Here is a 288,358-nt window from a genome sequence, read left to right as displayed (position 1 = left end):
AGGGACGCCGTGTGTTAGTGAGGAGCAAAGTGCTGGCTTAATATGTCTTTCCAAAGTCCATGTTTCTTCTAGCAATTTCATGAATTGCCATGAAAATTTGAAATGGATGAGAACTTTGGTTTTTCCAGATAAAGTGGGTTGATCTGCTTTTTGTTTAGACCAAAAGGTGACTTTACCAGAAATTATGCTGAACATCTAAGGCATTAATCTGGATGAGTGAGCTCAGCCTGACAAAGACACTCAGATGCCCTTCTCGGCAGCAAGGCTGAAAAAGCAATCGCTTTCGCTTGCTGAGGCAGGATCTGCTGCCAAGCGGGGTGCAGGGGAGGGAGAGAAACCAGAAAATCAAAGCCATTCCAAAGGGATAATTGAGAGGCCTCAAGTAAACAATCAAGCAATGTCCAATGTTTACCTACTGATCAAGACACCAGGTCTACATTCTCTAGTAGCTTGTAACATTGTTAATAGGAACCCTCTCTTCATGGAAGGGGACCCAGAACCTGCAACTCCTGCTGAGATGGCACCACACCCTTCAGCTACAGCCCCCAGCCCAGTGTCATTGCATCCTTCCACATTTGGGTTTTTTCCAACCTCTTGCAGTGGGAATCTGGGGAATCTACCTGTTGGCTGGTAGCTGCCTGGGCCCTGACATGTTTCTGGCTAACCATTCTTCATTCTTGGAATCCACTCCTGTTGCTGTTGTGTTGGCCTTTCCACCATCGTCCTGGTTCTGCTGTGCTCTGCAGCCCAAGACCCTCCAGGCTGGTTGGGCACACTGGGGCTTCCACTTCTACATCCTAGATACCCCAGGGGGCCTCATCTGCTGCCTAGAGCCACCCTGCAGCCTGTCTTCTCTTGGCTCTTGATGTGGCTTTTAGTCCCTTTCTTACTCTGACAGGTCACCCACTGCTGGACATGTCCACCATCATGTCCAGAACGTGGCCTGCTACATTCTTGTGTCTACAGCAGAGACCAGCAGAGCAGGAGTGATGTCTCCTTTGTTCTGAGGTCACTTCAGGGCTCCCTCGGAGGATGCACACTGAGACTTTTCTTGAGTTAGAGCTGTGGAGTCATTAGAGACTGTGGCCACTGGGGCTCTAGTGTTTCCCTGAGAGATGACCAGGACAGAGTTCCTCTTCCTTGCCCCATATCCTCTTCCTCCTATTTCTATCGATGACACCATGGTGTGAAAAACACCTACCTCCTCGTCCTAGTGGAAAACCAACCGCCAAGTACGTCTGAAAGCTGTGTCACTGCTTTGGTCCGTCTGTGCTGCCCCTCAGCTCAGGCCCTCATTCTGTCTCACCTAGACCAGTGCAATATCCTCTTTCCCTGAAAGTCCCATCCCACCCTCGCCCTTGACCTTCTTCACCCTAACCTTCCCGTTGCTTCAAGAAGGAGACTTCATGTTTGCCAGCACAGCAGCTAGAGCTCTCCATTAATTGGCCATCTCTCATCACTCATTCCCATGTACCCTTTGAAATACGGTGAAGAAAGGCCCAACATTATCCCTAATCTGATCGAATGTTGCATCTCTCATTAAACTCTGTACCCAGCACAGCAAAGACCTGTTGCTTAAACATGCCCTAGATTTCTGCCTCTGATCTGAGGTGTGAGATTCCTCTGCCTGGCCTTCCTCTCGGTCACCTCCTGTCTCCTCTTAAGCTGACCTCACATGTTCTGCCATCCCCTCAGTCAGAAAAATTTCTCTTCTTTGCACTATCATGAAGTTTTGCACCTTTGTTCTCAAGATGTGCACAGTTGTTTACATGTCTACCTTTTCTATCAGCTTATAAACAATCTGATTGAGTCCAGAGAAATGTAATCTTTCTCTTTAAGGTCATCACAGTCATTGGTAATAGTAGGTACTCAGAAGTGTTTGTCAAAATGAATCAAAATTATATTGTTACATTGTGTATTGTGTGCAAGTACTGGATATATAGCAACAAATCCCATCAGTGTGCTACTATAATGCACCAATAAAAATGTGGGGAAAAATAAATATCAAGATGAAAAAAAAAATGAATCTGTCCAAATATGTACCCAAAAGCCTGCTTCCAAATACATGCACACATTCTTGTTTTACAGGCACACCTATGTACATGCATGTTCAGGCACACATGTATATGTTCATGTATACACATATGCATACCTACCCCTGCACACTTGTACACATTCATGGACACACATAAAGTCACAATTCATACGTGTGTACATATACACACTTGCATTAAAGGCAAACCTATATATACATTCACACATGTGTATACATGCAAATATTAAACTCACATCTGTATGCACATGAAGGTGCACCATGCATTCCTGCACCCTCACATATATGCCCACACATGCACACAGGTACACACACATTACCATTCCCTAGGAAAACGAGGTCTGCCAAGGGCGGTTGCATGTAGAATGGAGAGGGACTGGCTTGTGGTGAGGGAGTAAGGCATTGGGTGGGATTCGGGGAACACTTATTTCCACACTGACAGCTCTTTCAGGGGGAGGGGCTCTCTGTGACATCCGGGCTTGCTGTTCCCTTTGCTCACAGATCAACTAATTTGCCTAACAGGAAATTTAGAGAACCAACTGCTGTGATTGGCCCTGCCCCTCTCTGTCCCCTTTAAGCCATGCTGCCCACTGGGGACATGAGTCGGAGAAGGCTGGAGCAGGGTGGAGTTGGTCCAGGTGGGAGGCTGCCACCACCCAGGCTGCTGAGAAGGGGGCTCAGCGCTGGGAGGTTTAGAAGCCACCTCTTCAAAAATGCAGTAAGGTGGGTACGGTAGTCTCCACTGCCTGGTTTGCCTCCCTGTCGGCACATGGATCAGGCAAGGAGTGAGCAGTACCTGTTGGCGCCACTTAAGACCCGAACAGAGCTGGAGACTGAGGACAAAACTCGGGTAAATCCCCTCCTGTCTGGCTCATCAGTGGCTTCAGATTCTTAGAACGGAGAGAGGCTCAGGACAGTCCCTCTGGTTATGACTCGGTGAGTCTATTTATGGATTGTCGGGTAGAGGACAGCACTGTAGGTATACAGCTGATCTTGGCTATCCCGGGACTTAGAATCTAGTTGAACAAAAGGCCACAGTCGTGTTTACCTCAGTTTGTTTACAGCCAACTGAGCTGGCGAGACGCTGGTACTGTGTTGGCTGCATCTCCTGGGAAGCTGGTTTCAAACCCTGGGGTCCCCGCTTTCCTCCCCTGGGTGTGACATCATGTGTCGGCCACGCTGCGGCGAGTGTGTCATCCATTAGGAACTGTTTCCTTTGTTGCGATCTGCTACTTCTGAAGACGTGGCTGAGTTGACCTGAGGGTCCCAGTGCAGGGGGTGAAACAGCTCCTGCACTTAGTGCCTTGTGCAGTTCTGCCTTCTTCAAGGCTGAGACAACCAGAGAAGATTCTAGATTAGCTGGGGTTACGTTGACAAAGACAGTGCTGAGGATAGGTTAAAGGGAGGGAACTGTTGGAGGGACAAGGCTGAGGAGCAGGACAGAAACTGTGGCATTCAGAGCTTGGTGGTCGCAGCATTAGTGACCAGCTGGCGTCTGTCACCACGGAGGAAAGGCAGATAGGAAACAGCCTTAGGCTGTGTAGAGGGGTTGAGTGTCCTGGATAGGTGACACCAGGACTTGGTGGAATCGACTTTTCTTGAAGAGCTTGACAATTAAAATCGATTTTAGCCCACCTGGCTCGGCTAGCACTAGTAAGTCTCAGAAAGAAGCAATAAAGCCGGCTCCACTGCTCATCAGGAGGGGGCTGGGGGTTTGCCTCTGCTTTGCCCTGGGGAGTCCAGTCATGACTGCACACTGGCTTCTCCCAGGACCCACTCAGACAGAGGCGACACTGGGGAGCTCACGGATAAAAATATGACCGTTGTCTCTACCTCCAGCCAAGGGGGCTGCCCTTCTTAGAGGCCTGCCAGGGCCAGCTGTGACTTAGAGGATGTGTTTCTTTTTAAAAAAAATTATACCTAAATGAAAGAACTGTTTCTAGAATTGTGCGCTATTTTTGAGTTTATGAAACTGGAGTGGTAACCTCAAAGGATGACACAGACCATGTGATAGGTTCCCTGTTGGTCCTTGGCTAATGTCCCCAACAAGGCCCTGTGGAGCCTGATCGTGCCCCCAACCAATTGCCACCACACGGGTGAAGCCCCTGCTCCTCACACCAGCACAGTTTCCAAAAATAGGAGGTGTGTCTCTGCTGGTGTTTAAGGTGATTTTGGTGACATACAGATGACCTCCTTTGTTTTACTTTAATATTGAGGTATTTATTTTTTTACATGTAGAGGAAAATAATCAAAGGGTAGATATTGGGCTGGGGATGTGGCTCAAGCGGTAGCGCGCTCGCCTGGCATGCGTGCGGCCTGGGTTCGATCCTCAGCACCACATACCAACAAAGATGTTGTGTCCGCCGAGAACTAAAAAATAAATATTAAAAATTCTCTCTCTCTCTCTCTCTAAAACAAAACAAAAAAAAAAAGGGTAGATATTTCAAAAAGAAGGGAGAGGAGGCTGGGAATCCCATGAACAAAGGGAAAAGCATGTGTTTGCTCTCTGTAAACAAGAGGGAGAAAACTGTGGAAAGAGTACGACAAGGTTCCAAGATGGACACAGGAAGGTGAGTTTAGGTAGAAAATGTGGGGTCTGTCAGGGAGGACCTTGAAATCAGTAGCAAGTGTGATAAACGTCATGTAGCTAATAGAACATGGGCTTTGGAGGAAAAAAGATGGAATAATGAGATGAAGTTGCTGAACTCTCTGACCATGAATGCAATGATGGCTTTTTTTTTTTTTTAAGCTAATGGAAAATGGGATCCTGGTGATCTGTGGGTCATGACGGCGTCACAACTAATTAAATTATCCACTGGTGGTAGTCATGCCTCTGGCAATAGCTAAATAAGTTACTACTATCAAGCTTGTTTCTGAAAACAACAGAAAGCTGAACTAAATATAAAACATCTTTTTAAGACACTGGAGAGCTACTAAGGTACTAAAAATTTCCAATACCAAGATTAGAGTGTTTTCTCTGACTACAGTGAAATCAAGCTGCAAATAAGTAAGAAAAAATTAAGGAGAAATTCCCATGTTTGGAAATTATGCAAAACACTTATAATGCCCACAGGTCAAAGAAGAAATAGAAATTATACAAATTAGAAAATGTTTTGAATTAAGTCATAATTAAATTTCTACATTTCAAAACTTATAGGATGCATTTAAAGCCAAGTTTAGAAGGACATTTACACAGTTTTAAAATAGAAATATTATGAAAGAAAAAAAAAAGGCTGGAAATCATGAGATTTCCATGTAGAGAATTTTAAAATAATCAGAACACCAAATCTACTCTAAAAAGAGGAAAATAAAGGAAGGACCACAAATCAGTAAAATAGAAAAGAAATCTAAAATTGAAAAACACCAACAATGCCAAAAAGACAAGACAAATTAACACAGAGAAGACACAATAGAAGAAATTAAATCAGAAGGATATTGCATCAAACCTACATTTAAAAAATAAGAATATCAAAAAAAACATTTGTGTCCACAAATTTGAAAATTTTTAACAAAGTGGACAAGTAAATTTTAAAAATATTTGATTTGAAAAAACTGACAAAAGAATTTTAAAATCCTAACATACCTGTATCTAATAAAGAAATTAAATCCACTAATTTTAAATGCTATTACAAGCCAGGAGTGGTGGCGCATACCTGTAATCCCAGCTACCTGGAAGGCTGAGGCAGGAGGATCATAATTTTGAAGCCAGCCTGGGCAATTTAGTGAGACCCTGTCTCAAAATAAAACAAAAGGGTTAGAGATGTAGCTCAGTGGTAGAGTACCTCTGGGTTTAATTACCTATACCAAAAAAAAAAAAAAATTAAATGCTATGACAGAAACAAGAACAACTTTAAGAAACTTCCCTAATATCTAAAGTGTTCCAGCATTTAAAGAATTTCCTCCTAAGAATAGAAAAAAAAAAAAAAAGGAAACACTTCGCATTGTGTTTTATAAAACTAGCAAAATGTTTATATTAAGGTTTTAAATTTTATTGATCTTTCCAATGAATCAACTTTTGGCTTTATTGATTTTCTCGATTATTTGCTATTCTCAATTTCATTGATTTTTGTTCTTCAAATTTTCATCCTTTGGCTTCCTTTTAGTTTCATTTATTCTCAGTCTAGTTTCTAAGAAGCTTAGATTAATGATCTTAGATATATTTTTTCTAATGTGAGTGTTTAATGCTATAAATTTTCCTCTAAGCAATTAGGTTTCAATCCATAAATTTTGAAATGCTGTGCTTACATTTATTCAGTCAAAAGTTTTTAAATTTTTATTGAGATTTCCTTGTAGACATTGGACTACATTAAAATTAGGAACGTCTATTCACCAAAAAAAAAAAAAAATAGAATTGAAAGAGCAAAATAACAAACAAATGCGGAGTGGAGGAAGTTACTTATAGCACATATAAATTGCAAAGAGCCTGGATCCTGATATATAAAGAACTTCTAAAAAAAATCAATAAGGAAAAGACAACTTAATAGAAAAATGGGTAAAAGTCACAAATCTTCACAAGCGAGGATATCCAAATGGCCAATAAATATATGAACAGCTGCTCAATCTCAGTAGTCATCAAAGATGTGCAAATTAAAACCACAGTGATTGTACAAGATGTAGTGTCACACCATATGTGCAGTCATACATGTACCTAGGTTAATAATGTTCATCTCATTCCACCATCTTTCCTGCCCCCATACCCCCTACCCCAACCCCTCCCTCCCCTTTGCCCAATCAAATTTTCTCCATTTTTCCCAGGCATCATATACAATCAGAGAAATGAAAAGTTGTGCTGCAGTTGTGTACAATGAATCAAAATAAATGCATTCTGCTGTCATAAATATTTAATTAAAATAAATGGTTAAAAAAGATTCATTTCTGTACTTTCAACGGCTACCTGTCAAACTGAATATTGGACAGGGCGGAGATCAACTCTCATGCAAAGCTGGTAGGAATATTACTTGGTACAACTTTGGGGACGCTAATAAAGCTGAACACATGAGTGTCCTATAATTTTGTAATTTGTAATTCCATTCTTAGGCATTCACTCAAGAAATGCAGAAAGCTTATACCAAAAGACAAGGAGCCTAATATCAATAGAAGGTTTATGCATAATGCTTTGTGATAGGCTAAATAACGATGCCCCAGGGGTGGATATGGAAACTGTGAATGTTACCTCACATGGTGAAAGAGTCTTTGAGGATGTGATAAAATTTTGTTGAGATGGGAGATTATTTTGGATAATCCAGGTGATCCCATATCATCACAAGGAACCTTATGAGAGGGATACAGGAGGATGAAAGTTAGGAAGAAGCAAGACTGGAAGCAGAGTTCACAGAGGACAAAAAAATACTAGGTTTACTAGCTTTGAAGATGGAGGAAGGGACCATGAACCAAGGACCTAGGTGGCTTTACATGGTCCTAAAGGCAAGGAAATTGGTTCTCTTCTAGTGCTTCCCAAAGGGAAACACTCCTACAGACCCATTTTAGACTTCTCACCTACGGAACTATAAGATAATGAGTTCAGATGATTTATTTAATGTCATGAAATCTATGTTGTTACAGCAACCACAGGAAACTAGGTACATGCTCCAAAATGGAAACAGCCCCAATGTCCATCATGAGCTGAACCATCCTGTAAATGGTGGTATATTTCTATAGTGGGAAATTCAATGGCAGCTAAAATGAACAGCAATAAAAACTTGATGAATTCTCACAAACAAGAGCATGATCAAAGAAGCCGGATGCAAAAGAATACACACTGTATAGGATTCCATTTAATCAGGTTTAAAGGTAGCATCCTGCCCCTGTGGCCTATTTGAGTGTCCAACAGGTAGGGGATGGTCAGTGGTTACAGTGAATTCAGTCACATGGAGGCCCTGTTGTGATGGTCCCCTGTCCTCCAGGAATTAGGCATTGCCAGTCCTGGGAATAAGAAAACTCAAACAAGTGCTAGGGAAATTCTGTTCATGTTGGGTTCTTGGCTTCTTCTGACAACATCGGTATTCAGAGGCAGAACTTCATAAAATTGAACAATGGGATAATGAAAGGAAAGGCATTCCCTTTGATTACCTTTCAGAGGCCAATAATGGGCTAGGAACGCACACTATTCTGCAATCGCCAAGCAGGAAGCAGGCCTGAGGGTGGAGTTGGCACTTCCTCACATACTAAAGGCCCTTTCAAGAAGGAATTTAAGGGAGTTTGGCTGTTTTACAAGTCTTAAGTCCTAAGAACTCTTCCTTAGGCTGCTGTAACTGAGAACTGCCAATTATGGGTTTTGAAACAGGTTCTCCCCTGGGGAAGCCTAGGGCCGCTGCTCCCTAGCAGGAACACCGCCCACCTGAGTGTATTCTACCTGAGTAACCCCATCCCAGGGGAAGAAGGTGATTAACAATCTGAGTGTTCACTCCCAAAGTGTTTTACCAAAAATCAAGTTTGGACCAGCAACTCAGGAGGCTGAGGCAAGAGGACCACAAATTCCAGGCCAGCCTGGGCAACTTCGCAAGGCCCTAAGCAACTGAGTGCGACCCTGTCTCAAAATAAAAAATAAAAAGGGATGCAGGTGTAGCTCAGTGGTAAAGCACCCCTGGGTTCAACCCTCTTACCGAAATTTAAAAAATAAAAATAAGAAAGCCAAGATCAGGTTGGAAAAACAAATATCACTGTGTAAAGTAGTAGACTTTCTCACCTCCAGTAAAACCCACACGCTCACCTGGGCCAGGACTGAGGACCTAGTTCCCAGCAAGCTGTATCACACCCAGCACTTCCTTTTGGCCCTGGCACAACACTGTGTATTCCTCTGGGACTCTGGGCTACTAGTTTATTCTGGATGGCTCAAGTTCCGCCTTAGAGCAATGTTCCGCAGAGAGCAGTCTAGATGTTTCTCTTGGGGCTGAGTTCTCTTCTTCCCCAGTCATCCTGAAGAATGTCACATTCCACATTTTTATAGAAAGACGGCAGCTTTACCTGCCTTTCATGGTTTGTTGTTGATGTTTTCTACAGTGCTGACCTTAGACCCAACTGTAGTGTGAACCAGAGTTCTGGAATTTTTCACCCTGTCACTGGGGTCTCTGCCCCATATTTTAGGTCTTATGTCCTTTTTCCAAACAAAAATCCCTCTCAAACAAAATCAGAAGACAAGTCAGACTGAGGTCAGATTAGAAAAGGAGACAAAGGAAGGGCTTTTACCTAAACTTAGACCTAAAAGCCTTGTGAGAAAGTTCTCATACCTTCACTCCCCAGGCCAGCATTCCCCCCAGGCCTGTCGCTCCCAAATTTCTGGGACATCTACACATTTTCATTCCTAGTCTGAAAGCTACAGAAAATTCACCCACTTATAAAAATTGCCTGTGTGTTGTTCACTAGCCCCTGATGCACATATTTTTAGAAAAGATCAAAAAAAAAAAAAAGGGGGGGGGAGAGATGAATCCTAGGATATCAGGGTGCTTTCCCAGCATGAGCTAGTCATCAGGTAATGGAGAAGGCGTCTACCTAAGGATCCTGAGAATCGTCAGACCATTTTGTAAACTGTTTTGTGATCACCAGACCCTCATCATTGCCATGGCCATTCCTTCCACGTCCACCTCTTAGCGAGTTTCCTTTTATTTTTTTATATTCACTTTTTAGTTGTAGTTGGACACAATACCTTTATTTTATTTTATTTATTTTTACGTGGTGCTGAGAATCGAGCCCAGGGCCCCCGCACGTGCTGGGCAAGCACTCTGCTGCTGAGCCACAACCCAGCCCCCAGGTTTCCTTTTAAAGAAGAGCCTGGGATCCACAGAGGCAGCTCTCCCTCAGGGTGGGGGCATTCTTCCTGGAACATACTCCTTTCTTTCCTCAGTGAGTCCTTGTGCCTCGATATCTGGCACATGCTAAAGTCCTTTCCCATCAGGAAAGTCAAGGACCCTGTCCTTCTGAGGTGAGGTCTTCTCTGGGACCTCCCAGGAACCCTCCAGGGATTGTCAACAACTTTCAGCTCAACTTTAAGGTAGTCAGGGTCTGCAACCAAGGGAACCGTGCGCCCAAACTAGAAGTTTCAGGGAACAGTAAACAAGTGGGTTTGCTGCTCAAAGAAGCTTTTCCTGTGCCCCAGAAATCACATCAAATTATCAAATAATGGTTTGCAACACCCTCTGAATCCCTCTTTCAATATTTCAGAATTGGCAAGTGGGGATTTAAAACAGCCATGACCGTTGATTCATTAGCTGATTCAATTCCAGGTTATAGATATTTTGAGTCATTCCTCAACCCTTAATAAAACAGCAAGCAATTTAAACAACAATTACCTAAACATCAAATCCTTTCTTAGGAGAAAAAGTTATTTTCATAAATGGAGATAAGAACTTTTTTTCCTTATTCAACCCTCTGAAGTGACTACCTCAGCAGCTGAGTGTGGTAAACATTCAGACTCCGGGGAATAAGATCAGAGTGTGAGCTGCTAAGGGATCTGCAGTCAGAGTCTTGTCTGTCTCAACAAGGTGGTAACATACATCAGCTGAACTGTCACACAGTCTTAGCTGCATAGTGGAGCGAGAAAAGAATGTTTCACAACAATGGCTTTCACAGATTTTTACTAAATTTTTCAATACTTTCTTGGGAAACCATAAAATACCAGTTATCTGGACTGACCTGAATTCACCATTTTTGTTTCCAACTTGACATATTTGCGACTAGTCTTCCAAAATTCTGCTCAACTTTCTTCTTCTTTTTTTTTTTTTTTTTGATATCAGGGATTGAGCTCAAGGGTACTTAACTGAGCCACATCCCCAGCCCTTTTTATTTTTTTTATCTTGAGACAGGGTCTCACTTAGTTGTTTAGGGTCTTACTAAGTCACTGAGGCTGGCTTTGAACTTGCGATCCTCATGCCTCAGCCTCCTGAGCTGCCACCATACCTGGCTCAACTTTATTCTTTTGTAGTTGTTCTTTTTAGTCATACATGATAGTCGAATATATTTTGGCATATTATATATACATGAAATATAGCTTCATGTTCAGGTTGTACTTGAGGTGGCGTTTCACTGGTTGTGTATTCATATATGAACATAGGAAAGTAATGTCTGATTCATTCCACTGACTTTCCTATTCCCTTTCTCCTTCCCTTCATTCCCCTTTGTCTAATCCAAAGTACTTCTCTTCTTACCTACCTCCCACCTCCTTATTGTGAGTTAGCATCTACATAACAGAGAGAACATTCATCCTTTGGTTTTGGGGAATGGACTTATTTCACTTAGCGCGATATTCTCTAGTTCCATTTACCAGCAAATGCTGTAGTTTCATTTCTCTTTATGGCTGATAAATTTACATTTTCTTTATCCATTCATCTGTTGAAGGACACCTAGGCTGGTTCCATAGTTTAACTATTATAAATTGAGCTTCTCTAGAAATTAATGTGGCTGCATCACTGTAGCATGCTGATTTTAAGTCTTTTGGGTATATACTGAGAAGTGGGATAACTGGGTCAAATGGTGGTTCTATTCCAAGTTTCCTGAGGAATCTCCTCACTGCTTTCCAGAGTGGTTTTGCACCAATTCTCAGTCCCCCCAGCAATGTATGAGTGTACCTTTTCCTCCACAACCTCACCAACATTTATTGTTACTTATATTCTTGGTAATTGCCATTCCGACTAGAATGAGATGAAATCTCAGTGCAGTTTTAATATTCAGTGTAGTGGGGTTTTTTTTTCAAAACTTTTTTCACTTGTTTACTTATTTTTTGTATGTGGTGCTGAGGATCAAACCCAGGGTCTCGCACATGCGAGGTGAGCGCTCTACCACTGAGCCACAACACCAGCCCCTTCAGTGTAGTTTTAATGTGCATTTCTCTAACTGCTAGAGATTTAACTTTATTCTTAAAATGACCTGTACATCAGCAATTTTTCCAATCTCCTATTTTTAGCAAGAGTATTCCCCTTTTCCTTGCTGTTTTGGAAATGTTAGTAATGATAATAACTCTAATAATATTTATATTTTGAACCTTAGTGCTATTTTCAGTTTCTGAAAGTCTTCAGGCATAATACTGATTTCACTGCACACCTATCTGTGAACTAGCCAGAAGGATAAAGAGATGGATGTTTGTCTCATCCAGACTAACATCTCCAGAGTAGGCTGCAGAGTACATTGGCTGCTCCTCTAAGCCCTGGGTGGGGTGGAGAACGGATTGAGAAAGTACACAGGGGGGAGGAGGACAGGGAGGGCACGCTGCTGCCCTTTGTCCCCACTGCAGAGATTTTTTAAATTTTAGATTTTCCCCTGTCACACAGCCATGTGCTTTTGGAGCCCAATGTGATCTTTGAAGAAAGCACTTAAGAAATGGAACAATCGCAGCACAAAGGATTAACATGCTGTCACATGCTGAGATTTCTTGGCAAAACTTGGGAATTCCCATGGTTTTGAGTTTCAGTGGACTCTCCATGTCCATTCCCTCCCTTTCTTCCATGTGCCTCCTTTTCTAGTGTTTAGAAAGCTGGCTCAGGAGCAAGGAAAATCTATGTGCATGCCTGTGTGTCCAGAAAAGTCAATCTGCAAGGAAAAAAAAACCCTCACGGTATTTCAAAGTTGCTCAGGGACAGACAGCACTCGCCATAGGCTTGCACGCCTGGTGCCTGCTTTTTGGCAGGTAGTGGATATGAATGTCAAGTCCGACAGCACACTGCCTGATGGAACATTTCCTTCATTGTTAACAACAATGTAGTATAAAATTTACCTCTTACACTGGTTATATCCCTTAGGACAGCAATTTAACCGTGGTATCAAGTGCTATTAAAGTGTTTATCCCCTTTGACATAATAATCCCACTTGCCCCTGGAAACAGACCCTAATGAATATTTTTGTTAAGCTTTGTACTTAGAGATGTTGACTGCAGTGGAATCTGTAAGGAAGGATGAGTGTGAAAAAAGGGACACATGAATTATTCAGTATTAGTAGAATAGCTATATAAATTATAGCATATTATCCAGTGGAATTTTATGCTGCAATTGAACATTGTAATTATATAATAACATAGGAAAATGTTGATAATATAATATTAAGTGCAAACAACAGAAATCAAAATTGTACTTGCCCTATGATTAGGAATAGGTAAAAATCTCTGATGTCTGGGAACACAGCCTGGGAGGAAATGTAGAAAATCAGAATAAATGAATTCAGATGCTGGACTTGAGATGAACAGTAGTGGTGGGGGTGGAGGTCTTTCAAAATTCCTGTTAATGTTATTTAATAGAAATTTGTTTGCTTCTGTAAACAGGGCCTTGTGCATGCTAGGTAAGTGTTCTACCACTGAGCCCATTTATTAGAGATCTTGTAATAATAAGTAAAAATAAAGATAAAATGCAAGATTGCAACTACTGGGGAGAGTCAAAATAAGACTATAGTCAATCTCAAAAATATTTTGGTTCTAAGTCACTTTTGCAACATGTTGACTGTGAGAGGGCTTAAGTACCATTCACCATGCCAGATTCTCCAAAGCTGGTAGAGGACATGGTTAGTGTTTAGGGTTTGGATAGCAACATCTTAGCTTGTAATGAAGATGTGCTGTCTTATTTTTTTTTGCTCCAGACACATATGCTAATGACCTTTGTTATGTTGGACTTAATCACAGTACAATCACACAACATCTCAGTGGATAACAGACCCTGCATATGACAGTGGCCTCATGAAATTGAAATAGAGCTGAAGAATTCCTATGGCTCAGTGATGCCCTAGCACATGCATGACTCACCTGCTGGTGGTGATGCTGATGTGAACAGGCCTGCTGCACTACCAGTTGAATAAAAGTACTGCCCACACAGTCATGGACAGTGCCCAATACATGGTAATGGTACTAATTACTGGTTCATGTCCTGACTATATTTTGTATCATGATTTTGGAGTATACTCCTACTTATTTTTTTTTAATTTTTTTATTCTAATTAGTTATATATGACAGCAGAATGCATTATGATTCATATTACATATATAGAACACAATTTTTCATATCTCTGCTTGTATACAAAGTATATTCACATCATTTGTGTCTTCTTCATACATGTACTTAGGGTAGTGATCATTCCACCATCATTTTTTACCCCCTTACCTCCTCCCTTCACCTCCCTACTCTTCCTACTTATTAAAAAAATAAAGGTGCCTGATATGGTGGCTAATGCCTGTAATCCCCCAGCAATTTGGGAGGCTGAGGCAGGAGGATCACAAGTTCAAGGCAAGGCTTAGTAACTTAGCAAGGCCTTAAGTGACTTAGTGAGGCCCTGTCTCAAAAGTTAAAAAAAAAGAAAAATGGGATGGGGTCTGGGAATGTGGCTCAGTGGTTAAGTACCTCTGAGTTCAAGCCCCAGTACCAAATAATAACAACAACAACAAAATAAAAAAGAAAGGTTATTACCATATACCAATATGCTGTGCTCCACAGCGGCAGCCCCACACATCTGTGTTTAATGGTTGTGTGGAGTGATTGTCCTCTAGCATCTGTGTTTGTGTAAGTGCTCTCTAGGATGTTCACACAAAGACACAATTGCCCAGCAACACCTCTCTCAAGAGGTATCCTCTTCCTCAAAGACAGAGTGGCCATACTGCTGGATCCTTTTTAATCCTGTAACTAGGAGCAGATCCTGTAGGAACAGTTCCTGGAGGAACTACCACAGATGAATACCATGTGAAGTCCAGGGCTTACTCTCTGGCCAAGAAATGGACTTGAGACACGCCACAGTAATACAAATTCTGCACTAGTGTGATGCCTTGTGAATTAAAAGGGACGACCATGGGCAGTGGAGGACGGAGAGAAGAGACAGTTCAACTGAGGGCTGTGGGGAACGGAAACAACCATGTTGAGATAGGACTTCAACAGAGAGCATCCCAGGATGGACAGAAGCTCGGGCAAGACCCATCCATACTCTCTGGGGGGAAATCCAGGGCACATCCCAGCACGGCTGGATCATAGTCAGGAGATGATCAAACCAATGCTTGGAGCAAAAGGGAAAGACATTATCTTGTTCCCTATCACGCTGGGCGCAATCTGGCCATGGTGAGCACGCAGTCGATACTGAGTAGCTAAAAGGAAGAACAGTATGGAAGCCAGGGAAGAGTGGCAAGGACCCGACCCAGGGCCACACAGGGGAAGTAAGAGAAGAGAAAGGAGTGGGAAACCAGTGGAGGACGGAAGTGGGGGTGGGAAGAGGGTTTCAAGGTTGAAACCTGAGAAACTGGGAAAATAGAGCTGTGGCTAAAATTGCCCAAGAAACAGCCATCTAAAAAATTAGGGCAAGGTTACTCCAAAACTGAAGCAGAGTTGACCTCTCTATTCTGTCTCCTAACTCATAAAATATACAAATAACATACAAAAATTTATTACAAGACAATAATCTGGCCACATGGGACCAAGGGAAAAGGAGACGGGAAAAATATTTATTTATATATATAATCTCCAAGGTACATGGCCAGAGGTGCTCAGGGCTAGGGATGAGGAATCATATTTTATGGAAATGATGAGGTCTCCGGAGTATCTCGGCATCATAAATTGTGTTGAAACACATTTCATGTAGCCTCCTGGAAGAGCTGTTTCTTTGTCCTCAGTCTGTCTGTTGTCACGGGCTACCAATCCTAAAGGGAAAACTCGCTCTGAAACAACTGATTAAATAAATTTAATTAACTCAGAAAACACAAATGGGGCCTCCTGAGACTTCGTTCCGTTTGGCCCAGCTTTTAAGACACTGTCACAGGACTCCTGCTTCTGCCCTGAGACGTGCTGATTGCCACATGAATTTCCTCTAAAGTGTGCATCTGGTCCTCACACACACATTCTTTGCGCCCAGAGTGTTCTCACTCACCCAAGGGCTGTTCGTTTTCAAACACTGCCTTGGCTGTACAAAGGTAAGGCTGGTCATGGGGAAAAGGTGATCCTGTCTTAACAGGCCCAATTTTTGCTTCTGATGGACTAGAATACTCACGACAGTATCTTTTTACGTCTCTTGAATTTGAGGCAAAGTCGTCAGCGTAATAGGTAAGCCAGAGACCTTAGACCTCTCCCCTGGGCTAGACCAGTGGTTCTTAAGAGGTGGCCCAGGACCAGCAGCCTCAGGCCCATCTGTGAAAGTACTAGAAATGCAGATTTGCAAAACTGCCTCAGACCTGTTGAATCAGGAACTCTGACATCAGTCTGGGAAGTATGTGTTTTAACAAGCCTAGAGTGATTCTGCTACAGGCTCAAGTTTGAGAACCACTGGGCCGCAGTCTAGATAGCAAGACTAATTTTTTAGATTGAACATCATACAAATTGATGCATTTACCTCCTTTCGATCGGTCACTAATCATCTTTATGGGGGTGGGGGAAGTGCCTGCCAGATGTCAGACATCCATCATCATTCATCATCAGTCGAGGGGTATAAATAAAGCAGCCAGGACTTCTATTCTTGCACTGGGTTCCCAGATAAAATATAGGATGCTCAGTTACATTTGAATCTCAGATAATTAATTTTAAAAAATTACACATTTGGTAGTGGAGATTGAATCGCAGGACACTTTACCATTGAGCTATATCCCCAGTCCTTCTTTTTTTTTTTTTTTTAAAGAGAGAGTGAGAGAGGATAGAGAGGGAGAGAGAGAATTTTTAATATTTATTTTTTAGTTCTCGGCGGACACAACATCTTTGTTGGTATGTGGTGCTGAGGATCAAACCCAGGTCGCACGCATGCCAGGCGAGCGCGCTACCGCTTGAGCCACATCCCCAGCCCCTCCCCAGTCCTTCTTACATTTTATTTTGAGACAGGGTCTCACTAAGTTTTCCAGGCTGGTCTCAAACTTGTGATCCTTCCGTCTCAGCCCCCTAAGTAGCTGGGATTACAGGTGTGCCCCACAACACCTGGCTGAAAATAAATTTTGAGTAAGAGTATGTCCCAAATATTGCATGAGATATGCTTATACTAAAAATCATCCTTTGCTTACCTAAAATTCAAATTTAGTGGAGTGTTTTGTATTTTTTACTTGCTACATGTGGCAACCTTACTTTTGTGGTGCTTATATTCTAGTGGGAAATAAAAAATAAGTGAGTAAACTAATATGTATGAAGTGGCAATGGTTTCCAACGGTGATATGTGCGATTAAGAAAATAAAATATGTCTAGGCTGTAACTCAGGGGGGAAGTGTTCGCCTGGCAGTGTGCAAGGTCTTGGGTTCAATCCCCTGCACCACAAAAGGAAAGGAGACAGTAATAGGGTAGAGAGTGGCAGTGCACAGGCTGCTTAGGGAATGACTCTCTGGGAGGCCAGAGCTGGCTATATGTAGATCCGGGGGAAGAACACTCCTGACAAATGGAACATCAAGCACAAGTCCTTCAGGTGAGAATGTTGTGGTTTTTGGTTTTGCAACAGGGTTTCACTATGTGACCCAAGCTGGCCTTGAACTCAACCCTCCTCCTTCTGCTTTCTAAGTAGCTGGGATTGCAGGGATGTGCAGACATGCCTGGCTCAAAGACAGAACACTGTGGTTTTTTTGTTTGTTTTGTTGTTTTTGGACAGAATCTCCCTAGGTTGCCTAGGCTGGGCTCAAGTGATCCTCCTGCCTCAGCTTCCCGACTGCTGGGACTACAGGTCCATGCCATCGTGCCCCAACTCAGAAACTGGATGAGAAGAGCACCAGAGGCAGGGACAGAGGCAGATGCAAGCACAGGGAAACTCAGTGGAGGCTTTAGCAGGCCACAGCAGGGAGTTATCCTCTTATGGGAGACTTTGGAGCACCGAAGATCAAATGATCAGATTTTGGTTTTAGAAGATCTCCTAGCTTCTGTGAGGAGAGCAATTTGTAGACGAGGCAAGAGTGAGGAGTAGGGAGGTCCGTTAGGAAGGGTTGTGGAGCCCAGGGAGGAGGTGACAGAGGCTGGGACAGGCAGTCGCAATGAATATGGGAAGAAATGGGTAGATTCAGGACTTGGTGATTGATGGCAGATGGGGTTGGGCAGGGGAACAAGGTGGCGACTGATGGCGCTTTAAAAAAACTGGGATGAAATTGATTCTGGTCAGATGAAACTGAGTTTCTTTGGGGAGAGGAGGCATTGTGATATTTATTAAATAGTCTAGATGTCAAACACATGTCTGAATACATCAACCTGGAGTTCAGAGATTTCAGGAATAGAGATAAGAATCGGGGAACTATCAGTTTATACTTGGAATTTAAAATGTAGAACTGATTAACATTACCTAGGGAGCAACTGTGGATGAAGAGAAACGAGCCATCCTAAAATCAGAGGCCAAACCAAGGAGGAGGAGCCAATAAAGGGGGCTGAGGAGCACAACACCAAAAATCTCAACTATCTTAAAAGCCAAGGAGAAAAGTCCAAGAGGAGGTGGGAGGCGATCAATTTTGCTAACAAGCCAAATAAAATACAGAAATGTGACCATAAGAAAGAAAGCACAGAGTGGAGACAGCTGCAGGTAGGATTTGGCCAGGGCATAAAGAAAAAATTTTAGGCAAAAGCATTTTTTTATTCAATATCAGCTTTATCATAAAATTGTGTGTGCATATGTGTGTGTGTTAGTGTAGTTATGTGCGTGTGTGTGTGTGTGTATATGTATATATATATATATATATATATATATATATTTGTATACTATGTCACTTCTATTTAAATTAAAGACTATCACAGCTTGATTGGATGCAATTACAAATTATGTGTATGCCAGAAACAATTCCAAATATATTTCTGCCCCATTTTGATTTTTTTAAAAATTGTGGTAAAAACCACATACCTCGAGATCTGCCATCATTACAAACTTTAAGTGCATAGTGCAGTATTGCTAACTAAATGCACACTGCCATGCAGCAAAGCTCTAGAACTTTCTCATCTTCCTTGACTGAAACTCTATCCCATCAAGCAGCAAAACGTCATTTCTCCCGTCCCTAGCCCCTGGCACCCCCCATTCTACTTCCTGCTTCTGAGTCTGATGACTTTAGATGTCTCATAGGAATGGAATCCTGCCCACGCTGTCCTTCCGTGTGTGACATTTCACTTAGTGTAATGGCCTCAGTGGTCATCCTGTTGTAGCATATGCAGCTACTTTTTGTAGGGCTGAATGATATTTCATTGTAGGTACATATCACATTTTCTTTAGCCACTGGCCTATCAACAGGCATTTAAGTTGTTTCCACCCCTTAGCTATTGTGAATAATGCCACAATGAACATGGGAGGCAAATATCTCTTTGAGATCCTATTTTTAATTATTTCCAATAAATGCCCAGAAGTTGCTAGATCATATTGGAACGTTATTTTTGACTTTTGGAGAGACCTCCATACTGTTTTCTGAGCAGCTGCACCATTTTATATCCCCACCAATAGTGCACAAGGTCCAGTTTTCCCACATCCTCACCAACACCAGTTCTGTCCTTCCTTTCTTCCTTCCTTCCGAGAATGGCCATCCTACCAAGCATGAGATGGCATCTCCTGGTTTTGATCTGCATTTCCCTTAATAATGACGTCAAGCACCTTTTTATATACCCATTACTTATTTGTATGTCTTCTTTGGAGAAATTTCTATTTGAGAACTAGAATTGAGTTATTACTTATTTAATTTTTGCTATTGATTTGTAGGAGTTCTTGACATATTTTGGGTGTTAACTCCCAGGGAGATATAAGGCTGGCAAGTGTTTCTCTCCCACTCTAGAGGGTGCCTTTTCCTCTCTTGCTGGTGTCCTTTGCCTACAGAAGCTTTCTTGTTGGATGTGGTCCCACTTGTCTATTTTTACTTTTGTTGCCTGTGGTGTCATAGCCAAGAAATCATTGCCAAGACCATTTGGTTTCTTAACAGCATTAAGAGTGTGTTATTTGTTCCATAGAGCAGGGTGCCTCCAAAAATTGTATTTAAATTACTTCTGCAAAAAAAAAAAATCATTCTATTTTTGTTCATGAATTTTTAAACTGAATTTATAACAGAACATCAATAATTCACAGACCTTTCACTTGTGAAAGAAGAAACCCCTTTACATTGATTCCATGAGTTGCACAGGCGTGAAGAGCCGTAATTGGCTGAACTGCTTCTCTCTTTGGAACATCTGATGACATTATCAAACCACCATCATTAGCCATTTGCAAAGTTCTGCTGCAGATAATGGAGCCAACAGAAACAGCTATTGCCTCATTTTTCAAATCTGCAATAAAACTAGAAATTAAAAAACAAAACCAACGAAGGAGAACAGTTATTTGATGTAAACAGAAAGTCACACTCCCCGAATGAGATGTAAATGACAGCTGCACGTATCAAATTGTTGTCTCTGAGAATACTTAAAATAACTGCTCACAGTAAATACCATCAGCAGGTCTGTGCCCTCTGATTTCTGCGCGGCTGTGACAGGATGACAGCTCCCGTGTAGACGGTACATGTCCACAAACATTTTGATCAACCTACACATTCTGCAACAACTTTCATAACGTGAAAATTCTGATCTTAATGATTCACACAACCTGCATTTACATACTTGTTTTAGCTTCTCGCTGATGAAAGTTTACTGCAAAATTAAAAAAAAAAAAAAGTGTTTCTAAAAACAAAATGAGGCCCTCTAAAATTAAACTTCACAGTTTCTCACTGACTGCCTGGGCTGGTTCCGTGTGCGGGCTCAGCATGGCCACAGCATGATGGGCTGATGCTGAAGGGCCTGCAGGAACAGGGTCTTTCTCCCGCTGTCTCCTAAAACCAGGAGTTGGCTGTCCTGAATCACTCGTGTCTAAGTGCGTGCCATTTTATTAGTGAATTTAACATGGAACAAGGAGCTGGAAAGAATCGAAGGGAAAAAGAAATGAATCATCACCCATCAGCATTCAGACATAGTCACGTGTCAGAGCAAGAGGGCTCACTGCACGTGTCTCGCACGATGCTGCTGCACTTGATCGTGGCAGAAGCTGAGTGGAGGCCTCCCCACCCTGTCCAGGCTTACTTGCAACAACTATTAATAACACTCCTAAACAAACGACAGTCTCAGGACAAATGCTAAACCGCGGACACTAGGACAACATTCCCAAATGTACCAAGCCTCTCTGAGGTTGAACACACTTCTGGTTTACCATCTCTAGTTGGCTACAGAGTTCTTGTTCTAGAAGTTTCCTGTGCTGCCAACTGTGTCGCCCTTCTGCCTCACACAGTGTTGGAATCTCCATTTTTCTAAATCCACAATTTCCCTTTTTTTTCCACCTGAACCCTCATTTTGGTGGAGCACTACCTCCACCATTTTCCCTTACAAAGGGGATGTGGAAGGTGATATTTGTGTGATGCCCCTGCTTGCCTGGAAATGGCTTTAGTCTTTAACCTTCCCATGCACCTGGTTGAGGGCTTGGCTGGATGTGGGATTCCAGGATGAAAACAGATTTCCCTCTTGTGGCTGATAGCTTCCAGTGTTGCTATTGAGACAAATACATCCTGATTATGCTTGCTTGTAGGTGACCTGATGGTTCTCTATGAACACTCTTTGGATTTAAAAACAAAGCTAGGCATAGTGGCGTAAGCCTGTAATTCCAGTGACTTGGGAAGCTGAGGCAGGAGGATCACAAGTTCAAAGCCAGCCTCAGCTATTTACTGAGACCCTAAGCAACTCAGTGAGACCTGTCTCAAAATAAAAAAGGGCTGGGGGTGTAGCTCCATGGGTAAGCACCCCTGGATTCAACTCCCAGTACAAATAATAATAATAATGATACGATTTTTAAAAATAAAACCAAACACCAAAATACCTCTATGGTATTCTTTTTTGGGGGGTGGGGGGCGCAGACATTCACTTAATACAGTAGCTACAAATCTCACAGCAGCAAGAATAAGAAACACATACAATGACCTATTATATGGTGTTCTTAAATTTTCCCATGTTCTAGCTTGTTGTGGGTCTTGCCCATTCTTTGTTCTAGGTGTTCAGTGGGTCCTTTAAAATCTGGAAAGTCAGTCATCTAGTTCCAGGGAAACTATTTTGTATTCTGTATTTGAGATCTCTCTTTGCCTATAGAATATACCCTCTCTTTGCCTATAGAATATACCCTTCTACTTCTTTTTCTGTTTTGCACTACTGGGGATTGAACCTTGCACATACTAGACCAGCAAGCCCTCTACAACTGAGCTACAACCCCAGCCCTTCATTAAAGTTTTATCTTTGTTTCAAGACAGGGTCTCTGGGCTGGGGATGTGGCTCAAGCGGAACTAAAAAATAAATATTAAAAATTCTCTCTCTCTCTCTCTCTCTCTCTCTCTCTCTCTCTTTCCTCTCTCACTCTCTCTTAAAAAAAAAAAAAAAGACAGGGTCTCCCTGAGTTGCCCAGACTGACCTCAAACTTGTGACCTTTCTGCCCTGGACTGCTAAGTGGCTGGGATAACAGGTATGTGCCACTGTGCCCAGCTGATTTCAGAACATTTTCATCACCCTAAAAGAAATCCCATACTCTTTAGGAATCCTACAGTGTGTGTTCATATGTCTGGCTGCTTCAGCTGTGCCGAATGTTTTCAAGGATCATTCAGGTTGTAGCATCAATTAGTGTTTCGTTCTTTTTTATAGCTGAATGATATTCTATTTTGTGGATGATTCTACATTGTATTCCTGATTTCCAAAAATCCTTTCATGTTCTCTGAATATTGTTTCTTTTTGAGGATGCTCTACATGTGTCATGGATATATTATCTTACCTTTCTAAGGATATCATTCATCATTTGTTCTGAAATCATCCTGCACTCCCTGTTTCCTTTGAACCCCCTTTTCTCTTTTGTTTTGATCTTAGGCCTTTGTATTACAGGCTTTCATCAAGTATCTGGTGATCTTGGATGGTGTGTTCATCAAATTGCTGATCAGCAGTTCTGTGTGTACATAGGATTTGTTGACTGGTGGGCTCACCATGAGATGGTGGGGAGCACCTGGCTCTTCCCCCTGAGCTACTCAGTTTCCCCAGATGCCCCGGGAAGCACCATTCACACTGTAGTCTACAGAATGATGGATCCCTAGAGTTCTGCAATGGCCCTGCAGAGAAGCAGGTGGGATGGACACAGGAGCCTGCCTTACACGACTTCTGAGAGTCTTACTGATTTCACTAAGGCTTTGGGTCTTGTGATGCCTTGTGTTCCCTGGATTAGCGCATCTCTGGTTCCCCCTCTTTGTTGTAGAGCAAATCTTCTGTCATCTGCTGAATGGTAGCTGAAATGAGATTCGATCCTTTGTGTAAATACTTCTTCCCAGGTTGTGTTGACACCTTTTGCATATCCCCAGCCATCCACAGTTTCATTTTATTCCTGAGTGGCTGGCTACCTTAGTGGGTTTGGAGAGGTAGAAACACAGGCCTGTGTTCAGTCTACAGAGTTAATGCAGGAGGACAGTTCCCGGGGAGAAGGCAAGCCTGGGCGAATCCTTACCAGCATCAATCTAGGGATGCTCAGGCTGGGAGCCTAGTCCATCTGGGAGCTGCACTTGGAGGGGGGCGGGGGAAGTAAGTACAAAGAAAACCCTTAATTTACTTCACAGTTTTATCTAGAGATGTCGAAGATGAAGCAAACAAATATCTAAAATAGCTACCAGGCTTTCTCTTGAGTGACCAATAAAGCAGCTGCATATAATTACAACAATAAGAAACGTCCATTCCGCCCAGAACTCGGATTCCCAGCCCTTTGTCTTTCCATTAGGCCAGGTCGCCTCTCACAGACGCTGCGGCTGCGGCTGTGGGGGCGGCTGATGCTGATGAAAGCCGACACGTATCCTGCACTTAGTATGGCCAAGCACTTTACATACTTCAACGTTTTAATCCTTACAACCATCATTTCCTGTGGTTACTATTATTGGCCCCAGGAGGATAATATCACACATAGCGGTTAGGTAACTTGCGCAAGTTTACACAGCCAGAAGAGTTCAAATAGAATGAGTGGTTAATAGCTCAAACAGAATAAATGACTGAAATCCAGGATTTGAACCAAGGAAGTCCCTCAGTACAGTCTTGGCTCTTACAAATGCACACGACACATAACAACCCTTGAATGTCTGCATCACCCCACCCCTTCTAAGGCATTTTCTTACCATCGCATTTGATCCTTGTAGTTCCATCATGACTTGAGGAAAGTCAAGTCCATATGATCCATCCCAGATCTGTGGTTTACCTATTTTACTGAGTGATACACTGCTATACTGATTTTCAGGTTTATAGTACGTTGTAGCCCTAAGCTTCTTTCACTGGTTCACTTTGGTAACTATGAACATTCATTTCCGTGGGATTCCAAGAAGAGACGATACAAAGGCAACATAAATACTTGAGTGCAAATTGTAAATGGTTGGCTTAAAACTCAAACTATTTTTCCAAAGAAATAACCTGAGTCATGATGAGTAGGTGCACAGACTAGCCCTCAATTGCCAGAATGTTACTCACTGTTACCACAGTAACAGCAGCACTCTGAGGCTGGTGGTGGACAAGAGCTGGGGCAAGGAGCAGAGAGTCGGATGGTGGTAGCGTCTCACAGAGGGACAAGTTGTGGAGGGGTCTCTGTGAGGGGCTGTTGGAAAGTAGGCTCTGTAGCCATAGTTTGTGCTTATGGCCCTGTACACAATCCAGGCCACTTAAATACAAGAGAATAAAATTTGCCATTGAATTAGAGAGATTTCCTGGAATAACAGACGTTGCACATTTAATGGGCAGGGGCCCCTAGTTCCAATGCTTTAACAAGAGCGGAAGGAGTCAAATGACAGGTCTGAGGCCAGCTGAGAGCTATTTGCAGAGGGAACACCAGGTCCAAATAAGGCTGATTTCCCCAAAGAATTCTTTTCCTTTCATTCTGGGGCTAGGGCCCTAGTTTAGCTGTTAACCTCCAGACCTCCTATGGTTCCAGGCTGCTTTTGTCCCAGGATGACATTGCAAGTGTCTTATGTGCTGAGCTAATGCAATCAGTCATCTTTAATGAAGTCTTCTGAGTTTCACAGGCTTCCAGAATTGGGATCTTTTTGGAATGAAGCACTTGCCAACTTGATGGAGACTAAGAGCTGGGCATATCCTCTTTTAGTTGATTAATTACAATAATTATAATCATATGAATCATTCATTCAGCTATTCATTTATTTCTGTTCATTCTAATTATGTGAGGGGATCAAATGTGGGTTTGTTTGGGTTTTTGGTTTTGAATCCATGGATTTTCTAGATCTTCTGCAATCGTAGAAGAGTAAAAACTCTATGCAGAAGGCTAGGATTTCCTGTTCTCAGAAATTGTTTTGTTAGTTTTTTTCCTGAGAGAAACTAAACAAATCTTATAACCCAACCTGCCCCCTGGCCACAGAGCACACCCTGACCCCTTTATTAGGAGAGAATCTGATAAAAGAGCTACCATTTTAAATTCTAGAAGCTTCTTAATGAGTTGATGAGAAACTAGGCAGAGGCCTCAGGCTCAGCACAGACTTGGGACCCTGTAGCTGCAGCACCCAGAGACTGTAACACCTCCTCCCACCAGCTTTTAAAAAGCAAAACCTACTGGAGGACTTTTCTTAATTTGAATTTAAAACTGCAGGAAAACAGTTGCTATTTGCATTCTCTGCTTCTTGCACAGGAGCTAAACAGAGGCCTGTGGATCTGCCCCAGGGCAGAAGGTAAGGCTCTTCAGGGATGGGTCATCATTGTGGCCCAGGACATCCATCAGTCCTCACAGCACACCTCGCAGCTGTGTGACTGCCCAGAGGGAGCCACATTCCGGGGATCGGATGCCTTGCTCAGGAATCTTGTTGGGGATGGAAGGAGGAGGGAGGGATGCAGGGTTATTAGGTCAGAGGGGCCTGCTGCCTGCTGCCCAGAAAATGAACTGAGTCTGAACTACTAACCACTCAGACGGCCATGGAGGGTCTCTCAGGCCAAAGGCTGGGTTCTTCCTGCAGCCCTTCCCTCCTTTCTGTGTTCATTAGAGCAGGTTAGAGTGCAGATTTGTTCCTGCTGCTGCTGTAACTGATTACCCTGAACTTAGTGGTTTAAAACAACACAGGTTTGTTATCTTGCCATTCTGGAGGTCATGGGTCTGAACAAGGTGTTAGGGGGCTAAAATCAGGTGTCTGCAAAGTGTGTTCCTTTTGGAGGCTCCAGGGAAGAAAGTGTTGCTTTTCGCAGTTTCTGCAGCCTGCATTCCCGGGCTCCTGGCCCCTTTCCACCTCAGAGCCAGCGACCTCATCATTCACCCTCTGCCTGCTGTCCTTACCTCCTCCCACTCTCCTGCTTTCCTTTCTTTTCTAAGGACTCTTGTGCTTAAAACTATGTACCTGAATTATCAGGAAAATCTCATTCAAAATCCTTCACTATATCACACCTGCAAAGCTCCTCTTGCCAGATAAGGTGAAATAATCACAGTTCCAGGAGAAGGACGTAGACATCTGTGAGGGCCATTATTCTTTTCCCCCAAACTTCTCCACTTTATTAAAGTAGCCCATGATGGTATTTGTATGTCCAAATATTTATTCCAAATATTCTCTCCTCTGATCATTTTTAAAATTAGGATTCTGCCTCAGTCTGGCTGGGCACAAAATAACCAAGCCGCCACACAGCCATGTAGGTTCAAAACAGGAACTCCTTTATTCTCCGCACTCCCGCGAATGCGTGCCCACGCAGGCGGCCTTCTCCAGGGACACACCACACACCAACCAGCAATCCCTCCTCCGGAAATCCCTCCTCCGGAAATCCCTCCTCCTGCACTTCCCCAACCAATGGGAACTCTCCGGGAATCCCCATGAGAACTCCAAAGTAGCATGCCGAGTCAGACAGCAGGGGTCTAATATACAATTGAATACACAGCTTAACATAACCATTATCATCTCAATGGCTTGCTGGTGTCACCTCTCAACCACTCAGTTCTGGCAAAAATGTCATTCCAACTCCGCTATGGCTCTCAGCAGGATTCTGTATTGGAAAGTCTTTCTCTCCACTCCCCTAAATTCCCTACCGTCACCATTGTTTGTTCTCAAGTTTCCTAATCCTGATACAGAGAGGACTTTGCAACACAGGAAATAACTCAGAATGTAAAAGGACTTAACATATTCCAGAATTAAGCTACCCTTGAGAAATTGTTTAACTTTAAAAGCCTAAACTGTACAAAATGTTGAATGTGGAATGGAAATATTATAGTGTGTAGTTTATGAATGGATGAAATTCTTTTTTTAATAAATATGTGAAATAAGGGCACTTATTTTTGGTAATTGGGAATTTTCTCTTACCAAGACAATACAGATTGTGGCATTAAGGGACATTTTGTATGAAAACATGGAAGGATTTTTTCTTTTTCTTTTTTTTTTTTTTGCAAGATCTTAGCAAATTAAGCACAGACAGTCATGATCCTTCTCTTTTCCTTCTGATAATTCAGGAATTAATTTAAGGATTTCTTGCAGCTGTTCTGTTTGCACCACTTCCCTCTTGTGAAAACAAATCCCCTGTGTTTCACCCTCAGTAGGAGGATTCTGGTTTTAAGGAATGCATTTGGGGCTGGGGATGTGGCTCAAGCTGTAGCGTGCTCGCCTGGCATGCGTGCGGCCTGGGTTCGATCCTCAGCACCACATACAAACAAAGATGTTGTGTCCACCGAAAACTAAAAATAAATATTAAAATTCTCTCACTGTCTCTCTCTTTAAAAAAAAAAAAAAGAATGCATTTGTTTCTCAGATTGCAGTAACAAATTACAGTAGTCCCCCTTTATCCTCAGGGGATGTGCTCCAAGACCCCCTGTGGATCCTGAAACGGTGGATGGTACTGAACCCTATATATGAGCCCTGAAATACTGTACAGTCAATCTCATAACTGAAACAGCTACCAAGTGCATAACAGGCAGGTAGCATTAACATCGTGGAAGTCTTGAACAAAAGAATGATTCACTTCTTAGGCAGTATGGAGTAGAATAATTTGAGTTTTCATCAAGGTACAATCTAAAACTTATGATTTCTGGAATTTTCCATTTAATAATATTCTACCATGGTTGACCATGCAATTGACATAACCGAAACTGTAGGTGATCAAAAACTGGGTGGCTTCATACAGCAGCAATTGCTGGGCATGGCAGCACATGTCTGTAATCCTAATGACTTGGGAGGCTGAGGTAGGAGGATTGCAAGTTCAAAGCCTGCCTCAGAAAATTAGCAAGACCATAAGCAACTTGGTGAGACCCTGTCTCAAAATAAGAAATAAAAAGGGCTGGGGATGTGGCTCAGTAATAAAGTGCCTCTAGGTTCGATCCTTAGCACAAAACAAACCAACAAACAAAACAGAAATTAATTTCTCTCCAAGTACTAGAAGCTGGAAGTCTGAAATCAAGGTATACAGACAGAGTTGGTTCCTTCTGGAGGCTCTGAGGGAAAAGCATTCTATCCTTTCTCCAGTCCTTGATGTGATGTCCCTGAATCTGTAGACGCCTCCTTCCAGCATCACATGGCCTTCTCCCGTGTCTCTGTGTGTGAAAAATCTGTCTCCTCTCTCTTATAAGGACCCCAGTCATTGGATTGAGGGCCATTCCAGAGCCAGGATGATTTCAGCTCCAGATCCTTAGCATAATTACATTCGCAAAACCCGTTTCCAAATTAGGTCACATGCATAGGTGCTACATCTTTGGGACAGCTTTTGGAGGGCACTATTTCGCCCACTACTGGGAATAGACAGGATGGAACATTTCCCTGTCCTTCATGGTTATAATCTTGGACCCTTTCACAGTGTTCTTTATCTACACCAGAAAATTTGAATAATTTTGGTCTATTTTCTGACAGAAGTCATTCTGTGACACTTTTCTGAGTCTTGGAACTATTTCACTTACCATTTGTCTTCCCTGGATTATAAGGATGTCATTTTTTGAGAAAGATGTTAGGCATGACAAAGTGGCCTACAGCTCTGTTGAAAATAAATTGGAAAGACATTTAGTAAATTCATGCTTTAAGAAGATTCTTATAAATAAGGTGGACCAAGTAATATGGGTGCTATAGAAAGCCTGAATTAAATTTCTTCAGGGTATTAAAATTGTAAACCAGAGCAGAGCACCCTACGTGCTAAGGTTTTAGTTAAGGATTACTCAACTTGAGTGCTTTCCAGTTTGAGAAAATAAACCCAGATTCTTCCCTGATGTTTAATAGTGAGGCATTAAAAGTATTACTCAGATATAAATAGGTTGGAATCCAGGCTCTGTCACTGTGTAACCTGAGATGTTTCTTAATCTCACCAAGTTTTATTTTCTTCATCTGTAATTTGGAACTGATAGTAGAATTATTACCTCACAGGATCATTAAAGTAGTTAAATGAGATCATGCAGATAAAATACTTAGATGAGTGTGTGGCACACAGTAAAAGTTACATTTGCTGTTGTTAACATCACCACCATTATTATTAGAGCCAGAGTGAGAATTCAGAGTAACTGTAGAGTCAATCAGCTTTTCGTACATTCTGTCAGAAGTTGGACGGCAGCTACTTGGCACTACTTTTGGACTCCAGTGCCATTATACCACCATCGTTTTAGTGAAATCTGCTCATTTTTTGCCAACATCATTAGCTCTCTCGCTTTTCACCCTCTTCATCTCTGTCTTGTACTGATAACTGGCCACTCCCTGACCATCACTAGAGACTGTGACATCTGGGTTCCTCCTGAAGTTCTGCCCCTATTCTGGACAGCTTCTCTGTTGCTAGAGATGGCCAATCCAATGTGCTGACTTCACAAGTCTTAGTATTCTCAAGCTCAGGAGGTCACATCAATTGTCCTTCAGCCACTGTTTCTATGGACAATGCCCTGGCCTTATCCTCAACAGGAAATATCCCTGCCTAAAACCAACCATTAGTCTAAAGAGCCTGCTTTCTGGCCATCTAGTCTCCTTTTCCAGACTTCTCCTGCCTTTGTTCCCTCCATACATGGCTGTCAACCTCCTGGAGACTCGGTCCAGTCTCCTGAACCCTGCCTCCCACTCCTGGACCCTTGTGAGGTTGTCTATACTCCTGTCTTCCACCACACACGCTCAGTACAGCTGCTGCCCAAGTTAGAAGTCCTATGTTTCCTCTTCTAATCTCAGGAGACTGAACACCGCTGGAGGAGCATCACTCAGCCAGGCAGCTTTGTGTGCACCTTGGTAGGCAGACGGTAGCACCTTGCTGAGAAGGGTTCTCAGACGCCCACTGGGCCTTTAACATCATTCCTTTCACTTGACCTTGACTGGCTTCTTCTCTGATTCTTTCCCACCACTTGCAACCTGTCTTGGGTTTCCTAAAGCCCTCAGTTCAGCCCTTTGGCCTAAGGAGAAGAAGTATGAAGGACTAGCATTTGAGAGAACCAGATATGAATCCAGGCCATAGAAATTATTTATTTGTTTGTTTGTTTGAGATGAGTTGTCCAGGCTGGTCTTGAACTTTTGGGACAGGTGATCCTCCCGCCTCAGCTTCCCAAGTATCTGGGTCCACAGACACATCACCATGCCTGGCTAGGTTGCAGAAGTCAACTGTGTGGCCCTGACTTCTTGTATGACCTTAAACTAGTCTCTTAGCCTGTCAAAGTCAGTCCCTATGTATAAAACGCACTTAGGGAGGCAGGGCACTATCCGACTAGGCTGTTATTGATAGCTAAATTAGATAATACAGACTTTGTGTGCCTCTTCCTCTTGTTTGTTGTGAACAATGTTACTATGAGTAAGTATTAAATATTTGTCTTTAATTATTTTGGACATATACCTGGGAGTAGAAGTACTGGGACATCTGATAAGTCTGTTTTTCAACTTACTGAAGAAACACCAGCATGGCTTTTTTTGGTGTAGTGGCCAAACCATTCTGCATTCATGCCACGACGTTCAACTCCTCTTTAGTCAACCACGTCACCACCCCTGGTAGGTTGGGAATGATACCCCCACTTTCATCTCTGATTTCTGTGACTTGCATTTTCTACTTTCAGTCAGTCTAGTATAGGTCTGTCATTTTTGTTGATTTTTCTTCCTTTCTTTCTTTTTTTTTTTCTTTTCTTTTTGGGTACCAGAGATTGAACTCAGGGGCATTCAACCACTGAGCCACATCCCCAGCCCTATATTGAATATTATATTTAGAGACAGGGTCTCACTGAGTTGCTTAGCACCTCACCATTGCTGAGCCTGGCTTTGAATTTCAGATCCTCCTGCCTCAGCCTCCCGAGCACTAGGATTACAGGCGTGTACCACCATGCCTTGCAGTTTTGTTGATTTTTTTGTGGAAATAACTTTGGGGTTCCTTGGTTCTCTCTGTTGTTTTCCCGTTGTCTATTTCAATGATCTGGGCTCTAATCTTTTTATAGACTTCCTTCTGCTGGCTTCATGTTTGGTTTGCTCTCCCGCCTTCACCTTCCAGTTCCTTAAAGTGAAAATCAGGTTATTGATTTGAGATCTTCCTTCTTTTTAAATGTAGACATCTATTGCTATAAGTATTGATATGTTGGAATTTTTTTTTTCATTTAAAAGAATTTTTATTTCCCTTGTGATATCTTCTTTGGCCCTTTGTTGTTTAAAAGTGTGTTGTTTAATTTCCAGATATTCCTGACTTTTCTAGTCACCCTACTGTTATAATTTTATTTTTATTTATTTATTTATTCATTTATTATTATTTTTTGAGAGAGAGAGAGAATTTTAATATTTATTTTTTAGTTCTCGGCGGACACAACATCTTTGTTGGTATGTGGGGCTGAGGATCGAACCCGGGCCGCACGCATGCCAGGCGAGCGCGCTACCGCTTGAGCCACATCCCCAGCCCCATACTGTTATAATTTTAACGATCTTCTGTTGTGGCTCAAGAAGCTACTTTGTATTACTTACTGTTTTAAAGTGTATTGAAGCTGTTTTGTGGCCTAATGTCTATAGCTTGTCCTTGTACCCTTTTTAAAAATATTTTTTTATTTGTTGATAGACCTTTATTTTATTTATTTATATGTGGTTCTGAGAATCAAACCCAGTGCCTCACACATGCCAGGAAAGTGCGCTACTGCCTGGCCACAGCTCCAGCCCCCTCCTTATATGCTTTTAAAGAATGTGTGTTCTGCTAGATTTGGTGGAATGTTCTATATAGGTCTGTTGGGTCTAATTGGCTTGGAGTATCCTTCAAGTCTTCTGTTTCCATACGGAATGTCTGTCTAGATGTCCTACCCATCATTCAAAGTTAGGGATTAAAGTCTTGAGCTATTATTGTAGAATTGCCTATTTCTCCCTTTTATTCTGTCACTGTTTAGGTGGTTGTTAGGTGGGTATATGTTTCAATTTTATATTTTCTTGATGAATCAACCCTTTTATCAATATATAAAGACCTCCTTGCCTGGTAATAATTTTTGACACAAAGTCTCTTTTGCTTCAATCAATATAGCTGCCCCAGTTTTTCTTTGGTTACCACTGCAGCCTTTCATTTGCAACCTACTTGTGTCTTTAGATCTAAAGTGGGTCTTTTAAAAATTAATAGACTTTATTTCTTAGAGCAGTTTTAGTTTTACAGAAAATTGAGTGGAAAGCACTGAATTCCTATGCCCTCGCCACCCTCTCCCACCCTGCTGCACAGCTCCTGCTGTTATTGGCACCTGAAGGTTCGCTCTGTGTGTACACACTGTGGGTCTGAGGAATTAATAATGGTCTGTCTACCATTACAGTATCACACGGAATAGCTTCACTACCAGTGTCTGTTTTTTAATTAGTGAGTGTTGTAGTCAGCTTCTTTGCTGCTGTGGCTAAAAGATGTGACCAGAACAATTGTAGAGGATGAAAAGTTTATTTGGGGGCTCACAGTTTCAGAGGTCTCAATTCATAGACAGCCAGTTCCATTCCTTAGGGTTAAGATGAGGCTGAACATCATGGTGAAAGAGTATAGGGGAAGAAAGAAGTTCATATGACCACAAAGCAGAGAGAGAGAGAAACAGAGAGAGAGAAGACTGCGCTTGCCAGATATAAATATATACCCCAATGACCCACCTGCCTTCAGTCACCACTCAATTAATCCTATCAGAGGGTTAATCCATTGATTGGGTTAAGGCTCTTATAACCCAATCATTTCTCCTCTAAAACTTCTTGCATTTTCTCACATGAGCTTTTGGAAGACACCTCACATCCAAACAATAACAGTGAGTTTGATCCATTTATATTTAAGTTTACACTATTTAATACATTATATTTGTGTTGATATATGCAATACTTATTGCGTATCAAATGTATGGCTGAGATTTTACCTCTGCCATTGTGCTACTTGTTTCCTACACATCATAGATTTTGGTTGTTTCTCTGTTCCTTCAATGCTGCTGCCTTTTGTGTTTGCCTTTTATTTTATTTTTTTCCAGTTTACCATTTTGATTCGCTCCTCATTTCCTTTCCTGTGATTTTAAAGTTATTTTCTCAGTGATAATCTTCCTGTGGGAAAGGCATAGCTAAAAAGAAGTTAGAAGCAATAACTGGAAATGATTGTGAGAATCATTACTCTGCTGGTTAATCAGATTTTCTTAAAAATCATGGTATTTAAAGCATTTTAAAGAGTAACATTTGAACTTTTTGGAATTCTAAATTAGGAGGGATTATCAGAGGTCATCTATTTCAAACCCAAGTACAATTTAAAAGAAAAAAACACAAATAGTTATTTTTTATATCAGGGGATTGGGACCTGGGGTGCTTAACCACTGAGCCACATCCCTAAGCCTTTTTATTTTTTAAATTTAGAGACAGGGTCTCAGTAAGTTGCTTGGGGCCTAGCTCAGTTGCTGAGGCTAGCTTTGAACTTGCAATTCTCCTGCCTCAGACTTCCAAGTTGTTGGGATTATAGGCCAGCACTACTCTACCTGGTGCACAAATGGTTCTTTTAGTAAAAGATGCCTTTAAAAATAGTTTCAGGAATTCAATTCTCAGCCATCAGCTCACCCCACCCCCAGGAAAAGAAAGGAGAAATTGAACAAAAATAGTTTCATATGTGGTATACTAAACCATCCCTGGACAATGAGGCTTCCAATATCTGGATCTGCTGAATCCAAACTGCTTAACCTGAATACTAAAATAAGTTCAAAGGAAAGGAGTTTGGTGCATAGATGCATAGGTGTTGCCTAGTAACCTACAGGCAAAGGCTGCTGCGGGCATCTCCTGCCCGAAACCCAGGTGGCCAGGGCAAGGAACTTCACTTTTTAAGGTACCAATACCTCTGTCACCAGGAGGGCATCCAGTTTTCTTGCCTTTTTCACCCATGCTATTTAACAGATTGATTAACAGTGATTTTAAATTATTAGAGGTGGGGAAAATCATCTTGATTTTGTTAATTTAGGTCCATTTACCCAGAGTAGGTGTTCTTGTTAAGTACTACTAAATAGCTAACAAATTGGAGGAACTTTTACATTATAAGGAGATAAAATTTGTATATTGTTTTTTCTTTTTTTAGTTGTAAACAGACACAACACTTAAAAAAAATTTTTTTGTAGTTGTAGATGGACAAGAATGCCTTTATTTTATGTCTTTTTTTTAATGCAGTGCTGAGGATTGAACCTAGTACCTCACGCATGCTAGGCAAGTGCTGTACCACTGAGCTAAAGCCCCAGTCCTGAACACAATACTTTTATTTTATTTATCTATATATGATGCTGAGGATGGAAGCCAGTACCTCATACATGCTAGGCAAGTGCTCTGCCGCTAAGCTATAACCCTAGCCCCTGATTATTTTTTTCCTAAAGCAGGGGTGGAGAAGGAAAGGGAGACATGAGACAAATAAACCATTTTACTCCTTAGAATGGAGAAAGAGGAAGGAAGAGTGATGTCTAATCCTCCAGAGATGACTAAAAGGAACAGGGAAAAAGAAATAGGTAGAAAGAGACATTGTCTTTATGGTTTCAGGGAATGGAATACTAAGATGCAAATAAGTAAAGTACCAGTGTCAAAACCAGGACCTATCCATGGAGCAGAGAAATAATAACAATAAGCAGAAAGACACACTGACCAGAGGTCATCTGGGTAGAGTTAGCAGAGGAAAGCAAGCTCTGTCAAGAGTGGGAACCGTGGGTCGGAATAAATCATTCCTCAGGACAGAAGGGAATAAAAAGACCTAAAGAACGCTATGAAGTACTGAGAGGGCTGGAAAGTCGCTCTAAGGCACTGATTCTTCATCAGGAATGATTTTTGCCCCTATGGGGATATTGGCCAAGGAAGCAGGGAACACATCCCTCAGTCCACAGGGCGAAGATCTAATTCCAGGTGTCCCTAAGGCCAAGTGTCAGAGACCCTGGCCTAAGGGCTTCGCCCACCTGATAGACAAGCCCAGGGAGGCTTAGCTAAGTCACCAAGGGCCACAGTTCCTTTTCTTAAAAGGTAGCAGGAGCCTGCTGAGATGGTTTCCAAGGTCCCAATCCCATCTTCCTCATGTTGGCAGCTTGGAGTCGATTGTGGTGGCAGGATTTATCCCACAGAAATAGGAAAAGGCTACGAATTGGGGCCCTGCCTCCTGAAGGGCACAGTCACCAGCACGTGGGGCTTCTCAGCTCCTGGGGGAATGAGAGTAGTTCTCCCCTTTCTTATCCCTCTTGTCTCTCTCTTCTTCTCCTTTCTTCCTCTCTCTTCCATCTCCACTTCTCCCTCCCTCTTCATTTTTCTTTTAAAAGAACACTACCCTTAAACATACAGATAAAAATCACTAAATCCTTAATCCTTCTCTTGGTAGCTGGTGGTTTTCGACTTGAAGGCTGTGTAAGAATCACTTGGAGGGATTGTTAAGCCATAGATCACCATGTCCCACCTCGACTTTCTGGTTCAGTGGGTTTGAGTGAAGGCACAAGAATAAAGTGCCACAGGTGATGGTTGTGCTTCTGGCCTGGGGACCACAGTCTGAGAACTTCAGTTCTATGCCATCTCTAAGAATTGAAGTTTACATAGCTGTTTTCAGGATGCAATTAAATAGAACTGAAGGCAATGCTTCTGTGTCTCTCCAACACGTAAATCAATGCAAGATTTCAACAATCACCGTATTTAGACTGTTTCTTTCTTTTTTTCTTTTTTTAATTTTTTCTTTTAGTAGTTTTCTCTAGGCCTTGGCTCCTTTGAAGATAGATCATAGGATTATCGTGCATTACAGTGAATAAAATAATCACAAATGCAGATCTGATTAATAGGACAAGTTTTCAAGCTGGATCTACCTAAGGTTTCTATATGCATAGTGACCAGTGGTCTAAGAACATGGGTACTTTCTAATAAACAAATTTTCTAAAAAATACAGAATTGAACATTGTTCATGCTCCAAAACAACTGCAAAGTAGGACCGTATTCCTTACGTTCTCCAGAGAAAATCTGCCAACCTGAGGCAGGAGTGAACAATGTCGATTTTATCGACTGTGAGTGGGTTTATGTTGCATACCATTCCACATGTCACTCCAAAAATTCCTCCTTTGTCATCTACTCCTTCCTCTGCTTGGCTTGCAGCTGTGGAGTCGTGCTCTCTCTTCATTCACTGTGCCATCTGCAGCCAGGTAGAAACCATCCTCATCTTTTCCTTTGAGATGCTAAACAGTTCAGCTCAGCCTGCCTTCTCTCAAGTTCAGCCACCAGCTGGCACAGGCTCAGAGAGGGCTCAGGAAACTACATGACTGAAGCAGGTCATTTAGAGAAGGTTTTTATCTGTAAGGATCCTGGCAGGAACAGATGGAACCCTCTCATGGGGGTGGTTTAAGGCTGAACAACGGACAGGCTTTCCACTCTATGGTAGGCAGAATTTTGAGGTGACCTCCAAGAAATGACACCCTTATACAATCCCCTGCCCTTAAATATGGCTGGAACTTGTGATTTGTTTCTGGCCAACAGAATTTTAGCAGAGGTGAGGGAATGCTACTCCTGTGATCAAGTCACATTATGGAAGATCATCTTTCATAACAGAGTGAGAGATTCCCCTCGTGGTCTTGAAGAAGTGAGCTGCCATGCTGTGAGAGGGTCACATAGAAGGAGACTGTAGGTGAGTTTGAAAAGTTGAGAACAGCCCTCGGCTGACAGCGAACAAGAAAGGAGGGACCTCAGTCCAATCACCACAATAAATAGAATTCTTGTAGGATTCTGCCAATAATATCATGAACTTGGAGCAGGACCCTAGGCTCTAGAAAGGAATGCAATCTGGTCAATGCCTAAATTACCACATTGGGAGACCATGAGCAGCAGGCCCAGCTGAGCCAGGCCCAGACTTCTGACCCACGGAAACTATGAGATAACAAATGTGTGTTGGGCTGGGGATGTGGCTCAAGCGGTAGCGCGCTCGCCTGGCATGCGTGCAGCCTGGGTTTGATCCTCAGCTCCACATACAAACAAAGATGTTGTGTCCGCCGAAAACTAAAAAATAAATATCAAAAAATTCTCTCTCTCTCTCTCTCTCTCTCTCTCTCTCTCTCTCTCTCTCTCCTCTCTCACTCTCTCTTTAAAAAAAAAAAAAAAACAAGTGTGTGTTGCCATAAGTCATTAAATTTGTGATAGTTTGTTATGCAGTAATAGATAAGTATTAAATACCTCTGAGACCCCAGGCAAAGGAGCTGTGGCCTTTGGTTGGCACAGCCAAAGTGCAGCCTGAGAGGGGAACAGAAGCCTGGCAGCCCACTCACCCTATCCTCTGTGCCCCTCCAGTGCTCCCACTAGTGAGCCCAGACAGAAGCATTGGGGAGAGGCCCCAAGAATGCAGTCCTAGGTGTAGAGGAAAGGGCAGAAGGGAGTCAACAGATTTGAGGAGGAAAATGGAATATACATCTAGCACTGGTATATTCTCAGATGAGCTATAAGGGAAAAGAGTTTTCCTTCAACACGGTTATATAAATAACATCAAAAGGGAAAACAAGTGATAGTTGACATTTTGGTTTTCATGGTGGAACTAAATGAAAGTATCTTAAACTCAAATGACTTAAATCTCGACTTTCTCCCTCGAAAAGCAGGCTTATCAAAGCATGTCTTTGCATAATTTGCTTTTCTCCAGAGTCTCCTCTGCTATAATTACACTTTGAGCCCCACTGTTTTTCAAGATCTAGAAAGAGACCATTCATATTATAAGGCTAGCCATAAATCAGACTGTTCTGTAGTTAATGGGTAAAGGAGTTGGTCTTTAGGGAACAGTTTCACTATTATTTTTCCTAGTTATTTTTAAAATATACAATCAATTCACTGCTGTCATGAGAATGGATTTGTTTAAATTCCCTATATCCTATCTTATGGTCATAGATTGAAGATCTATGACTTAGTTTACTAGAGCTGCCCTAACAACGTACCACTAACTGAGTTAACCAACAGAAATTCATTGTCTCATAGTTCTGGAGGCTAGAAGTCCAACATCAAGGCATTGACAAGATTGAGTTTATTTTTAAAAGGTCACAGTCCTACTGGTTAAGACCTTATCTCCATGGAATCATCTGCAAAGACTCTACTTACAAATAAGGTCCTAACAATAGATACTAGAAGTTAGGACTTGAGATCTTTCTGAAGGGGGTCACATCTCAACCCACAAGAGGATTCAATGCCAATCTACAGTTTAAAGCGAAGCCTACTTGGAGTAGTAAACTTGAAGACTCATCTTCATTCATTGCCAGAGAGGATGGAAAATGGTGCAGACACTTTGGAAAACAATCTGGCAGTTCCTTAAAAAGGAAAATGTATACCTACCATATGGCCAGCCATTCCATTCCTATGTATCTGCTCAGGAAATATGAAAACATACATCCACACAAAAACTCCCACATACACAAGTTCATAACAGCATTCTTCTCAATGACCCCAAACTAGAAACAATTCAAATAACTGTGACCTGAGAATGGACAATGTGGCTAATGGAATAATACTCAGCCGTAAAAAGAACAAATGTATGCTATGACATGGATAAATCTCATTATCCCCATGTGTATCCAAACACATTATCCAAAGTGGAAGGAGCCAGTTGTAGTTGCATGCAATACCCATGAGACAGAAGGTAGATTAGTGGTTGTGTTAGCCTGAGAATAGGAATGGGGATTAACTGTAAATAGGCAGGAAGGATTTTATTGGGACGATGGAAACGTTCAAAAACTGGATTAGAGTGATGGTTGTACAAGTCAGTAAATTTACTAAAAGTCATTACTTGTATGTTCAAAATGGGCAAATTTTAGCCAGGCACACACCTGTAATCCCAGCTATTCAGGAGGCCAAGGCAGGAGAACCACAAGTTCAAGACCAGCATGGGCAATTTAGCAAGACCCTGTTTCAAAACAAGGGAATATAGCTCAGGAGTAGAATACTTGACTAGCATGTGTGACACTGTGGGTTCAATCCCCAGGATTGAAAAAAATGAATTTTATGGTTTGTAAATTATATCTCAATAAAGGTGTGTGTGTGTGTGTGTGTGTGTGTGTGTGTGTGTTTGTTTGTAACTGTGTCATTAGGTGAAAGTCAATCCATTGCACAGGTAGAGGATATTCTACAACAGTACGTTAAACGGACCACAGTCCATTCATGTGGACAAGAGTGGAAGACCATCTAAGACAAAGGAATAAGTAAAAAGAATACCAACAGGGATGGAGCAGTATGGATTTGCTGATATGTGCATAGAAACTTTTCTGGAAAGGAACATAACAAACTGACAAGAGCGGCTTTCCCTGGAGAGAGAGAGGAGATGGGAACTTTTCCCTATGAATCTTTTTGTACTTTTTTTTTTTTTTTTTGGCTGGGGAGATGTACCAGGGATTAAATTTCAGGGCACTCGACCACTGAGCCACATCCCCAGCCTATTTTTTGTGTTTTATTTAGAGACAGGGTCTCACTGAGTTGCTTAGCACCTTGCTTTTGCTGAGGCTGGCTTTGAACTTGTGCTCCTCCTGCCTCAGCCTCCCAGCAGCTGTAATTACAGGTGTGCACCACCACACCCAGCTTTTCATATCTTTTGAGTATGATGCTGCATGTAACTATTACTCCTTCAAAAATGTATAATTACATGTTTTTTTCCAGAATATCAGTATACCACAAGCCAAAATATATGCTCAACACTGGAGATTTTTCCCAAAAATGAAAATAGTAGATTTTCCCCCATGTGTAAGAATGTCAGTTGGTAAGTGATCCTCCCAGATCTGCTCTTTGCTCTGGAGGACCACGAATAGCTCATTGCCCCCCACCAGTGAGCCAGTTTCCATAAGAGGTGTAGAGTTTTATTATATGGTCATGTTTGAGATCAGAGATTTCATGTTTTTCTAGTCTATCTTACCCTCTTTATGGGGAAACTGGATGATATTCTCTTATGCAAACTATTTCAGGGAAAGGAAATACATAAACATTGAGTCATTAAACTAATAAATGTTATTTGGAGTAGTGGTAGAGAGAACTTACTTTTATATTTGTACTAACTTTGGTTAAAAAGGTAAATATGTTACACTGTTTTTCTTTCCTTTTAACAATACTGGCCATGTGTCAGGGGCTTATGTTACTATTTAATTTCTCTCTCTTTTTTCTCTTACCTGTTCTGATGGTATCAAGCAAATTGAAAACAAGGTGAATTTTTTTTCTTAGTCCAATAAAATGGCATCATAGAAGAGATTCCTATAATTCAGTAGTTGGTATCTAAGGAAAACAAAGGAAACTCAATAGTCTTTTTTTCTCAGAATACTTTAGAGACCCCAAATGCATTTAGTCATTAATTCTTTCCATCCTTTCCGTAAGACTGTGTCTTCCTCGTTGTGGAGGCTCTTGTAGGGAGGTGAGCTCTTGGCTGGCAGGCTCCTCTGCTGACGTTCTGTTCTGTAGTTGCACCATCCTCTATGGCTGAGAGAACTCACACGCATCACACTGGGCAAACTGTCATGCCACATGCAGGTCCTCATCCCCGCTGGTCACTCAGTCATGCAGAACACACAATCAAAATGCATTCGGGACTTGAGACTCCATTTATCACACCTCAATAATTGAGAGGGGCTGATGGGGGGCATTCGGGAGCTGCTCTAGTGTGCAAACGGAGATTTTGGGTTGGGCTTGGGAGTGGGGCTGCAGAAGGGGATTGTGATGTCCTCAGAAATATGTTTCTTTAATCCAGTTTTCAAAATGAGTTTGTTATTCAAATTAGTTGTAGCCAAAGGAAAGAAAGTAAAGTGATCTCCTTCTTTAAGGACAAGGTTTGCTGCTGTTCCCAAGCAAGTTTATTTCCAAAGCAGGCTGTGTAAAGATGGACCCAGCCTCCTTCTGATATATTTACCAGGGCATTATTAATGTGCTTGATGATAGACTATCATATAATTCTTATACGCAGCCTCCAAAAAGCCAAATGCCAGAACTTCCCGTGTGTCACTGTGCTTTTGACTTCATTTCATGGAAAAATGGAAAAAAAAAAATGAAGTACAGTAGGTAAAGGCCTCTAATCAAGGTATAGCCTCTTAATTCCTCTTTAAGTGGCTTTCTTTGAATTCATGCTAACATTTGTCTCTCTGAATAATCAGTGTATCTGAATACAGAAATGAGCCTGTGTATGAATTTAATCTTGAACTTGTCCATAAAATAAAACATATAGCTCACATTACATGCTGAAATAACTTGGCAAACTGCTCTACAGCAAAGCATGCGTATCTGTATCATCCTACAGGACAGGATTCTGCTCCCCCCTGCAGTGGAGGAAGGGGGAGGGGCATTTTGACAGGGGAGTGGTAGCACATCGCTGCTTTTCTTATTCTCTGTCTCACAAACTTTGCATTTTTTACTCTAACAAAACCCTTTTTCCTCAGGAGAGTTCAGAGCCGTACTGCCAAGGAGAAAAATGAGAAGTCAACTGAATTATATTAATAAGAGAAAATTATAATATTTAATATAATGGTGTAAAATATTATCCTTTTTTATACAATAGTACGAAATAATTTAAGGCTTAGACTCTATCAGTTATCAGGTGAAAAAAAATTCTTCTAAACCTCAAAGTATTATTACTCAAGACTTCCAAAGCTTTCATTGTCAGGCATGGTGGCATACACCTGCAATCCCAATAGCTCATGTGTCTGAGGTGGGAGGATTGTGAGTTCAAGGCCAGCCTTAGCAACTTAGTGAGGCCCTAAGAATTTGGTGAGACCCTGTCTCACCATCAAAAAAAAATAAAGGGCTGGGGATGTGGCTCAGTTCTTTATAGTTTACGAAGCATGTTCACATGCCACCTCCTTTGGTTTACTCGGTAACCATTTTACAAACACATTCCTTTTATAAAAATATTTTTAATATATATATTTTTAGTTGTAGGTGAACACAATATCTTTATTTTATTTATATGTGGTGCTGAGGATCGAACCCACGGCTTAACCCACGCTAGGTGAGCGCTCCACCCCTGAGTCACAACCCCAGCCTGCTGCATACACATTCTTCAATGAGGAAAACATGGTCTGGAAGTTTCCATTAGTTTCAGGAATTACCCAGCTAGTAATTGGCAAGATCATGCTTGAGGTCACTTCTCTGCTCCTTCGGTGGCTCCTGCTCTGCCCCTGCCCTTGGTTCCCCTCTGATCCCTCTTGTCCTCAGAAAGGAATTCCTGCTCAGTAGTGAGTAGCTGATCGCCACTTAGTGCCTGACCCTTGCTAGGGTATTTTGGTTTTAAAGCAGATTAAGTCAGTAACCTAAATGAATCCTCTCTCATGGTGGATTTTCAGGCACTAGATCAAATAGCGAGTGAAAGATGAGAGGGTTATTCGTTTTTTACGTATCTGCCCTCAGGCTGTGTTCTGCACCTGTATTTCATCGACTCCCTATGGTGTCTCTAAGGCAGGTGTTGGAGTGGCCATGTTTCAAAAGAGGATGCTGACCTTTTTCAAGGTCACGATCCTGGTAGGGGGAAGTACTAGAACTCCCCCAGGTGTGTGTGTTCCAAGGACTGGACTCTGAGCTGAATTACTCAGCCCAAGGCTGCCTCTGGGGAAGTGGTGCTTGTTTTTCCTCTGTAATCAGCAGTGACGTGTTATGAAGAGCATTGGCCTTGGAACCTGGAGACTCAGAAAAGAATTCTAGTCCCCTGGCCATTAAATTTTCCTGCAAAACTCCTTTTATCTCACCTCAATAACTGAGTGGGGCTGATGGGGGCTCATTAGAAAAATTTTTTAAACACTATAGAAAACCAGACTCCCATTCTTTAATATTTTATCAGTTTCTTTTGGCAATCATGTTGAATTTTTCTCTTCCAGATCCCTCCCTTCCCCTTCTTTTAAAAGATACCCATGTAAGGATATTATTAAGCATGTCTATGTTAGGAAGAAACCGTTCCATCCCATGATCTTTATTTGTGGTTTTAAGTTACTTTTTAAAAATTATGTCTACTTTCAAGAGTTATTGAGAAAACTGAATTCTATCCTTGGAAATTCGTTGGCATTCAGCTCTTAAATAAAGGCAGAAGCATTAGCATTTATAATCTTTTCCTTTACTGCTAATCACTAACACCCTATTTGCAACTTTAGGTCAGGGGTCTCTGTGGACACATAATTGACCCCTTACTTGACCTTGGGTTATGGGAAAAATCAACAGGGATGAGAACTGGAACCAAGAACACATTGTAGATGACATGCATTGCTCTCCTATTGCTGCTACAATAAATTACCACTAACTTTGTGGCTTGAAACACAAATTCATAATCCTACAGTTGGGAGGTCAGAGGTTCTACAATCACGGTGTTGGCAGGGCTGCATTCTTTCCCTGAGACTCTTGGGGAGAAGCATTTAGTTGCCTTTTGCAGCTTCTAGAGCAGCTTCTAGAGGGCAGTCAAAATTCCTTGACTCTCATTTCCCTTCCATTTTTCAAAGCATCACCCCAATGGGATCAACTCTAGCAAGGGAAGTGTTAGCAAGGAGAACACTGGCTAAGTGACCTGCGCAGCTGCTGGGGTTGGAGGTAAATCACTTCAATGCTTCATCATCCTTCCTGTTAAGGTCTGTAAACAAGACAAAATAACACCTGGTATTTTGCCAGAGAAATGTTAGAGTTCGTAAACAAGTCTGGATGGTGCCTGGCAAAATGCCAGAGGGAGTGGTTTGAGAAGTAACAAAAGTGAGCCATTAAGTGTGGAGATTCCTTATTGGTTGACTGCTGTATCTAGTTTATGCTAATTAAGATAAGCTGTGCGAAATGTATAAATACCTCTGTTGTCCTACAATAAACGGCTCCTACTCCTGCTGTATCAATGTACACAAGTTATTCGTCACCCCCCGGTTATTCTGCTGCAGCCGGACCCTGGCACCTTCCTGGTCATCTCTGTTGGTTCTCAGTAGACTCTGAAGAAGAATATAACTAGAGTCTAGAAAAATCTCTCTGTCTTCTATTTCCAAAGCCATCCATTATTGATCTGTCAATGCACTTCAAATATTCCTGTGTCACTTAAGATCTCATTATTGTACTGTTTGTTTTAATAGCATTTTAATGGATTACAGAAGTGTAAGAGTATGTTATATATAATATAGTCCCCACAGATAAATCCTCACTCTGTCACATGAACTGTTTATCAAGCATCATAAATTCTAATTAATCTGGGTCAGTTTCATTGCTTCCTCATTTGTCTTCAAAATATGCTTTTTAGGATGACATTTCAGTCATTTGCTGCTTTGTCGAAGCTCCTGGCATTGGTCTGGGGAAATGGGCAGATAACAGGTGTTGTGGGGCTTCCCCCTGCTGAGCCTAGCAGCTCTAACCTGGGAACTCAGGGCCACCTCTCTGTCCTCAGAATACCATTCATTTGGTTTATACTTGCCTCAGGGAAACTGCTAAATATACTGGCACAAAAGCTGTTGGCCAACCAAGTTCTTGGGGGTGTTGTTAACAGAATTGTGTGGACACTAAATCAATCAATTCTAAATTAGTTACCATTCTTCCTACTATGTGTGCCTCTGACATGTCTGAGATGGAAATGTCTGGAAGACAGCAATAACATAGGCAAATGGAAAAATTCAGCCACAAAGTGTTATGGTGGGCTTTTAAAAACTACAAAGCTAGATGATTCTGTTCATTTTGTATCTGTTCAGAGGGAGTGAAAATGGGTAGAAACAGAAAAAGGAGAAAAGTATGTGGAGCAGAGAGGCAGCATGTGCTACCAGTTACGCTTCCAGTCCTCAAGCCAAGCTGTGAATTCAAATCAGCAAAACGAAATAAGGAGTCTTTCAAGTGTGCTTTCGTCTTTAAAGGAAATTTAAGATAACATTTGGTATTTTGAATATAGTTTTGACTCTCCAGCAAGGAAAAGCAGCTTCGGTTGTTTGTTTTCCTGTGCTTCTGTCTTGTTTGGGGTATCAATATGCCGCAGCCTATGACAGGCAGCTGATCCTGGGGAAACCCAGCCAGAAGGAAGATCCCAGCCAAGCCATGAACTTTAGCTGAATGCTCATCTCTGACAAACAATGCCACCCCTTGTGTGGACAAAGAACAGGGACAGAGCTTTGTGTGGGGATGGTAATGACAATCTGCCCTAAGATTCACTTTCTTATTAATGCAGGGTTTGTGTTCCTGCCCCATCAAAGACAACTGTGTATTTACTGAAAACAGGGCATACTTATTGTGTGGTGTCCTGGAAAAACACACAATCATTCCAAAACCCAAAACCTTTTTGAAAGTTAAGGCTCATTAAAGGATGTGAACCTAATCCTTTGATTAGAATTCTCCATTTAGACATGTTTTCAGTGTTTATTCTAATGATCTGATTCTCCTTGAGTATCCCCCACACACTTTACCTTGATCACCATCTCTGCCCCCTTACTGAAACTCACATCTTCCTGGGTCTCTTGTCTGCTCTTTTAATGAAGTCTTCATCTCTTCTGACACTCTAAACGACGCTTAGGTATCAGAGCCCTCTTATTTCTCAACTCCATTTTTCCTGTAGAGCTAATTCTCTTCCAATTTAAGTAATTACAAAATCTCTTTTCCAAACCTCACCTTGCCTCCTTAGCTCTGATCTCCTATATCTGAACGCCTGAGTATCTTGCTTCTGCAAATGAAACTCGATTGCAAAGTGAACTTGTTTCCCCTCTTCCCTCCTTTCAACCCAAAACATGGTCCATCTGATTTTTAAGTTTTAATTTTTTGGGTCAACACTACGCATCTACTTTCTTTAATGAGTTCAATAATTTTATTTCCTAAATTAACAGTTTCTGCTCCCTTATCTCCTTCTTCCTAAAGGCAAAATCTTTGGACCCTTTTAGCTATTTTGGTGTTTCCTCCAGAGCAGAAAATAACCTCTGAACGTTGATTCTTCTTACTCCTTTGCAGTCTAGGCATGCTCTATTTTCCTACCATGGCCTTTGTGTGCTGCCAATCTGCCCAACCTCCCAAAATAGTTATGTCATAATTTCATAATGGGGGCAGGCTAGAGAAGAATGGAGGAACTTTGAGTTGAGTAAAGGGGAGTGAGGGGAGGGGAGAGGGTGTGGGGTGGGAAGGATGGTGGAATGAGATGGAATTATTACCCTATGTACATGTATGATTGCACCAATGTTTTCACTCTTTATCTTACCCAGCCAGAGAAAATAGAAGTTGTGCTCTATTCACGTACAATGAGTTGAACAGCATCCTGCTGTCATGTCAATTTCAATTTTCAACGATTATTATGACTATGTAACTCCATTTAGGCAAATAGTATTTTAATAACTTTTCCTTTCTTCTAAAACTTTGTCTTTCTGGAAGCTGATAACTGTCTTGGTTTTTCATTCAGTTGTCTATATCCTTTTTGTTAAGTAAGCTCCAAAATCTTCCCCTCAGGCTCAGCTCCCATTTCCTGGGTCTCCCTTCACCATCCACTTGGGGGTGACCTTCCCTGTTCTTGAGTTGAAGCTTGTGTTTCCTAGACCCTCTACCTTCATTTATTGAGAATAAATTCTGTAGCACTTTCCCTTGGAAACATAATATAATAGTTAAAATTTGGGGGACCTTGAGGATCCAAGAAAGCACCCTTATTCTACCATAACTCATTTGTGTCTGTTTTAAGTTACTTCTTTCCTAATTTATGATTAATTTTTACCACATATTGAATTCTGTTGTATTGGGAGTTATTTCCCCTCAAAAGTGTGAGGGCATATGCCATTGTCTGTGGGTCTTGAAAACTCTGAAGCAATTCTGGTTTCTCAGGTTGAATATAACTTGATTTTTTTCCCTCTATAGAAGCTTTATGACTTTGTTTTCTTTGTCCTTAATATTCTGAAATGTCATGATGAGGTGCCTTGATATAGATCTATTTTTAAATTTACTATCTGTGTACTTGATACTTTCATTTACTGACAACCTAGAAACTTACACCTTTTAATTCTAGAAAATTATCTTTCATTTCTTTGTTTCCTATTATTTGGAGATTAACCTTCCCTAATTTTCTTCTGTATTTTTCTCCTATGTCTTCAAATTTTCTTACAAAATTCCTATGGAAATTCTCATTTTTTCTATCCTACTTGTTTTTAGGAGATAGATAGATAGATAGATAGAGAGAGAGAGAGAGAGAGAGAGAGAGAGAGAAAGAGAGAGAGAGAATTTTTTAATATTTATTTTTTAGTTTTCGGCGGACACAACATCTTTGTTTGTATGTGGTGCTGAGGATCGAACCCGGGCCGCACGCATGCCAGGCGAGCACGCTACCACTTGAGCCACATCCCCAGCCCCCTCTTCTATCCTACTTTAATTTCAAAACACTTTCTTGATTTGTTTCTTTTTTTAACTTGTTCTAGTTAGTTAGACATGACAGTAGAATGCACTTTGACACATCATACATAAATGGAGTATAACTTCTCATTCTTCTGGTTGTACATGATGTAGAATCATGCTGATCATGTAGTCATATATGCACATAGGGTAATAATGTCCCATTCATTCTACTGTCCTTTTTATCCCCATGCCCCATTCCCTCCCTTCACTCTCCTCTCTAATCCAAAGTAACTCTATTCTTCTTTGTCCCTCCCCTTATTGGGAACTAGCATTAGCATGTCAGAGAAAACATTCAGTCTTTGGTTTTGGGGGGATTGATTTATTTCACTTAGCATGATATTCTCCAGCTCTATCCATTTACCAGCAAATGCCATCATTTCATTCTTCTTTAAGGCTGAGTAATATTCCACTGTGTACCTATATCACATTTTCTTTATCTGTTCATCTGTTGAAGGACGGCTAGGTTGGTTCCATAGTTTAGCTATTGTGAACTGAGCTGCTATAAGTATTGGTGTGGCTTCGTCACTCTAGTATCCTGATTTTAAGTCCTTTAGGTATAGGCCAAGGAGTGGGATAGCTGGGTCAAGTGGTGGTTCCATTCCAAGTTTTCTGAGGAATCTCCATACTGCTTTCCAGAGTGGTTGCACCACTTCATTTCTTTTGAATACCTCTTGCTATTGTTTCAAGTCCTCTTCTCTGAGGAGATGGATGAGTAGCTTTTAAAATCCAGCTCCTTTCAAGTGGCCCTTTGCAGATTGTTTCAGTTTTCTTGAAGAAGGTTCCCTGCACTTTTGTGCTCAGAGGCCTACCGATGGCTGGGGTGAAGCCATGTCTTGCAGCTTTCCAACTATGGGCCTTGCTGCAGAGTGGCCTGGCTGGGCTGCTGTTGGCCGTTTTACCAGAGGCTTATTGGATACCCCTGAGAAGGATCTTTCATGAAGATTATAAATTCAGTGGCCAGACTCCTAGAAAAGGCCACTGCAAATCCATGCCTTCTCTGGGGAGGCAGCTCTGCAGGAGTCAGTGGGTCATCAGATGGTGCCTTCTGGAGCAGAAGGGCACACCCTGCACCAGGGCACTTGGCTGGAGACAGGAGCTGGACTTCAGCCCCAGTCACTCCTTAGGCCAGGTGCTCCAAGCAAGGCTACCACCCACATTCAACTTCACTTGGTGGCTTTGGGTCTGGGAGCTGGCAGAGCAAGAGGGCAGAACATGTAAAATTTCAGTCCGCCTGTCTTTGGCACAGTAATCCCAACTTCAGTTGAGTTCGGCATTCTCCATTCCAGAGCTCTCTACGCTATCTAAATTTTCAGAGAAGAAACTCTGATGGACGATCTGTTTCCCAGGAGGTCAAGGACATTTGAGAGCTAGCAATATGATTGCCTCTTAAATAGATTTACAGTCTCATTTTTTTTTGGGGGGGGGGCAGGGAGCAGGGGCTACTGGGGATCGAACTCAGGGGCACTTGACCACTGAGCCACATCCCCAGCCTTATCTTGTATTTAGAGACAGGGTCTCACTGAGTTTGCCAAGTACCTCTCTTTGGCTGAGGCTGCCTTTGAACTCCTGATTCTGCTGCTTCAGGCTCCTTAGCCACTGGGATTACAGGCATGTGCCACCACAGTGAGCAATGGCTTCTCTTTTTTAAGTCCCACCTTTTCTTATATATCCAGACTGGTGCCACCAGTCCTGTGTCCTTAGGAGGTTCTGCATTGCAAAGTAGTTGCTTCTCAGCTTTCCCCTCTGCTGGCTTAGAATTCAGTTAGCTCATCCTGCTAATCCAGTCACCTCTCATTCTTCAGGTACTGCCACATATATAGATATAGACAAATTATACACACATGCACGTGCACACACACACACACACATATCTATATATATCATCTATCTATCTGTCTATCTATGAAACTATCACCACAAATACAAATCCATCCAAGTTTCCTCCTACCCAATTTATGTATGTATATATGTGTGCATATATTTATTCTGTGGTAAAAACACTAAATGTGAGATCTACCCTCTTAGAAAATTTCAAGAATACCGTACAGAGTTGTTAGTTCTGTGTGTTGCTGTATGGTACATTTTCAGAATTGATTTGTCTTGAGAAACTGAGATTTTATACCATTTGACCATCACTTCCCTTTCCCCCTCTCTCCTAGTCCCTGGGAATCCCCATTCTATGCTTTGCTTCTCTGAGTTTAACTATTTTAGTTCCTAATATAAGTAAGACCATACCGTGTTTCATGCCTAGCTTATTTCACTTAGCATAATGTCCTCCAGGTCCATCCATGTTGGCGCAAATGGCAGAATTTCCTTCTTTTTTAGGTCCGAGTAATGTTCCACTGTACACGTATACCCATTTTCCTTTTCCATTGTATCATTGATGGATATTTAGGTTGTTTCCATATCTTGGCAATTTTTCTTTATTTTTTAAAAGTCCACTGCCATTAGTCTGCTTGTTTTAGCCAGAAATTGTTCTTGTTGTGTTTTTTTAAAGGCACCTCAATTTAGCAGTATTTTAAAAATACAAGTTGTATATAAGATGACTTTATGACTTTCTCTTGATAGTTTGTTCCTTTAATTTGTCCTTTTCCATTTTTTTCTTGTCATTCTATAGTGATGACTCCCTCTCTGGGGTTCATACCTGCCTGACAGTTGTACTGTGAGACTCTGCGCTGTTTATCATGCCAAGCATGTTAGATCATACATTCAGTGCTGATGCCATATTTTTCTTGCAAATTCAAAATACCTGGTCAACTTGCTGACTTTTGTACTGTCCTTGATTGTCTTGGACTTTTTTTTTTTGGTTTTAGAGATTGAACTCAGGGTCACTCAACCACTGAACCACATCCCCAGTCCTATTTTTTGTATTTTATTTAGAGACAGGGTCTCACTGCATTGCTCAGCACCCCACCATTGGTGAGGCTGGCTTTGAACTCGCAATCCTCCTGCCTTAGTCTCCCAAACTACTGGGATTACGGGCATGGGCCACCATGCCTGGCTTGTCTTGGACTTTTGACTTAGTAAATTGGAAAGAGACTCTTCCCTCCAATAGGTGAAGATACATTGAAACATCTTTTATGGTTTTTGCTAGGTGAGAAGCTCAAAGGGACTGAAATTTATTTTAGACTCAAGTAGCAAAGTTTCTGATATTTTATTGGTGCACTTGATCACCCAGCATGAAAAAGACTGGAGCGAAGGGGACATAGGCGTTTACAGCTAAGAGAGGGAAATCCAGGGAGATAAACCGGTACAGTGAGTGAGTCTTAGGAGCTGAGCCCCTCCCCTTTACATGCCTAACTTCCACACTCCAAAACTGGGCTCACGTGTAGTCTTTGGGGAGCTTCCTTCACCTCCAGCCCCTTCCCTTCTAAGTTGATCTTGAAAAACCAGCCTCTATCTCAGAGCAAAGCCTGTCCAAGGAAGGGACATGACCTTTGTCCTTGGAAAGACCCACAGAGCACTCCTAGGCACATTCCCACCCTGCTAAGTTGTTTATCTACAAATAACAGGAGAGATCTGCTGCGCCAGGTGTCCCTGACTCAGTCAGGCTAGGTGGGGACCCATAGCAACCCCCTAGCAGCCACCAATCAGCATGAGGCAGGGAAATACCTGGGATGCCAAATGACCCTCCCAGTAGTTTATGGTGGTTGATAACATATTGGGAAACCATGTAGTTCAGCACGTACACCCCTCTTGGCTCAAACCAATCAGTTCAAACCAATACCCCTTTTGTTCTGACCAATCCCCCCTACCCAACTTGTTCCCGCCAGTGAATGTGCTAATCATGTTTTAGAGTTGTTATTTGATTTTCCCGCCGTGTGTGATGATTTGCTATGATGTATGTGAAGTCCCTGCCCTCTCCAAAAAATGTATAAAAATGCTGCAAACCCTGGGCTCAGGGCCTCTCAGCGTCACCAGTTGCTGTGTGTGCACGCGGAGGACCGAGATAGCTCGCAATAAACACCTCTTTGCTCCTTACATTGATCTTGGGTCTCTGGTGGTCTTTGGGGGTCCTGAATTTGAGCATAACAATCTAGGGATCTTTATCAGACTCCCCAAGACAATTTGTGATCTTGTCCACCATTGACAAGAACATCCTTTCCCCTAAACAATGAATAAATTATAATTTTTTGGCTCCCTTCAATTGTAGCAGTCCTATTATTATAACTTCTTTCCAATAGTTATGTCACTCCATGGCTGGCAAGGCTACAGCTTTCCTTAGGTGCCCTCCATTCAGGATACACTGTATTACTTTGATTGAACTTGGGAAGTTTTCAAACTTATGTGACAATATACTTAAATCTTAGTAAGGACTATTTCTATAATGTCTACTTTCAATAATTCTTTATCTGCAGAAGACTTGTCCTCCGGTTCCCTGAGTAGGAGGACCCTACTGTGCACTGTTCTTCCACTTCCTGGACTTGTTGGGACAGTCAACTAAGATGATCTACATGAAAACACTTTGTCCACAGGAATGTGCTATTGACACATTAAGGGATTATTTTTGCAACATATTATATTATTTGTCCATCCTGAGGAAAAAAGTTTGATGGACTATAAAATGACATTTAGTCTGGAAAAAAATCTAAAATTTAATTGATTTTTAGATATAAGTTTAATCCAAGTCATCTACTTATCTGTCAACAACTAGAGTTTTGTTCATTTTTTTTTTTGTTCTTCCATTTCTCCTCCAACGGGCTTAAGAGTGTTATGCTCGAATTCGGGACCCCCAAAGACCACCAGAGACCAAGATGGATGTAAGCAGCAAAGAGGTACTTATTTCGAGCTACCTCTGTCCTCCGCGCACACACATAACCAACTGGTGATGCTGAGAGGCCCTGAGCCCAGGGTTTGCAGCAGTTTTATACACTCTTTGGGGAAGGCAGGGACTTCACATACATCATAGCATCTCTTAGCAATCATCACACACCACGGGAAAATCATAAAACAGCTCTAAAACATGATTAGCACATTCACTGGTGGGAACAATTTGGGTAGGGGTGATAGGTTAGTACAAGAGCCGGATTCCTTTGAACTGATTGGTTTAAGGCTTGAGGGGTGTACGTGCTTTACTACACGGTTTCCCAACACGTTATCAACCACCATAAACTACTGGGAGGGTCACCAGGCATCCCAGGTATTTTCCCGGTCTCATGCTGATTGGTGGTTGCTAGGGGGTTTTGGGTCCTCACCTAGCCTGACTGAGTCAGGGACACCTGGCTCAGCAAATCTCTCCTGTTATTTGTACATAAACAACTCAGCAGGGTGGGTAGGTGCCTAGGAGTGCTCTGTGGGTCTTTCCAAAGACAAGGGTCACGCCCCCTTCCTTGGACAGGCTTTGCTCTGAGGTAGAGGCTGATTTCTCAAGAGTTTTCATTGTTGCCTAGTTTTTAATCCCTGAATTTTTTTTTTCACTTTCATTTTTTGTAGCACTGGGAATGGAAACCAGGCCCTTGTGCATGACAGCCAAGTGCTTATCACTGAGCTACACCCTCAGTACACCCCCTACATATTAATAAATAAATTAGTTATCTGTGCTCAGTCCAATGTAAGAATTGTATTCATTTTGCAACTACAATTTCTTTTTCCATTCTCCAATTGATGAGCATTTGGGCTTTCCATCTTTGGTTATTTATAAATAAAGTTACTCTGCCTATTTACATTTGTTTATCTCTTTTGATGGACATATTCACTCATTTCTCTTGAATATCATGCCTGAGAGTGGAATTTCTAGAAAGAAATCAGGCAGATGCATGTTTCTCTGTTGTAGGCTGACAGTTTTCCAGAGTGGAATGCGTGAGAGTTCTAGTTGCTCTGTACCTTCCCATCATTTGATATCACCATTCCCAATTTTAACTTTTTAAAATGCGTAAAGGTATCTGGTGTGGTTTAAATTTGCTTTTCCTGATGAGTAATGATGGTGAGCAACTTTGACAGTTGGCTTGTTAATGTTTTCTTCTTTTGTGAACTGCCTGTTTAAGTGTTTGTTTCACCCATTATTTTAAAAGGATTCTTTTTCCCTACTGGTTTGTAGTTCTTTATACATTCTGAATATAAATCCTTTGTCTCCAAGTGGTCTGTGGCTGACATTTTTATTCCTTTCTTACATCTTTTGAGGAGAAGTACTTATTGTTTAAAAGCCTACTTTAAAATTTGTCTTCCTTTTATGTTGGAATGCTTTTTGTGTTTTAAGAACTTTATCTACCCCAAGGACACTTTCGGAAGTTTTGTTATTTTATCCTTCACATTCAAATCTAAAATCCATCTCAAGGTGGGGATGTGACGGGGTGGGGAGTGGCAGAACACTTTAATCCCAGCAACTTAGAAGGCCAAGACCAGGAGAACCTCTAGTAGTTCAAGGCCAGCTTTAGCAACTTAGTGAGACCCTGTCTCAAAAAACAAACAAACAAACAAAGCATGTTTAATTTTTGGTGCCTCAGAGCATTTCAATTTAGCCTGAGTGAAGTGCTCTGTCTCTCAAAGATTGTGGTCTTCACATTTATTAATTTATCTGAATTTGGCTATTTTAAGTCAAGTTAGGTTCCAAGTTTGGAAAAGCTGTGATGATGTTTTTGGGTAAAGAAGTCTTTTTCTTGGGGCTGGGGATGTGGCTCAAGCGGTAGCGCGCTTGCCTGGCATGCGTGCGGCTGAGGTTCGATCCTCAGCACCACAAACAAAGATGTTGTGTCCGCCGAAAACTAAAAAATAAATATTAAAATAAAAGAACAGGTATTATATTAAAAAAAAAAGAAGTCTTTTTCTTAAGTCATATCTCTTAAGTGTCCAGTTTTTCAGCTTTGAATCTATGTCCAATTCTTTTCTTGGGTACTTCAAATTTTTAAGCATGATGCCAATATGCAAAAATTATAACCTGTTTAAAAATTGGAGGCAAATCAGAAACTAGATTTTCTCTTCCAAAGCAAAAACTGCACCAAAGTATAATAGGACTTTATTCAAGGTTAACTCACGTCTGCTGAAGAAAAGGTGGGTGGGATTCAAAAGTGGAAAAGTACTGAGAATGTTATGTGTTTGTGTTAATTGACTTTATCCAAAGGAAAAATTAACTCTCATCTTTATGATAGTGTTACCGATGTTGACCAGTGACGAGTCCTTGCTTCCCCAATGTTGAAGAATAACACCAGAGAAGCACACCGACGCAAGGTCAGAGTAGAAATTAGAAGTTTATTAAAGGACAGCAGAAAAGACTTCTCCCGGAGGAAGAAGGGGACCCTAGAGGTGGAATCCGTGGAAGTGCGGTTGTCTCCCCTTTTTATAGTTTTGGTGATGGAATGTAGGTGGGAAGGGTTGGGACACAGGTGGACCAAACAAGTAATCTGGGCAGGAAGGACTTCATTATCACTTCTTGGGATGGGCTATCTCCAAATCTGTTGGGGACTGTTTCCTGGGCTCCATTAACATTTCTTTGGGGTGGACTTTGGCCTAGGGCCTTTCCTGGACTTCATTAACATTCCATGAGTTGCCCTGCGTTTCTGGAATCATTGTCAGCATGGCCTCCATTTTAGCTCTTACTCGATATTAGACCCGATTTACCTAACTACACTGACTACCTAACTTGAAATCTGGCTTCAATAGGAGGCAGTTTTGCAAGACAGCCATTTTGGCCATTGCCAGGGCCCTGCACTGCTTTGAGGGCTGACAGGATGCAAGCCTGAGGTTCTTAGGATTTAGGAAGTGAAGTGCAGCTGCTAGTGCTGCCAGATGCTGGGCGTGAGTTTGACACCTGCTTCCTCTCAGTGCAGAAGAGAGACATTCAGATCCTACTTGGTTCAGCCATTGACCAGATACATTTCCCTGGGGTGAGGTCTGGGGCCTAATGGTTGACTCTGTGGGAGTCTGTGCCTTGCTCCAAAGTCCTACCACAGACCTCCCCTGAGCTTACCACAAGAACTACTGAGGCTAAGGGGTTCTGTTATCTTTCCTGTTTCACCCCAGGTCCCCTGCACTTCTGCCTTCAAACACTGCTATCTTTGTCACCTCCTCACTTGGGGGGGTCTCAGAAAATTTCACTTCCTGAACAAAAGAGGTTGTGACACTGGAGGATTTGCCCCATCAACTGGGTTAGTAAGAGTCTGCTCCTGTGGGCAAGGGAAGGAGTAAGGTAAAAAGGGATCAATGAGGGCTGGGGATGTGGCTCAAGCGGTAGCGCGCTCGCCTGGCATGCGTGCGGCCCGGGTTCGATCCTCAGCACCACATAACAACAAAGATGTTGTGTCCGCCGAGAACTAAAAAATAAATATTAAAAAATTCTCTCTCTCTCCTCTCTCACTCTCTCTTTAAAAAAAAAAAAAAGGGATCAATGAGAGGAAGCAAAGTAGACAATTCTGGCTGGCTGGGAGCCTGGGGACCTGCCCCCATGAAGAAAGTGCAGACACCTTCCATAGTTTTGATCATGTTTTCTCCCATTCTCCAGAGAAACCTGTTCTGCAAAATATACCTTTTTAATTTTAAATTTAAAAAGTTGGTTAAATTATATTGTTATATTGTGTGCATGTGTGAATATGTAACAAATCCCACCATTATGTACAACTTTAAGTACCCATAAAACAATATGGGGGAAAAAAGGGCCACCAAACCCCAAATCTACTTTACTTGGATTCTTAGGAGTGATTGAAATAAAACTCTCTCATCTGAAACTCTCAGCAGAAAGAGTGGTGCTGGTGAATCTCCTTGCCTCCAAAGAGCTGGGTGAGAGGGAGAGTGAGAGCCAAAGCCTTTTTTTGGGGGCCTCTTTCCAGTCACATTCAGTAGCTTTCCCTGTCACCTGGGTCTAGTACTTTTTTTTTCAGTTCCCATTTTTGACATAGCGGTACAAGAGAGCGATAAATAATGTTGGGGGGAAAAAACAAAAACAATAACAGCAAGTGAACACCCCAAATACCCTTTATCTCTGAGGGACAGTTGGGTTCATACTATGTAAGCACTGAGGGTAGGCCACTAAATTTAAAATCCTAATCTTGGTAGCAGAAAGCTTGGGTTTCTACCTTTGCTTTGCCCCTTTCTAGCTGTGTGACCTTAGAAAAATTACTGACACTTTCTAAGCTCTTCCTTAAATTGGAATCATACATAACTGTCAGAAGTGCCAAAGGGATTACATTAGAAAACATCCCTGGCAGTGCCCTGGCATAGGGATGCCAGATAAAACACAGGACATCCTGTTAAATTCACATCTCAGACAAATAATTTTTTCATATAAGTATGTCCAAATATTAAAAAACTGGGTGTCTTGTATTTTTATTTGCTAAACCTGGTCACCCTATCCTGTCATGTTATAGGCACATGGTAAACGTTTCCTCATTTTGACTTACAACTCACCTAAAAAAGGCTTGAGACACTGTCTGATTTAAATGTTGCCATTTAAATTGTGATTTGAAGCATGGGGGGATAAAGAAAAAAAAATCTATCAAGATTGGCTATTATCACATTCTTAACTCCACAAGAATGGTACAAAAATACTAATGACCAGTGTCCTGTCTGATTTCTAATTAATCCTTTATGAAGTGCTTAAATAAATTATGATTCTTGCTCAAATGCACTTTTATCTAGAAATTTAAATTTAAGGACTGGAGATGTAGTTCAAATAGTTGAGAACTCTTGCCTGGCATGTGTGAGGCCCTGGGCTTTATTTCCAGTACCACAAAAAGTAATAAACAAATAAAAATAAAATTGTACTGGCTGAGCAAAGTGGAGCATGCCTGTAATCCCAGGGGCTTGGGAGGCTGAGTCAGGAGGATTAAAAATTCAAAGCCAGCTTCAGCAACCGTGAGGTGCTTGGCAATTCAGTGAGATCCTGCCTCAAAATACAAAAAACAGGGCGGGGGACATGGCTCAGTGGTTGAAGGTCTCTGAGTTCAATCCTGGGTACCAAAATAAAGAAATAAAAATAAATAAAAAATAAGATTATTTATGGAGAGTTTTTAATAACATGGAAAAGTGCTGATAGCCTAGTTTTAAGTGAGAAAAGTAGGGTAGAAAATTATGACTATATTCTGATTACTACTACTACATGAAAGTGCACAGAAAAAAAAGTCAAGGAGGAAATATGTGAAAGTAACTAAGTCATTGGGTAGTTTTGTTCATTCCTTCATCTTTAATCTTTCTGAAGGTATAAAGACAAACCTATAATGAAATTATTATCCTTACAATTTAAGTAATTTTTAAAGTTCTCCTAAAAATTATGTTAAATTTATAATTTATCAGTTGTTTTAAATTATGAATAAAATTTAATTGAGCAAGTTGTAGGAACTATAACTTTAAATTCTTAAGAATGGACAAAACAGAAATTCAGATTACAAAAAACCATACTGTTGATATTTAAAAAAAAACCTTTTGGGGCTGGGGATGTGGCTCAAGTGGTAGCGTGCTCGCCTGGCATGCGTGCGGCCCGGGTTCGATCCTCAGCACCACATACTAAAAAATAAATGAAAACTAAAAAATAAATGAAATTCTCTCTCTCTCTCTCTCTCTCTCTCTCTCTCTTTAAAAAAATAAAATAAAATAAACCTTTTGGGCTGGGGATGTGGCTCAAGCGGTAGCGCGCTCTCCTGGCATGTGTGCGCCCTGGGTTCGATCCTCAGCACCACATACCAACAAAGATGTTGTGTCCGTCAATAACTAAAAAATAAATATTAAGAAAATCTCTCTCGCCCTCTTAAAAAAAAAAAAAAAACTTTGTCATGAAATACAACACAAACCGGCAAGTGTACAAAACACAAATGTGCACCTGAACATATTTTTATAAAGGAGAGACATAGGTAACCACTGAAGTCAAAAGATGGGACACTGGCAGCATCTCTGAAGCTTTTAAAAATGTTCTTTAATTTTTTCCTTCTTCCTTCCCTTCCTTTATATTCAAGCTCCAGGTTCTCTTTCCTAGTCACAATCCTCTCTCTTCCCCCACAAGTTGGTTTATATTATTTACATCTTTTCCTTTCATTTTGGTTTTAGCATCTAAATTGAAACCCTAAAAATAAAGAGATCAGTTTGGCTTATTCCTGTGATATAAATGGAGTCATATGGTAAGTACATATGCTTCTTGGCTTGTGATGGGGTTATGTTCCAATAAACCCATCATAAGTTGAAAATATCCCAATCTGAAAATGCCTATCCTGATTTTCACAGCTGAGCAACACAGTACACTACAGAGTGTTTGTTGGCTGTTCAGCCCGGGGACCACATGGCTGTGTGGGAGATGCAAGGACTGCCACTGCCCAGTATCTCAAGAGAATGTCATACACATACCACTAGCCTAGGAGAAGATCCAAGTTCAAAATTTCAAGTGTAGTTTCTACTTAATATGCCTATCACTTTCGTATCATCATAAAATCAAAATATTTTAGGTTGAACCATCCTGAGTCAGGGTCTGTCTGTATTACTTTATCAGGCTTCTTTACCCAACACACTATTGAGATTAATTGATAGTGCTTGGTACTGTGATAATTTTGTTAGTTTTGTTGTCATTTTAATATCTTAGGGTAGTGTGGGAAGCCATTCTGACACGTGATTGGGCGACTCCCGTTAAGGGTCTGAGGCGTTCTGGCTGTGTCGGAACTTTCCCGGCCCTTTCCTGATGAGAGAACCCGTCCGTGTGGGGGTGTGACTGACCACTGACCCCAGGGGCCCAATCACTGACCCTGACCTTGGAGTGCGGTCCCCCCTCAACCTTCATTGGATGGAATTCTCCCCTGAATCTCTTGTTCCCCAATAAAAAGCTACACCCAGGCGTGCTTTCTCTCTCTCTCTCCTGCTAGCCCTGAGTAATCCTTGCTGCCCTGCTGGGCAGTTAGAGGTGGGAATCAGAGAGGGGAGCCGTCTCGGACCTGGCAATAGAAATAAGGTAACTGAGTCTGTGTGTTTTATTTCGATCTCGCTACCAAACTTTTATGCCAAGAACCTCATTAATGAAACCATTGTGCTGGCCGTATGGTGGAAGGGTAGGACTCTGCCATCATTTCTTTGTCCATTTTTCAATTGCTGAGTACTTGGGTTAGTTCCAAGTTTTGGCATCAGGAATGACTGCTGCTCTCAACATCCTTGCCCATTCCTCCTGGTGCCCACCTCCACAGTGGAGTGGAGGCTTTAGCTTCTGTGAGCTGAGCTTGCTTTGTGCTAATGAGATTTATACCCATCCATGACCATAAGGGAAAACTAATAAAGCCTCTGGAGTTTGGGGATCAGAAGTTGTAAATCTTGTTATCATGTATTGGTTCCTATTCATGATAATTCATATTTCAAAGGACTGAAAACCCATCAGTTTTCTTAAATGTCAAGTAAACCTGCTGTCATTCTACATCCATTAAAAATTCTTTTAAATGGCAAGAATGTGTCTTAGAAGTCTTTTAATTTCAAATTAATAGCATCTAAATGTGAAGGCCTCTGCTTTGTGACTCACAGAAACATTTGCCAATATTCCAAATTAGACAATCTTGCTTCTAAGCCAGAATCAAAAATTTCTTTGAGCCAGAAGAGATGTTAGAGACATCATTTCATTCAATCCTTTCATTTTATAAATCAGTAAAGGAAGACTCCCTAGGGTCAAATGTCTTCTCAAGGTCATACTTAGCTAGTTAGTATAGAAGTAGTAATTCTGATTTCTAACCTTGACTGCTATAAAATTTTCCAAAACCATTGCATGGCACTACCTTTCAGACTATGGCGTGTGTAGGAGACTGAGAATGTCATTCTTGCATCAGTCTTTCCAATTTATTAATACAGCCACTTGAGCATGAGACCCTCTGCTTGATTTCTTAGCATCTCTCTTTTTTACCATAGAGATATGGCAAGATCACACTCAGGATGTGGCAATGGTGCAGTGGTCATGTTTCACAGTATTTTTAAAAAATATTTATTTTTTAGTTATAGGTGGACACAATATCTTTATTCTGTTTTTATGTGCTGAGGATTGAACCCAGTGCCTCATATATGCTACGTGAGCACTTTACCTCTGAGCCACAACCCCAGCCCTCATAGTATTTTGATGCATATAAGGACAGATGGTGGTAAATTGTTAAATTCTTGAAAGCCACTCTCTACATTTACCCTAACCATCTGTTACTGGCTATAGAATGGAAGGGTATGAGAGACAGTCATTCTTTGGAAGCTCCAACACTGTGATTCACAAAGGCCAATCTGAGATCTGGTTCTAGTTTGAGATGGTGTTTTTCTGGATTTTTGTTGTAAGAATAAGTTAAAGGAGTTTTTCCTTAATGTTAACTTTGTTCTATTTGAAAAGACCATCATTATTACTGAAATTTGTATTTCCTAACTTTTTTTGTGTGTTGAAATGTCCTTTTAAAAATGTTATGTTAATGGTATTTATATTTAAAAGTATTTTGAAGGGCACCACACATGGTGGAACATGCCTGTAATCCCAGTGAATTGGGAGGCTGAGGCAGGAAGATTGCAAATTTGAGGACAGCCTCAGTAACTTAGCAAGGCCCTAAGCCACTTGGTGAGTTAAATATTTAACAAACAAACAAAAAAGGACTGTGATGAAACTCAGTGGCAAATTTCCCCTGGGTTAAATCCTTAGTACCAATCCCCCCCAAAAAACGTTTTGAAAGGCAATAATTGTGACTGTTTTGTTTACAATCATATACTCAGTCCCATGTAAAATGCTTGGCATATAACAGAGAACCAACAAATATTTAAATGACTCAGTAAAATGTTAGCGGACCTAGTTTGGTTATCAATTGTGTGGGCTGGGGAGGGAGATTTTTACTAATCTCTGCAGTCTAAAAGTCTGATAACTTTCAGACTGGTACTCCTGAGGAGTGATCCAAAACGCCCAGTGTACTGAAATGTTCACTCCAGATTTGCATCTATCTAGAACCTTAAGAAACAGGGTCTTTGATGATGTAATTAAGATGAGGTCATGATGGATTAGGGTGGGCCCTGATCCAGTGATTGGTGTCCTTATAAGAGGTAATTTGGACAGACAGACACGGGGAGAAGGCTCTGTGATGGCAGTTACCAGAAGGCAGAGATTGGAATGATGCAGCTACAAGCCAAGCAATGCTGGTGACCATCAGAAGCCCGGAAGTCAAGGAAGGACTTGACTTCCAGGGAGCCTTCTGAGAGAACATGGCCCTGCCAACTCCTTGATGTGGGACTTCTAATCTCCAGAACTGGAAAGGAGCATATTTCTGTTATTTTGAGCCACTCAGTTCATGGTGCTTTGTTATAGCAGCCCTGGAAAACCAATGCAGACCACTACATGTGGCAGAAGGCAGAGGGGGAATGGACAAAATTCCTAGGAACTGATGGTTATCTCTTATAATCTCTCTACTAAGAGGCAAAAAGGAGAATAAACAGTCACACTGCTCCTTCAGGGCATAAATGATGACTGTGAGTATGGGGAATCATGATCAGGAGAATACTTTCCCATTTTTAGTCATGGAAGAAATAGAAGAAATATTTTGGGATGATGCAGGAAAGATATCTGTTAGATGTTAGTCTTTTTTTTTTTTTTAAATAATTATTTATTTTTTAGTTATTGGCAGACACAACATCTTTGTTTTGTATGTGGTGCTGGAGGATCGAACCCGGGCCACACGCATGCCAGGCGAGCACGCTACCGCTTGAGCCACATCGCCAGCCCCTAGATGTTAGTCTTGATGGATGTGAGTCTCGATGGGAGAAGTATTAGGTGCTTAGAATGGGTTAGAACCAAAATGTGTTTGTAAAAATATGGGTATAAATCAATTTTACAAATTAATGTATTTAAAATGTATCATTATTGTAGGACTATTTAAAATAATCACAATGAATTAACTGATACAGGAAATAAATACTTTGGGAAGAGATACTTAGATTCATACATAATTTGTAAATCTAGATTTTCCCCATTTGCCTAAAACAACAACTATGATTTTAACTGAAGATTGGAAAAAACAAAAACAAAAAGCAGACAAGGCCATACATAATAATCAGGGCAGGTATTTTTTTTCTATGCTATTTACTGAGGGTGAATGATGAACTTAAAAGTTCTCTAAGTGGGCTGGGGATGTGGCTCAAGCGGTAGCGCGCTCGCCTGGCATGCGTGCGGCCCGGGTTCGATCCTCAGCACCACATACAAACAAAGATGTTGTGTCCTCCAAAAACTAAAAATAAATATTAAAAAAAAAAGATCCTGTTTCTAAATAAAATATTAAAAAAAAAAAGTTCTCTAAATACTTAATGAGTGTCCGAGGTAATTTACATTGTTAGAGGAGAGGGTGGGTCTACATAGCTTTTATTCCTGGTCCAAAACTTCATTTTTGTGACATACAAAACAAGTGTTTATTTCTGTAAAATGGGATGTGAGAAACAAGAAAAAGATAAAGAATTATGGGATTGAAAAGGGTGCACCAAAGTCTGAAAAGTGATCAAGTCATATTTATAAAGTGGAGTACCTGAGATGAGAGAGGTAATCTAAACTCTTTATAGAATTCAAGTTGTAAGTTTTATGAGGGAGGGGTAAGACTAGAGAGACCATAAGGTCTCATCTGCCAGTGAACAGGGAACATATTAATTCAGTTTGGCCACCTGGGACCCATTTAGTGCACTAGAGCAGTAATTTGCTAAATGGGTTCCTCATAGTAAAAAAGAATGAGTAAATAGCCAGCAATTTAGGCTTGGTAAACCACTAGTAGCTCAAGGGATATAAAAATGTGAAACTATAATTAGATTCCTTGTTCATAATGTACTAACTAAATGTATTACATTGTATATCACATCTTTCTGAGTTTATTTCTGGACACAGCTGAGTCCTTAACAATTCAGATTGAAACCATCCCAGCTATCAACTCATGCCTCCATTAAAATTCCAACTGCTTATATCAGAAAAAAACACCAAAGATAGTTCCTTTTATCTCAGATCTAAGGATGCAAACAGGATTAACCTAGATGCAGAACATAGCAAGTCAGTTATAAATCACACAGCAGAAAGTAAACTGTGGCAGTAAATTGAAAATTATGTTCTCTTTCTCTCAACTTAGCTGTGAAAATATTTTAACGAGTTGGCATCAGGGTTTACAACTTTTACATCTAATGTTTCCTTTCAGGATTATCTTTTAGCATTTTAATATGTTATTCTTTGAAAAGTGGCTAGTCAGAAATGTGATTTTAGAGTGTATGTTTGGAACACTTTAAAGTGGGGACAGCATTCCATGGTTTGGAATACAAGCATATTCCCCACTCTACTTTTTAAGTGGGAGAAGCTGCTATTTCATTGGTATCTGGAAAACATTTGTCTTTTATCAAAACTTTTTATTCAGAGAAACTGTATAGTGTGGGTTGGCACAGATGGTGTAGATTCAGTTCCATAATACAGGCAGGCTCTAAATGCAAGTATTCTTGCCCTTTATCAATTTGTTATTTCAACTATAAGGTTCTCTTTGATCTGGTGTTAAGAAGACTGTCTCTGTTTTAGGAACTCTTTTTTTTCTTTGTCTCACCTCCGAGTTTAGTAATTTCATGAAGGTGTGGGGATGGAAGGATCACACTGTGGACCTTTCTGCTCTGCCCTCCACTCTGATTTTTATGATTCTGAGTAAAATGGAATGCCATCTTTCTGATTACTCTATGCATGAAATCTGGCAAAACTGTATTCTTTGAATACCCTCGCCTTTTTTAAATACTTTTTTTAGTTGACAATGGATCTTTAATTTATTTATTCATATATGGTGCATATATGGTGCTGAGAATTGAACACATGCTAGGCAAGTGCTCTTCCACTGAGCTACAACCTCACCACCCCCCACCTTTTTTTTTTTTTTTGGTACCAGGGATTGAACCCAGGGGTGCTTAATCACTGAGCGACACCCCCAGCCCTATTTTGTATTTTATTTAGACACCCATCTGAGTTGCTAAGGGCTTTGCTCTTGCTAAGGCTGGCTTTGAACTCAAGATCTTCTTGTTTCAGCCTCTGGAGTTGCTGGGATCACAGGTGTGTGCCCTATAATCATGCCACCATGCCCAGCTCAACTTCCCTTTTTAAAGTGGGAATGTGTTTACTTTTCTTTGTGCTGAGATACTTTTAACAATGTTTATTAACTCACTCACCATCAATTTGGTAAGATGTATCCTGACACCAAGTTCCTATCTGCCACAAGTATAAGATGTCTCCCCAGCTTTTCCCCAACTCCACTATTTTGGATACTAAATTTTCTGAGCAATGCTTTTCTTTAACCCCCCCCCCCCCTTTGGAGAATATGTTTTGGTTATAAATACCTTGAAAGAATAAATAAAATTCTTAAGGGATTAAAAAGGCAGAGCCATGGTGACTGTATAAACCCAACTGACAGGAATCAGAAGTAGATTAAATAACCAACTATAATTTCTTAGAGAGGATGCTAATGGACATTGGGCCAATGGTGACTGAATTTTTGATTAGAAGAAACTTACCTAGGGCTTGTTACATTAGGTGAAGAAATATAACTTTAGAAAGAGACATATGCGGGGCTGGGGATGTGGCTCAAGGGGTAGCGCGCTCACCTGGCATGCGTGCGACCCGGGTTTGATCCTCAGCACCACATACCAACAAAAATGTTGTGTCCGCCGAGAACTAAAAAATAAATATTAAAAATTCTCTCTCACTCTCTCTTAAAAAAAAAAAGAGACATATGGGAGTTAATATATACTTCTTTTTATATTTTTTAGTTGCCAATGGATTTTTTGTTTGTTTATAAGTGGTGCTGAGGATTCAACCCAGAGCCTCACACATGCCAGGCAAGTGCTCTACCACTGAGCTACAACCCTAGTCCTACATTTCTTTATATATATATATATATATATATATATATACACTTTATATATATATAAAGTATACAGCAAATATTACAATGGTTTTGTAGGAGATCAACTAAGGAACTATTGAATATAAAGAGGTGCAAAAATTCCATTTTAGTACTGAAGTTTAACATGTGCTTTGTTTTTAATCTTATTAAAGGATGCCTAAATTAAAATACCATTCTTTCCACTTCTACAACTGATAGTGTTAGGGGCTGGCCTACATATAAATTAGTGCAGTTTAAATTTATGCTGCATTACCTCTTTTCTTTAGAGATTTACTTCCACAGGTACTCATTTTCTTTTATCTCAGTATATTTCATTCAAAGTTAGGCCTATGTTCTCTAACTTCCCTGTTTTCTTTCTTTCCAAAGTGCTTTCTTTCGTACTTTCCCCCATGTACTCTGTCTCATTTATTAAATGTTGTTTTAATTTATAAACTCTATGAAGGCATGAACAATGTTTAATTATTCAATTGTTGTAACAGTGATGGGAACATATTTCTATTAAATAAATTTTTATGTTAAAATAATTGACTTTAACATTATTTGTCATGTAGGAGCTTATAATCTTCCCAATTAAAAAAATGTTATTGTTGATGTAAGTTACATGGAATAAAAATTAGTTTCATGAGGCCAAGGGGTAAGACTTTCAAAGAAAAATACAGGAAATCATTTTTGAGAATTTCAAGAATCATTGAAAAATGTTTATTTTTTGTCCTGCAGCTCTCTCCATTCCTTTGTGTGGATAATTTAAATACAATTTTCCTTGCTACAGCTCCAGCTGATATCTCTTTCTCTTCTCAAACTCAAGTTTAATAATCTTATTGAAGTTAAGGCAGGACCTGTATGGTATAGGTCGTTATAACTATTGAAAAGTCTCACATATGAAAATCCAGATTTATACAGTATTCTCAGGCAGAGTGGTAATTCAATTTAAAAGACTTACTAAATTATTTTAAATAGCAAACTGCCCTAATCTAGCCGACAATATCAGTAGATCAAACAATAACAAAAACACTCCCCACCCAGACCACAACTAAACATTGTAGCAGTAGAAAATAATATTTTCCCTCCTTGAATGCTGAAAGAAAAAAAAAAAAAAGGTAAGACATTAAGAGAAAGCATACAAGAACAGCCCATCCCGAATCCAACTACGTCTCTGTTCCAACGTTCCTTCCACTTTCTACTGTTTTCTGTGTCACTAAATTACTCCAAACTTCGAGATCCGTGGGAAACGAGAGCACATTCCTTTGCCATTTTTCCCCTAAAAAGAGAAGGAGAAGACGGCTCAGGGTTGAGCGACTGCCACCAAGCATCTTCAATAACGGTCTAAGAATTTCCAGACCCTCCCTGTCTTCCCGGCACTGAGAAAGTGCTGAAGAAGTAGGCTGGGCCCACCCTGCGGGCCTGTGGTCTCCAGGGGCAGGGGGTGGGTATCGGTACCCCACAACCCGCCCAGGGGAGGACCAATGGCTTTCGTACGGTTAGGGGCCCTGAAAGTCCTGGCTCCCAACGAGCGGGGAAAATAAGTCACCCGGCGAGTAGTGAGCGAGTGAGATCCAAGTGAACGTTCCTGGCACAGAGTTCTACAGCAGAGGGCACATACCCGCTGGCCCAGGCGGACTGAGGGCCCCGAGGAGGGGCAGAGCCCAAGGACCGCTGGGGCTTGTAGTTCGCCGAGTTTCCCTCCCGCATGCAGGACCCCAGTGAGAACACAACTCCCGAGGTGCACCGCGCGCCCCTCAGCGCTGTCCGCTCCGAGCCTGCCCAGGAACCTCCCGGGAAAGCTCCGCCCCGCCCTCGCACGCACGCCTCACGTTTGTTTACCCTGAAGCCCCGCCTCCCCGCCATCCCTGTTGCTCCCAGGAATGCCGTCATGCTAGCGATGCATATTCATGAGGTCCGCGCGGAGCCCCCGCCCTTCCCGCCTCTAGCCTTCCCGCTCCCAGCGCTTGATTAATATTCAATGAGCCGGGCTCCGCGGCTGGCTCGAGGGGGAGCGGGCGGGGCCTGGCGCTAGGGAGCCCGCGACCCGGGCGGGGAGGGCGCGTGTGGGGGGGCGGTGGTGGCGAGGCGGGAGCGCGGGATGGAACACCGAGACACCGACGGAATGCTCCGAATTGCCACATAATCCCTTGGAACGGCGGCGCCGAACGCCATTGGCTTCTCCCTGGTCGGCGCGCCGCCGCCGTCTCCCACCTTCGCCTCACCTCCTCCCTTTCTGTCCGCTGCCTCCGGAGCTGGGGGGGAAACGCGAAGCCCCACTGCAATGGAGCCCGCCGCCGCGGCGCAGCGACTCCCCGACACTAGCAGGGAGGACCGAGCGGCGGCAGCGGCGGCGGCGGCGGCGGCTCTGGCGGCGGCGGCGGCCGGGGGTGGCCGGAGCCCGGAGCCCGTGTTGACCCCGGCGATTGCGAGCGGGATCGGCGGCGGCGGCGGCGCGCGGGAAGAGGCCCCCGGCGAGGCGCAGCCGGGGCCGCTGCCCGGTAGGGCGGGAGGCACGGCCCGCAGGAGGCGGCGCGGGGCGCCCCAACCCACCGCTGGTGGGGCTACCCCGGGGCCCGGGGCCGGCAGCGGCGCCAACTCCCTACTGCTGAGGAGAGGGCGGCTGAAGAGGAATCTGTCCGCGGCCGCCGCCGCCTCGTCGTCCTCGTCGTCGTCCTCGTCGTCTTCGTCCTCGGCCGCTGCCGCCTCGCACTCCCCCGGCGCCGCCGGCCTCCCCGCCTCCTGCTCGGCCTCGGCGTCGCTGTGTACCCGGAGCCTGGACAGGAAGACGCTGCTCCTGAAACACCGGCAGATGCTGCAGCTGCAGCCGTCGGATCGGGACTGGGTGAGGCACCAGCTCCAGCGGGGCTGCGTGCACGTCTTCGATCGCCACATGGCCTCGACTTACCTGCGCCCGGTGCTCTGCACACTGGACACCACGGCCGGCGAGGTGGCCGCCCGCCTGCTGCAGCTGGGCCACAAAGGCGGCGGCGTGGTGAAGGTGTTGGGCCAGGGGCCGGTACCGGCAGTCACCCCGGCCCGCGCCGAGCCGCCTCTGGATGCCGGGTCCCGGCTGGCGCCCCCTGAGCCGCGGGACCTGGAGCCTCCGCCCGCGAGGAGCGCGCCCGGTGCCGTCGGGGGCCCTCAGCGCGCGCCTCCCGCCGATCTGCCGCTGCCCCCCGGCGGCCCGGGCGGCTGGATCCGGTGCCCCTCGCGTGCCAGCCCTGCGCCTTCGGACTCCAGCCCCGGAGAGCTGTGTGGCCCGCGGCGTCTAGACGGCGGGACCCCGGGCCCGGCCTCCGACACGGAGAGCTTCAGCCTGAGCCCCAGCGCCGAGAGCGTGTCCGACCGGCTGGACCCATACAGCAGCGGCGGCGGCTCCTCGTCGTCGGAGGAGCTGGAGGCCGACCCCGCGCCCGCCCCGACGGTGGCCACTGGCCAGCCTCGCCGTCCCGGCCGCCCCGCGCATCCCCGGCAGCCCTCCCCGTCAGCTTCCCCCCCGCGGCCGCAGCAGAAAGCCCCGAGGGGTGTCGACGTCCTGGGAGGGGCGGCCCGCGAGGGGTCTCAGGAGGAGGCGGCGGCCGCGGCCCCGAGCGGCCCCCCCGCGACCCCCAGGAGAAGTGGGGTGACCGCCGAGAAGGCACCTTCGCCGCCCACCCTGTATGTGCAGCTCCACGGAGAGACCACCCGGCGCCTGGAGGCGGACGAGAAGCCTTTGCAGATTCAAAATGACTACCTCTTCCAACTGGGATTTGGGGAGCTGTGGAGGGTGCAGGAGGAAGGCATGGACTCGGAGGTTGGCTGTCTCATTCGCTTCTATGCAGGTAAGGAGATCACCTGTGTGTGGACCTGTGGCTCACACCCTGGCAGGGACGAGAAATGATTCAGATCGCCCAGCCCCAGAGTAAACGCGCGTCTTGGTGCGCCTTTGTCTGGTGTGTCTTTATAGCTTTCACGCAGTCTGTGTAGTTCTAAGTTGGGCCATCTTTAAGTCTGCGAGTTTTAGTAGATCTCAGGGCCTGAGATTGGAAAGCAAGTTGGAGGTGGTGGCCCAGTCCCCGGGAAGTTTACAGGAAACAGACTCCTGAAAGAGGCAGCAGCACGTTTAACACTCAAGTGCTTACTTCAGGCCTCTGGCTTGTTGGGTTTCAGGCAACTCTCACGTGGACATTACACCAACCGAGGGGAATGACCAGTAGAAGTGCTCCGGAGCACCTTCCCTACATTTGACTGTCCGCCTGTTACCTTTCATAGACTGTTAAGTACAGCCCTATGCCCCCGTGAGCTCATTCCTTGCCAACTGATGCCCTTGTGTGTTTCACCCTCTGCCAAGCTTATTTCCCCGTGGAGTCCTTGCTGGCCACTTGACAGATGTGATCCTCGTTTTTAGTGATATTTTCTCCCAGCACTTTTTGTTTTTTTAAAGCTTTTTTTTCAATTTCCATTACAAGTTTGACTCCTGGAAAAAAAAATCAAAAATTTTTTTGCCTGTTTCTTCCAGCCCTTATATATTGCAGTAGAACTTGAAATAAGGTTTGCAATAAGAATTGAAATGGTTACTGTATCTTCACATCTGATCTGAAATCCTTCTCAGTCTTTTTTCAGTACCAGATCAAATTCTTTACAAAGAGTAACTAATGTAGTGTTTCTCTTTTGGCTAAAGACTTGACTGGTATTAAATTAGGAAGCTGTAGATCCTGGTTATTGTATTTGACTTTTATAAGTTGTTTGCATCATTTTTCTCCTCTGGTTTGAAGAATTGAGTTCTTAGTCATAAGAAATTTTATTTAAAGTTCACATTGCAGAATTAAATCAGGGGAATTAATTTTTTTTGCCAACTTGAGGTTTTAGGTGAAGGTGGAAAAGTAATTATACAATCAACTCTGTTAATCTGTAGTTATTTTTTCAAATTTAATGTGTTTTGGTCCAACTTGTGTCCTAGTGGCAGTTTTTCTAGTTTGAATGAAGAAATCTTTACTCCCACATTGAAGTCTGGGTGACTGATAAGCATGTCTCTGATGAGTTTGTTCTTGTGAGTTTCATTGAAGTTTTTCTGAAATTCTTAAGTGAATTTCTCATGAATCTTTGCTGTATAAAGAAAACCAGATCTTGGTAGCTTTTGCAGTGTGACATGTCTTTTAAAGTTTTTGGCCCAGAAAAATAGGAGGTTTTATTATGTGGGAGTAATGACTATATTTTTTTTCTCCTATTGCTCATATAATTTGGAAAATACTATTTTTCAAAAGCATTAAATAGTAATCACACTTGAAAGGACAATATTTTAACATGTCCTTAAATTAAATGATACTGAGGGAAGTAGATATAAAGTAAAGCATTTAAAATAAGCAATGTTTGAACATCTTTATATGGAAGAAACTATGATTGTATGTGTTGTCTATGGGAAAATTTATGGGTGTCACAGTTACAAAATTTAAATTTTGATTCTCTTTTCAATTGAGTGTCTAAAATATTCTAAGTGGATGATAAGCAATTTTTTTTTCCTAACTCAACGTAAAAATGACAAGTCTTTCTAGCTAAATCTTAAATTTCTGGCATGGTTATTTTAATTTTGTGAAAAGTTGTAATTGCTACTTTATCCTGAACTTATTGCTTCATTTCTGTATGCACAGCATGAATACACACATATCTCTTTGTATGTGTTCATAATGATAACTAATAAAGTGGAGATTCCACACACATATAGTATGTATGCTGCTTTTGAATATGAAACTAGTGTACAGGTGTTCTAGAAGGAAGATGCCTGATTGTTAAAAAGATGTCTGATTGCTTATTTGAAACCTAAGGGAATATACCAAACATCTCAGCGCTGATACTCATTTGCTAAAGAACAAAACTTAGTATATGGTGAATTCACTTGAACTTTTGCAGGGAAGTTTATTGACAAACAAAAGGGCCTTGATCTCTTACCGGAACATTGTCAGGATTTAGCATATAGTGAAGGTTTGCACCAAGATGAAGAGATTCCTAGAAATTATCTCTGTGCTCCAGTAGAATATAGGACATTGCAGAAAGAGAATGTTACATTTTGGTAGTTAATTTTTTCTCTTAGAAAAAAGAAAATTAATGTTTGCTTTAGATGACATCCTTTAAGAGAGTGTTGGAAAATTCTGTACCTTATTTGTTTTTTATAATTCTTTATATAATTATTCATAAGTTACTGCATGTCTTTTTGTTTATGCATAGGTGGAGTTAAGACTAGCTATAAAGTTGCCTTTGAGGCCTTTTAAATATATTCTTTAAAAAATTTTTTTTTGTACTTGTAGATGGACAGAATGCCTTTATTTTATTTGTTTATTTTTATGTGGTGCTGAGAATGAACCCAGTGCCTCATACATGCTAGGTAGGTGCTTTGCCACTGAGTTGCAGCCCAAGCCCCTGAATATATATTCTTATATGTAAATTGAATTTATTGTTTACTTTCTATCTGGTTTATCCAATCTGTTACTTTAAGAAGCTCTTGTCTAGAAGAAAACTTTGTTTCTCCTGAGGGTCACCTTTCATTTAAATTTTAATATTTATAACCCAATTCAGATTGTTCTTTTAAAGATTTTGAAAGACACTTATGGTTGCTTTGACTACTTAAATATGTATTTGGGTAGAGTAAAATGAAAGTCTTTAATGAAGTTGAAGGTAGATAAAAGGTACCATCTAATTACAGAGTTGATAATGAAAAGTTATTTTGAAGATTGATATTGCACCAATAACATAGCCATTCTCTTATCTGTTTTAAATATGAGCAAATTTGAATAGCTTTATCTGAGTTTACTTTCATATGCTAATTATGCTCAAATTTAATCTCCTTTTAAAATCAGACAACTTAAATTTTACTTGAAAGAGCAATTTTAGATTAAAACAATTAAAAACTTAGGTTGTCTGACATAAGTTATGGACTCCTAAGCAAGAATGTGTTTTAGACTCCCTGTGGAGTCTGTGTCATTGAGCAAGGGTGTATGAAATTATATTTTTTGACTCTTTTTCTACCACCTTTTAGATCTAGTAATATAGCTATTTCATTTCAAATTTAATAATGAGAAAGGATGTTGACAGAAAGAAGAGCACACAAATTGTACTTAGTGAAAAAGATATATTTGTGTGTGATTCTTTGAGATTGTTTGAAAGACAATCTCCTTACCCTCTCATATTTCTTCTCTTTTTTCTCTCTGGGAGAGGGAGTCCTTAACATGGTTCCTACATGGAAACCAAGAAGGTGTAGTTCAGCATGAGGCTGTAATATTGACAAGCAGGTTCTTATTACTATAATTACAGCAGTATTGAATATCGTGGTTTGAACATGTGTCACCAGTATGTGCTTGAACAGTGCTTTTAAGTGCAAAAGGTTTTTTTTTTAATGTATTTTAAAATTTATACTTCATTTGTTGTTTTTGATATAAAGTACATGCTCTTTTTCTTGGTAAGTGGTTTGAGACTATCTGTAATACGTTGGATTTTATTATCTTCAAAAATCTTAAAGGACTTTCACATAAATTATCTCATTTTCCCTTTAAAAAACATTATTAGGGAGGAGTTGGTGCCAGTCCTCTCTTGAGATGGAGAAACTGATGCACAGAGATAAAATTTGACTCTTGCTTGCAGTTTTTCAATCCTTGGCAGAGCTGAGAATAGAGAGAGCTAGGATACTCTATTTTGCAATTCATATCACTTTCCATGAATCGAAGTGGAATTTCATTTGCACTTGAATTTTTTCACTTGGTTAAAAGCATCTAGAAACTATGCTGTGTTTGCTGGTAATGAAGTGATATAATTCTCTAGTCCTGAATGATATTCATTGTAAAATGTGGACAATTCTATTTTTGTCACTCTGCCTTTAAAAACATGAAGAACCACGAATGGCAAATAAAGTAGACAATACAGAAAGTACTAAAGTATTCTCAACATTCTGTTTGCAAATAGTGATACTTACATTTAAGTCAAAATGACATAAAGTTTACATGATGATTCTTGATTCTCTTATTCAAACATGTCTAATTTGTTAATATTGTAAATCTCCATTAGGAAGTAGGGAATTAGCACTTTACCTAAAGAGAGGATAATTTTTGAGAGGGGATTGTGATTAATTTAGTTCCTTTAAAACAGATTTTAAAGTACTGAAAATAGTCCATCATTTAAAATTTTAACTGTCTTTTATTTTAAAATAGAATTATCTGTACTTTAGTCATGAATAGTGCTTTATTGGTATTGCTATGCTGTTATACCATTTTTATAATTAATATTATATAGTTATTTAGTTATTCCTAAAATGGTATGTCTTTTGTACTTGTTAAAATTACCATAGAGTGAGGAGAATAGGTGTAAATGCGTTTGAGAGGAGAGAGGCGTAAATGAGTTTGTATAAAATTTCAGTGTTGAGGGTTGTATCTTTTTCTTGCTCTAAGATTGTCACTTTGGGGCTTAGGATGTAGCTCAGTGGGAGAGCACATACTTAGCATGTGTGAAGTCCTGAGTTGTATTCCCAGTACACAAAAAAGAATAAGACTGTCAGGTCTGCAACCTTCAGTGATTGGTTTTCCAGAGTTTTGTTGAATATGTGTTTGTTTCTTATTTTCAGAAGTCTGAATTTACCTTTTGATTTATTAACATTGTATATGATCCAGGCTTATGGTGATACTTGGCATTTTTTTTTAACATTTGTTGAATTTGTGGAATTTTGTTCAAGCAGCTGGTAGTGTATGATTCTTCAGTGTGGCATCCTATTTGGTCCCCAGGGTTGTGTTAAACATATATACACAGAAGTGTTTCTCCTATGGCAGAAGATTTTAGACGTGCCACATTCTATTAATATCTTCTTTTTTACACCAATGAACTCTGGACTTTGAGAGAGCAGTTCTTAAAGTTTTTTTTTTAAGAGTTAATAGCCCCCCCCCCCCCTTTCAAAGGCATCTCTTACCTCAACTTTGAGATGAATTTAATGAGACATCTGTCAAATGAGGCATCTTAGATTTAATGATTTTGTTGTGTGCCAGGGTTTAACATGGTTCAATCTGCTGGACAGGAGAGGGGTTTAATTGTACTGTGAAAGTTGAGAGATCCTGCAGCCTATTCAATAGAAAAACTATTCCTTTAAAGACACCTGACATTTTGAAAAGGAGAAAGAGATGTTATCAAAATGTCTGAAACAGACTGAGAAAATAAAGCCTTTTTTTTTCCCCTTTAAAATCCCACCTTCTAAAACCCACTCCACCCCTTTAATCACATGCATCTGGTGGAGTAGGGGTGATGAGGGGTTTTGAATCTTGGCCTAATGTCACTGTGCTTCTAGGACAAACCTTTTTTTATACTTACCTTTGGCCTTCTAAACGATTGTATAATTTTTAAAAAAAGAGTTGGCCATGTGGATTTATAACATAGGCTGTATGACTTACTATGTTTGAATTTGTGTGAAACTTAAGTTCTAGGATTTAGAAAATTTCATTAAATTGAAACTCAAGGATCTGGAAAGAATTGTCTTTAATGATGATATTTTGGTTAAGAACATTAGGATATTTGGTTAACTGTGAAATAACAGTTTTTCTTTCAAATTGTATGATATTGTTCTTTTTTAAAAATAATATTTATTTTTCAGTTGTAGTTGGACACAATATCTTTATTTATTTATTTTTATGTGGTGCTGAGGACTGAACCCAGGGCCTCACACGTGCTAGGCGAAGCACCCTACTGCTGAGCCACAACCCCAGCCCTGATACTGTTCTTTTTATCAAAGATAACAACAGTTACTGTTTAGTGAAGCATTATTATACTTTAATTTTAGAGGTGGAATGGTTTTGTTGTATCATGAGTTGGCCTGGTGTACCTTTCAGTACGTTAAATGAAACAAAGCATAACTATCCCATAATGCCACATTTGTGCTATAATTATTTTTCCCCCATTGTATTTTTTTTTTTAGAGAGAGAGAGAGAGTGAGAGAGGAGAGAGAGAGAGAGAGAATTTTTAATATTTATTTTTTTAGTTCTCGGTGGACACAACATCTTTGTTGGTATGTGGTGCTGAGGATCGAACCCAGGCCGCACGCATGCCAGGCGAGCGCGCTACCGCTTGAGCCACATCCCCAGCCCCCCCATTGTATTTTTTATGTTTGAGATTGTTTTTATATGTTATAAAATACACTTAATGATAGAATAAAGTGTCTTGTTGAAGTATCAATCTAGTGGACTCTGCATGTGTAATCTAGATGTTATGTTGGAAACTGGGTGAAATGTTTTATTTGTATGTTGTACAAATGAGTTTGCAAATAGTAAATAAAAACAAACAAGAAATATTGAGAATTTTTGGCATATACTTTCCCAAGTGAAGCTTGCCTAAGAGTAAATTAGTCTCATTTCTGGTTTTGTGAAAGCATTCAGCTGAAGATTGAATAAAATTTGAAATAATTTAGTTTTGGACCATCTCTTTTTAATATTTATTTTTTAGTTGTAGGTGGACATAATATCTTTATTTCATTTTTATGTGGTGTTGAGGTTTGAACCCAGTGCCTCATGTGTGCTAGGCAAGCGCTCTACCCCTGAGCCACTCCCCAGCCCCTTGGACCATTTTAATATGAGTCAAATCTATTTAGAATTCTGAAGTTTGAGATAATTTGAATTATATTTTTCTTTAGTTCTTTTCTGCATTCTTTTCAAGCAGGTAGGGATTTGTATTTGTTGCTATCATTTCTTATGACTCATATATCTGATGAAGAGCTGTTGGAGAATGAATCTTTTCATATACCTGCCTCAGTTAATAATTTGTTTGAACATTTGGGCTTTCTTTTCAAATACCAGGCATGTTTTTAGATATAGCAAAAAAAGTATGATTTGTACTCGTTTTCAATGAATATTAATAATTATCTGTATTTTCCATTTAATTCATTCCTGAAACATGGTCCTAAGATTGAAATTTTATACACAGAACCAGTTTTTGACTTACTAGATTATGAGAAATGTATTCCTAAGGAATTCTTTCTTTATTACCTTCCATGTGCTTTGAGAGCTTGTCAGGTTGGTACCTTAATGTTGAAGATATATCTTGTGGGTCTTGAGTTTGGCTGATGCTCTGTGTGCGTGTGTGTGTGTGTGTTTTGAGTGAAAGTAACTATAGTTTTAAAAAACAGAACTTTGGGGGAAAATTTGTACTCTTTTATCTCACAGTCTGATTGAAAGAAAATGTACTGTGTTTTTAAAAAACTAATTGGAAGCCCAGTGCTATGGCATATGCCTGTAATCCCAGCCACTTGTGAGGCTGAGGCAGGAGACAGTCACAAGTTCAATATCAGCCTCAGCAATTTAGTGAGGCCCTAAGTAGCTTAGTGAGACCCTGTCTTAAAATAAAAACAAAAGGGCTGGGGATATGGCTTAGTAGTTAAACACCCCTTCCTTCAATTCCCCATATCAAACCCAAACAAAAAACCCCTGCCAGACTCCTCAAAAACAGATTGGAGAATTGGGAGATGACTGTGGACATTCTTTATATATATATGTATGCATGCTTAGTTGTAGATGGATACAATACTTTTATTTTATTTGTTTATTTTTATGTGGTGCTGGGGATTGAACCCAGTGTCTCACGCTGTTCTACCACAGAGCCACACCCCCAGCCCCTTGGACATTCTTTTTAACCTGTCCTGGGCTTTTGTTTCCTCATCTGTAAAAATGATGGGATTTGATTAGAACCAATCTCTAATAATCTTTTCCAGCTCTCAACATTGTGAGGCTACATTTAGAGAGCCTATTGTTTAGAAGGGTTTTGAATGTCTATTTTAAATTCTGTAAGACCTGAACTTGTCCCTCTCCTGTCTTTTATTTTATGGGAAGGGAACAGGTTCAGACCACAGCCTGAGATTCACAACCCAAGGATGCCTCCTTATTAATAGAGATTGGGGAATAAAGAGGGAATAGTGCTTGGTCCACCCTATCCTTGTCAGCCTTACTCCCCAAAGTACAATTCAACATGCTAGAAATGAATTTAAAGAAATACAGATGGGGTTGTGGATGTAACTCAGTGGCAGAGTCTTACCTAGTAGTGTGTGCAAGGCTCTAGGTTCAATCCCAGTACTACAAAACAAAAAACAAAAAACAAGCAAACAAACAAAAAAACTCTTTAAATTCAGATAAAATCCTTAAAATTGACTTATAAAGTAAGGTATCTTTTTTATCCAGGGCACAAAGTTTACTGAAGCAACTGTTTTAGAGAGATCCAAAAGTGTGGAATTTGCTGGTTTAATTAGCTTTAATTCATGGTAAGCAGTGGTCCTCTTACTGTGCCTGGAATCAGTAGGGAAGAAAACACTTAAAGAAAATGAAATTTTTGCACTGTTTTCATTAGATTACAGAATTCCACAGAGTCAAGTTAGTCCAATATCTTTTTTTTTTTTTTTTTTTTTTAAATAGATGAAGAAACCTGTAGAGGTTAAGTGTGGTCCAGAATCATTCATCATATCAGTCTCAGAATTAAGAATACGGATTTTCAGGGCTGGGGATGTGGCTCAAGCGGTGGCGCGCTCGCCTGGCATGCGTGCGGCCCGGGTTCGATCCTCAGCACCACATACCAACAAAGATGTTGTGTCCGCCGATAACTAAAAAATAAACATTAAAAAAAAAAAAAAAAGAATACGGATTTTCAGTCTGTCTAGTGTTCTTTTTTCCACATTGTGAACTAGAAAACTTATTGTTTTAAATATTTATTATTCAAAATGAAAATTAGAAAAATCTTGTGCTCTGTGCATTTATTTAGTTTGGTGATTTCTTTATTACTTCAAGGTTTTCTAGTTTTTTTCTTTCTAATCAGTGAGAGATTTTGTATTACTTTGATAGAATTTAAGGGGACAGCTTCTAATGGAACATCTGGATACTTTTATTGCACAGAGGAAAACTAGATTTCATCAGTGATGTTACCCTTTGGGCGATTTATGATAAAACTTTTTAAGACACGGTTGGCCAAGAAAAGATACTGTGCTAGAATATCAATGTTGATTCATCCAGTACTTTGAAGTTGAAATTGTTAGAAGAATGGAAATATTGGAAAGAGGAATCATTAAATTAATTGAGAGAAAAATTTAAGAATAGATTTTAAGAACAAATTCCCATCCCAAACATACATGCATTAAATAGACACATTATATTTTTTAAAGAGATGTCATCTCACAACTAATTGTATGTAGCATATTATTCTAGTATATATACATATACAGTACTGCCTTCATGTGACAGAAAATCGAAACAACTAGTTCAGTATTCTTTTGGCTTTTGTTGTGTGCTGATTTTGTAAGTCTGTATTATGAAATCTGTCATTGCTTTGAATTCTCTTTTTAGAGAGAGATAAAAAGAAATGTCCTGCTCCTGTAAGCAGAAAGACAGTTTGTGAATCTTGGGAACAAGTTTCTAGATACTTAAATTTCCTGTAACATCTATTTATTTCCATTTTAATTTAATCATGTACCTTAAGCAAAAGTTTTAGCCTGTCATATAGAAGTTAATTTACTTAGTCAACTAATTCCCCAGAGATTATTGTTCATTTTTAATTTGAGGAAAGGAACTTTTAAAGTGCATAAGTACAAAAGGGTAAAATTACATTGCATCTGGCATAGAAAAATATGTACTCCAGATGCTGAAGCATAGGAGAAATTTATCTTGATTATCTCTCTGAGGTGGTATGCCTGGTGTACAGCTGACATTTAAGTTAACAGGGACTCTCCTGCATAAGCACTGCTATAATAGGCAGACTCATTTACTTCCTTGCACACACACTTGTATGTTCACACATGTTCTCCACTGGGAGTTGAGGTAGGCAGTAACAGGAGGTGGTAGTTGTATTTATGGATGAAGAGTACTGGTAGCATAAATGAAATGGTCTTGGGAAAAAAAATCTCTCAAAAAATTTGTGTTTCTTAATTTTGTTCAACTTTTTCTCATGCATTTATTGGTAATTTAACATACTGAGAATCGCCTGTTCACATATCCCTTGCCCACCATTTTTTTTTTTCTTTTTTCTCCCTGATTTATAGATCTCTTTAGAGGCACATTAGGGAAATTAGTTTGGTTTTCTAAGTCCTTAATGTTTTCTTTATGTGTTCATTTTTACATCAGCCTTTGCCTTTAGGTTTTCAGAGTCTCTTTACTAAGGCCTTCTTTTCCTCAAGATTTAAATAAATTATACAGTATTTTATTGGGGTATTTTGTAGGTTTATCTTAAATGCTTTAAATTTTAGTCTGTTTTGAGTAAGATGGGAAGTAGTAAATTAAATTGTCCTGACATTTTTTTATTAGGTAATTGTGTTCTTTTTTCACTGATTTAAAATGCTACTTTTCCTCAGAATTTCTCTATATTTTTTTTAACTGATAGAGGAATAAAATTCTGTTGTTTAATATAATATGATTACTATGATATGAAATAGTATAGGTTTAGTAGCTCTTTTGCATTTGTTGAGGAAAAATGAGAGGGAAGACCCTTAGCTGATTTACCACTACATTTTTCTTTTTTACAGTACAAAAGATTGAACCCAGGGCCTTGCTGAGTTACATCTCCAGTCTTTTATTTAAAATTTTGTTTTGATAAAGTGTCTTACTAAATTGCCCAGGCTGGCCTTGAACTTGCCAATGCTTCTGCCCTAGCTTTCTGAGTAGTTGGGATTATGGGTATAGATCACTACACCCAACTCTGTATTTCTTTTTACTCTCCAGTTTCCTTTGACATAATTTTTCCAGAGTTGCCATGACTTTTGGGCTGGCAACTCATGAATGTATTATGATGCTCTTTTCTTGTGGATTCTTTATCATTTCAAAGTGACTAAGATGCAGCTGGAATATATATAAACTACTGCTTAGATAAAGTTTTGTTTTCTTTTTTTTTAAATTTTTTTATTCGTTTTAATTAGTTACACATGACAGTACAATGACCTTGACATATCATACATTTGAATCAGATGGGATATAATTTCTCATTTTTCTGAGTGTACAGGTTGCAGAATCACATTGGTCATGCAGTCTTGTATATACACATAGCAATAATATTATCTGTTTCATTTTGCTGTCCTTGCTTTCCCCCTATCCCCTCCCCTCCCCTCCCATCACTTCTCTCAGTTTCCTTACTTCACATATTAGAAGTGTTTTTTTTTTTTTTGGCAGTGGGGGGAGGGTGGTACCCAGGGGCTCTTAACCACTGAGCCACATTCCCAGCCCTTTTTATTTATTTTTTAAAATTTTGAGACAGGGTCTCACTAAGTTGCTGAGGCTGGCTTTGAACTTGCAGTTACAAGTGTATTTTTTTTTTTTAATTGTAGATGGACACATACCTTTATTTATTTAATTTTTTAAAAGATTTTTTAAATATGGATACAATATATTTATTTTTATTTGGTGCTGAGGATCGAACATAGTGCCTCGTGCATGCTAGGCAAGTGGTCTACCACTGAGCCACAACCCCCGCTCTAGAAGTGTATTTTTAAAAAGCATGATTCCCATTTTCCAAATTTTGAACTCTGAATAATTAATTTTTCATTAGGCAGCAATCTTAGCTGCTTATTTATACTGAAGAACTTCCTTTTTTTCCCCTTCTGGAGAAATTCTGGGACTGCCCTGAATGTCACTATGAAACATATATTGTTTATCTTTTCAATTTAGAAGAAGAAAAGTTGGGTGACATACCCATTGAAATCTGCAGACTTTACTGGTGGTGCATTGAGGCTTTCTTTGGTTGATCTGGGAAAAGAGGTTCAGTAAATCATGAAATGATGATTTTTTTTTTTTTTTTTTTTTTTGGCAGTTTGGGGGATGGAACCCAGGGCCTTAAGCATGCTAGGCAAGCACTCTACAACTTAACTACATCCTAACCTTTTTAAGTATTGTTTGTAGACAAGGTTATGGCTGAATTGTCCAGACTGGCCTTGAAGTTGCTATCCTTTTGTCTCAGCCTTCCAAGTAACTGGGATTATAGGATTATAGGTGTGTACCATTGAGCCTTACTGATAATTCTTGATTACAAGAATATAATTTGAACTGATTTGAGTCAATAGAACATTGTGATACTGGGACTACTGTCTCTCTCCCCCCCCACTCCCACTCCAGGTCCTGGGATTGAACCCAGGGCCTTGTACATACTAGGCAAGTGTTCTACCACTGAACTACACCCCCACCTCCCTGGGACCACTGTTCTAATATTACCTATGGTGCTGTTAAGACATAAACTCCCAGTAAAGATGAAGTCGTTTTTAGTGCAGGTGAGTAAAGGGTAAAGTCAATTTAGGGGATATCAGATGTAGAAAATTGAAATTGCAATTTCTGCCACCTTTGGAAAAGCAGCTTCTTGTGGTTTAGTGACCGAATCTTGGTTATAAAGTGACCAAGACACAAATTGTATTATGGATTTTGTGGCTTGTAAGATTCAATTTGGTGGCAAACCGGGCTTTTAGTTGTATTGCTGAGGTTCCAAATCATCTTTGATTAGAATTTAGATTTAATATTTTAATACTTAAAGGGAAAATCTCTTGACTCATTCCTGTAAGATACTAAATGAAATACAACTATGGTTGCTAAACTTATTTAGGTGTTTGTAACACTTCTTTCTTCCACAATGACTAACCAGAGACCATGTTTTTTTTTTTTTTCTCCTAATTTCAACAAGTGCAAAAGAATTAAACTGCATAGTTGTATCCTGCTATATAATGTTTAAGAAAATGTGTAGTATTTTGTTATTTATGAACCCTATGTGCTAAACACTTAAGTGCTTTATAAATATTGACTAATTTAATCCCCAGTACAATCTTATGAAATAGATCTTATCTCCCCTGTGTCCGAGCATTTTGGTAACTTGTCTGGATTTGTACAGTGAGCAAGGTGGAAGCAGAATTTAAGTCAGTTATCTGATGCCAGAGTTAACTGATGAGTGTCCTCCTCTGATTTGCATAATATAGAAAATTTACCCCAAATACACTTCTGTGGTCCCATTACCATTTGGGAAGTATAGACTTTGAATTTATTAGGATTCTGACTTGATTTTATAGACAGACGTAATTCTTTCCTGCTGCACAGGGTGTTGAGAGGATCAAATGAGATAATGGAGTGAAGGTATCTAGGACTACAGTAACAGTTATAGACTAAGTCCTGGTCACTTTGGGATGAATGGTGTCACTTTTTCTTAGAGTAAAAAGCACTAATCAAGAAACTGGAGATCTATGTTTGACTGTGGGTTTCTTTACTTGATGTGAGACCTATATAAAACCCTTAACCTCCCTCAGCCCATTTATTAGAGAAAAAAGATGATTTAAAAAAGACTATCTGAAAGAACTTTGAGGTTCAGATTTGATGATATATGTGAAAGTGCTTTGTAAATTCTGAGATGTTACATAAATTTAATATGGTTTTATTATTTTTAGCAGTAGTAAATGGCCACAGATGTAATTAGAGTTAATTAGGGCTCCTTAAGGAAGATGGGATACACTTTGGTTGAGCACTGATGCTCAGTAATGTGGAAGACTGCTCATTCATTCATTCCTATCCGTATCTACTCTGTCAATTGTGCTTTTGATTCAAAGGTAACTACTATGAATGGTCTAGACTCCTTTGAAATATTTGTAGATTTGAGGGCTTATTTTTGGAAACAAACAAGCTAACATTTACAGGAAAGTGTAAAAATGTTCTAATGGAGGTGTAGTATTCACAGGTTTCTGTAATGGCAGAAAAGGAGAAAGACTGCAAACTCCACTGGGTGCATCCCCAGATGGACTGTTGCCTTAATTCTGGGATCCTAAATTGTTTTTGGAGAAACTGGAGTTTTGGTTCAAGGTCCAGTCAGACTGAGTTTAGGCTAATCCATTCTAGTTTAATTTTTGAAATTTACAAAGTACACTTAGGTATCTAGTTCTTTTTATCTGCTTTTGAATCATTTTGGGCTCCATTTGGTATCATAGTTTGTGAGTATCTGAGTTCTGGGTTAAGTATTTATTTTGCTTTTTTGTAAAGAAAATGCACACATACACATGTTGAAGTTGCATTGAAGCCTGAAAGTGGGCCTGTAGTATACTGAAAGACATTCACTTGTTTCCTTTTTAAATAAAGCCTGTGGCATTTGTTTTTCTGTGGATTTATGGGAAATACTGTGTTTATCTTCTGAAGGCAGGTTCTTTTTTTGTGGGGGCGAGTACTAGAGATTGAACTCAGGGGCACTCAACCACTGAGCCATATCCCCAGCCGTATTTTGTATTGCATTTAGAGACAGGGTCTCACTGAATTGCTTAGCACCTCCCTTTTGCTGAGGCTGGCTTTTGAACTTGTGATCCTCCTACCTCAGCCTCTTCAACTGCTGGGCTTAGAGGCATGTGCCACTGTGCCCTACTGAAGGCAGGTTCTTTAGTTTAGTGTCATATATAGACCATATTGATGTAAAATTTGAAAGATGATGAATTTTGGTGATGACCTGGGGGTATTTTAAAAAAAATCCTGAACATCTGTCTAGATTTGGAACCATCATGAATGTAGGTTTTTTTTTTTTTTTTTTTTAATCTCTTGTGTTGTCTAGGAAGAAAAACAACTCTTTTAAGTGTTTGTGTAAGCAGAAAACAATTTATTAGCTCTTTTATCCATGGCTATAAAACCTGTGCTACACACATAGCAAGTTATGTCTTTACTAATGAGTTATGATGAATTATTTTTGTCTAAGGTAGATGGCAAATGGCTCTGTGAAATATTGGCTTATGTAATAACATGCATGACAACCCTGGAAAAGAGCTTCATTTAGCTTTTTATCTTAGTTTTTAAATTATGGCAAATAACAAAATAATCAGGTCCTCTCTGAATGAAAGAAGTCATATTTCTAATTTAAACTAATCAACATTCAGGCTAATTACCTGCCAGTGTGTATTTTCCACCATCCTTAGTACCTTTTTGCCCTCCGTGTATATTTTTACAGAGACTTCAGTTAACTCATTAGAGCAATATCAGTATCTGACAAGCTGATTTTCATGGGGGATATTCAAGCAAGTGTTAGCAGCAATGTAATCTTAAGGAAAATAGTTACTGGCCCTTGTGACTACTAAGCAGAAGATCATACCTTGTTCTGTAACCAGGATGGACTTAGTGTTTACTAAAAGTCTAAAGACATGATGACAAACATTCTGTAAACATATATCTTGGAACTGCTGAAGTGGATAAGGTCATTCTAAAGATACTACACAAAAGACCATTTCTGAGAGTAGGGATTGTCTTGTAGTTAGTGTAGTCAGAATGCTTGTTTTAGGTCCTGAATCAGCTTATAGTTGCTAATGGAGAATTGGGAGTTGTCATTGCTTCTTCTGTTGACATGCATAATACCTTTTCTCCAATTAAAACACAGAACAAAATGGTTGGCAGTCATCTTGTTTCTAAGAAACAGACCCATTAACCTGGCTGGCACCCACATCTAGATAACACTGATGAATAAAGGGTAATAGTAGTGGTCATTTAAATTATATTTATAAGCACATTTATACTTCTATCTCAGATATGCCTCCATTATCTGTTAGAAATGCTTATATAATTGGAATAGACTAAACTAGAATTATCTGTAGATAGTTACTAAGTCAGAATCTGATGAATGCCAGTAGTTGAAGTATATTGTGCTGGAGTATAGCTTTACCAGGAGTTCTTGGTGTGTTTTGTGTGTGTGTGTGTGTTTGCGCACACGCACACATGCTGGAAATTGAACCTTGGGCCTTACACATGCTAGTCAAGTGCTCCACCACTGAGCTACATCCCTTTGGTGTGAAATGGGTGATAACCTATGGGTATCACAGAGAGGGCTTAGAATTTTAGCACCAGAAGGGACCAAAGGGCATCTTTTCTTTCCTAGCATGGAAACCTGTGCTTAGTAAGTTCCTGGTGATGGTTATCTGGCCTTGTTTGTTGCTGCTTGCTAGGCACTTTTATTCCAGGACAGCATTGTGTGAGCCTTGCTCCTTGATAAGTGATGTATGGACTTGCATCCTTGGCTTCTCTTGGGAGCCTCTTAGAAATGCAGAATTTGAGGTCCCAACTAAGACTTACTTGAATGTCAGTTTTAACAAGATCCCTAGGTGTTTCACTCAGCACTATACAGTTTCAGAAGTGCTTGTGCTGAATCAATTGGGAGTGGGAGAGATTTTCAATCGGAGAAGGGAAATTTATGTGGTTCAGGGGAGACTCTGAAGGCCTAAGAGAGCAGTGGGAGGGAGAAAAGGAGACTGATACTATCCTGATACTTGGTAGCTAATTGGCTGTTTTGGTGATAGAAGCTCAAAGATGAAAGTTTGTGGTTTGGGTAATGGAAGGATTTTGAGTCAGTTTAATTATTATAGTAGGAAGCAAAAGATATGCAGGGGATATCACTAATTAATTCAGTAAACCTTGAGTACAAGTACTACACAGTTAGGAGTTGGTGTCATAGTGAGTAAAGGTTTGTCTCCTGCTCTTGCTGTTTACAGATTTAACCTGGAAGACAAATTTGCTGAGATATGAGTTTGAAATGGTAACACAGGTTGAGCTGACTGCAGCCATTGGTTTAGCTGGTAAATGATGACACTCACCACCTGGCTTCCAAATCTCACTGAAGCTTTGTGAGCTGTATACTGGTTACTGTATGTGTGCTAACTTTCTGGAAGGTGATGTAAACATTATTGATTAACTTAATTTTCTTATAAGAGCCATTTTTTTCATATACAAAATAGATGCTAATGATGACTATGGAGCAGAAGTGAAGAGGTCTAAAGAGCATTTAATTCATAATGTTCTGAGGATGTATGTCTTTTGAATGTTGATGCTTTTCTACCTAGTGGTGAAAAGATTTACATAAACAATTAGAGTAAAACTGAGATACCTAAATGGATATTTACATAGTGCCAAGGTAACCCAGAAGGTAGACAAATAAACCCCATGTAAGTGGAAATGCCCTGGATTGTTTCCTTGGAAGGATTCCCTGAGTAAATGGGCCACTAGCATGCATGAAGTAGGCATGTCAGGCACTAAAATATGAATGAAAGGGCATGAAGTGGATAAGGAATGGTGAGTAGCTTGTAGTGGTAAAGTGTTAGCTCTTTCCATTTTAAATGTCATCACCTGAGACTAAGGGAGGTTGGGGGTCACATGATAAAAGGCCTCACATTCTAAGTAAGGAATTCATAGGCAGTAAAGTGGGGAGTGACATGATTAGATTTGTGTTCTAGGGTGTTCCTTGGCAGCCACCTGGAAGATGGTTTGGAGAGGAAGTTACTAGAGAGGTGGAGGCTGCCTTAGCAGGGCCTTTAAATAATGTCTGTTGGATTCCTTTGTGCCAAAGTTTTCTATTAGGAGCTGGAGATCCAGTGAAAAGAAGGTATGCTGCCCTTGCCTCAAGGAGTTCAGCATAGTAGGGGAGAAGGAAGAATGGCTACACAGTGTGCTACTTTTGAGGTATGTACTGTGCAATTGTTGGGAAATAATCACTTCTGCTGCTGTTGAGGGTATGACAGAGATGATCTGGGAGATTAGAAAGAACAACCATGAATAGGAGAGGATGAGATAGGACAACCTTGGGAGGACACTGGGGCTATCTAGGAGTTCCATGAGGAATGTCTGCATGAGGTCAGTGCAGATGAAGCACCATGGACATAGGAGAATTGTCAGGTCTTAGTGGATTACTTTGTGTATGTGTGTGTGTGTATAAATAGTTTAGGATTAAAAAATTTATTCCAGAACTGATTTGAGTATGTCTTCCATGTTGAGAACCAGAGATACAGTGTGAACAAGTCTGATCGGGTTTTGTCCATCAGGATAATTTGGTGGTTTCTAGTGTGTGTGGCTGAAATTCCATTAATCAATGCATACAATACAGGAATAGTAATTGGCTTTAAGGTGCGAGGGAGAGATGTTGAGTTAGAATTTGAATGTGTTAAGTTTCAGGTATCTGAAGGACATCTAGATATATCTAAAGAGCTGGGGGATGTCTATATTCAGGTAGTAATTTGAAGCTTTAGGATTGAATTAAATTGCAAGGTAGAGTGAGCATAAGTCTGGGGAAGCAACTCTGAGGAATGATTTTACGTTTTAATTTTTCTGTAGTACTAGAGGTTGAACCCAGTGGTGCTCTACTACTGAGCTACATTCCCAGTCCTTTTTATTTTTTGTTTTGAGACAGGCTGGCCTTGAACTTGTGATTTTCCTGCCTTGGTCTCTTAAGTTGCTGGGATTACAGGCATGTGCCCTTGCACCTGGCTGGGATACCTTCATTTTAAAAGTGGTGGTAGATTATGATCAGTGAAAGCATTCAGACGCAAAAGAGACCTACATATTCTATGATTATGTTTATATGAAGATCAGTTAACAGGGAAAACTAATTTTTGATGGTGGATCGTAATGTTGGTTACCTTTCAGAGTGGCATTGGAGGGAAAGGGCATGAGGAGCTATCAGGTCGTAATATTGTTCTTTGTATTCATCTAAGGTGTACCTCAGTGCAAGAAGGGAAGGGTCCTAAAGGAAAAAAACTGGAATATATTTTCTATCCTGAGGGTTAAAGATGATGGAGAATGGGAAGGAAAAATAATCAAAGTCTTGAAAGAAATCAAATTTCATGTATATCCATGGAGTTAGAACTCAGTGGAGAGGGCCATCTGTTTCTCTGATGCTGTTTTGGAAAGAGGAGTAAAGATAAAGATTCTTTTAAGAGTTCAGAGAGCTGAGCCTCAGTTGTCTTTAGTTTTCTTAGTGAATTAGAAGGTAAGGATATTCATTGTACTATGCTTTTTCTTGAGCTAGTCAACTGTCTCAGCCTTGTTTTGTACCCATCTGTTGGGAATTCTTAATTCAGATTTCAACCCATGCTGAATTTTCTTGAGGACAGTCCTTTCTTAGGCCATTCTAATACACCCTATTTCACTGCAGAGTTGGGATAACTGATTGCCAAACATTTCTAAATGTTCTGCAGTGCCTGCATTGGGCAGGTTTGTTTTTGTGGTTCCTCATTCTAATCTTTAAGGATGTGTGGGTCAGGAGGGGTAAATGGGGGAGACAGGATAGTCAAAAGCCTTCAGGGAAGTTGCAGCTAGTTTTAAATGACAAAGCTGGGACTGTGCCTGCTATCATATTCTATTTTCTTTCTGTTGATGAAATCACTTGTGGATAACTTCTGAGATCTGATTTTTTTTTTTTAATGATTTGTTGATTATATTTGCAGAGATAAGAACTGGTTCTAAAGAGAACATTTTCCATTTCTAGATTATCAAAGTGACTTAGAGCTTAAATCTGTTCATAAAGACATGGTAAAATTTAAATTTAGATAGATATAAACCAAATAGTATAGAGGACAATTATTGTAAATAGCAAATAGCTGTTATGAAACCATGCTAAATCTACCATTTCCCTCTTGTTAATTGTAGTAAGTATTGAATTTCTGTTTAGTGTTCATTACTGCTCTAGATACTGAGGTTTCAAATTGTGGTTATTGAAACAAATAAAAACCAGTGTTATTTTGTTGTTTTTAAGAATGTCATTGCTCAAATATTTACTAAAATCCCTGGATCATCTATTTTATATTCTAATTGCAAAGTAGGTTTCTGTAAATTCTTAATAAAGATTTGAGGACTAGGGTGGAAACTCATTTGGGAAAGAACAATAATTGCTAACTCTTAATATGAAACATGATGAATTCCCAAAACAGAAATAATGGCTAATGGTGTGGGGGTGGGAGGTGGGGGAGCGGGGTGGGGTGGGATGGGAGGCCCTTGAGTATTCCACCAGGTCTTAGTGGGATGGCTGGAGAGTTTTGTTGTTTATTTGATTAGAACTTTATGTTTTCTAGGCCAGCAATTATTGGCACAAAGTTTTGTTTGTGTTCAAAAGTCACTGATCAGTGGTAAACAAACTTTTTTTTTTTTTGGGTATGAGGTACTGTCTTTTTTTCCTAATCTACTCAGTCTGTTTAAACAGTTGTGGATTGCTTACCTCCCAAGGTGGAACAAGGTGCTTTGAAGGTTGAGGGAAAAGATGAGTCAGCCAGGTCCTCTGCTTTTTCAGAAGATTAAGCCAAATTGTACAAGGACACAAATATCATAAAACAGAGCAAATACAATGAGAAGTGTCCCTCTTTCTTTTCCTAACAAAACTTTCTTGACTTTGTGCCTACTATGTGCCAGTCTTTCATCAGGTAGATATGGTCCCTGCTCTCATGACTTCACAGTAAGGAGGAAACTTAGTAGATACATACGTAATCATTTAATTGTAATTGTGATTTATGCCAATAGGGGAAAATATAGTATACGTGTGAATCCTTGTGTTAAGCTGAGGTTTGAAGAGGCTTGCTATTTTGGCTAAATGGAAATACTCCAGATAGTGGAACAAACAGTATGTGTGAGGGCCTTGAGGTAGGGGAACCCCCAAGTGGAAGGACCAGTGAGAGTGTAGTGTAGTGAGGGAGACTGAAAGTATCAAGAAATCCTAAATCCACAGCATGGGTGTGTGATCTGGGGCACACCTTCAGAGTATTTTGTTCATCATACCTTAAATCAAATGCAAAATTGGTAGATAGGCATTCTCCCTTGTGTCTGACTTCAAAGGCCTTAGAGACCACAGCTTTGGAATTGATTTTAAGAATAATAAGAAACCATTCCATTGTGTTTTTGAATTCTTTAGGTTTGTCTTATTCAAGGACAGGTGCCATGACTATCATTTTATAACTTACTTTTATCTTATCAGTAGGAGGAATAAAGGGAGGATAAAAATAACCATGTCTTTTCTACATTTGCTAAATTCAGTAGACAATAAGGATAGCCACTTTTCTCCTTCTGTGCATATGACTTTTTTTCGTAGGGGTCCCTAGCTACCTAATTCCTTATTTGATTAAACTGACTCTTTGTTGAGATTTAAATCATACTCCCAAATTTCAAAGGGCCATGGTCTGAGCAGAAAGGCATTTTACTGGTTTCATGTTAATTATTACAGGATACTCTATTTTACATTGTTTCTGCCCCATCTCAAAACTCCCTTTCTTTGGAAAGAAAAGTCTGTGCCTCTCATTGAATGAGTATGCAGACATTCCCTGTTGTGCACTCCAGCTTCCCCTAGCTCACCCCAGCAATATTAAGCTATGCTCAACAGCAAGCATGTTTGATCGAGGAAATTAAAAAACACTAATTCAGGGGCTGGGGATGTGGCTCAAGCGGTAGCGCGCTTGCCTGGCATGCGTGCGGCCCGGGTTCGATCGATCCTCAGCACCACATACCAACAAACATGTTGTGTCCGCCGAAAACTAAAAAATAAATATTAAAATTCTCTCTCTCTCTCTCTCTCTCTCTCTCTCTCTCTCTCTCTCTCTCTCTCCTCTCTCACTCTCTCTTAAAAAAAAAAACAAAAAAAAAAACACTAATTCAGTGTGTTCTCTTGGAATATTAGCAACCAACTTCCATTTTAATGAAGTTGGAACACAACATTACAATTTTTATGTCCTAATAGGGGGGCATTAAATGATATTGTACCTTCTTAGGATTTTTTCCTAACTTTTTAATCCATAGATAAGAAAAGTCCCAGGGTCATTTATGTACAAAGTAATTGTTTTTAAATTAAGGGGTGGGCTAATTAGTTTCTTTATAGTTATTATTGAAGCTTTTATTCTCTTCTTTTTCCCTTTCTTGGTAATCTTTTGAATCATTTCACCACTTTTGAAGAGATAAAGTGATAGTGAATGTGAAAAATACAACATTTTTAAGTTTTTTTATTGTGGAAAATTATAAATTAATTACAAAAGTGGGTAATATAATGTAATGAACTCTATGTCATCACTGCCCTGCATCAACAATTACCAATTACTGAAGACCTACCTTGCTTTGTCTAGATCCCCTTTCTACTGCCGAGGTGGTTTTAAAGCAAACCCCAGACCTCATATTGTTTCATTCATTAAAAACTTAAGTACCTCCAAAGATAAGTACTCTTTAAAAAAAAAACAAAAAAACAAAAAAACGTTATTTTGCTAAAAAAAATTAGGCTTAATTCCTGTTTTTTAACTACCTAGTTAGTGTTACAAGTTTTCAGTTATTTTAAATTTTTAGTTTGAACTAAGATCTAAGTGTGATCCATACTTTGTGATTCATTTCTGTCTTTTGAATTAATTTCTGCCTCCCTCCCTCCCAGGGAGGCTCTACCTTTGAACTATATCGCCCACCTCATTATTTTATTTTTGAAACAGCGTCTTGCTAAATTGCTGAGATTGGCCTTGAACTTGAGATTCTCCTGCCTTAGCATACCTAGAGGCTGGGATTGCATCCCTGTGCCACCATGCCTGGATTTAAATTTCTTTTAATTTTAGTTCCTCCCCATCCCTCTTTTTCTTGCATTTATTTTATTTGTTGCAAAACCTGGTTATTTGTCCTTATTTTGTGATTAAATCTTTGAGGTGCTGTAAAAGTTTGAGCATGTACTTTGGTGATTTCCCCCCCAAGTGTAGCTTAACTTTTATTATCTTGATAAAAGAGAGTTAAATTGATCTTCTTTGGGAGGACTTAGAACCAAAGTTGAAAACTGGTGCCCAGGGGTCGTATGTGGCTCACAGACCTCTTTTGTTTGGTAGACACAGTTTGAAATATTTTAAAATTAATTGCCATTATTTAAACATTTTAAAGTTTCCCATAAGGATCAAGATTTTTTTTTTTTTTAAACTCAGAAAGAAGATGTGGGCATAGCATACTATGCTTATGTTGACAATGTCTGTGGTGGCATCTCCCTTCAGAAGGAACCTGGCATCTCCCTTCAGAAGGAACCTGGCATCTCCCTTCAGAAGGAACCTGCCTTCCTATGCTATCTACAGTGCTTCGCCTAGTTTTTTTTTTTTTTTTTTTTTTGGTCTTGTCCCAAGTGGGCTTATGGGTTTGTGAATACTTAGAGCAACAGAAATCATTATATTTATGTGGTGTATCTTCAATTCCATGCACAATAGTTTTACATCTTATTTTTTGTTATATGTTTCCCTTAAAGATTGTGTTTTTACTGTGTTAAGAATTGAGTTTATTCAGGGGTCTGGAGTGCCAGCTGATTTTCCTCTTGTGCTTTGTATGTCTGTCATAAGACTTAGGGCGTTGTATGAATTTATTCTCATGTCACTCTCCATTTGAACTATGGAAATTAGTGTTTATACTTTCAGTACTTAACAGAATGCTTAGCTTACATTTAGGTATTCAAATTCTTGTTGAATGAGTGAAGGAGGAAAGAAAACAGTAAACAAACTATCAGTTAAAGCAAACATAGGAAGAGAAAAACCTCATGTAATGCACATCCATGTTTGACAATTCAGTGATGTTATTATGTGTATTTCTTCCATTGGTATGTATAATTGAAAGTTAATTAGGGACTGGGGGTCTAGCTCAGTGTAGAACCAGGGCTTGCCTATCATGTACAAGGCCCTGGGTGTGATACCCAGCATCGCAGAAAAAAAAGTGATCGTAATCATGGTGTGGTATTAGTAAAATAATGTACAATATTAGAAATAATTTTTATACATTTATGTAAATATTTAACTCACATACCTATTACATGTAAATTGGTGATAGATTGCTTAATAAGAGCTTTCAATATATTCATAGTTTGGAGAACAGTAATTATTTAAAACTGTTATTTTAGGGTTTAACTATCCTATTTGTATTATACTAATGCATATATATTTAAGCAGAGTTGTTCATTGGCATTTGTGGGTAGTGAAAAATGATGAATTCTTATTGACAGCATGTGGTGTTTTCACATAGTGAGGCGTGGAGTACCACGAGGAATAGCTGTAATGTTGAAAGAAATTAGAATAGAAGTCTTTTTTTTTTTTTCTTTTAGGATCTTAGTATCAGCACTTCACAAAATATTTTACTTTTTTCAAAACATTTCAATATGAAATGATCATCACTGGACCAAATCCATGAGAAATTCCTGATTAAAAGAAAATTTGTTAATGTCACAGTTGTCCCTTTTTGTGATTATATATATTTATGTATTATATATTATATATTTATTACATATGTAATCATAATCTATATGATTGTGTATATTATGTAAATATATATATATGCACACAAAAAACATTTGTGGTCTGGGGATTGAACCCAAGGCTTTGTGCATACTAAGCAAATGTGTACCACTGAGGTGCATTTCCACCCCTTGTGATTGTGTTTAAAAAGTTAAGTTACTGGGCTGGGCACTGTGGCACATACCTTTAGACCCAGCTATTTAGAAGACTGAGGCAGGAGTATAGAAAACTTGAAGCCAGTCTGGGCAGTGTAGCAAAACCCTGTCTTAAAAAAAAAAAAAAAAAAAGTGGCTGGAGATATAATGTAGTTCAAAACTAGAGAGAGTGCTTGCCTAGTATGTGCAAGACCCTGGGTTCAATCCCCAGTCTGGCAAAAAATTTCTTTTTTAGTTACTGATAGTAAATATTAGCAATATTTCTTTCTACATATAAATCTATGATGAGTCTTTACATTTGGAGGAAAATTGTTATTTAAACTGAAAATACTGTACTAGTTTCAAAAAAAGAATGAGTCAGAGGTATTAAATATAGATAGCTATTTTTTTTCCCTGAGCTCCCAAGAGGAGGACTAAAATGCATGCTTTACAGATTGCTGTATATGTTAATTGGTGCAGGAAAATAATTGGAAGGAAAGCTCAGGTAATTTTTTATAGTGATGTTTCCTCAAATGTTTAGCACTTTCCTGCTCTTGTTAAATAGTCTGGGTTTATTTTTGCAATTTGATTTTCTTCTTTTCTGTGTGTTGCCTATAATAGTCTTTGAAAATTGTAAGATGAATGCTACATTTTAGTGATACGTACTTAAATAGCAATTATTGTAGTTTGATTAATTAATTTAACATTACAATATTTTCTACTTAAAATTTTTTTATAGGCGATTTCAAACCTGACGACAAAGAGTAATATAGAGATCACCTGTGTAACTATCCCCCAGCTTTGTTGAGTCTAATATTTTGTCTGTTTGCTTCAGATGTGATTTTTTAAAGTTGTATACTTGGGTATACCTGATGGTCTCAGGAACTATGCTTTATAAGATTCCTGTATATCTCTTGTTTTCTTTCTTTTTTTGTCTATTAGAAATGATCAATTAAAATTTAAAAAACTTGCTGATGCATAGCAGTGTGATTTATTTTCTACATTTTGATGTTCATTCTAGCAATCTTGCTGAACTTTTGTTAGGTCTTATAATTTGCATATGTATTTATTTGAATTATTTTGTTTAGACAACCACATGCCTTGAAAATGGTGGTATTCTTTCAAGTATTATAAATGTAATTTTTTTTTTTTTGTCATACTGTCTAGCCCTTCCAATTTAGTGTTGAAACAAAGTGGTGGTAGGAAATGGAATTTTTCTTCCTTACTGTAATGATAATGTATTTTGCCACTTAATTTTAGTTTCTGGTAATTAAACTTTAAGTAGATAAAAATGTTGTGAAAATTTTGTTTTTATTTATTTATTTTTTTTTTAAAAATATTTATTTATTTTTTAGTTATTGGCGGACACAACATCTTTGTTTGTATGTGGTGCTGGAGGATCGAACCCGGGCCGCACGCATGCCAGGCGAGCGTGTTACCGCTTGAGCCACATCCCCAGCCCCGAAAATTTTGTTTTTAAAAATCATTGATTCTGGGGCTGGGGTTGTGGCTCAGTGGTAGAGCACTTGCCTAGCCCATTCGAGGACCTGGGTTTGATCCTCAGCACCACATAAAAATAAATAAATAAAGGTACGTGTCCAACTACAACTAAAAAAATAAATAAATATTAAAAAAAATCATTGATTTTTGTGAATTACTTTTTGGTACCTCTTGATGTTATATGGTGATGTTTTTTCCCCCCATTTAGTCTCTGGGATGTGATGAATTATATAGTAAGGCTTTTCTAATGTTGATTCATCATGCATTCTTTTTTTTTAATTTATTTTTTATTTTTCGGTGGACATAACATCTTTATTTTACTTTTATGTGGTGCTGAGGATTGAACCCAGCGCCCCACGCATGCCAGGCAAGTGCGCTACCACTTGAGCCACATCCCCAGCCCCTCATCATGCATTCTTGAGATTTAAAATTTATCTTGCTAAATTTAATTAGTTAGCTAATATTTAATTTAATATTTTTATTAATGTCACAAAAGTGAAACCGCTTAAACCTCCTTTCCTGAAAAATCTCTTCCTTGATTTTTATTTCAAAGTTATATTTGCTTCAAAATGTGAACTGAGGAGGAGCATACCTTCTTTGTTATTGTAGAACACTTTTTTTCACTAGTATTAGGGATTGAACCCAGGGGTGCTTAAATACTAAATCACATCTCTGCTCCCACACCCTTTTAAGCATTTTTAAAAATTTCAAAACCATCTTGTTAAGTTGTTTAGGTCCTGGCTTAGTTGATGAGGCTGGCTTTGAACTTGTGATCCTCCTGCCTCAGCCTTTTGAGATGCGGGGATTACAGACATGTGCCATTTTGCTCAGCATTAGAACTGTTTTTGTAAGTTGAGAGTTACCTATTTGTTCCTTAAATGTTTGGTAGAACTTGCTTGAACTTTCTGAACTTGATAGCTTTTAAACTATTGATTCAGTTTATAGGTAATACCTATCTATTCAGGTTTTCTAATTCTTATAGAGTCAGATGTGGGAAGATAATGTTTTTGTAGAAAATACTCCACAAGAGTCTTGTTTTCAACATTGTTGAGGTCTACTAGATTTCAAGGATGTTCCTTCTCTTTAATGTTGGTCTACCATGGATTTGAAATTTTTTTCTTTTTGTATTTTTACTGTCACTTCCAGACAATAAAAAGGCAGTTCAGTTGAATAATCTCAGCTCTAAGATCTCACATTTATGGTGTGCCTCCTGCAAACTGAAATCTGTTTCAGGTTTTAAAGACTCTGGGGAGCGGGGAAGGGGCATAGTTAGTCATTTCCTTTCTTATTTTCTACTCTATACCCTCTCCCAAGGTTTCAAGGTTGCATTTCTCATTGTTATTAGGAGAAGGGTATTTTGAGGGGAGTACTGACTTGTGGGATCTTCCTTTGGCCTCTCCTTTTCATGAGGTTCTAGTGACCTACCTTTCTGCCAGAGTCACCACGCCCTTCTAAGTGATCCCTTGGGCTAAATCCAGATCCCTTACCTGAGTCCACACCTGGCTCTTGTTTAACTCATTCATCCTCTACTGGAATTCCCAGCATAGTCCCTTCCTTTAGCTCCAATGTCAGTAAATCAGGTCACCATAACCTGGAGAATTCAGGTCTGAGTCAGGTGTCTTTTGTCCTTCCCCAGAGTTGTTCTCTGAAAGTGTTCTTCATTGACTGGAGGAGGGGCTAAGCACCCTTCTCCCTTTTCCTATCCCAAGGGTGTTTGGGAAGTGGAGAGAATATCACTGCAGTAGTGTAGTGAGTGAGTGATGTTCATTTCTCTTCAATCATGTAATCTCTTCATAAATATATAAGGAGAAGTGTTAGAATCAGAGTGTAATTTTTATGAATATAGATGGGTCCATGGATATTGTCAAGGGACAATATTAAAATGATTTGTCTTAAAAATCTTAAATGGCTTTATTTTGGATTGTAGAATTGGACAATATTTCATTCCGTAAAATAGAATAAGTGTTCCCTGAATTTGTAACTTTTATTAGTGTTTTGGAAAAATCAGCAATAGGTTTTGTTGAAACTTTTGTTGTCCTGCACCTCCATATTTAATAATCTATGCCCTGATTTTTAATTATATCAACCAATTTCTTAGGAGTTCTTTAATTTTATTCCTATTCCTAAATAGAGCAAGTTGTTTATCATATTAACTTCTAGCCTTTCTTTTTTCTTTTTTTTACGACTAAAAACAATAGCTCTTTATTATCACTTCAGTGGTACCAGTTTTACAAGGCACTTTAATTTTTATTTGATTTGCATTTCAGTTCTAAATATTTTATAATGTTATGACTTTTTTCTTTATTGTGTGAATTGAAGGACATTTTAGTATTTGCAAATATATCAGAAATTTTCAGTTCAATTTTTATTATTTATTAAGAATTTTTATGGCATAATTGTCAAAGAAAGTGTGCCTATATAATAATGAGTATTTGTATTAGTTGAGGTCAACTTTGTCCTTGGTATTTCTTTTTATAATTGTTCTATATGTGCTTGAAAAGAAGGTGCATTCTAATTGTTGAGTATATCTTAGATCTAATGTGTTCATCAAATCACCCTTGTTAATTATGTCATACTGAGATTTCTGGTAGTCTAACTTTTGACTTCTCAGCCATTACGAATAATATTTTAATATCTTTTGTGATCATGATTTTCCTTTTAATTGAGTTATGTATTGTGAGGCTCTGTTGGTAGTTTCATAAAAATTCAGAATTATCTTGTTGATTGAATTTTTGTCTCATTTTTTTTCATTCTTGGTAACTTTTTATTTCAAGCAGTGACTTTTGCCTTAGTTGGTATTTTGTTGAATATTAATATGATTATGCTAGCTTTCTGTGGTTATAATGTTTACTTTGTATGCATGTTTTGTGTTCTTTTACATTTCATTCTATATTGTTATAGTTGACCTTAACAGCAAAAAAATAGGCTTAAAATTTAATCTTGAGATTTTATAAATTTAGTCTGTTTATATACATTTGGATTTATTGGTTAACTTTTAACTTTGTGTTTTCCCTCCCCCTGTATATTTTAATAAAGGTTTTGATTCTTTTCTTTAGTTCTCATTTTCCTTTTTCACACCCCTGAAAGTTTTATAATTTGTTTTATTATTTTGGTGGTTATCTTTTTAAGTATTTAACTTGAATATGTGACCCGAAGAGTCTATAACTACCATTTTCTTCAGTATCTTCTTAAAAACAAAAATCCCATGAAACAAAAAGAGACCCTAGAATACTTTAGCTCTGATAACTCTTATTCATTCATAGGTATTATTATTGACTTCTTTTTTAAATTTTTCATACTTTACCTCTGAAATTAGATTACATTATTGTTTAGTTGGCACATATTTAGAGGGATCCATAGGTTTATTCATACTCATAAGTACATAAATATATAAGGAGAAGTGTTTTTTGAGAATTCAAGTTTTTAGTGTCTCATTTATTACTTTATCAAACTCCCAACCTCCTGAGGGTGGGAAAAAGGACAGAGAAGCCTCTTCTCAACATTATAAAAAACATACATGCTTGTAAAAATAATTGTTGCAGTATGGAAAAGGCATATATAGGAGAAGTATAAATGTTTGAAACTTAGAGATAACACTAAACATTTTGGTTGACTTTAACTTTTTCCTCAGTTTCATTCTTTCCTTCCCAGTTTCCCTCTATCTTCAAATACCATCATATTCTGAGGTACTAAAGAGTGGTTAGGGTTTTCCCAGTTAGGGGACACAATTCACCCCCCCCCCCACACCTTGTTTTTTCATTTTGGTAGAGGTGTTGATTGTACCTATGTGTAGATGTGTCCTCATTGGGAACATAAAAGTGAATGACACAGACATTGTTCCTGTCCTCATGAGGCTTACAGTCTAGACAGATCCACTGATAATTTGTCTCTCTCTCTCTCTCTCTCTCTCTCTCTCTCTCTCTCTCTCTCTCTCTCCCTCCCTCTCCACTTTCCTTTCTCCCCATCCATACATACACATACACACACACAAAGACACACACACCAGGCATGCATGGAATGATATTGTATTTGTTGCTTTGTGGTTGTTAATAACCACTCCATTTTATATACACAGTGGAAAAGGAAAAAAAGCCTTTACAGTCTTGAAAACCTGGTACTAATTATTTTTTGATGGTACTAGGAAATGTACCACTGAACTATATATCCCTAGCCCTTTAATTTTTTTTTTTTTTTTTAAGTTTCAGTAAGTTGCCTAGGCTGACTTTGAACTTCCCATCCTCCTCCTTCAGCCTCCCAAGAAGCGGGAGACCCTGAGAAATACAGGTGTGCACTACTACCCTGGCTCTTTTTGTTTTTTAAAAGAGCTCTGCTCATATTTAACTTGTCTCTATATTTCTGACTATTGGACTTTTGTCTTTTGCATTTATTGCTCTTTTTTTTTTTTGTATGTTTCTAGTTACTTGTATGACTTGCTACTGCTCTGGAAAAATTGTATTCTAGTTTTAATGTAGGGAGGTTTTACGAAGCTACTTAGTTCCCAATTTTTTCCTGTAATTTATTAATACATTTTCTTCTGCATCTCAAAAACAACAAAACAAAACAAAAACCCCCCAAACTGCCCCCATTTTAAGTTTTAGATATCAGATCACCCTTTATGGATGAAAGACCTGGGCAGAATAATAAAAATAAAGAGAAAGTAGGAGTTCAAGTACCTCAAGAGAGGGGGAAAACAGAAGTTTGTGGAGTTGATTTATTTATATGTCTTCACTTTTACTGCTGTTTCTTAGGTACCCCTGATTCCTCAGGTACCCAGAGTGAGAGTTGCATTTAAAACAAATACATACCTGGGCTGGGGTTGTGGCTTAGCGATAGAGCGCTTGCCTAGCACATGCGAGGCACAGTACCACATAAAAATAAATAAGTAAAATAAAGATATTGTGCCCAACTACAACTAAAACATAAATGGTTAAAAAAAAGTAAAAAAAAAAATACATACAGTACTAACTGGCCTTTGATTTTTGTGTACTGCAGCTTAGATGTCAATGATCCAAATTGAACCTTGGTTTGATTCTTCTGATGCTTAAAACAACTGCACATCTGAGGAGTATGACAGATTTTCTTATTTATAAGCCTAGTAGGTAGAATTGGTCTGGAAACATTTGTGTTATTATTTTAAAAAAAATAAAGCAAATAGAATGTTTACTAGGAGAAAGGTAGGTAGATTGTGTAAGGGAATCTCTAAAGGAGGAAAGCTTGAATTTGACCTCTAGGTATGAGATAATTTGTTCTTCTTAAGAAGGGTGGATTAAATTATTTTATCTGGTCAACTTCTTCCCGAAATGTTTGTCTAAGAGTAAGAACAACATCAACTCAAGGGGGAGAGTGGCTAGCATGTAGAGGAGACTCATCTGGCCTTGTTAGTCCAGTCCAGCTTCTTGGAAAAAGGCTTTCATTTGTATGCCGCCTAATTATACTGTAAAATAAAAGACTGAATCCATTAAATAGCCAGGCCCTTTGTGTTGCTCCTGAATCTTTTTAATTTCGCGGCTGCATAGAAGCTTTATTCAGAGCATTGCTAGTCCTGCACTATCTTTCCTGTCTGCATGCCAGGCTCTATTCATAGTGTTCTCACTGCAGGAAGTTCTCAGGAGGGGGAGGGGACGGGGGAGGGGTGCTGTGTGGATCTCTTTTTCCCCCTCTGTTTCCTGCTCTGCCCCTTCAAAATAAAAACCAAACCCCCAAACAAAAAGCAAACTCAGGAACATAGCTATAAAGGAGATTCTCAAGTGACTCAATGGATTAATAACTCTTGGTAAATATAAGAAAAATGTGTCTACTTCTAGCATCTGTTTACAAAACACCCAGAAGAAGCATTTCAGGTCAGATGAGGGTAGGAGGGCATTGGAAGAATAGATGGTAATGTGCTCCAAAGGATTTATTTCCTTCAACTGAATGCATTTAGAGGACTTTTTCTTTTTGAGTATAGAATGGTTCTTGAGATTGTCTTGAGATTGTATTAGCAGTGAAGTTGGGAATTGACACAGAAGCAGAGGTTACATAGACCTCCTTAAAATCCAAATGGGAAGGAGACGCCAAAGAATGCAGTTTTCTTTCTCCTTTCACAGGATTTTAAAAAATGAGTATTATTTTAGACTGTAATCTTTTACCAATGGATGTAGAATTGTTGATTATGTTTTTAGTTTTTTAAACATGTATGCATATTATAAGGAGGAAAGATAGATTTGTGCTCTTTTGCTCTGAGAGACTGCTGGTGGTGTGTAGGTGTACTCCTGAGAGTAAATAAGTAGTGCACAAGTTTTGAGTTGGTAGTATGTTGTCTTGATGAAGGATGGCTCTGTAACCCAAGGAAAGTTTGATTATATCAAATATTGTTTGCTGTAAAATCTTGAAAAGTGGAATGGAGAAGTTATCAGGGGGTGGTCAAAGTTAGATTATACTTTTGTTACATATTTAGTGCCTTTTTCAAAAATTTGAGATATGTCTCATTTCAAGTGTTTGATCTCTTCCTGTTTTAGATCCTTATTAAAAATGATCATGTAATTAAAAAACCAAATCAACCAAAATCTATATGAAATCTTCAGTAGAAGAGTAAATAATTGCATGAAGACTAAATGAAAGTGACAAACAAGTTGCATGTTGTACAATGTGTCCTCCTGTGAAATGAATTTTTTAAAAATATAAATAGAAAAATAGCCTATGACAGTAAGATTCCTGATGTGTGGAACCCTGGACTGGATATAGAAGAAACCAAGTAATAGAGTGGAGTAAAGATGGACTGCATATTCAATAGTTTTCATTGTGAAATAGGGTAGAATTTTTGTCTTTTTGTTTTGGGGTGAGGTAGTATTATAAGGCAGAGACCTGCTACAAATCTGAGGCAGTCATAGGTACCCCTGACTTGAAACTCTGATTCTTGCAGTCATGCAGAAAGATTTCAGGCATGTTGCTTGGAGTAACAGGCATGAATTTATTAGAAGGGATAGAGAAGAGGAAAAGGGGACATTCTCAGGGGAGAAAATGCCTCCAGAGAGGTGAAGGATAGCATTTCTCCTACTCTTCACTTTTATTGGGGGTCACAAGGAAGTTACCAGAGAGTCCAGTCCGGTCCACCTCTTGACATTTTTAAAATTTATTTTATTTAAAAAAAAATTATTTATTCTAATTTGTTATACATGATGGCCGAATGCAATTCATTTCATATTACACACATAGAACACAATTTTTCAAGTCACTGATTTGTATACAAAGTATTTTCACACCATTCATGTCTTTGAACCTATACTTAGGGTAATGATGTCTAACTTATTCCACCATCATTCCTACCTCCTTGCTCCCCACCTTCCCCTCCCTCCCCTTTGCCCTTATCTAGGACTTGGAGAATATAATGCTAAGTGAAGCAAGCCAATCCCAGAAAACCAAAGGCCGAATGTTTTCTTTGATATGAGGTTGCTGACCTCTTGACTTTTGACTGACAGCAGAATGACATCAGATTTTCAAGTCCCCACTGTGCATGACACTGTAGGTTCTTTGCCTGTTCTCATTGGAACCTCTTCTTACAGATTTTATGGTTAGGAAGAATTATCCTGATCTTCCTAAGTTCTGGGATTTGGTCTGTGTAAGGATCACAAAAATCCCCCAGAGTAGTGTATTCTTTTTATTGTTTTGGGAGGCCTGCATTTCTCCTGCAGATAACATATTGTTTGGTGAGGAATGTAACACATCCCAGGCACAGCCACAGGTAAATTTGCTTTTCAAAAAAGAGATCATGTGGGGTCAGCACACTGGGCCCAGTTTATAGACTTTTCCCCTTAACCTCACATTCCCACTGCTCACAAATGTCTGTTTCCTGTCATTGGTACTGATAATATGTTTCAGTACTTTATTAGTTTAAGCACACAATTAAGTAAAGTCATCTTTTCTAATATGAGAATGTTTCTAGTTAAATTTGAAGTACATGTTGTACCAGGGGTTTTCCAGCATACTCATGAAATAGGTATTAGAATAAGTTATGGAAGAGAAAACAGCTCATATTCTCATATGATATTCTCAAGAAGTTATGTTTCTATATCTTGAAAAAATAATTTATTAGTTAAGCCCTTGTGTTTAAATTACTTTTCCCATCTTTCTATTTTACATTATCTTGTTCTTTATCATTAGTCATATTTGCTAATAAATATAACTGGTGGTAAAGGATCTCACCTATTATATGTCTAGTTTACAGTTATTTATAGTATGATTGTTTTTCTTCTAGGGTATATACTTATACAGATGGCAGGCATTAGATGTAACCTCAGAGAGTAAGCACTGTACTACTCCTGCTTTCTTCTGGCTTTCTAGTCTAGCAATGGAGGTGAAATTGCTATGGGGACCAAGAAACTCGGCATGTTTTATCCACTGCTGCAGTCCCGTTGAGTTGAGGCTCCCTCCCATATATAGGAGTGCTGATTTGTTCACATACTCATTTTCATTCACTCTTGGCTTTAAATTTAGTGGAATTAAACTAAGACTTAAATAGGAATAATTAAAAAAAACCTGAAGTTGTGAACAGATATTTCCTGGGACGGTTGCTTCTCAAGATGTCTGTAATTAAATCCAAATTATTGACCTCCTGTGTACCAGGCATTTGGGAAGTAGAAGTGAAAAAGAAAATGGGTTTCTACTGTTTTGAGTGGAATGTTTTTATATCAATGCCAAGATTTCTATTTATTTCATCTCATTGAAGTTCTATTTTTCATCACAATGAATTAAAGCTTTTTATTTCAAATTAAAATGGAAATATTTTGTCATTTTCAGGTATATTGTTTGGACTAGTAGTTCTTAACCAGGGACTCTTTGTGTCCTACAGAACATGTGGCAGTATTCTGGAGACATACTGGTTTTCAAAGCTGATGGTGGTGGAGGGATATTCACATGTAGTGGGTAGAGGCCAGCAATGCTGTTAAACATTCCATAATGTACAAGACAGCGCCTTTCAACAAAGAGTTGTCTGGCCTCATCATCTTGCACCTGGATTTATTTAATAAATCTTTACTTTCTGTGTCTGTCCTTCTACCCTCTCAACCAAAAGGATCTTGATAAAAACTGAAGTCAGATCATATCACTCAGTGATCCCTAAACCCTCTAGTGGTTTCTGTCTTAGAGTAAAAGCCAAAGTTTTTTCTAATTCCTAGAACAGTGCTTGGCTTGGAGTGTGTTACCAGCATTTGTAGAGCAAATGAATGATTCCCACTTGTAAAAAGACAGAAACTAAACATTTATGGAGAATAAATTACAAGTGTGGTTTATGTAAGAACCATGAGTTTATACTTGACTCATAGCCCAAAAAATTGACAGGTCAATATGCATTTATATTTTATTTTAAAATGTAGTTTAAGGTATTTATGTTACTCTAAATATTTCATCATTTAAAAAATGGATTTTTTTCTGATTATTAAGCATTTGAGTCCCCAAATCATATAAGAAGACTTTTGCAGTATTGTATATACAGTTTGATTAGAGGAAAATAACCAAGGACTAATTTTAATAATAGTAATTATTATATATATAATTTATTGAACTCAAATAATGTTTCATAAGGTACTTAGGCACTTTGTATGCATCATTGGTATTTGAGTCCTGTTCCCTGTGAGGCATTTGAGTCCTGTGTTTATTGCCACTAAAAATTTAATTGATATTAGGGAATTTGTGCAGCTGGATGTACGGGCTGTACTCAGTAGTGGGACTTTGGAGATTCATTAGTTACTGTTTGCAGCAAAAACACGAAAACAGGAGCATGTGTGCTACCCAGGTTAACACCTCTATCTGGTTCAACCTCACCTTCTTACTCAAGGTATGACATGTTGTGACTATTGTTGATGCACCTTCCAATTCATTGATGCAACTTCAAATGAATTAGACTAATAAAAGTATATTTTCTCAAGGTTATAACTTTTTTCTCTTAAAATTTGAGAAAATGATTTTTAGGATTTATTACAGAGAAAGATCAACTTTTGGGGTTGGGGTTGAAGCTCAGTGGTAGAGTGCTTGCCTCACAACATGTGAGGTCCTGGGTTTGATCATGAGCACCGCATAAAAACAAAGATATTAAAAAAAAGCAACTTTTGATTGTGGATTTGAGGTGATTGGTTTTTCTTGAAGATAATTCTTTTTCTTTTGGGGTGAGGTTGACCCCCCCACCTTGGGCTTTCATCTATTTCTTATTCCCAGTAAGGATTGAGATAAAAGCATTTTGTTACAGCCATCTGACAAGTCATTCAGCCTGCACTCCTGGCCTTCTTGTCTTGAACACTGCAGCTGTTCTTCTGAACTGCTGTACCACCTTCCCTTCTTCCCAGTGGGGAGAGGTGCCCACTGTGCTGTCTTAGATTCTGGCTGTTCAGTTGTGCTGAGTTCTTGCTCAGCTGTTCTTTGCTGTGGAATTCCTTTCATCCTTGTGTGATAGGCATTCCCCATCACCTGTCTTGTCACTCTGGTATACTGACTGTGCTTGGAGTCAGGGCCATGTAGTGGTGGTTGGGTGACAATGTGTGTCTGTGTATGTATAGGAATGCAGGAATGTGTGCAGGGGTCCTGTCTGCAAACTGGCCATTCTCATAGAGGTGTGGAAGTTGCTGCTTTTACACCATCACACTTTAATTTTATGAGCTGCCTTTTTTTTTCCCCCTTCCTTAGTATCAGTGTCACCTATCACCATCATAAAATGTGTTTGGCTGTCACAGAAGACTTCCTGGTAGGAGGACAAGTATATTATATTTTGTAGCTATGCTGGGAAAGAGACATATGATGCCATAAGAAGTATGACTGAATGGACTAAAAGGTGTTTGAGAAAGGTTAGCCTACTTTGAATCCACAGTATGAAATGTAGGGCCTCCCTGAGAAGTATCAGAAGACAGGACTACTCAGTTATTGTATCAAAGGGTAATAAGAGCCATCTTTTCCCCCTTCTAATTTGCAGTTTGGGTAACAATAACACCTGCAATGTAACAAATCAAGAGAAGGAATTTGGGATGAGGTTGTAATTTTAGTGATGTGTGAAAGAAAGCATCAGATTGCTTTAGTCTTCTTAGGTTACATGATCTGTGCCTCCAGGATCATAGTAGGTTTCTTTTCTTTTTCTTTTTAAAAAAAATATTTATTTTTTGTAGTTGGACACAATAACTTTAATATTTATTTATTTATTTTTATGTAGTGCTGAGGATCGAACCCAGGGCCTTGCATGTGCGAGGCACATACTCTACCACTGAGCCATAACCCCAGTTCTACCATAGTAGGTTTCTTGAAATTGACAGTTGACAGATTTTTATCTTTGAGGTAGCCAGCTGGATAACAGCAGTTTGAAATGATTGATACAGTCAATTGAGCTGATTTTTTGGTAGGATATAGAAGTTTAGACATTTTATATTCCTTTCTTTGTTGTCTCCTGGATAGGTGGTTATTCCATGCAGATATGTATGTATGTGAAAAGCACTTCCATAAGTAATCAGAACATCCGAAACTTGATCTTTTAGCTCTGTCAGCTAATGAGCTAACTCTTTTCCCTTTTTTTTTTTTAGTTTCTTACCAATACTACTTTGTATTTGTAAGATTTGCATGGGGAATAAAGAGGGAAATGTTTAGATAGTGCTGTGATCTGAGTATTGTGGCTCCTTCCTCCCAATTTTATGTGTTGAAATTCTAACTCCTAAGATAGTGGTATTAAAGGTAGGCTTTTGGGGAGGTGATTAAGTTCAGAATGGGATTAGTGTTTTTATAGAAGAGGACTGGGAGAATCCCTCACCTCTTCCACCATGGGAGGACATAGTGAGAAGGTACCATCTATGAACTATAAGTAAGCAGGACCTCACCAGACACCAGATCTTGTCTTGGACTTCCTGGCTTCCAGAACTGTGAGAAGTAAAATTTTGTTGGTAAGTGTTAAATGATTTTAGTGGCTTAAAATAACAAAAGTTTATTTCCTGTTCCTTTTGTACATAATCATTATGAGGGGAGTAGAGAACTGTTCATACCACTATTATCCAGGGAGCCAGGCTGATGGGAGTAAACATTGTCTGGAACGTTGGTACTTGCCAGAGGGAAGAGACTTCTAAAAGGCTTTAATTCACAGAGCAGAAGTGCCATGGTTTTCACCTATCCCCAGCGGATTCAGGATGGTTAATCCTGCCATGTGTCCAGTGGGAGAGGAGACCAGTATCAGAGTGTGGGTCATTTGGTATACCTTTGGCTGCAAGTAATGACAGCCCGAATCAAACCAGCTATACTGAGATTTATTATTTCACAGAGCTGAGAATCCAGAAATTGGTTGAATCCAGGCAGTGTGCAGTGTGATCAGGAACTCAGTGATGTCAGTAAGAACTTGAGTTTTCTCTTACTCTGCCATCCCTGACTTGGAGTGTTACTCTCAGGCAGCCTTCTTTCTCCATCATGAGCTGCTTCAGCAATTGCAGATAACATTTCCAGAAATGATAGTTTTTAGAGAAGTGGGGGGGGGGTACAGAAAGACACTAATGTTTAATTCTTAGGAAATATTTCCCAGAAGTCCTCAGTTAGATTTCTCATGTTTTACTGGGAAAAATTATCATAGCCATTCTAAACCAGTTACCATGTTGGTTTGGAAATCAGAATCTATTTGTTGGAGCCCGGGATAGTGTTGACTTTTCTTGAAATACATGATTGTATACAGAGGAGGTGGATTTGTAAAAAATGGGGCTTAATCCAGAAGAGGAATGTAGAATGAGTTACCAGCAGTGTCTGCCATGTTCATTGCAGTGGGAGTGCATTGGATGGAAGCTTTTGTCTGTAGGAGTGATAAGAGATGCTAATTTCTGATTGGTGTAAAATTGTATATAAAAGGGAGATCTGAATGGACATGAATAACCTTGACTTTTAAACAAACTCGTTTTCAGATAGGGTTAACATCTACAGCAAGCCATCATATATGATCATTTGTACAAAAGTGAATGTGTTATGCAAAACACTGCAGTAGATATTAAGTTATGCATTTTATGAAAGACAAGGTCCAGATTTATGTAATCTGTAATTAGTTTATTGAACTACTGAAAAGAACATAAACCTACATCTAATATCTCTGAAATAGTTCTTTTTTGGGTGAGATAAAACTCAAGGGAGAATTTAGTTAGTTTATCTCATTTCCTGTTATTAGAACTGTATTAGTGGTGTTGCAGTGGTTTGTCCTGCTGTGTTTCAAACAAGGTTTGGGATTTCTTTGAGGTTTTGAAAGAGATGTTCTAAATTCTCCCTTATCTCTCCAGTAGAGGCCATGGTGATACTTCTAGACCCATTTGTATGGGGTGGCCCCATTTTAACTTCTGAAATCCTTGGGGATTAAACTTCACTCTTATTATGTCTAGCATCTGAGGTGCCTGGAAAGGATGCTGATCCCTAAAACTGGCAATATGAAAGTGGAGGTGTACTCCATTTACAGCTTTGTTTTTCTTGTCTAAAATTTTAACTAACAGGACTCTTGGGATTCCCAGCTGGCAGAGAATACCTGTTTGCCTTGGTGCTTCCTTACCCATTACTGTTTTCTGGTTTTGTGTTTTAGCTTTCAGCTTTCATTGTGGCTTGCTCTTTAACTTTTGTATATTTGTGCAAAATACTTTTCATCTTGTCCATTTGGCTCTGAGTCCTAAGGTATTAGTTTTTATGAGCAAGGCCTTTTTCATTTGTGTTTGGGGTTTTGAACCAGTTTGGGGATTCCCCTCTGAATTAAAAACTACTTCCTCATGCTGAGAGTGGAAGCTGAAGGACTGCAATCCCCCACCCTGACTGAAAGCCAAGGAAGCCCAGAGTGGAGACTGCCCTTCCTCAGACCTGTATGGCACAGTCTAATGAGATCTGCATATGTACATTTCCTGCCTTTTTCTCCTTTCAAAGTTCTGCTCACCTTCAGAGATATTGAAGTTGCCACTTTTGAAATAATTTTTTTCTATCTTCCTTCAAAGCTGACTCTGAATAAAACCTGTTTTCCTACCAATTTGACTCCAAGTATTTCTGGAGCAGCTAGCCTTGTAGCCCAGCCTCTTACTCCCCCCCGCTGGTATCGGAACCACCAATAACAGTTGGAAAGAAGTTTGTTCAATTAGTCTCATTGTGGAAAATTCCAGGTTATTATGGACACTTTAAAATAAAACCTCACAGGGCATAGTGTGGTAGAGATAGTTGAAGCTTTGATTCCATGAACTGAATTTCTGTTTGTATAAAATGTTCTTTTCCTCCAAATACTTAAAAAAATACCAATGTAAAATTTATTTTTTTTCAGTCTTTTTGGATACGTTTACCAAAATAAATTATATGTGTGGCATTCTGTAATTAATAGCACTGTTTTTTTTTTTAAAGATAAAATTAAACCCTTCAAATTAGGGCCAGTAAATTGACATTTCCAAGATGAAGAAATGGGCATATGGAGGCTAAGTAACTTGATCAAGATTATTCAGCTAGTAAGTGGGCATCCTTTTATACTCAACAGATGCTATATGAAAGTATTCTCTTTTTACTCCATTCATTTAGCTTTTCTTTCTCCTCTGCTGCTGCAGCTTCGTTTTCATCTTTGTTCTTTTGATATAGTTCATAAATGAAAGGAAGCTGGAATTATAATTTCTTCAGTATTTAAAAAAAGTTTTTTGTAATTGTAGATAGACAGAATGTCTTTATTTTATTTGTTTATTTTTATGTGTTGCTGAGGACTGAACCCAGTGCCCCACGCATGCTAGGCAAGCACTCTGCAAGCACTCTGCCATGAGCTATAGCCCCAGCCCTCTTTAGTATTTTTATTTTTTTAGTGACCATAAGATTTTTTTTAAGGCAAACAAAAACAAAACCTTCATTGCTCAGTACATTTCTGAGAAGTCAGAGAAAATCCAGAATTATTGAACCAATATCAATATCTTTTTTTTTTTTGCCTCCTTAGTCTAAAGAGCCTTTGGCATCTTAATTTTCTTGGTACTACTTAGTGAATTGGTTTGAGGCTGAGCGGAGACATTTTGTTGTTACGTTAACTTTCCCTAGTAAACTTGTTTCAGAAAAGAAAATTTCAGCTAATGACCACATGTGGAAAACCTGTTACTGGTGTGAATTAGTTCTTTAACAGTTAAAAAAACAAAAACAAAACTCTTCCTCCTGCCTCTTTGAAAATTCTTCCCTTTTAAAGATAATGAACCAAATGCAAATTAACTTCTTTCACATGGTGATTTCAGAGAGAGGAGGATTGTGAGGTCAAATACTTGTATAGAATAGAGATTCTTGTTGAGTTCAAGTTTTTCTGAACTAACAAAAAGGAAAAATTTGTGTCTGATTCCTCTGTAATATTTATATAACTGACTGTGATGTTTGTGAATCAAAAACAAGATTCATACAGAATTTGTTGAATTTATGAGTCTACTTTGTGGGGAATATAGAGGATGGGGAGAATAGACCTTAAGATAAATTATAGGTACATTTAAATAATATCCCTTAAATATGAAGATGAAGTGATATGGTGGAATCCACTTCAAGGGTATCAAATGGCCATACCATCTGCTGAGATGATTGCTACAGAAAGAGCATAAGTAAAAAGAATTGTCTTGGTAGGGTTGGGGATATAGCTTAGTTGGTAGAGTACTTGACCCCCAAGCACCCCTGGATTCATCCCCAGCACCACCACCAGAAAAAAAAAAAAAAAAAAAAAAAAAAAAGAGACTTGTCTTGAGGCCTTGAATAGAAAGTTTGGAAAATATTTTCTTTGAAAATTTAAAAATATTGCCACTCACTTCAGTCTTAGGTCACTTATCACTATGAGAGATTCTGTTGTGTTTGCAGCTAAGATGTTTTGAATTTAGTTGTAAACATATTTCCTTGAAAACATGACAGAATTCATGGAGAGATTAGAGTTAGCTGTAGTGGGTCTGTTCTGATTGACTTAACTAATCTTCAGCTTAACTAATTTTTGTCAAAATCTCTTGAAGATATGAAATATTTATCTGAATTTCAAGATTTGGTTTGAAATGTAATCTCACGGATATACTTAGCTTTTCTTTGTTTATGCTTTGTCATCTAAAATCAAGGATTAATACAAATGATTAATTTTACACTTACCCAGGTTAATCTTGTTCAGAATTGGTGAGTTTTTGTAACTGGTGGCTTGACTCAGTATTGTTTGGGTATTAAAATCATTACTGTATCATCTTTCCCGTATTCCTTCTTGCTTTTTCTTTAATTTTGGGAAATTAAAAATTAAAAAAAAAAAAAACTAAGAATGAAACATAGCTAATCACTAATTTCAGCTTAGGCCAACAGATACAGCAGTTCATCTAATTTTGTTGTCTTCTAGCTGTTCTTGGACCTCAGCCTGTTTGCCTCTTGGGTTCCACATTTGACTATTTTGAAACCACCATTGTCCATCCCACACAGGTGTTGGGGCAGAGGGGAGCCTGAGGTTGCTGTGCAACTACTATTTCTTGGGGATCTCCTCTTGGTTATTACTCTTGGTTAATCCTTCCTATTTAGTTTCTCACTTTTCAGTCAGCCAGTCTGTGGCTCAGTGACACTGTTCTTTGGTAGCACTGTGCTATTCTCTGCTGTGTGTTCTTTCTAGATTTAGTCATATCAGTTAACACTTCAGAATGTTCAAATAGTTTCCATCTTTTACAAACAAGACCATTCTTACTTCCACCCAATGTTCTACCTTTTATTCCTTTCCTTCCTTCTCATTTATTCTTTTTTTAAAATTTGTTCTAATCAGTTATACGTAACAACAGAATGCTCTCCAATTCATTGTGCACAAAAGGAACACAGTTTTTCACTTTGCTAATTGTATGTGAAGTAGGGCCACACAATTTGTGCAATCATTCATGTACCTATTGTTATGATGCCCATCTAATTTTACCATCTTTCCTACCCCTCATATCCCTCTGTCCCTCGCCCAATCCAAATTTCCTCCTCTCATTCTATCCCTGCTGCCCCATTATGGATTAGCATCCACTTATCAGAGAAAACATTTGGCCTTTGGTTTTTTGGGATAGACTTACTTAGCAACTCCATGCATTTACCTGCAAGTGCCATAATTTTATTCTCTTTTAATGCTGAATAATATTCCATTGGGTATATGTGCCACAGTTTCTTTACTCATTCATCTATTGAAGGGCATCTAGGTTGGTTCCACACTTTAGTTATTGTAAATAGTGTTGCTGTAGGGCTGGGGATGTGGCTCAAGCGGTAGCACGCTCCCACCTGGCATGCGTGCAGCCCGGGTTTGATCCTCAGCACCACATACAAACAAAGATGTTGTGTCCGCCGAAAACTAAAAAATAAATATTAAAAAATTCTCTCTCTCTCTCTCTTAAAAAAAAAAAAGTAAATAGTGTTGCTGTAAACATTGATGTGACTGTGTCACTATAGTATGCTGATTTTAAGTCCTTTGGGTATAGACCAAGGAGGGGGATAGCTGGGTCAAATAGTGGTTCCATTCCAAGTTTTCTAAGGAATCTCCATACTACTTTCCATATTGGCTGCACCAATTTGCAGTTCCACAAGCAATGTATGAGTGTGCCTTTCACCCCACATCTTCACCAACAGTTATTATTGTTTGTATTCTTGATAACTGCCATTCTGACTGAAGTGAGATTAAATCTTAAGAGTAGTTTTGATTTTCATTTCTCTAATTATTAGAGATATTGAACATTTTTTCATGTTTTTGTTGATCGATTGTATATCTTCTTCAATGAAGTGTCTGCTTATTTCCTTAGCCTATTTGTTGATTGGGTTATTTGCTATTTTTGGTGTTAAGTTTTTTAAGTTAAGTTCTTTATATATCCTGGAGATTAGTGCTCTATCTGATGTCTATATGGTAAAAATTTGCTCCCATTCTGTAGGCTCTCTCTTCACCTCATTGATTGTTTCTTTTGCTAAGAAGCTTTTTAGTTTGAATCTATCTAATTTATTGATTCTTGATTTTATTTCTTGCACTTTAGGAGTCTTGTTAAGGTCGCTTATTCATATTCCCACCCAATTTTGGTTTTGTCTTTACTTTATATGGATGTAATTTCATTGATGATCAGCAAATTGGGGATGGCCGCATTTACCTTCTGGGTTTCTTCAGAGGGATTAAGTGAGTTCATCATACACATAAAACTCTTGAAACAGTGTGCCTGGCATGTGGTAAGCACTCAGTAGATGCTAGTTGTCATTCTAAACAGCTGTTTCCCACATCCACTCTGTCCCTTGTCTTTGTCCCTTGTCTCCTTTAATGATTGACATAAATGGGCATTTTATCTACTTTAAAACACTTTTCTCTTTCCTTGGCTACTTTGTTACTTCATTGCCCTTATTCTTTTCCAGGGTCATTGTCCATTTTCTTCTCCACTAGTTTATATTCCACTTTTTCTACTTGTCCTTTAAATGTAAATATTTATCAAGGATGTTTTATCCAACTCTCTTTCCCCTAACTTTAAAAAAAAAGAGAAAAGAAAGAAAAGGTGCTCTAAAAGTAGAAGGGGGACTATTGGGGAGAGGGAAGAGGGATGAAAGGAGCACAAGAAAGTGTTGAAGGGGAGTGTAGATGTGACTAAAGCACAGTCTATGCAGATATGGGAAAGTCAGTGAAACCCATAAATTAGTACAGTTAGTATGTATTAATAATTATGATAAAAATAAATGTCCTTCCTTTATACTGTTGTATTGTGCATTTTCATTTTTGGTACTATTATGTTTTCCTATTTGCTCAGGATTATAATGTTGAAACCATCCAAAATTCTACCTTATCCCTCACTTCCTTTTTTAAAACACCTTTTCCCCAGTGTTGTCAATTATACCATTGCATGTATGGTCTTGTATTGTCCATTGCTACTGTTTCATTTTAGATATCTGGTTATTTATCTTTTTATTTCCTCCTTGCTGCCAGAGTTTTCTTTCTTAAAGTTAAGCTCTGATGTTACTCCCTACTGCATGAAGTGGTTGTGATCTCCAAAGACAGTTGCTTACATCATATATATATATGCCAATAGATGCATTTGGATGTGGGAAGAAAATAGTAAAATTTGTATTTGCAGTTAAATTAAGCTTTACTCATTTGATGTGTACATTGACATTAGTAATGTCATTGGCTCTATAAGTCATAATAGCTTGGTCATATATCTTGAAATAGCCCAAGGGAGGAGTGAAAGATGAATTAATAGCCCTCTGTCATTTATTGCTTCTCAGTGTATTGCAGTCTATTAAGATTTATATGTGTCTGCTTAAGAGGATTTCCAGAGTATATCAGTTAGTTTTTAATAAGGAAATATTCTCAAAATGACTTAGAACGTCTTTCCTCTGGCTTTCTGCTTGCTTGCTTGAGATGGGCATATACTCTGGATAATTCTCCCATCCTCTCTAGGAAGCCTCACTCTTCCCCTGGGGAGAAGTGACTTATCTTCCTGGAATTTGGAGAAAGGAAGTGGGCCTGTCTAGTTGAGCTCATCATTTCCTGCAAAGGCTGCACTCTGCCCTGCTAGTTTCAAGCTGTAAATTTTATAGAGGCAGGTGTTCTATACCTGTGGCTGGGTAGATTAGTTAACCAAATTCTGGGGATATATATTAGCCAAGACCATTTGACTAACTGACTTAAGCTACCTTTTCTAACCTAGGCTTTACTAATAATAAAGTTGATATTTTTATCTCTGTCTGGCTTTACTGTCTTTCTCTCACTGTTTATGAACTTGGGTGGGAAAATTAGGGATGTTAAGTACTGAATCTCACTTCAACACAAAATCCGTCGTCTCCGAAATCAAGCTACTAATCACAGAATCAAGGGTAAAGAATATAAGATGAAAGGATTTTGAAAATAAACTTTCTTATGGTTTATAGATTTATAGATGTTTATGGGGCCAGAAGGTAGAGACAAGCTGGGACCTGTAAATTTTATAATTAAATGCCATCTGCAGATTAAGTTCTAATTTCTGCAGTCACCCCTTGGATTAGGGGAGGGGGTGAACATAGATAAAGCAAATGAAAAATACCTCATGCCTGGGGATGTAGCTTAGTGGTAGAGGGCTTGCCTAGTATGTCTAGGTTTGATCCCCAGCATCACAAAAAATGAACAAATAAAAAACAAAAACTACGCACACAACAACTCACTTTTGATGTAAACTGGATATCAGGTTCAAAATCATAGTATTATAATATCACAAAATATGGAAACAAGGAAAATCAGATCAATAAAATTAATTTTCCATCAGGAATGGGAAAGTTAAAATAAAAAAAATGTGGTCTTATTAGATTAAGAAAGCCCAACCCTACAATTCCTGCTATTCACTTGCAAAAGCCCTAGAATTTGAAAGAATACACCCATTACTATGTATAGAGAGAAGGAAGCTCATTTCCCCTTTTTTTGTTGGATTTGGTAATTTCTTATGAAAAGATACAGCCCATGCAAGGCAAAACCCAATTCAGTTTTTAAGAGCTTTAAATGAAATGATTTAATAGCTTGAAGCATGACTCACCTGTGGCATAGGCATGAAATCCTAGGTAATGGTAGTGACTCATGAGAATTACTGCTGCCATGAAATTTTAGGTTGCAGGGATTGAATTGGCTCTGAAAAATATTTATTTGTCTTTAATTGCATTTCTAAATAGATAAATAGGTAACAGCTGTTTGAGTACAGCAGCAGCATGTGTTTGGAGGCATGGGTAGAAGAGAAGAGTGTATTGCTTTTTGCATTAGACAAATTCATTATGCTCTCTTTTTCTCATTTTCTTGGTTTAATAAAGTACCATAGCAAAAAAACTAATCAGTTCAGGAGTGACCCATTTCAATTCTGCCCTCTTTATATCCACAGAGTGGTTTGGAATGAAGATACTAATATGTAGTACTTGGCTGAATCTAGTTAGCCACATAGAGCGTAAGTCATTTTAGGGCTCCTTGGAGAAGGACAAGAATCCATTAGCACCTCTGTATCTGGGAAAAGGGGATGTTGCCAGGAATCCCTGTTTAGTAAGTTTTCATTGACACTCAGTTTAATTTGTCTTAGAAATTAACCCAAGAAACCTAAAAGTTTGAAAGCTGCAATGTAGTAAAGAAGCCACAGCTTGGATGAAACATTTTACCTACTATGTTTAAAGAAAAACAAAGCAAAAAAAGCCTTAAAAATCAAGTCCCCGGGGCTGGGGCTATATAGCTCAGTGGCAGAGTGCTTGCCTAGCATGTGTGAGGCACTGGGTTCGATCCTTAGCAATGAGTTAAAAAAAAAAAAAATTAAATGAAATCAAGGCATGCTGTCCATACACAACTATAAAAATAATAAATAAAGAAAGAAAGGAAGGAAGGAAGGAAGAAAGAAAGAAAGAAAGAAAAAAAAGTAAGTAAGTCTCCCATTCCTTAAGCCCTGGGACAGTGAACAGACACCTTGAGAACCAAAGGATTGAATACAATGGAGAAGATCCAAAAACGGAACCAGACATGACCTGTGAGGCAGGAAGTACAGCTTGAATTTATATAGAAAACAACTTAACAATGATATCATTGGCTGGCGATGGGGGAGTCTATTTTATAACTCTCTGGAATATGAATTTAATGATTACATTACTCTGTAAACAACAAGCATAATACAACAAAAGGCTCTGTAACAACTGTACTTATCTGGAATATAGGCAAAAATAAGAAGTAGGCTGAAGAGTCTCTGAATATCCTAAATTGATGGCACTAAAACTTACCTAGGCCAGATTTTATTATCTTTAAGAATAATTCTGTTAAGTTTAGCTACGCAGTGATATTACAAGTATGCAGCTGGGAAAGCGGCTGCTGCTATAGGTGTTCAATGACAGAGTCAAGCAAGTATGTGGGTGGGGATGAGAAATTATATGATTATCTGGCAGTGAGAAAAGAGGCAGAAAAAAACATTGAAAGCAAATACCAGGGCTTAAAGTCTCAGAAACTGGGTTCCATTAGGATAAAATCAAACAATGAATTACTTAGTAAGCCTTTACATATTAGAATTACAGTTATTTTATAGACACTAAGAAAATGGTTTAGGGGCTGGGGATGTGGCTCAACTGGTAGCGTGCTCACCTGGCATGCGTGAGGCACTGGGTTCGATTCTCAGCACCACATAAAAAAGAATATAAAGATATTAGGTCCACCTAAAACTAAAAAATAAATATTTTTTTTAAAAAAGAAAATGGTTTAAATGTTGTGTTCTCTGGGTGATAGAAATGGCCTTTTTAAAGTGATGACTTGTTACTTCTATTGATCATCAGTTGGGTGGGAAATAAACTTCTGAACGTTTAATACCTCATGTATAAAATGATTTCTAATAATAATAATGATGATGATAAATTGAGGCCTTAAAAATAAGTCTCTAGAACTGTCACATTTAGAAACTGTTAGGTGAGGTGGCACATACCTATAATTCCGGTGGCTTGGGAGGCTGCGACAGGAGGATTGCAAGTTCAAGGCCAGCCTCTGCAGTTTAGGCCCTGAGCGGCTTAGTGAGAGATTACAGATGTGTGCCACTATGCCTGGCATCTTACAGAGTTTTGAAGCATGTCATTTTAGAGGAAAAATTGTTAAACACAATTGAAACATGATTTCTAACTTTGAAATAATAGAATTATATAGATGCTATGGGGAGGGAAGATAAACAACAATAATTTTAAACAAATTATTGAGTTTTAAACTCAATATGCATATTTTAAACATTTACAGAAGCATCTCAAAACTGCTTTACTTTCTATAAACCAGGAAAAATAGTTCATTTACCATTTACCATTTACCATCTGACTCCTTTTTTTTTGAATTTTTTAAGCTTACAAATAATTTATAGAACAATAAATAGTGAAAACAACTTTATTATAATTTTTAAGTAAGAATTTAGCAAACCCATATTCTTACTCTGTATTTACCAGGTTTTGTTCATCAGCAGTTATTCATGAATCTAGAACATATCTGTTTTGTTAAAATTGATTTGAGATATCAAACACTTCTATTATTGCTTCTTATTCTTGCACTTGGATTCATTGAATGCCATTTAGAAATCTTGGACAACTCATTTTATTGAAGAGGAGAGAGACATCTTTACTCCATAATTGCAATACATTTTTAATTTTAGGTTTGCAAAAACCAATTAGTATGGCCGATCTGATGAACATTTTTCATTCCCATATCCTGTATTTCCTTTTAATTTCATTTCAGTATATGTCAACTTGTGGTCCATAAGCAAGTCATATGAAGTAAATCTTGATATATCAACATCATAATAGATGACTGAATACTGTCAATTTTTTTTTTTTTTTGCAAAGGGGAAGGCAAAAGTTCTTGTTGGAAAATATCATATAATATAGTTCTTCATGTTGAATGACTTTTTGGATGAGAACACTATACTTTGTGTACTTAGAAATATACTAGTCACACATCAGTTTTTGAATATTAGAAAATCTATGTAGAATATCTTCCTTTGAAGACTAATAGGCTGGATTTTGCTTATCAATTTTATCATCATCATCAGACTCTAGAATGTTGTCATCCGTCTATTTCCATTCTTTTCTCATTTCATGGTGACATGTTTCTTTTGTTGTTTTTTTTTCTCTTTTCCATTATAAGTAGAAAATGAAAAGTGCTGAATTTTTGAATGTTCAATGGAAGCTAAAAGTAGATTATGAAGTTAGTTGTCTTTAATCTGAAATTCTCTTGAAAGATTGTGTAATACTTTGGGTAATGCAGTTAGAAAACTGAAGGATGATACAATAGTAATAACTTATTTCATTATTGTTCTTTCACAGGTGATTTTGTGATTCTATTTTCTTGTTTTAATCTTTTTTCCCCCTACTTTAAAAGCATAGGTGGGAATAATTGGTTAGTAATAATGAAATGGTTTTTAGGAAGATGAATAGCAAAGAATTTTAAGATAATCAGGGAAAATAAAATCAATCAGATTCCATAGTGTTTCTTAGGTTACATTGTACCATTTGATAAGTCTATCAGGCAGTTGAAAGATTAAAAATAATTAGAGTTTTTCTTTGTTCTTTAGAAGGCCTCTAAGAAAAAATAAAAATTTTGAATATGGTCACAAATAGTTAGATTCAAAAGAGAAACTCAAAATACTGAAATTGAGTACCCTAATGGTATTCTGCGGACCAGTCAAGTTTGTAGGCAAGCATTTGGTGATTTTTTTTCTCCCCCTCTTCCTTTTACGAGTTGTTCACTGCAGCTGAATTAAACCCTTTTTGTTCTCTAGGAACCTTCCATATTGTTAGTCACAGAATGACGTGGGGAAATACAAGGGAATTGGAGTCAGGAACTTTATTTTGAACCTTACTATATTACCATTGGGCTTTTGACCTTGGAAAGGTTTGTTTCTTGACTTCTCTGAGCCTATGATTCTTTATCTGCAAACGGATTGGAAATTCATGCTGTTTAAATGTGATGATGAATATGAAGACTTTGACAGAGAATTCACTATTCCCTGGGCCTTGACTGAGCCAAAATAATGACCCCACCCCTCCCTTTAAAGAGACATTTTACACGCACAAACACACACACAGTTGGAGCAAATTTGAAAATTGTCTTGGGAATTTGTGTGGACATTGAAATGACTATTGAAGGATGACTATTTAAGGTAACTTCGATTCCACCTGTGTTCTTGATTTACCATTTAGAAAACTGCCCTTATCAACCTGTCTATATTTTGGGATGATTTTCTCAGCCTATAAAAGCATGAAAGTTTTCAGTGTACAAACAAAACATGTCAGATAAAATGAATAGAACAGAATTCAAGTAAGCAAAAATACCTCCTCAGAAAAACCAAAACCTATATTGGTTTTCATTCCAACCTCTTTTTCTCTTTATAGGTAGCATCTTTAAACATAACCCATAATCACTATTGTCGTATTTAAAATTTTCCTTTCCTAAAACTGACTCTCTTTAGTTTAGTCCTACAACTCTATGAAAACTGCTCCTTATGGTCAGAAGTAGCAGATTCTGAGAAATGGTCAGGTGTTCTTTTTCTTCACTTATCCTGTTTTTATCAAATCTGCCTCTTGCCATTCATATTGCTTTCATGCAAACAATTTCAAAAGCTCCATTCAGCTCAGATTTGTCTCTGGAGACCTAGATTCACCTTTCATTGGTTTTCCTTCTCTCCTTTCTCTCCTTTCAGATTGAACTGAGAAGCATTTTGTCACTAAACTACACCACCAGTCTTTAAAAATTTTCTATTTTTTTTTTTTGTTGTTGTTGTTTTAAATTTTGAGACAGGTTCTTACTAAGTTGCTGAGGCAGGCTTCCAATTTATGATCCTCTTGCCTCATCCTCTGGGGTTATGGATGTGTACCACCAATCCTGATTTGTTGGCTTTCTTGGCATTACCATAAGACATCCCCAAAGAACCATAGTTTAACATCATTAAAGCAAAAGCTGCAGGGGCCCCATGGCACACATGCCTGTAATCCCAGCCACTCAGGCTTCCAGAAGGATCCCAAGTTCATAGCCAGGCTCAGCAGTGACGAGGTGCTAAGCAACTCAGTGAGACTTTGTCTCTAAATAAAATACAAATTGCCTGGGGATGTGGCTCAGTGGTTGAGGGCCCCTGAGTTCAATCCCTGGCACACATACTACCCCTCCCCCACAATAAAAAACCAGCTAAAGCCACTTAACTATACATTCTTCCTTTGTTTTAATGTTTCCTGGTGGAATATCATTTACCTAGTTGCCCAGTTTAGTTAAAATTTATTGAGATATGGGTACAGTGAACTTGTACCCATTTAAAGTATATAATTAGACCACTTTTTCCACATAGATACCTATGAAACTACCACCATAGCCAAGATGTAAAGTATTTTTATTACCACTGAAATTTTTCTCATGCTTTCTTCAGTTCATCCTTTCTCTACCTTGGGCCCTGTGGAACCAGTGATTGATTTCAGTCATAGATTGGTTTGCATTTTTCTACAGTTTTATATAAATGTTATGTAAATTATTTATATAATTATACAAATTTTGATTTTATATAATCTGCTCTGTGAGTCAGGATTCTCTAGAGAAGGAGAATCAATGTGATATCCTAGACAGATGTGTAGAGATTTGTTTTTTGAAACAATGTATAAATGTATAAATATATAAATAGAGGGATTTATTTTAAGGAATTGGCTCACTTGTGAGGACTGGCAAATCTAAAAAAAATTAGGGCAAACTGACAGGCTGGAACCTTTGCTATAAGTCTCCCATGTTGCAGTCTGCAGTTTGTAGGACAGACTGGCAGGCTGGAGTCCAGGTAGGAATTGATGTTGGAGTCTTGAGTACAAAGTCTGTAGCAGACTGGAAATTGAGGTAGGATTTCTACCTCAGTCTTGAGGTAGAATTCCTTTTTCCTTAAGAAACAGCCAGTTTTTGTTCTATGACCTATAATTGGCTGGATGAGGCCCACCTACATTATCCAGGGATGTCTACTTAAAGTCAACCCATCATAGACGTTAATTACATAAAATAGACCAATGTTTGACTAAATAGTTAGGTACCACAGCATAGCAAAGTCGACATTCAAAATTTAACCATCACATATACTATGTACTCTTTTTGAATTGCTTTTATTCAGCATAATGACTTTAAGATTCATCCACACTGTGTTAAGTAGCTCATTCCTTTTTTATTGCTAATAATAATAATACTTTATGAACATTGGTGTTTAAAATGTTCTGTGAATGGCCGGGATTGGCTGTGCACCCCTGTAATCAGAGTGGCTCAGGAGGCTGAGGCAAGAGGATTGCAAGTTCAAACTCAGCCTCAGCAATTTAGGGAGGCTCTAAGCAACTTATTGAAATCCTGTCTCAAAATAAACTATAAAAAGGACTGATATAAAGAGGCTGATTCATAGTGGGGTAGGGAGGGGGAGCTTGGGAGGAATGGACGAACTCTAGATAGGGCAGAGGGTTGGAGGGGAAGGGGAGGGGGCATGGGGTTAGAAATGATGGTGGAATGTGATGGTCATTATTATCCAAAGAACATGTATGAAGATGTGTGAATATACTTGGTATACAACCAGAGATATGAAAAATTGTGCTCTATATGCGTAATAAGAATTGTAATGCATTCTGCTGTCATATATAATTAAAAAAATAAAAAAGAAAAAGAAAAAGGACTTGGATGTGGCTGAGTGGTTAAGTGCCCTTGGTTTAATCTTGGTACTAAAAAACAAAACAAAACAAAACAAAACAACAAAAATCTAACTTTCTGTGAGTGTATTTTTATTTCTTGTGGGTATATACTTAGCAACACAGTAATAGTTTGGTAGTTTTTTTATAAAGTGACTATACAGTTTTGCATTCTCACTAGCAGAGTATGAGAATTGCAGTTGGTCTATATTCTCTCCAATATTTGGAGTTAATCTTTTTAATTTTAGTCACAAGGGTACTGTGGTTTGAATGTACATTTCTTCAGTGAGTGACTTTGAGCATCTTATATACCTATTTGTCATTCAAGTATTTTCATTTATGATACATTTGTGTGTATAGATCTTTTGCCTGCTTTTTCCCCTATTGGGTTGTTACTAAGTTGTGTTTTTTAAATATATGCCGGATATTAATCTTTGTTAGATATATACATACATATATATGTATGTGTTGAAAATATTTTATCCTGTTCTTTGGTTCCCTTTTAATTTCTTAATGGTGTCATTTGAAGAGTAAAAGTTAAAATTTTTATGAGGTTTAATTTCTCATATTTTCTTGCCCCCAAGTCACAAGATTTTTCTCTTAAGTTTTCTTGGAGATGTAGTATTTCCTTTGTCATCATAGTATATGATTCATTTTTAAAAAAATTGTTTTAGTTACACATGACAGTACAATGATCTTGACATATCATACATTTGAATCAGATGGGTTATAATTTCTCATTTTTCTGAGTGTACAGATAGTGGAATTACAATGGTCATGCAGTCACGTATATACCCATATCAATAATAATGTCTATTTCATCCCGCTGTTCTTCCTTTTTAAAAAATTTGTTTTAATTAATTATGATTCATTTTTGATGTTGCCCTTTTCCACATTCCCACGACTGAACTTCATTTGTTTCAGATTTCTTATTCTTTAAACTCTTGTTTTCCTGGGTGAAGGTGTCTCTTTTCGACTCTAGTTCTTGTTCAAGCGTTCATTGTATTTGGCCTTCACATTAAAATATCCTGTGCATGTGTGTCTTCCTTTTCCATTCTATTTCTATAATGCCACAGTTATTCTAAAGCCCAATCTGTTAGTGTTACTCTTTTGCTGAAAAATCCTCACAAAATACCATCTTGCAGGAATTGCCTAAGTCTAGTTGATGTCCCCTAATGGAATTTCCATATTCTGGGATATGGAAGGGGAGACAAAGTGAATCAATTTGTTTTCTTTGTACAGGAATAAACCCAAACTTGGAGGACTTGGGCATATCTTATTTTATTGTATTTATCACATTCTATTGTTATAATTAATATTGTTTATCAGTCTGAATCTTTCATATAGTGCTTTTGATGTTCTTCCTGGCATCTAACAGACCATCATGACATAGACTTTAGTTAATCTATTTTTCTGAAGAAATAATTGGAAAACCTTCAGGAATTAATTTTTTTTTTTAAATCATCGACTTGACAAGCATGCTAGGCAGCCAGTTTTTGGATGCTCCGTTATTTTTTAAAAATCATATAATTTTATATTTAGAGTTCCTAATTAAAAGGAAATACAGCTTTCACTTTAATTAGAAGTAACTTTCGTTGAACTGAAAGTGAAGGATGTGTTGAGAATGATAAAGGTATTACTGATTCATAATTTTGAAATTTTCTCTTTTCTCTGACGTTATTGTATACTGTGGTTATTATGTTAGGACCTTGCTGTTGTTTTGCTTTGAGATACAGATTTCTAAGTAAGATTACATGTTTTTAAAATACAGAAGCATGCCAAATTAAGTTTGCTCTTTGGAGAGTTTTTAAAGGCACCTTACAAAACTTGTTTTATTGCTGCTATTCTGCATAGTACACAGGCAAGTATCTGGAGGTAGAATAATTTAACATGTGGAATAACTTAGTTTATTTTTTAAATGTTTATAGCTTGATGATATGGTGTAGATTTAGAGGCATTCCATAGCATTTTGCTCATACTATCCTTTGAAGATATGTTAAATTAAATCTTCTCACTTCTGTGGTCCCTTGAGGTTAGCCATGGATTTGTACATCTTTAATTTAGGGAACGATGGTTGCTGGTGAGAAATTCAAGCACTGTTTAGGATTTGTAATGATTTTGTTGTATTCATATGTAATTAGATCCTGTTATGCTCCTATGTAAAACCTTCCAAAAGTTTCCTATTGCACTTGGAATGAAATCCAAACACCCTACCTGCTCCTGCCTGCTCTTAGTTTTAGCTCCGCCCCTTTCCCCCCTAGGTAACCTTGCTTTAGCAGCTCTGCCTCTAAATAGGCAAGTTCACTCCTGCCTTAGGCTTCATACTTGCAGTCACCTTTGTCTCTGATCTTCTTCCTCCAGAACTAGTATGTCTATTTCAGGTCTTACATCATTGTCACGTACTCAGAAAGGTCTTTACCATTCCCCCCATCTCTCTAGTCACCTTTTCCATTACACTGTTTGTTTCCATAAAGCATGTCACCACACTCTCTTATTAGTCAATACTTCTCAGGAGAACCTTTACCTAGTCGTTGGTCCACTCACTGTTATATCCTCTGTGTGTGGAAACTCACAGTGGGTGCTTTGTAATTGTTCAGAGAGATGAGTGTGTCATACTTGTGATTGTACTTGTAGAAATAAAGTGATAGTCAAAAACAATTTGTGATTAAATGAGTACTAATTTATACAATTGCCTGTTTACTTATTAATTGACTTATCTTTTCATAGTACAGAATTCAGAAGCAGATACTGTCTTGTGGCCAGGGTGGTATGCACATATAAGGTCTTATTTTGTATGAAGTTTGTCAGGTCATGATTTCCTTTCATTTCTTTAATACAGCTGAATAGCATATTTTTAAAGTTTATATTAATTCTAGAGGCATTTGGAACTTCCTAAAATGTCATTAATTCATGTGTTCTTTTGTATTAAGTTAAGTGATGGCTGATGCAGAGTGGTGTGGGTTGAGAATGCTCTGAACTGGAGGTCAAGAAGCTCAGACTCTGGTTTTAGATCTGCCAGTAGCCAACTCTTCACATGAGTCTTTTGGCTCTCAGTTCCCTAATTTATAAAATAATAGGGTTGAATGAAACTATCTCAGATGTCTGTCTGCTTTTAACAGTGTGTAATTATGTAATTCTGGTATAAACCAGTCATTTTTGCACTTTTGGGAATTAAATGGGTTGTGTGGATATGTAGTGTATATGACAGTTATCCAGTTTTCACAGCCTTTGAAAGAGTGAAGGATTAAGAAGTGGTTTCTTTTATCTTACTTTATTGTTTTGATTTTGGTAATGACTGCAGTAGAAATACTATATATGATTTATTGGCAGTATTGATTTAAAAATAGACAGTATTATTTAAGTGGATAATGAAAGTTTGTCTTTGGGAATACCAATTTTGATCTTAACACAAATTCAAGGATTTTAACCTTTTTCTTTGGAAATTGTTTTATAATTTTTATAATGAATTTAGCCTAATTTGCCTTATTAGCATACCAGTTTTACTCAAGGTTTATGTAATTCTTACATTGACATTAGTTATGTATTGCTTTTATGAACATTACAGAATGCTGTATTTTATTCTATATTCTATAGTTACGTGGTTCTCAGATTTGAGCGTGGTCATCAGAATCACCTCTAGGATTTGTTAAAACACAGATTGCTAGGCCCTACTCTGGTTTGTCTATTCTGTAGATCTGAGAGCTTGATTCTTTAACAAGTTCCTTGGTTATATTGATGTTCCTGGTATGAGAGCCATGTTTTGACCTCCACTGCTGTTAGTTTGTCAGATTTTTTCTTTTAGCTCTATCCCTTACCCTTAAACTAAACCAAACCCTAACCATACACCTACCCCTAACCCTAGCCCTTATTCAAGTTTTATGCCGAACCCTAAAACTAACCCTTACACTGACTCTGACACTAACACTAATCCTAGCTCTAAACATCACCCTAATCCTAACACTAACCCTAACACTAAACCTAGCCCTAATCTTAACCCTAAAATTAGCCCTAATCATAACCCTTGTACTTACATTAGCCATAATTCTAACCCTAGCACCAACTTAACCCAAATCCTAGCCCTAATCCGAGCCCTAACCTGAGCTTTAACCCTAACCCTAACCCTAACCCTAATCATAACCATAACCGTAGCCCTAACCCTATACATAACCATAAAAATAACCCTAACCCGAATGCTAAACCTAGGCCTAAACCTAACCCTATCTCTAATCCTATCCCTATCCATTTCCCTAAACCTAACATGAACCCTAATTCTAAGCCTATCATTACCCAAACCCTTACCCTAATGCTAATTCAATCCCTAACTTTAAGCCTTAACCTATTCTAAACCCTAACCTAGACTTTCACTTTAATAATACCCCTAGCCCTAAACCTGACTCTAACCCTAAACCTAAACCTTACACTAGACGTACCCTTAATCCTAACCCTAAAACTATCTTTAAACATAATTCTAGACTTGAAATTAGTCATACTCCTAATCCTAGCCCTAACCCTAAAACAAACCCTAGCCCTCATCCTAGCCCTCAACCTAGCCTTAATCATAACCCTAATCCTAACCCTTATTTTAAACATCACCCTACCTCTAAAACTAGCTATATAACACCATCTCTTACCATAAACTAAATTCTAAATCTAACCCTAATTCTATGCTTAAACTGAACACTAACCATAAACCTAATCCTAGCTCTAATTTAGCCCTATCCCTATCCCTAACCCTAAACCTAACCTTAGCCCTAAGACTAACAATAATTCTCACACTAGCCCTATCACTAGTTCTAATCCTAGCCCTTACCATAACCCTAACTCTAGCCCTAACCCTTGCCCAATCCTTAGTCCTAGCCCTAAGCCTAAACCTAAGCCCCACACTAACACTAACCTAATCCTAACGCTAATCATAAAACTAGCCCTAACTCTACCACTAGCAGTAAAACAAAACCGAGCATTAACCCTAACCCTAAACCTAACTTAAACCAAACCCTAACACTACACCTAGACCTAACCATAGTCTTAATTCGAGTCCTGATCCTAACCTTAAAAGTATACCTGACACTGAGTTTGTCAGATTTTTTATTTGCATGTGCAGGCAGCATTTTGATCCTGAGCAGCCTAGCTTCTTCCATGTTGCATACAATTCTGCCCCCTCCCTTATCTTGTGATGGTTGGATTTCCTCATATTTTATTATACCTCTTTTTCAGCCACCTGATAGAGTGACACATGACAGACTTTTAAGTGCAAATAGAGTCCTTAACAATAGGGTGCTGCCAGTAGCTTTAAACTTTTTAACCTTTTGGACCGTTTGCTTAAATGAAAAAAGCGCACACGAAAAAACAAAGTGGTAGGCAGGTTTTTCTTGTCAGTTGGAGAACCCTGACTTTGGAATCAGAAAGCTTTTCAGCTTGGACATTAGAGCTACCATTTAACTGACTGTACGAGGTTGGGAAAGCTATGTAACTTTTCTAGAACTGTTTCTTAATGTGTTAATATTTGCCTCATAGTATTTTTGTGAGAACTAAATTAGATAAGGTATATAAAGTACTTTATAAGTACTCAATAATTGATGGTTTTAGAAAAGCTTCTTTAGTCTAAATGGTTATAACCTCAGTGTGGTTTTTGTGTTATTCTCTCACTGTTCATGTCTTGCTCTTCTAACCTGCTTCATGGGCCTACCTGTGGGTAGTGGGCAGTTAGGCTTGTGCTGTGTTCCCACAGATCCTGCTTCTCCTTGCTTGTTTAGAAATGCTATGTCTTGTTGTTCTTGCCTAACCTGGCACTATATCCCTGGGCATTAGCTTTGTTCCTGGTTCTGCATTAGACCCTTCCTGCTCTGATGACCTGTTGCAGCCTGTTTCTCTGACTCTAATTTTCACTGTGTTCTGGTATGGTTTTGTGTATTCTTTCTGGCTCCACGGGAAAACCAGTATAGTTAGAGTTATGGTAGAGGCATGGTACCCTCCCACCTGGGACAGAGTGGTTTTTTTTTTTTTTTTTGGTCACAGAATTAACAATTTTAATTTTTAAATTCAGTATGTTTTCAAAATACCTTCAATTTAAATTTTATTAGATTAAAAGACTAACTTTTCTGCATTATAAGCTCAGTTTTAAGGCTTGTATATTCATTAGAAAGATAGTCCAATGAAGAAAACTTTGATTTACTGTGTTCTCTTAAAGTACCTAAAAGCACCATATTTTAGTTAGTTTGAAATACATTTGGGAAATCTTCAGTAGTGAATTTTGTTCATTGGCATGGAGATTCCTAAGAAACTGAGAATCTTAAGAAAATGGAAATTCCTAAGAAACTGTGTCAGATGTTCCCATCACAGATCACGCTTGGTGGCAGTCTTGGAAATTTGATAACCTATCATTGTTATTTTACATTCTTTTTTTTGGGGGGGGGCATGACCATTAGTCTCTGTTGTCTTAAGGCCTATTGTAATGATATATTTTCAGTCATGATTTCAAGCTTTTCAGATGCATGCTTTTCAAGAGCAATTTGTCTGTGTTACATATTTAAACAATTTGCTCCCCATTTCCATTTCATTTCACAGTACTCACCTGGTTCAGTTGGAGGGTCTCAGCAAATATATGAGTCTGAAAGAGCAGTTGGTTCCAAATCATGATTTTTGTTTGCATTATGAGCATGTAGCAAGCTTTGTGTGCTGGACCAAGTGACACTCACGGAAAGAAAACAGAAGCCTCAGATACAGAAGAATAGTTACACATGGAGTATGTGATAGATGTAAGGAATAGGTATAACAGTTTCACTTGGCTGAATTTCAGTATTTAAATCTGGTAGAATAATTCCAGGTTGAGCACAGTATTATTGCCTAAAAAGATGTGATTTCTTACAAAGGACTGAATATAGTTGTCCTTTGATATCTGCAAGGTATTGGGATGGGAATCCTCCCCACTGTTTTTCCAGGGATGCTCAAGTTCTTTATATAAAATGGTTTATATTTGCATAAAGCCTGTGCATATCCTCCCACGTACTTTAAATCATTTTAAGATTACTTACAATACCTCATACAATGTAAATACTATGTTGTAGTTGTTTAGGAAATAATGACCAGAAAAAGACGTGTGTGCACTTTTAGTGCAAATGTAATTTGTCATCCTCCCCCATCCCCAATAATTTCAGTCACAGTTGTTTTGAATCTTTGGATATAGAACCCGTGAATACAGAAGATTGACTATAACACTGGAGCTCTCCCTGCCATGTATACTCTTGCTTGAATGTGTCATATACAAATTTAATTTATATGAATTTAACTATGTGTACTTTATCTTTTGTATTAAGTATAAACGTTGTATGTATGAAAGACATTACAAGAATAATTTTAACAATGTGATTTTATACTGTTCACTGATTTAAATATAGCTATCCCTGAATAAGATACAACTTCCCTATAAATTCTTTGAAGGTAGAAGTAACAGAGACTTATGACTTTTAGTCATAAGATGGCATGGCAAAGAACAATGTATTGGTGTTGGTGTTTTTTTTTTTTTTTTTTTTTTGTGACTCTGGTGATTAAACATAGGGCCTCTACTACTGAGTTACATCTCCAGCCCTCTACTGGTAGTTTTTGACTGATTAAGATCAGATGATTTTGTAGTAAAGAGCTATTTTTTTTGACATTTGTTTGTGCTGGAATAAAATGAATTTATTTACTTTCATAATGTTTTTAACACTTAATCATAGTTTAGGTTGATTCCAGCTCTCATAAGTAAATAAATAGCTTTGATGAAATTTATGAGAATCTTTAAATATTTTAGCGATTGTTTTAGTCACTAACTTTTGTATTGCTATGACCAAAATATCCAACAAGAATAACTTAGGTAGGGAAAGTTTATTTGGAGCTTAGTTTCAGAGGTCTCAGTCCATAGATGGCTACCTCCATTGCTCTGGGTCCAAGATGAGGCAGAACATCATGGGGGAGCCGGGAGGTAGAGGGAAGCTGCTCCCCTCCTGGAAGCAAGGAAGCAGTGAGAGAGAGGGACAACCCTTGAAAGACAATTCTTCCAGGGCACAACCCCACCCCCCACCCCCCATGACTCACCTCCTCCAGCCAAGCCCCACCTGTACACAGTTACCATCCTGTCAGTACACTCAAACTAGTATGGACTAATCAGGTCACAACTCTTATAATCTAACCATTTTTACCTCTGAATATTCCTGCATTAATACAAGAGCTTTTGGGGGAAACCTTATATCCAGACTGTAACAGGGATTAATAAAACATTCTTGCAGAACATGGAAATGGTAACTCTTAGTGATACTCATGCTAAACCTTGCTGAATCAACAATATATTTTTTAGAGTTATTAAAAAAAACAAAGGTGAGTCACCTGTAATTACTAGATTTTGATTTTACTCCCCACCAGTCTTTAGATAAATAGTATATTGTAATGGTTATTGTAACAAGAAGCTATTGTACTATACTCATGAAATCAGTATCTGATCTGTGAATAGCACCATTATCAAGGGGACTTCAAGCCTTAAAGAAAAGCTTTTCTTTGCCCTTTCTTTTTCATGGCTTGTTTTTCTCTTAAAGCATTTACCAATTTATGTTTAGAATACAACCTAATAACTCATGTTTTAGTCTAAACCATCATTCATGAAAAGTGAAATGAATGACTAAAGGCACAGTGGAAATAAAAAATACTTTTTATAATTGTCTTTTAGGAGACTCAAACTCTCAAATTTTGGCCCCATTTCTCATTCAAAGGCATGAGAATTAAAAAAAAAAAAAAAAAAAAGACTACAGCAAGGAGAGGGGCATATGTTTGCCAATCAGAGCTGAAGCAGCTGGGTTAGAGCCTAGTGTTCTATGGCTCCAAGACCAGGTTGTTCATTATCAACACTGGAAACATGGGAAGAATTTTGAAGTTACTCTCATTCTTTGAACCTTACTTTCCTCCTCCTAGGCTTTACAGAGAGGCAAACAATAGGATTTCTAAAGCAGTAGTTCTCAGCTAGGGTGATTTTTGCCTCCCAGAGGACACGTGGAGACATTTTTGGTTGTCAAAAACTAGGAGGATTGCTTCCGGCTTCTGTTGTCACTGGACAGTGATACATCTTAAAATCCACAGGATAGCCTCTCAAAAAAGAATGATATGTCCCTAAATTTTTCATGCCAAGATTGGAAAATCTGGTATTACAGCATTATTATCCTTGAAAATGAGAACAGAGGAATGCAAAAGTTTCTAGTATAATGTTGTCACCATGAAGGAAAGTTCTAGGAAAAAAAGCAGGAACAGAATTCTTTTTTAGTACTGCTTTATAATGAAGTTGGTGCTCTCTTATAATTCTAGTCAGGTTTTGTGGCCTAATCCACAATCCTTATCTTTAGAATAAAGAGAAGTTTAGGGGTTATGTTAGTTTCAGTGCAGACCAACTTGCTTTATGTGAGTGGTACGAGTTTGGAAATTACTGAAACTGTAAATTTGTCTCTGTATTGATGAAATAAAAGAATTTTATTATCACCAATAAAACCTCATTTGTTGGCAAAATTGTATATACTCTTCCACATGTGTTAACATCTTTGGACCTGATTTATCCTGTTATTTCATTCAGAATAAATGGACTTTTTGAGAGGAATTGCAACAAAACACAAATATATTTTCACTGATGCTCAAATCAACGATTATAGGAATCTTTATTTTGCATTTTGTAATTGTGGTTCCTTTTTTGATGAAGTTAGTACTTTGAAGCACTATCTGTTCAGGGCATAATGAGTCATGAAGTCAAAATATAGACATTTGTGGGAAAAAGATTAAATGTAGAGAAAGGGAGAATGATTTGAAAGCTCATTATAACTTTTAAGGCAAATAAATCTAGCTCTAAAACTATGTAGTTGTAAAACAGAAAACCAGATAATTGGTATGTTTTTTTGTTTGACTCTCAGTTTTAAAGGGCTCTAATTGATGTATTGTTTATATTGTTTGCTAAATACAGTGTTTGGATGATAGGGAGGGAGTTGAGTGAGAATGCATGTGATAGCAGCTCAGAGATGTGCAGTGTTTCTCCCCAAAACAATTACAAAGCAGCGGCTGCCAATGGTGATGTCACAGTCAGCAGATAAAGAGCCATTTAAGACTCCTTATAATCATCATTAGAGAACAGAGAGAATTTTCAAAATCTGAAGCAACATTAAGATTCCCATTCTGTCTGTTCCTCTGTTCTGTGGCTTTAAATGATAATGCTCTCAACATTTAATTATTTATAATTTGCAAATTTTATTAAACATCAGGGAAAAGAAAAAAATACTGTTTACACAAGGAGAAGTACTTTCTGGTTATTGGAGTAGGAATAACAGTACATTGGGACTAAAATAGAAATAATAATGCTGTTTTTTTTTTTTTTTTTTTTTTTAATGGGTTCCATACTGTGGCTTCGTGCACATAGCCACTTGGTACGATGGTATTGGGCAAGATTGACCTACTTTAGTTGTAAGGTTTTTGGTTTTTTGGTGGTGCTGGGGATGGAACCAGGGCCTTGTGCATACTAGGTACTGAGCTACATTCCCAATACCTCAATTGCAAATTGAAGAAGAGGAAAATGGCAATACTATAGATTAAAATTGTGTATGGAAAAAAATGGTGAGGAAAAAAGCTTCCTTATACACAGCAAGAGTCTGACTTAAGTGAATTTTCTGAATGCCAAAGGCCTTTTCCATCTGCTGTCCACTGGGCTGTTGTTGCCCAGATTTTGGCACATGTTTTTCCTGGATCATAAGCCTTCATGTTGGATTTGGGACCCAAATAAAAAAGGAAGATCCTACCTGATAGTTTTCTTTTGGAGATGAGGAAATCATGCCAGCATTTGGTAATAGCAGAAGTGAATCCTATAGAAGATGATTGAGAAGCACCAAGTCTGGGGGACTATGTAAATTAGGCTTGCTACTAAATTATATTTCAGTATTTTCTGTTATGGCTGAGTACATGATTCACAGTAAGTGCTTAATCATTAATAATAATAACTTATAGGTAATAACAATAGGTAAATCACAGGGAGGTAACTACTTTCTAAATGAGTTTCTAGTCATCCTCTTTGACTTTTTGCCCCTGCCCTCCTTAGCTCAGGGCATCATTAATTTCTTGTTACATAGTAAACTTAACTAGTCACCAGTAGCCTCCATTGTGGCCCCCAGTTTCTTGCCCATTTTGTATGCTGATGCCAGAGCCCATCTCCCTGTAAGAGAAGCATCCTATTTCTTAATTTAGGCTTCTATAGCTGATGTTAATTGTGAAGTAATTTTTCAAAGTGATCCTCACTATCGAAAGAGTACATATTTAAAGGATAACTCGTTTTTCAGTTTTTTTATTCTATTTCTCCAAGTAGGCTGATGAATATAATGCATCTCATTTTTGAACTTTGTGAATTGAATCATCAAGTTTATTGTTATTATTTACCACGATTACTATTCATTTGAAAATTGTGATTCTTACTATCATTTATTTTTGGTTGAGAGTTAAATCCCTGTAACCAGACTGTCTTTTTTTTTTTTTGTTGTTGGGCAGCATGCCTTTATTTTATTTGTTTATTTATTTTTTTATGTGGTGTTAAGGATTGAAACCAGTGCCTCACACGTGTTAGATAAGCACTCTGCCACTGAGCTACAGTCAAACTGTCTTGACTATATTATTTTCTAGCTCTGTGAACTTAGTGGGTTAGTTATTTATCTCTCTGCCTCATTTTCAGAGTTATTGACCTTTGAGATTTACTGTTTTCTTCTTTTATTTCAACAAATTTTTTATTTAAATATTTAGTTCTCCTGATCAGTATTAAGGAGAAATATCTTTCTTTATCTGTAATTTAAGAATGTTATTTACAAAGCAAATGAATAAATAATCATTATCTTTGCCTGTAATTTCACTTTAAAGACTGTCAGAAAATATTGCCTTTAATAGTAACTATACTTGTGGAGATGAATTTGGAAAAAGGGCACTGATGGCCCTTTCATTCTATTTTCTCCGACTTTTCCCTACTGAACAGATTCTTCTTTGAAAGGTGCCAGTTGTGTCAAACAAATTATGACATTTGTCTCTTTGCCTTTGAATGCTAAGTTTATTTAGTGTAAGACCTCATATCTAAAGACTAGAATTCAGTAAATAAAAAAGCTGGTTAAGACACAATATAAAGTATTTAACATAATTTTTTTACTTTCCTCCTTCCAGACATTGTTATAGAACAAAGGAGGTAGGATATCTCCAAATTGTCATTTTAAAGAAATGGAGAGTAACATGCAACAGTTTTACTCATCTCCTGCAGGATTCACTTCTTCTATTACCAAATGCTGGCATGATTTCCTCATCTCCAAAAGAAAACTGTCAAGTAGGATCTTCCTTTTTTATTTGTGTCCCAAATCCAACATGAAGGCTTATGATCCAGGAAAAACATGTGCCAAAATTTGGGCAACAACAGCCCAGTGGACAGCAGATGGAAAAGGCCTTTGGCATTCAGAAAATTCATTTAAGTTAGACTCTTGCTGTGTATTAGGAAACTTTTTTCCTCACCATTTTTTTTCCACACACAATTTTAATCTATAATATTGCCGTTTTCCTCTCCCTGAAGGAATGTTGCTAACGTATAAATTTGCAGTTGTGGTATTGGGAATGTAGCTCAGTGCTTAGCATGCATAAGGCCCTTGGTTCAACATTCTGAGGTTGGTGAAATCTGGAATGGAACTGTTATTTTAGTTCATACTTCAGACAAAACTATAGATTGTTTTCAGCCTCCCCACTTTATTTCAATTTCTTTTTTTTTAAAGAGAGAAGGAGAGGGAGAGAGAGAGAATTTTTTAATATTTATTTTTTAGTTTTCGGCAGACACAACATCTTTGTTTGTATGTGGTGCTGAGGATCAAACCCGGGCCGCACGCATGCCAGGTGTAGTTTGGCATACTTGTATTTTTCTACATGAGCTGGATACTGAGAGTGCAGGAAGCCAAGATAGTGAAACAGGAACAGAGATAGTGGAAAAGGAAGGGTTGACTGCTGTCAGGGACAGCCAGGACCAAGCAGGACCTGCAGTGTAACTGTAATCCCACAGTAATTAGACTAGGCAAGTCTAACATGAAATCAGTCCCTCCTCTTCTCAATTTACACTGGAATTGTGCCTTCTGGCAAAAGGCAAAAGTCCTTTCCCTTTGTATGGTATTCATAACAGAGCATCATTTTATGTGATTCAAGTGTGCTTTCAAAATGGATAGAGTGGTTTTGTTTTTGTTTTAATTTTTAAAATCTAAACCTAGGGGCTATTCTTCATTCCAGTGATATGTGTTACTATAAATTGTAATTAAAACTGGTTACATCTTGTATGTTTAAAAACATCAGTCTTGAGCTTAAAATAACCATACCAAGTCCTTGGTAAGGCAGTTTGGTTTGTGATACTGACTGGATGGATAAACCTCTGGATTCCAAAGGATGCCCTCCCCCCCGCCCCCAGTAAATTGCACTCAAAATTTGAAATGTGGTTTACCCCAGTTATCTGTATATGGAACCTAGGCAAATAGAAACTTCCAGAATATCTTGGTTACTGCCATCACTATTTGCCTTGTATCTCTTCTCTTGTTGTCCTTAGATACTATATATGTTCATGAACTGGTCTAAACATGAGAAAAATTACAAAGCATTAAAAAAAAAATCATTTTTTAGCTGGGCATGATGGCCATGCCTGTAATCCCAGGAACTCAGGAGCCTGAGTCAAGAGGATTGAAGGTTCAAGGCCAGCCTGGGCAACTTAGTGAGACTCTGTCTGAAAAAAAATTAAAAGGGTTGGGGATGTACCTCAGGAGTACTGCACTCTTGGGTTCAATCCTTAGTACTGTCCCCTGACTCCTGAGAAAAGATTATTTTAGAATGTCTAAAATTTCATATGGTTGTCTTTCTTCCTGTTAGCATGTTAAACTGTATGCAGAAATTTCTTATATCATAATACATAGTGTATATCATACACATAGTGTATTTGTAATTTTATGTTTATTTATTTTTTGGGAAGAGAAGCAGTTCTCCTAGGCCCTTCCAGGCCCTTCCGTCATGGTTTTTAGCAAATAATAGAAGAGTGGGGAAAAAAAAAAGGCTTTTATTTGCCATTGAGGTGGCTTGCTTTATTTCCTGTCATTGACAATTTTGATATTGTGGTAGGGAAGCCCATAAAGCTTAATTAAACAAAGGCTTTGTTATCAAAGCAATGAACCAGACAGGGAGAGAAGCACTGATAACCATGTCATAGGAACACATATGGGGGAATAGAACAAGATGAGCTGAAAGTCTGAACTACTCTGTATAATTTTTTTCCCCACTAAACATTAGTATGTAAGACTATGTTGGTTTGTTTTCATGGAAACAAACAAATACTTCCATATAAGTAGGCGGTATATAAGATGTTGTCCTGAGAGGCATTGCTTGAAAAATCTCAGGGGTGTGTGTGTGTGTGTGTGTGTGTGTGTGTGTGTGCGCGCAGCTATATTGATCAAATGATATAGTTGTTTTTGCTTTTGTTTTATTGGTACCAGGGATTGAACCCAATGATGTTTAATCAATAAGCCACATCCCCGGCCCTTTTTTATATTTTATTTAGAGACAGGGTCTCACCAAGTTGCTTTAGGATCTCTCTAAGTTGCTGAGCCTGGCTTTGAACTTGAAACCCTCCTGCCTCAGCCTCCTAAACTGCTGGGATTATAGGCGTGTGCTCCTTCGCACGACCTGATATGGTTGTTTTTGAATGAAAGTAAAATAATACCTTTGCTTTTGAAAAACCAAACAGAAAAATCTCAGATTTTGTAAAATAATTGAGTCTTTACCAGAATTTTCTAGGCTGTTTTAAAAAAGATTTTATTGCAGAGATGAACTACTAATCTTGCTTGAATCATGATGGCACAGGCACAATAAAAGAACCCAGCATCAGCAGAGGATGGGGACTGAACCTTTCGTTCTTCTTCAGTCTTCTCATACAGCATAAAAATATTCTGCATTTCTGATTTCTAGCTGTAGGTACAAAGATCCTGCACTGTCTGGCACTTGTTTCTTTATGCTGCAAATCCCTGACACCTTTTGGAGTATAGCTGTTTAGTTCTGTGGCTGCGAAGTCTGGCTGATGAATATACATAGTTCAAGGCTGCACTTGAGTCCAGTTTTATATATACACATACGTGCATGCATATGCACAGATATATGCATAAACATAGGAAAAACTACACATAAAAACCTTTGATGCTTTTTATAGCAACAACTTTAATGAACTTGGTATGTAATTTATTGAGGTTGAATTCCTGTTTGTAAGTACACTTAATTACTGGCTGAATTTTTAAAAAAATATAAGTTCTATGTGAAGATAGTGATTTCATGAATTATAATGAAACAGTAGCTATGAGTAATAGGAAATATAAATTGCATAAAAGAAAGTCCCTGCTTTCCATTAATTTTGAATAAATTTGGAATGGGAAGACTTTATAAATAAGAAAGTTAAATCTCTCTCATATGTTTGATACTTAGTTGTCAGGCAGCATTATCAACTGTAAAACACAACCTTAATCTAGGAGAACAGCAAAAAAAAAAGGCCTCTTAAGTAGCCCAAACAGAAACTGTAGAAATTAAATATAAATGCTTCATGTATGTCAGAAGTAGGAATGATAAAGTTGAGATCCAGCCAGCCTGGGAACTCAGTAATGTCTGTGGAAATTTTTATGAATATTATTTATTATGCTTCTGATACTCTTGTACTAATGATGACCCAAGGCCATTAAAAAAGAGTATTTATGTTTATTTGATTCTTGTCTTGGCAGAACAAGTTATGGAATATCTAGAAGTAAATTGAGCCAGGCGCAGTGATATACACCTATAATCCAAGCAACTCATAAGGCTGAGGCAGGAGGGTTGTGAGTTCAAAATCAGCCTTCGCAGCTTAGCAAGACCCTGTTTTGGAACAAACAAAACAAAACTAAACTAAACTAGCAGGGCTGGGGAGATAGCTCAGTGGTAAAGCACTTGCTTAGCTTGCATGAGGCCCTGGGTTCAATCCCCATCACCACATAAAAAAAATAAACAAACAACAACAAAATTTACACACACACACACACACACACACACACACACGTGTGTATATATATTAACATAAAAACACAAAGGGCTGAAGATGGTGCTCAGTGGTTAAGCACCCTGGGTTCAGTCACCAGTAAACCCCCCCCCCCCAAAAAAAAAAAGTATGTTGAAATAAGACTTATTTCCAAAGAGTAAGTCACAGACTTAAGTGGGATAAGGAAAGGTACACACAGTAATGTCTGTAGTGGGGAAAAATCAGACATAGCAAAAGTAGTTAGGTGACTGTTGCAATAGTTGAGTAGGACAGGGGGAGCTAAGATCAAGAACCTGAGCCTGGATACATGGGAGCAGAGAAGAAAAGGTTTATTTTGGCTCATGGTTTCAGAGGTTCAGTTCATGGTTGGATGGTTCCATAGATTTAGACCTGAGTTGAGATTAAACATCATTATAGAAGGGCATGGTGGAGGAAGTACTGGGCTCATGGTGATCAGGAAGCAGAGAAAGGGGAGTGGAATGGACATGATCTAATCATTTTACCTCTTGCATTAGCAAAGAAGTTTTGGCAGGGGGGCACCTCATATCTAACCATATCCTTCCACCCCTGGCCCACAACAGCTGATGTCAGTATCACATTGCAAAATTCATGTAGTCCATCTCAAAAAGAAGCCCATAGTTTTATCAGTTCCAGCAATTGCCCCAAAGTCCCAAGTTCAAAGTCTCCTTTAAGACTTAAAGCAAATTCTCGACTGGGAACCCCTGTAATATAAATATTTTCAATATACAGTGGCACAGAAGGGAGGAATAGGTGCATAGAAAGAAGGGATGGGACCACAACAAGACCAAAACCCAAGTCCTGTAGCTCCATATCTGGCATTGTGGGATGGTGAGATGTGATCTCTGAAAGGCTTGGGCTGTTGCTTCCCTCTTTGACCTTGCTGGTTGAAGTGCTGTGGCTTCTGTCTTAGCCTGGCTTTCACCACAACCAGCAGCTTTCCTCAGCAGATAGTCCACATTACTGTCATCTTGGGGGTCTTCACTGCAGTGTTGGCTTCACCTTTATAGCTTTACACATACCTCTTTCAGGGGCAGCTACAGGGATTCCAACTCTGCTATACTTTGCCTGGCCTTCCCAGACCTTCCTTTAAAATCTCAGTGGAAACCTCTGTGAATTCTGTGATTCTTCATTCCTACATTGCTCAGAACCAGCACCCTAGGGATGTCAAGGTCCACACCAGTTTGAGCAGTAGCTGGGCCCCCTAGCACCAAGAATGTAGTGACTTCTGAGTACCTGGGTAGCTGAGCATGCTGAAACAACTTCCTAGGCTCCCCTTTGTGAGCAGGGTTGAGTTTGTAATGGGTATAGTCTTGCTAATTCCTGAGATGTCTTCAAGGCATTATTTTTTATTGTCTCTGTGCAAGGTACTTAATTTCTCTTTAGTGGTGGTAATGTGTTCAAAACTGCACCTTCCTTGGCCTCAGTTTTATGTGTACTTTATTGGTCAAACTGCAAGTTTTAAAAATTCTTCTGCCCTGCTTTCTGCTCCTGATTCTCACAGTAAACCTGACTAAAAGCCTATGGTAATATACATGCCACTGCCTGAATGCTGTGCTGCCTTGAAATTTCTTAAGCCAGATTAATTAGTTCATCACCCTTAAATCAGCTTCACAGAAAGCCTCAGGACCTAGGAAAAATGTGAATAAATTCTTTGCCAGAATATAACACAAATGACCTCTATTTCAGTTTCCAGTAGTGTCCCCATTCCCCTCAAAACTTCATGAGCACAGTCTTTATTCTCTGAAGTCTTATCTGTATTCAGCTCTTCTGAGCTTCCACCAGAATCACCCATTAGCTCTGCTTAGAACATTCAAAGATTTCTCCTACACTTCAAACTCCTCCTGCATACCAGTTGCAAAGGCTTCTTAACCACATGGTCAGATTAGTTACATCAGTGACCCCACTTTTTGGTACTAGTTCCTGTGTTTTTCATCACAGTGACCAAAATACTTGACAAGAATAATGTAGAGGAGGAAAAGTTTATTTTGGCTCACGGTTTCAGAGGTTCAGTCCATTGTTGGCTGACTCCTTTGCTCCGGGGCCCAACTGTGGCAGAATATTACGGAGGAAGGGCATGGTGTAAGAGAGATGCTCTGCTTATGGCAGTCAGGGAGGAGTGGGGAAGGGGCCACAGTTAAGATGTCCTATTTCAGGTTATTCCTCTAGTGACCCACCTCCCTTCGTCATGCCCACCTTCCTATTTAAACTAGGTGGACTGATTAAGTTACAGCTTTCATGAGCTGTTTACCTCTTAGATTAACCCTGGAGCTTTTGAGGGACACCTCATATCCAAACCACAGAGGAAAGAATGGTATAAGACATGGTGGGAAGATTCTGTAGGGTGAAGTGATTAATTGGATATAGGTGGCAAAAAGGGACTGTTTCAAAGTGACCCCAGGTTTTGCAGCTTTTGGGTCTGGGAGAATGTTGTTTACTAATTTAGAAATGGGACAGGCAGTGGGTTTTGCAAGGAGGAAAACTGACTTTGTTTTGGGGGTGCTAAGTTGAAGAGCTGTCAAGAGATCTGGCATGAGCTTGGACTTGTGGGCCTGAAGCTCTGAGAGGTTCTTTTTTTTTTAAACATCTTTGTTGGTATGTGGTGCTGAGGATCGAACCCCGGCCGCACGCATGCCAGGCGAGCGTGCTACCGCTTGAGCCACATCCCCAGCCCCTCTGAGAGGTTCTTTTCAGCAGTTTCTAAGGCAAGCAAAGATAGACATACTTCCATTGTTGCTCTGGTAAGCGCTTAATAATTATTGTTGATTTATAGTTCTTTTGTATTTTGGGGACGATTGGATTTGCTTGAACACAAACAGTTTCAGATACCCAGTTTTTATCTTACAAGTAAAGTCAGTAATGAGGCTGTGTAATTGGAGGGAGTGGAATGGGGGTGGGAGCAGAGGCAGGTCTGTTAAGTTTGCTATCACTGTGAACCCACATGCTGTCCCTTGAAATGTAAAATTTCATTTCTACTTCCTAAAGCTTACTTGAATGTAATTAAAAAATAAAGATATTAATCATTACAATAAACTCCAAATGCAAAGTTTCTAACATGTTTCTCTTGTGGTTCAGCTTGGCTCTTGCTTCTACATAGGGATGCTTTGCTCTTGACTTTGTGTTAGCTGTGAAGGGAAATGCAATTTCCTGCTTTCAATATGAAAGCTCTTTTGCTATATCATTGACCGTTCTTCTGTTATTTCCATGATCTTTAGATAAATATTCCAAATTTGTTAGCTGAGCATTATGAAATGCCGTTAGGAAAGCAAGATAGTACAGCTTAATGCTGTTGTTGTCTGTGTCCGTCCCCCTTCCCCCACAGTGGATTTCTAATAGAGGAGTAGGGAGCTTCTGAAGTCACTAAAAACATCTGTCTTTATAGAAAATATTTCCCTGTTGTTCTGGGGATTGAACCAAGTACCTTGCTCATGCTAGGCAAATGTTTCATCACTAAGCTTCATCCTTAGCCTAGCTCACTTTTAAATATTTTTATTTTTAAAAATTTTGGGACAGGGTCTGGATAGGTTGCCCAGGCTGGCCTTGAACTTACAGTCTTACTGTCTCAGCTCTCGAGGTGTCAGGATTACAGGCATGTGCCACTACACCCAGCTGAAAATAACACTTTGTCAAAATGGCTAATTTTTTATGGCAGATACTGTCATTGAAGGGTTAATCATCTTTGTGGTTAATAGATGGATTTGAGGGAAGACAACTTTAATTGATTTGGATCAGTACATTTTTCTGTTTTATAACTCTAATCATTACCCTAGGTAATTAATGAGCACACTACTATTTCCTGGACTGAGACCTTTTCTTTTTCTGAATAAAGAAATTATAAAAATAACTTCTCTTTTTCCAGTCTGGATATAGTCAACTTGGATTCCTATAACCAAGGAGATTTTGGTAGTTATTATAAATTTAAGCATATGTTTTTCTAATCAGAAATTGAATCACACTCCCCTTTCTGCTACAAACTATCATTTCCATGTGAATGTTACAGAAATAGGAGACTAAACTCCAGGGGAGTATATGATACTAAACTTTATTTCTAGTGTTGGATAGTTTCCCATCTTCCAAAATGCTGGAACCAAAGGCATTTTAAGAAAAGAGTGTTTTCTCAAGCACACTTACTGAATTTCTAATGTTTATTTTTCAGGGTCACAGTAAATTGTAATTTGTTATCATGTTTATGCTCTGTGGACACTGATGTGAAATGATTGATTTTGCTAATATCTTTTTAGGATGATTTTTTAAAAAAATAAATTTTGTCACTTTTTTCTGGGGAAAATAAATTCTGATTTTGCTACGCTCTTCTGACTAAATTGCCACTTGTGCTCTCTTTTTGCTTTCTTCTAATCCATTCCTCAGCTCTAATGACTCTATTGTGATATTTTTTTTTTGAAATATTTGGTCCCTTAAACCTGATAGGAACACCACCCATTGATAAACAAATTAAAACAATTGCTTCTCTTTTACTATCAAACTCTGAGTTTGAATTGAAAAATTTAAAAATAATTCAATAATCCCAGTTTTCTTTTTCTTCTTCTTCTTTTTGAAATAGGGATCTGGTGCTGTGTTACACATTTGTAATCCCAGCAATTTGGGAGATTAAAGCAGGAGAATTACAAATTTGAGGCCAGATTGGGCAGTTTAATGAGACCCTGTCTCAAAAACAAAAACAAAACAAACAAAAAGAAAGAAAGAAAAAAAGAATGAATGAATGAATTGGGGGTATAGCTCAGTTGTAAAACAGCCCGGGGTTCAATGCCTAGTAACAAAAATAAAGGGGGGGGGATTTTCCTTATATTTGTTTTGTAAGTGACAAAGATAATACTTTGCAATTATGAATAAAATATATGGTATGAAACACAGTTTCATATGAGAACATTGTTCCATTAGAAAAAGTAAAGGCTTGTTGAGGAATGTGGTTGCAGAGGTGCTTTATCATGATTGGCAAGTTACCTAGATGTTTGCATAGAAAAATCAGTTCAAAAAATTATTCTGGCTCTGATTTTGGTTCTTTTTAACTCTAATGAATAAATCTTAAGAGCTGCTTCTTTACCATCTGCTACTGATTAACTTTATGTCAGCTTGCCTACCTGTTTGGACCATCTCATTCTAACTCTCAGATTTACTTGGTGATAGAGCTTGATCTGTTGAAGATTTGGTGTTGGTCATTCGCTCCTAATACTGATCAGTCCTTGTCTACACAGTCTCCTATAACTGTTCTTCTGATTGTCCATAATAACCATAACCTGTATTTACTGAACATGAAGCTTTCTATTCATGACAGCATTAATTACAAGTTATTGAATGCTTGCCTATGTATTAGACATTATGCTGAACGCTACAGATATAGAATTTGGATGGTAGTGTTATCTATTTTACAGAAGGGTATTACAGAAGAGCCCAAGTTCACAGGGAGAGTAGAGTCAGTATTCAAGCACAGGTTTTTCCAATTCCGAATTCTATATTCTTAACTCCCACATCATGTTGGTAGTTCTCTGTTCTACTTGCTGTTTGAATATTTCTCAGACTAGGGTCTATTGGCTTACTATTTGGGTCATAATTTTCTTTATGCCTAATACTACATTAAGCCTATATCTTGTAAGTATGGTTTCTTGATATTCAAGAGTCTTCTTTGTTGTTGCTATTGACATATTGACCTTTGTCATAACTTATTAATTTGCTTTCTTGAAAACTAAGTTTGGTTAAAAAAACTAAGTCAGAGCTGGGGATGTAAGTCAGTGGTAGAGCACTTGCCTAGCATGCTTGTACAAGGCTCTGAGTTCAATCCCCAGTTCTGAAAAAGAGAAAAAAAGCATTTTTTTACATGGCGGTTACAGGACTCTACGATTATGATAAGCCTAAAGTCGTAATGTTTTAAAGTGTTAAATGCATATTATGCATATACATACATATACTTACGCATATACACACCTGTGTGTACACACACACACACACACACACACACACACACACAAAACCGTGTATTTAAGCCCCTCCCACTCCCATCCCCCAAATGCTAAATCTTTAAGTCTTTCCTAGAATGTAGTGTACTAGTCTGGGATTTTGGAGAATGAGAGAGTGAGTTTTCATTCTATAAGTATTTTTTTTGGTAGAGTGTTTATTACTGTTTTAACATTTAAAGAACTAGTTTCTTTTTTTTAAATTCAAATCTTTTATTTTTTTAAATTCAAACTACTTTGATCCTATTTGTAGGTTTGTTATTGACAAAAAGGATAAAGGACTCATAAGATCTGCCCTTGTTATTTAAATGCTCAAAGCAGACTCTAGGTCTAGTGTTTGCAGTGCTGAGAAGGATTAGTTATTAAAGAGTGTCAATTCTTGGGGCTGGGCTGTTGCTCAGCAATAGGCACTTGCCTGGCATGTGTGAGGCACTGGGTTCGATTCTCAGCACCACATATAAATAAAGGTCTATCAACAACTATAAAATAATAATAATAAAGAAAGAGTGTCAATACTTTTTGTAACAACCACATTAAAGATTAAGGAAGGGAGCAACACTTCTTTCTTAAAGCAACAGAGTAAGGAGTAGAGTAGAATTGTGGACCTTCACTGTACAGTTGTCAGCCTCTTCATTATCCATCCAGCTCATGTTGAAATCTGCTTTGATAGGGCTTTAGAATAACGGTTGGCAGACTTTTAATTTAAAGGGATTAATAATAAATGTTTTAGACTTTTTCCAAGTTTACACAGTTAGGGAGAGATAGAGACAGGATTCAAGCAGAGGTCACAGAGGTCTTTGCTGCATATTCTTTTTTTTTTTCCCCAACAAATTTAAAATCTTCTGTCTGATCCTCCAGAAAGAATAGAAGTCCCTTTCCTCCTCCTCTTACTCTCAGACTTTGTGGCCTACCTACTCATTCCTGTGTCATTTTGTCCTCTAATCTACACCTTTATTGCTCTCTGACCTGGATTATTGCCCAGTTGCTGCTGTGCAAGTTTCTTACTAGTTTTTGCTTCCAAGCTCTTGTTTAAATTGTCCTATAAAAGGAACATTCCAAGGGTACAGTTTCATTTGTCATCCTTATACTCAAGGAGTATTAATTGCTTTCTAAATTCTTGTTTGACATTGACACTTGTTGTTTTACTTCCCATATAACTGAACATTTTTCTTATTAGTTTCCTTTGTGATCCCTCAGTTTATCAAGCAGGTTATAGCTTGCAATTGATTCCTTGACAAATCTAAAATTTGTTAGTCACAATGGATTTTGTGGAAGTACATTGTTAAAAGTAAATTTTAACTTGTAAGACTTAGAGATAATATTCAGAGATTTTAGTAATTAATGGCAAATACCAAGTATCAGTCGCTGTGCTTTACAGACACATTGACCTGTTTAATCTTCAAACGAACGAGGAAGGTGCTGTTGTTTATTATCACTTTACAGGGAGGAAACTTTAGAGGTGAACAGAGGAAGTAAATGGTAGAATAGGCTGTCTGGCTTCAAAATCCATGTTTTTGAACTACTGGGTTGTATTGCTTCCATAATGAATTGATAGGTTAAAGAAAGACTTTGAACCTAGTGAAGGAGAGGAAGGAATCATTCAAACATAGCTTTAACCTTCATCCCTTTCGTTGCCAAGGTCCCAGGTCTGTTGGTATTTTGTTGTTTTGGCAGATAGTTTGTGAACTTGGCTGAACTTTGCAGATGGAAGTATTTGAACATTTGAAATAGGGAAGAGTTGAAGGTTATCAGAGTAGAAAAAGTTCAGTTTCTTTCCTGGAACCCAATCAGGTAGGTGCCTTTAGATAGTATGTGTCAGGGACTCTATCCATAGGCAAAGACAAGAGAAAGCATTTGAGCATGATTATTCCTTGCGGAAGACTTGTTAAAAACATGAACAAAGCACTGTTTTGGTCAGCCATCTGCTGTAAGATAAAAGTAAACTTGTTAAGTATTTACACTTGTTTTAGAAAATTGTTGATTAGCACTTTGTTTATGGATTGCATATTGTCATCTGGATTGTTAATTGCTTGGGAAGAGAAATTCTATTTTCCAGTTCATTTGCAGTCCAAGCCCAAATTGCTGTTTCTTGGAATTCTGTAAATAGGCAGGCTATCTGTGAATGCTGACCTAGTGAGATACAGATGTCTGATCTTATTAAACAATAATTAACTTTGATCTCATTTGTTTCAACTAAATTTTTGGATACTTAAGGTAAGTAAACCTCATAAAATTCATACTTCTCAACCTGTTTGGGCAAGAATAAATTATTCTTTTGCATTGAAAATACTTTTTCTATAGTAAAACATACCTTAAATATTACCCAGCCATTCACTTCACAACTTTTTATTGAGGGTACTGTGTCAGATGTTGAATGACTTCTTTGTCCCAAACACTGTTGTAGATGCTCAGGATACATCTATAAATAAAACAAAGCTCTGTGTCCTCATGAAGCTTATATTCTAGTGATAGGAAGAGATAACAAACAATAAACAATACATATGTAACATATAAATTGATAGTTGTGGAAAAAAGAAAGTGTAGGGCAGGATAAGGAGGTACCAAGGAATGGTGGAGGAGCAGTTATATAGCATTAGAGCGGGTGGTCAGGGCAGGCCTTGTTGGTATTTGAGCAGTCTTGAAGGAAATGAGCCAGTAAGCCAAGAAGCTAATTAACTCTAAAGCTTGTCACCTGTCACCTCTCTCATAAGTATTCTTCAGCTTGTGGTGGGTGGAACTTAGTTTGAGGCCCTGTTTATAAGACTTTCATATATTTCTAAGTATCTCAGTCTTCCCTTCACTAATTATATAGTTTTCTCTTGGTAGGGAAAAATTATGAAGAATCTTAAGATTAGTGTTACCTGAGATGGAGTATAAATATGATGCAATGGAATATAATTCATAAAACCTGAGACTATTGGACCGAACACTAATTCATTATGAGGTGTTAGCCTGACCAGTGGGAAGTCATGTAATACCCCTCAAGTCTAATTATCTCCTGTTACTTAGTACATGTCTTGATAAATCTTTTGAAAAATACTTGATGCTCTTCCCCAACAAATGACTTAATTTCTTCCTTTCTCCAGTGTTTCTTAAACTTGAGCATACATCAGAATACCTGAAAGGCTTGTTGAAACACAGATGGCTGGACCCCATCCAGCCTGAGTTTATTATTCAGTAGTTTAGGGGTAAGGCCCATGAATGGGTGTTTCTTAGAAGATCTCAGGTGATCCTGATAAACTGGGTCCAGGATTAAAACCCCACTACATACCATAGAAATTGGCAGTATATTTTCCAGATTATTCACAATGGGAATTAACTTGACCAAGACTTTGAATGTAGGTCTTCATGATTCTGCTAGTCCATTTTCTCCTATTCTGTTTTTCTTAGATAATATCTAAGCAAAATACATCATCTTGCTTCCCTGAATTTCTTAGTCTTCACTGTTATATTTTACGTAGCAAAATTTAAACATTGAGATAGCTCACAAGCATTTTTTGACTCACAGAAGTCTCCACAGGATTTATTGCCCTCTATTTTTTAAAGTAGATAATATTAAATTGGTAAGAAAAGGAATGACCCTTTGAAGAGTCTTCAGAAATATTTTAGATTTACGTTGCTGAAGAGTTGACATTATTATGAGAGTTTACAGACTTGCTTTGACAACTCCATAAAAAATTATATGCAAAAATAAATCCTTTGCTTTTTTTTTTTTAAATTGCTCATTTGTTCCTTAGAGTCTGCTTTGAACTCGGTGGCCGAGCTCTTTGGGTGGTTACTGTGTGTAACTGATTCATTGATTAAGTCAGCCCTGATAAGAGCCAGAAAGGTTAGTCATGAGACCTAGTGATAGGAAAACAGATGATCATAGATTTCCCTGTGCATTTACTTGATATCTATCTGTTTAAAGACATACTGATATTTAAAAAAACAAAACAGAACTCAGAGAATTGGCAAATTTTAGTCAAGCAATTAGAGTTAAGGTTAACATCCTTCCCAAGCCAAAATATTTTGATTGAATTATTAATTAGCTAAATTGACCTCTTTGAATTTCCCATCAGTTCTCTGGTCTTGAAATACTCTGTTGAATGGAGTTCATAGACAGTGAGGGAGATTTTAAGGAAAGAAAGAAAAACAGTAGTAAGTTTTTGATAGTCACCCTTTAGGAGAAAAAACAAATCCAGGGAAGTGATAAATAGGCTATGTATGAAATGGACACGGTAAGGAGCCCTAAAAATAATATTTTATTTAATGTATGTCATTTGGTTTATGTCAGTGTGCTTTCATTTACTAACAAGCAGCTATGACTGGGAGGGAAACTTTGAGAACTTATAGTCTGCTGGCTGGAAACCTCCAGATCCAGGCATGATTACAAAAAGCTACTGAGATGCTGTGGTATTATTCCCTGTAGAAAACTCCATTCAGGGCTGGTGTTGTGGCTCAGTGGTAGAGCGCTTGCCTAGCATGCATGAGGCACTGGGTTCGATCCCTGGCACCACATAAAAATAAACAAATGAAATAAACATATTGTGTTCATCTACAACTTAAAGAATATTAAAAAAAAAAGAAAGAAAACTCCATCCATTTTCTTTAACTTTCCATCTCAACCTGTTTAGAATAATTTCAAGCTGTACGAGTCCTCAGAGTTTATATAGTGGGGTATTAGCTTTACATTGGTAAATAGATTTGGAGGATGTGGGCAAGATGCACAGCTTGTTAATTAATGGCTGTCTGTAATAGATAGAATGGTAGTCTCATGGTAAGTGGTCTTCCTGCTCTATCCCTCTGCCAGTCACTGGTCTGTCTATTTAACTCTTAACCCATTTATTTTATATTTTGTGTGTTCTACAGCCATACAAAAGAACCATCATTCATTGGTCCTATCTCATCTTTATTTATATTGAAAATAGTGCTGAGAATTTCATCATTATTTTTATCTCACTGTTTATTAACAGAACATATCTTTTACTCATTGAAACATTTTCCCCTTTATGGACAAACATAGCAGTAGGGTCCCAACAGAAAATAGAAACTACACTTGAATCAGGAGAATTTCAGGAGAATATGGGTAGGGTGTAGAGGAACTGAAAGGTTTAGTATAGTGTTAAGCATCTGGGGTTAGCATTGGACAGCTGTTTTTACCCCAAAGCCTAAATCGATGAGTGGAGGGAGAGGTGTAGGTTTATACAACCTAAAGAAAAAGAGCCTTTATTGAGAATTTTCTTTTGCATTTTGAGAGATCTTCAGACCCAGTGACAAAGGCAGTGGGAGGCTGCCTTCTGAGGAGCATGTCAGGAAATAGATACCTTCTTTTCCCTCTCCTCCACCAGTGAATGAATTCACTGGGAGGAGAACACATTGGAAGGCCTTTATATATTGGGCAACTTTCAGGGGCAGAGAGGGTGGGGAAGAGTCCAGACAGCAAGGGCTATCAGAATGTTTTTGTTTAATTTCAGTTGTGGAATAGTTGTTCTCGAAAAGAGCAGGTGGGCAACTTTAGACCATAAATGAAGCCTTCAGTATTTAGAACACCCAGCCCCCCAAATGCGTGTTCTGTGAAACCCTTCTCTGTTCCATCTGTCTGTGGAGTTCCTGATTCTCAGGACTCTAATGGAAATTTCTGAGCACTCTTGGTACAGTCTACTTGACAAACCCTGCTTAGAATTAGTGTTTGAGTTCTTGTGATCTTATGAATCCTTTTGTCAGAAGGGTATGGTGCTTAAGTAGAGAAGTTTAGGAAAATTTACTCAGAGCTGCTTCTTAGAGTGTGATGTGTATTAGTGTTGTACGAAATAATAAAACTTCTTTCCATTCCATTCACTTGCATGAGTATAATATTAATAATCAAAATTGAGCTCACAGTATCTACATATTTCCAGTTGTCATGGATTTCTCCTAAGTCATCAAATGTGTTGTATACATAATCTTAGATGCATTTGGATTTTATTATCAGATAATGGTACTGGTTTTATTTTTGTAATAACCTTTGTCATTGTATATATCTGTTGCTTATTTTATAGCATTCACTTTAATGAGATATTTACCTAGGTACAAAATATGCCTTTGTTGTATAATGATGTAATATGTTTTGAGCCCTGTGAGGTTTAGAATTTATTTGTAATATTTCAAATAGCATTAAGTTGCTTGATGTTGAAAGATGCTGAGGAACCCTTATTTTTTTTGTATTATTTTTTTCATTTTAAAAAACAGTGAAACAATTTCAAAGTTAAGTACAATGCAAATAATTTATTTTCTTGAACTATTTAAGAGTACATTGCTACATGATGCCCCTATCATCTCCAAATACTTTCCTACAAGTAAGGAAATCCTCCTATATAACTATCTGATAATCATTGAAATCAGAAAATTATCTTTCTGTCCTCAGGTCCACTTTACTTTTTACCAGTTGTACCAATAATTTTGTAGTAGTAGGATATAGCCTGGAATCATATGTGGGATTTAATTGCCATGCCTCTGAAGTCTCATTTAACCCATTTAAAAAAAAAGTCCTTGGGGGTCTGGAGTTGTGGCTTAGTGGTTGAGTGCTTGCCTAGCATGTTCGAAGCTCTGGGTTCGATCCTCAGCACCACATAAAAATAAAGATATTGTGTTCAACAACAACACAACAACAACAATAAAAAGTCCTTAAGCTTTTCTTTATATTCCTGGCCTATTATTTCATAGAATTTCCCATAATTTGGGATGGTCTGATGTCTCCTCAAGATTAAATTCAGGTTATGCAGCTTATACAGGAATATCACAGAAGCAGTGCTGTTAGTTTTTTCATTGGATCCTATTGTACAACGTCTATTTATATCATTAGTAATGATGCTCATTTTGATAACTTGATTAAGGTGATGTATACCCAGCTTATTTTTTTAATATTTATTTTTTAGTTGTAGTTGGACACAAACCTTTATTTTACTTAATTATTTTTTTGTGGTGCTGAGAATCGAACCCAGGTCCTCACCTGTGGTTGGCAAGTGCTCTACTGCTGACTCACAACCCAGCCCCCTACCCAGCTTCTTATAAAGTTACTTTTTCTTCTTTGTAATTATTAAGTATTTTGTGGAGAGTATTTTTAAAAAGTAAGTATCCTGTCTCTTATTGAATATTGTATTCATTCATTCATCATATTTGCACGAGCTCTTGGTTCTTGTGTTAATTTAACATACATTTTGAAATTTTAAAGTGCCCATTTTTCACCCTTTGCTGCTATAATCAGAACAAATAAGTTTATATGGGCCAACTCCATATGGTTTTAGTAGTTTGATAATTTAATAGCAAGTGTAGTCTTCAGTCATGTTTAAAACTCATTCAAGGTTTATTAATATTAGTAGCATTGTACAGTGGTACAATGTACAGTGGTGCTCTCAACTACCTCTAGAGTAATCATGTGTAGTGCATACAAATTGAGCCCTAACTTCTTTGACTATATGCAGTTAAAATTATTCTCAAGGGGGAAGTGAAGGTGAAGGTGGCTGAAGAATGGGACATTTTCCTCAGGGGAGCTTATAAAAAAGGAGAAGGGACCTTATTGTAAAAGGCTCTCACTTTGGTCCTTAACTTGGTTTTAATTACTTGGTTTGGTATTTAAGGAGTTTCTCTAATCTGATTATGATCCTAATAATAACCGAGATAGAGCCTTATTTTCTGGAATGCCTTGTAGGCATTGGATACTGAGTTGGCTTCTCTAGCTAGCTGCCTGCATTCTTTGCATGATTCAGTAGTGGGTTTTTGTAAACTCTGAACTCAAAAGAGCTAATGAGTCAGGATGTTTTGTCGCTGCTGATAGTAGAAGCACAGAAGTAGAAGAAAAATCAGCTGAAATTTAATTTTATAAAGTTTTTTTTTGTTAAATGAAAGTATTTATTTAATCAGAAATTTCTCTTATTGATATTTGTGCAAATTAGGTTGAGTTGAATTCATTTCTTACATAATTATACAGAGCAATGAATTCTTAACTGTAATTTTACTGAGGGTGACATGTTTTACATGGTAGGTTTGGAGCTAAAAAAATGCATTACATGGACATTGTTTTTATGTAATATACAGTTTCTCTACCAAAATTATTAATTCATTTAGACATATTAGACAAATTTGCCAAAAAGTAATTATAAAGTACTTGGATAGTTTAGTTGGGAGCAGCTACTTGGCCAACTGTGCCAGTGTTTATTATTTAAAAATGCTGTCCCAGGTGTCCAGAGTCAGCTGCCTTGTTCAGTCTTTGTTGTAAACTTGTTGATTTTAAGCCTCAAGGATTATTTTTGAGTTCATTTTCCTCAAATGATTAGTAATGTAAGGTACTAGAATTTGTGTCAGTGGTGATCATATTTACCAAGTCTAACAGTTTGGTAAATTCCAAAATATTCATATAAATTTTATATCCAGATTTTAGAAGTTGTCAACACTATACCTTTTAAAGTAAATTATTGCTAACTTTGCTTATTATAAACATATTGATTGTCAAAGTACTTCTGTGGGCTTGCTCAGATTTCTTTAATTATAATAAAAAGGATACTTTATTGAGTGCTTTCTGCAGTGTCTGACATTGTATTATATGCTTTACCTGTGTTTCATGTAATCTTCACAACAGCCTTCAGGTTTGATATAATCTTTATTTTATAGCTAAAGAAGTTGAGTCACAGAGAAGTTCAGTGTGTTCATTAGTTTATTCAGTAACTATTGAGTTTATACTGTGCATAAGATATTGTTTTAGGTGTTGTGGCATTGATAAAAACATTAAAACAAATAAAGCAATTCTACTGTTAAAGAGTATTTGTCTTTAGAGTTGTTAAGGAATTTGCCCCAAATTGCCCAACCTCTGGCAAGACAGGGCTGGGGATTTGGACAGTATGACTCCAAAGCTCATGCTCTTCACACTTCCATTTATTCTTGTCTCTATAACGTCCCATTCTTCTTACTAAATCTTTGGTATTTACCCTCTGTCTCTTCAGCATTTTAACATTTCTCACCTATTTTCTTGTTTTTCTCTTATAACCCATTTTTCACACTTAACCTTTTATGCCATGTTAGTATCTATAAACCCGGAGAGTATCACTCCTGGTATCCAGGAACATGATTGGCTTTTTGTTGCTTTATGTCCAGTTCCATTTATATTTTTACTTTATCTTCCCCCCCCCTTTTTTTTAAAGAGAGAGAGAGAGAGAGAGAGAGAGAGAGAGAGAGAGAGAGAGAGAGAGAGAGAGAGAGAGAGAATTTTTAATATTTATTTTTTAGTTCTCGGCGGACACAACATCTTTGTTGGTATGTGGTGCTGAGGATCGAACCCGGGCCGCACGCATGCCAGGCGAGCGCGCTACCGCTTGAGCCACATCCCCAGCCCTCCTCCTCCCCTTTTTACCTTTCTTCTTTTTCTTGTCAACTTTTCCCCCTCATTCTCCTGATGACCTTCTTTTAGTTGGTCAGTGTGTGTATGCTAGCATCTAGAGAAGGGCTGGGTTCCCCCTTCTATCCTGTAGGTCAGCTTTCTGTCACTGTGACAAAATACTTCAGAAAACCAACTTAAAGGTTTATTTTGGCTCATGATTCCAGTCCATGGTCAGCTGGCTCCATTGCTTTTGTGCCTGTGGTGAGGCAGAAACATGAAATGTGAAGGGGCTTGGTGGAGGAAAGCTGCTCACATCATCATGGCCAGGAAGAAGAGAGAGGGGAGAGAGAGAGAGAGACAGAGAGACAGACACATGCACTAGGGACAGAATAAACCTGTTAAAGGCCTGCCCCCAGTGACCTTCTTCCTCCCCACTTCCTAATGTTTATGCTGCCTCTCAAAAGCACCAATAGTAGGGGACCAAGTCTTTAACACATGGCTTTTGGGGGATATTTAATATCCAAACCATAACCACTTTTAATGGGAAGAGAGGTCCAGAGGAAAAAAGAAAGGTTAACTCACCAGTGGTTAGAGAAAATACTGTGTGCTCAGAGCTGGGGAGAGCAGCAAGTTTGCTGGAACTGTAGTCTGAGCAGCAAGAGGACAGGGGAGCAACTCAGGGAGTAAAAGAGAGGACCCCAGGGGCTGGGATTGTAACTCAGTGGTAGAAAGCTCGCTTAGCATGTGTGAAGCCCTGGGTTTGATCCTCAGCGCCACATAAAAGTAAATAAATAAAATAAAGATATTGTGTCCAACTACAACTAAAAAAATATTTAATTTTTTTTTTTAAAGAGAGGACCCCAAGTGTTCTTGGAATGGGGGAAGATTAGGGAAGGGGGCAAATTTTATTTCATGGCAGGGAAAGAGCAAAGTGGAGCCTGAGCATATTGGGATTAACCCATTCCTGTATGGAATAAATTTGATGACTGAAATTGTTCTAGTATCACCTTTGTAGTATTTGTGGCTCCAGAACATCATATGGCTAACTAAAATAGTATATATAGAGAGCTTGCTAGGTCTGGACTACAAAACGCAGCTGAATCAAAAGTAACTTTATTTCTGATCTCCTAACTAGGGCTAAATATCTTAGGGTAAAAATAAATACTAATAGGTTGAATTGGAAGTAATTTGGTCTTATTCTATAACCATTGCTCAATAAATGCATAGATACATGTCTTTATTCACTTTCTACTGTGTGCCAGGCACAGATAATGGCTAAATGAATAATAAAATACCCTCTGCAGGAACCTGAAATTTAGTCGTGCAGACAGATAAAAACTTGTAAAGTCTTTCAAGGCATATAAACAAGGTTGGAACCTTCTAATTATGCCTTCTGAGTTGGGGAGTCCAGTTTGTCAGAATTCAAATGAAAAACTAAATTGGAGTTCAGAAAAGATATTTCAGGCAGGTGAATAGTAGGATTGAAAAAGACAGGGCAAGTATGGGAAAAGATGAACAAGTTAGGACTGGGAAGAAGCCCAGTCAGGGTTGCATATTGAATTGAGTGGCTGAAGATGAATTTTAAGACTAGGCTAGAGAATGGAGAGTGCTACTGTGATTTAATCATCTTATGGTTTTTGTTTTTATTTACTTTATGCCTTAAAGTCTCAAGTAAAACAGATTTAGAAGTAATCTCAAAAGTTTTAGTTTTAGAAGTCTGTTGTCACCAGAAGACATATATGTTAAGGATTCATATTAGTCTTAACACTTTACATAAAGAAAATTTTAATTAGAAATTGGCCCATCATTAGTTTTTAAAATTAGGTTACGTTTTAAAAAAAATATCGTCTTATTAGAATATAACATACATTCAGAAAGGTGTACAAGCCATAGCCATGAATGACTATCATAGAGCGCAAGAGGTGGAATATTATCAGCATCTCGCATCCTCAGGTGTCTCTCCTTGGCATCACACTCACCATCATCCTCTGGAGTAACCACTCTCCTGATTCTACTACTGTAGATTAGTTCTGCTTGTTTGGAGCTTTATATAAGCAGAACTGTATCATATGTACTCTTTTTTTTTCACTTAACACCTCTATTTTAAGGTCTGAAATTAATCCTTTTTTGCATGTATGAGTTCATTGCTATGTGATATTGAATAATTATTCCACAGTTTATACTACTACTCTTTGTGTTGTTTCCAGGTTGTTTTCTCTCCAATTACAAATGATGTGACCACAGACATTCTTGTATATCATTTAGTGCACATTCATATATATATATATATATATAATTTATTTTTGTTAGGTAAATCTCTAGGAATGAATGGATGAGTCTGGTATTGTTGGTCTTAAATTCACCCATTCTAGATGGTGTGTATAGAGTGAGCTCACTATGATCTTAAGTCTTATTTCCCCATAACACTTTTTATCGGCTCTATTGATAACTCTGTGGGGGTCACAGGGGGACAGCACTTTGTCTATTTTTTTTCTGGATTGCCTTTTTTTGTTTGTTTTGGTACAGGGGATTGAACTCAGGAGCACTCAACCACTGAGCCACATCCCCAGCCCTATTTTGTGTTTTATTTAGAGATAGGGTCTCACTGAGATGCTTAGCGCCTCACTGTAGGTGAGACTGGCTTTGAACTCATGATCCTCCTGTCTCAGCCTCCTGAGCCACTGGGATTATAGGCATATGCCACTGTGCCAGGGTATTGTATCACTTTTTTTTTTTAAGTAATTTGTAGGGGTCCTTTTTATATATTCTGGATTTTAGTCCTTTGCTAGTTATATATTTTGCAGATTTTTGTTTGTTTGTTCTATGGCTTGCTTTCCCCCACTCACCTAGTGGTATCTTTTGATGGCAGACAGTCTTAGTTTTAATGTATTCTAGTGTGACTCTTTTCCTTAAGGGTTCTTGCTTTTTGTGTCACATTTAAGGGTTTGTTGCCTCTGTTAAGGTCATGAAAATATTCCCCTGTCACAATGTTTGGATATGGTTTGAGGTTAAGATCTACTCCCTCCCCACTTGGATAGCCAGTGGGGGTTTTTTTTGGGGGGGAGGGGTAGTGGTGTATGGACGGCATGCCTTGATTTTTATTTGTTTATTTTTATGCAATGCTAAGGATCGAACCCAGTGCCTCATACATGCTAGGCAAGCACTCTGCCACTGAGCTACAGCATCAGCCCCACCAGTGGGTTTTTAAAAAAATAGTTTCAAATCATAGTATATAACATATTTCAAATATATTTTTATCTAATTCAGTCTCCTCTGCAAATACTTTCCCCCCCTTGATGTACCGGGTACAAATACTTTTAAATGACTTAAAATGCTGTCTTTTAGTAGAAGTAATGGTTGTTCTGTTTCTATTACAGTATTCTAGATTGCATATAAACTTTTCCCTGCTTTCCTATGGGCTGCTTCTCTTAATCTATAGAGAAAAGAAAAAACAAACTAAAAACTCAAACAGGGATTTTTATATAGTGTCTTTGCTCTGAGGAGTCCTGTCTTTATGTGGAATACAAGAAATACCCCATCCCTGTGAGGTCATTGGGTGTGTTTATAGAAGAATGGAGAATTGATAGGTAAAAATTTACTCAAGTCTGTCAAAATTTATATTACTTTACTTCTATTTCTTCCTTCTTTAACTGGTTTCTTAATAGTGATTCCAAAAAGAATTTATTTACAGATTTGGAAAGAAAGGAAACCTTATGTTATTGTTTTCCTTGTATTTATTCTTTATATTTTCCTCTGGATTTTCCCATTTTTTTCCAAAGGCATAAAGCACAGAAGTGATTGTAGCTGTGGAGGTGATGGATAAGTCTTAGACTTTAAGGGAAGCTTGTGGTTTGGTTAGTTGATTCTTTTTGTTGTTTTAGCTATTGTTGTTGGTCCTAAGATTTTGATAAAACCTTTTCTTTTCTTCTGAAAGAGATAAAACTTACAAGACAAATATTTTGTCAGAAAACGAAAAAGATGGTAAAGATTTTGTGGTGTATTGTGGGTACAGTGCTTCCTATTGTTGGTATATCTAAATGTTGTTTGCATTATTGAAGTTATATCTTTGGGGATTAGCTTGATGTCTGTTTTGGAATGCATAATTTTCTGTTTAACTAAGAAGAACTTTGTTCTCAGGTCTTAGTATGAGATTATATTCTTTAACTCTTAAGCTATTAAATACCATTTTGTTTTCCCTATAAATTTGTTTGGGATTTTGTGAGTTGAAGTGTTGTCCATAGAAGATAAAATAGGATCAGAAGCATTTGAGGAAATTCCAAGAAATAAGAACTTTGAAATGAATTTTTAGTTTATCATAATTAATTATTTACTCCAAAGTTGTCAGCTTTTAATACGCCTTTTTTTAAAGAACAAAATTCCTCTTACTTTCATAATGAACCTTTCTGGTTTTGTGTAAAATGAATATATTAAGTGGGGTTTTCTTTTTTCTAGTTAATAGTTTTTAGGGATTATTGCAGTGTGTAAATCACAAGATAATTTTCTTTATTATACGAAAAGGAAATTCTGTCTTCTTTATTACATAGTTATTGGCAAAATATAAGAGCTGGTGATAGTGAAGCATCCTTATCATAATCAGTCTGTTTATCCAGCAAGCTATATTTTCTGTTCATTGTATTTATTCGAAAACTCAAAGACATAAAATTTGGGGAATACTCTAAAGTTTTTAACAAATTCCATTTGTATGTACTGAGCATTTGTTCTGAGGCTTATGATTTCTGCAGAAGCATAAAGATCATTCTGATATTCATATAGTTTATAAACCACAATAGGATTAAGGTGTTTTTACACATGTATTATTCTGAGGTGAACAGTTCGAGACAGTTGATGCAGTGATGCATCCCAGTATTCTACTTCTGCTGTGTAGGAGGCAGAGGAAGATGAGCCCAGTGTGGTAAGGACAGAGCCCAGTAGTAGTATAGGGTGACACACCAGGGCAGCTCCAGAATGCATTAACTTTCAGAGATGGACAACATTTGTCCTCATATCGGGATTGGAGACATTTCTTCTCCATTATAACCTGTACACTGAAAGGCTAAATTAAAACTGAAGGTGCAAATAAACGGAGGCTAATAAATAGTAGCTAATGAAAGCACCCATTCCCCCAACTTTGTGATAAAAAAGCTAATCATGATTAAAACTTTATAATGTTCCATAAAGGAATTTTGTCACAGTTAACAATGGTAAATGTGAAAAGTGAGAGTATTTTTTTTACCTTTTTAGCATAAGAAATGGATTTTTAAAAAAATATTTATTTTTTAGTTGTAGTTGGACACAACACCTTTATTTTATTTACTTATTTTTATGTGGTGCTGAGGATTGAATCCAGGGCCTCACACATGCAAGGCAAGCGCTCTGCCACTGAGCCACAGCCCCAACTCCAATAAATGGATTTTTAATAATCAGTCTCAGGAAGTTTTATGCTCATTGTTGATCACTGTTATTAATAACTAGCAAGTAGTCTTTCTTCCTAAAAATATGATGAGTTTAAATTGAGTTATAAGTTATATAATAAGCTTATTTGGTTGCAAGTATAGGCTTCTTTCTGAACAGTGTATTAGCTAAATTGTTTATTTTTTTATAGATTATATTGCCTTTATGTCTTCGGTAGTTGAGGCATTTTCTTTTTTATGCAGTTGGTCATTAGAAATGTAGTTTATTTTTTATCTCCAGTTATTTTGATCAAACTTTTGTTGAATAGCACTGAGTATTTGTCCTTAGTGTTGGTCCTCTGAGAAAACAAAAGTGAATGGCATAATTCTATTCCTGAAGCTCATCGAAGACAGAAAGGCTAATTGTTCATTTGAGCATTATATGAATCATGCCTTAAGTACTAAGTACATGGAAGTACAAAGTGTTTTGGGAAGACCAAAATAGGAGAAACTAACTTGGTAGGCAAAAAGAGGCACATGTAATGAAATATTTGAGCTGGGTCTTGTAGGATAGGCAAGAATTGCTTTTCTGGTTTAAATGTAGACTTTTTTTTTTTTTTAAAGTTGTAGATGTACACAATATCCCCATTTTATTTATTTTTTATGTGGTGCTGAGGATTGAACCCAGTGCCTCATGCATGTGAGTCAAGTGCTCAACTACTGAACTACAACGCCAGCCCTTAAATGTAGACTTTTAAGAGAAAATTGTTTTATTAGAACAAGAAAGCTGAGTTTCATTACTATAACCAATCTGAAAAAAGTCTTCCGTCAGATTTCCAAATTCCTGTCAGTAATCTTTTAAACTTAAAAATATTCTGTTAAACAAAAAGTTTTAATAATTTTCAGTAAGGTTCCCATAAAAGGGATTTGACCAGAATTGAAGTTTTTAAAATAACAGTTATAGTTGTGGGCCATACTTATGCTATAATTTTAAGGCATGTGCTTCTTATGAAAATAAATTTAATTTTCATATTTTTGGTTGCAAGTATAGGCTTTTCTGTGTATGTGTGTGCTTACTTACTATTCTGTTGATTGAGGATTTTTTCCCTTTTTAATAACTGTCAGGTTTTATCTAAGCTGATGAATACAATGTAGATTAATTTTATTGTATGATCTAATTTTTATTTGTACCCATTAGCCAATTAATTACTAGTGAATTAATTCTGCTGGTATTAAGTATCTACAGCTAAGCATATATGTATCATTTAAAACTGCTTATAATTGCTAATATAAGTTTCCAGATTCCAAATGTGAAAACCCAGTCTCAATATAGAAGTTTTTAGGCATTATTTAGTCTGAGATGTTAATGATTTGGAGAAGGAGGGGGTAAACTTGATCAGAAATAATCTGTGATTATATTTGGAGGTCAGAATGATTTGGTACAACTGGTTCAAACACCTTGAGACAGGGAGCTGTGTTTACCTGGGAGAGAAGGTGGGCAAAGGCAAATGTGATAGGACAGTAGGTCAGAAAATTAGTGGAGGGCCAGATCAGGAAATCCTGCCAGGCTGTTACGGACAATTGGAAAGTCATTGAAGGTTTGGGGGCAGAGGAGTGAACATGATCTTATCTGTCTTTTAGGAGTATCTGGGTATTGTGTTGAGAATAAACTATAGTGAAAGGGAAAGAGCAAAAGGAAGACAACCAGATAAGAGGCTATGGATGAAATTCTGGAGAGAGGTGAAGATGGTATATTTAGCAATGTAGATGATGGTGAGTGCTTGAAAAAGTGGTTGGATTCTAGATATACTTTAAAGATATGTCAAAGGTGGAGCTTGGATTGGATCTGGGGTGTGAGAGAGAGGAGTCAAGGAAGATGCCTTGGGTTTTGACACAAGATAAGCAATGAATGGAATTTCCTTTTCTGAAGATGGACTACTTTAGAATAGTAGTTGGAGGTATGTGTTAAGATTGTTGGACAGTAAACTAGGATTGTTCTAGAGATACAGATTTGGAAAGTTGAAAGTCTGATGTAACGAATCTATACTTTGGTGGATTTCATCCATTCATATAATCTTGTAATCATCACATCAATTATGTGCAAATAGATACCTATTTAGAGCCTCAAGAAATGAGGGAGCGAGGAGGATTAGGTGGGAGAGGTTGAGGTAACCATGAATATAGTGATATGGGACAAGAAACACTTCTGCCTTTGGAAGGGAAGAATTGGAAAGGCTTTGCATAAGAGCCATCATTTGAATTGGGCCTTGAAGATAGGTAGCATCTCACCTGGTAGAGAAGATAATGCCACTGGAGAATTGGTTCATAATGTGTTTTCCTCCCCATCTCACCTTTCCTTAATTTCTTAAGTCCTCTTTTCCTCCCTCTTTCCCAACTCCTTTCTAAACAGTGAGTGTATTTACTTGCTGGACACATTCATGGGTTTCTCAGGCCTGTGTATAATATGGTAGGCTAAGAATGACTCCAAAAGGTTATGTCTGCATTCTGATCACCTAGAATTTATGAATGTGACTTTGCTTTGAAAAAGTTCTTTGCAGATGTGATCAAGCTCAGGGTTTGGAGATGAGGAGATTATTATCCTGGGTTTTCTGGATGGACATTAAATTCAACTACAAGTGTTCTTAGAGACCAGAGAGAGATTCGACACATACATGCAGACATGGGGAAGATGTGAAGACAGACAGAGGTTGGAATAAAGTAGCTACAAGCCAAGAAATGCCAATATCCTCTAGAAGGTAGAAGAGGCAAAGAGGGAATTCTCTCCCCAGGTCTCTGGAGGGAGTGTGGCCCTGCTGAAACCTTTTCCCTTGGATTGCCGTAACAAATACCCAACAATGGATGTCTAGAAACAACAAAAATTTATGTTCTTGTACTTCTGGATGTAGAAGAGGTCCTACTCTAGACTCCAGGGGAGGAGCCTTCCTTGTCTTCTCCAGTTTGGGGTTGCTGGTAATCCTTGGTGTTCTTTGGTTTTCCAGTGCATCACTCTGTCTCCACCTCTATTTTCACTAGCCTTTTTCTTAGCCTAAATGCCTCTCTTATTACAAGGATAACTGTCATTGGATTAGGGCCTGCTCTAATCCAGTATGACCTCATTTTAATTTAATTATATCCGCAAAGAGCCATTTTGCATGTAGTCATTTTCATAGGTGCCACATATCTTTTGGGGGGGATACAGTTCAACTGACAATAGTGGGTATGGATAGCTGCCACAGTGACTCTAAAGAGTGGAAGCGAGGGAACTAATTGGGAGGTTGTTATTCTAGAGGCAAAAGATAGCAGCTTTTAGATTTGAAGTATATTTGGGGATAGAGTTGACAAGATTTGTTTAGGTAGTGTGAGACAGGAGGAGATTATGGATGAGCTTTTCTACTTTTATAGCTATATAGTTGCTAATTCCATAGGGATGACCTTGAGTACATTTAAGTAACTAAAAATAAAATGATTGTCATTTCTCAGGACATAACTAATTCAGTGTTTTGGGACTGTTCCTTTTAATTCCCTTTTAAGATCCTGTATGTTGACTACATGAATGTGTATGCTTAGTAATTGTGCTCTGTTCAGTGTTTTACAGGTAAAAGGGAGATCCTCTGTACATGTGTTGACATTTAGTTTATCATCCAGTTGGTTGAGAGTAAAATTGTTTAATATGTTAGATTGTGATACTTTGCAAGGTTAATCTTTGTGGTTTTTAGGTTCTTTTCAAGTGCCAATAGTTGAAACAAAGGAACTAATTGAAGATACTTAAACAATAAGGTTTGTTTACCTTACAGAGAACCAAATCATTAACACCATCACAGTCTAGTAATCAAGGATTGTTGGATTTCAGCCGAGATACTGCCCTTCTAGGGACAAAAAATGCACTGGATATTTTATGTGTCTTTAGTAGCTTGAATTTCCAGGAATGGTCCCTAGCAGCATGATACTTTGTCTTTTGAAGCATTTACCTTTAATTTTTAAAAATCAAAAACAAATTTGTGCCCTAGCAATCTATTTAGAGCTCTGTAAGTAAGGATTGATTGATATTAGCTTATATTTAGTGATTGAATTTTTGTATAAGCTAAATACTCTCACTGCATTGTATTGAAAATACATATGGCAATACTGAGCAAAGGTGGCTTGTGGCAGCATAATATTTGAATATTGAATTCAACATAAAAACCAAAGAAAATTAGACTTGTTTAGATCAGAGGTTAGTAGTGTAATGGATTGTTGTCCCAAAATTCTTGTCTACCCACAACCTTAGAGTGTGACCTTAGGATCTTTGCAGATGTAATTAATTAAGATGAGATCAGACTGGATGAGAGTAGGCCTTGAATCCAGTGACTGATGTTCTTACAAGAAAAGACTAGAATATGTAAAGATACACAAGAAGGTGTTGATGTGAAGACAAAGGGAGAGATTGGAATTTGCTGCCCCAAGCTACACAGTGTAGAGAGTTGTTTATATCTACCACAAGCCAAGAGAGAGGAATGGAAGAACTGAACTTCTCCTTTAGTGTGCAGCAAAAGGAATGAATCTCAACAACACTTTATTTTTGACTTTTAGATTCCATAACTGTGAGAAATCAAAAAAATTTTTTAAACCACTCAGTTTGTGGTTTTCAACTGTTATAAGCAACTAATATGTATAAATAGTTTAGGGTTTCTAGACTAATTTCTAATGAAAGGTCATTGGCTACCTTCAGGGACATTCTACCTATTTTTCAGCTGCTGCTCAGAGTTGCTGTTCACTTGAGAGTTGGCTGTCCATTATGCTGCCTATAAGAAATGTGCTAGTATTGTGTCCTCCTTCCCTCCCTTGGGAGAGTAGCATGTCCATAGCCCTTTTTGCTTATATATCAGAAGAATGGAAGCTTGGCACCTTATTTGTGAATATTGATGTTCCTAATTCTAGAATTTGACTCATAGGATATATTAGCACTTTATTTTAGTTTTAGTGAGGGTGAAATTTTAAATTAAATGTCACTGCCTTAAGGAATAGCTACTATAACAACCAACTATACAAATCTGATAGTTTAATATAATACAAGTTTCTTTTATTCTCATGACCAATTCATTGCTAATGTTTCTAGTCAGACACCTCTATTCTAGTTGACTCAGGTAGCTAGTCATCTTATGGCACATTTACCCCCTTCTCAGAATCTTCTGGACCAACTTCATCTGGCTAGTCAATGGATGAAGGGCATGTGGAAGACAGCGTGGACCATTTAATAGGCATATCTGGAAGTGGCATAAATATTGCTGCCTATATTTTGTTGGCTAAAACCAGTAATTTGGCTCCTCCTGATTTCCAAGTGAGATAAAGAAATGTAGTTCTTATGTGTATCCAGGAAGATATAATGAAATTGTAAAACATCTAGCCAGTCTCTACCAAGACAGCATATTGTTATTTGGTATTCTCATATAAAAATAATTTAAATATATATTTTTTGTTGTATTATTTTTGGATGTGGAATTTCAATTTCTAGGTGTGTTCTAGGTCAGTCAAGCTCCCTTCATTGTTTTGAATAAGGACATTTTAAAAAATTCATTGCACTATAAAAATTATAATAGATAATTTAGAATTATTGCTTTGATAATTTAGAATTGAAAAGTATGACCTTGAATCATATATATCATTATGCTTTTATGGTAGCAAGTACAGCAAAAACCATGATAACCAATAGCATGTATTTTCTTTCCATTGTAGTTTGGGAATTTTTTTTTTTTAAATCTATTGCTAAGTGTGTTTCTGTTCTTTGAAGCCACATCAGGTAGTGACATGTGGTAGAGTAATCTTTCTTTTCCTTTTTTTCATTTGTTGAAAAAGTGTTTTGGATTGAGAGAACATTGAAAAGGCTCTTAAGGTATTGTGTGAAGTTATGAACAGGGAATGTGAAACTACCATTTCTAGAAAGTAACAGATGGTGACATTGGACTGACATATGAAGGTTAATTTGAAAATTTCAAATTTGTTTTCTTTGCCAGATATGAAGTAAATACCAGGAGGCCATATTAGCTCCCCACATATTACTCCTGGAGTTGAACTAAAGAAACTCATGGAGAAGGAAGTATGGGTTATATGTCTGTGAATGCAAAATTGTAATGAAACCCATATTTGAAGAAGATACCTTCTTTAAACAGAATACTTCCTAAGAAGAGATGTGAGCATCAAGTATTAAGGAAAATTAAAGAGTAATTTTCAGCTATCCATAGAATGATAGAATGGAGAGAAACTTTAAAGATGCCCAAGAACCAAAGCTAGTTCCTTATGAGAAACCAGTGTAGGGGAAAAAGGGAGAGTGGGAAATGCAGCACCTGTTCTCCAGTCCCTTTGCCTTTCTCATTTCTCTCTACCCAGGTAGTATTGTAACTCGGTGGGTCTCAAATTATGGTCCCCAGATCTGCAGTATCAGCAGAATCTCAGTCCCCATATAGAACTATCGAATAAGAAACTCGGGGGGATGGGGGTGGGTAGGCAGAGCCTTGCAGTCTGTGTTTTATCCAGTCTTTCAGGTGATTTTGGTGTGTGCTATAGTTGGAGGCCTCTGCCCTAACTAGTCTTCATTAGACATTTCCTTTATATTACACAAATGTACAGTTATAATAATAATAATGTTCATTACTTTGATTTTGCATATTTTAAAAGTTCATAACTAATTTTGCTATAGTTTATGTGAAAGTGTGTTTTGGTGTTAAAGTACCCCCTTAAGTTACTTTAGCTCTGTGTTTACTAAGTTGTTAAAAGTACTGAAGGATAACTTAACATTTTTCAAGTACTGTTTAAAGAATATTATAAAGGAAATTATAATCTCTAGTAGTATTCAAGAATTTAGGAGTTAGAGAAAGGTTCAAAGCATGACATTTATCAAGGATAAGGTCTAAAGTAATTTGAGAGATATAAATAAACCTAATCAAATTGAGTAGCGTGTCAGAAAAAAAGCATGATTTCCTGGGTGGTTGACTTTATACATTTTGATCTGATACATAAATTAACCCTCCCCCAGTGTATTAATAGCTGGTTGTCATATCTATTAGCTAAAGAGCAGCTAGTCTTAAATTTGTTTCAGAGCTCCTGCCAGCACTTCTGGCTGAGAGCTTTAGCCTCTCAGCTCTGAGACAAAATTCCCAGGTGCAGTTAGTGCTCAGGTCTGTAGACCTCTTTATGGAGTCATTTCAGTCCTTCTGCTAGCTCTTGAAATGACCCTAGCCAAGTAATTTAATTCATTCTTTCTGACACTGAAAGTAGTCAAAAAGGATTTAAGGATTTATATGCAATAAGAAACAAGCTTTAGAGTTTTTTCAGTCTAAGCTTGAAAGATAGAGATGGTGAGGTAAGAGTTGAGTGTTTTCACTCTTTCCAAACCATTTTCAACTCAATATGTTTTCTTCCATTAATTCTATGTTGTGATCAAACATTTTTAGTCTTTGGTGGGTATTAAAATATAGTCTTACATTCTCCAACATTGGGGAAATTATTGGAATTGCTTAATGTATCATTCTTACTTTTGCTTTTGACTCTTTCTAGTTACAATAGACCCTTTCTACTAGTTTATTATACAGAGTAAGTAGAAAAAACTTTTTAGACTTTTTTTTAGGGAAATGAAGAATTAAAATTTTACTATATTCAGTAAATAGAAACTAAGTGAAACCAATATAGAAAAGTTGTAGTAGTTATTGCTCCAAATCTTAGTGGCTCGAATCACCAAACATTTATTTATCTCATAGTTTCTTTGACTTAGGAATTCAGAAATGGCTTAGCTGAATGCTCTGGCTCACGGTCTGTCATGAGGTTTGCAATATTTTTGCAGGTTGTCTTTGGACTGTGCAGTGGCTTGAGAATCCACTTCTATAGTCCTTTACATAACAGTTGATAGGAAGCCTCAGTTCCTTGTTGACTGTGAGCAGGAAGTTTCAGTTGCTCACTTTGTTGGCCATTTTTCATAGGGTTGTGTGAGTGTCCCATTGACATGACATCTGACTTTCAAGACAGTGATGCTAGAGAGAGCCAGCCAGGAGGAAGCTCTTTGCCTTTTCTGACCAAGTTTCAAAAGTCGCAAGTTGCCCCGGTTACTTCTACCACATTCTGTTAGAAGCAAGCCACTGAATGCAGTCCATACGTGAAGGGATTGAAATGACCACTTTTTGAAGGGAAGAATTTAAAAGAATTTATGGATACATTTTTAAATTACCCGGAAGATGGGTTCTAGGAAGTATTTAGCAAAGATGTTGAATGGCAACATAGTTGTACTTATTTCTGTGTTTTTAGTGGTCTTCTGATTTAAACAGCTGGAAGTCCTTAAGGATAAGCATCTTGAGTTCTAGGGAAGAGGTGCTGGAGAAAAAAGAGCTGCTCAGGGAGGTAGAGTTTTGAAAATGGGCAAGGAGAAGTGCTCATCAGTGCACATATGTGAGGAAAATATGCAAGGCGTGGGACGACACAAAACTTGAAGCTCATACAGGGCTATCAATAGTTTATGTTCCTTTTAGCCAGAGTGGAAAACCTTATGATTACAGGGTGTGCGGTAGCGCACTCAGTGGGATATTGCCTGCTAATATTATTATTAATCTTAAGATTGCCTCGGTCCTACATAGCAAATCTTAGAAGCAAGCCTTATAAGAACCAAAACTGTTTCAAATAACTATTTCCTAGAACAGAGCTTTGTAATATTTATAGAAACACAAATATATCAAGTGCTCAGTAAGGTAAAACTCATAGTGAATAAGACATCTAAACAAACCTTATCAGTTGTGTGAAAAATATTACCCATAATGAGAAAACTCAGTGAAATTAAACTGATACAAGTGATAAATTAGTTGACAAGGACATTTAAGCAGTCATTATATATTATAGTTCTATATATTTTGAAGATAAAAGAAAACATTTGCATGTTAAAGAGAAATACAAAAATATGTAGACTTGGAGAGGAGAGGCATATTCCCAAGTTGAACTTGTAGAGATGAACCATGCACTATAGATAGATTTTACAGTAGGAAGAACACTGCAAAAGAAAAGATTAGGGGCTGGGTTGTGGCTCAGTGGCAGAGCACTTGCCTCGTATGTGTGAGGCACTGGGTTTGATTCTTGGCATCCCATAAAAATAAATAAATAAAGGTATTGTGTCCATCTGCAACTAATTTTTTTTTTAAAAAAAGATTAGTAACACTAATTGACATTACCAATAATGAAATGGGGAGGGGGGAGGGAATAGAACAGAACATCAGTGAGCTGTGAGATAACTTCAGGTAGCCTCACATATATACAATTGGAGTCCCTGAAAAGGCTCATGAAATAAGAAAAAGTATTGAAAAGTAATAGCTGACAATTTTTAAAACTTTGATTATAAAAATCAGAAATTTCACAAACCTCAATTATAAGAACATGAAGAAAAGTATGCTAAAAACATCAAATTGTTTAAAACTTGTGAAAGGAAAATCTTAAAAAAAGTAAGGCAGGCAGGGAATGGTCTCTGTGTAAAGGATTAAAGAATGGCAACAGACTTAATCAGCATCAGTGCTTGCTAGAAGACATTGCAGAGCATCTTTAGAATTCTGAAAGAAAAAGCTGTTAAACTTGAATTCTGTACCCAGTGAAAATATAATTTAATAACAAAGGAATGGAAGACTTTTGGATATACAAAACCTGACAGACTTCATCACTAGAAGACCTGCATCATAGAAAATGCTAAAAGTCATTGAGGCAGAAGGAAAATAATACCAGATCAACTAGATCTATATAAAGAAATGAAGAGCACTGAAAATAAGTATAAAAGATTAATTTAAAAAATTATACAATTTACTCTTCATAGCAAAACGAATGGAATGTGAGCTGTAGAAATAGGAATAGACCCTCGCTTTGAGTAATTTTACCATCTTTTATTTTCTGTCAATTTATCTGCCAAATTGGATGTCTGTGCATGTTTCTGTGTTTCTTCTCCTAGAGACCATAGCTTTCATCATATTTTTCAGATGGCTTTAGATGACACAAAAACGTTGAAGCATCTGACCTAAGAGGAAGACAGAATTGAAATCCTGAATTCTCATGAGTGTGAGGAAAACATCTGTTAGGAGCCGACTTTGGGGACTAACTTGCAGATCACTCTAGATTTACGGCCACAAAACATGCCAGTCTTTGATGGTGATTACCAAAAGCAGCTCTCAGACCTTGGCTACCAAGGTTTCAAATCTGAAGGGCTGCTGTAGTGGACAGAAATCCAAGTGATTCTGTTAAATGTGGTCTTAGAAACACTGCCCTAAGCAGTTTGGTGCACAGAACATCTCCCCCCACCTACTTCTTTTTGCAGTACTGGAGATAGAACCCAGGGCCTCATGCATGCAAGGCAGCCACTCTACCATTGAGCTACATCTCTAGCCATAACATTTTCTTTTTTAAAGACTTCAATTAATTAATCTATTTATTTATTTATTTTTGGTACCTGGGATTGAACCCAGGGATGCTTAAACACTGAGCCATATCCCCCGCCCTTTCTATTTATTTTTTGAAATGGGCTTCCTAAATTCTTTAAGGCCTCACTGAGTTGTTGAGGCTAGCCTTCAAGTTACTATCCCCCTCTTCAGTCACTAGGATTACAGGTGTGTATCACCATGCCTGACACTTAAAATGTTTTTTAATTGGTGCATATTATTTACATAGGGTTTCATTTTGTTATATTTGCATACACTTCTAAATTTAATCTAATCAATCTTGCTATTCTTGAATGTCTACATTTGGCATAGGCCTGGCTTATTGTGGACATTTCATACCTTTACCACCACCTAAACAATAATTGTACAACATTCAGTTTGGTGTGGGAGAGAGTCTGAATGAGTAATTAAGACCCAGAGGCCTAGTGTGATCCCCTAGCCTCATGTTGTCATTTTCTACAAGTGGGCTGGGTTTTCTTTTTTGTGTGTGCCAGGAATTGAATCAAGGGTCGCCCAACCACTGAGCCATATCCCAAGCTGTTTTTATATTTTAATTTGAGACAGGGTCTTGTTAAGTTGCTTAAGGCCTTGTTAAGTTACTTAGGGCCTTACAAAGTTGCTGAGAGTGGCTTTGAACTCACGATCCTCTGCCTCAGCCTCCGGAGTCTCTGGGATTACAGGTGTGCTCCACCACACCTGGCAGCGAGTATCTTTTTAAAAAATAGACTAATATAGATGTCTTTCATGTGCCAAGTGAGTTAATAAAGGAGAAAAACTATATGAGTACATTTTAAAATCTGTCTCTGTTTATAATCCTTTCTCTTGTCTCAGTTTGCAGTATTGCTTTGCTAACTGTCCTCCTGATAAATGCCTTCAACTTATAGGGAATTAGAGTAACATTTTTTTAAGTAAAATTTATACCAATTTGACCCAGCCCTTAAACTGACAGGAACTGGTTACACTGGTGTTAACAGCATTTATTAGCATACTGGACAGTGGGAATTATTCTGAACTGAGCATTGGCAGCAAGAGCTAAGATAATGTCATAGAATAAGGAAGCCTGACACAAAGGAGTGTGCTTCTGGGCAGTTGCCCAGGTATATATTACCTCATTCATCTCCATATTCCCCGGAGTCAGCTGGTACACAGCCGAGTCTGAGGGTGTGTGGAACACCCAAGGAGAGAACAGACAACAAAGATATTGAAAGTCACTGAGTGCAAGATGAGGGCTTTGATTCATACTGGGGTGTTTAGGGTTTTTCAAGGACAGACTGATCTTACCATTGGGTTCTGGGACTATCTGGAACTCTTAGGAATTTTTTTGACGAGGGAATAAAGTATCAGTCTCTCTCTGATGTATCCACATTCTTAAAGAGCCTTTTGACTTAGGTTCAGTTGGTTTGGTGATTTGCTCTTGGGCTTTGTCTAGGATGTATATGGAGTTGGACAATCAAAAGGCTGTCCCATATGTATTGAGTGCTCTTTTTCTTCAGGCTCTAGTTATTCATTGATGTGCATAAATGTGACAGGTTAAGAAATGTCCTTGAAGCCATTCTCTGTGGCTAAAATAAAATGCCTGCTTCTTTGTATTCGTGTGTGTGTGTGTGTGTGTGTGTGTGTGTGTGTGTAAGAGAGGGGGGATAGCAGAAGGTGGGGAAAGAGGGAGATAGAGATATCAGATCCTTTGTTAGAGAATGTTATTTATTTTACAGTCAGGGAAATTGGATTTTGTAAACCCAATGGGTGGTACATTGCTTTTAGTCCCTCACTTTTCATTTTTTCCTCTGAGTTTTTTTTTTTTTCTTTCTTAGTTTTTCCCTTCAGGAAGAGTCTATCATGTATGAAGGAGCTGTAAGATGGGAAGCCTGGGTATCACCCTTTCTGGGTATAAATGAGCCTGTGCAGAATGGGTTATGGAATGACTATCTGATCCATCACTGGCAGCCTTTGGCAGTCTCCTGTCTTCCTACTTATTTGTGGGTGAAATTAATATTTGGTGGACAACATCATAGCACTTTCTAGTGAGAGTTCTAGCATTGTAGTTGTTTGCTGAGCTACTGGTTCAAATAGGTCTACCACTGTTATACTTCATTCTGGTCCAGCCTTCGCGAAATTATGAACTATAAAGTATTTATAAAGTGTGTTGATGTATTAATAGAAACAAGTAAAAAAAATCAAATCTATTGGTTTTGTTATTTTCTAAATCTCAGCCAAAGGAATGGATTAGGTAGGTTTAATCATCTCTGAATCTTGTTGAGATCTATATTTGGTGCTGTTGCTTTTCTTATTCCCTCTCCTATGGGCATTAGACATCTATTAAAACCAAGTTGACAAAAATTAACTTTTTTTAATGTTAGTATAAAATATACTTTCTCTTGTTCATTTTTTCTCCTGACTCTTAGCACATAGTCAGACTTCCAGACAAATACATCACTGACTTGGGTCCTCCTAAAGGACTTGTAATCCTTATTAATTTCGGAGCTTTAATACTCTTTGATATTACATATTTAGTAGCTAGAACTACTGTATTCACTTCTAATGTTATGTGTTCAGTTCCTTCACTCTGTTATGTTAATCACAGTAGTTCTCCCATTAAGTTGATAGGACCTGCCTGAATATAGTTCTGCCAAATATAGTTCCACTTGGGAAATGAAGTCTCTTCAGATCTTTCTCAGCTCTCTCTGTATCTCCAAGTCTTTGTATTCTTCTCCATGAATCATGAGCATCCTGGTACCCATTCTTCATGGGTTGCTCTATGGTTTATTTTTGAGAATTTATTTCTCCTATGGTCATAGAATAGCTAGGTATTATTGTTTTCCTATCTTGTACTATGATATTTTCTTCTTGGTGTACTTAAATCAACTCTAGCCATCTATTAATCATGAGTTCATCTCTTTTTAAATATAAAATTAACTGTAAGAATATACACAAAAATAAAATTCGGGTTAAAACAGAGGCATTAGAGTGGTCTCTCCTCGGTTTTTGAGGAAGAGGCTCTTAATCTGTTACTGACGTGCACCTGTAGAGTAGATGTAGTATTTCTTCCCAAATTCTATGACTGCAGCCATCATATTGTTTCAGTTATAAGATGGTTTCCACTTAATTTCTGGTATGTGGATGAGGAGGAAATAAAGCTCATTTAAAAAAAAAAATAACATGTTTGCTTATGTTTGTTTTAGGAAAACCTCACAGCACCAGCAGCTCAGAACGAATTCAGCTCTCAGGAATGTATAATGTCCGTAAAGGTAAAATGCAGTTGCCAGTGAATCGATGGACAAGACGCCAAGTTATCCTGTGTGGGACCTGTTTGATAGTGTCATCTGTGAAAGACAGCTTAACCGGAAAGATGCACGTTCTGCCATTAATTGGTGGAAAAGTAAGTTTAAAGCAAACAAAATACTAAAAAGGTTTCCCAGCATCAGTAAGGACCTTACTTGGAGCCCTTTCTGTGATAAGAGTAGAGGTGTGATTCAGTTGAGGACTTCCTCTGTTTCTGTTGTGCTCCGCTGGTGGGCCTTGTTGGTCATGGGAATTGTGGAAAATAGCGGAGCCGTTGGCTCATGTAAGGCCATGTAATGTTAGCTTCATTAGTAAGTGCATTTTATCTTCTGGACAGAAAATAGATAAATTTCACTGTTATGGTTTATAGATTATAAAGTCATAGTTTTTTGAGTAGACATTGATATTTGAGCATATATTTTCTAGCAGGTAAAATGATCCCTGGGTCTGATCCTAGGAATAGAAAGCATACCCTGTGAAGGTTAAAGTGTTCTAATGCTTAGGATTGTACTTTCCCTTACTTCTATTTGTTCAGTGACCAGTGGCATTATCATTTTTAGTTTATTGCTATGGCTGGTCACACATTTTAGACCTGAAATGTTAACTTGTTTCAGATACACTTGACATATTTTCTGACATTACTGGTTGCTTTTTTTGTGGGGAGGGGCATGTTAACTATTATAAACTCCCAAGTTTTGGTAGGGGGGTACCATCACCATAATTACATATGTCAGTGTTTCTTGATTTTTAAATGATATAATCTGCTAATAAGTAGGAGGGAAGCTTTTGATGAGAAAATACATTAAAATATGGGGACACATATTCCCCTCCCCCGAATTGGCATGGGAGAAGAGGCAGGAGATACAGAATGTAAAGAGGAAAAATAATAAGACAACTGTTAAAGTATTGACCTTTCTAAAATTGACAAGTATTTGATCTGTTCCAAGGGAATGAAGATGGTAAGACTAAATGTGTATAATAATAAATGGTTTTGTTGTTTTGCTGTGTAGCAACCTGCTCATCATTCATAAGCTTTTTAGCATTTAGTCTTTCCTTATAAGTTGTCTATGTCAGTTGTTTCCTCCCTCTACTGTTCTACATTTTATTCCTAAAAACACTAAAATGATCATTTTCAAAAACAGGTTTTGGCCTGAAAATATATTATAGTCAGTCTTTTGTTTTGAAACCATTCCTCCTTAGCTTTTGTCTGAGCATTGAAAAGTTAGTGACTAAAACTTGTTACTAAGACTTTTGTACTTTAGATAGATTATTGAAAACTTAGTCATAACATTACTACTGCAGGTCAGTATTTTAAAATGCATATTTAATGTTTAATTCTATACAGCCGTTTCTTCTCTGTGATGCTGGGGATTTACATAGGCAAAGCTATCAGCATTATTTATTAATATCCTCTGTGTGGAAGGCACTGTGCTTGGTACCCCAGAAATATCAAGAAGGGGGTCAGTCATCATTGCTGCCTTTGAATAGCTTATAATTTCATATCAGAAGATGAAAAATGGACACAATAATATTTTGTGTAAGAGTAGTGTAGAAAATAGAAAAGTATTGTGGGAGATTAGTAGAAGGAAAGATTGTTTTTTGTGGCGAGGAATAAGGAATTTTGTATTGAAAGAGGTAACAATAAACGATGGAATTTGAAGGGTGAAAAAATCTTTTGACATATAAAGGAGAGAGATGGTGAGAAAGATTATTATGCTAAGAGGGGCAGAGGCAGGAAAGCATGTGGGATCTTCAGATAAGGTCAGAAGATCCAGTTATAATTAGCATTTTCATTCAGAGCTGGAGACTTGTCCTCTTTCCCAGGCTTGTTATTGGATGGACTTTTACTATCGAATGAATTGAAAGTTAATAGCTTCCTCTTTTCACATGTAAACCTGGTAAAACCTGTTTTATGCTATACCTTTAAAAATAATTGAGTATGTTAAAATTGAGTCTTTGAAAACTGTTGACTGAGTTGGGAAAAAGTAATTCACTTTTTTAATCTGCACTTTCATTAATGTTTGCTCCTTTTTTTCATTCTGTTTCATTGTTAGGAAAAATTGAAGGTAAATGGAAGACCTTTTTTAAAAAAATTTGTACATAGGAGAACTAGAAATAAGGTGTGATATAGATGGTTATAGTCTAGCTGTAATTGCTGTGGTATCACATTTATACATACTAAAGCATGCTCATTAATTTGCATTTTCAAACAACAAATAGTTTTGTTAAATAAACAAAGCTTTCAAAATTTAGTTGTTGAAAAACATTTGTTTAATAAAGACACATTTTTATTCATTGTGCATTTATGGTATGTTTAATTTGCCCTTGAGAATTTAAAATAGATTTTTAGAAAATGTATTTTAATTAGTACTTTAATATTTGTTAAATTATGAAGCATAACAAATGGAGTAACTGTTAATCTGTCTCTCAATTTAGAAATTATAGTAGTCTGAATACCAATTTTTTTTTTAACTTGTGTTCTCTTTACATTTGTCCCATTGCTTCCCCTAACTTCAGAAGTACCTATTGTCCTAGAATGTGTGGTCATACATAAATGTATCATTCTACTATATTTTTCTTGTTTTGAATTGTATAGAAATTTTATAAGCTGGGCTTGGTGTTGCATACCTGTAATCCCAGTGGCTCTGGAGGCTAAAGCAGGAGAATCACAACTTTGGAGTCTAGCCCTAGTAACTTAGCAAGACCCTGTCTCAAAATAAAAAATAAAAAGTGTTGGGGCTGTGGTTCAGTGGTTAAGTACATGGGTTCAATCCCTGATACCAATAATAAAAATAAAATAAAATTGTTATCATACTTTGGTCTTCAGTGATTGAATTTCTCCATTCAATATGATATTTCATAAATAAGATTTCATGTTATTGGTGTGGTTTTCATTTCTACATAATTCCACTCTGTAAACATCCCTTAGTTTCTTAAGTAATTTTCCTGCTAATGGTTGCTTCCAGGTTTTTGTTATCAACAGTGCCATTGACATAATCTTTTGGTAATATGCCTCCTGGTATGCAAGTACTTTTTTTTTAAAGGCAGTTGTTTGCAGCAGAATTACTGTGCCCATGGGACATTTGGTAATATGTGGGAGTGTTTTTGATGGTCAAAAGATTGAACGATAAAAATATCAGTTAATATGGGACTAGGTTATGCCATAGACTCGCCTGCTTCCTTTTATCTTGGTGATTTTTAACATTTACTTCTCATTCACATTATATATCCATTGCAAATTGGTAGAGTTGGGAAGTGGAGATTTCCCTTTTCATACACTTATGCAGGGACCAGACTTGATAGAAGTTCTGTTGTTTTGTAATTTAACATCTGTGAGCACACGCTAAGAGGTGACTGAGGTATTATTTATTGACTCCTGTATATTTGAATGCAAAAGTGACAAATGTCATTTCTGTCAACCAGAACTAGTTACATGATTGTACCTTTATTGCCAGGGCTCTGGAAAATGTGGAAAAGTGGGTAGAGTGCCCCATGAGTACCAATATCTTTGCAGCAATCGATATTCTAAGCACTTAAAGGGCAGGGGATTAGAGATTAAAATGCCATGCAAATATTATACAGTCCTGTACAAGGCACAGTGAAGAACTATTCAATCGAGAAATTCTATAGTGACCTTCTTGAGAAATACTTTTTTTTGGGTAGATACTTAGGAGTGTAGTTACTGGGCTGTAGAGCATGTGCATATTTACTTTTACAAGATGATACCCAGTTGTTTTCCAAGGTTATTGTACAATTTTACCTTTACATTATGTACAGGTGCTCTTGTTTTTCTACATATTCACCAATACTTTACTGAGGTATTAATGACAACGATAAACTGCACATTTTGGTGATAATTTGATACCTGTAAACTCCCTTGAGTACAGTTTGATAGGCATGCACATCCCCTTAACCATTACTACAATCAAGGTATAGTGAAAATATCCTTCATCTCTCCAACATTTCCTTGTGTCTCTGTATATCCCCTTCCTTCTACTTCTTCCTACTACTCTCCATTCCCAAGAAACCACTTGCCTGATTCATGTCACTATAGATTAGTTTAAGTGGTATTGAAAAAATGTTTTCTTGAGATATAGTTAATATTTGAATATTGATCTTATATCCAGCCATCTTGATACATTTTTGTTTTTTTAATGAATGTTCATAAATTCTTTTGAGTTTACTTTGAGTTTACTTACATATTCAAATAATGCAATTTTAATTATTTTCTTTCTTTGTCCTGTCTTATAGAATGTTGAATAGAAACGGTAGATATTTGTTTTATTGATGATTTTAAAAAGTAATGTCCACCCTCACCTTTTTTGTGTGTGTGTGCTTGTTTGTTTTTTGGTACCAGTTATTGAACCCAGGGGTGCTTTACCACTGAGCCACATCCCCAGTCCTTTTTTATATTTTATTTAGAGACAGAGTCTCACTGAATTGCTTAGGGGCTCCTTAAATTGCAGAGGCTAGTTTTGAATTTAGGATCCTCCTTCCTGAGCCTGTGCTGCTGGGATTGATTATAGGTATGCACCATGATCTCTGGCCAAAGAGGGATATTTCATTCATTAACACTATGTTTACCTGGGATTTTGATAACTATTTAGGTTCGTTTAAATGAGTCATTTACATTCTCAGTTTATTGGAAGTTCTTAAAATGAATGATGAACAGGTGGTGAATTTTATCAACTGCTTTTTTTTTTTTGCCACCAGAGGGATGATAATATGATTTTTTCAGTATGTAAATGTGATTAATGGTTTTAGAGTGCTGTAATGTTAAGCTTTCTTTCCTTATCTGAGGTTAATTCAACGTGTTCTTGGTATATTTTTCTGTTACTGAATTCTGGTGCAACCATTTGTTTAAGATAAGTCTTCATGACAAGTCTTCATTTCCTTTCTGTGACTGTTCTGATCTGGTTTTGGTTATCCTGACCTCATAGAGTGGGTGTTGGCCTTCATTTTTTGTTTGGTGGGTGCTTGTACAAACTTGGAATGATGTTTCTTGAAATTTTGGTAAAACTCATCTGTAAACCATTTAGGCCTGATTTTTTTTTTTTTTTTGAGGAAAAAAAATTGTAAAAATATTCAGTTTCTTAAATGAACTGTTTAGCCCCTCCCCCCAATTTAGTATTGGTAAAGTGTATTGTTTTCTAAGAATTTGCCACAAATTATTTATAATCTCTTTTTAATCTCTGATGAATCTGTAGCTATGTCCTCCCTTTTGATATTAATATTTTTATGACTCTTCTCTTTTTTTTTTGATAGAACTTGTCAGAGGATTTATCAATTTTATTAGTCTTTTCAGAGAATCAGTGCTTTATTCATTGGTCTCAGTTGTACATTTGTTTTTCATTTCACCAGTTTCTGTATTTTATCAACACCTTCATTCTAGTTTGAGTTTTTCCAGATTTTGGCTTTGATTTCCACCCTCCAGGTTCTTCAGATCTGTGCTAAGCAAATTAATTAACTGCCCTCTTTAACAACATGAGTATTTTGAAATATAAATTTCCCTCCACATATCAACGTCTATTACATTCCATAGGTTTTGATAAGTAATATTTTTATAGTTGTCTAGTTCTAAGAATGCTTAGGTTAAGTTTATAGCTTAAAAGTGTGTTATGTAGAAGCATGAAGTCAATTTTCTAAACATATTTGGATTTTAAATGTTTTTTTTATTATTGATTTCTAATTTAATTTTATTTTGGTTTGAGAAAATAATCTGTGTAATAATGGCCTTTTTGAAATCTTTCTACATATTCTGTGTGAGTTGGCTTATGGTCCTTTTTGTACAGAAAACATAGGAGTTTATAATGTAATATCATGTGACTTTATTGTTTGGATTTGGTTCTTTTGACTATGTTACTGCATTATTAGGACTTGAAAGTTCTTTCATGGGATTTTTCTGTCAGGTTAATCTCAGTTTCACATTAAATTTTTAAGAACTTCCTTAACATGTTTGAGGACCTCTTATAAAAAGTTTTAGTTCAGAGTAATGCCAAAGTCCCTAAGGAAAAATTCTCTTAAGAGGAAATAAGAACCCCAATCCCTTATTGTGAGGATATAGAAGAATCAGGGAGACTTGTACTACTTTTAAACAAGAAGAAGAAAATTTCACCATGGTGGGGAAATCTAATAAAATTTTTTGTTGGGGGTGTGGTTTACTAGGGATTCAACCCAGAGGTGCTTTACAAATTAGCTACATCCCCAGCCTTTGTTTTTATTTTTTTGAGATAAGATCTTTAAATTGCTGAGACTGCCTCAAACTTGTACCCTTAAGCTTCAGCTTCCCTGGTTGCTGGGATTCTAGGTGTGTGCATGGCTGCTAATAAAGATTCAACTCCCATTTTTGGTTTCTTTGTGATTCAAATTAGTTGTCAGATGCAGGAACTTAGTTGTTTTAAACGATAAAAGGAACATACAAGGAGAAAGATGTAAGTCTGTGTAGGCCCCTGATCCAAGGGATAGTTAGTGAAATGTCTTTAGTTCTGTTGTCTTAATTTATTTTTGCCTCTCTGCTTGTTTTTATAGGTAGAAGAAGTCAAAAAGCACCAGCACTGTTTAGCATTTAGCTCGTCTGGACCCCAAAGCCAGACTTACTACATTTGCTTTGATACTTTCACAGAATACCTAAGGTGGCTGCGACAAGTCTCTAAGGTAAGCAAGCACCTACCCAAGAATCAGTTCAAATTTTTGCTTTCTGCAAAATTTCTGTCTGTCAGTTTCAAAATATAGTAACATGCAGATTTTTTCCCCTGGATATTGCCAGTGGTTAGCAATTTTTAGTTTTTAAAATGCAAATTGTGGCTGAAAAGTAGTTCATTAAAAATTGTTTTTATTTATTTATTTATTGTCAGGTTATGTTTATACTTACAAAAAAATTCATTGGGTAGACTTGCCTGATTATCTTACTAGTGTTAGAGATAAAAACAAAACATGACATTGAAAGTATTTCAAGGATTATCCCAGGGTAGGACAATTATAAAACCACAGAATGCTCAAGAATTGTTACAAATTTCCCCTCTTTCTCTGACTCTGTTTTCATATAAGCAGTCTAATTCTGTGCCATCTCCTTTTCACCTTTATTCTGCCTTCTTAGTAGTATAGTTTTTTCATTTTCTTTTGATCATTTTGTATTTCCCTAATTTCATAAGATCATTATGTCCCATAATGCACCTTTGTGTCTGTGTAATGGAAACTAGAATAATGTTATAAATAAGATGAATGAATGCTGATTTTTCAGGTGCTATGTGAAAAACTGTTTTTACATCTTGTTTATTATTATGTGTGAAATGAGGGAGTGGATTGTAGTCTTTACTGCTTTGTTTTTGAAATGATGAGACTTCCCTAGGGTTCAGGAGCATTGCAACAGAATTTGCTTTCATAGTTTAAAATTTACAATCCAATTTGTTAGCCAAGTTGAGCATGATTTACACTGCTTCATGCTGTAATTATTTGTGAAGTAGATGAGTAAGAGAATAATTTTGTGAAATTGTTACAGAAAATTAGAAAATAATGTTTAGAAAGTCTTTTTACAGTACTAGCCAAGTATCAAGGGGATGCTATTCTTTGAAGGTGTGATGTCATTGTGGAGCATTTGTTTCTTTCTCCTCCTATAGAAGAAGCAGTGGCCTGGTTTTGTTTGATAGCACTTAGAAGATTCTCCCAACCTAACAGGCACATGGAAGTTCTGAATGTATAGGGCAGCCTCCCTACAGGTGAATAAGGGAAAGGCAACACTTTTCCTTCAGATTTGCAAATAGAATTAAAGTGATGTTAGAGGAGATAGGTGCATTTGTCTGTTTGTTTTATTTATTCTTTAAACATCTTTATCTTTTCATTTTTTTCTTTTTATTGGTACATTATAATTAGACACACTAGTGGAATTTGTTCTTAAATATTCTTACATGCACACAGTGTAATATAGTATTGGCCAAGTTTGAATTATCAAAGGAATACCATTCTTTGATGGCATTTTAGATCAGACGTCTGGTGCCTTACATTCTTTTTTTTTTTTTAATTTTTTATTTGTAGTTGTTGCTGGACCTTTATTTTATTCATTTATTTATATGTGGTGCTGAGAATCCAACCCAGTGCCTCACACATGTGAGGCAAGTGCTCTACCACTGAGCGATGACTTTAGCCCTTCATATTCTTTTTGAAACAAGTTGGTGGTATAAATTCTTAAACATGAATAAAAATATAAATCATAAAAAGCCAGCCTCAGCAAAAGCAAGGCACTAAGCAACTCAGTGAGACCCTGTCTCTAAATAAAATACAAAAAATAGGCTGGGGATGTGACTCATTGGTCAAGTGCCCCTGAGTTCAATCGCCAGTACCCTCCTCCCCTCCAAAAAAAAATCATAAATATCAAGCATTTTGCAGCAGATTATTTTGATTGAAACTGTAGTAACAAAAAGATTAATAGTCTTGTATGTTAAATATACACACAGTTGGTAAGTTACTGTTCTAAATTCAGCAAGCATTTGCTAACCACCATCTTTTAGTCAGGCTGTGTTTTATGCACTAGGGATATAACAGAACACAAGTCCAGTTTCTCTTTATTGGTAAATCTTATGGGGGGGGGAGACAGATGATAAGTAAATAGGCAAGAAAGAAAATTGCAAGTAATCATAATGTATAATACAAGATGATGTGACAAAGAATGGTAGGGGAAGGAGAACTTTTTGGGGAGGAACATTTAAAATGCAACTTTAGTGAAAAAATGTCATTATTTGAAGATTTGGTCAGATGAAGCTTCTAGGAAGAGGGTAAAGATAGTGTGAAGGCCCCAAGATTGTAATGAGGGACTGTTACAGGATGAGAATTCAGGGTTGGTAGGTGTCTTTAGAATAGTAAAGAGTTTGGATTTTATTATTAATGAAATGGCAAACCACTAAAGAGCTTTCTTGCATAAACTGGTATGATCTGACATTTGTGGTAACTAGACTGTAGAGGGCAAGAGCAGAAGTAGGTAGGCCTGACCCTCAAGTCTCCTGTTAGTTTAGGTTGGAGGTGAGGGTAGCTTTGCAGAGGAAGTGGAGAGACATGAATAGATGTGTTTTGGAGATGGAGTGACAGTGTTATTGATAAATTACATATAGGACGTGGGAAAAGGAAGAAATAAAGAATGCTTTCCAGAATCTTATTTTGATTGCTGGGTAGATTGTTACTTCAGTAAGAAACCCATAGCTAAAAAAAAAAAAAAAAAAGAAACCATAGCTCTACTTAGACTTGATAGATTTATACCTTTAAAACTATGTAGTTTCAGACTCCAGAGAGCTTCGCTTCCAAAAGCGGACAGAGAGGCAAAAACACAAGAGGTGGTTGATGAACTGTCTCTCATAGGGTGTGAAAGTATTGATTTCTGCCTTATTGCTGGTAATCATGAATGTTAGATGTTAGCTTGGTTAGTATTCTTTCCTAATCCTAATTTCCTAATTCCTAATTTGCCATCTCTGTGGTCTAGTAGTGTAGTGTGTCATAACAATACTCACTCTGATTATTTGAATTATGAGCAGATTCAGATACCAGACTTCTTCAGAAGGAGATGGTGGAGGATGGTGGAACTATTGTGGTCCTGGAGAAGGGCTGGTGGAAGGATGGGGGAGAGGGTGTTTCTGCTAGTTTCCCTTTTCAGTGATTATTGTATCTCCATTAAAAAGTGTTCGAAATCTAGGTTCTGAAGTGCAGTGCATATACATATTGTAATTAAATAGAAAAGAAGCTGTAAGGAACTGATTAAAGATGTTAGATATTGTAGAATAAATGAGTGAAGAAGCTCCCCATTTGGTTAGGAATCCCACATAAAATATGGTCACACCCCTCTTTTTTAAATTTTTTGATACTGGGAATTGAATTTAGGGGCACTCAACCACTAAGCTGCATCCTCAGCCCTATTTTGTATTTTAATTTAGAGACAGGGTCTCACCGAGTTTCTTAGCACCTTGCCATTGCTGAGGCTGGCTTTGAACTTGCGATCCTCCTGTCTTAGCCTCCCAAGATGCTGGGGTTATAGCTGGGATTATAGGCATGCACCCTGGTGCCCAGACACACCTCTCTTTAAACCTATTATATTGAGGATAATCTTATGGTCTTATCTTGGACCTTAACTCAACATCTTGGGAGAGTAGAACAGAGAGAGAATCTCACTATGTTTGGGTATATGTGCTTATGGAGAATTTGGCATGGATATAGAATCCTTATTTTTAAGTGAGGATTCATTATGATAAGAATCTGAAAGAAAAAATAAACAACTGAGAGGAAAATTTGAGTTTCTGATTCAAAAAAGATTTTTTTTTGTAGTTGTAGATGGACAGAATGACCTTATTTTATTTGTTTATTTTTATGTGCTGCTGAGGATCGAACCCAGTGCCTCATGCATGCTAGGCAATTGCTCTGCCACTGAGCTACAGCCCCAGCCCATGAGTTTCTGATTTTTAATGACTGTTGCACCCCACTAATGGTAGGAGGACACAAAGAACCAAATTCCAGTTATTTTAAGTAAAAATGAATTAGACAAGTAATTTAAAAGGAAAATTCTTTATTTTTAGTATATTCTTCTGGATTTTAGCTAAAAGAGAAGTGTTACATTCTTTATTTGGGTTGGGGAAAGTTTAGAAGCTTATTAATTAGTTATGTTCTACCAAAATCGACTTATTTTTTAAGCATAATCTTAGCACTTAATATTGCTTGACAAAATAATACACATGGCGGTCTCATTTGAGTTGTTATGATGGGTGTGTATTAGCAGTGGATGCTAAGGAGGAGCTCCTTTGGGAGGATTACAGTATTGGTTTTGAAGTCATCCCTTAAATATTGAAGCACAGTGTACTTTAAAAATTGAGTAAACATGCATCGTATGCAGTGTAAAAAAGGGCTTTCTTTGCTCAGTAGGCACATGTCCATCATATTTTCAAAGTGATTGGAGGGACAGTGATATAGGTAATAGCTGAGGGGTCATCTGGAATTGTGGAAGAGCCCCTATCAAATATAAGGGTACCACTAAGGAAATGTTGACCTAGCTGTTCATCCTTGTGGTCCTCTTTTTAGAGTATATTTGCTTTAGACTTGTTGATTGATCATGTGAATTCTTTTCTAAGTTAGTCTTTCATGTGAATCTCTAGCCTGTCTTATTGTAAATTTAGAAATCTTAGTCACTTCTGTGACACTATATTAATGCCATTTTAAAATCTGTCTCTTTATTTCATAGAAGATTAAAAGTGAATTCAGATCACTGATGTAATGTTGTATGTATGTGTTTTTAACTTTTTATTATGGAAAATGTCAAATATTCAGAAGTAGAGACCATAGTGTTTTTTTTAAATATATTTTTTAGTTTTAGGTGTGCACAATATCTTTATTTTATTTGTTTATTTTTATGTGGTGCTGAGGATTGAACTCAGTGCCTCATGTGCACTAGGCATGCGCTTTACCACTGATCCACAACCCCAGCTCCAAGATCATAGTGTTTTAACCCTGACATACTTGTGACCCAGCCTGCCAGCTATTAACTCATGGCCAGTATGTTTTATCTGTATACTCCCAGTTCTCTCTATGTCTCTATGACACAGCAAACTCCAGATATCTATTATTATACCTGCAAGTATTTTTGTGTTTGTGTGTTTTAAAGAATATACATTTCATATAATTATGATTATTTTTACAAATCTTCTATTCAGGATACAAAGATTAGAGAGGTGATTCAGGTGTCCTATTCCTGAAATACTGTTGTAGGGTGTGATATCAAAGAGCGGAAGAAAAGGGCATGAAATGATTTTTTAATGTTTTATCAGACAGACTGTTCTCAAGTATTGATTAGCTAAATGAAAATGAAAACAATTTACTACTTGGCACAATGCAAAGTTTGGTATTTTGAATTTAGGTAGTAAAATGACTGAATTGAAAATGAGGAATATAGAGTCTCCCTTATCCAAAATGTTGAGGACCAGAAGTGTTCTAGATTTTTTTGATTTTGGAATATTTGCATATACACATTGGGGATGGGACCCAAGTCTAAACTTTTCATAGGTTTCATAAACCTATATATATATATATCTTGAAGGCAATTTTATTTAACATATAGTGTGCTTACATTTTTGGTTCTTACCTATCACATAAAGACAGGCGTATAATTTTGCACTTGTGCATTATATTGGCACTCAAAAATTTTTGGATTTAGGAGTATTTTGGATTTTAGATTTTCAGATTGGAGATGCTCAATGTGTACTATTTCTAATAGGTCCCACCTCCTCCCATTGTCCTAGTTCTCTTCTATAGAGAAAAGGAAAAGACGTGACATGACCTCTTCCAAGAACCTTAAACCAGGCCATTTTGAGTTATAACGTGAGGATCAGGTCAGTGTTATCAAGTCAGGTCTCATTAGGGCTGTTTTGCTTGTTTGTGTGTCTCCTTATGTTGAATAGTAGGTGACTGTGATTATCACTGTTATCTCTTATGCTGTGTAACTCTTAGTGTCCACTGTAATATTTTAATTCTAGGCCAGGGACTTGAAAAAGAGCCTCATTTTATACTGAATTAAAGATTATGTGAAATGATGAGTAAACATCACCCTTTAAATAAGAGTAAGATATAAAATTGAACTTTTGGTTTCATGTGCTTAAAAATAGTATTTTATTATCCAGATTGAACTCAAAGAACATGTCACTGACCTCTTGAGTCAAGTGATTCTAGTGTAATAGAACTGAAATAGATTCATGTCATTAAAGGTAGTTGCCAGGAAACCATTAGTATGACTCTGTCATCTTTTATATAGATATTTTGCCTCTTAACTTGAAGTGTAGTTTAGAGAATCTGCTACTTTTTGTCAAAATGGCCTGTCATTTGTCCCTTAGGAATTGTATCGTAGTTTGTTACATTGGGTCTGTAAGAGTAATAGGCTTTGTTCTTAATACCCATTCTACTAAGGAGTCCAGGGCTTTTCTGGAAACCTTTACTTAATATTTTATACCCATTTGTTAAGTAAAGAATAAAGGCTTTTTGACCAAGGACAATCTGCCAAGTGCATGGTAGTATTGACAGTGGAACTAAGGGTCTAAGTGATATGGATTTACACTTATAAAATGTGACCTCCATCTTGAGAAGATTGCTGTTGTACCAAGTCTGTAGTGACATTGTGATAGAAGAGTGGAAATTTAGTATAGGGGATATTTGGGTATAGGAAAATCAAGGTGGAAAGGAGCAAGCTGAGTTTTAAAGGTTCAGTAAGAGTTCACTGTGAGTACAAGAGGAAATTTCATTTCAAGGTGAGGTAAAATATGTGCAAAGGCAAAAATATGTATAAAATGTGAAGCCACGATCATGTCACAGATGTCTGAGCAGTGTGAAAAAGAGATAAAAGAAGAGGCCAGATAAATTGAAAGAGTACTGATCAGTATAGATTGTTTCCTGTTAGTTCCATTTCATTTTCTTGTGGAAATTCGACTAAATTACCAAATATTACAATTAACTTGCCAATTGATCTTGTTATATAAGAATTTATACTGTGGAGTCTTTCCTTATTACAGATATAATAAGAATTTGTGGAACTTAGAAATTCTGCTTTGAATTTAGGCTAAAGATGAAATATATTGGGTTGCATTGAATCTTAGTGGCTGTTAGGAGAAAGAGTAGAGCAGTCTCTCTATTGTTAATTAATTAATTAATATATTGTTAATTAAGCTTCATTTCCTCCTGTCCCATTTCCACACTGCTCATCACTATGTTCTTTTTATGATGACTGTTGATTCTGAAATCCTCGTTAATATATTCCTTTAGTTCTAAGTTATTTCAGTTTAAAACTTAATAATCTTGTTTCCTCCAAAGTTTTGTAATTCAGTTTTTTATAAATAATGAAGATACCTCATTAGCTTACCATCCCATGACAAAGAATCATGCATTTATGGAGCAGCAACTGTTTGTATATTTAGCTGTTACCATTTTAAACTCACCCCTTGTTCCTGTGTCTTTCTTCTTCCTGCCTTTTTAACCCTTCCTGCTTTCCTTTCTAGCTGTGTTGAAATTAGCAGAGCTGTTGCTATCCCTGCCCATCAGGAGATGGAGAGAGAGAGAGAGGAAAGAGAGAGAACACACTTTTCCCTTTGTGCCAGGCACTAGTCTAGGGTCCTCTTGGATTCTCGGGATCTCAGCAAATGAAAATATGTTCCTCATATTCCTGGTAGAACTCTGGAAATATTTTCCCAAAAAAATTATTAAGGAAGGTTGGTTGGAATTTGAATTACTATAACTAGTACTTTAAAATACACATGGATTTTGGCTATGTTATCTTTAATAAAGTACATTATAGGTTTCAAGCTAGGCACTTAAAACTCTACTTTAAAGTTACAATAACATTGTTTTAAGAATGGGAAGGGCCCTTGTAAGGTTCGCTGAGAAGGTGATATTAATTATAGTTGTCTGAAATAATTGCCCTAATGATAGTTTGGCATTTCTTTTGTAAGTATTCTTTTTTTTTAAAAGTATTTATTTTTTTAGTTTTAGTTGGACACACTACCTTTATTTTATTTATTTCTCTTTATGTGGAAACCTTTACTTAATATTTTCTACCCATTTTTTTTGTTGAGTAAAGAATAAAGGCTTTTTGACCAAGGACAATCTATCCAAGTGTATGGTAGTATCGACAGTGGAACTAAGGGTCTAAGTGATACGGATTTACACCTAGCACTCACAAGCTAGGTGAGTGCTCTACCACTGAGCCACAGCCCCAACCACTTGTAAATGTTCTTTAACCTTGAGTTCTAGTCATCATCAAATGGCTCTTAGTTCACGAAAATTTAGAATTTAAAAAAGACCTTGTAGACTCCCAGATGCTCACTTCTCCCTGCCTCCATGTCTATAGTGTTTCAGATGTCTACAGTGTCTTTAGATAAGACAGTTCTTTCTTATAAGTCATCTGAAGTCTTTATTTCTATAGCTTCCACTCAGTGAACCTGTTTTGCTCTCTGAAATAACACAAAATACTTCTATTCTCCTTCCATCTGATAGTCTCTAAATATTGCCGTTATTGATCATCTTAAATGATGAACACTGATAGCCTCTAAATATTGCAGTTATTAATCATCATAAGTGATGAACAGATTGTATTCAAGGAATCTGAGATGCCTTCAGAGTCATCCAAGTTAGATTAAATTGGCTTCAGTGTGGAGGGAACTATTGTTGTCTGTTTCTTTGAAAACTGGTCAGTGTGATTCTGCAACCTATACAATCAGAAAAATGAGAAATTATACCCCATTTGATTCAAATGTATGAAATGTCAAGATCATTGTACTGTCATGTGTAACTAATAAAAAAATACATTCATATATCAGAAACTTAATATATGATTAACCATGTTCTGTATGTGGACATGTTATATTTTGAAGTTGAATACCTTTAACCTGAGGGTTTTAAGGTTAGAAAATCCATGAAAGTTTAGTTTCTATATATGCTTAATTATCTTGGGAGTCCAGAGTATTTTTAACCTAGAGTATTATAAAACAGGGAAAAATGGAATAATTAAAAAGAATCTATGAACTCTATATATTACAAACACTGGACCTTGGGTGTAAGACTTGGAACTTAAACGTCAACTTTGTTTTTATTTCAAATACATTTGTAATGTAGATGTATATTTGTGTGCATTAAAGTTGAAAGTTAGAATGTAAGTGTTTCAGGGTTTGCTTCTCCTTGTCAAGCAGGTGCCACATAATGGAGGAATGCTGCCATGACTTTCAGAACATTCTCAGGTAGTAACATTCTCAAGACATTTGTTTATACATATTTTGTCAATAAGGAAGGAGGAAGGAACTCTGGGTTCAGATTTTATCTCCACCCAAGCCAAGCTCTATTTTTTTTTTTTTTTTATTGTTACTGAGAAGCACAATGGGGTTTATGTGTGTGGAGTGGAGATAACTGTTAGGACATTACTGATGCTTTTGGAAGGCTGTTGGTGCCATTTCCACTGACCCTACTCAGTTGTCTCTAACTTATAAAGAGTGAGGTGCCAGGTCCCATTTTCATGTTTGGCTACACAGCGAGCTCCGTGGACAAACACACCAGAAGTGTCTTTGAATTCATGGCCCATTTTTTATGTGACGGGGACTAACTCCTTGTTGGTAGTTGGTACTGTGGAAAGGGAGTTCTGAGGTCTGTGTTCCTTGACATGTGTGTCTTCATTGTGCGCTTGCACAGACATTATTGAATTGTTGTTTAGATGTCCATGCCAAGGGGCTAAGCCTTTGAAGATAAAGACTGCATCTCAAGTAACAATTCTGCTGCCTCAGTACAAGTACAGTCGTGGTTCATAAAGAACAAAGATGGAGACATGCATTGAGCAATTTGCTCATTGTAGCTTGATAGCTTGAGAATGCTGACCTCTCATCCTCTTCCTCATTCATGCCTTGGCAGAGAGAGGTAGGAATGCCTAATAGGACTCTTAGTCTTTATTTCTCTTTATTGATTTTTCTTGCCGGATTCTTGAACAATGGCCCAAATGTTTTGTTTCTTCTCTAGGTTGCAGCTGTATTTCAATTGGTACCTTATGGCTCTTCATCTCCCCCTCGCCTTCTGTGTGTGTGTGTGTGTGTGTGTGTGTGTGTGTGTGTTTATTTTATTTATTTATATGTGGTGATGAGAATTGAATCCAGGGCCACATATATGCTAGGCAAATGCTCTATCACCCCCGCCCAATGGCTCTTTATCTTAAAATCATACCTTCCTCCAAATGCACTTGCCTTTATAGAATCCTGTCTCTAATTTTTGCTTAGTATCGATAGCCTCTCCAGATTTCCTGTTGTCTTCATTGATTTGCCATTTCATTACTTCTGATAATTTAGAATGTTGTATAAATTTGCATGTTTGCTATTTTAAAATTTCCCCTTCATCATTTTACCTTTTAAGAAAAAAACAGTGCTAAGATAAATGAGATGTCATTGTGAAAAGGTCTATGATCAAATAAGGTGTTTCTATAGAATTTTTTTAAATGATTGCATATTGTGGAGCAATGGTAATTAAAATTTTTATTAAAATTGGAGATTTTGCATGGATAAGGATAAAGTTGAAAATAAGTAAAGTTGTTAGAATTCTCAGCTGATAAAGAGTAATAAACTATATTTCAAAATTATATTCTCTCCCATCGTGCTTTCTCAAAGCATTTGTAGGGTGGGGAGAATGAGAATTAAAACTAGGTCAGTTGAGGTTAAGAACTGTTTACAGAAGTCTAGTGAATTCCCCAGAGATTGTCCTTTCAGCCAGGGGCATAATTTCCCAAGCCACTGAAGGTTGGACCAGAGCAATTAGTGACTCATAATGCCAGTTCACAGCAATCTTTTACTTTATACAAGCAGAATTATTTGTGCTATTTCAGCTGCTTTGACCAAGGCTTTCATAGTCATTTTTCTTAACTTTAAGTATTCTGTGCACATAAAAAGGATAAATACAACTTTACTAGAGTACAGAGGGGACCAAATATCATATGAATATTATGGTGAGCTTTCCCTTGTCTAAGAAAGCCTGTTGTCCCCTAAGGGAGCCATCAAGCATAATGTGAGTAATGCAGAGTGCAAGTGCTTTTGCAGGGGAAGGTGACAGTTTTGAAAGCAACGAGGACATATGTTAGGGAGAGGACAGATATGTAGGTTTAGAAATCTACCTCAGCTCGACTCAGCATAAAATTTTGAGGCTTAAGTGACCTAAGCATAAGCAAAAAATTAGGAAAGTGTCCAGCAGAGTCGCATGTTAAGGAAATGTGTTAAAAAAAAAAAAAGCCCATGAAGCAGTCTGAAACTTACTGTTTATATTTTTTACAGTGTTCTTTGGGGAAAATATTTTTGAGTCTGAATGAACTTTCCCCCCATATATGTTTCCAAGTCATTTGGAAAAGAAGACAACCTAAGCAGGTTTTTGGATTCATGTTCATGTTGATATATCTCCTAAAGCAAGTAGGTTCATGAAGGGAAAGTCTCATTTAATTGACTAAATTATTGGCTTTAAATTTTTTATTGTTAATATAGACTAGAACTAATTTCCCAAGTCATAGTTACCTTGAACTGATCTAACACTTGAATATATTCATATGTAGTTCATGATGGTCTTTGATTGTGCTTTATCTGTGTTAACTGCTCAAGATAGCAATAACAGTGAATAGTATGCTATAGTATTTTTTTTTATAGATTTGTTTATTTATTTTTTGTGGTGCTGGGGATTGAACCCAGGGCTTTATGCATGTGAGGCAAGCACTCTACCATCTGAGCTATATCTCCAGCCCTTGTCGTTACAGATTTGTATTCCTTGTAGTTGTAGATATTAGTTTAGGGATACTTGGTTTACAAGCTTCTCCTTATTTCTTTTTTTAAAAATATTTATTTTTTTAGTTTTAGGTGGACACAATATCTTTATTTTACATTTATGTGGTGCTGAGGATTGAACCCAGTGCCTCGTGCTAGGCAAGTACTCTACCACTGAGCCACAATCCCTGCCCCTCCTTATTTCTTAAAATGGGAAAAGTTATTTTTAGTGTAGTGTTGAGCTGACCAGGCATGTATTCTTTATTCCACTTAAGAGATGAGGAAACTGAAGGATAGCTCGATGAAGTGACTTATTCAAAGCTGCATACCTAGTAAGTACTAGAACTGTGTCTACACGTCCTTCATCTTGTTAAGTCAATCCTCAGGCCTCAACTTTGTGTCTTCCACTGTTTTGATGTTTGTGGATGTAATAAAAATACAATAGCTTTTGCCAGAGCATCCCGCAACCACCCACAATACTGGGGGTTGAACCCTGGACCTCATGCAAGCAAGCAATGTATCACAGAGCTATATCCCTAACCCGACAAAAAGATTTTATATTCTGGTTGTGAGGTCCTTTAAAAGTCCTTTTCCTCAACAGAGATTTGAGGCATTCCCACATTTGTCAGATTCTTTAACTATTTCCAAAGTTTTGTAGCTCTTTGCACTTTAAATCTTTCAAAGTTTGGTTAGGTGTTCACTGATTGAGGGCATTGCTGTGGCCCAATTGGACAAGTAAGTCCATGATCTCAAGGAATGATGGCCCCAATGAGCCTTTACATTTTTGGGAAATTGTGTTTGGTCAGCAGATGGTCCCTTTTACTTCCCTCTAGGAGGACTCATTGTCACTACCTTGTCTTTATTCCTAAGGCTTAAGCTTCTCCTAGGGTCTGCTTTTCCTTGCTCTAGTCATATTATTGTGTATGAGAGTTAGAGGATCCCCCTTTCCGGTGAGATCTGATTTGCATTCTAGGCCCTGACCTGATGGTGTGGAGTTGACAGTTCAAGCTCTTGTTCACACTCTAGTTCTGCTGCCACTTTAGTCACATGGCCTTAGGCTCACTCACTCTGACTCAGTTTAACCTTCATCTCTGAGATAGGAAAAGTTCTCATTATGCTGAACAGTTATGAAAATTAAATGAAATAGGTCTTTAGCTCTTGGAAGAAAGCCTGTCACAAGGGAAGCACTTTCTGAATGTTGAAATGTTACTGTTGTTACTACTACTTGGAAAAAAAAAAAAGCTAGGTTGATAAAGGCTGCTGGCTTTGATGAGGTGTATCCAGGTGGCTTTCTTATTATTTATGTAAGTCTACCTTATTTTGAGAAGGATCTTAGTTTTAATAGCTGTGGTGTAGATAGCTGTGGTGTAGGAGGGCCACAGCTTCTTTGGCAAACCCAGCTGGTAGTGTTTTCATTTGGGAATGGAGCAAACCTTCCAGCAAGAGTGCTTTTCTTTCTTTATAGTAGAGACCTGATGTACCCAGGTTGGTCTAAGTAGAAGCATTTACATCTCCTGCCCTGGCTTTAGAGAAGGGGCTGGCAGAATCACAGCTTGTGGTAGCCTCTGTGGTCACCTTGGCAGCTCTGCTTCAGAACATCATGATAAATTGAATTTATGTTATTATTTATGTTTTATGTTTTAGATTTTACTACTTCTTCTGTGGTTCCCACAAGATCACTCTAGGTGGTTGTAGCCTTATTGATGGAGCTTCCGCCCCCTGTTCCAGCAGAAACAGCTTACAGTATAGAATGAGGAAAGGAGCGAATACAACTTGACTTTTATTCATTTTCTCTTAGGTATCCAAAGGGCGTATTTAGGGATGCTTCAGCTGAAATAGAAGTTATCTTCAGAGTAGTCTCCTGGTGAAAGAGTGTTGTAGATAAGTCAGAGGAAAACTGGTAAGAAAGGAAGGAGTTGTTGTGAAGTAGTCCACTGGCCCTTTTTCCAGCAGTGCATCCTGAAGGTCTCACTAAGGACTAAGCTTGGGCTTTTCTTAGTGAACAAAACAGAAAAATCCTTGCCCTTAGGGAGCGTGTGGTATAGACACAGATGAAAAAATAAGGAAGTTGCATAGTACGTTGGTGATCATGTCACACTTTCGGAACCTTTCCCTGTTTCCTCTTTTGCTCACATTATAAGAATCATAACAGTGGCCTAAAGGGCACCACGAGATTTGCTGTTGGCCTCTCCCCTTTACTTGTCGGACCTCATTGTCAGTCATTGCTCACATTCTTTGAATATTCGAGACCCACTCCTATTTTAAGACCCGTATTCTGCCTCCTTCCTCTTCCTGGAATATTATTCTAAATAAATTTTTAAACTACCTCCTCCTGTCTGAAAAGTGTCCCTTTCAGTAGGGATCACCCTGACCAGCCTATTTAAATGATAGTCTACCATTCTCCCAACAACCCTGATCTCCTTTTCTGTGCTATCACCCGCCCCCACCCCCAGTACTTACCAGTTTTTAACATATTTGTTTGTGAAGTGAGTTTAATGGGGATAGGGACCTTCATTTTGTTTACTGAACTGTGTTAAGTGCCTACCTACAATGATAATTGGTACATGGTAGGTATTCAGTAAACATGAGTACATGGAAATGAAAATTAAAGAAGGATTGTATTAGTTTCCTGTAACTGCTTAAACAAGTTGAACGAAAATTTATTCTCTTATAGGTCTAGAGGCCAGAAGTTCAAAATTAAGATGTCTTAGGGCCTTGCTCCCTCTAAAACCTCACAGGGAGTCCTTTTCCAGCTTCTAGTGGCTCCAAGTGTCCTGGTTTCTAGCCACATCATTCACATTTCTGCTTTTGTGGTCATGTCACCTTTTTCTCTTCTATCTCAAACCCCTTTCCTCTCTGGTATATGAAGACACATGGATTTGTATTTAGGGCTCACCTGGATAATCGGTTAATCACCCTCCTCTCAAGATCCTTCACTTAATCACATATTTTGGCATATGAGGTAAATTTACTCTTTTGCATGTAAGATAATATTCAGATTCCAGGGATTAGAATGTGGATATATATTTTGGGGGCCATCATGTGCCCACTACAAAAGGCTAAGGGGTGCTTTGGTTATTAGAAGGAAGACATTTCCGGGTGTACCACACAGTAGAAACTGAAACATAGGGGAAGGAAAGTCAGAAGACTGATCTCATCCCCTCACCCCGCAATTAAATACTCATACAGAAGAGTACAAAAGATGATATTATAATTTCCATGTGCTACCCTCCCAAGTTGTTAGTATCTCAGTGTAGTTGCTTCGCATCTTCTTTTGCCCCTCTGTTAAAGGAAGTAAGCACTAGAGATAAACTTGAAATCTCCTGTTTTCCATTTTCCTCTGCCTTTCTTCTTAGAAGCTGTCATTTATTTGGTGTATGACCAAATAATGGTCATAGCTTTGCTATTCTTGAATAATATATGGAGTTGTGTATTAAAATGTTTTCTTTATCTTTTTTCTTTTTTTTGTATCTAGGGCCTTGTGCGTGCAAGGCAAGCACACTACCAACTGAGCTATATCCCCAGCCCCATGTATTAAAATGTTTTTCAGAAATGGTATTACAGTATATGTAGCATGTTGTAACTTGTTCTTTTGTTAATTCATGTCTTTTTAAAAATCAATTCAGATTAATGCACACAGATTCAGTCCATTCATTCTACTGTGGCTCTATGTAGTAGATTTATATATTCTGGCTTCAGAATATAAAAATCCCAGCGAAGACCTCTGACTAACCTGGCTTGAGTCCCTTGTCAACACCTATTTGATTAGTCAGTGGCTTTAGCAGATGGGGCAGTGGAGTTACTCAAACTCAGCGCCTTCCCTATAACCAGAGGGTCAAGATACTTGCAGCTCCCCCCAGGATCTCATTTGTGTGCATCATTAGAGGAAAAAGCAGAGAAAGGATTTGGGGAATACAAAAACTCAGTTTTGTCCCTGAACTTCAAGGTAGGCTTGGACGTGATATGCTCAGGGAAGCTACCTGGACTCTCAGATTATATTCTGTGCTCCTGCAGTTTCTATTATTTTGAGAGTTACCATGTGATATCTTAATTGCCCTCTCTTGTTGATGTGTAATCAATCATTCAGGGTAGAGATTGTCTTGTTTTATTATGTACCTCAGGAAATACAAGAACTGGCACACCTTTAGATGCTCACCATGTATTTTTGAATGAAGGACTCCACCGATTAGAACTTTCAGCCCCATTTCCTATTCACAGGTCCCTGTACATTTTTTGCTCAGGAATTCTCTCTGGCTCTGGTGCTTTTGCATCTGCCTTTTAGGTCCATTAAAATTCTGGTTCTTTTCACATCTTTTGGTTTATGTGAGTGATTTGATCTGTTTGGGATTTCTTATTTAATGGTGAAAATTCAAGAAAAAAGGAAATAAATTGCTAAAATACAAATTCAGACCATCTTTCTAAAATCATTTGAGATGAGCCCTGCATAGGCCTGTTCAGCGTATCCTTTAGCTTTCATGTGTTCACAATAATTTCTTTTTGGCCTCAAATCATCAGCAGAGTATATTTTATGTAAATTTACATCTGAAAGCATTTTTAGTAGCTGGAAAACTTGAATTCTAATGGATATAAAATGGGAATGATTCTATTTTTAATAGTAGTAGTAGTAATATATTGAATGTTTTTTCTGTGACAGGCAAGTAGAACTAGGAACCATCTTTATCCATGTTATACAGACAAGAAAACTGGAGTTCAGAGAGATCAGTGATCTACTCACCTTAGCTCAGCTCACAGATGTGAATCCACATACTCTAAGCCCAGAGCCACACACCTCAGCACTATGTTCTACTTCCTCTGTGATTAGGAAAAAAAAACCTAGAATTTGGTAACAGAAAAGGACACTGTGTTGATCACAGATAAGGAGTGAAATTTCTGAATTAAATTTTTGCCAGAGATAAAGAGGGACAGTCAAATAAAGGCTTAGAGCTATATTCTCATGGCTTGTGAAGAGAGAAAGGGCCATGATGTGTGGAAATGGGTTGAAATAATGTGTTTTAATGAAACCTGGGATTGTATTGCTCAGAACATTTGAGAAAACATTTAAGAAATGTAGGTTACCCAGGGCACTTTCTGTCTATAGCATGCAAGTTGGTCTATAGTAGTCTTGGCATCCTGGCTGTGGTAGGAGTCATTAACTAGGAAGATGTAAACATTTTAGACATACATAAGTTTTACATAGAATACCTACATGAAGCAAAGCACAATGAATTTATAAGCATCATGCTGACTTTGTAGCACAAAAACCTGAGAATTTAGTAGCAGGTAGGTGATGGAATCTAATTATATGTGATACAATATATTATTATTAAGATGCATACAAAACCATTGATACTGCTTTTTTTTAAAAAAATTGTACTGTTTTAAATCAGTGTATGTAAGGGCTTTCTAAAGTTCAGATTTATTAGTGTCTGTCACCCAACTCCATATTTGTAAACTTTTGCATCTGTTTGCTCTGAATTATCTTTATTTTGGATATTTTCAGGAACAATATTCCTATTTTGGAGGAGATAATGAAATTACTAAGCCTAATAGGGTAAATTGTGCTCCTTGAAACCTGTGCCTATGCTAGCTATGCCTGTGCTAGGTTACTGTAAGCACCTTCCAGCAAATACACTGTTTTCTGCTTTTATAGAACTTGGTTCACTTCCATGCTAAATGAATACTATTGGTTTGGATTATTGAACTAATAGTGTTACTTGTGCAGTGGTTCTCTGCATGTAGGGTCATCTATTTATGTCCATAGAAGTAGTCACAGGATAAATGGATAGTATTGATATTAAATTATATTTTATCTTCTTCTAGGTTGCATCCCAGCGCATCAGCTCAGTAGACCTCTCATGTTGTAGTCTGGAACATCTGCCTGCCAACCTCTTCTACAGCCAAGACCTCACTCATCTCAATTTAAAACAAAACTTCCTAAGGCAAAACCCCAGCCTCCCAGCTGCTAGGGGACTCAGTGAACTGCAAAGGTGAGTCTTCACAGATCTGGGCTAGGGAAGAGCTGCTGGTGGTTTTCTCTTGAATATTCTGACTAAAAATCTATAGTGCATAAACTTCCTCTTTTAGAGGACAAGGTAATGGAAACTTTGACTACTGAGCACATTCTTTACTAATTCTCATTCTAAACATTTTCCCAAGGTTCCTCCCTTAGAATTAATGGGATAGATTTATATAAGAACAACTTTTAAAAAAAATTATCTTTATTCCTTAAACCAGTCAGTAGCCTTTAGTGTGTTTCTTCTAACTTCAGGAATTTGTTCAGCTTAAACTCTTTCAAAATTTATAGATGATTAGATTTTTTTTCCATGAAAAGACATTATCTTAGAAATTTAAGAACCTTGTTTTAAATTTATTAACACTATCTTCTAGGTATTAGTGTATAGATTTCAAGAGTCACACATGTTAAATAAATAGAATCTGCTCCTTTATAACTAGAGAGAAAGGACTTATTTGCACGACTCTAAAACAGATCTAAGAACTTAACATATTCATTTTCTTTTCTTTTTGGAGCAGTGGTCAATATTGATTCTATGGTAAATTAAACCCTAATAGTTACATGTTTGTTGCAAATAGCTGAGACTATACCTGCAAAAGAATACAAGTCTTTTAAATAAATAATGGATAGTTCATTTGTTTTTAAGTGATACGATTAGAGATTAAACTATGGTAATTAACCATTTCGATGTGTCTGTGGTTTCTAACATCCAGAAAAAGTGATCTAATAATTGTTTATTATAGAACTTTGTATAAATTTGGAAAATATAGTATTTTAATTATCTTTTCAGGTAATTGTATTCTTATTTGATTCTATACCAAAATTTGACAGGTGTTCATTTCTTAACTGTTAGGTCCAATATAGAATCTAAAATTCCATCAATTTTTTCAATTCTTTAAGATCCACTTGGGTGTCTTGCATTTTGATTGAATTTTTACTCATGCATCATTTCCTTGCATTAAGTATTAGTCATTTGGAAAATACTGGTTCATTGTATAATACAGATGTTCCAAATGTTAACACATTTAATTATGCAATTTCAAGAAGCCACTTTTTAAAAAATATCATGACTGATCTAATCAGAAAACTCTATATAAGTATTGGGAATTTGTCAAACTTCCTGCAAAAACATCTTTTCCAAAATTTTAAATTGAAGGCTTGAAGGCTGTCATTGACAACAAACACTGTCGGTATTTTTTTTCTGAAGGAGTTGTCTCACTTCACTTTTGAGAAAATATCTGCCAAATATCCAAGTATAAATAATGATGGTTTGCCAGTTATTCTTTCAAGTAGAAATGGTATTCCATGAAGGTGGTTACTAGTTTGGCTCCCAACTTATCACATAGGTGTTTTCCTTGAGATAACTGTCATATTTTGGTATTTACCAGAAATGCTTTACAAATACTAATAATTTTATGACCCAGAAAATTAAAAAGATATACTTGAAAATTAAGATGTGATAAAAATAACTTCCCTGCATTTTCAAGAACATTCTTAAGTAAAAGTGGCATTACAAAAATTTTAAAGGGATTTTTTACAGTGATTGTCATGTTGAATACACTGACTCCTGGGCCATTTGTTACTGCAGTGAATTAATTACATAGGCAGTAAAGACTCCGGTAAGGATATTGTGCTCAAGCAATTCCTTATTGTTCCTGTAGCCGATGGGGACTATGAAATCAAACTGTAACAGAATTCTTTATCTTAGATTTTTGTATGTCTTATATATTGATATTAATATTGGTACTGGCACTTCTACAATAAAATTAATAATTTTCTTGCTGAAGGGCGTGCATCATTAGTCAATTTTAAAGTTTAAAATTATTTTGAGGTAGTTTTGTATATTTCTCAGAAGTGTGGACTTTGCCACTTTCTATTACAGAACATTAGGAACTTTTCATCATACCACAGGGTCCTGTTGTCTTAAAGCAGAAAAGGGGCATTAGAATTCATCCAAACTGATGTTCCCTTTTCAGGTATGAGGCTTTATTAGGAAGGGATGTTAAATGGCAAATTCAGGTTAGTGGTTGTCTCTTGGAAAGGAAATAGAAAGCTGGGATTAGAGAATGATTTGAAGAGGTTTTAACTTTATGTGTGAGGAATATGGTGCCCTCAAAGAACAAGTATTATCTTTCCAGTGGAAAGATACTTTGGGTATTAACCTGGCTTCAGGAAGGTTCAAGTCCTGTTTTGCCTCTTAATTCTTTCAGTCACCTAATTGATTCCCTATATCTATAATCTTTTGGTAAAAGTAACTCTATAGGGGCTGGGATTGTGGCTCAGTGGTAGAGCGCGTGCCTAGCAGTGCAAGAGCTGGGTTCGATCTTCAGCACCACATAAAAATAAATAAAATAAAGGTATTGTGACTGCAACTAAAAAAAAAAAAATAAAAAAAGTAACTCTATAACATTGAACCTGTCTGCTTCATCTGTAATTCTGTGTCTGTATCTTTTAAACTTCTCCCCGTTTCTTTTCCACTCCCCATTCTCTGCCATACATACCTTTTCTCCCATTGCCATAATAACATTCCTTCCCAGCTGTCACCTGGACTCTGGCAATTCTTTGAGAATAACTGTTTTACAGTAATTTCCCCACTGCAGTTCAGCCACTGTTTTTCTTGTCTACAATTTTGTTCATTTCTTGGTTTTATTCTGTATTTTGAGAAGTTTATGCTTTTTTTCCCCATTGAAGTAATGTAACATAGATTTTTAAAAATCTTAATACAACAAGGTTTTTATAATAAAAATAATTGTCCGAAGCTCCAGTGCATCCCTCCACTCAAGTCTTGCTTCCTAGGCAGCTGCTTTTGAGTCATTTGGCTCTTTCCCTTAATTTTTCCAAATATTACATGTATGTTGCTATGTTTTGTTTTTAGTTGGACATTGTATGTTCACTTGTTACTAAGAAGATAAAGATTAGTTCTTTTACATTGTGTCATACCCTCTCTGTCCTATGCATAAACTTCTCCTTTCCTTATCCTCTCAATGTGCAGGTATTGATTTTTTACTTTTTCTATTGTAAAGAACATGGATCAGTTATTCACAGCGAAGTCCTTACATGCAGTGATTACATTTCTTCTTATGCTGGCTTCAGAGTTCACTTGCATACTTTCTCTCTAGTATTTGTCCTTCTGATGGAGCTCTAGCATTCTTATCCATACCTTTTTTCCTGGAGACAGCGTCTATTCTGGAGCCTATGTAGGAACTTGTTGTTTTTGCCTGCTACATAGCAAAGTCAATTTGTGAATCTTTTCTTTAGGGTGTGTCGGTTTTACTTGAGAGGAATCCTTTGGTCTTTGGCCTGGGCGATATTTAGCAAGATTCAGGAACTGAGTGAGAAAGAGCTGGAATCTCAAGGTTTAGTGTGTGGATTTTTTTAAATCTTCCTGTTTCCAGAACACTCCTCCCAACTCTTTACTGTGCCTTATGTCTCTGAACCAGGGACTTTTTTTTCTCTCTGATTCATTTTATTTCTTGGAATAAATCCTCCTGCTGGAACTGGGGAGAGAATCTGCAGTTTGTAAACTCCTTCTTATATAGCCTTTTGAAAATCTTTTTGTTGAAATATAACAAAACCAGAAAAGTCACTTAGAGGAGTATACAGCTTGGCAGATTGCTAACACATGCACACCTCCATGTGACCAGTCCACAACCAAAAGTATTACCAGCACCCCAGAAACCTTCCTTGTGCCTGTATCCCAAGGTGTTCACTCTTCCAGCTTCTGACTTGGTATAAATGGATCACACAATATGTGCTTGTGTATTTCATTGCTTTTTAAAAAGCAAACCATCATTGTAATCAATGTACTGTCTGCTTGTACTAGATAGTGTGTTATATAAAGCACGACTTTAATTTGTTAAAGGTAGAAAGGTTTTTAAGTGTTACACTGCAACAAGAGTGTCTTGTTTTGTCCTTTCTATTGTTTTAAGCAGAGGGAGGTTGGCTTAGAGGGCTTGGTATATAGGGTCTAAAGAACTGGTAAAGCTGCTATTGTGTAGCCTTTCAGAAAAAAATCCCCCAAAACTAGGCTTTTAGATTAACTTCCTTTTCACCACATATTTCTATAAGGTGCTTGTCTTTCATTCCCATTGTTTAAGAAAGATTTTATTGATATTTTTGTTGATATTTTCAAAGTAGTAAGTATATGATACATATTACACACATGTACACACAATGCATATATTTAAAGCTAGGAATTAAAATTCCAATATATGTTTAAGGAACTTATACTTGAAAAATTATTAATGTACCTTTTTTAATGTTCATACAGTTAGTGTGGTGATTTTGAGATATGCCATATGTTTAATTGCTTATTTATATATACATGAGTAGGGAACTTAGGCTAATAAATCCCTAGTGTGTGTTTCAGCTACCAAAGTGTAATTTAATTTTATGTTTTCACCTAAGTCTCAAGGAATTAATTTTTAAATTAGTATCAGAGAGAAGAATTAGTATCAGAGAGTAGATTTCCAGAGAGAAATGCTAAGTACAATGCAGTTATGAAAGATAGGAGTTCTGAAACTTTTTATCTTAAGCACATAGTCCCTTAATTTTTCTTCTTACTGTAAATTTTCACCTTAAACAAGTGATCTATTTTGACAGAACTTTCAACTCAGTATTTGCACGAGCATTCTAAATCTGGAAAGATGGCATGCTGATGGACACACACAGGTCAGCAGTTTTAGAGGGAAAACGTTGTTCTTGGAACTACCACTATTTGTTTTTCCTTTATTGGCATTGGAACTCTTCAAGTCAGTGTTCAAAATATAGAGAGAGGCAAACATCAGAGTAATTTTTGGTGGTTTTAATGGCTTTTTTCCTGATTATATATATCACTAATAACTGTAATGTAGTATTTACATCTGTTTTATTAGTAAATAGTACTTCACTTATATGGCAACTGTATCTCCATTTAGATGATCCAGATGGTCTTAATACAAGATTGTTTTTAAGTTTAATGACATATGTTTGGATAGAGTCAATCAAGTGGACAATTTTTTTTTGCTGGTTTGAATTTGAGGACTTCAACTTATTTGTGCTGCATTTTATATTGATGCTTAAACATTTTACTGTATTGAAAAGTTTTAGCTTTTTTTGGCAAGATGGATACTGGGGATAAAACCTAAGGCTTTGGGCATCCTAGACAAGCAATCTACCACTAATATCCCAAACCTTTTTTTTAAATTTTGAGACCTGTCTTTAGTTCTTTTACATTTATTGCTTTTGATCATTTATTTATTTACTTGTACTAAATTTTACTAGTGTTCAAACTTTTTATCACACTATAAATTTTACTTTTAAGTTTTCAGTTTCTAAATAATTTATTAATGCTTTATAAGTAGGATCATTTGTAGGAGCTAGCATTTGTGAGTGCTGGGGAAGGAAAACTTTACCTGTATCCTATAGGTATCTCTATCTGGGCCTGATAATTAAATTGACATAAAGCCGATAAACAGGAGAAAAACCATCCATATTTTTACATCTATGAGAGCCCCCATAGGGAAATGATACCTAAAGAAATGGCAAGACCTAAGTGCATATACACTGTATTGAACAAAGAGAGGCAATTATGAAAAATATATGGGGAGGCCAAAGGGAGGTAGCAGTTCTTTTAACAAGGTGTGTGGTTCTCAGGCTTGATTCCCTGTCTCTGGTGATGTTTCTTTTCTCCTGGTAGAGGGAGGATATCTTTCTCATGGGAGTTTTCTTTCTTTTAGAAAGGAAAGGGGAAGTCAAAGCACTCTTCTTACATCTGCTGTTTTTCTTTAGCTCGGAATAATTCTTATGCCAAAGAGGCACGTTTTGGGGATGATAGGTCAGGGGGATCTTTGGTCATGATGTCCTGCAAAATTTAGAAAGAGCAGTACAAAAGATAAACCCAAAATCATTGATTTTAAGTCTGATACTCATTTGGTTGTACCTGTTTTTGGTAGCTTAATCCATAATACTTGGAAAATTTATCACTTAAGTTGAAGTTAAATGTCTTTATCTCAGAATATTTTAACCTACTAGTCACTTCTACCTGCCTCTTTTAGAGAGAAGCCCATGCTTTAGTAAACACTTAAAACAAATTGGTGATCATTGAAATACACTTAAATTGCTTAATTTTGTATGTGGGAAATAAGAACAAATTATAAAATAACTACTTCATAAATAGAAATTATTACAATATTTACTTGGTTTTAATGGGTGCTAGTTGTCTCTTCCACCCATTAATTAGGGAAGTGAATCTGCTTTTCCATTCTTGGGATTTATAGGTAAATTGGTACAAAGTAGTACATCTAGAGTGGAATTATTTTTACAGAGAGAATACTAACTTTAATTTCAATAGAAATTGGTATTTATTTATTTTAGTTGTAGTTGGACACAATACCTTTATGTGTTTATTTTTATGTGGTGCTGAGGATGGAACCCAGACCCTTGCATGTGCTAGGCAAGTGCTCTATTGCTGAGCCAAAACCCCAGCCCAGAAGTTGGTATTTTGAATGGCTTAGAAAATCGTGTTTGAATTATTAATGTGATTGTTTACCATAAATGATACTGAACCCCCTCCCCCGCCAAAGCGACAGAGGTATCATCAGCATTTTAAAACTTTCTCCTTTGAATACTGAATTTGTTATTGTTTATTAGTAATGTCCTGTAACAGTTTTACAGAATTCTATGCAATAATTTAAAAAGAGCCCTTTGTTGTACAGAGGTTAGAATGCATAGGAATAGCAATATTGCTTTAACTTTTAAACATTTGATGTTACATTTGATTTTGCCTTAGTGACTTTCAGTTTAGACAACATAAGAGTTGACTCTATTGCCTTTCTTAGTTAGCTGTTTTATCTGTTTATCCTGTTTTCTTTGGTTTGAACTCCATGAGGGCAGGAATCTGGTTTCCTTTGGAAGTCAATACTATTGCTAGGTAGACCATTAAATGTATATGCCGTGTATGAATGAACAGATAAGTGAATGGTGGTGGGGACTGTCATTAATTATTCATTCAATTATGTGTTAAGTGTACTCCCCTTCTTTGCAAGTGGTATTTGTACCAACTTGTATGAAGAAGTGAGACTGACCATTTATCATTATTTTTCTCTTTGGTTGAAGTTATAATGAGAAGACAATGTGCACAATAAGACGATTGAGAAAATACTACATGGAAAAGATTTGTGACAAAGGATGACAAGTTAGAAAAGGAGATATTAGGTTTTAAATGGACAGCATGATATTGGACTTTCTCAAGGAAAAAATCTTTGGGTCTGCTCACCATTCTCTAGAAACACCACACATTCTCTTGCCACTCCTCTTACAAGAATGTGCCATTGTGGACTCCTAACCACTTGCCAAACACAGGCCCAACCCACTGAGTCCTACCTGCCCTTCAAAGCATATTGGCAAGAAACATCTTGAAACTTTGGTTGTCTCGCTGTTCCTTGTGACCTTTCCTCTTCTGGACAGTTAGCTTTCTTTTTTTAGTTATACTTGAGCACAATACCTTTATTTAATTTGTTTATTTTTATGTGGTGCTGAGGATCGAACCTAGCATCTCGCACATGCTAGGTGAACACTCTGAGCCACAACCCCAGCCCTAGCATTCTTTATACTTAATCACTTTTTGGTTTTGTCTTTTATGATAAATATCTGAAAATTTCTAAAATTGATGTTTATTGATACATTTCTTGAGAGTAGGATGAAATTTCTTATGCTTGTATTCCCTCTTCCCACTCCACAGTTAGCGCAGGGATGGAGGTGTGTGTGTGTGTGTGTGTGTGTGTGTGTGTGTGTGTGTGTGTTTAATTGGGTTGATTTTCCCATCATCAAGGATAATTGAAGGAATGTGTTCACAAAACTATCAAAAGAAAATTTCCAAAATGCCTTGAGCAATGGAAGGTATATGAAGTATTCCAGTGACTATTTTAAGGGGACAGTGGTCATTTAGGATGATTGTTGATCAATCACATAACAATATCTGGCATTTAGAGTTCAATTTCAATAAAGTTAGGAGTGTGTAAATTGTGTCTTAGAGTCTGCAGTATAAATGAATACAATGTCACTTTAAAAATAAGCGATTGCCTTGGGTCAAGGAGGATGTGAATTAAAGATTTGAAGGAAAGAAGTGCTTTTAGCTCTGACTAGATGTCAAATTGGTTTTAGCTGAAAAGAGTAGGAGAGATGGAGAGGTGAACTTTTTCAAACTGGAGAACAGTGGGAGAGATGGAATGAAATTGAGTTTGGGTGTGCAAGAATGTGGGTGTAATAGAATGAAAGTTATGGCGAAATGAGCAATGAGCAACTCATAATTATGCCTGGCATTTATCAAGTACCTTTCTTCTTAGAAGGCTCAAATTCCTACATTTTAGTCCCTGTAGAGCGGAAAAACAAATGACCTATTTCCTATTCTGTTCTTTTGGGGATCTTGGCATTCCAGAGATAGAAAGTTATTAATGTTAATTATATATCCTTACCAAAAGTTTACATTTTCAGATTTATGTGGAAAGAGAGATTTTAGTTGTTGTTTTTATCAGTAGTTTCTGAGAACTATTTACTGGAAATAATAAAAATTCAGTAGCATAGTGGAGTGAGGAGAGGCATGCTAAAATATCTTTTAGGTTATTTGCCAGATGTAGACTATAGTACTCAGAATAATTTCAGCTTCTTTGAAAATATTTTCAAACAAATAAACCAACAAAAATTTTCTTTTAAAAATTAAAAGTGTATGAGCTGCTCACTGCTGAAATAAAAAGCTAAATATTTAGTTCATGTAAAAGAAACAAAAAATACTTAGCACAAGTGCTGCTCAGAAAAAACCTGGAGAAGGAATTTATACTATTGGGCTTTGGTGAGACTTGCCAAATGTTTAAAGAATTTCATAGAATGTATGGAATTTTCTTTTTTCAGTTAACTATTCCTATTACTGCAAGTCCTATTACTGCTTTTCAGATGGAATTTTGATCCTCTTGGGAAGCTTTCCATTTCACAGGATTCCCACTTTCCTTCCCTGAGCATTTGATCAAAGGAAAGCCTTCACATGGTTCTGGGGCTCTGAGATCATGTAGCCTTTGGTCTTCTCCTCAGCTAATGCTGCCGACCTCATTTTTGGCAATAATGACCTATTTTCTTCTTCCCTCATACAGCACATTTTGAAGAGGAGCTCAAGGGGAAATAAAAGATGTATCTATGAGCCAAGCTGAATTAAATTACACTTTGCCCTATTGACTTCTTGAAATCATTTAAGATGATTTTTTTTCCCACTTAAAAAAAAATAAGAGGGGAAGATGATGTCTTTTTTAAAAGCCTTGGCTTGATTCTACTTTGGTTATTGTGTTGCCCTAGTTCCATTCATTTTTGGATTTAGTTGAGCTCTTTGCCATGGTCTCTAGCTTTAGCCTAACTCTTTAAGAGTGTAAAGCTAAGCACAGCATTTGTAGATATGTACTCTTCTGAGTGGTAATCATCTTTTCACTCTGCATAGCTCCTAAGGACAGTGATGAACATGATGTAAGAGGCCTATAGATGCTTATTTTGTGGTTGTCAGTGTTAAGGTATCATCATAATTTGGGACTCCAAGCATGATTAACATCATTACTGATGGCTTCTGAAATAATTTTTTGGTAACCACTGTGAGAACACTTCTGGACCAGTAACATTCTTCTCTGTCTCATTCTCTTCTGCCTTGTGTCAAACTTGAGCTCATTTGGATAACACACACAATGTAATTTGTATAAAATTAAGACCCATGAAAGTTTCTATTTTTCCCTCAGTAAATATAATTTTGAAGTCACTCACCAAGTTCCAAGTAATGGAGCTTTGAATGGGAGGAGTCACATGCCTGGTGTTATTTCCTGTGGGTGGGTTAGGATGATGACACTAGAGCTGGCAAGATATTGAAAGTGGCCTCTGAAAGCAGGGCACACCAAACTCTCCCTTTCTGGTGTTTTCTGGATTTAATAATTAAGAAGAAGTCTTTAGGGAAAGTCTAACTTTACAAATAATAAAATTTTCCCCCAATTTTAAACTTTCTATCAGAATGCATACTTTCAACATACTATATGGATATGTTACAACAGAGGAGGGGAGGTGTTATTTACATGATATACAAACTATGTGTGCTGGGATGGATCATTCCACTTAGTTCAGAATTTTTTTTTCAGGTTAATACCAGTGTTTCATTTTGAGGTGCCCTGTGATTGGGCTTTAAGGTCAGTCAAAACACACTGTTCTCTTTACAATGTTCCTTCTTTGAGTTGCCTGTTGAATTCTTCTTGTCCTTGTCTCTTCCACTAAAAATGAGTTTTCTATCCTGTAAACAGAGATATTCTTTTCTCACACTAAGTTTTTATCTTCTGCATTTTTCTCAGTAGTTCACTTTGGTACACTTCAGACTCCTTTGTAAGAACTCAGTAAATGTTCAGTGAATGAATGGTTCGATCCCAGCACCAGAATTTCATTATACCGAGTAAACTTGTGGATGTTGGATTTTTTTGTTTCACTGTGAGATATGCCTGAATCTGTTGTGATGGGGAGCTTAACTACTCATGTCTAAGCATGTTTTCATGACATCGTTATTCTCTCTGGCTTTTGCCTGTGCTCACTTTCTCATTTCTTTGGCAATGTGATAGCCTTGATATAGAAGCTCTCTGCTGGTTTTCATTTTTATATATCCTCAAATGACTTGACTGGGATTTTATCCAACTGTACTGTGTGTGGATCTTTGCTTCTTTGCTTTGAGAAGTAGAAATAGTGATCCATTTTCTGCCTTTTACAGAAATCTTTTTTTATGTTATTTTTCCTACTAGGTAGTGGTTAATAATTAAACATCTCTTGAATAGTATTGGCAATTAAATTGTATTGTCAATTAAATCTAATGATGGGCAGATCTGTTAATGAGAAAATGAAAAAAATGTAGTCATGGATAAATAAGCAATCATCTCATAAGAGGGATGTTTAAATGTAACATGTTAGCATATTTCTTGTCTTTTGATTATCATGTTGCCAATTCATAAAAAAATCAGAAAATGTCAAATTTGTGCTGCATGAGACCTTTTATTTTCAGGAATTAAGTTAATGCAGGGTTACCATAGATGTAGTAACTGCTGTTTCCACATACTGGCTGTCTACGATTTGGAATGGTTTTCTATATACTTACTGTATACTTACTGGGTTCCTGGGAGCCTGCCTCTGTACACCTGCTTCCCCTGTCTTTTGGGCAGTAGCTCTGTCATGTTCATCATTGTATCCATAGGGCTTACCTAGTCTATTTTCTCACATATAGAGAGTAACCAGAAAGTGCCTCTGAGTATTTTAAAAGATTAATTAAAATCTAAATTTCTATCTTTAGGGAATGCTTTAATTTGCCATTACATCAATATGTTCATTGTCATTATTGCCAACACTGAATGTTTTCTGTTTCTTTAGATGTCACTTTGGAAAAATCATATTTGTGAAATTTTTGGTGCTGGGAATAGAATGCAAGGTCCAGAACTTGCAAATCATTCACTTTGCTACCACTTGCCTATTCTCCCGACACTTGGAAATTTTAGCTTTGGTATTGGCATACATCTGCAGTGATTCTTTTGTTCAAATTTTGATTGAATCCTTTTGTCACTATAAATTTTAACTTTTATCCAAGGAAATTATGTATGCACTTATTTTTGTTTTCTAGTCATATGAGAAGGTTTCATGCTTATTTCCCTTCCAACAGTCATTCATGTTGATGAGGATTCAGATCGGGTGGTTTCTGTTTATTTTGGCTCCAGTATTGAGAAGCTGGTCTCATACATTTGTTTATTGCTGAGCCTCCCAGAAGATGATGGCAGGTATCCCCTGGGAGTGAGGCTGGTAAATTGCTCAGCCCTTGGAACAGAAGGGCATACATAAATTCATGTGGTTTCATTTCAGAAGTCTTAAGGAAATGGCAGGAAAAGCACTGCACCAAGAAACTGAGAAGAGATGAGATTTCATTTATGGGGCAATAGAGTTTGGAGGTGTGGAGAACAGCACAGGAGCTAAGAGGAGTTGAGTCATGCCTTCTGAAGGTTAAGTGTTTCTAGGAGTGCTGAGGCAGGTTCAGGCAAGTGTTTCTCATGCCAGTGCCACACAGCCAAAGGTATTTTTTCTTTCTTTCTGCATCCTTCCTTATAAAACTATTATAATACGTGCAAATTGGTCTTTGTCATAACCGAAAGGGGACAAAAATATTAAAACATTGCTGTAGACCTTAAGTTCACAAACCAATAAAGCATCACTCTAAGGGAGTCATAGTTGAAGAATACATGGAAGAAAAGGAAGTTGATGATTCATGGTCTTTCATTCACTCAACCATTGTTTCTTAAAAGCAAGTGTATTTAATGTATGTTATAAAAATTCCTTTAATACTCTTCCCAAGATTGGTCCTTCTAACAGTAAAAGAAATACATTCCTTTATGAAACTGATGGCCCATTGAAGCACTTTTCCAGCTTAAAACCTCAAGGGGTGGGCTCTTAGGAGGAATAGCATGCACTTAGTTTTATAAATTCTGTTGGAGAAAAGAGAAATAATGTAAATACAATTTTTAAAACTTAAACCTTTAATTAATTTATTTATTATGTGGTGCTGAGGATTGAACCTAGTGGTTCATACATCCTAGGCAAGTGCTCTCTAGGTTGTCACTGAGTGACAACCCAGCCCTATTTGTCTTTATTCAGGTGTTTCTCTTTGTCCTTTTATTTGAACAACACTAAAATTTTGCTGTTCTCCATTCCCCTGGTATATGAATTTTAAGAATTTGAATGGGTATAAAAATGATGATCTATTAAGTTAGTAAAAGTTGCTAATAACATAATTACCTACCAGAAGTTGGACCTAACATTATATGAAAAAAAATTCAGATGGAATTAAAATCAAGACATAAATTACTAAAAATATAAGTATTAGAAGGAAATACAAAAGAGTATGTGGTTTTACCATTTTGGAGTAAGAGAACCTTTTTTAGGCAAGGTAAGAAATGGACTCTATAAAGAAAAAGATTGCTAAATTTGAGCAAATAAACTTAAAAATGAATGTATTACAAAAGTTAGCCACTACCAAAGCAGAAAAACCTAAGCATTGGGCTAGGAGGGAATATTTGCAACATGTAACAATATATGGCAGTTATTATTCAGGGAGAACCTACAAACTGATAAGTGGAAGATGAACAGCCCAGTAGAAAATAAGCAAAGGATATGAATTTGTATTTCAAAGAAGATTTGCAAATACCACTCCCACACACATGCAAGAAGAAGCTCATTTTCACTGAAAAATATAACTTGAAGTGACTTGATACCATATTTTTTGCCTATCAGATTAGCAACAATTGAAAGGATGCTAACACTAAATTCTAGTGAAAGTAGTCTGGGGAACAGGGCCCTGTCCACATGGCTGATTGAGAATATTAATTTATATAACTATTTTTTGAAAAAATTTTGAGTTCATGTTTAAATTATATATTCTCTTAAATTCATCAATTTTACTTTTAGAAATACAGGTTTACAATCCATTATCTAGAACTCTGTGTTTCAGACTTCAAAGATTTTTAAGTTATATAAAATTAATATAGTGTATGTGCTGTATATTATAGAACATTTCCAGTAGGGTTTGTAACAGTACCTCATTGGCAAGTGCATTCATATCTCTGGAGGTGACAACTGAACATGCACATCAGTTCAGATCAGCTCTTGCACCACATGAGTCAAAGCAAAATCTTTCATTTTTCAGGAAATTTTCAATTTCAGAATTATAGATGAAGCATCAGATACTCAGGTGCTTGCAAAATGAAAAAAAAGTGAATACATGACTGGGATGTTGCTTGAAGAATTATAATAGCAACAAACAAAAAACTGGGAACACTATTGTCAGTCAATAGAAGAATGTAATAAATTATGGTGTATTTGTATTCTGTGTGTTCTGCAGCTGTCAAAAAGATTGAATTAGATTTTTATGTACTGATAGATTATTTGTTTGCATTGGATGAGAAAATAAGTGGAAGAAAAGTATGTGTGGTATGATCCCATTCAGAAAAATAGGGAGCAGAAAGAGGCATTGTCTCCTGTTTATATAGGTGTGTATTTTATAAGAAGGGAAAGTTTTGGAAGGATGTCTATCAAGTTATTGACAATAGTTGTGCCAGGAGGATGTAGAAGGAAGTAGGAGAGACTGTTAACTTTATATGCTTCTATGTTTTGACTTGTTAAAATAAGCATGTATTGTTTGGTTATCAAATAAAAATAAATATTATTTATTTAAAGCAAATATACTAAGTGTTATTGAGCAGTCTGGAAACTCTCCACTAAGGTAGAGCTACTCTAAGCCATTAAGGATGCTGCTTTTCATAATTAATGCAAAGCTGGGGACTAAGCCCAGAGCTAGACTTAATTCCAGCATTCAAGCAGCTCCTTCATTACTTAATACTGTAGCCCAATAATTTCCAAAAGTGTATTAGCATGTTCTCCCACAGGGAAAGCACAAGTTAAACAGGGGCTATTAGTATGAAATCAAAGTCCTTTCACCTAGGGAAAATTTTTTTAATTGACCAATGTGTGGTGAATAATAATTCAAGAAAATAATATTGATTTTTCTTCGTTGAACTCATTGAGTAAAACAAGTATGATTTCTTCTTTGGTATCGTTTGTGACCCTCGTTTTGAGCACATTTGGAATATGTTTAAAAATTGAACTACTAGAAGGTTTTCAAGATGGCAGAATAGAGGAGGTTGCTTTCCTAGCTGCTCTGTGGAGTGAAACCAAGAAAGAAGACAGGCAACTTCTCAGCAAGGTAGGTGAGGGGGTGGGGGGAGCAGGAGGACTTTACTGGAATTTAAAACTGGACATTCAAAGCAGATTGGGGATTCCAGAGGTTGGATATAATAAAACAAGTAAGAAATTCCCAGTGGCACAGCCACTACTGCAGCCAGGCCAGAAGCACCAGCCAGAGTGGCCCCTCTGTGAACATAGTGGAGAAATAAGGAAACTAAACGAACCTTCATTTTTGGAAGGACTGAGGTGTGTTTGGATACAGAGCATTTAGAGACCAAGGACATTGTCCTGCAAACAATATCTGTGTGCAGGGGGAAAAAGCCATCAACTCTCCTGGCAGTGTGCAGAGGACAAAGGAAGGAACCATCCTGGAGCTGTTGCCCAGGGCCAGCAATTGAGAGGGCTGATTCCTAGCAAACCCAACTTTGGCCTGAAATACAGGCCCAGTAAATACACACTGCATGACATAGAGTGTGCTTAAGGGACCAGGAGAAAATCAAATGTGGAGAGAGGTTACACATGTGGACAAGCGGTCGTGGAAACCTACCTGGCTCTACCTCACTCCCTCCAATCCAACTGCTTGCAGGACTGGCTGGGAGAGATGCATCTGGACAGGAACTTGAAAGGGCAGGGACGGGAGAGATTGTTTGGAGACTGAACCCAAGACTAGAAAATGCGGGTCTGAAGGTGACATAGAGGACTAAGAATTGGGTTCCCCACCATACGAGTGGAACCCAGGGGAGATCCCTGGAGTACAGTCTTCCGGTGTAGACCAGTAAGTACTGGAAGTGGGCTGATTTAAAATCTCCATTAGCATTCAGCAAAGAGCCTGGAGCCCATCAAAGCCTATATCCTGCCTCCAGGAATTCCACCTATAGGAATACCTTTCTCACTCCAGCAATTCCGAGGGTGGAGCATCATGCTCCAGAAGACCCTACCTAAAACTGCAGAGAAGAGAAACTGAGAATCTTTTGAACTCCAATGGAAAGAATTCTGTAACTTTTCATCAAGATTTTTTTTTAATTCTTTTTCTCTGTTTAATTGTGACCTTAACAGTACACAGACATTTATTTATACATATTGATATTTGTTTTTTCTCATTCCTAGCAATTTTGAAGCCCGTTATTTTTTATGAATTAGTTTTTGTGTGAACTAGGATGTTTGATTAGTATATTTTAGTTTTGTATTCTTTTATTTTCATCTTTAATTTTGTAAGAATTTTTACTTCATATGTATTTTTTTCTCTTGTTTCCCTTGATTCTCTCTTTTTTTCTGCTAACAGCCAATCTCTATTGTTCTCTCTTTCACTCTTCCTTTTTTTACTTCTAATCTCCTCTTCCCTCATAATCATTACATCTTATATCACTTCTATTCTCTCCCTGTCCACCATTTGAAAATGTAAACCCTTTTACAAACTTGTTGTTTTTAATGTAGGCAATAACTAATCATATCATTTCTGTTTAGTGTGTTAATTAACATTATAGACATCATAGTAGGAACTATTTGGTTTAATGCTGTATGTGTTGTTTGCCTTGGTGGTTGTTGTTATTTGTCTCCCCCTGAATAGTGAGGTACTGGCAACCTTCAGGGGACACTATATGTACACAGGGTAGAAATTCTCCTGCCTCAGAGCCATACTGTTAGATTAGTAGACACACAAACAACATGAAAATATAGGGAACAAAGTGCCCCCCGAAAGCCAAGATACTCCAATAACAGAATACATTGATTTCAAAATATACATAGTTAAACTGATCTGCGAAGTAAAGGACAATGTCAGGAATGAAACCAGAGAGGAAATACAGGAAGTGAGGGATTCACTCAATAAAGAGGCAGAGATTTGGTGGGAGGGTCACAAGAAGAAATCCATGAAATGAGAGGAACAGTAAATCAAATTAAAAATTCAATAGAAAGCATCGCTGATAGACAGCTTGGAAGACAGAACCTCAGGTAATGAAGAAAAAGTAAATAATCTTGAAAATAGAGTTGACCATGGAGAAAAGATGTTAAGAAACCCTGAACAGAACTTCCAAGAAATATGGGATAACATGAAAAAAACAAATTTCAGATTTATTGGGGTAGATGAAGGCGTGGAGATAGAAACCAAAGGAATTCACAAATTTTTCAGTGAAATAATAGAAAATTTCCCAAACCTTAAGAATGAAATGGAAAATCAAATATAAGAGGCTTGTGGGACCCCAAATGTACAAAATTACAAGAGATCCACACCAAGGCACATTATGATGAAAGAATATGGGTAGAATTTTAACAGCTATGAGAGAAAAATATCAGATTAGGGGAAAACCCATTCGGATCCCAGCTGATTTCTCAACACCAACCCTCAAAGCTAGGAGGTCCTGGAATAGCATATACCAAACTCTGAAAGAAAATGGATGTTTACCAAAAATCTTATATCCAGCAAAATTAAGCTTCAGATTTGAAGATGAAATAAAAACCTTCCATGATAAACAAAAGTTAAAAGAATTTACAACTAGAAAGCCTGCATACACAGAACATTCTCAACAAAATATTCCATGAAGATGAAATGGGGAAAAACGTGAAAACCAGCAAAGGGAGTACTAAAGGAATAGTCAATCAAAAGGAGACACTAATTCAAATTAAAAAGTAGAAATAAACCCAAATGACTGGGAATACAATCCATATCTCAGTAATAACTATAAACATTAATGGCCTAAACTCAACAATCAAAAGACACAGACTGGCAGATAGGATTAAAAAAAAGACCCAACAATATACTGTCTCCAAGAGACTTAAGGCAAAGACACCCACAGACTAAAGGTCAAAGAATGGGAAAAAAAAAACATCACATGGCTCATACAGTAAACAAACAGGTTTCTATCATATCAGATAAAGTGAACTTTAAGCTAAAGTTAATCAAAAAGGACAAAGAAGGACATTTCATACTGCTTAAGGGAATTATACATCAACAAGACATAACAATTGTAAATATTTGTATACCAAACAATGGAGTATCTATGTTTATCAAACAGATCTTTCTCACTTTTCAAGAATCAGATAGACCACAATACAATGTACTGGGTAACTTTAACAAGCCTCTGTCACCACTGGAGAGATCCTCTAAACAAAAAATAAAGAAGGCATAGAAGTAAAAAATACAATTGATAATTTAGACTTAACAGACATATCTAGACTATTTCATCCATGAAAGGCTTACTGTACTTTCTTGTCAGCAGCATATGGATCCTTTGCTAATGTAGACCATGTTATGTAAGCTAGCACATATGTTGTTATACAATTGTAATATTACCTTAATATATTTTTAGCATCTGGAGGATTATTTTGATAGCTCCCTTTCCATTGATATTAATTTTTGTGTTTTTGCTTTATTCTTGATTAGACTCGTTTGACTTTTATCAAATTTTAGCTGTATTATTTCTTCTTTATTTATATATATCTGTTCCTACTCTTATTTTTACCTTCCTACTACATAATTTCAAATAGTTTGTTATTTTAGCTTCTTTCTAGTCTCTTTTTTTTTTTTAATATTTATTTTTTAGTTCTCGGCGGACATAACATCTTTGTTGGTATGTGGTGCTGAGGCTCGAACCTGGGCCGCATGCATGCCAGGCGAGCGCGCTACCGCTTGAGCCACATCCCCAGCCCAGTATTTTAGCTTCTTTCTGATACAAATACTTTAAGTTGTAAATGTTCATCTGAGTACTGTTTCATCCCAGAGATCCTGATACTTTAAGCTTTTATTATCACTTAGTTCAGAGCACTTTTTATTTACTTTTCTTGTGCTTTTCTTCTTTGACCTCTGAGATATTTATAAGTGTGGCATCTACTTTTGAAATAGTTGATAGGTGGGGAAGGGATTCTATATATCTTAAGGTGATTGATTTCTAATGTAATAAATCATGCAGGAAAAAACAGTCTTCATGATTTGAAAATTTTAAAAATGTAATGGAAATGCTTTGTATGTTGGTTGTATTGGTTACATACATGTCATGACTGATCAAATTGCATACTTCAAATTGTGCCTATTATTATACTTCAACTTTACTTCAATAAAACTATGAAAAAAAAATAGAACTACTGGCAGCTAGTAGTCAGAGAAGTAGACAAAGAGTCAAAACTCATGATTGCTTGTTTCCTCGATAGCAGTTTTAAGGGGTGCTGCTCCTGCTTTGCAGTTAATTAGAGATAACTGTGAAGTTGCAGAAAGAAACAGGTGAGAACAATAATAGTTCACACCCTTAGATACTGCAGCATGTTTCCTGTCTAGATATAGTGCTGCTGTCACTATATCTCTGTTTTATGAGGTAGATAGAGTAGGTAATGCAAATTAAAGAAATGTCATTAACCTGGCAGAGTAGGTAATATTATTAGCTCCCTGCTCCCATCTGTTCCCTGCCCCCACTTTTGACCATTATCATCTCAAGCTCCCACTCTGGCAAACAATTATATACTTTGTTATGTGAAACTTAGCATATCTAGCTTGAAAGGGACTTTGGAATTTGCTTGTAAATAACCTGCAGTTATAGTTCCTGCCTCTGTAAGTTATCAATTGTATACTTGCTTTGCTTTGCCAGTTTAAAAAAGCTGTTTACTAAGTGGAATACTGTAGTACTGTCTTGTAACTTCATTTTTATGATTAACTAAGATTACCCTTTATTAGGCACTGGATAAATGTAAACTTGACTTGTTTTCCCTTCAAAATATTCATTGTCCTCTATTGCTGATAATGTCACCCTTGACGGGGAAAGAAGAGTGAAAAGGCAACACTTTCCATACATCACTGAGTGGCCAGCTTTGACCTGTGGCTTAAAATCATGTGCAGTAGGTATCAGTTTATATTAAACTCTTTAATGAGGTGTAATAAAAGAGAAAGGGGAGAGATGAAAAGTAGTAATAATGGTGAAAGGTAGTAGATTGAGGTTGTGTGCAATAGTCACATAACTTCAGTTTATCTGTGAGCCTGGGAAATAAAAGAAAATGACTTGAAAGGCCTCCTTCTACTCTATTTGTTTTTTTCTTCTTTAGTATTGAGAATTGAGCATACGGGTGCTCAATCAATGACCCACATGCCCAGCCCTTTTTATTTTGAGACAGGGTCTCACTAAGTTGCTTGGGGACCTTTGCTAAGTTGCTGAGTCTGGCTTTGAACTTGTGATTCTCCTGCCTCAGCCTCTGCCGAAATTAACAGGTGTGCACCACCATGCATGGCTCCTACTCTCCATTTTTGATAACCTCTGAGAAATAAGGAAGATATGCACTGTTTTAGTCCATTTGGATTTCTCTTAACAAAGTAATTTATACACAGTTGGGTAATTTATAAGTATCATAAAGTTATTATTTACAGTTCTAGAGACTGGGTAGCCTAAGATCAAGGCACCAACAGATTCAGTGTGAATGAGTGAGGAGTTACTCTCTGCTTCAGAGATAGTGCCTTCTCTTTGTGACCTTATATAGCTCTCTTCGGCATTCTTTTTAAGGGCACTGGTCCCATTCAGGAGAATGAAGCCCTCATCACCTAATCCCCTACTAAAGGACCTAACTCTCAATATTGGCACATTTGGGTGTGAAGTTTCAATATATGAATTGGTGGTAGTGGGGGGGTCCACAAACATTCACATCACAGCATATGCTTTAATTTCCTTTAGCCTTGACACTTGTGTATGTATGTACTATAACAAGATATTTAAATAAAACCCAGAAAAGATTTTTTTCTTGTCCTTTTAGCTTCTAAACTATCAAATAGTTATCCTTTGTTATTACTAAACTAATCACTATCATTGTCATCATATATAAAATATTTTTTACTAATCTTGTAATTCTATGATGCTATGATTCATCTTACCTAGATTGAACACTAAGAGGAAATATCTGTACCCGAGTAAATATATTCACAGAACTGAAATATTTGTTTAAAATAGCTATATTTAAAGTATCTCACTAAATGTGTATGTATATATTTTTTTCTCAGACCAACCAGTTTTATTTAGAATTTGGCTCTGTGCTGCTATGATCATTTATCTGGCTTACCTATTGGCATGGCAGAGCTAAAAGTCTTATACTGTATTTGTTATGGAGAAATAGGGGCTTCTGGTCTTCTATACTAGTGTACTGGCACCTTTCTCTTTCCTCTTCATTCTTTTTTTTTTTTTAAATTGATGGTAATATGAAGAAAGGTCATCCACTCAGAATTTTGATCTTCTTTCTCTAAGAACTTGCATATTGCCTTTAGGTGTCTGTTTCACCCATTTTAAGTACCAGGGAGAAATTAATTTATGAGGATCTTCCCTCCTTTTTTTTCTAAAAGGATTTTTGAATATGCAAGTGCTGGTAATCTATCTTCTACATCTACAAGTAGAAAAAGTGGAATTCCAAGAAAAGTAGGGGTTAGTTTCCAAAAACAAGTAAATTTTAACGTTGGTTGATGTGTTGTGATCACAAACTTGGGTTCAGCCAGGCATAGTGGGACACACCACTATTCCCAGTGGCTTGGGAGACTGAGGCAAGAGAATAAGCTTAAAACTAGTCTCGGCAACTTAGTGAGGCCCTAAACAACTAGCAGAGCCCTGTCTCCCAATAAAAAATAAAAAAGGACCAGAGATATGGCTTAGTGGTTAAGTACCTCTGGGTACAATCCCTGGTACAAAATCACTTGGTTCTCAGAAATAACCCATGCTTTATTTGGTAAACAAGTTTCTGTTTTTCTCTGAGATGAGTTTGGGGCATTGGCTGTACAGGGAAGAATATGAGGGTATATGGGGAATGTGGTGAGAGGGTAAAAAAAATCAAGGGTACTCGCAAATCAGAATCAGCTGTTAAAATTTTCAGGTCTAGGATAAAAGTGTAAATGGAGAGCCACATGTCTTATTTTTTAATACATAAATTATAGTCAGGCTAACAAACTATCAAATATGTTGTAACAAGTGTATTTTCATTATTTTCTGTAATAAAATTTACATCCTCAAATTCCTTGGGGCCTGTACAGTGTACAGTGTACATGTACAATGTAGAGCCAGCTGTCTGTATCTCCTCTCTTTTCATCTCCAGTGCCCTTCCCCACTTGTAAGGATGTGGACACTGCAGTGTACCCTACGGCTTATGGGTTCATAAACACAGGTGGGTGGATGGAGCCCAGGAAGAATTCATGCAAACTCTGTAAAGAGGGTTGATGTCATTTGGTAGTCTTGCTTACTCTTAATATGTAGAAAGCATTTCCCTAATGAAATATAATGCAGGCCTCATAAATAACTTTAAGTTTTCTGCCATCTACTTTAGAAAGAGTTAAATAGATTAACTTAGTTTTACTAATGTATTTCATTTAAGACAATATGTCAGAATTATCAGTTATGAAAAATTAATGAGATAGTTTATATTCTTTTTTATTTTTTTGTACTGTTTTTGAAATCTAGTACAGGTTGGATATCCCTAATTTAAAAACACCAAATCTGAAATGTTCTGAGATACAAAACTTTTGTGCTGACATGATGCTCAAAAAAAATTTCATTTTGAAATTTTGGGTTAGGGATGCTTAACCTATCTATACTTTCAGATCCTAAATCTGAAAAACTTCAATATCTGAAACACTTCTGATTCCAAGCATTTGAATAAAAGATATTCAGTCTGTATACATTTTAAACTTGGAGAATATATCAATTTGGACTATCCCCATTTCAAGTGCTCAGTAGCCACTGGGGCTAGTGGTACCATATTGGACCTTGTGGCTGTAGGGGAAGGGAGCCTATGTGGTGCTAGAGCTGGGGATATAGCTCAGTGGCAGAGTGCTTGCCTAGCATACATGAGGCTCTGGGTTCAATCCCCAGTACTTGGGGTAGGGTGAGGCATCACAACTAAAGACTGAAGGTTTACCAGTACAGGAGGTTACTGGCCTCTGGGATTGAAGACCATCCTCTTCGTCTAAGTGTTTTGTTATTGACTTGATGCAGAGAATAACCATGCCTCTTTCTCTTTGAACTGGTAGCTATTTTAAAAAATAAAATTCAGATACATAAAATGGATGGGGACACTTCTTCAGAGGTTTTTTCTCTTGCTTCCATGTAAACCTGTCAACTGTGTTGTGCTCTTTCAGCTCACTTCTGCTTCTTTGTTTCAGCAGTGATAGGATTCTAGTAAATTTGTTTGCACAAATAAATTATAACCTGTTAATGATCTATCCTTCTCCAAAAACTAATGCTTCTATTCCCCATCTTGAGTAATTATTGGCTTTGAATTTCTCCTCTCCCCCACTTTGTTTTGTTTTATTTGTTGTTTTAGATACACGTGATGATAGAGCGTATTTTGACATATTATACATAGATGGAGTATAACTTATTCTAATTAGAATCCTATTCTTGTGGTTGAACATGATGTGGAGTTATCCTAGTTTTGTATTCATACATGAACATAGGAAAGTTATATCTGATTTTTTCTACTCTTTCGTATTTCCATCTCCCTTCCCTTCATTTCCCTTTGTCTAATCCAGTGAACTTCTATTCTTCCCTCCCCCACCCCTTATTGTGTGTTAGTATTCACATATCAGAGAGAACATTTAGCCTTTGGTTTCTTGGGATTGGCTTATTTCACTTAGCATGATAGTCTCCAGTTCCATTCATTTACTGGCAAATGTAATATTTTCATTCTTCTTTATGGCTCAGTAATAACCCCATGTGTGCATATACCACATTTTCTTTATCCATTCATCTGTTGAAGGGTACCTAGTTTGGTTCCATGACTTAGCTGTGGCATCCATTTCTTTCAGAGCTTGATATATATTATTCCCAAACCACCTAGCTTTGAGAGTCTGGGCTGATAAATTATCTGAGATCCAGATTGGTGTCTCTATAACTGTAACTTGTCATTTTTCTATGGTAACCTTTAAAAATTCTATTATTCTATATGTTAGGCATTTTCATAATAATGTGCCCATGTAATTCTAAACTCCTTCTTTGACATTTCTTCCACTGTGTTGTTGATGGATTCTGTTGTTGAAGTATTTTGGTTTGTTTTGTCACTCACCTTGCTGAGAAGCTGCCTGACTCCTTTCTTGGTTTCACAACACCAAACAGCCAGGAAAGCAATATTCTCTATTCTACTATCTTGAACAAAATCCTGTCCCCCACTTTCTGTAAAGTGTTTATTTTATTGTGTTGGATAATGTATAGGGGATGGTTTTCCTTCCTAGAGGGTCTTTAAAAAAAACAAACTGTTCCATTTAATAATAGTGTACAAAATTTTAAATCATGGCTTGTTCTGTCAAATGAGAAAAAGTTCCTAGAAAATAGGATACTATTTTTGTTTGGACAAGAACAGCTATTTTGTCTGTGATGACTAAGGCAGGTATTTTATTTGAGGGAGAGTTGCCACATTTGTATAAAAATAAACAAATAAAATAAAGTTATTGTTCATCTACAACTAATAATAATAATAATAATAATAATAAAGTAGATTAGTGGATTCTTTAAAAAATTGAGTATTCTAAGCAGCTTTTATTTATATGAACTATATGTTGATATATTACTGAATTAGAAGTTAAAACATTTTAATTCATTTAGACAGTGCTAACAAATTACAGTTTAATATTTTAAATGAAAAGTTAACTATTGTACTAAACAAAAACAAATGGTGAGAAGAGCCATCATTGTTGTATATTTTTGCAAATCTTTTACAAAAGATCTGGCTGGATTCTCATTCTGTGTTCAATGTGGTGTACTATCATAAGGACATATACCTTCTGGGAGCTCCACTGAACATTTGACAGAAAGAGAGAGTGGCAAAAAGCAAATGAAATCTTAGTATTGTTAATAGTTTTGACCTTGGGAATTTTTGGAAAGGGTCTTAGGCATCTCTTCTGGGGTCTACCATGCATGCTTTGAGAAACATTAGAATAGGAATAAAGAGTCCCTATAATTTTAGCTTATATTTTATAGGACATAGAAAATCAGAATAAGACATGCATTCTTTGTTTTCAGAAGGTCTAATGAATCAAAATATAAAATGGAAAACAACTTAAAAGAGATTTTCAGGTTTAGCAGTAATGCTTTCCTAATTTTTAAAAGATTTGAATTACTACTATGTATACAGTCACCCATTGAAGAAAACAGCTATTAGAAAAAAATCAGGGCAACACTTTCAAACTGTTGGGTGCTTGTCAACTTTCTGTGTAAAATAAACTTTTATTTATCTTTTTAGAATAAAGTTTAAAGTTTTTTTTATAGAATGCAGTAAATAGGTCACATGATAAATTCTTAAAAACGCAGATTGGGTTGAATTGGATTTAGGATGTGTGTCTGTTTTAGGTGTAGTATTAGACTTGTACAGTTTTTTAAAGATTTAAAAGTTATCTGATTCTCATCTCATAGAAAAATGGCAGTGGTCCAAATGTAAGAGTACACAGAGAAGTAAAAATTAAAGATAGCTTCTGCAATTGCTTTAGTTGCTTGGGCAACTGAGAAAGTGAAAGAGCCATTAATAAAAATAGACCAGGAGGAAGGAAGTGCTGAGATGGGATAAAGATGGTAAATTCAGTCTGGGACTGGACATGCAGGGTGCTCAGGAGGGAAGACTGCATGTGATAAGACAGAGAATTGTTCACATTTCAGTGAGAAGATGTCCTAGGAAGACAGTGTAGTGCAAATACAAAACTGGCAAAGAATGTATCTGCAAGAGTATTTCAGTCTGGGATGGGAAGAGGAGACAATGAAGTGAAGAAGAACGGAGAAGGGGTTGGAAGAGGCCTTGTGAGGGAAGTGTTGCTAAGGTGAACCGAGTAGAGCTTTACAAGAAGGGTGTGTGGGCCGCTGGATCCAGTGCTGTGTTGAGATATACGAATGGTAATTGGTTCTTAAATTTAGAACTACAAAGTATTGGCTACCTTTAGAGAGTGTTGTTTTGATAAATTTCCATTTATATTTAAGAGAACAGAGGCAGAAGTTTTTGATTTCTTTGAGATGACAGAATCCAAAATAGCCAGCTTCCCAGCTCTGCCTGCTCTCTTGTCTTCCCAGGTGTTTATTACCCAAACTGAGAAACAGCTGAAAATCTTACTCCAGTGAAAAGCATCTCCTCCAATATTCAATTTTATTTCAGAGCGACATGTTTGTTTCTAAATATCATGTTAACAGTTGAAGAAAGACACTAGCCTTAGAATCAGATGTGTGTTCTGGCTCTGCTGCTTCCTTTACCTCTGAAGTCTTTGTTTCCACCTCAGTTGAATTTGGGAGTGAGGCTAGGCTATGTTAAAATCATGTGATGTTATACATCTATGATATTTTTCTTTCCTTTTGTTTTACTTATTGTAATAGGTTCACCAAGTTGAAGAGTCTTAACCTTTCCAATAATCATCTAGGGGACTTCCCATTAGCAGTCTGCAGTATTCCAACCCTGGCAGAGCTGAACGTGTCCTGCAATGCCCTTCGTGCAGTCCCAGCAGCCGTTGGAGCTATGCACAAGTATGTGGTGGAATCCCTCAGAAACCTCAGGGAAGCTGCACTGGGTTGTGGCACATGAGATTAGCTAACTTGTTATGTTTGTCATGTAAGTCATTACCCCAAAAGTAGAGATCTTACATTGCGTGATCTATATAGAAATTTCGTTAAGGAGTTCATTCTTTAGAATCTTGTAAAAAGTAAGATGTCCTTGTTTTGAACTGATGGGTAGGTGTGTCTAAACATGGGGGGAATAAATTAATTTTAAGAAATAACAAGGAAAGATGGGTATTTGGACTGGTTCATACCACAGTTAACTCACATTATTCCCATAGATGTCTATCCAAATTGAGAAAATTGATCATAAGTTCCAATAATAAAATGTTAATTTGCTTATTTCTGATTCCTTTTTGCCCCTCATCCATTATTGCCTCAAGCCCTGTCCTTATGCATTTTCAAAGAGTAGTACATTTTTAGTAATATATTCTTTATGTATATTGATAATAACAATATGGAATGTATAATTCTCTTTGTGATTCTTTATGTTTTCTTTAATAGCTTGCAGACATTTTTGTTGGATGGAAATTTTCTCCAGTCTCTTCCTGCTGAGTTGGAGAACATGCACCAGCTCAGTTATCTTGGTCTTTCATTCAATGAATTCACTGACATTCCAGAGGTACTGGAGAAACTGACTGCTGTGGATAAACTTTGTATGTCTGGAAACTGTATGGAGACTCTTAGGCTGCAGGCTCTGAGAAGAATGCCTCACATTAAACATGTGGATCTCAGGTAACTGTTTATGAAAAACATGCTATCAGAGTGATTGGCTTGTATTTGTGGGGGTTCGTTATAGCTCTTTTGGTGAGATTAGCTAAATCAACTAGGCTGGTTAGTTGAGCTAGGACCTATTTTTCTATTTCTGTCAAGAGGGAAGAGTAATGATTAATAATAGGGTTTGCTCTTACCTGAAATATGTTTATAAATATTCTCATTGATGAATGACTATATGGCTTGAAGGTCTTAACTTTGTTATGTGAAATCAAACCCAGTTTTTTTTTTTTCTTGACCGGTAGCTGGGTGGTTTACTGGGAGTTGAACTCAGGGGAATTCTACCACTGAACCATATCCCCAACCCTTTTTTGTATTTTATTTAGAGACAGGGGGTCTCACTGAGTTTCTTAGTGCCTTGCTTTTTTCCCGGGGCTGGCTTTGAACTTGTTATCCTCCTGCCTCAGCCCCCCGAGCCTCTGGGAATACAGGCATGTTCCACTGCACCTGGCTCAAATCCAATTTTAATTTGGGTGAATAGATAGGACCACTGAGTCAGAAAGCTATTTAAAGTAAGTGAAAATGGTTTCATTGAGAACAAGTGGGAAAATTGTTTTCTCTTGCTCCTTCTTATCTGTGACTCATCTGAGGCATTTGACATCACTGAGCATCTCTCCCTTTCTTAAATTTTTTTTTCTTGGCGTCCTTAATATAATTTGTTCATTAAGTTAAACTTATTTATTATACTTTTTAAAATTTCCTATCTCTTCATCCTAGTGGCTCCAACCTTAGTTTTCCATTCTTTAAAAAATATAAAACCTGGGCTGGGGTTGTGGCTCAGCAATAGAGCACTTGCCTAGCGTGTGCGCGCACACACACACACACACACACGCACGCACGCACACATATATAAAACCTGTTATCCATCATCCTGAAGTTTGAGTATAGCCTTCACTCTGGCCCCTTGCAAGAGAAAGAAACCTGCATTTTGAATCTGATCACACTAAATCCCAACTGGAAACCACCAGAACAATCTCCCTGCTATATGATAGATGCTCAGCAAAAGATTTACTTTTTTTTTTTCTAGTGCACAGAGAACTAGTATACAAGGAGGAAGCTTTTTAAAATTTCCCTTTTTAAGGAAAAACAGGGACTTACAGAGCAACATATAGGAAGGAGTTAGTTCTTAATGCTAACTTGTCCAGTGGGATACTTTTCTAACCAAACTAATTCCCCTATTAACCAGAGGTGACTGCATACCATGCATGTTGAATCTTGGACAAATATGTTCTCCTTTATAAATTACAGTTAATAAAACCTAGTTCAAGGGCTGGGGATATAACCTAGTTGGTAGGGTGCTTGCCTGCATGCACACGGCCCTGGATTCAATCCCCAGTACCACACACACACAAAACAAACAAACAAACAAACAAACAAACAAAAAACTAGTTCATAGAGTTGTGGAGAGAATTGAGTTAAATTGCCTAGCATTCCCAGCAAACATTGTGTTCTGTTATTATTTCCCAAGGACGCTTCCCTGCTTGTGGAACCTGCTCAACTGTCATTCTTGGCATTTTATACTATTTGTCAAAGATGGGTCTGTCCTTGCTTCACTCCCACTTTCCTCTCTGTTGCCAACCTCAAGCCTTAACTCAGGCCTGTCAGTCTCATCGTATTGAAGTAGCATCATGTGCCTCCCCTCTTTTCTCCCTTCATGTGGTTTGGCCTGTTAAACTCACATATTCCAGTTCTACAAGAACTACTTTACTTCAACTTTTCTCAGACTGAAGCGATCAAGCCTGTACCACCTAGGGTAGTATTAGTAATTTGCAGATCTAGAATTTTTAATTTGGGGACTACAAATATTTCTAATTTATTTGATTCTGAATTTTTTTGGAATGGGACAGGATAGGGAACTAAACACTTTATCTTGTTAACTTTCTTTCCAAATTGTGAATGTTATTTGCCCCTGAGTGACTTGGATTCAGAAAACCCTCCTATTGTCAAATTTAGGCCTTTTTCAACACATACACTGGTGGTATAAATTTTGTAGAGCAAGAGGTGATGGGTTTCACTGACCTTAGGTGACAGCCTGAGATGATTTCTAGGATACTTAGTACTCATAAGAAGATAGCATTTTTCTTGATCTGAATTAGCTTATAAATAAGATCAATCTGATGTCTAGAAGTAACAATTCTCATTAAAAGCTTTGTGAATTATTCAGATTTCTAGCTCTAGCCCGAGTCTTTCAATGATATCAGATATAAGATATTTAAATAGCAGAATAGACATTGGACATTCTATAAATGCTGAATGACTGTGAGTGGATAACTGCTTCTCTCCAGGTCCTGAACTGAGGAGGGAAACATCTGCTTATACTTTCTTGTAATTCTGCCTTAATACTTTAAATTGAAGCTAGTAGAATAATTTAAGGGGAATTTCACTAAACAATGGACTGATTTTTATTTTTTGAGTTTCCTTCAAATGGAAATGTTGCATTATATTAATTGCAGTCATTTTTCTTTCTTTTTTTTTTTTTACTTTCTTTTTTTTAAATTTTTTTTATTGGTTGTTCAAAACATTACAAAGCTCCTGACATATCATATTTCATACATTAGAATCAAGTTGGTTATGAACTCCCAATTTTACCCCAAATACAGATTGCAGAATCACATCGGTTACACATCCACATTTTTACATAATGCCCTATCTTATTCTGTTGCTTTAAACTGATGTTTTTAGTCTAATGCTGCTTATTCTGTGGCATCATTAATACTCATCCTCATCTACCTGTTACCTGGTTCTCTCTCCTCAGTATTTCTCTTCCCCAATCTTTCCTAACTCTTCTTTCTCTTCTTGGGATCAATTTCACTTTAGCTGACCGCTGAATAATTTCTCTTTAGTTTCTCTGTTGACATATTTAATGAAATACATGTGGAACAGAGTTCAGTTTCTTTCTTTACTCAATTGGGTCTTTCCCCTTGATTTCACTTTTTGCTGATAGCAGTAGCACCTTGATAGCTAGCCAGACACAAAGCATTTGACTCGAGTTTTTCACCAGATTTGATCACTTCTTCTTTCATACCAGTTTCTGTCTCTCATCCCTTCCTTTTCCTTCCCTGCTGCTGCTGTTTCCTAACTGAGCCATTTGCTTCCATTACACATCCTCACAAGCAAGTACGATCTTGCTCAGAGCCATCAATTCTCTGGTTCAGGGTATGCCAGCTCTCTTCTCTGGTTTCCTTCTGCTAGCATACAATCCCCCTGAGGGCGAGGCTGTGTCTGAGCTGCTCAAATTGTCCTCTAATGTGGGCTACTAAACCAAATTATTTGCTACAATGAGAGATGTCTCAAAATTGAGACTCATATTTTAGAAATGTATAGTGATTTTACATGGAAGTATTTTGCAATGGACTTATTTCATTTTGCAGGGAGTCAGCTAGTTTAAGTGTTGTCAAACTTACCTGTTAAGTTGTGATACAGTTTGGATGTGAGGTGTCCCCCCAAAGCGCCTGTTAATGCAAGAATGTTCAGAGGTGAAATGAGTGTATCATGAGAGCTATAACCTAGTCAATCCATCCTAGTTTGAATGGATTGTCTGGATGGTAACTATGGGCAGGTGAGGCATAGTTGGAGGAGTTGGGTCAATGGGGGCCTGTCCTAGAAGGGTTCATCTTTGAGGTCCTTTTCCCCATGTTCACTCTCTGCTTCACAATCCCACTACGAGCTGTGTGGCTTTCCTTTTTCATGTCCTTCACCCATGATATACTGCCTCATCTTGGGCTCAGAGCAGCGGAGTTGGCCATCTAGAGACTGAGACCTCTGAAACCTTGAGCCCCAAATAAACTCTCCCTCCTTTAAGTTGTTCTTGTTTTGTATTTTAGTCACAGTGACATAATATCTGACTAAAACTAGTCACATGTGATGTGAGTTATGTGCTAGTCATATGTAGCAGGACTATATACTAGTCTGTGATGAATTAGAAAGTTTGTAAAATAGGCCCTGCACCATAGATTATGGTGATTATGTACTGCTCTTATTTATCCTTGAGCACTCTCTCCATGTTAGCACTTTGTAGGGGCAGTCCTTGATAACTCTTGACCAGTACACCTTTCTCTCATGTTACTTGCTCCTCTTCCAGACTTAGTGGCCCAAATTGTGTCACGGAATTGTGTGACATTCAAGTGTCACAGAAGGCTAATACCTCTTGAAATTGTACCTGAAATGGCCAATGAATATGACCAGTTAAGCACAGCCAGTGCTGAGATTAAAGAAGTCATGGAGAACTATAACACCGTGAAGCTTGAATCCTTTCTTATTATCCTTGTGTATTAGGGTGTGGCCATTTGTTTATAGCACTGTAGTTAATTATAGTCTCTGTTTGTGTCTTTCCCTTGAAGACTGAACATAATTAGGAAGCTTGTAGCAGATGAAGTAGACTTTCTGCAGCATATCACTCAGCTTGATTTGCGAGATAATAAACTTGGTGATCTAGATGCTATGATCTTCAACAACATTGAAGTTCTACACTGTGAAAGGAATCAATTGGTGACATTAAACATTTGTGGCTATTTCCTGAAAGCACTCTATGCCTCTTATAATGGTATGTAACATAGATCATATCAAAGCTGGACTGTTTTTAAGAATTTACCCAGTACCATCATCTCTGCCTCATTGATTTCCTTTTCCTCATTTAGTAAAATAAATGTCAAATATATTACCAAGATAAAAGTCATAAAAGAAGAAAGCTGGTTTTATATTTAAAGGGACAGAAAAGGAAGATTTTATTGTTTCTAATTTGTTTTTCTCATATTGTGATAAATATTATGGTTGGTTTGTTTCTTCTGTTGAAAGTAAGAAGGGGGAAATATGAATAATTTCTTGGGCTACCTTATAAAAATTGTGAAACTACAGGGACTTTGATGTAATATTAGAGAGTGAAAGAAAGCCCATTGTGGAATCCAGGCAGTTTCATGTTCCACTAGCAAGGAACTCAGCATAAGATAAACCTGAATGATATATCCAAAGGGACTCCATAAAGCAAGAGTCAGTCATTTAATAAATTTTTTTTTTAGAATTTGAAAATTATGGCAATCCATAAATGAAAAGATCATATGGGCATACATTTGCTGAGGTGAAGATCTCAGTCCCCTGTAATCAGCAAACTGAATAAAAGCTTATATTTACTACTGCATGGTAAAAAATATTTATCAAGCACTTGCTTTATGCATATTATAACCATAGCTCATCGATTCTATAAGATAAGGACATTTTTTTAAAAAAATATGTCTTCTGTCATCTCACTGGAAAAATGAGCCAAATTTCAAATAGGTTCAGGTTCTAGTACAATCAGTTTGGCTAAGCACTGAAAAGATACAGGGTTTGGATAGTGAAGGCGTATGAAACGGGAGGGAAGAATCTGAATGTGGTTTCTTCAGCAATTAGGACAAAACAGAATTCTGAACTCCATAGCAGTTATTGTGCGATACATGGCTTGAAGTCAGATAGTGAAACTTTGAACCTAGTATAGTAAGCTGTAGAGAACCAGGGGAGATTCTTAAGTGGAGGAAATTGTGTTGGAAGTGATGCTTTCAGGCTATTAAAGTGAAAGCAGTGGATAGGTACATTAAAGGGAGAGAGTGAGGGATTCACTCTTCTGCTAATCCAGGTTATGAGATGAACTTTGTGTGAGCTATTGGGAATTTGCTGCCAGAACTACAGATATGGATTTTAGACTTATCTTCTTAGAGGTTAGTGCCTGAAAGTATGATAACTAGAAGAAATAAAAAAGCTGTTATGAAAAGTTAACCTATCAGCTCCTCACAGTTGACTGGGGCCGAGTGGGCAACCAGATAGGAGCTGAACCTGTGAATTACTTGGCAAGCATTTAACACAGCAGGACATTTAGAAAGGACTCTGTCCAAGCCACAAAGCCCTAGGTGGACAGTGGTGTCACATTTCATAAAGTTTAAAGAAGAGTTTACAGATTGGAGAAGAGGAATTCATTTGTGACCCTCCAGAGAGTGCAGTTCATATGTTGAGGAAGGCAAAAGCCAGATGGTATTTGGCTTTAGGAAAGGAACCCTGGGTGTTAAAAAGACAATATTCATTTGATTAATCTATTAGATATAGCTTAGCACACATAACAAGAGAAAAGCCACAGCAAATGAATAGGAGAGAGGTAGGAAGATAGAATGAATGACTTATTTCAATCCCTGAATAAAAATCTTCTGATTAAGTTAAAGAAGTTCTCCTTACTTTCCAGTGGTTTAAATATTGAACAATTGGATGTATTGTAGTTCCTAAACTAAACAAACAGTGGAGGATAAAGCACAAAAAAATGATATTCTGCATACATAAAGAGTCTTTGTGTCATTTGGATAGTAATGTTTTTATGGTTTTTTTTTTTCTCTTCTCTCCAAGAACTAGTTCAACTTGATGTTTATCCAGTTCCAAATCATCTGTCCTACATGGATGTTTCAAGGTAAGAAAATAAGTCTCAGAGAACTCTTGAGTCTACTTTAAAGTTGTTTAGATAATTATAATTATGTCTGTTCATAAGATAAACACTTTTTTTAGATCCTGAAGGTAAACAATGAAAAAATTGATTTTAATGGTCTTCTCCAAAAAATGCGATTGTTTCTCCATTAAAATACAACTGTACACTGTAATGTAGCTCATACAAGAAAAATCAGAGTGTCATTTTGGACTTCAATTTGAACATCATGTTTAGGCTTGAAAGATTTTGAGTTGAGGGTCATGCCTTGAAGGTCCAGTAGCTTTTAATTATATCAACCATGTCTTCTTTCCCTGAAATAATACTAATTCTTTATTTTTAGAGTACTATATTTCTTTTTATTCCTCCTCTTTGTTATTTTGTACATATAGTTTCTTGCCAAGTACTCTTAGAAAATAGCCATTAAGCCAGCTTAGGTTTCTGAATACATTTTCCAATAGATTGACCATCTTACCTTTTATGAAAATTTGATTCTGCAGCTTATATCGTATCTATTCCAGGACCCACAAGTATTATAATACATTTTTCCCTGATGACACAAAGGTATGAGTCTGTTTACAGCATGTACTTACACAAATTAAACTTTAATAATTTTAATACACTGATTGAAATTTACATTAAAGGAAATTCCAAAAGAAATACCACAGATTTCTGGACTCCGGGGAGTCTGTGGCTCTTTCAAGGTGATGACTGTTAAGTCATTTCAATGTGTAAATTCTCATGTTTTTAAAAGTCACCATAGTTTGTAATCCCAACTGTAGTGTGATTCATGATACACAGAATTTGCCTTTTATCATGAAAGTACACATACTTAGATATTTTAATAACGTAGACATAGTTATATATGAATGTGTTGGTGGTTAGCTGTTGGAAGGATTATTACAATTATAATTTATTATATATTTATAATTATAAAATGATAAAATTCTTTGAAGAGTGCTTCATGCATTCCCCACAAAAATACACATCAAACAGTTGTGTTTAATGAAGTCAGAATTAGATACTACATGATTAAGTTCCTTTCTGTCCCCAGCTCTGGATGTTATTTTCACCTTTTAAATAAGAATAGTGCAGGAGTGGGGTTTGCATACATTGGTGCATATAAATATCTTGAATAGATTTGTTTTAAAGAGCTGGCTATAGAGTGAACCAAGTTTTCCCTTATTTGTAGAATATAATTGGTAAGTGTACCCACTGAAACTCTGAAGTCAGCCTGAATTGGCAACACTTTGTGTCACGCTTGTTCTGAATTCTGCCACTTAGATGTCATTCACCTTCCTTTTGTAACACTCACTGGAACATGCTCCACCTCCCAAGCTGTCATCTTGTCACGCTGTTTACTAGTTCCTTAGAGTTCCTTGGGACAAAGTTCTTGAGTTATTTTAATCATTTATAAGAGTTTTCATTTCTGTATGTTGAGATTACTTTTATGATGGAATACTTTCACTCTCCTATTGTGTCAATCTTTACCAGAACAGTGTGTATCTAAACTAGACAGAAAAAAATAATGCCTTCTGTTTTTATATTTTAATTGGAAAATGATATAGTAGCAAAATTTTGGAACATGATTTTTAAATCATGTATAATTCCCACCACCCTAACATCGTAATTATATTCACTTTTGCTGTAATGTCTTACAGTCCTTGGCCCAAGCATCATTTTCACAGAATTGTTCATCTGTTTGTAAAGAATTATAGTTGGGACTGGGATATAGCTCACTGGTAGAGAATGCTTACCTAGCATATTTGAGGGCCTGTGTTTGCCTAATGGTCAGTTTATTTAATAATTAAAGTCATCATTAGTTCAGTTCACTTATTTCTAGTAATTATAATTACCATCTAATGCCCACTGGTCCCATTTTAAAGTCACTTCTCACTGTTTCTCTTTATTCATGGATATGTTTTCATGGTACCAGCTGGAATTGGGAAGTATTTTAATGTTAAAGGGTAAAAACGCAAATTTGAAAATAAAACTAATGTCATTTGACTCTTTGACTTAACCAGAAGTGTTCATGTATTTTTCCTCAGTATAAGATATTCTCTCCCTTAACTTGTATTTATATATTTTTTAGGAGAGTACTCTGGCAACTAGGATTTTTTAAATTATAATTTTATTTGGATTTTAGAGAGGATGCATGTGGTTTTACAGTGTTCCTTCTTGTTCTGTATTTCTTCTTACTTTCACAATTCATCTTCTAGAATAAAGTGAACACGCATATCCTTTTGATTATGTTTTGGTATTCCATTAAGGTTTTATTTATTCTTTGTAATTATTTTGAATTTAGAATCACACTTGAGGCCAAATTTAATTTTAAAAATAACTATGTGTTTTTATATTTAGAAATCACTTAGAAAATGTGCCTGAGTGGGTATGTGAAAGCCGAAAACTAGAAGTTTTGGATATTGGCCATAATCAAATATGTGAACTTCCTGCCCGGTAAGCATTGTGGATCAAGTGAGAGAATCTTAAAATAGATGAGCAATGAATAGAAATGCTGATTTTAGTGTTTAACTTGTTTTTATGAACCTAGAAAAAAGTTTATTTTGAAACCTTATTTGGTGCCTTTACCCCATCTGTATCTTCATGGAGTAAAGACTAGACTGAGGTTTTGACTCTCAGGCAGGCCTTTCAAATATGCCAAATGATGGTGCTTGGTGGAAATTTTTAAATAAACCAAAAGAAATGCTCAAAGGCTCAACAAACAAATGAATGGTTCACCTCTAGGATATTAATTTTTTCAGGATCTTCTACTTTTGTCTATTGACTTAACATATCTACCTTTCCTATAAATAATTTTTCCCCTTAAACTATAACTTTGGTGGGGGTATTGTTAGATCATTAACGCTTGAAGGGCGAACTCAATTCTCTGTCTCTCTTTTTTTTTCTTGATATGAAATTTGGAGTAGAAGGTCCAAGAAATTCTCTTTCCTTTTTTCTCATAACATTTGTTATTATTTTTATTTCATAATTTTCACTTCAATGTTAATAATTTCAAAATAGCCATATTATGATATCTAGTATCCATAGATATAGATAAATGTTTTCAAGTTGACTAATTGTGGAACAAAATTAGACTGTTTAGACTAGCCTTGCAATTAATAACTGAAAGAGTAATTTCTCCCAGGACTGTCCTGTCACACTTCCTGTGAGGACTGAAGTGCTCTATTTCTGTGCTGTCCAGTAAGGTATGTCCAGCCACATGTAGCTGTTGAACACTTGAAATGTGGCTGGTGTGATTAAGGAAATGAATCTTATCCTATTTTAATAATTTAAATTTAAGCTAGTAGCTACAACAATTAAGGTTAGTTATTTCAGACATTTTTAACCAATCACTGAATAGAGAAAGTCAATTGTTTCTACCAATGCACAGTCCAGAATATCAGTGAAAATACTGTAGAATGCATGTCACCATTTTGGAGTAGTTTTTACTTTAGATTACTTTCACATGATCTTTAGATATATGATTTGTATTCACAAAGAACAAGAATAATGATACACACACACACACACACACACACACACACACCTACTTGATAAGCCTAGTAAATGTTTTAGAGTTGAGCTAATAATGGGGGGGGGGTTACTCATCATTGAACCAGATGGCTATTGAGTTTTAATTGAGAAGTGTGACATGTTCTAATTTAGAAGTTCTCTAAGTGATATATATATATTTTTTTACATGAAAAATATTAACAACATTGTATATTAATTTCATTATAAAATATTTTAGATATGTTGGGTCAAATAAAATACAATATAAGAATCATTTTTTATACTTTGTTTTAATGTAACTACTGGAGTTTAAAATTACTTAGTTTGTGTTATATTTCTGTTAGATAATACTGTGATAGAATAAAATCATTAAAGAAAAGATTCTTTTGTCCATTTAAGCTTTTACAAATGCAATTAAGAAAATGTTACATTTTCTTCAGTTGTATTTTATTACATAATCACCTCTCCCTTTTCTCCTCTTGTCAATGTATATTTTGGTTTTTCTTTGGTTTAATACTAAAGAGAAATCTTTCATAAAAAAAAAAAATCTAAGTTACATTTTCAGTAGCTGAAAAGCTCTGGTAGTTTCTGTTTGTTCTTCAGCTGTACATCATACTTATAAATTTGATCCATTTGAAATCACTCTCAGCCCAGGAGTGTTAAATTGAGCATTTATGTGACCCTGTGTAGCCCATCACCATTATCAAAAGGATAGATATGTGTGGATATGTGTGTGTTTGGGTGTCTATGTCTTGCCCTTTTAGAAGAGGAAGATTGAAAACAAAAATCGGCTATTATTAGTGGGGGAAATTAATTTGTTGCAATTTTTTTTAACCATTATCTTTCCTTCTGTTACCCCTTCTGACCCTTGATCCAACAGACAGCACATAAGTGATTGAGGCCTCTTATTTTGCTACCAAAGAGAATTTTTTATATTTACACACACACGCTCAAAACAATTACAAGATATCTCATACTTTACCCAATCTTCCTAAAGTTCATTAATCTTAAGATTGGATGTGTACCAGTTCAGGCTTTGGGGGGAATCCAAAAGTTTATTCAAAGCAGATACCAAATGCTCTATTGTCAAAGCATTCAAAGTGTGTGTGTGTGTGTGTGTGTGTGTGTGTTTAATGTGGGACAAAACAATATGTATTGTTTTCTCTTGTGGTATTTAGCTGCAAACTTTCTAAGGGCTCTATTGTTGATGTTTTATTCAGACAAGACAGTGATTTATTACTTAAATTTTATTTCTCTAAGTAAGGTATGTGAAAGGTTTAACAAAAATTATTATTTAGAAGTGGAAATGCATTAAAGGAAAAGAAAGTATTATAATGCTTAGCATAAAAAGCAGTTGAACTGAATCTAATAACATTTAATATGCTGTAGTTGATCAAATCTACTGTTTGGAAAAATCAAGATAAAGAGTTTTTCACTCCCGTCTTTCAGTTTTCCATGTGTTAAGAATAAAAGGAAAAAATAATACGTATCTCCAAATCCTGAATTGTTGGATTGGAGTCACTATTCTAGAGATTGCCCTGTGACAATAGCGACTGCACACTGACCTGGATAGTCTGTCCTGTCACACTGATGTCTAAACCTGTAAAATCAGATATCTTTAGTGGTGACCTATAATGTGAAGGGTTAAGGCAGGTTGCTAACATCTTTGTAAGAAAGAATATAATTTTGATATTTAAAGTGAATAAAGGTATGCCATAATATAGAGTAATTTTTAACAATTATGAATCAAAGAATACAAAATTTCAGTTAGGAAGGGAAATAAGTTTAAGAGACCTTTGTGAAAATGTGACTATAGTTAATAATAATGTATTATATTGAAAATTACTGAAGGTAAAGGTTCTCACCACAAAAAATGATATGTATGCGAGATAATGTGAGGTAATGCCTGTTAATCAGCTTGATTTAGCCATTTTATAATGTATACATATATCAAACATCATGTTGTAGACCATAAATATATATAATTTTCTTACCAAATAAAAATAAGTTAATTTTAAAAATTAGGGTTACCAGTAAGATCAGAATGGTAGAAAACAGGTGGATGAGGAAGCCTCATTTTCACTGCAGCATAAATGAATTCTTACTCTATAGTGATCATGATGCAAATTATAACCTGGCATTTTCCACAGCTCCCAGATGTTTGTGTTTAAACCCAGCACCTGTTTATTCTCTATTACTGTTGGAAAAGTCTGAAGTGGTCATAATGCACACTTACATTAGATTAACAGGTATTCATTATTGATTTTGTTCCAGTAACCCTTAGAAGAAATGCAGCCAATCTTTCAAACAGTTCTTTAAGGCCCCCAAGAAAATAGTAGATAAAAGGTATTCTGCTCTCTTTAGGAGGGAGTCTCTTCCTTGGTGTAAGAATAAACCAAAGAGAAAACAAAAATATATTGACATGAAGCATAAGAAAGGATAGATGATTATGATTTTAAAACTGAAAGAAAATGTAACAGTTTCTCAGATGCATTTGTAAAATTTAAGTTGGCTAGAAGAAGCCTTTATTTGATGTTGATCCTTTATGTAAAGATCGATGGCTGTGCTGTGTTTATTTAGTAGCTTTGTGGATAGAACACCCAGCAGTGTAGGGCCATATAAGACACAAGCCTTACCGTGGAGAATCATACAACCTTTCAAAGCCCACCCTGTGAATCTAACAAAATTGGATTGACCTCTTTAGTGTTTACCTCTATGAAACTTGTTTTTCTCTAAGAAGAGCTTCTTAGCTCAATATCCCTTTTCATAATTTTCCTTGCCCTCTTTTTTTAAAAGTCTAGAAAGTATTAAAATTTAATCTCCAAGTTTATATGAACTTGCAGTTGCTTTGAATGAATGTGAGATTTTTGGAGGATTTTAAAGTATTCTGCTCTTACTCATTTTCTAATCTTTATCCCAAATTAGCTTAAAGTAAGTTGGATTTTGTCTTCTGTCCCTTTTTGTACAGCTTATTTTATAACAGTAGTCTCCGGAAACTGCTGGCAGGACACAACCGGTTGGCAAGGCTGCCTGAGCGGCTAGAAAGAACCTCAGTGGAGGTCTTGGATGTGCAACATAATCAGCTCATTGAGCTACCGCCTAACCTCCTCATGAAGGCTGACAGGTAAAGTGCTTTGTCTGTCTTGTATGTTCACCTGCATCTGTATGGTACCCCTCGCTGGCCTTTTTGTCTTCTCTGAAGTGAGACCATGTGTGAGAGTTTTCTGATTATTCAGCTTGGATTTATGAAGAGAATTGTTTCGCCACCCACATCTCTGACCATTTTGTAGGGGGTGGAGCCAGGGATATCCTATAGATTCTTTATTAACTTTGCTGCTCTCTGGAGAGAGAGGTAGGTTATGTTGTATGTAATACGTGGTGGGGATGCTGGTGTCAGACAAGAATGAGAAGTGCACTTGCCCACATTGCCACCTGGCCAGAACTTGCACCAGCTGCTCCAGGCTTAGCTTAATTAGCTTATCATTCACTGGTCCTGCTTTCCATATTTGTGACTTTCGTGACAGAGATGGGTTTTCCCAGAGTTTACTTATTTCTTTTTTTTAATCGGTCCTTCTTTACCAATCTTTCCCCTCACATTTAAGTAACATATTTTCTTTTGAACAAACAGAATTTTTCTAAATAACTTATATTAGTAAGCCTTTGAAGAAGTTGTTTTGATGAGGGGATGAATTTATCCACTATGTGAAATTCTGTTTTCTATGAAGAGCTACAACATAGAAAACTTTAAAGAAAGCAGTAAGTAACAGTGAGTGTTAACTTTGAAACATCTTGTTTGCTTCAGAGTCCTTGTACATATACTAAAATGCTCCATAGGCTGGTGCCTAAATCACTTTGACCTCTGCTAACGTTTTTTTTAGGAAGTGACCATTACTTTAGAGACAACAGGAAGGATCTAACTATGAGTGTATCCTCGTGATGAAAATTTTTAAAAGATAAATTTAATTTTGTGCTTCTACAAGCGCAAAAAAGGAAATGAATATTTTAACTTGAAATTTTAGATATTTCAGCATGTGTGATGCTGTGTGAGTGAAATAGCCAGGGAAGAACTGTGGCTCTCCCAAACTGTCTCCCAAGGCCTGTGTCCAGCCCTTCACTGACTCATTGTGCACTATGTTGCGATTCCTGCCCACTTTCTCCTCCCCACCCTTAGAGTGTTGACTCTATGAAACCAGTGCCTGCTATGCAATTACAGTTTTATCCTCAGCAATCTGTATTGTATCTGGAATTAAGGAAGGTGCTCAATAAATTTTTATTCAATGAGTAAAAAAGAACTTAAGGAATTTTAAATATTATCCATCTTCACTCCCAGTTTCATATTTTTTGTCTCTTTTTCTTTTAAATTATCCAGATACAATTATATTCACTAAAGTGTAAAAACCCTTTGGCATATTTCTCAAGAAAATTTATACACACACACGTTTAACTATTACCTAGATCAAGGTATAAAAATTTCTAGTACTCCTTTCCTCTTCCTTTAGTTATTTTCCTCAAAAAAAAAAAAAAATCCTGGTGTGCTTATGTAAGTTACATGAATTACAACTGAACTAATTATAAAAAATTAATGGAATTTAAGAAAATATGGTTGTCAACTGTGTGCAGTGGTGCACACCTGTTATTCCAGCACTAGGGAGACTGAAGCAGGGGGACCCAAAGTTCGAGGCTAGTCTCAGCAACTTAGCAAGACCCTGTCTCAAATTTTTAAAAAAGGGGGATGATGAGGCTGGGAATGTAGCTGAGTGGTAAAGTATCCCTGGGTTCAATCTCCAATACTCTCCTCTTAATACGTGTGTGTGTGTAATGATACTGTCAACTTTAGAATAGTGTGTATTAATCTGCTTTTCCAGAAGGCAGGAAGGTATTTGTTAACCAAATAAGAGAGATGAATCTACAGAAATAAGGCAGAAATGAGAAACTTTTTTAAAAAATATGTTTTTAGTTGTCAATGGACCTTTATTTATTTATTTATATGTGGTACTGAGAGTCAAACCCAGTGCCTCACCCATGTTAGGTGAGTGCTCTACCACTGAGCCACAACCCCAGCCCCAGAAATAAGAAACTTTTATAAAAAGGCATATTCTGCAGCTTTTGTTTTCCAACCAGTATAGCAGTTACCTTTCTAGCATGGTAACAACTGATCTCTCTTCTTTTTAGAAAGAATACTTTAAGAGCTAATGATCTCAGGTATACAGGCTTTTGAAGCAGGCAGGGTAAGATTGATTAGCTCTTTCTTTTTGGAGATACTGGTATACTGGTATTGAACCCAGGACTTCTCTACCACTGAGCTACATCCCTACCCCAGAACATTTTCTAACTATTTTTACCAAGCCACTGATTTTTAGAAAGTTGATATTAATAATAGTCCTTATTTTGGCATATTTTTTATCAGGAAAATGTGTAGCTTTGGAGTATTTCGTTTGATGAGTTTGGGGAAAGAAGTAAACTAGTATTGACAGTAATTGAAGCAGGTCAGCCCAGAAAACATGATGTTTTAACACTAAAGTTGGCTTTTTAGGAAAGAGCATGTGTGACAGGTTTCTTGCGGGCGGTTTCAGCTGTGCTTTGTTTTATTTTACGGTTCGGCACAGCAAACATCCTACTGACGCAGTGGGTTTAAGCCACTGTGTGGGATGCTGTGGGGCAATGAGAAGTGAGTCAGCATAGGTGTGACCCTCCCAAAGCTTACCCTCTGCTGCAGCTTAAAGTAGCTGCTCAAGGAAGCTTAATAATTGGGTAGAAGAAACAGAAAATGATAAGGTGAATGGCATAATTTAGCCTCATGGTATGAGGAAGAACCCATTTGTATAAGACAGAACAAATTTGCTATTCATATTTGGCAAACAGCTTCCGCCATTAATGAAACTTTGCCTTAATATTTCTTTCATTCAGTTTGTTCCATAATACAAATCATAAAAATATGTAGTTGCTCCTTTTTTAATATTTTTTTGACAGTAAATTAGTGTTATCAGTTCTGTGTTGGGTTATGTAACTGAGGAAAGTGACTGAATACAAGCCTTCATAAATTAAAATGGTTTAGTTCATGCTCTCAATAAAACAAGTACTTGGAAGCCTCAAGAGAACTACCAGAAAAACACGTATTATTAGACAGAGAGTAGAAGACCTTTTGACTCTTTTTCTTGGGAGTATTCCTTTGCTCTGAATCTTGTCTACTGAAATCAATCTCATAGTTTTAAGTACATGATACTGTCAACTTTAGGATAGTGTGTATTAATCAGCTTTTCCTGGTGGTAGGAAGGTAACCAGATAAGAGAGATGGATCTACTTTATAAATTAGATGGCTTTTAGTAAAATCATATTTCTCTGAAAACTTGAGACCCATTGTATTAAAATTCTTATGAGTTGAATCAGCAATCTTAGTTTACAAGTTTCCTGTGCATATTTATCTCTGAGTTTTGTTTATTTTGACGTGCTTTTCAAACCTGGCAGTTTACACTGTATGCATGTATTAAAATCTGATCTTATGCTGCATAAATATGTATAATTATTATGTGACAATTAAAAATAAATGTTTTTTAAGAATAAAAGTAAATAATAAAAAACTTTGCAGCTCAAAAATTATACATGGATCATATATTATTGAGAGGTTGTCTTTGGTTTTTGTATCCTACAGTCAAGAGAGAATTTAGTTCTGTTGGATAAACTGGCAAATATTCTTTATTGGCTTGGATTTTTTCATCATACTTATTTCTGCTTTTAGTTGAGGATTTTCTTAATGGAAACCCCAGAAGAGTTTGAGATAATTGGTTGTCATCAGCAGATGGGCAAAGGGGAGGGGTAGGTAATTCTCTGTGGCTCACCAGAGTGGATAAGGCACTGCTAGAGGTACTGCCATCCTTCTGTTTCTTTCTGAAATCTTGGCAGAGACTCCCTGTCCACTCAGCATCTGCACGAATTTGATATGGCCAGACAGCTTCTCCCGAAGGAATCATCCTGATTAACAAAGCCAAAATGGATGCTCTTAAAGGAGAGTTATAGCTCCATGTTGTGGGTGGGCATCCAAGTCTGTTTTTATCCCTACTTGGAGTAGTGCAAGGTATTCTGAGGGGCAGGAGTTGGGGTAGTATATATGCAAATGTGGTTCATGGTAGTTGCTCATTTGTATTTATTAAATATCCCCAGAGCATTAGTCACACTATAGACCATAAGTTTTAGTGACTCAGAACATGTGTAAATATCAAAGGGACTAAAAGGGAACAGAAAATTTAGAAGAATTGTGATTGATTGAGCATGACAACTGGTGCCTTTTGGCAAAGACAGATATTTCTGGCATTTTGAAGAGCTAAGATGCCTACACTTTTTTTTTTTTTTTTAAATGAAGAGAGTTGCCTTGTGACATTCTGATGTTTTAGAGCCATGGTAGAAAAAGAGTATTTTTTAAAGCATGTGTTCAGAATCCCTTAGAGAATTTAAGGAATATCTTCAGAATTCCTTACAGAAATTTCCTGAACATTAATATTCCTGGCTCTAATCTAAGTTTTACTCACTTAGACTTAGCGGGATAGACTGGGAATCACCATGTTTACAAGGCTCCCCTGTTCTGTGGGTTCAGTCAAGAGGATCCACTGTATATAATGAAAGCTAAATGTGACAACAGGTGCTATTGCCAAAAAGCAGATTTATATAAAAGAAGAGTATTAATAGAAAAATTGTGAGTCTATTTCTGGATATCAAATATATCTCATCACTTCCTTTTATTGTGTGTTTCTCAGATATATTAAAGTAGTGGTTGTTAGCATTGTTACCTCAAAATCAGCTGCCAGTTTTTCAAAACTAGAGAATCACTCAGTGGGGTTCAGAACACTATGAAGAAGATAATTTCCATCCACTCCTCAGCCCCACAGTCCCTTCAGTTCTGGGGAAGGGCAGGGTGGAGCTTGGGAGAACAGACAGTTATGTGATCTCACCAGGGCAGGGTTAGAGTCTAGTGACAAACTTCATGTGTTGCCAACCAGAACAAACGAAAAGGGTTTAGCCAGAGGTCCCGAGCACTCCTGAGTTCGGTTGTGAACCTAGAACCGGAGAAGAGAGCAGGCATAGATTATCAGAAGAGTGCTGCCAGTGCCCAGAGGCTGCTTGGTAATCCTTACTGACACTTCCCTGGTGCTCCCAAAGTAGATGAGATGGGCAAGTTTGCTCCACTAGTGGGTTCTCCATCTGTCCTCAGGAAACCACTAGGGTACATTAGAACAGGGGGGTTTTGTCCTGAAATAATTCTCAACTTGGTGAGAATCTTTTAGGTAGATTTTTGAGGCCTCACCCTGACCTGCTTACCATGAGGGTTGAAGAGGAGAATATGCTCTGATGAAAACTCCCTATTCGATTCTGAGGTGCAGCCAGATTTCCAGCTGCCAGCCTAGGGCATCTTCTGTGAGAAGGATAACAGGAGAGGATAAAGTGCAAATACAAAGAGAAAAAAGTACCAGATAGCAAGCGGTCACACACTTCTCTGTCCCTGCTTCATTACGAGGCTGTGTGCTCAGTGGACGCAGAATAAGAAGACAGTGGGAAAGATAAGAAGGAGCTGGCAACGGGGCCCAGGAAGCCTACATCTACCATCGAAAGCTTATGTGGAAGTATGTAATTTGAAGGGGTAGGATGCAGAAAAAAAGTGAACCAGAAGAGGAAACACAGTCCTTCCCTACTCAACTCAAACAGAAGTCTCTTAGTGTGTCTTGTCTTTGCCGTGCTGACAGCAAATGACACCATTGATCTAAGCATCTTGTGAAACAGCCTGATACCATAAAAAGGAATAGGGATTGGAGGAACATATATATTATTAACCCCTAAAATGAGAAAACAAAAAACAACACACATAGTCCGTGGAAGAGTCTCCCCCAAACTATTTTGAAGCTGAAGAAAACTGTAAGACAACATTCAAAACAGAATTAAATATACTCAAATGAGCTTGTTGGGATATAAAAAAAGAAAATTGAGAAATTAAGAATAAAAATGGACAAACAGGAAATAATGGAAAGACAAAAGTGTTTGAATTCATAAAATGAAAGAGGGTAGTGAGTATCTCAGAAATGAGTAATATATCAGAAGGTGCCCAAGGGAGAATAGACTCAAGTAAAAAATTAATAAGGGACATTAAAGAAAGGCTGAAAATAAAAGGAATGAAAATGAGGCAAAGAAGAAATAAAAAGGTAAGAGATAAAATAGTAGAAATGCAAGATAGACCAAATAGGAATAGCGGTTTTTTTAGTGAGCCCTTGAAGAACAAAGGCAAAACAGTGGAACACAACTAACATTCAGAATGGTAATCCAAGAAATTTTTATATCTTTAATAAACAAAGTATCTTAAAGTGCATTTTAAAGGGACTGTTGATTGAATACCTAGAAAAAACAGAATGTTCAATTCTGGTTTTATTTCAAGACTTACTTTGGTGAAACTATTAGATTCAGAAGATTAAAGTCTTCAAGTATATCAAGAAAAAAGATCAAATCATTTAAAAATGCAAATATGTAGACTGTCATCAGATTTATCAAAAACATACAAAGCAAGGTAATAGTTGAGCAACATTTAAAAAAAATTTGATTAAAGTATGATCCCAGATTTTTATATCAAGTTAAGTATCCTTTAAGATATGAATTTTTAGAAATCTAGATGAAAATGAGAGAAAGAATTTGAAAATAAAAAAATGGAAATGCAAAACTGACCACAAAGGAATAAAACTTGTATATAAGTCCTTGAAGACTAAAGATACAATGGAAGAGAACTAATATTTAAAACTGTAGTCCATTAAATTCCTGTAGCAGTAAACACAAGATTTTAAAGTTTAAAAAAAGTGATAAGCTAGATGATAAATGCAAGGTAACTACTAGAACAAACTCCCTAAGTACAAAAAAAAAGTATTAAAGAAAAAAATGTACATTCTATATAGAGAGAAATAGCAAATATATATAATTGTGAAATAGTAAGACAGTTGATACCAAACATCAGATATATCAATATATATGATTGAACTTAACTCACCTCAAAAGTGGAAATAGTCCATGTTCATTACCCGATAAATGAGTGAACAAAATGTGGTGTATGTGAATTATGAATTATATCTTAATAAAACTGTTAATTAAAAGAGAAAAAGGTATTGAGGGTGACTTCCTTACACACCATGATTCTGAAGCCTGTTCTTAATAGTGAAACCTCAGTGCTGAAGTGCAAAAAAGAAAACATTACAGTAAGTTATCGAGATGTATATGCAGAAACCTTCAGATACACAAGACGTGGGCTGGGGATATAGCTCAGTGGTAAAGCACCCCAGGTTAATCCCCAGTCCTCCACCCCCAAAGTAGTAGCTGGTTGCTGTGGTGTATGCCTATAACCCCAGCTATTTGAGAAGCTGAGGAAAGAGGATCCAAAGTTTGAGCCCAACCTAGGTAATTTAGTGAGACCCTGTCTCACAATAAAATAAATTAAAATAGGGCTGGGGATGTAGGTGGAGTGCTTGCCTATCATATATGAGGCTTAAGGGTTCACATGTACAGTACTAAAAAAAAAAAAAAAAAAAAAAAAAAAAGAAAGAAAGAAGTAGTATAGAAAACATCAGTGTGAATCAGTAACCTTAGTTAAGTTTCATGAAACTTTTGTTCCAGATATATATATATATATATATATATATATATATATATATATATATATATGTTTATATATTGCATGTGTAATGTGAGCGTGGCTGGTTATGCAAAATGCATTTTGTACTTTTAGTTACTATCATAAAAAGTTGGAAAGCCCCTGCTTAACTATCAGCCTCGTGAAGGTAGATGAAATTGTCAAAAGTGCTGTGTTATAAAAGCAACAATAAGAAATTATGATGGCTTTGTTTGATACTTCTGGAATGTTTTGAGGACAGAAATCATGGAATTGTTTGTTTACTTGTTTGTGGTGTTGTTTTGTTCTTGTTGTTGTTACTGGGGATTGAACCCAGGTATACTTTACCACTGAGATACACTTTTAGTAGTTTTTATTTTTTATTTTGAGACGGGGCCTCACTAAGTTACTGAGGGTCTTGCCTCAGCCTCCTGAGTCACTGAGATTATAGGCATGTGCTGTTGTGCTTGGCTCAAGGGAATTGTCTAAAGTAAGAGTTCTGCTTGGTTTGGATGGCCTTAACCATTTGGATTTTTTAATGGAATACAAATGCTAGCACTGATCTCCAGGAAAAGTATTTCAATACAGAATACCTGTTGTGCCTACAAATTATAAATCTATTATGGTACCAAAGCCTGTGCTCCTTTTCAGGGACAGAATTCAGGCTGTAAAATTCTAAGGCTGTATGGAAATTTCTGAAAAACAAACCGGACAAAACAAAGTAACCCAGATGAGCCAGATGAACATGGTTTGCCAAAACAAGGGACACAGCAGTTGCTCCAGAGCAGGAAGTGGATTTGTCTCATTGCTCATGTGGGTGACATCCCCAAGTACTCTTGGACAGGAACTGTGTCTCTCTTTTTTCTGACTTTTGTACTTCCTGCTAAGAAAAGGTTTTGAACACCATGCTGTTGATTAACTTATTGTAAGAATTGAATTTGAAGAGCTGTGTACATATGATCTTCAAGTTCCCCAGCAGGTATCCTCCAGCTGTTTTGGAGAAGGGGCCTATGAAAATGTCTTCATGAAAAGATTTTTATTTTTATTTATTTTTTAAACATTTGAGTTTTGGAGAGATGTGTTAGAGAATAATAGACTGTTGCAGTTGATGGAATTTGGAATTTATTTCTGGCTTTGCCACTAGTTACTCTTCAACCATTACCAAACAATTTGACTTTCTCAGCTTCAATTTATGTCTTCTTTAAAATATGAGGGATTACCTCTGGAAAGATGGGAGAATCAGATCAGATAGAAAATAGGGACAAGCTGTGGTTTCAACAAAGTATCTCACAAATGAAAGAAGCATTACCATTTTACTGCTTTTTCTCTAATAAGAAGAGTGTTGCTTAGTGAGGATTATATGGTTGAAACATTTTTTGGCATATTAAACAGGCTTTTTGTACAGTCATTACAAAAAAGAAAAAAGAAAAGAAAAAAATCTGTAAGGGAGAAGCTTAAGTATGGTTATTGCATCAGTGACTTCGAGGGTTGAAGACAGGGAGTGGGATTATGGAGCCTATCTATTGAGTAAACTGTTATCCATACTGTAAAAAATGTGCACATCTTAAGAAGTTGTTGATCCTGGTGGAAGGATGACACCTAATCCATTAAATGGTTTACTTTGTCTCTTCCTGAAGCATTGTAACATAGAGGAAAGACTGTTTTAAGAGGATGGGTATTGAATTTAACTTTCTTGAGTCCATCAGAATTGAAAAATCTTGTTAGTCCAATTGTTTGCTCTTGGACTGTTAAACATGGTGACTCGGTCAGACTGCATGCAGATCAGATGGCATCCATGTAGTTTCAGTTAACTTAGTTTCATTTCCTGGAGAAGTACAATGCAGGATTTTTTTTTCCTTTTAATTTACCATTAAGAATATGTAGTTCCTTAAGTATAAGCAAATTTCAGAAAGAGGAGAGGGTGAGAAATCATTTTGGAAACTTATTTTCTTCCCTTCTTTAGATGCTACAAGAGGTTTTCAAAGTCCTTAGGCAGCTTTAGAGGTGAGCATTGATTTGTCAATATTTTAAAGACAATATTTTGGGTTTTTTTCTGGCTTAAAATTATTCTTTACCTATTTCCCAGAGAATTGTATTTTAATGAGGTTGCCAGATGATTTCCCAGCAACCCCTAGTCCAAGATATTTCAGGGCAATAAAAATGTATTTCTTATGTTTTAATTTATTCTAATTCTACATTGAAGAAATTTTTAACAGGATATTCAAGTCAGGTGGTTAAATGGAGCCTGAAGACACAGGCTCATAAAAATACTAAAAGAACTGAGGTGATGAAACTGGTTTCCTTCCTAATTCTAAACCATTTCAGAAATTGTATGAATGACCTTTATTTTCTTCTGTAGCACACACGACTATAATTTCCCATGACTATTTATGGTCTGTACAGCCCTTCTCGAACTTCCCTTTTTTTTTTTTTTTAAATGTCAATGGAATACGTGTTTCTTTAATGGAAAATATTCTATTTTGGGGAAGTAGCTTTTCCTCAGATAAGTGGTGGAGTTGGTATGTGTGTGTAAGCGTGGGGAGTGTGCAAAATTATAGAGTGTTAACTTAGTAGATTGAGAGCTTGGAATGAGTCCTGAGGAAGACTCCTAATATAAATCCTTCTTTTAATCTGAGATTAAAATAACTACTTGGTGTTTCCTTATCCATCCTTTTAAAGGAAGATTTTTATTTATTTATTTTCTTAACAAGCGGCAGAACAATCCTGAATCTTTGCTGAAAGTTTAAACCCAAGTAATTTTGAATTGAGAATGGTGTGGAAGGCAAGGCAGGCGTGGCCTGGTGTCATAGTGAGCCCTGTGCACTGACCACTCTCCCTTTCCTGTTGCTGCAGCTGTACAGTTAGACACTCTTCGAGGTGGGAGGGCCACCTCTGACTCCCAAACCATGGCCTTCCTGACCCTTTGGAATGATTTAGAATCTGACCTCAAGGATTCTCTTCCAATTCCCAGATATCTTTGTGAATTTCTATGTTTTATAATAACTGGAGGATTTTGACAGTTTTAGTTATCTTAGGAGTAAAACTGTTCTTTGTGTTTTATCCACTGTTCATTTCATCATCTGGAAACTGTGGCAGAATATATATTATCTTACTTGTTTGCATTAGTACACACTTTATTAAGGTATAATATAAATATAGAAAAGTAACCAAATCCTAAGTGTAGCAGATGATGACTTTCCTAGAGTGATACACACCCAGACCCAGATGGTAGAAACATTAAGGCACCCTCCCAGAAGCTGCCTCCCTCCACCTGAGTCACTCCACCCTGACTTGTGTCTCAGGAGATTCATTTTGCCTGACTTTGAACTTTATAGTAATAGAACCATGCAGTATATCCCATTGTGTCTGCCTTCTCTCAGAAGCTCAGCCTTTCATTTAAGAGATTCATCATGTTAATGCTGCGGTTGTAGTTCTTCTTTCTCACTGCTATGTATGTTCCATTATTTTACTCCAGAGCACATTACCTCATGCAGTTATGAATGCATGGCAGTACCATGTGGTTTAGACATTAAGCTGAAAAGGACTTATTCACTATGTGGTTTAGTTGTATTGTGATCTAATACAGATTGTTTTATTACTTGAAAAACCCCTTTATTTTAAAAATAGGTAATTGTTTTTCTCTTCCTTAAATCAGATTATTAACTTTATCTTATCGCTTTTCTTTCTACTCCCCACCAGCTATAAAAATCACTTCCTCTTCTTTGTGCTTCCATAAAAATTGATATCTCTCTCTCTCTCTCTCTCTCTCTCTCTCTCTCTCTCTCTCTCTCTCTCTCTTAATTTGTTTGGTACTGGGGATTGAACCCAGAGGCACTCTATCACTTAGTTATATCCCTAGCCCCCTTTTTACCCTCTTTATTTATTAAAGCTTTATGGTTATACATAGTAGTTGGGTTCATCCCAACAAACTCATACATGCATAGAAATCAATTTCAGTTCAAACTTGTGGTCCTCCTGCTTCAACTTCTGTAGACTCTGGGATTATGGGTCTTTGTCACCACATTGGGCCAATTTGTTTCTTTTTACAAATTGTTAGTAACTATTGTGTTCATCATAGACAGTGGGCCAGGGAGTCACATCTACTAAATTGAATTCTTTAAAGCCAGGATCTGTCTTTTCTTTATGTTTCTAAATCCAGTACACCTGGTATTAGGCAAGGAGCTTCTAAGTTTGCTGAGGCTTTTTAACTAGAGCTCTGACTTATCAATGAGGTTTTATTGCATTTTGTCATTGTAGCCTGAGATTTCTGAATGCATCTGCAAACAAACTGGAAACCCTTCCTCCAGCCACACTTTCTGAAGAGACAAACAGTATCTTACAGGAATTGTATTTGACAAACAACAACCTTACAGATAAGTGTGTGCCCTTATTAACAGGACACCCCCGTCTGAAGATCCTTCACATGGCTTATAACCGACTTCAGAGTTTTCCAGCAAGGTAACGGAGGGTTGGTTGTAAAGTGGTGTTCTTGGTTGCATTTCTACAAATGAATTCATAGGAGGGGGAAAGATACAAGCTGAACTATTTCACAGGTAATATAAAGCTGGTTTCTCCCTCATTCGTAGTTCTTTTATACAAGCTGTGATGAGCCTTCCTTCCCTAAACAGAAATGTGTTGGTTTTTCTAACATGAATTTGTCCAAAGACTCAATGATTATAATGCTGTTAAGATTTTGAAATAAGGTGTGTTGTTTAGTAGGTAATTTGTGAAAATCAGAATGTAAACTAGGACCTGAAAGTTCTTCACTAGCTTTTGTATTCATGTTCATGATATAAAAAGCAGTGAGGGACCTAGGAATGTAATTCAGTGGCAGGGTACTTGCCTAGCATGCCCAAGGCCCTGGGTTTTATCCCCAGAACCACCACCACAAAAACAACAACAACAACAACAAAAAAAAAACACAAAAAAGTGGTGGGAGGCCTGTACAAACATAGAAACTGTGACATTACAAATCATAGCTCTCAGAATATTCCATTTTTTATTGTCTTCTTTTTAATTTCTAATTTTTGGGGAATAGTGGCAGTGTCTGGCTTTGAGTGAGTCTACACACTAAGCCTGCCATGAGGACTTACTCCACTTCATTTCATTGACGTTTATCCATCTAACAAGTTAGGACTTGGAACACACACCCACACATCAAGAAGCAAACACTAACCCTCTGGTATTTTGCTAGTAATTGCATCTCAGCATTAGGGACCAAATAAAACTGCCAGCACAGCCTCCTTCTGCTGCCACTAGGGCTACCAATCTATTCAAGACTTTGCAAGAGGAGGAAAGCCCAAATATGTGGTGACTTCAGGTATTGCTTTGTTTCAGTATATTTCCCCCTCATTTGATGTTGATGATTAAACTCTCTATTAGTTATGTATACTTTACTGTGGAATGCAGATATAATATTTTTGGAGAAAAATGGTATCATATCAATGAGTTTTATTGCAACGAGGTTTTGTTACATATAACAATAACATATCTATCTGAAAGAGTTTATCATCCTATTTCAGGTGGCAAATACATAAATCCTGCCAGAGAAGTGAGCATTACATCTGATTCTTAAGCATATCATGCCCCCCATCCAGTGCTCCCTGCCAGGCGTAATTACCCACTCTAAGTGCAGAGAAGTTTTTTATGCACTTTGAAAAATTTATCTTACTCTAATTTCTCTGTCTCTGGGGGATGTAATTTTGGTGCAGTAGCTCCCCTAGAAGACCTGAGCTCAAGAGCCAGGGCTGTGACTCTCTTTTCCTTCCACTTCATGTCACATGTGACGTCTGTCCTATAGTAAATAGACATTTAGCAAATTGTTACGAACATTCCCCATGGTAGTCATTGTTTGGCCACATTCTTTCTATGTTGAGAAATGGAAACTTCTTTGAGCCTGATTTTTCTTCCTTCTGTCATTTTTTTCACACTCCATTAACCACTGGTTTCTCTGTATTTCTTTCAAAATATAAAGGCAACATATTCAAATAATATTCTTATGAATTCAGGCTGTCATAGATGGATTACTTCACAGTCTGTGTGTTAATGATGTTTATAATGTGTCCTGATAGGCTGCTCAGTGCTTACATAAAAAGACTTGATTTTATAAGGTAAAAACTTAGTTCCTATTACATCTTAGGCATATATTTATTTTCAAGATAAGCAAATAAGGTGACCTTAAATATTTGAGACGTGACAGAGAAATATAGTGCTTTTGCCAAAATAAAAATTTCTGCAAAAAAAGTGTGTTGTGACAAATGTAACCATCACAAGTAGAAAAGATACTGATGACTGTCAACTATGACTCCAGTTGCAAATTGATTTATATAACTGAGGAATCCTGTGCTTTTTGGAGTCCCCCATCACCAGGGGTAGAAAGTGGCTCTGAAGAATTGATGATGTTTACAGAGTTGGAGCTATTGTTTTGTCCTCCAAACTTGTAGAGAAGGCACGGGACCCTAATTCTAGTATTTTTCTTTATTTAGTTATTTCATTAATTAAGATTATAGATGATGATTGAACGATGAAAAATTCTTGAATCAAAGTGTTAAAATTACATTATAAAATGTTTCTAAGGTAAGGTTGGAGAGATTCCTTCTTTGTGGATGTGTAGCAAGAGTTGAAAGAAATTTCTTTTGGGCCCAGTTTGAATTCAGGCCCTGACAAATTATCAGAATGACTTTGAACACACCCCTGCTCCTCAGCACCACCTTGTGATCCTGAACAGTGTCAGAGAAACTCTGGATGTGGGGTTTGAGGAGGAAACCGTACCTTTTTTTTTTTCTTTTTGGTACTGGGGATTGAACTCAGGGACACTAGATCACTGAGCCACATCCCCAGCCCTATTTTATATTGTACTTAGAGGCAAGGTCTCACTGAGCTGCTTAGCACCTACCTCACTTTTTGCTGAGTCTGGCTTTGAACCTGCGATCCTCCTATTTCAGCCTTCTGAGCTGCTGAGATTACAGGCATGCGCCACTGTGCCTGGGGGGAAACCATACCTTAATAGGAGCTATTGCTCTGTTCCCACATCACTTTGGGTTTTCACTGCCTATACGAAGAAATCATACACTCATACTAAGCTTTCTTAAAAGCAGTTATGTAGATTAATGCTGATTTTTGACCCATTTAAGTAGGATTTTCTTTGGAGTTCAGATTAAGCTACCTAGCAAACTGATTGTTGCCAGGGAAACTTAATTTACACACAGATTTTTAGGAGATAAAGAATATCACTGCAGGGCGCAGTGGCACATGCCTGTAATCCCAGCAGTTTGAGAGGCTGAGACAGAAGGATTGCAAGTTCAAAGCCAGCCTCCGCAACCAACCGTGAGGTGCTAAGCAACTCAGTGAGACCCTGTCTCTAAATAAAACACAAATTAGGGCTTGGGATATGGCTCAGTGGTTGCGTGCCCATGAGTTTAATCCCCGGTACCAAAAAAAAAAAGAACATCCACTTTCTTTCTTGTTGCCAAGTTTGAAGAGTTGAAGTTAAGTTTTTGTTCTATAATAGGAAAGGAAATGACAAAATACTTCATAACCAAAAACAATGATGAAAAAATTGTTTGTGAAAATGACTATTAAAAGTGAGTCTTTAAAGTCATAATAAATTGTTCTTTTATTTCTCATTATGTGCATATGTGTGTATATAAATTGCCCTATAATTATTTTATAACTCCTTCCCCGATGGATTTTCTCTTTTTCAGTAAAATGGCAAAACTGGAGGAACTTGAAGAAATTGACATCAGTGGGAATAAACTGAAAGCCATTCCAACAACTATCATGAATTGCAGGCGCATGCACACTGTGATTGCTCACTCCAATTGCATTGAAGTTTTCCCTGAAGTTATGCAGCTCCCAGAAATCAAGGTATGTGGGTTGATTTCATAAACTCTAGGTTCAGGTCAGCAAAGAAAGTTGGCTTTCCTAATTCATCAATTCAAAATGTTGGCACCTTTGCTGAATTTGACTCACAATGAAGACTCACAGCAGCCCCTCTCTCCATTCAAAACAAAACACTGTACTGGATGTTCAGGCAATTTGTATTCTTGGGCTTTGTCCCTAACCATTGGAATGACATGAGGCTATCCACTAGCCACTCAATTCTCCTTCCCCTGTCTGTCCAGTAGTACTTGTGTCACTTATTTCCAGGTTGCTTATGTGACTCAAAAGATGAGTCAGTTGTGAGAACAGTTTGAAAAAATTAATAGTACCACACTGCCCACTGCTTGCTCACCTAAATTAAATATCATACACCACCATAATAGCCAATCAGAATTAGAATAAGATATATTCCGTGCTTGTATAATTATATCAGAAGGGACTCTACTGTCATGTATAACTAAAAGGAACCAATAAAATTTTAAAAATATTATTTGAAAAAGTGATAGTTATCTTATTCTAGAAGTCTGAATTGATATTTTAGTGTTCTTTCATATGAAAATATTTTAAGTGGTAGTGTAAGTGTTTATATACATTTAAACTTTCCAAAAAAGAAAATTTCTGGTAAAAGTAGTTAGTGTATTTTAAATGGTAAATATGCCTATGAAAGTCTTCACTGCAAAATGAGCCCTGGAGTATATTTTTAATGGAAAAAGATATATTATTTCTAATATTCCTGTCTGTATTACAATATTATTATTGAGTTAATATCCCTAAATTTTATTCATATTCCTTCTGTAAAATAAAGCACAATAGTTATTAATTTTAAAGTATCTCATAAAAGTATTAAGTTCATTTCAGTTATAAAAACTTAGGCGTAAGGTATAGCTCAGTGTCAGGGTACTTGCCTGACATGTGTAGGGGTTCAATCTTTAGCACTTCAAAAAAATAACAGCAGCAAATGAAATAGATCTCTATCTGGATACCAGTTAGCTCTCAGTCAACTAATGAGAAAACATGATCCAAATGACCACTTAAGCCAAACTTGGCTTGATTAGACCTGGACCTGACTCAGGCCAAGGCTACTAGTGGCTGACAAACCCCGGAAATGCCAAGAGGATAAGGTACTTGTTCTCCTTCCTTGGGGTCCTCCATTGAACTGCATAATGGCCAAATTGATAATGTAATAATCTTGCCCCCAAACCCAAGCTTTTAGTTTAGTAATTTCTAGTTAGTGACTTATTATAACCCTTTTGAAGTGTATTGTAAGCAAATGAAGTATGTTTTAAGCAATGGAAACATGGTGAATAAAATTTGTGATGTGGGATTTAAAAAGTAACTTCTTTGTATCAAATTTCTATGTTCTTGTGACTTTTTGACTTAAATTACTGGGTCACCATCCTTTACAATGTTATACCTTTTATTAAGGAGATTATTTCATGTTTGTAGTTTCGTTTGCAGTAATAAACTAAGATATGTTGAGTGAGCTCATCTCTAGAATCTGTTTTACTTTAACTGGGCATGAGTATTTTTAATATGCTGTATTCTTGAGGGCAGTGGATATTGGAAGCTGAAAAAATAAACAGCCCTCACTTTGGGCACTGAGCAGCTCTCAGTCAGCTAGAGAGGAGAGCAATCCCATACTCACCATGTGGGCCAGATTTGGCATGGTTGAATTCAGGCAAGCTCTATTTGTTGTTCTTGTCTGTAAAGTGCAACAAAAGAGAGACCATTAGCTTGGACATAAAAATGCAAAAGAATGAGGGGAGATGGCTGGGTTGGAATGGACAGAAGAAAAAGGACTAAATTTTTGGGAAATGAAGACAGATCAGAGACCCCAATTAGGTGTCAGCTGGATGGAGTAGTTGACCTAGTAGACTCACAGTTACTCCCCAAATTGAAACCAGGAATAGTCACCCTGGTCCTGGATTCAGATTATGTAATAGTCATTCAGGAACTCTTCTAGCAGTCAAGGGAGTCTTTTGTCAATTCCTGTTTGGGACAGGGTTCCGTATGAGGGCTCAGGAAAGAGGGAGCAAGCAGTGTCTATCAGGAGGTGGCCATGGAAGCCACTTTGCTTTCTGCTTCTTGCTTCCTGCTTCACAAGGAACAGTCTAGTAGGAAACCCAAGACTATATAGTCTCACTCCCTTTCAAAATTGACAAACTGGTTTTGATAAAAGGTGAGGGCAAAAGACCTTCATAGGAGTTTGGTGGGTGGGTGGAAGAGCAGTTGGGAGCAACTGAGAGACTGAAACTCCGGTGTGACTGTCTGGAATAAACCACATCAGAGAAATCACTCCTGGGGTTCAAGACCCAGTACTGGGGATGTGGAATGAGAGAGGGAGGGAGACATCCTTGACAGCAGTGTGAGGAGTGGATCAGAGGGAGGCAAGACTGAAAGTGTAGTTAAAATGCAGTTACGTTCCGTGAGGGGAAATGCGGTGTGGGTCAGAACCTGGGTAGCAGAACTGGATGGACAGATGGGTGCTAGCTGCAGTGAATTACTCAGAGAAGCATGGGAAGCAGATGGGTCTGTGCGGGGAGGTGGTGTGGAAGCTTCATCTCTTAAGATTACACGCACCAATATTATCTTTATAAACAATCACCCTTCTGAGCTCATCTATCTGCAGAACTCTGAAAATTTAAATCTTCAGGTGACATTAAAAATTGCTTTTAGCAATTGCACAAAATTCTGTGTTGCTCTGGAGTGTCTTTAGTTTTTAATACTATAAGATATTCTCTGATTCCTGAATTTGTCAGCCACTACCTCCTGAACTACCCACACCTGTTAGTCCTTTAACTCATATTCTGTCAACGTCAGTAGGTTGATTACAGTTACCCCCCATTTGTTGTTTCACTGTGCTGATGTGTACTGGCTGTGCTGGCAACAGAGCCCATTATTTACCAGTATTATCAGTTTTCATTAAAATCTGGCTAATTGTTCATACAGTATTATTTATAATAGTAAAAAGAAATAACTATTTCCCTTTTATTAATATTTAGGTTAAGTGAATTAATAACATATACTGAGAGTATAGGGTTATTAAATGATAGTATCTTAGGCTATTCAAACTACTATAACAAAATACCTTAGGCTCGGTAACTTATAAACAACATAAACTTAACAGTTCCAGAGGCTGGGAAGTAGAAGATCAAGGTGTCAACAGGTAACAAAGTTCTTTCCTCATAAATGGTGATGTAGTGGCCTCACACGGCATGAGGGGTGAACAGACTTCCTCAGGCCTCTTTTATAAGGGCACTATGTGTGTCACGAGGGCAGAGTCCTCATGACCTGCTAACTTCCTAAAGGCCCCACCTCTTCACACTGTCACATTTGAGATTAGATTTCAATGTATAAATTTGGAGGGACACTAACATTCATAATGTAGAAGATGGAAATGAAGATAGGAAAAATGGTTGCAATGGAATAATAAAAGAGTAAATGAATATAATGAAATTATACCTACATTTTAAGAGTTTTTAAAAAATATCAATAGTAAGGCAAATAAAGGGGGAGAACCCAGAATTCTAACAAGGTTTGTGTTGGGTGATAGATTTGAAGGTAAATCTTCTGAGCTTCTCTGTTTTCTGAACTTTTTTAAAATTTTATTTTAGTTGTAGATGTACAAAATGCCTTTGCTTTATTTTTATTAATTTTATGTGGTGCTGAGGATCAAACCCAGTCGCTTCCACATGCCAGGCAAGTGCTCTACCACTAAACTACAACCTCAGCCCATTTTCTGAACTTTTAAAAATGAATCTCTAATGCTCTTATAATAAAATGTAACTTCAAATAGTAATATCATTGTTATTATGTGGAAGCCACAGTATGATGAAACATTTTGTTTGGAAGCATTGAATTACATAATCTGTTCAGAATATAGTTCTCCAAAACTGTAGGTTTTCATTTTATCCAATCTCTACACTCGCCCAATCCATAATACATTTAAATTCTTTAAGAATTCTTAAATTCTTTAAGAATTTAAGTAAAAGGAAGATGTCCACTTCGATGACACTGAAATTCTTGGATACAATTTCCTTTCCAGCCATCTTGTGATTTTTAATAGGCTTTTAAAGTTTTTTTTTTTTTTTTTTAATTATACTAGGGTGCTAACTCTCAAGCCAGATCATTGAAAGCTCTCTCCATTTTCTTGAATCCAGAGCACTCACAGTCACTCTTTTCTCCTGTGCATGGTTCCTTCTCAGAACAGAAGGGTGGTAACTCTTTTTAGAATTTATCTGAAGAGGATTTTTTTTCTTATTCCCATCACAAGTAACACCTAAATTTTGTTCTGTGCAACATGATGATCCATTTTGTGCTTGCCTTGTAAATTAGATTATGCAGGACCTGTTGAGAGTCCAGATATGTGTTAGTGTCTTGGGGACATGATCCTTACTTGACCCAGCAAGTCTTCCTTTCTTTGTACAACAGGCAGGTTCCCCTGTTAGTCTATCTTTTAACCGATTTCTTATTTAGCTTTTTTTTTTTAAAGGATCTTCTCATTTTGAGTCTACCTTTTCCTTGTTTTGCATTTTTGTTTGTTTTAAGAAGGTCCTTCAAAGTTTATTTTAAAGTTGCAATTGTAGTCCTCATGTCCACAATAGGCACAGAGATTTGTAAACTATAAGAAAAAGTCCTATATTAGGATTTTTCAGTTAGTGCTTAATTTAAATGTAGAGATAAATTTAAATGGAAATTATTGTGCATTTTTTGTATTCTTCAAAAAAAGTAAAACATTACTATTTAGCAAAATCTGTTTTAAATATGCATGGCAGAGTGGCTGATGAGCTACTTTTTCTGCATTTGACTGGTTATTACAGTAAATGGTTGAGCTGATTCATCTGCAGAGGGTAGGAATATAGAATCGAAGGATTTCTCCAGATCATCTCCTTGTTTCCATTTGTTCCTCAGTGCGTGGACCTGAGCTGCAATGAGCTAAGTGAAGTCACCTTGCCAGAAAACCTGCCACCCAAACTGCAAGAACTAGACCTGACTGGAAACCCCCGCCTTGCCCTCGATCATAAAACCTTGGAACTGCTGAAGTAAGTATTTTGTTAGGCATTGTGGCCCCACCGTTGTTCACTGGCAGTGGGATTTATAACATGGTGAAAACACGAAACAAAGTGGGAAGCCGCTATAGACTCCGTAGCTATATCTGCACACATAGCAGATATAGAAGACCCAGGATATGGAAGACCCAGGGAGAGCAAAGAACAGCCAAGATGTCAACATATGTCTCAGCAGTCCCTCTAACATGGTTGTGACACTTAATGCAAATTAAGGAAGGATTTTGAAAGAGATGGATGATGTGGGAGTAATTGACAATTTGAAGCTAAAATTCAGATTATTTAAGCAAAACTGGGAATGTGGATTTTGGCAACTAGATCCTGCTGAAGTTCCCTTTGTGTTTGCGAAACAGTTCATTGTCACTACTTTATTCTGCATGTTGATAAAGAATTACAGGGCTGGGGATGTGGCTCAAGCAGTAGCACACTCACCTGGCATGCGTGCGGCCCAGGTTCGATCTTCAGCACCACATACAAACAAAGATGTTGTGTCTGCCGAAAACTAAAAAATAAATATTAAAAAAATTCTCTCTCTCTCTTTAAAAAAAAAGAGTGTATAAATTATAAAAAAAAAAAAGAATTACAGGTTGAAGATTGCTAAAGTAATGTAGGTAGAAAAGATGTCTTTATGTGAATGCTCATCGTAGAACTCTAAACATCTTGGTAGAATTAAATAATTCTACTCTACAATTGAATATTATACTGTCATTAAAATCATGCTGACCTACATTCTAATAGGAAAAATCTCTACAGTATATTAAATGAAAAAGTTTACAAAGAAATTTGTACAGTATAAGCCTATTTTTTACAAAATAAATGTGTGTACCTTGGGTAAGTGTGCATGAATACAGCAAAAAAAAAAAAAATGCTTTCTGAAAGAATATGTAAAAAAAACAAAACTTAAATAGTGTTTTTCTCTGTATAATAGTATTGTTGATAGTCTTTATTTTCTTCTTTAAACTTTTCTGGAGTTTTAGAGTTTTTTTGGTTGTAGATGGACACAATACCTTTATTTTGTTTTATTTGTTTTTATGGGGTGCTGTGGATCAAACCCAGTGCCTCACATGTGCGAGGCAAGCCCTTTACCACTGAGCCACAACTCCAACCCAGTTTTTGTAGTATATCTTAAAGTGGCAGCTTTGAACATTGACCCATGTTAGTCATTGTATCTGTCATATATGCTTATACAGTGTTGGAATATTCATTGCTGAAAGTCATTATCTTTTATCTCAGAAAAAAAAACTGACAATAAGAATAGAATTATGGTGAACGGTCCATTAAAACTAACTTCAGTTTTGTGTGAACCAAAACTTTTAAGGGCACTTACAGGGATTGTTGAATAGAATTGGCTTAGTTAATTCCTATTTATTGACATTTTAAGTACCAAATTGATTTGTGTGTATAATAGAAGAACACTCCCCAACAGAGTGTCCTAGGGAATACATGGGGTTTTGCCTTTTTTTTTAGTTGTAGGTGGACACACTACCTTTACTTTATTTTTATGTGGTGCTGAAGATAGAATCCAGTGCCTCACATGTGCTAGGTGAACACTTTACCACTGAGCCCCAGCCCCAGTCCCACCTCGGGTTCTTGCTACTGTTGATCAGGTATATGAGACCTTGGCCTAATTCTTTCAGTTTGTTCAGACCTCATCTATAAGATGAGAGATATGGCCTGCATGATCTCTAAGGAAATTTAAAAGACTAAAGGTACATCGATTATTAATATATTTTCATCTTCTTGAGTATTTTTTTACAAATGATATACAATTTTTGCATTAAAAAAGAATTTATCAAGATTTGTTATTAAATGAAACTAGCTATTTGCAGATAAATTGTTTTTTATCTCATACCAAAATAAACCAAATTTATTTCCAGCTGAATTAAAAGAGTTAAATCTATAAAAAGAAATTATTTTTAAAGTAAAAAGAAATTATATGAATATATTCACCAACTAGAAAGGACTTTTTAGGTAAAAAAAAAAAAATGGGTGGGTAGGTAGAAAGTCTCCAGAAATATATATATATATATATATGTATAGGCTTTGATGTTTATGTAGTATATTTTTACATAAATTTTACACATGAAAGTTTTTAAATTATCAAGAGTAAGTTTAAGGCAAATGACAAGCTAGAAAGAAACATAGGCCAAACAAAGCATTAATATTCTTAATAGAAAATGCTCTTATAGTCAATAAGTACTCATTCGAATGGAATATGTGCCAATGGAAGAAGTGCAAATGGTTACATGAAAAGACTTTAAAAAATAATTTAGTTAAAATACTAAAGTTTACTTAACACTTTCCTCCTCAAGTTGGTCTTGCTAGTGGAGCACAAACTGGTATAGCTTTGCTTAAAAGCAGCTGGTCTACTATTTCAAGCTTTTGAAAATATTCAGATACTTAGACCAAGGTTCTCTCTGACAAAATTTTGTCTTAAAAAATAATCAGAAGTGTAGTGTTCATTTAAGCACAGGGATAGTCATCAAAATATTTCTAATTACATTTAGAATGAATATAAAACAACTTGAGAAAATATGCAGAACATTATTAGAAAAAAAGATGCAAAACCATTTGGGGGGTGACCCTATCCATTATATATGCATAAACAAAAATCTATTTGTTAAAGTTTCTAGGGTAGCTAATCTACCGTGAAGAAGGCATTGTACTCTCAGATCTTAAAAATATTAATAACAGACAATGGATTATAATCCTAAAAATGTTACCCTATGTTTTAACATTTGGAATGGTGTGGGTCCTAATAAATTGCTTATGCTTTTAAAGGATTGGCTTTTTAGTTCTACCTGAGCCAGGGCACTCGATTAGTTCCACATGAGCCAAGGCACTCTCCTGTGGGACTAAACTCCTGCTCTTACTCTCAAAATCATTTGAAAATGTTCAAGAGTGAACATGCAGATTCCTTCTGATAACTGCTCAGCCATTCTGAATTCAGAGAAGAAATTAGTTGGTGCTTCACTAGAAGGGATTATTGAGTGGGGCAGGGAGGTTAAGGATTAATTTTTCTTTTAATGATCAGGCTGGGAAATGGAATCATTTTTTGAAAACTCTGTTCTATAAAAATTATTCGTGTCTTTAGACATGATCCTTTACTTTTCCCTAGAATTCAGGAAGGTAGGAAGATGATTTAATGAGAGCCTTAAAATTTGCTCTAAGAAACCCTCCCATTGCTTACCATTTTAGATGGATAAAATTTAGTGCCAGGTTATAGAGAGAGCAAATAATGGCAGATTATCTTTTTTTTTTTTTTTAGTGGTAGGATTGAAAACTTGGAAGAAAAGATATGTAGCCCTACCATAAAATGAAGTGTTAATTTGGTTTAGGGATTTCCTGTTGGTACCATGTTTTACAGCTTTTTAGGATAAGGAGGAAGGCGAATATTCACTAGTAATTGAGAGTAGAACTTTCTTTAACCAAATGTTTTTAAATTTCAAAGATGTTACCACCAGCTAGTACTATAATCAAAGTGAATATTTATTTATTCACTAAATATCAGTTTACATCTTAAGAGTTTTAACTGATTCTTAGGAAGATTATTCAGTTTTTGTTAGATTTAGGACTTAATGAATGCCAAAAGGTGAAGTTTTGGGGATCATGAATAAAGAATTTAGGTATTGTCAAGAGATGACACATAAACTTTTTCTCTTGTTCAGATAATATGGGGAGAAATCCAGTAGCAATTTATAAGAAACAAGCAGGATTTATTTGACCATATGGTATCTAGTCTTTCTACAGACATACTTCACATATGCTATGACTTCCTGTTGAGGGCACCAAATGCTTTCTAGTAGACTGATTTTTAAAAAACTCCATTTGAGAGTTTTTTGGTTTGTTTGGGTTTGTTTTGTTTTTAGTTTTTGTATGTGGGTCCTATTGGAACAATTTGAAAGCTGAGGTAAAATAAGAATTGAAATCTCTTAGTAAATGCATATAGTTGACTTTATTAAAATACTCCTCATTTACTTTGTACAAATAGATTTTATTTTTGCAGCATTAACAGGTCCAGGGACTGGTTCTCGATGTTATTTGTTAAATATTTGAAGGGATGATATGGGCAGGAATTGGATTTGGAGATGAATATTGCAGATTTCTCTCATATACCCTAACCTCAGTGTAATTTGTTCATCTCAGGTTTAGATGGTGGTGGTGTAAGAATACATTCAACCTAATATCTTTTTTTTTTTTTTTTTCTCATGACAAGGCTGAGAGCTATTCTTTTCATTCCCAGGAGTGAACAGCCATTGAATGTAGAGTGTATCACAATCTCTAATAGCTGCTTTATAATGCTCCTGAAAACTAATTCTCATGCCATGTATATATGCCCTTCGGTTTTCATTATGATGAGTAACTGGTTCTTGTTGCTAATAAATATTTCAGACACAGTATACAGTAAAAACTGGGAAGTGCAGAGTGATTAGCAGGTGTTTTTCAATTCTTAGATAAAGGTAACAATTCACACATTTGGTGTCAGTGATTCCTGTTTTCCCTGTTTCTCTTGTTAGTAATATCCGCTGCTTCAAGATTGATCAGCCTTCGGCAGGAGATGCATCTGGAGCCCCAGCTGTATGGAGTCATGGTTACACTGAAGCTTCAGGGGTTAAAAACAAGTAAGTTCTATGAAACTTTAGAGCAAGAACTGCCTCTTGCCTGCCCCCTTTAGTGGAGTAGAAAGAAATCCAGTGCTGTGGCACACACTTTTCTCATGTCAAATTTCTTTGAGTGTGTTGGGCTCCCTTGTGACTTATGTTTGAACACCAAGCTAAGGTCCTGCTTGGCATCACATACTCTCCTTTTGTGAGAGATGTTGCTAGGATACAGTGTAACTGACACATTATATCTATGTAAGACTCCAGTGTTTGGAAAAGGCCTAAGCATTGAAATGCATCCCTTCCCCTTTGAAAAGCCCCTTTATCTTTCTCTGGAGCCTGTTTACCAAGCAAAAACAGGGATAGTATTAAGGGAGAAGTAGCTTTGATTGTCCATATTCAAGATCACTTACGTTGACTATGGAGCTATTTTTTACAGTCTAAATTAGCTTGGCAGGAGCTTGATGTCGATTCCCTGTAATATCATCTGCTTGTCTCCCACCAGGAGTGGTCCAACCTAATTTCTTTTTCTTTCTTATTTTCACTACCCTGTCCTCTCATAAATACAAGTGCTGCTTTTCCTGAGAAAGGTAATCAAGCTTCTCAGGCTTTCTTTTTTTGAGGAGATGCTAAGAATTAGTTATAGGAAAATAAAGAGTTCTATAAATTATAGTCATAATTTCAATAGCCAAAGTGTAAGAACACAAAGTATTGAGAGTAGAAGAAGAACTAAAGTGGAGGAAGATCTAATAATAACTCATATTAGTATTCAACCCTGGGTGCATTTAGTCAGGTGAGAAACTTTAAAATAATAATAATAATAAAAATTCCTCAGCCTAGACCCATGGAATCAGAATATCTTAAAATCTCTCCAGGTGGCTCTGAAGTGTGTACAGGATTGAGGACCACTGACTACTGACTAGCCAAATATCCTTCATGGAGAGTAAAACGTGGGATTTTTGCTGCCTTTCTGACTGCTCTTCTTTGGGACAGAAAACAGCATCAACTTCAGTTCTGGATCTGACAAATGATCTCTTCCTCTTTTCCTAAAGGGTAATTTGGTCTGTGTTGACCAGAGAAGAAGTAGTTCCCATCTTGATTCCCTGTTCCATTTGCTCAACAAAGGCAGAATAAACAGAGCAGGCCTGTCTCAGTCCTTCCTGAGCCCTAGCTATTGCTGTATTTCTGGTACTTAGCACTCTATGTCATCTTAATAGCTGGGGATTAGTATATTCTTTAGGTTACTCAAATTTCCTCTGGAGGTAATCACTTTTCGGACTAATGGATTTGTGTGAAGATGCTTTCTAATTCTAGAACACTGATGTGAAATCTGAGATTATGTTTTAAGTATTTCTGGACACTAAAACTTAATATCTACTCGTGTATGAATTAACAATTAACCACTTAGGTCTGTTTTTGTCTGGCATAATTTCCCCTTCCACAACTTTTTTTTTAACTTTTGTTATGTTGAAATATAACATGGATTCAGAAACGTGCATACATAGGCATATAGCTCTGTGAATTGTCCTGGAGTGAACTTGCTTGCAGACCACTACCTGGATCAAGAGATGGAAGATGAGCAGCCCTCAGAAGTCCTAGCCCACCGTTGCCCCTGCTTTATATCTCCTAGCTTTTTTTAACCCTTTGATTTTGCCAGCAGAAGTTTTTCAAGCATGTTTGTTTTTGTTTGTTTGTTTTTTTGACATTGTAGACAAAGTAGTCACTTCAACAAGAAGTTTGCTGCTTTCTACCTTGTAGGAAAGGGAGAACTGTGATGTACCTGCCTCCAGATCTCAATGTCTCTTCTCTCCCCCTCCATCTCCCTGGGGTGTAGTGTCACTTCCCTGTCAGGTCATTTCAGATCCTATGGGGAAACTGAAGCAGGAGCTGCAATTGGATAATTTAGGCTCTTCCTCAGACCAAAAACACACAGGGAAAAGAAATCCTAAGAGTGGTCACTGGTTCTTTGAAGGTTGTTTTGTTTTTGCAGTGCTAGGGATTGAACCCAGGGTTGCTAGGCAAGCACTCCATCACTGAGTTACACCCCCCAGGCCCAAACTATAGTTTTAAAAAAGGAAAAGGAAGAAAAAAAAAAAACCATTTCCTTTCCTCCAAAATCTAGTTTATACAACGCCTTATGACTAGCAAGGGGAGTTTACAAAAGGAAGACAGAATATAAGATGATTATGTAATTTAGCTGGACGTGGTGGCACATGCCTGTAACCCTAGTGGCTCAGGAGGCTGAAGCAGGAGGATCACAAGTTCAAGACCCATATATATATATATATATGGGGCTGGGGATATAATTCAGTGGTGAAGTACCCCAGGGTTTAATCCCTAGTATCCCCCCAAGATGATTATAAAATTTAACTTTGTCACAAATTGCCATATAATTTAGGATAACTTATTTTTCTTAATGAATGAAAGCAAGAATTTCAAAGTACTGAGATAAGACCCAGACTGCTCAGCTTAGAATCTGGGCTCTATACTGACTTGCTGTGAGACCAAGGGCAGTTACTCAGTTCTTGAGCTTAATTTCCTCATTTGTGTAATGAAGGGAAATCTTGATGGGGTCATTGTGAGGATCACATGAGGCATTATGTGTGATGTACTCAGAATAGCATGTGACGCACAATAAATCCCATTGAAGTGTTAGCTACTATTATTAATAGTGGTGATGGTTACTCTCTATCCCTCAACTCCTGAGGGCAGGTTTTTTTTTTTTTTTAAATACAAACACACACACACACACACACACACACGTTGTAACGAGTGTTTAATTGAGGTTTTCCTCCTATTAGCTTATACTAAGAAGGAATATTAGATATTCAGAAAAATTCACCTTTTCAGTGAATAGTTCTACAAATTTTGATGAAAGAATATCATCTTGTAACCTCTACTATAATCAAGTTATAGAGCCGTTTCATCACCCCCCCAAAATTTACCCACACCCCTTTTTAGTTAATTCTTCACCCCTACCACCAGTCCTTGGCAACTCCTGATCTGTTGTTGTCCCATTAGTTTTGTCTTTTCCAGAATATCATATAAGGGGAATTACTATGTAGACTTCTCAGTCTGTCTTCTTTTGCTGCATAATGAATTTGAGATTCATTTGTGTTGTTCAGTGTATCAGTAGTTCATTCCTTTCTGTTGCTGGTGTGATTCCTTTGCATGGATGGATGTATCATGATTTATTTTATCCATTTATTATTTGGAGGATATTTAGATTGTTTCAAGTTTTTAGCACTTATGAATAAAATGCTATTAACAGTTGTACACAGGGAGTTTTCCCCATTTTTTTAAATTGGGGCATATATTTGTACATAATGGTAGGATTTGTTGTTACATATTCATATATATATATATATATATATATAGTAACAATATAGTTTGGCCAGTATCATTCCCCAGTATTTTCCCTTTCTCTCCCCTGTCTCTTACCCTGGTCCCTTTCTTCTACTTTACTGATCTCTCTTCGATTTTCATGAGACACCTCCACCTCTTCTCTAACCTTTCTTTCCCTTTTTCCTCTCTAACTTCCACATAAGAGAAATATGTGACCCTGACCTCAGCTTGGCTTATTTTGCTTAACATAATGGTCTCAAGTTTCATCCATTTTTATGACATAATTTCGTTCTTCTTTATGATTGACTAAAACTCCATTGTGTAGATATACCACATTTTCTTTATTAATTCATCTGTTGATGACACCTAGGCTGGTTCCATAGTTTGAATATTGTGAATTGTGCTGTTATAAACATGGGTATGTATGTATCAGTATAGTATGCTAAATTTAACTCTTTAGAATAAATACTGAGGAGTGGTATAGCTGGCTCATGGTGGTTTCATGTTTGTTAAAGGACCTTCATACTGAATTCCACAGTGGTTGTACTAATTTACAGTCCCTCCAACAGTGTAAAAAACTGTTCCTTTTTCTCCACATCTTTTCCAGCATTTATTATTGTTCATATGCTTCTTAATGGCTGCCTTTCTGATTAGAGTGAGATGAAATCTCATGGTTGTTTTGATTTCCATTTCCCTAATTGCTAATGATGTTGAACATTTTTTTATGTATTTGTTGGCCATTTGTATTTCTTCTTTTAAGAACTGTCTGTTCAGTTCATTTGTTCATTTATTAATTGGGTTATTTGGTTTTGTTTGCTCTGTAGGAACAAAATTTATTCCCATTTAAAATAGGTTATTTGGTGGGTTTTTTTTTTGTTGTTGTTTGAGTTCTTTATATATTTTGTCTATTAATCATCTGTCAGAAGAGTAGTTTCTCCCATCCTGTAAGTTCTTTCTTCACATTCTTACTAGTTTCCTTTGCTGTGCAGAATCTTTTTGAGTCCATACCATTTATTAACTCTTGGCATTATTTCCTGAGCTTTAGGGGTCCTATTGAGAAAGTTGTTGCCTGTGCCTGAAAGCTGGAGAGTAGACCCTATGTTTTCTTGTAGGAGTTACATAGTTTCTTATCTAATTCTTAGGTCTTTGGTCCATTTTGAGGTTTTTGTTTTGTTTTGTTTTGTTTTGGTACCAGGGATTGAATACAGGGGCACTTGACCACTGAGCTACATCCGAGGCCCTATTTTGTGACAGGGTCTCACTGAGTTGCTTAGCACCTTGCCATTACTGAGGCTGGCTTTGAACTCGCGATTCTCCTGTCTCAGCCTTCCAAACCCCTGGGATTACAGGCATGTGCCACCATGCCCAGTCCATTTCTAGTTATTTTTGTGCAGGGTGACACAAAAGGAACTGGTCTCATTCTTCCACATGTGGAGAACCAGTTTTCCCAGAACCATTTTTTAAAAAGACTTTTTTCTCTGATGTGTTTTTGGTACCTTTGTCAAGGATCAGATAACTATATCTGAGTGGGTTTGTCTATGTTTTCATTTCTCATGGGTAAATGCCTAGGGATGGGATTGCTGGGTTATATAGTAAGTATATATTTACTTTCATAAGAAACTACCAAACTAGGTTGAAAGTGACTGCACTGTTTTATAGCCAGCAGCAATGTATTGAGAATTCTAGTATCTTCCAAATCCTTGCCAGAATTTTTTATTGTGAGGTGGTGTTGTTTTGGCCTTTCTCATTAATAGTAATATTTCACTGTGGTTTTGATTTTCATTTCCTGGTGCTAATGATGCTGAACATCCTTTCATGTGCTTATTTACCATCTATATATCTTTTTCGGTGAAAATTTATTCCTTCACAATTAAGCTTAATATTAGCTAAAGGTATTTTTATAGGTGCCTTTTACTGAGTTAAGAAAGTTCTCGTTTGCTAAAAGTTTTTAATGATAAATGGATATCAATTTTTGTCATAGGCTTTATTCTGCATCATAGAGATGATCATCTAGTTTTTTTCATTTTTATTTATTTTATTATAAATGACAGCAGAATGCATTACAATTCTTATTACACATACACAACACAATTTTTCATATCTTTGGTTGTATATAAAATATGTTGACACCAATTCATGTCTTCATACATGTACTTTGGATAATGATGTTTATCATACTCCACCATCCTTGCGAATCCCCTGCCCCCTCCCATTCCCTCCCACCCCTCTGCCCTATCTAGAATTCATCTATTCCTCCCATGCTCCCCCTCCCTATCTTCATCATGTGGGATTAGGCCCCAACTTCCTTAATAAGACTCCTATAGCGCAAGAATTAAATCCAAGAATCAATAAATTGGATGGAATCAAACTAAAAAGTTTCTTCTCAGCAAAAGAAACAATCTATGAGGTGAACAGAGGGCCTACATCCTGGGAGCAAATTTTTACCCCTCACACATCAGATAGAGCACTAATCTCTAGGGTATATAAAGGACTCAAAAAGCTAAGCACCAAAAAAAACAAATAAACCAATCAACAAATGGGCCAGGGACCTGAACGGACACTTCTCAGAAGAGGATATACAATCAGTCGACAAATATATGAAAAAATGCTCATTATCTCTAGCAATTTTTCTTCTTTAGTCTATAATATGGTGAGTTAACAGTGATTGGGTTTTTTGTTGTTTTGCTTTTTTGTACTGAAGATTAAGATCCCTGGGTCTCTATTCACCAGTGGTATGATCCCCACCTCACCCCCATTGTGGCAGTAAAATTGTCTCCATCTATTTGTCATTTATAGGGTATTTCATTCTTGTGTGTAGATCCAGATTTCCATCAGGTATCAGTTTCTTCTGCCTCAAGGTTTTCCTTTTACATTTCTTATAGGGCTGACCTTCTGCTGTCAAATTCTTTGATTTGTGCATCTGAAAATGTTTTCATTTCAATTTAACTTTACAAAGACATTTTTACTGGCTAGAAATCTGGCCTTTCTTCTAGTGCACTGTTGGGTTGTCTGTTTGTCTGTTTAATCAGTAGTTTAAAGATGATGCCCCACAGTCTTCAGTGCTATTTCATTCACAGTTTTGCACCCCTGTGCCTTGGTTCCTGGTTATTAGCAGTTTGATTTTGATGTGCTTTAGTTAAGAAGTTTCTTCATGTTTCTCTTGCTGGCAGTTTGTTGAGCTTCTTGTATTTGGGTCCTCCATCCCATTTATTTTTTCTGTTTAATTTTGGATAATTTCTGAGATGCAAATTACCTGGAAACAGTTTAATTTCTCTGAGTTTGAGTGTGGGGCATCTCTGATTTTCAGCAACTCACTTGCTCGACAAGCTCTTCTCCCACCAGTGCTCTCTGCCTGGGAATTCTAACCTCCTGGGCCTCCCTCCACTCCCAGCTTGACCCCTCAACACAGGGAGGCCACAAGCCTCTACCCAGGGTCTCTCCTCCTGTTACAGATTTTCCCAGGAGTAAGCAGAGCCAGAACATAGTTGTTTCAGTTTTTTCTCAACCCTTTGAAAAGTGGTTTTGAGGCTTTTTGTATATTTTCACATTGCCTGTTTTATTCTAGTGTTTTACTCGTCACCTTATTTTGGTCCAGTATCGATGTTCTCCTTAACAGTTGTTCATTGAATGAATATATAGATAGGAATTCACAATCTTATATTATTTCTCATGCCTCCTTTTCCTGTTCTTTCACTGTCATTAAAATCAAATCAGGGGCTGGCATTGTAGCTCAGTGGTAGAGTGCTTGCCTAGCAAATCTGAGGCACTGGGTTTGATTCTCAGCACCACATATAAATAAATGAAATAAAGGTCCATCCACAACTAAAGAAAATTAATAAACTAAAATAAAATCAGACAAGAAAGATGGGGAAGGCACGTGTGAGGCATAATATGTGTTAATTATTCTTCTCTGTATGTAGAAAGTGGTTGATACAAATTAGCTGTGGTAAATTACCTATTCTTAATATGTCTGCAGTCATGAAGAGCTACCAAACTGGAATGGGCAAATCTGAAAGAAAAAAAAATAAGAGTTGAGTTGGCAGAGAAGGGAAAATGAGCAGACTCAGCACAAGTGTTCTTGCTTTGCAGGTTGTGTGTCGCAGCTCTGTCTGTGAATAACTTCTGTGACAACCGAGAGGCCCTGTATGGTGTATTTGATGGAGACCGCAATGTGGAGGTGCCGTACCTTCTCCAGTGTACCATGAGTGACATTTTGGCTGAAGAACTGCAGAAAACAAAAAATGAAGAAGAATACATGGTCAATACGTTCATTGTTATGCAAAGGTAAAACACTTTCTGCTCTGTGTACTCTTATTCTTTAAGTGTTTGCCTTCTGGTTAGCAAAGTGAGTGCCCCATAATCTCAGGGCACTGTTTTAGATTGTGCATGCTCAAGGTGCTGCCTCAGTGGTCAAGGAGGACCTGTGCTTGGGTTTGAGACATGCTGGTATTCAGATAGCTTTGTAGGAGGCTGAGTCCAAGGCAGGAATGTAGTTTCTCAGAGAATTGGACCTTACAGGCCTGTTTTGTTTCTAGATTTTCAGTGTTTGCAACACCCACCCTCCCCACAATCACATGAGCTCCACAGGCTGGAATGGACTGGTGTTGGACTTCTTATTGAAATGTACCATTTCTATCCCAGTTTGTTGATCTTTATGGTTTCCTTTGTGGAATTTTGACCAGGAGTTAAAGCATTCTTTGTTATTTTGCCCCCTTACTTGATGTTTAAGACAGCATTGCTAACAGAGTCCTCAGTGTTGCCTGGCACTTCCACCTGCCACACAGCTCCAGGAGTTGTGGATTGTTGTTTGGATCCTTAGGACTGAAATCTAGTCTCCCTCATTCAAGGAATTGCTCATTTAGTCATCTTAAGGGATTTGTAGATTGTACAGGAATTGCCGGTCTATAAATACTGGACCACAGACCCTTGCTCCTTTGGGACTTCAAGTGAAGAGTGTCCTAGTGCTCCAAAGTTCATGGTAACAGAGATGACCTCTCTTTTGCTGCTTTTCCTCTCCTCGGATCATCTACCAGAGGAAGTGGCTTTGTAACCAGGGTATTAGTGTCTGCTGCAGAGGCTGTTCCCAGTAACTTTCAGAGTTGTATCTGAGTTGTGAATGGTTCTTCTTGCAGAGACTCATGTAGGGGTTCTGGAGTGGGTCTCTGCTGCCAGAATCACCTGTGTCAGATTCCCAGTGGGCATGAACAATTAGCAGTTGAACAATGGTAAGAGCTAATACTTAGCAAGCCCTTCACATGTAGAGTCATTGTTCCAAATACTGTACATGTGATAAATTTTTTTCCAGTGAGGTAGGTATTGTTACCATTCTTATTTTACTTATTTTTATGAGAAACTGAGGTACAGAGAGGTGAAGCAAAGTGCCCTAAGAGCTGGTTGGTTGTACAGCCTGGATTGGGGCTCAAGCAGTAACACTCCAGAGAGTGTTCTAACTACCAGCCATGCTTTTAAAAAAAATTATTTATTCTAATTTGTTATATATGACAGCAGAATGTAATTCAATTCATATTACACATATAGAGCACAATTTTTCATGTCTTTGGTTTTGCACAAAGTAGAGTCACATCATTCTTGTCTTCATACTGATGTCCATCTCATTCGACCATTCTTCCTACCCCCATGCCCTCTCCCCTCCTCTCCCTCCCCTTTGCCCTATCTAAAGTTCATCTATTCCTCTCATGCTCCCCACCCGCATCTCCATTGTCAATCAGCATCTTTATATCAGAGAAAACATTGGGCATTTGTTTTGGGGGGATTGGCTTACTTCATTTAGCATTATATTCTCTATCTGCATCCATTTACCTGCAAATGCCATGATTTTATTCTGTTTTAATGCTGAGTAATATTCCATTGTGTATGTATACCACATTTTCTTTATCCATTCATCTACTGAAGGGCATCTAGGTTGGTTCCACACTTTAGCTATTGTGAATTGTGCTGCTATAAACAATGAATCATGTGGCTGCGTCCATGTAGTATGCTGTTTTTAAGTCCTTTGGGTATAAACCAAGGAGTGGGATAGCTGGGTCAAATGATGGTTCCATTCCCAGTTTTCCTAGGAATCTCCACACTGCTTTCCATATTGGCTACATTAATTTGCAGTCCAACCAGCAATGTATGAGTGTGCCTTTTCCCCCACATCCTCACCAACAATTTTTGTTGTTTGTATTCTTACTAGCTGCCATTCTGACTGGAGTGAGATAAAATCTCAGAGGGGTTTTGATTTGCATTTCTCTAATTGCTAGAGATGTTGAACATTTTTTCATGTATTTGTTGATTAATTGTATATCATCTTCCAAGAAGTGTCTGTTTAGTTCCTTGGTTCATTTATTGATTGGGTTATTTGGTTTTCCGGTGTAAAGATTTTTTAGTTCTTTATATATCCTAGAGATTAGTGCTCTATCTGATGTGCATGTGGTAAAAAATTTGCTCCCATTCTGTGGCTCTCTCTTCACCTCACTGATTGTTTCTTTTGCTGAGAAGCTTTTTAGTTTGAATCCTTCACATTTGTTGATTCTTGATTTTGATTCTTGTGCTGTAGGAGTCTTATTAAGAAAGTTGGGGCCTACTCTGACATGATGGAGATTTGGGCCTACTTTTTCTTCTATTAGGCACAAAATCTCTGGTTTAATTCCTAGGTCCTTAATCCACTTTGAGTTGAGTTTTTTGCATGGTGAGAGCTTAATTACATTTTGTTGCATATGGATTTTCAGTTTTCTCAGCACCATTTATTGAAGAGGCTATCTTTTCTCCAATATATGTTTTTAATGCTTTGTCTAATACAAGATAACTATAATTATGGGGGTTTGTCTCTGTGTCCTCTATTCTGTTCCATTGGTCTACAAGTCTATTTTGGTGCCAATACCATACTGTTTTTGTTACTATTACTCTGTAGTATAATTTAAAGTCTGGTATAGTGATACTACCTGTTTCACTCTTCTTGCTAAAGTTTGCTTTAGCTATTCTGGGTCTTTTTTTTTTTCCATATCAATTTTATGTTTCATGACTGCTTTTTCTGTTTCTATGAGGAATGTCATTGGGATTTTGATTGGAATTGCATTAAATCTCTATAGTGCTTTTGGTAGTATGGTCATTTTGATAATATTAATTCTGCCTATCCAAGAACAAGGGAGATCTTTCCATCTTCTAAGATCTTCTTTGATTTCTTTCTTTAGGGTTTTGTAATTTTCATTATATAGATCTTTTACCTGTTTCATTAAGTTGATTCCCAAGTATTTTTTTTTTTTTAGGCTATTGTAAATGGGGTAGTTTTCCTCATTTCTCTTTCAGAGGATTTGCCATGGATATACACAAATGCCTTTTATTTATGGGTGCTGATTTTATATCCTGCTACTTTGCTGAATTCATTTACTAGTTCTAGAAGTTTTTGGATTTTCTAGGTAAAGAATCATATCGTTGGCAAATAGTGCTAATTTGAATTCTTCTTTTCCTATTCGTATCCCTCTAATTTCTTTGGTCTGTCTAATTGCTGTGGCCAGTGTTTCAAGAACTATGTTAAATAGAAGTGGTGAAAAAGGACATCCCTGCCTTGTTCCAATTTTTAGAGAGAATGCTTTCAATTTTTCTCCATTTAGAATGATGTTGGTGTGGGGCTTAGCATAGATGGCTTTTACAATGTTGAGATATGTTTCTGTTATTCCTAGTTTTTCTACTGTTTTGAACATAACATGAAGGGATGCTGTATTTTGTCGAATGCTTTTTATTATGCCTCTATTGATGATCATATGATTCTTTAAGTCTACTGATGTGATGAATTACATTTATTAATTTTGGTATGTTGAACCAAACTTGCATCCCTGGGATGAACCCCACTTGATCTGTTTTTGTATTCGATTTTCCAGAATTTTACTGGGAATTTTTGCATCTATGTTCATTAGAGATATTGGTCTAAAGTTTTCTTTCTTTGATATGTCTTTGTCTGTTTTTTGAATCAAGGTGATATTGGCCTCATAGAATGAGTTTGGAAGTGCTCCCTCTTTTTCTATTTCACAAAATAATTTAAAGAGTATTGCTATGAGTTCTTCTTTAAAGTTCTTGTAGAACTCCGCTGTGTATTCATCCAGTCCTGGGCTTTTCTTGGTTGTAGGTTTTTGATGGCCTCTTCTATTTTGTCACTTGAAATTGATCTGTTTAACTTGTGTATATCATCCTTATTTAGTTTGGGCAAATCATATGACTCTAGAAATTTGTCAATGCCTTCAATATTTTCTACTTTATTGGAGTATACATTTTCAAAATAGTTATCTTCTGTATTTCTGTACTGTGATATTTCCTTTTTATCATGAATATTAATAATTTGAGTTTTCTCTCTCCTTCTCTTCATTAGCATGGCTAAGAGTTTGCCAATTTTATTTATTTTTTCAAAGAACCAACATTTTCTTTTGTCTATTTTTTCAGTTGTTTCTTTTGTTTCAGTTTCATTGATTTCAGCTCTGATTTTAATCATTTTCTGTCTTCTGCTTTTGGTTTGATTTATTCTTCTTTTTCTAGGGCTTTGAGATGTAATGTTAGGTCATTTAAAAGAAGAAATCTTTTTCTTCTTTTAAGGAATGAACTGCACGAAATGAACTTTCCTCTTAGTACTGCCTTCATAGTGTCCCAGAGATTTTGATATGTTGTATCTGTGTTCTCATTTACCTCTAAGAATTTTTAATCTCCTCTTTGATGTCTTTTGCAACCCATTGTTCATTCAATAGCATATTATCTAGTCTCCATGTGTTGGAGTAGCTTTTATTTTTTATTTTATCATTGATTTCTAATTTCATTCCATTATGATCTGATAGAATGCTGGGTAGTATCTCTACTTTTTTGTATTTGCTAAGAGTTGCTTTGTGGCATAACTTATAGTCTGTTTTAGAGAAGGATCCATGTGCTGCTGAAAAGAAGTGTATTTGCATGTTGGTGGATGAAGTATTCTATATATGTCTGTTAAATCTAAGTTACTGATTATATTATTAAGTTCTGTAGTTTCTTTGTTTAGCTTTTGTTTGGAAGATCTATCCAGGGGTGAAAAAGGTGTGTTGAAGTCATCCAGAATTATTGTGTTGTGGTATCTTTGACTCTTGAACTTGAGAAGAGTTTGTTTGATGAATGTAGATGCTCCATTGTTTGAGGAATATATCTTTATAATTGTTATGTCTTGTTGATATATGGTTCCCTTGAGCAGTATATGTCTTTCTTTATCCCTTTTGATTAACTTAGGCTTGAAGTCTATTTAATTTGATATAAGGATGGAGACACCTGCTTGTTTCCATAGTTCATGTGAGTAGTATGTTTTTTCCCAACCTTTCACCTTTTCTATGGATATCTTTTCCTATGAGATGAGTCTCTTGAAGGCAGCATATTGCCTTTTAAATCCAATCTACCAGTCTATGCCTTTTGATTGGTGAGTTTATGTCATTAATATTTAGGGCTATTATTGAGACATGATTTGTATTACCAGCCATTTTTGTTTATTTTTGGTATTTACTTGACTTGGTTTCTCCTTTGATTAGTTTTTCCTTTAGTGTAATACCTCCCTCTGTGGATTTTCATTGTTGTTTTTCATTTCCTCCTCATGGTATATTTTGCTGAGGATGTTCTGTAGTGCAGGCTTTGTAGCTGTAAATTCTTTTAACTTTTGTTTATTGTGGAAGGTTTTATTTCTTCATCAAATCTTAAGCTTAATTTTGCTGGATATAAGATTCTTGATTGGCATCCATTTTCTTTCAGAGCTTGGTATATGTTGTTCTAGGATCTTCTAGGTTTCAGGGTCTGGGTTGAAAATTCTGCAGACATTCAAATTGGTTTCCCCCCTATATATAATCTGATTCCTTTCTGTTGTGGCTTTTAAAATTCTCTTCTTATTCTGTATGCTAGGCATTTTCATTATAATGTGCCTTGGTGTGGATCGTTGTGATTTTGTACATTTGGCATTCTATAAGCCTCTTGTATTTGGTTTTCCAGTTCATTCTTCATGTTTGGAAAATTTTCTGCTATTATTTCATTGAATAGATTGTTCATTTCTTTGGTTTGGAACTCTATGCCCTCCTCTATCCCAGTGACTCTTAAGTTTGTTCTTTATATATTATCCCATATTCTTGAATGTTCTGCTCATGGTTTCTTACCATCTTTATTGTGTGATCTACATTCTTTTCAAGATTATATATTGTCTTTATTATCTGAGGTCCTGTCTTCCAAGTGGTCCAATCTATTAGTGATGTTTTCTATTGAGCTTTTAATTTGGTTTATTGTTTCTTTCATTTCAAGGATTTTTGTTTGTTTGTTTTTCAGAACCTGTATCTCCTTATTGAAGTAATCTTTTGCTTTCTATATTTGCTTATGTAGCTATTTATTGAAATGATCTTTCACTGCCTGTATTTGCTCTGTTATGTCATCCTTTAATTCACAGAACATTTTAATTATGTACATCCTGAACTACTTTTCTGTCATTTCTTCTGTTGCGCTAGCCACACTTGTTCTAGGAAAAAAACTGAGATGTATCACATGCATTTTCACATGCGCGTGCATACATATACATCCTTTGTAACCTCCCAATGGGTCTGCTCTTTATAACTCAAGCACTGAATAAAATATAAGAATCGAGGACCCCAAAGTCTGATTAGTAGCTCCACTTTTCACAAATCTGTCTGTCTTTAAAAGGAAGAAAGTAGAGCTGCTTTGGAAGGGCCTTAAAGCCAAATCTGGTTGTGGATGTTGGGAAATTGGAATGTAGTGACCCAAATTGTCGGCCCATCTCCAGGGCTTTTTGTGTGCCTCTTGCTTTCTTTATTTGTTAACAGGGTACAAGATTGTGATGAGCTTTTTAGTCCTAAGGGGAACTGTATGTTCTTTTGTGCTTGATCTACTAATACATGTGAGTAGGCAGCCCTAGTTTTCACAGCCACTATTACCAATTGCTTCACTTAGATGCTTGATAGGAGTTGACAGTACCTGAGGGTCTGCCTTGCTGAAACAGGGTAGTGTTTTTCCTTAACTCTTTTGTTCCTGTACCATTTGGAAATAGCAGAGACCTGGGAGGAATTACCATTTGCAGGGCTTATAATTGGAGTTCTATGCCCCTTTTGAGTGTCAAAATTTGCAAGGGCTTCATGTATTTATTAATCTGAGTTAGTGGTCATAAGTAAAAGAGTAGATCATAAGCACTTGGTGTTTGATTACCAGATGGCCTTTCTGTACACTTTCTAATATAGATAATTCTGGTCCAGAAAGTCTTGGCTATATAGGGTAAAAACAGGAGCAGTTGGATATTTAGGCTCATACCAGCCAGCATCCTTCAGAAGGGAGAGGGTGGCCAGGTTATTCTGAAGGGCAACTGTGTGTGGCATCTTGAGTTCATGCCGTCTCTAAGTGATCCCTTCAGTTTTCCCCTCCTGGGAACAGTGAGGAACTGTTAATTTCATGCTGTCTTTGAAGTGTGTGTGCTGGAGGGGCTGTGTGATTGACATGGGGTTAGCTGACTCTCACAGTGGTCTCAGGACTCCTTTATTCCAGACTAACTCTTAAGGCTGCTAATGAAAAAGTAACACTTTCCCCCCTAGTTTTGATCAGATGCCTCTTGATGTGAGTGTGTGTGATGTCAGGTTCCAAGGTCTCTTTTCCTCTGTGAAGTTCACTGGTTTGTGCTTTGATGAAAGAAGCTGAGTCAAATTTCCAGTTTCCTTCTCCCTCCTGGCCCTGTCCAGTGGTACAGTCTTCCCATTGAATTAGTAAAACTGAAACGTGATGGGTTGTTTGAATTTTCACCCCTTGTTTTTGGATTCTAGGAAACTTGGAACTGCTGGGCAGAAACTTGGAGGTGCTGCTGTCCTTTGTCATATCAAGCATGACCCTGTGGACCCAGGAGGATCCTTCACCTTGACCTCTGCTAATGTGGGCAAGTGCCAAACAGTTCTTTGTCGAAATGGAAAGCCACTGCCTCTGTCCAGGTCTTATGTCATGAGCTGTGAAGAAGAGCTAAAGAGAATAAAGCAGCACAAGGCCATTATCACTGAGGTGAGGAGAGAGGGATCTCCCTCATAATGGTGGGAGAAGTGACTAGCAGGTCATGGCAGAAACCAGTAAGGGAGCTTTTACCTTCAATGGACATTTTTGAAGTTGGCTTAAAATTATGATTCTAAGTTAAAATTTAGAGTTCTAAGTCTATAGTTTCACAAAATAAATATCTCATGGTATCAATACATACCATACAAGGAATGTATATACCCTCCAAGGACTAATGTACATTACACATATCAACACAAGGAATAAGGGATAGAATAATGAAATGCCAGTTGCCATCATGCTTGATGGCCATGATCTCATTTGGTCCTCACAGCCCGTCTTCAGAGGTGCTGACTGAGTGATCAAGGGTTCTCCTAAAATCACACTGCTGGTTTCACATCTCAGCTCTGCTATTTGCAACCTCTGACCTTTAAACTTTTCTTAGCCTTAATTTCCTCATCTGTACAGTGGGAGTTTTAGTGTATCTGTCCTATCATAACATGTCTGTTTACATGTTCACTACTTGTTATTTTGGTTCAGGCCTCACCCAGTGGCAGTTTTGCCCCTCATAGAAAACCAGGTAATATCTAGAGACATTTTTGGTCACAACTGGGCAGAGTGCCATTGGCCCATTGTGTCTAGGGGCTAGGGATGCTGCTAGACATCTTATAATGCACAGAACAGTTCCCACAACAAAGACTTATTTGGCCCCCAAATGGCAATAGTGCTTTTGTTGAGAAACACTGGAGTAAATCTATAGCCTATCAAGGTCATTACTAGTGAAACTTCCAAAATGGGCTCCAGTAGTTCTTTCTGCTCCATTTATTAATTCACCATGCAGTGTCAGTTACCTCTCATTTACCTGGAAAATGATAGGCAGTACAGCAGTGATCCCGACAGATACAAATCTGCCCATAAGAAATTTCTAGTCTTACATTGTCAGTAAGATCCACAGAACCATGCGTAGTTCAAGGCAGGCTAGTGAAGCTTGTGATCCAGTAGAGAAAAGCTGTGTTTTCCCCCCTTCTCCCCTCCCACATTTTTTTGTTGGTGCATTCTAGTTGAACATAATGGTAGGATTTGCAGTATAACAATATAATTTGGTCACCATCACTCCCCAGCACTTCCCTGTCCTTTCCCTCCTCCCACCTCCAGTCCTTTTCCTCTACTAACCTCCCTTGGATTTTCATGAGATCCCCTCCCACCTTTCTTGTCCTTTTTTCCTCTCCAGCTTCCACATGTGAGAGAAAACATAACAACCCTTGACCTTCTGAGTTTGGCTTATTTTGCTTAACAGAGTGGTCTCAAGTTCCATCCATTTTCCTGCAAATAATATAATTTCATTCTTCTTTACGTCTAAGTAAAAGAACTTCCGTGTGTACATATACCAGATTTTCTTTATCCATTCATCTGTTGATGGACACCTAGGCTAATTCCATAGTAAAAAGTCTGACTTCTGATAGACATCGTAAGGGCCTGTAGAAATACTGTGGGATTCCGTTGAAATGAGTCGGAGTGTGAATTTAGTTCTCTATCCTAGGAGCAAGGAGGATTAAAATCAATAGTAGACACTATGTTAGGAGCAAAGACAGCTAATACTGTACAGAATGTATTAAATTCAGTGCTCAGCAATAGGCCCAGTGTGATCGGAAGGGAAGGATTTCTGCTGTGTGAATCAGCAGGCAGTGTGTAGGTCAGCCCTTTTCTCTTGTTTTCTATGCCTTTCCTCTTATCGCTTTGGTCTGCATTGCTGAGTGCTCAACAATGAGGGGTTTGGGTCTCATTTTTCACTTCTGTACTTGAAGTGTGCTCCCAACACACACACAAATACACAGAACCATTGGTTTTGATGGGGAGAATTCTTAAGTGTGGGCAGAAGAGCAAGGGTGGTTCTTGTCAAATCCACACTCTAGGGACAGATTCCATCACTAGAGTCAAGTGAATTCAAAATCATGCTTAAAGCTCTGTTTGACTAATTTTACTTCTAAGAATGCTACCTTCTTAAAAGGGTGGCATGGCGAGGTTGTGTGAGGAGTTGGGGACAGCACCCGAAGAATAAGCAAGCACCTTGCAAAGCCCAAGTCAAGGCAGGTGGTAGGGGTGGAAAGGAAGAGGCTCTTCTGGAAGACACACACTAAAAAAAATTGCATTTGACATCATGAAGCCTTCTCTGGAAAGAGGTATTAAAACCAGGGGCATTAGGAGACACGTCATGGACCTGAGAACCTGAAAGAACTGAGCAGACACGTGGTAAAAACCAATGTAAAGGTCTTTTTGCTGGCAGATGGTTTGGAACTTTGGCTGCTGATTTAAATGGCATGAGCTCAGCTGAACTAAATCTGGGAGAGACTCTTTGCCTACCCCATTTGCCAACAGGAAGTCAAGTTCAAGGAAATAATAAGAATTGGAACTTCTCCTTTGGCATCTGCCTCTCAAAACATAAGCTTTCTGACCCAGCTAGTCACACAAGATTTTCTCCACCAGTTAAGAGCTCCCAGTGTTTGTCTCCTCCTGAGCCTTCCAGCACCTCCCCACTTGCGGGTCATGTACTAGTGGAGAGGAATGGAAGGTTGAATGGTACCTGGCTCAGGTGTCTTTCTCAGGACTGGCTTACCTCACAGAGGCTCCTCCTGAGCTGGCCAGCATGCTTGCCTTGGAGGTAAGACAGTGCTGCCTCCTAGTGTGAATGTGGTCCCAGTAAAGAGAAGAGCTGAGGTAGTCTGCTCTTTCCCTGTCAGGCCTGCACTCTCCTGTGGTGCTCCAGTCAGGGGACCCAGGGGGATACTGCACAGTTGCCATGGGTGTTCTGTGTTCACTCTGGAACCCTTCTTCTTCCAGGACGGCAAGGTGAACGGAGTGACTGAGTCCACGCGCATCTTGGGCTACACCTTCCTCCACCCCAGTGTGGTGCCTCGCCCCCACGTGCAATCCGTTCTCCTCACCCCCCAGGACGAGTTCTTCATCCTGGGAAGCAAAGGGTTGTGGGACAGCCTGTCCATTGAGGAGGCTGTGGAGGCCGTGCGCAATGTGCCCGATGCCCTGGCAGCTGCCAAGAAGCTGTGCACACTGGCCCAGAGCTATGGCTGCCACGACAGCATCAGTGCTGTGGTGGTGCAGCTCAGCGTCACGGAGGACAGCTTCTGCTGCTGCGAACTCAGTGGTGGAGGGAGCGTGCCACCACCCAGCCCAGGCATCTTCCCTCCCTCGGTCAACATGGTGATCAAGGACCGGCCCTCTGATGGGCTTGGAGTGCCGTCTTCCAGCAGTGGCATGGCGTCTGAGATCAGCAGTGAGCTCTCCACTTCTGAGATGAGCAGCGAGGTGGGCTCTACCGCCTCTGATGAGCCCCCATCTGGAGCCCTGAATGAGAGCAGCCCTGCCTACCCCAGCGAGCAGCGCTGCATGCTCCACCCAGTCTGTCTGTCCAATTCCTTCCAGCGCCAGCTGTCCAGCGCCACTTTCTCTAGCGCCTTCTCTGACAACGGCCTTGACAGTGATGATGAAGAACCAATTGAGGGTGTTTTCACCAATGGCAGCCGGGTGGAGGTGGAAGTGGACATCCACTGCACCCGGGCCAAGGAAAAGGAGAAACAGCAGCACCTGCTGCAGGTACCAGCTGAGGCCAGCGACGAGGGCATTGTCATCAGTGCCAATGAAGATGAGCCAGGTCTGCCCAGGAAGGCAGACTTTTCTGCTGTGGGGACCATTGGGCGCCGAAGGGCCAATGGCTCTGTAGCGCCCCAAGAAAGAAGCCACAATGTGATAGAGGTTGCTACAGACGCACCTCTCCGAAAGCCTGGAGGCTATTTTGCTGCTCCAGCTCAGCCAGATCCTGATGATCAGTTTATCATACCCCCAGAGCTGGAAGAGGAGGTCAAAGAAATCATGAAACATCACCAGGAACAGCAGCAGCCGCCACAGCGGCAGTTTCAGATGGACCAGCTGCCAGACTGTTATGACACGCCATTATGACCCCGTCTGAATACTGTTTTAAAAATAAACTAACCAGGAAAGACAGTTGTAAGAGTCTCCCAGGCTCACATTAAACCAGGGGTTTTACTCCATGTCCTTCTCCCAGACACTTCTCCCAACCTGTCTTTGCAGCTAATCTGTAGATTCTTTTCCTGTTGGTTATTTTTTAATGATTACTTTTCTTCTAGTGATGCTTTACCAATATGATTTAAATTTGTTAACTTCTTTCCCTAACATATCAGATGTGTAAAGACAAAGAACAAAAGGTTTAATATATTACAGAGAAACAGTTAATGATAATGTAATATTTTTTAAAAATGGCTTTTTGTTGTTTGTTTGGAAGGCAGGGCAGGTTGCCATTGCTAAATGATTTAATAATATTGTAATTCTGTATTTCTCTGTGGGGGGGCTTTTTTTTTTGTCTTGAAAAATGATAGACATTTGTAGAATATGGAGACTAACTCCTAGGAGTTGCTTTACTCTGTCAGGTGACTTAAGTCACTGGGATTCACTAATTTTCTCTGAGAGAACAGTTGATTGAGAAATTTCTATTGTAAATAGCTCAGTGTTATATAGTGATGCTTAAAATGTTTTGTAGTCTTGGCATAAGGACACAACCTGAATAACTGACATCTCCCCCTCTGATCAACCCTCCCTGCTCAGCCCCCACCCCCACACACCTGCAGTGCAGTGCGGAGGCCAGGTGCTGCTGCTCAGATAAGTGGCTCTGGGGCCACTGGAGGAGCCTGCACTCAGGGACCCTGAACCTACTTCCCTCCTCTCCCAACCCCAGCCTCTTGACTTTTGCAGACACTTTTTAATTGTGTTCCTTACTGCTGCCACAATCAGCATGACTGTATAGAGTTCCACTAGACCATTTACATACCAGAGTTATATTAAAGCAGAATGCGCAAATGACATGTCATAATTTTTGTTATAATAAATACAAAATTTACAAGTTTGGACCCATCTGCCTTTGTCTCAGCAGCCAGCTGTGTCTTGCAGATTATCATAACTGCTTAGGTTTGGAACAAATAGATGAAATGTTGGATATTACTGATTTGGATTTTTTTTTTTAATGAAAATATACCCAACCAGTTCAATGACAGTCAATGAGGAAATGAAATTGACTTCAGGCTAGAAGTGTAAATAGCTGGTCTCAGAGTTTCTGTTTCTTCATTTTATGTAGGGTAGATGTTAAAGGGGGATAGGTCGAGGTTGCATAGAGAAGAGACCTGGAACACTTCTCCCACAAAGCCAGGTTTTTTTTTTTCACTACTCCTCAAGGCTCCTAGCCATATGAACAGATTGAAGATAAACAGCAGGTTGGCTCACTCTCCACCACTACAGAAATAATGTGGGCACATCAGGTGTCCTCGGGGACTCCCATGTTCCTACTGACTCTCATCAGGCACACTGGCAGACTGGGGTCTCCTACCCCACTGCATACTCTTTCTGTCCCTACTTGTACTGCCTCCTGCCTCCTGCATTTCATGTGGACCGACTTCCCGTGTCTGTCTCAGATCTTCCCCGAATGGTACCTGGCTAGTTGAGTGATGGGGCAGTTAGTGTTTCTTAATTTGTGGACTCAATGCTGGCCTTTCGACCTCTCACTCAGTGGCCACTGGGTTGGCCTTGTCTTGCTAACGACTTCATTTCTGTTTTGGACTACTTGTGCATAACGTCTGTTGGGAACCACTAAGGCCACAGAAGAAGAGTTGGCCCATCGCAGCCTGGTGAGACTCGGTCACCAGGGAGCGATGGGCCAACTCTTTGGGAGTTGGATTTCCCAAATATAAGCAGACCTCTGCCTGAGCCAATAGCAGAGCCCCCTCAGGATCCTGTTGCAGCTCCACTCCCTTTCTCAGTTCTCGTCCATTCCATGTATCAGAGCAGATGTGGAAGGCTTCAGGTTTTCCCACCAGTGCCTTATTCCCCATGGGACATCTGAGCTGGCTAACTTCCTCAGTACTTAGAATCCCCCACTGGGAAGGATGTAACTGTCACCTTTTTTGTTGTTACTAGAGTCTGGCTAAGTTGCCAGGCTGGCCTCCAGCTCACAATCCTGCCTCTTGATTTCTTGGTGTATAACACCTCAGCTTCACCTGTCCTCTCAGTGGCGCAGACCCAGGCCAACAGCATGACTCTCCTGCACTGCCGTCCGCTTCTGGAGGGGTCAGAACCTGCTGAGTATGGCCAACTGCGCCAACAAGTACTTCAGAATTCCATAATGGGTCCAAAGCCACTGCTGTGCCCCAGGGCAGCCACCAGGACCAGTAAATCTCGAGGACTTGTCTCATTTCCTAACTTGAGTAGCCGATATGGAAGAAGGGACAGGAGAATCAGAGTTGGTATTTTCATGAGTCCCCCCACCCCTCGTCCCAGTTCCTTCAGCACTTGCCTCTATGTCAAGTTCATCATTAAGCCACCTTGTGCACATAGTGTGTAGAAGGTACTGTGAAACTTGGGGTTCACAGGACAGGGAGATGAGAAGGTCATTTTATTGAGCACATGTGGAATGACCAGAGGCATGGATGGTCATTTATGCCTACTTCTACATGGTCCCCAATCATTTTCTGAAGAGTTTTCGTTTTTGTTCACACAGATCATCTAGTAGTATGTGTAGAGCTGCTTAAAAACTGAAGTGGGTTTTTTGAATGTTAAAGTGCTTCATATTTGAGTCTCTGAAGCCATGGTACCTATAGGGTGGGTCTTAGGGAGAAGGGCCTTCCTGCCTGCTGTATTCTCTGCTTCCTGCAGATGATTGGGAAAGGTTTAAAGGGGAGTGGAGAGGAGGAAGAGGTCAGGGCAGAAATGTAACAGCTCTAATGAGGCTTACAATTTTGCTGGTAAAAAGCCCCAGGTTGACGGCCCTAGAAGTTGGTGTTGGATTTGCCACGTGCCACCAAACCTCCTGCCCTCAGCCACCCCTGGAGTACTGGCACTGTGGAGGGGCACCAGGTTCAGTCTTTGGGCCCAGAGACCCAACCCATCCAACCTGGTTTCTCCTGATTGCTTTTGTCATAGCGCCACCTGCTGGTGGATTTAGCTTTGGGTGGAAATGGGCTGGACTGAGCTCTACCTCTACTCTCCCATGAGAAACCAAGTTGATATTTCTTGCTGTTTTCCTAGACACGTGATAGGAAGGAATCTGACCACCATTAAATGTGCAAGAAAAGCTTTCTTAAGTCATTGTTCATTGCACTTATGGCAGTGTCTGCTTTGTAAAGTGCTATGATTAATGACAACTGATTCCTGCCACGGACATGGTTTTCCATGGGAAATTAACATGCAGAAACATCAAGAGGTGCAACCAGAGTCATAGTATCTCCAACACCATCCAGTTTCCCTTCTCTGCCCCACAACCCCTGGTTAAAAGACAAAACAAAAACATCTGTACTATGCTACGGACCTTATGGAATGACATCTGGTAACACCACTGCTGCCACTGCCCTAGGGAGAAAAGGAATCATTCACTTTTGATTAGGTTGCCTTTCGTGTGAACACTCATCAGAGTCTTCTGAAGTCATCCCTGACACACATCAGAAGGCAGAATCTCGATATTTAAGTGTGAAGGTTGTAGTATCTGCTCTATCTACCTCCCCAGCAGTCAAGATAGGTGATGTATTTGAAGTAATTTATAAATAGTAAAGGTTTATTCGGTGTAAGTATTATTGTCATTGTTATAAACAAAAACCCGAGAGTGGTCAGAAAACAATTGGGAGCACAGCGAAAGCACCGGTTTAAATGAAAAACTCTCAGAAATAGTTCGCAGAGGAAAAGATTACGTAGGGTAGAGAAGGTAGACTTTTCTCATTTCTTGCCATTGAATTTCAACGTTTCTTTGCATTCATCTCCCTAACTCACATATTGTGCAAATGAGCATAGGCAGAATTTGTTTTCATTATTGTCATCTGTCATGAGCTGGTTGTTATTACCGTGTCTTTGAAAGATAGTGCTTTCCCTCTTTTTTTCCTCCCTAATCCCTGTGACATCCAATACCAGAATCAGAACAAAGTTCAAACCAAGTTTGTCAAAAACATTGCCCTGATCAGTAAGTAGAAGTAGGAACTACATTTGGCAAGCAGAGCTCTGGGCTAGTGGTAGGAGAGCAGGCTCCGCAGCTCACTACCCTCCTGATACACCTGACGCAGGGCTGGGATTGTAGCTCAGTGGTAGAGCACTTGCCTAATTCACCCGACGCTTGTCCTGCAGTGTCAGGAAGCTCTGGATCTCAGCTCTGGTCACCAGCATTGGGTCTGCAATGCCTGGCTTAGGTGTGAGGACACTGTGCTGATCTCCAGAGGTCTTGAGGGTCTGAGCCAGCCACACACCGTCGGAAGCCAGATGGAGCTCTGCAGATTGTCCCCTCCATCCTAGAAGACTCCATCCCTGAACACTTGTCAGAAGGAAATGGGTAAATGGTCCCCAAGGCTGGGCGAAGTGCAACCTCAATGTCCCTTGCCCGGGATCGAAGCACCTGTGAACATGGGCTGCATTTGACTAGGGTTCATCAGTCCCTTGGTTTCATTCTAAATCAGAACACACTGCTCTGCACTGAAGGGGCAACCAACAGAACGCTTGGAGGGTCGCCCTCCATCTGCTTATGACTAGAATGGCTCTTCTCGTTGTTCTCCCTTTCTAAGGAGTGGAAGTAAGGCTGGCTCCATATTGAAATCATTTATTTTCTAGGCATCATTTTTTTTTCAGCCTTATTCTCACAAACTTGTACTTTCCCCTGCTTGAGAGGAAGTCACAATGGCAACTGAGATGGTTTCCTCAAGTGTTACACCTCCAGACCTTGACCTGAACTCATCGACAGTCACTTCATTTTCGGAGTCTTTAAGAAAAGTGGTCCCCAATTAATATTCGGAGTTTTTTGTTTGTTTGTTTTAAACCAGAGATTTAATGCAGTCACTGAGCCACATCCCCAGCCCTTTTAAATATTTTATTTAGAGACAGCGTCTCATTGAAATTGAGTTGCTGAAGTTTTCACTAAACTGAGGCTGGCCTTGAACTTGTGATCCTCCTCTCTCAGCCTCTGGGGTTGCTGGGGTCACCTTGGCCACTCTCCCCTGGGCCTCTTGGAGTGAGAACAGTGTGTGCCACCCTACCCAGCTAATATATGGAGGCTCTTAAACCAATTTCCTCTTGATAGAAATTGCCCTGTGAGCCAGGAATTAGTCAAGCACATGAAATGAACACCTTTTCTCTGCCTTACAACCTATAACGCCTTCAACAAACTACTAGAGCACCTCAGGAGGAAAAAATAGCTTATTTAAGTGAGTGTCGCATTTGACATTGCAGCACAGAGAGCAGTACTTCCCCAGGACAGCAATAACCCAGAATCGTCATGCTCCCACAGACCCTAAACCCCTCCGCTTACTCAGATGTGCTCAGCCTTGGCCAGTCTCCCCTGGGCCTCTTGGGGTGAGCACGGAAGGAAGCAGGAGTTGAGCAAACCCCTCTGAGGGTCTGCCATCCACCCACCCCTGCGAGCCCCTTGGTGCAGTGAACACTGCTGATGTGTCCCTTCAGCCCCACTTCTGCTAGAAGTGGCCTTGAAATCTCCAGCTGCTTGTCCTTGAGATAAGCTAGGCTTCCGTCTCCTCTGCTGCAGTCTACCATGGACAAGACGTCCAGCCTGGAGTCCCACCCTGTGCTCAGCAAGGCTACCTCTTCACTTGCTCCAGGGCACTTTCTCCCACTCCTCACAGTTTGAAACCTTGCTTTGGGCCTCACCCTGTCCCACAGCAATTGATCTGCTGTCCACAAGGAAAATTGCACAAGGTAACTCACCTGCACTAACCTGGCTCCTCCTCCTGCTTCCCTCCCTCCTGCCCTTCTGCTCCAGGAGGAAGAGTATCCTCTTCCAACCTCCTCCCTGCTCCTGGGACCACCCCATTGTTCTGTCTCTGGCCTCCTTCCTGGTACTTCTTATTGGTATGTGCAGGGACCCATTTCAAACCAAACATTCTTCCCTGGGTCCTGGGCCTGGTCCGGCTCTCCCGGCTCTCCCTTGCCTCCTTCTCGAGGCAGGCTCCCTCTGGCCCCTGACCCTCTCCTGCCTGAGCTCTTGGCCCCACTCTGCTCTCCCCACAGGTCCCTGTGGCCTGTTTTTGAGGTTGGTGGCATGGGCCCCAATCACCATTCCCTTTTCAAGCTCCCGTCTGAGTGCCTCCTATTATGCCTTTGATCTGGCTTCCAAGTGCTGTCACCTGATCAAGGGTGGTGGCCCAACCCCTTCCCTTGGTCTCTCCTTCCCTCCCAAGCAGGCTTGCACTAGGGTCACCCACACTCCTGGAGGCCTTGTCCCCGCCCTCCCTTGGCCTCAGGTACCACCAGCCCAGTGGGTCCAAAACCCCTCCTCTCCTGCAAGCCCAGTGCTAGGGACCAGGGTCACCTCCTGCTTCAGCCCCACATCCTCTCATCTGTTACTAAGTCCTGTCAACTCTATTCCTGCATAACCCCCGCCCCCCAGCCCTTCTGCATTGATCCTGTTTGCTGCCAATTTTATTGTCACTGATTTTGGGGGACCTCCTTCCTTTCTTTGTTTGTTTGTTTGTTTGTTTTTCACTTTGGTTGCTTTTCACTTCAGTTCTCTCCTCCACTTAACTGCCCAGAAAATCTCCCTTAAAGTGCGGGTTGACCCCGGCCGCCCTTCCCCTCGCCTAAACCTTTTGAGTTTCTTATTCTTACATCCAGATAAAAATGCAAAGCTTCAGAAGGGCATGAAAGGCCCCTGCCCACCTTACCACGGCTGCACCCCGCACCCCAAGGGCACCCACTCATCCCAGTTTGCCCAGGACTTTCCTGGTTTTAGCTCTTAAGCTCAGGCTCACCTCCCCACCCCCGTTCCAATCCAACTGTCCCAGCACGTGCAGTTCCCACGTGGGCCAGCCCCTGGCTTCACTGCTGTTTCACTCCTTTCCCAGAGCTTTTCCCTTTTACTTGTATCCAAGGTGTACAGGGAACTCCAAAGTCATAGGTGAGCAGAGCCAGCAGAAGCATTGGTCCCAGTCCCTCCCTGCCTGC

General features: G+C 37.9%; 1 protein-coding gene across 1 annotated transcript; it reads left to right on the top strand.

Annotated features, from left to right (window-relative positions):
* Nucleotides 1–67,580: 67,580 nt before the first annotated feature.
* On the top strand, nucleotides 67,581–282,243 carry Phlpp1 (PH domain and leucine rich repeat protein phosphatase 1). The gene is made up of 17 exons (XM_026404647.2): nucleotides 67,581–69,173; nucleotides 172,466–172,662; nucleotides 179,094–179,219; nucleotides 196,664–196,830; nucleotides 222,908–223,054; nucleotides 223,589–223,819; nucleotides 228,199–228,401; nucleotides 230,222–230,282; nucleotides 232,656–232,751; nucleotides 236,776–236,931; nucleotides 248,695–248,895; nucleotides 252,141–252,303; nucleotides 257,230–257,360; nucleotides 261,902–262,006; nucleotides 269,420–269,614; nucleotides 277,135–277,363; nucleotides 280,190–282,243. Exons 1-17 carry the CDS (start codon nucleotides 67,634–67,636, stop codon nucleotides 281,321–281,323), a joined length of 5,082 nt encoding a protein of 1,693 aa, XP_026260432.2. The 5' UTR covers nucleotides 67,581–67,633; the 3' UTR covers nucleotides 281,324–282,243.
* The last annotated feature ends 6,115 nt before the right edge of the window (nucleotides 282,244–288,358 follow it).

Source organism: Urocitellus parryii, chromosome 13 (genome assembly GCF_045843805.1).
Source record: "Urocitellus parryii isolate mUroPar1 chromosome 13, mUroPar1.hap1, whole genome shotgun sequence".
In the NCBI taxonomy this organism is placed as follows: Eukaryota; Metazoa; Chordata; class Mammalia; order Rodentia; family Sciuridae; genus Urocitellus; species Urocitellus parryii.
Note: the sequence above shows the minus strand (reverse complement) of the source record. Positions and strands in the feature narration are given on the sequence as shown.

Bases quoted from the DNA above. Each gene is read 5' to 3' on its own strand.
- Phlpp1 (XM_026404647.2), top strand. From the start codon at position 67,634: ATGGAGCCCGCCGCCGCGGCGCAGCGACTCCCCGACACTAGCAGGGAG. The intron at 69,174-172,465 runs GTAAGGAGATCA...TGTTTGTTTTAG, and splicing joins TCTCATTCGCTTCTATGCAG to GAAAACCTCACAGCACCAGC. The intron at 179,220-196,663 runs GTAAGCAAGCAC...ATCTTCTTCTAG, and splicing joins GGCTGCGACAAGTCTCTAAG to GTTGCATCCCAGCGCATCAG.